Genomic DNA, 288,358 nt, shown 5'->3' on the forward strand with positions numbered 1-288,358 from the left:
CGTCATCATACTATCGCATTGTCGCCATCCGTATTATCGCCCTCTGGATTTTAATGTGTAACCACGATGGCACTAACGATGGCACTAACGGTAGTCCGTAATTTAGCCCTATCTTTTAAGAAACACTAAGCAGGCAATAAACAGATCTAGAAGACAACAATCGCGGCTAATCTTGGAATATGTTAACAACAGTATTCAACAGTATTTAGGTATATTACGGCACTTAGGTACCGGATTTGCTGGATTACCAGTACTACGTGTACATACGTGCCAGAAGCTGTCAACTGCCTGACTTGAATCAGAAGTATTTGGAGAATTGCCCTAGAAATAATTTCACGACCGATACCGACGCAACCTATTTTGCAGAGCCGGTAATCAATCCCGCGGTCCTCGTTGAGTTCAATTTGATAATCATTTTTATATGACATGGTTCACTGAAAATCAAACCTCAACAGATTTTTAGAGATATTTTATTCATTCGCCAACAACGTATTCACAGACAGGAGAGTCATCAATAAATTACAAAATAACAACATGCACATTTTCTTGGTTTCTTACCATAAAAGTGGAAATAAAACAAACTAGTGCACAGAAACCAAATTTTTACAAAATATGCCTCAAGAGATATGCAGTAATCTGCATCGAAAAACATAATGCATTAAATAATTAGCAAAGCAATACTTGTTATCACATGTTACAAAACATGCTAAAACACGCAAACTAATAACATATCTAGTTTATACAAATATACAAACCATTATCAGTATCATTTTCTCAAATGTCTGCAAATTAAATTTAATGAACAGAATTTCAATTTTGGGGAAAGACACGCATAACACTGAACAGGGAGAAATTCGGTGTTATTTTCATATAGCAAACAAGATATGTGTTTGTCAGAAACACAATGCCCCCTAATGCGCCACTATTATCTTTTTTGACCTTTGACCTTGAAGGATGACCTTGACCTTTCACCACTCAAAATGTGCAGCTCCATGAGATACACATGCATGCTAAATATCAAGTTGCTATGTTCAATATTTCAAAAGTTGTTGCAAAACTTTACTATATTAAAGTTTCACATTTTTGACCTTTGACCTTGAAGGATGACTTTGACCTTGACATTTCACCACTCAAAATGTGCAGCTCCATGAGATACACATGCATGCCAAATATCAAGTTGCTATGTTCAATATTTCATAAGTTATTGCAAAACTTTACTGTAAGGTTAAAGTTTTGGGACAGAATGACAGACAGAAAGACAGACAGACAGGCCAAAAACAATATACCTCCGAACATTCGATCCGGGGGCATAAAAATTGTAAAAAGAATCGATTGATTGTGCTTTTGTTACATTCAATAAACCATTAAAAATATGGTTGTGAATATTGTATAACCTTGCACTTTTACTTGAAGTCTATAGTAACAAAGAAAACAATCGGGTGCGTTATTTTTGGTTTGAAATGGCAATGCCCAGAGAACAGCACTTGTACTTGTAAATATTACGTATTTGGACATATATTGCAATCTACGGTTAATCTATAAAAAAAAATTAAGTTTCATTATTCAAAAGTCTATATTGTAACAGTTGATTAATGAAGTGTTTTATAACTTTGATTATAAAAAGCCCACATCGTTTGGGTTATATAATTCCATTAAAAAAACTGTAAATGATCAACAAACATCTCATTGATGCATAATAAGGAAATAAATAACGTGTAAGATAAAGATAAGTTTATTCGATATTGGGGGCTAGTATTCATAATTCAATATTAGAGACTGGTATTAATTATTCTATCTTTATGGCTGATATGCATAATTCAAAAACTAAATAAGATTCTACTTTATACTTGGTATCTTGCACTCAATTGATTACCAAAGTGAAAATGATTTATTAATACAAAAACTTTTTTTTAAACATGTTTGAAACATCTAGTCAATATTCTCCACTTAAAAATAAAATCCATAATGACCTGTACCTGATTCACTCAACAACTGTAAACTTTTGTTACCAAATTCAATGAAAACAAATCCCTAAGGGGCTCAAAATACAGGCCCAGCACTCGGTGAAAGACTCTGAGAAATATGTAAACAAAATTGTCAAAAAAGAAAAACTACACAGATCACAAAATGTCAGGAAATTAATCACAAAATCAGTTACATAGTAACACCACACTAGATCTCTCAGTGCTCTTCTTGTGCAGTTTGTGTGGCGGCCGAGCGCCGCACGCCTGACGTCTGCGTCCCCGACGTGGTGCGATCGCGGCCATCTGAGCGTCCAGACACACTTGATGTGTACTCTCTAACCAGACGTTGCAGGCGGCCCTCGGGACCCTCCTGGTCTTCTGAGTCTTCAGAGTTGGACTTTCCGACGACAGGTTTTGTGCTAGGAAATGAGTAAATATGAATACAGCAAACGTAAACTACAGATGCTTAAGCAGAAGAACTTTTATTAGCAGGTCAATTGTTATATTGACTTGTATCATCACCATCATCAGCAGCAGCAGTTACAGCATTAGAGAAAGAAAAAATCCTAGGCCACTTACTAAGTTTACCAAAACTTTTGAAACAAGAGCTGTGTTTGTAAAACACAATGCCCCCTACTGCGCTTTGAAGCCGCACGGCAGCTATTTTAGAAACAAAGTTATGTTTTGAATGTAAAGGTCACAGTGACATTGACCAAGTGACCTCAGACTATGTTTGATTGTAGATCTCAATGAGATGCATGCACATGTGAAGTTTTAAGAACATAGACCCAAGAGTTTTCATTTTATGAGTAAGGTTAAAGTTTTGGGACAAGACACACACACATACAATGATAGACAGACAGGCCAAAAACAATATACCCCTGTTCATTCGATCTGGGGGCATAAAAATATCACAGAAAGTTATGGACATTTTGTTTAAGCTCTTAAAGGGAGAAAATCAGGTAAAAGGAGGAAAATTCAGAACCATCAAATGAGCAGCTTTCTGGAAAAACTGGATGTATTGCATGTGTGCAAAGTGTTCCTCCCAGATTTATTGCATGTGTGCAAAGTGTCCTCCCAGATTTATTGCATGTGTGCAAAGTGTCCTCCCAGATTTATTGCATGTGTGCAAAGTGTCCTCCCTGATTTATTGCATGTGTGCAAAGTGTCCTCCTAGATTTATTGCATGTGTGCAAAGTGTCCTCCCAGATTTATTGCATGTGTGCAAAGTGTCCTCCTAGATTTATTGCATGTGTGCAAAGTGTCCTCCCAGATTTATTGCATGTGTGCAAAGTGTCCTCCCTGATTTATTGCATGTGTGCAAAGTGTCCTCCTAGATTTATTGCATGTGTGCAAAGTGTCCTCCTAGATTTATTGCATGTGTGCAAAGTGTCCTCCTAGATTTATTGCATGTGTGCAAAGTGTCCTCCCAGATTTATTGCATGTGTGCAAAGTGTCCTCCCAGATTTATTGCATGTGTGCAAAGTGTCCTCCCAGATTTATTGCATGTGTGCAAAGTGTCCTCTCAGATTTATTGCATGTGTGCAAAGTGTCCTCCCAGATTTATTGCATGTGTGCAAAGTGTCCTCCCTGATTTATTGCATGTGTGCAAAGTGTCCTCCTAGATTTATTGCATGTGTGCAAAGTGTCCTCCTAGATTTATTGCATGTGTGCAAAGTGTCCTCCTAGATTTATTGCATGTGTGCAAAGTGTCCTCCTAGATTTATTGCATGTGTGCAAAGTGTCCTCCCAGATTTATTGCATGTGTGCAAAGTGTCCTCCCAGATTTATTGCATGTGTGCAAAGTGTCCTCCCAGATTTATTGCATGTGTGCAAAGTGTCCTCCCAGATTTATTGCATGTGTGCAAAGTGTCCTCCCAGATTTATTGCATGTGTGCAAAGTGTCCTCCCAGACTATGCTGGCTAATCCTGAACAACACTTTCTGCTTTGAAGATATTTATCCTTTAAAAAAGATCAAAAACTTAGTCCAGGGTGAGAGTGTCGTCACTGATTAGTCTGTGAGGACTGAACAGGCTACATCGGGATGACACTTTAAGGCACATGCATTAAGCCACATTTTCCAAGAACAAGGCTGAAATAATGTTATTCCGCTTACCCTGGGACACAGATGTTGAGGTCGCCCTTGTTGGTGCCGTACACAAGGCCCTGTCCAGCGCTGGGCAGCCAACGGGCCGAGTTCCCACTAACATGGTTACGCACCTCAGAGCTGCATACGTGCATCACGTCTTTCACGTGCTGGGAAAAGAGAACATATGAAATTATTTTAGTGCAATCTTCGAAATGCAGGCAAATGAAAAATATCACACAAGAATCGAAAGTCTAACCAGCTACTTATATTTGTCCCAGGTCTGTGAAATCAAGACAATACTTTTTCATATAAATAAATATTTATTATGTTAATTTTTCAACATCACAAAGCGTTTATTAGCAACCATTCTTTTGACTTCAATACATAAGAAAATGTTATCAAGCACTGACGTTGAAGGTCTGGCTAATTTAAATTAATTTTCAGGCTTGCAAACTTTAGGATAACAAGCCAGACAGGCTAATAATTTTAAAATATTCAAGACTGTAGGTGCTGTTGATTCTTATTCAATGATGTTCCATTTTTGCTTCCTACGTCACTATGTGTTACAGAAAAGGGCCAATAGTTTTGTAATAGCGTCTTTACCTTCATAGATTTCTCCCCTGCTTTTTGTGTTTCCAGTTTGTAGATCTGAGCTACCATCTAAAAATCAATATTATATTAATTATGAACAAATATACTACATATAGTAGTTATTGGCATAAATATTTAGGTTGAATATACGATTTTATTGCTTAAAAAACTCCATCATGTTCACAATACATGTACACTATGGTAAAACCCTATCAGTCCATGCACAATTGTTTATACAAAATATAGACTTCATTTTTGTTATGCAACAAATACGAGCTAACGTATTGGCATCTGCATCAAGGTGGTTGTGATAATGTCCATTCAAGTAAACATCATTCAATTCATGGTTTCATACAAAGATTTTCCATAACCAGGTATTTTTATATAACATTTCTCCTTCATATTTATATATTGGTAAAGGATTGCAAAATAAATCGTTGAAAACACATATACATGTACTTGCTACAATCATGGATGACTTTAGACAACCTCACGAATACTACAGAACTTATTCTATATATACAGCACTTTAACTCCAGCCATATCCTTAAAAGTGTTACCAACTCTTGTCTGTAAATATTTTAAGTACCTTGAGTTTTTTCAATTTAATGTATTTTATGTATTTTATAGTTATTAAATTTATTATATTTATCATCAAATGTAAAAAATTCTTAGGTTGTATAAACAGAACATGGACAGATAATTCAATAACGAAAACCACAGGGTTACCTGCTTTGTTGTCATGAAATGTGGTACTTGTTTAATACATGTAGTGAATATGTTTATAACGTTTCAAACGGATAATTTGATTAGTTTTATAGAAATGTACTGACAAAAATATTTTTACCACAAATTTAAGCTAATGCAGATGCTCACGCAGAAAACTGTGTAACAATTGCTTGACAGTTGACTTGTAAGAGATGACTTACAAACATGACTTTCAAAGATTACAATTTAATATCAAGTAAGGATATCAAAACAACACTCTTTTTTCTGATAGTTTATTTTCATAAATGGATAACTTTTTTGTTTCAATATAATGTACATACCATATAAAAAAATATAGCCCCTTTGTATAATCAAACTTCTAAAAAGCCATTTTTTGAATAAAAATATATTAGCAAAATGGAATTTGTTTTTCCTGTCCCATATAGTTTACAGAAAACAAGAGCTGTCAGAGGACAGCATGACTATTCGAGTGCTTGACAGTATAACGTAAGCCATCATGGGGAAATTGTTCATATCCAATAATTTATTAGACGATCTTTCAAAAATAAAAAAAGGAAAAAAAACAACATTTTTTTTGGGGGGGTAGGGGGGAGGGGGGAGAGGGGGGTATAATGTGGGGTGTGGTCATTTATAAGATGATATTTCAAAAATAAAAAAAAGGAAAAAACAAATAATTTTTTGGGGGAGGGGAGGTGGGGGGGGGGGCAGGGATTCTGGGTTGGGGCGTGAAGTTTTGTTTGGGTGGAATCCATTGTGGTATTCATGTAAGTGTTGTTTTGTCAGAGTATTAATAAAATCTGATCATAAATAAAGAAGTTATGGCAATTTAAGCAAAATGTTCAATTATCTTAGTATAAAAGGGGGCCATAATTCTGTCAAAATGCTTGATACAGTTGTCTGCTCTTGTTTAAAGGTTGGGGTAATGTTGGTTAACAAGTATGCAAAATATGAAAGCAATATGTCAAGGGACACAGGAAATATTTGGGGTAGTAAGCAAACTTAAACATAGATTTATCAATATTATGCATATTCTAAGTATAAAAGGGGCAATAATTCTTTCAAAATGCTTGATACAGTTGTCTGCTCTTGTTTGTAGGTTGGGTCATGATGGTTAACAAGTATGCAAAATATGAAAGCAATATGTCAAGGGACACAGGAAATATTTTGGGGTAGTAAGCAAACTTAAACATAGATTTATCAATAATATGCATATTCTAAGTATAAAAGGGGCCATAATTCTGTCAAAATGCTTGATACAGTTGTCTGCTCTTGTTTATAGGTTGGGGTAATGATGGTAAACAAGTATGCAAAATATGAAAGCAATATGTCAAGGGACATTGAAAATATTTGGGGTAGTACGCAACATTTGCTGCATATTCTAAGTGGAAAAGGGGCCATACTTATCAAAAAATGCTTGATAGAGTTGTCTGCTCTTGTTTATAGGTTAGGGTCATGTTGGTGAACAAGTATGCAAAATATGAAAGCAATATGTCAAGGGACAATGAAAATAATTGAGGTAGTACGAAAACTTTAACATTTGCACGCTAACACTAACGGAAACGCCGAAGCCGGGGTGAGTAGGATAGCTCCACTATATATATTTCATATATAATAGTCAAGCTAAAAATGTTTCTAACGCCCAACAGATTAACATAGCCTACCTGGTGTGATGAGAAAACCCATGAAAGACGTTTGGCTGCCAGTCCTACCAGAACATAGTTCATACACGGTGATATGCTCACAGAGATTGCATTCGGACCTGTAAACATCAGTAACTCTCACTAGAACATAGTTCATACACAGCGATATGCTCACAGAGATTGCATTCGGACCTGTTAACATCAGTAACTCTCACTAAAACATAGTTCATACATGGTGATATGCTCACGGAGATTGCATTTGGACCAGTAAACATCAGTAACTCTCACTAGAACATAGTTCATAAACAGCGATATGCTCACAGTGATTGCATTCGGACCTGTAAACATCAGTAACGCTCACTAGAACATAGTTCATACACAGCGAAATGCTCACAGAGTTTGCATTTGGACCTGTAAACATCAGTAACTCTCACTAGAACATAGTTCATACATGGTGATATGCTAACAGACATTGCATTCAGACCTGTTAACATCAGTAACTCACACTAGAACATAGTTCATACACGGTGATATGCTCGCAAAGATTGCATTCTGACCTGTAAACATCAGTAACTCTCACTAGAACCTAGTTCATACACGTTGATATGCTCACAGACATTGCATTCAGACCTGTTAACATCAGTAACTCACACTAAAACATAGTTCATACAGGGTGATATGCTCACAGAGATTGCATTTGGACCAGTAAACATCAGTAACTCTCACTAGAACATAGTTCATACACTGTAGTATGCTCACAGAGATTGCATTTGGACCTGTAAACATCAGTAACTCTCACTAGAACATAGTTCATACATTGTGATATGCTCACAGAGATTGAATTAGGACCTGTAAATATCAGTGGCTTTCACTAGAACTTAGTTCATACATTGTGATATGCTCACAGAGATTGAATTGGGACCTGTAAATATCAGTGGCTTTCACTAGAACTTAGTTCAGACATGGTGACATGCTCATTGACAAGGACTTTGGCCATGTAAATATCAGTAAATCATGTGTTGCATGCTTATCAAATTTCTCAAATTTATTTACAGATCAATACTGAAGCCTAAACTAATAAAACTTACATGAACCAACTTATCATTCAAACATGTGCACATGGTTTATTATTTAAAATCCTCCACAAACTTTGGAACCTAGTCTTGGGTAAAAATTTAAGGAAAACCTACCAAATTTCTTGGTATACAAGCACTGGCCCCTGGTTCTAGGTTCCAGGGAGTACACGGCGAGGATGTTGTCGTCCGGGAAACCCTGGTGACTGGGCACAAAGGTGGCCAGGACGGTGTCTGACTGGGCGATATCTGCACTGGCATCGTTGTGCAGCTTGCAGTGGGTTACCACCACGTTGACTGAACCTGGAGAATTGCATGTCACAATAGCTGTATTTTAGATTGACGCTCCAAGAAATCTGGGCTTTATGCATGCACATAAAGTGTTGCTCCAGATTGGCCTGTGGCAGTGCAGACTGCACATGCTTTTCAGGCAGACTGCACATGCTTCTCAGGCAGACTGCACATGCTTCTCAGGGACAAAACTTTCTGCGATGATGGTATTTTTCATTTAAGGATGTCTTTCGTCAGAAAAAATCCAGTTTAGGCGGAAAGAGTTGTCCCTGATAAGCCTGCAGACAGCAAATGCATTAAGCCCAGTTTTCGCTGAATGAGGCTCATTTAACAAAACAATGTTTTAAAGCCATGCAATTTGTAGAAAAGGCTTGCTAGGTTTATTCTAAGGCTGTATTTAATAGATACTTTAAAACATTCTATTAGTTTTAAATTATTAACTTTGTTTTATGAATATTTTGGGGGGTATTATATCATCTGTAAATACTGTTCAACAGTGTTGTAAAAATCAACAACATGCCTTTAACAAGCATTTAAATATAAATCTATAAGGTTAAACATTAGGGTCACTAAGTCAATAAAAACGCAACTTAAACTAGAAATGGCGCGTCAGAGGCCCACGTGTATCCCCACGCCGCATGGCGCATGTTTGACCCAGGGGGCGCCCCAGGGTTGGTAATAGGGCCATGCATAGTTGAGATTGATCGTATTGTCATAAGAGATGTTCAGTATCAATTTGAAGTAAATCGGTGTAGAAATGAAGAAGTTATAGTAAAAGGCAATTTTGGGTGGGCGTGGTCTATGTGGGCGGGGGCGCCCCAGGGATGGTAATGGGGCCATGCACAAAGGCGGATCCAGGGGGGCGGACACGGCGTACGACCCCTTAAATCTCCAAAGTAAAGTAAATTCATTTGATGTTTTACACTTAACTAGATCTAAATCACCTATTTAAACTTGTTAAAGCCTTCAATATCACTAAAATCGTGGAGCACCCCTGGACCCCCAAAACTATAAACTATGCACTGTTTTGGCATTATAAGCAGGTACTTTGATGAGAGTATATAAGGCGTGACATGCTCAAGAAGTGGTTGTCAAAGCCTTCAAAATCACTAAAATCGTGAAGCTTCCGGGGGGCTTCGCCCCTCTAGACCCCTTAACGATAAACTATTCATTTTTTGGCATTATACGAAGGTACTTTGATGAAATTATATAAGGCGTGACATGCTCGAGAAGTGGTTGTCAAAGCCTTCAAAATCACTAAAATTGTGAAGCTTCCGGGGGCTTCGCCCCTCTAGACCCCCTAAAAGATAAACTATTCATTTTTTGGCATTATACAAAGGTAATTTGATGAAATTATATAAGACGTGACATGCTCGAGAAATGATTGTCAAAGCCTTCAAAATCAATAAAATCGTGGAGCTTCGGGGGGGCGAAGCAACCTGGACCCCCAAAACTATAAAACTATGCACTGTTTTGGCATTATAAGAAGGTACTTTGATGAAAGTATATAAGGCGTGACATGCTCGAGAAGTGGTTGTCAAAGCCTTCAAAATCACTAAAATCGTGAAGCTTCAGGGGGGGGTTTGCCCCTCTAGACCCCCTTAACGATAAACTATTCATTTTTTGGCATTATACGAAGGTACTTTGATGAAAGTATATAAGGCGTGACATGCTCGAGAAGTGGTTGTCAAAGCCTTCAAAATCACTAAAATCGTGAAGCTTCCGGGGGGCTTTGCCCCCCTTGACCCCCAAAACTATAAACTAAACCACTTTTTTGGCATTACAAGAAGGTACTTTGATGTAAGTATATAAGGGGTGACATGCTCGAGAAGTGGTTGTCAAAGCCTTCAAAATCACTAAAATCGTGAAGCTTCTGGGGGGGGGGGGGGGCTTTGCCCCCCCCTGGACCCCCAAAACTATAAACTATGCACTTTTTTGGCATTATAAGAAAGTACTTTGATGAAAGTATATAAGGCGTGACATGCTAAAGAAGTGGTTGTCAAAGCCTTCACAATCACTAAAATCGTGGAGCTTCCGGGGGGCTTTGCCCCCTGGACCCCCAAAACTATAAACTATGCACTTTTTTGGCATTATAAGAAAGTACTTTGATGAAAGTATACATGTATAAGGCGTGACATGCTCGAGAAGTGGTTGTCAAAGCCTTCAAAATAAATTAAATCGTGAAGCTTCCAGGGGCTTCGCTCCTCAAGACCCCCTAAAAGATAAACTATTCATTTTTTGGCATTATACGAAGGTAATTTGATGAAAGTATATAAGACGTGACATGCTCGAGAAATGATTGTCAAAGCCTTCAAAATCAATTAAATCGTGGAGCTTCCGGGGGGCAAAGCAACCTGGACCCCCAAAACTATAAAACTATGCACTGTTTTGGCATTATAAGAAGGTACTTTGATGAAAGTATATAAGGCGTGACATGCTCGAGAAGTGGTTGTCAAAGCCTTCAAAATCACTAAAATCGTGAAGATTCAGGGGGGGGGTTTGCCCCTCTAGACCCCCTAAACGATAAACTATTCATTTTTTGGCATTATACGAAGGTACTTTGATGAAAGTATATAAGGCGTGACATGCTCGAGAAGTGGTTGTCAAAGCCTTCAAAATCACTAAAATCGTGAAGCTTCCGGGGGGAAAGCCCCCCTTCACCCCCAAAACTATAAACTATGCACTTTTTTGGCATTATAAGAAGGTACTTTGATGTAAGTATATAAGGCGTGACATGCTCGAGAAGTGGTTGTCAAAGCCTTCAAAATCACTAAAATCGTGAAGCTTCTGGGGGGGGGGCTTCGCCTCCCCTGGACCCCCAAAACTATAAACTATGCACTTTTTTGGCATTATAAGAAAGTACTTTGATGAAAGTATATAAGGCGTGACATGCTTAAGAAGTGGTTGTCAAAGCCTTCACAATCACTAAAATCGTGGAGCTTCCGGGGGGCTTTGCCCCCTGGACCCCCAAAACTATAAACTATGCACTTTTTTGGCATTATAAGAAAGTACTTTGATGAAAGTATATAAGGCGTGACATGCTCGAGAAGTGGTTGTCAAAGCCTTCAAAATAAATTAAATCGTGAAGCTTCCGGGGGGGCTTCGCCTCCCTGGACCCCCTAAACGACAAACTATGCACTTTTTTGGCATTAAAAGAAGGTACTTTGATGAAAGTATATAAGGCGTGACATGCTCCAGAAGTGGTTGTCAAAGCCTTCAAAATCATACAAATCATGAAGCTTCCAGGGGAGAAGATACTTTGATGAAAGTATAAGGCGTGACATGCTTGAGAAGTGGTTGTCAAAGCCTTCAAAATCACTAAAATCGTGAAGCTTTTGGTGGGCATCGCCCCCTGGACCCCCTAGCAGAGCTTTGCCCTGCACCCGCCAGGGGCTCTAGCGGCCCCCTTGATACCCAGCAAATCTTTCAATATCCCGCCCCAACTAACCAAAAATCCTGGATCCGCCCCTGATGCATAGTTGAGATTGACCGTATTGTCATAAGAGATGTTCAGTATCAATTGAAAGTAAATTGGTGTAGACATGAAGAAGTTAATGTAAAAAAACACATTAAAAATGAGTGAAAATCTCTGACCTGGCCCCACCCCAACCCCAATGACTTTTGACCCAGGGGTCAGATCAAAATTCCAAATAGTGCAGTAGTAGAGTAGAATTAAATTGCTACGTCATGACCTTCAACATTGCAAATGGCACACGTATTGTAACATTCAACCTGCGTTCAATTCAAAGCTGGTTATTCAAATTACAAGTAATGGTGATTCAATAATGGAGAAAGCATTGACTGGATTTAACAAACATTTGATAAGGTTTGTTTAACCAGATAACAACAAGGAAAATTTGGATTATTAAAGTTAAACAGGTAAGGCATTCTTAAGTGAACTTTTATCAGACATGGATAGTATTCGGATAAACAGTAATAGATATAAAAATGTACTAGATGATCCATGCATTAAGATTGTGTTTTGTTAAAAAAGCAATCATAGGGATGATGATAATATAATGACGATAAATATGTGATGAAAAGGTGCTACCGGTACATATCTTAAATTACTTAAATGTGTTAAATAACTTAAGGGTGTTATGATGAAGTCGATTTACAAATAAATATAGTATAATGATAGAACTAATAAATGTTGTGAAATGAACAGGTTTTGTTTTTCAAATTGTTTGCACAAACTTCTCCCTGATTTTCCAAACTTCTCAGTTTCAGAAAAAAGGAGAAGTCACTTCTCCCTATTTTTAAGGCCTAGGGTAGTCCAATGTGTGTAATTTCAAGGTTCTAGTGCTTATAGTGTAGGAGGAGAAAGTGGCCAGGACAGACAGACAGACAGACGGACGGACAGACATACGGCGGAGATAACCACAATATCCTCACGCTTTTTAAAAAGCGTGGGGATAACCACTTTAAACACAAACCTCAAGTCATTCTATTATGTCAAACATTAAGGTAAATCTGTAAAAAATATATGAAACTTTAACCACAAAATTCAAGTTTTATTAGGTAAATCATTAAGGTCACTTGATAGTATAGTTTTGAAAGAACAAAGTAACTCACTCTGAGAGATATCAGGTATATCACATCTCAGGAAGTACCAGGCGGTCACTTGATAGTAATGTTTAGAAGGTAGGAACTAAGTAACTCACTCTGAGAGATATCAGGTATATCACATCTCCGGAAGTCCCAGGCCTGTATCCTGTGGGTGTGATTGATAATATTGTTGGCCACAGCAGACTCACCGGAACCCATAAATGCACCTGGACAATAAACAGAAATAATCCTTAACAATTCAGGTTTGTGAAATTCGAAAAACTACATGGTAACACTTTGTGAGTTGCAGTCGGTAAATATCAAGTTCCGTAAAGATTGAAGGAAGACTGTTTGGCAAAGCATCAGTAATGGCTAAAAGAACAATTAACTAGAAATGGCGTAGCAGAGGCCGACGCGTATTCCCATGCCGCATGTTTGACCCAGGGGCGCCCCAGGGTTGGTAATGGGGCCATGCATAATTGAGATTGACGGTATTGTCATATTGTCATTATAGAAGTTCAGTACCAATTAGAAGTGAATCGGTGTAGAAAGGAAGAAATTATAGTAAAAGTCAATTTTGGGTGGGTGTGGTCTATGTGGGCGGGGCGCCCCAGGGTTGGTAATGGGGCCATGCATAGTTGAGATTGACAGTATTGTCATAAGAGAGATTCAGTATCAATGTGAAGTAAATCAGTGTAGAAATGAAGAAGTTAATGTAAATTAACCTTAAACAAGAGGGCCAAGATGGCCCTAGTTCGCTCACCTGGGCGAGTCGGTTCATTCCATCTTTACCAAATGTCAAACTTGACCTTGATATTGTCCAGACAAACATCCTGGTCAAGTTTCATCATTATTTCATCTGCAAGTCATGATCAATGTACCTATGAAGTTTCATGATCCTAGGCGTAAGCATTCTTGAGTTATCATCCGGAAACCATTTTTCTAAGTTGAGTCACCGTGACCTTGACAGCCATTGTGTGAATACGTTTTTTGGCACTGTGACCTTGACCTTTGATCTAGTGACCTGATAATCAATAGGGGTCATCTGCGTGTCATGATTAATATACCTAGTATGAAGTTTCATGAACCTAGGCATAAGCGTTCTTGAGTTATCATCCAGAAACAATTTTACTATTTCAGGTCACCGTGACCTTGACCTTTGACCTAGTGACCTGAAAATCAAAAGGGGTCATCTGCGAGTCATGATCATTGTACCTATGACGTTTCATGACCCTAGGCATAAGCGTTCTTGAGTTATCATCCAGAAACCATTTTACTATTTCAGGTCACCGTGACCTTGACCTTTGACCTAGTGACCCGAAAATCAATAGGGGTCATCTTCGAGTCATGATCAATGTACCTATGAAGTTTCATGATCCTAGGCATAAGCGTTTTTGAGTTATCATCTGAAAACCATTTTACTATTTCAGGTCACCGTGACCTTGACCTTTGACCTAGTGACCCGAATTCAACAGGGGTCATCTACGAGTCATGATCAATGTACCTATGAAGTTTCATGATCCTAGGCCTAAGCGTTCTTGAGTTATCATCCGGAAACCATTTTATTATTTCGGGTCATCGTGACCTTGACCTTTGACCTAGTGACCTGAAAATCAAGAGGGGTCATCTGCGAGTTATGATCAATGTACCTATGAAATTTTATGATCCTAGGCCTAAGAGTTCTTGAGTAATCAACCGGAAACCATTTTACTATTTCGGGTCATTGTGACCTTGACCTTTGACCTAGTGACTTGAAAATCAATAGGGGTTATCTGCAAGTCATGATCAATGTATCTATGAAGTTTCATGATCCTAGGCATAAGCGTTCTTGAGTTATCATCCGGAAACCATTTTACTGATTTGGGTCAACGTGACCTTGACCTTTGACCTAGTGACATGAAAATCAATAGGGGTCATCTGCGAGTCATGATCAATGTATCTATGAAGTATCATGATCCTAGGCATAATTGTTCTTGAGTTATCATCCGGAAACCATTTTACTATTTCAGGTCATCGTGACCTTGACCTTTGACCTAGTGACCCGAAAATCAATAGGGGTCATCTGCGAGTCATGATCAACGTACCTATGAAGTTTCATGATCCTTGGCATTAGTGCTCTTGAGTTATCATCCGGAAACCATCTGGTGGACGGACGGACCGACATGAGCAAAACAATATACCCCCTCTTTTTGGAAAGGGGGGGGCATAATGAGAAAACTGTCCCCCTCCCAGCAGCCATGTTATTCAACTGACCAGAACCATTTTTTAACTTAACTCTCGTATCAAGGAAACAAATGTTCTGAGCAAATTTCATGAAAATTGGGCCAAAAAATGTGACTTCTACTGTGTTCACATGTTTTCACTATATACATATAGAGAAAAATGCCCCGCCCACTGGCGGCCATTTTTTTTCACTGATCCCGACCATTTTCAAACTCGTCCGAGATATTAATAAAACCAAAGTTTTGACCAACTTTCATGATGATTGGGCAAAAATTGTGACGTCTAGAGTGTTTACAAGGTTTCTCTAAAGCCAAATAGGGAAAACTGCCACTAAATACATATAGAGAAAAATGCCCCGCCCACTGGCGGCCATGTTTTTTCACCGATCTCGACCATTTTCGAACTCGTCCGAGTCATCAATTGAACCAATGTTTTGACCAACTTTCATGATGATTGGGCAAAAATTGTGACTTCTAGAGTGTTTACAAGATTTCTCTATATCCAAATAAGGAAAACTGCCCCGCCCACTGGCGGCCATGTTTTTCAACGGATCAGAACCACTTTTTAACTCAACCAAGATATCATTAAGACAAACATTTTGACAAAGTTACATGAAGCTTGGGCATGATATGTGACTTCTACAGTGTTTACAAGGTTTTTCTTTTTTTTGACCTAGTGACCTAGTTTTTTACCCGGCGCAACCCAGTTTCGAACTCGGCCGAGATTTCATTGGGACAAAGCTCCTGACCAAGTTTCATGAAGATGGGACAAGAAATGTGGCCTCTAGAGTGTTTACGAGCAAATGTTAACGGACGGACGGACATACGACGGACAAAGACGGGTCACAAAAGCTCACCTGAGCAATCAGGTGAGCTAAAAATGAGTAAAAATCTCTGACCCGGCCCCACCCCAACCCCCATAACTTTTGACCCAGGGGTAAGATCAAAATTCCAAATAGTGCAGGGTCGCACATATGCTCATAGCTACCATGTGTGTAAGTTTCAAGGTTCTAGTGCTAATAGTCTAGGAGGAGATAGTGGCCAGGACGGACAGACGGAAAACCGGACAGACGGCGGAGATAACCACAATATCCCCACGCTTTTCAAAAAGCGTGGGGATAAAAACATTCCAGCACCATAGCTTAGTTCCTCAAGTGATATTTTTTTCAAACATTTATTGTTTAGCTTATAAATGTTGAAAATGTATAATTTACATACATACTACAGAAAGAAATCAACAAACATAGAAAAATTACATTACAAAATAATTTCTATGTATATGGATAAACACCATACTAATACTCCAAATAACATCAATAATCAAGTAATTAATCAATAACATTAACATCTTAATTTTTTTCCTAAAATATTCAATAATAAAAAAATTCTTTAAACTAAAGTGTGAAATAAATTACTGTCACAGTGATGCTAAAGAAAAAGAAACTTAAAATTTAAATACTCCGATGTATTCTGCATTACAACAGCTTATATTTACCTGCTGTTTCGCTATTTATTGCAGACTGTATGACTTTTCCAATGTACTCTACATTACAATTTACAATAGCGTATATTCTCACCTGCTATAGCTCTATTGATGGCGGACTGAATGGCATTGTTGGGCCTATTGACAGTGTCGTCAAGGATGCTAGAGGAGTAGTGTGGGTGGATGTAGTGCCTCTGCATGGTTCTCCAGTGATAGCCCTCCTCATTTGCCTCTCCAGTATATGCCCTGGGTGTGTTCAGGTCAGAAATACATCTATTATATGATTTTAAGTAAAAATTTCAATTTCATTTTTGAAAATGTGATTTCAGTAAAAGATGATTTTTTAAAATTATTTTTCAAAAAGTGAAAATGTAAAAAAAAGTGCATTATTTGTCCATCAATAACATTTGTGTACCTATTTCAATTACTATTCGTGAAGAATGAAAATGCATGTAGAATATTCACTATACATACATCTAAAATTTCAAATATTTAACAAATAAAGCCATTTTTCTAACTTACTTTGATGTAACTATTTTTAAAAAGCAAATATTCTTGAGAAAAAAATGTTGGCTTCTAATGTAACATTCATTGCACTTAACCAGTATTAGATTTGCTATGTGATTATAATAAGGTGAGTTTATGTTAATTACAGATAAGCAGAGAACAGATCAATGAGCCTGCTGGAATAAATTCTTACTAATAAACCAGCAACTTTATGAAAAAGATACTAAAGACAGACAAAAACCACTATTTCATTCATGACCATATACATTTACATTACAAGGCAAACCAAGACAGGTGTTCATAAAAGGTAAGTATATTTGACAAAATGGGACCTTATGTTTACCTTGCATAATTGCCCAACCTGGCAGACGCCTGCATCTGTCGTTGGTGAGATCTCAATGAAGTCTCTAGAAGAGATGGGGGGCCATTGATTCCACTGGTAGCTCCCTGTCTCTCCAGAGAAGAGGGCGGGCCGGATATACCGCCTGTAGTTCCATGTCTATCATACAGAGATGGCGGTTGAGTGACGCCACTGAAGGCTGGATTTCTCACCCGAGCAGATGAAGGGCCAGTGAGAACAATTGTCGTTCCGTACCGCTCTGGCTGAGCAGAATTCTCAGGAACGCCAACAGTTTCTGGACCCGAAAAAAAAAATCAAATGCCAAAGTACTTAATTTCTGGAAATCACTAGCATATAGGCTCTGACTTTGGATCATTTATATGAAATCAAATTTTAATAAAGAGAAGCAAAATATCAATCGTCAAACACTAATTTTCTTACTTTTTCATTTTCATGGATCCTATAAACTACAAAATAATCAATTGTCCAAGGAGATTTAAAGTTCGACAGATATAATAAAAAAATCCCAAAATTCAAGAGATAAAACCAAAATGGAAGATTTTATGAATATAAGAAATTTCATTTTAATGAATCTACAGTATTTGGCAAGTGTTGAAAATGTTAATCATGTTAGACGTAGAAACAGAAACATTTTTCAATTATTTTGTTCAATAAAGACATTTTATAACCGAGGCTTGTGTTTTATAAATAAAATGTTCCGGATAAAGATTTAAAAATAAATAAATGTGTATTTGTCAAATACATTTGTCTGTTATAAAAGATACTAAGTTGTATGAATGACGTGAATTCCATGCGACCGCATATAAACAGCTAACCCTTTATTTTAATTGCAATATTTAAAGGTATAAAACAAAAGACAGACTCACCTTGTGTATGAATTGCTGCCACAGACTGAAGAGAAGGTACTTCCCCCCTATGTGGTACATTGGCAATAAGCGGCTGGTCTAGCATGGATGCCTCTGCTATGGCCAGGTTTGCCGATGAATCTAACGGCAACAGGTTATCCAACGTCTCATATCGCCGTCGATCGTGACGGAGACTTCGGATACTTTGATTAAACGTATCCCTCAGAGCGCTGATCCTTCGATTTAATTCGTTCATCTCCCTTTCGATCTGGTCTGTCATTGACACAAAGCTATTACGTAGACGGACATACTCCCTGTGATGTTCCTCTAGCGACGTAGCCACACTGGAGGGAGCTGTGACAGCGACAGCACTGGCATTGTTATCATGAGCCACAATATGAATAGAATTGTTATTATCATCATTACTTCGGACGCTTATATTCTGATTAGCCTGCGTTGAAGTGTTATTATTGTTATTATTATTATTATTTCTTGAAGATGCCTGACTAGTTGTGTAATTTTCATTCTGGTCCACTACAAGCTCGATTTCTTGAGCGCCCTGTGAACTCGTTCGCGAACTTTGATCCCCGCCGCTGTCAGACGATCCTGCAGAAGTGCTGAGGCCTCTGGGCATGACTGGATTGGTACTTCTGTTGACACTTGATGCCGATGACAGGTGACCATGATCCTCGGTAATTGGCAGAAAATATGCATCTGCAGTGCTCAGGTGTGAGCTTACTTCAGACTCAGATTCGCTAGAAGCTCGGTCCCTCGAGTTAAGAGTTGAGGGTAAAAATGCAAGGCTTCTTTCATGCACTGCTGGTATGTCGTGCGTACTTTCTTCCAAAACGGTCGATGATGGGTAAGTCGTCAAGGGGTTGTGGCCTCTGCTTTCCAAGTATGGTCCCATCAGAGGCATGTAGCGAGCCCTCTGTAGGTAATTGTAGGGAGGAGGCAGCCTTTGAACATGGTGGGGGTAAGCAGTAGCTGGAACAGATTCGCTCGAGGACGTTATTGAATATGTTGTTGTTGATGACTGGTGGCAAATGTTCTCAAACAGAGTTCGATGGCTACTAGTACTGGCCACTATAGGGGCAGAGTTTGAGTAGTTCTCCATCAAGTCTCCTAAGGCGTTGTTATGTGCCCTCGCATGCGGCTCGGTTTGTAGACCAACTCTTTGTGACTGCTCCGCAAACGTTGATTGCCCCAGTCCTGTGCTAGTGTTTGATGTGTTTGTTATAATTAAATTTGAAGAATTTGAATGTGTGTCAACATAGTGTGTATGTGAAGTGCGGTTTGAATTAAAAGCACTATTTATATTGATATCACTATTTTCAACTGAATGTCTATGAGCAGTTGAACAATTATCATCATTGACTATGCCCCCAATATTGTGGCGAATACCAACCCCTGTGGAAGGATTCACATAACTAGGATATGACCTCATTCCATCACTACGTGCTGCCGTTAACACAGTCACTCTTGGTATATCATTTTCTGCTGAAAAAGGCAAGGATAACCTTAATCTTTCCGAGTTAGAAGCACTTGAACTACATTGCTCTGAGTTCATAATTACGGTCACTTTAGGAATACCAGTGGGCTGAGATTTACTACCCACGTCTTGTTTTGTGCTCGAAATGGGTCCGAGAGGTACACTTGACTTCAGCCGATCACGAATACTGTGAAATGAACCGGTCTGCCTGGACATGGAAGGGGCTGATGCCGCAGAAGTGGTCGGAGGGACCATGTTTTGTAACTGCGACAGAAACAGCGTACCAGTCTGCTCAGACAAGGCTGGTGGGAGGTGTATCGCAGAACTACGTCCCGGGGTAACAAGTCTCGAGTTAAATCCTACACCTCTACTGTCACTTGCAGCAGCCTGTGAAGGCTCAATATTTATATCAGGAAATGAATTACTTGCATTATTTGCTCCCCCAGTGCTAGGCTGCGAATATTGAGAATATCTAGGAACAGCGGGTAATGTTGTTGAATACACAGAGCTCCCAAGTCCACGGTTGACGTCGACAGTGGACTGCTGAATAAAAGCCTCCAGATTCACCTCAATGTCCGTGGTAACAGGCACATTCACAAAAGGGGGAGGGCTGACAACCCCTCTAAGGGGAGGGGCAAGGTATGGTTGTGACGACGACATAAATGCGCCTGGAACAGAATGGTCTCTAATGCCTTGCAAATCTGCAGCAACATTAACACCTTCACCCTCAAGAGAGGGGATCGCACCAATGCTTTCACCTCCTGAGCCGTAATCGTGACTTTCAAATGCTGAAGCACTGAAAGGCCGTTGGCCAAATTCTGAGGTCAAACTATGACCTTGATCTTCATGTGCAGAACTCGTGGAAGCAAAAATCGGATCCGACAAGGGATTTAACAAACTCGCATTTGTGCTCACAGGGCTTCCAAAAACTGCCTGCATATTTGGCCGCTGGTAACGAAACGTGCTTGACCCTTGACCTTGCCCTCTTTGACCCCCATCCATAACTCTGTTGCCTAGGAAACGCTGCTCAGCACTAGCCCTCTCTGTCTGAGCAAGCCTAAGGGCATAGGTAGAGAATAGCATTGCATTGCTGCGTATATCTTGTTCCACTTGGCTGAACTGCTCGCTCAGTGGAACGGCGTCTGCTCCTGGGTTACCAGGTGACAAGGGAGGGAACCCATCATAAATACCGGAACCAACTGTCTCTGGTGGTCTTGAAGCTGAAACCACAAGCGATAATACTAAAACCCTTTGACTTGTATTCCAGCGCTACAACAACTCATCTAGATGGTCCAATTTGTTTCTCCAAGGAATTTTTAAAGTTGATTGACTGGATAATGCAAACATATGTTATTATGTAATTCCATTCACTAAGTATTCAACAATAAATCGTAAGCTCAATCTAACACTTGCCAATTATGAGTGATTTTTCTAAAAATATTTATTGACTTTGAACCAAATTAGTTACACTCTCATTTGACTTACCATTTATTCCACAAATCAAAATTAAAAATGTCTGAAGTAGATGGCCTTTTCAAAGGTAAAAAAGGTATGATCTCTTATCACATTATAAAAGTCAATGTACCTTCATTCCCAATAACAGTAAAAATTAAATCTACTTTACAGAGAAAAAAAATAAAACATTTATTTAGAGGCATTCCTTGCAAATAAAGCCAACTACTCAGCCATACCATGGCTGCCTCTTGCCATGCCAGGCCTGGTCTGGGACAGGAGCCTGTCTCTCTGGAACTCTTGGTAGTAGCTCACAATGTTGTTGTACATGGAACTCAGCCTTGATGAGGGGCCCACCGGTCTCTCCTCACTGAATTGCAGAAAGAATGCAATGTGTTAAAGTTTATATAAGTCACGTTCTGGGAAAACAGGTCTTAATGCATATGCCGTCCCAGATCAGCCTGTGCCGTCCCAGATTAGCCTGCCGTCCCAGATCAGCCTGTGCAGATTACAATTTTCACCTTAGCTGGAAATTTGGTAAGAGTTTCCTTTAAACTAAACATTCCATAAAAGCAAAATGTGTCCTCCAGGATTAACATGTGCAGACTGCGCAGGCTAATATGGGACAACACGTTACGCACATGCAATGAGCCCAGTTTTCCAAGAACGAGGCTCATATACACCAGCGATTTTTTTCCTTCTTTATAAAGTACCGGTAAACGGCACTTTCCCAATTACGAAAAAACTACAAATTTCCCAATTGCTGTCCAAAAAATTCCCAATTTAAGTAAAAAAAAAATATTTTTTTTTTTTTTTTTTTTTTTTAAATGCAACATTTTATTAGTTTCCCTATGCAGCTCTATGGTTTGAACCTAAGTAAATAAAATATTGACAGCTTGAAAACACTTAGTTATCAATTTTAAAGTATTTGGGAGCATAAAATCAAATACACCAATTTCCCAATTTGAGGGTTTCACGACTCGATTTTTCCCAATTTTCAGGATTTCACGACTCAATTTTTTCCAATTGGACCGGTACAGGTACTTTTCCCAATTGGACAAAAACAATAGCTGTACACTATTACAACCAAAGGAATAAATAAACAAAAAGGTACCAGGCACAGAAATGAACATTTGGCCATGAGTGCTCACTCTAATTCTTAAAATACTTCTCGTTCAGAGGATACATTATTTTTGTAAGGACATATAGGGGCCTATCACAATCTGTATGGGCTATTGGCTGGTAGACATATGCTTATTTCCAGCCTTGGTACTAACTCAGTGACATTTGGTTATGCTATCAATAAATACTGCTAGGGTCATCTTTAACAAAGACACAGAAAAAAATAAAAATAATTTGAATTAATACTGTTCACAGGAAATAGTTCATGTCAAATAAAAAATATGTTACATGTTACATACAACACTTAGTTCAGGTTACCCTTCATGAAAGTTTACGCTTTTTTCAAAAATTGCATCCTTTCAGCTGTTGTATGCATAGGTACCTTCTTATAAACACAGAGACTAAAATACATTCCCCAATAACATTTGAAAGAAGAATTTGCAAGAACTGTTTTTTAAACCACATATTGCCAGCCAAGATACATGATATATGACATTGAACTCTTTTAAATAATAATGATTTGTTCATTATAAATCAAGCAGTTTCCATACACCCTATAACTGGCGATGCCCCTGGAATATATCTAGGACGAATACCATGTTTGTACCATGCGCGTACATTAAACATTGCATTTCCACCATTCCAGTGTTTTTCCCAGGAGGGCAAAGGGGCATACCAGAGTTAGGGAGAAACATGTAATCGCATCAGAGGCAGTTGCAGAAAAATATAAACAAGCACATTTAATGGTAATTGATGTATTGAACTTACTTTGATTAATATTAATATATTTACCTTGCAGTGTACATTTAAGTTCAATGCTGTTTCAATACACTGTACAGCACGAAAAACATAATAAAGCAATATATGCATATGAATCTGATTATACACAGATGCACTAACATATAAATGAAACCATGTGTTGTCTTATCCCATTTCCTAACAATACTCTTGTCAGATGTTTAACAATGCGAGTAAATTGATCGCTAACAATATGCAAACACTTGTTTCCGTGACATACTTCCACTGAGTAGATTACAAATAATCAATTAATAATATGTTGTTGCTATCTAAAATATTTTTATGAATTGTTGATTATCACAGACATTTCATTAATTCCTTCTAAATGTTTGATCGCTATCGTTATTTCGATCGTTTACGACGTTATTTGCCATTTTTGCCGAGTCACAATTTAATTCTGTATGTCCGCCATATTGTTAAAATGATTTAGCGACAGGTACGCATAGCAACGTAAAATCGTTCAATACGTACAACTAAAACGCGATTCGCATTTTGTTTAAATAGTATATGTCTCTGTAATTATTTCAATAATTTAATTATCTTAAAGACGATAACGATAAAGAATTAATTTGTTTGTGTTTTTAAATGTAAATATGCGTAAAAATATATGTTTTGATATAACTGAATTATGCATGAAATGCACAATTTCCACGAGGATAACATCGAGTTTTTCATCAAAAGTCTCCGAAGTAACAGTCCACGATTTGATTGTGGAGGATTACACATCACCGACCGATTAGTGCGCTTGGTATAACATAGCCTCTGACATTGATTGATATTGACACGGGGTTATTCACGCATGACTAATTCACAACCGCGCGAATCTTCGCTGCCTTGGGGCTTTAATCAGATAGTAGACGGCATAAAAGTTTGGTCAAGGGGAAATTAAGAGGTTATCAATAAGGGTGGAAAACAGCGGATGCTCATGAAAAGGCAGGGCGGCGGCCTTTGGAAAGGGCAGCGTGGCACTATATGGCTTTCAAAGGGGGCAGCCTGGCGATACAAAAAAAGAGCATGGCGCCACGCCACGCTAAAACGGCGTGGGAAAAACACAACACCATTCTCTTTGAAACATTAACATAATTAAACACATTTCTTGTAAAAAAGTTTTCTGTGAAATACAACTTATTTCCATTAGAACTTTTGCACTTTTAAAATGCATTGAAATATATCAAGTCAACTGGGCCCCTAAATAAGTATAGCATTCTTCCAACAATACGCCTTACCTTCCCGAAGGAACCACATTTAAAGGCTCTCTATTGATGGACATGCTGTTGCATATGCCAGTGTACATGGTGTTCCCTTGACTGTCAAATTTCACCCATCTGTTAAACAAAGATAATATAGATTAAAATGAGCCTGACTCTGGTAAAAACAGAGCTCAATTCATGTGCCGTAAGTGTTGTCCCAGATTAACCCTTTGCATGCTGGGAAATTTGTCGTCTGCTAAAATGTCGTCTGCTGAATTTCTAAAATTAGCATTTTCTTCGATTTTTTTTATCAAAGAATTCTATCAGAATAGCAAACAGTTTGGATCCAGATGAGACGCCACGTTCTGTGGCGTCTCATCTGGATCCAAACTGTTTGCAAAGGCCTTCAAAATTCGGTTCCCGCACTGAAAGAGTTAACCTGTTCAGTCCACTCAGGATAGTCAGGGACGACACCTACTAGAGTATTAACAAGGTTTCACTATAGCCGTATAAGGTAAAATGTCCCAGCTCCTGGTGGCCATGTTTTTCAAAAAAACATAACCATTTTCAGACTCAGCTGAGCTATCATTAGAACAAATGTTCTGACCAAGTTTCATAAAGATTGGACCATAAATGTGACTTCTAGCGTATTAACAAGGTTTTACTATAGCCATATAAGGAAAAATGCAGCCATGTTTTTCAACGGACCTGACCCATTTTCCAACTCAGCCTAGATATCATTAGAACAAATGTTCTGACTAAGTTCCATAAAGATTGGACTTAAAATGTGACTTCTAGAGTGTTAACAAGGTTTTACTATATAGCCATATAAGGAAAAATGCCCCGCCCCATGGAAGCCATGTTTTTCAATACACCAGAACCATGTTGGAACTCATCCAAGATGAACAGATGTTTGGACTAAGTTTCATGAAATTGAAAAATAAATGTGACTTCTAGACTGCTAACAAGATTTTACTATAGCCGCAAAAGGAAAACTGCCACGCCCCCATGGCTGCCATTTTTGAACTTGTACAAGATAACATTGCGACGCATGTTCTGACCAAATTTCATGAAGATTGGAAATAAATGTGGCCTCTAGAGGGTTTACAAGGTAAATGTTGACGACCCACAATGCACAACAGACAAAAGGCGATCACAAAAACTAACCATGAGCAAGTTGTTCTCAGGTGAACTAAAAATGGGAGGGCATGTCTGAGAAAAGCAATGTCCAAGGTGGAAAATAAGCAGAAGCCGAGCGTATAGGTCCAGGTGGCTAATTTGATAAATGGCAGAGTTCCAGTAAGCCATTATGCAATGTGCCATTTAAAGAGGCAAAAAGAAGGGTTCAAATATGAAATTAAGTCATTTTCAATCAATAACGAGCAATGGATAATTTTTTTCCCATTCAATAATCCAATTACTATCAAAATTGTTTCTTGACAAAAGGCAGAGTGCAGTACTGTAAGTAATTTAACTATAAACAATGATCAAATTAGAATAAGAATGACTAATTGACAAATGGCTATTTCCAGAAAGTAATTAAACTTATTACAATAACCAAATAAGAATCACAATGGCTTATTGAAATATGGCCAATTTTAAGTAAGCAATAATTAGCTATTTATAACAACCCAATGAGGATCACAATTTATCAAATGGCAGACTTAAAGTAGGCTGTTACATTTGCATTACAATGAGAACAACAGATGTGTTTGTCAAAAACACAATGCCCCCTACTGCGCCACTTTGAATTTATTTTGTTTTTTATTATATCCCTTTAAATATTTCTTCCCTTGTGAAAATAATCTGAACCTGCCAAATGATATAAAATAGAAATCATCTCCATTTAAAACTTGTTACTTCCCTTGGATTTTGTTTCTTGACCTTTGACCTTGAAGGATGACCTTGACTTTGATCTTTCACCACTCAAAATGTGCAGCTCCATGAGATACACATGCATGCCAAATATCAAGTTGCTATCTTCAATATTGCAAAAGTTATCGCAGAAGTTTAACCAAGGTTAAGTTTGTGACAGACAGACAGACAGATAGACACATACAATCACAGACAGACGGGCCAAAAACAATATACCCCCGATCATTCAATCCGGGGGCATTAAAACAGATAAAATTATTATACCAATACAGTCACCTAATTCTCTCGTAGTCATACGTAGTTTTACAGACAGTGAAGGGTTCCGGCTTGCTCCAGTCCCAGAAGTAAAGCGTGTTACCCGCGGCGATCACCAGCACATTGTCTGTGGGGTGGAAAGTAAGGGAGGCAACCACTGTAGAGTTATCCGTGTCCCAGACTTCGCAGCCGTGGCCCTTGAACAACAGAGATAGCAGGTTTGTTTTGCGTGGATAATTATCTTTGTTATACAAACAATTTGAGTGCTTTATATTTAATATTTGCAATATGGACAAGAATGTCCCCTTTTAAAGTTAAAAATTACAATTTTTATGTTCTTAAAATAAACAGCCTGGATGAGTTTTTTCATGAATTGCTGAGCCTTCCAATTTGGGGTAAAAGGATTGACAAAACTAAAAAAAAAAAATAACATGTCCAAGGTAAACTTAAAATTTAAAGAAAACTGATTTATTTTTTACAAATTCACTTGGGAGAGAAGGCTTTTTTTAGGGAGAAGGGGCCTTTATAAGACAACTGTCTGTGCTGCCCAGAGAGTGGACTTTAGGATCTTACTATGTTTTTATGCTAAGGTCTTGCTAAATGTCAGGTAATACTTCTTACAGTTTAACGTAAACTTTAAATTGGCTCTCAATCAATGATCAAGAAATAATATGACTTGCTAAAAAATGTTTGTACAGATAAATTTTAATGTGCTTTGGCTGAATTGCAATGATTGAGACTAAGGTTGAGAATAAAAAAGGGGTCTAAAAATAATGTCAAATAGTATCAAATCCGTCCCACAGCTCTCTTACATATAGGTCCCATATTCGGACCTGCCCACTCAGACACCCACTGGCCAGGATATGACTGGAGGACGGGTGAAATGCCAGAGTCCAGGGGGTGCGGGGATGGCCGGTCAGCGTGCGAACAACTCGCCCCGTGGCAATGTCAGTCACTTGGATGGAGTGGTCGCCATGAGTGGAGGCCATCTTTGTCCTGAGCAAATATAGACAAACCATGAATGATAATTATCAATATATGCATATCATGTTACACAATTTGTTGGTCTTGGCTTTGTCTTGCACATACAGGTGGGTGTGGCAAGGGTGTACTGTGTGTATGACAAAATTTTACTTTCAACCTCTTAGAGTGACCTTAACCTTTGAGGTATGGAGACGGAGTTACATGCAACATATTGTTTACATGGTGGCTGAGTTATTTTGAAATCCATCAATATAGGACAAAGTTATGGGTGAAAATTAAATGTCCAGGCTGTTTTATGCATAAAGTTGATTTTTGACCTCTTACTGTCACCTTGATCTTTGATCTCTTGATGGTGGTTATTTTGGTAAGTTTTTTTTTAATGAATGATGCAGTTCTAACTGACAAAGTTACAGTACTAAAGAATATATTTCTATGGTTAAATGTGAACTTTGACCTTGTGTGAAGTTGACCTTCTAGAGTGTTCACAATTTTTTTTATTTGACCACCACATGCCCAAGCGTTGAATATATCGGATATACTGTAAAACCATTAATTTTCGTGTGGTACCAATGTTTGTGCATTTTGTTGGTCCCCTGAACTACGAATTCAAGTACCAACGATTATTTATACATTTTTTATCCAAAATCGTTAGCGGCCTGTGTCAATAATGCTTCAGTCGTAGTCTGAGCCTTTGCAGGGTCAGGCAATCCTTATAAAGTAGGAGAACGTGTCTGACCTGTTCCCGTTTTCAACCATTTTGAAAGAGACATTGTTTGATTGAGATATGCTAGTAAATACAATATGTTGTTTTCTTGATAAGTGTTTGGGAAATAATACTTTTTTAATCAAGCAAGGTATTTAAACTGTACATTAATGATTGTTCTCTTTTATGTGACGTCGTCAAATAAACAGTTTGCAGATTTATCAGATATGTAAATTAGCGCCAATTAAAGTTAAAAGAGACATAACGGTTTTCACATGTGTATTTTGGGGACCTTATTACTCAATTGTTACTACTAGGGGACCGATTGCGCTGAGAATTGCAAATATTGTCAAAACAACATTGATGGCAGTTAGCAAGCTAGAACCCACAAGTGCGCCGCTTTATCGCTCTTATCGACAATTTTCGGCAACTCTTTCATTCTTCATGTGCACATTAACCTCAAGTCTTGCTGTCAACAAAGATTAGCAGATCGTGCTTTGTTATTACTCTGTTTGTTTTAATAACAGGTTAATAATTATGACTGTCAGCATTCCCCGAAAATTTTAATTCCACAATAATAACGTTTCAACGAATTAGATGTTTTTTATTTGAAATCCACAAAATTTCGTGTCAACGAATTAGTTGTTTTTTATTAAACCACGAAACTTCATACCGACGAATTTCTATACGTTTATAGTATCACATTTTCTCACCAAGTTACATGAAGATTGAGAAATAAATGTTACATCTGGAATGTTTACAAGGGTTCTCTTTAAATTTTGAAATAGAGATGTAGTTTTTTAAACCCAGCTTAGAACTTACTGAGATATCGAGAAGGCTTATTGATACGCTCTCGAGTCCGTTTCTTGGGTAGAACCATAACCATAACTTGGTGTCTTTGCCGGTAACCTAAAGACGGCTTCCAGAGTTTGGATCAAACATTAGCTCCCAGTCGCTTGGCGGACATCATATCCACCTTTGCAAGCACAACAGAATTGAAAAAGCCTCGTTATGCCCAACAACTTACCCATCTGGACTGAACTGCATGACAAATGTAGATCTGCATCGTCCTGACACGGCACAGGGCTGAATATGTAGAAAACAGTAACATGTTAGCAAAATAAGAAACACAGGGCTGTCTTTAGTTTCGAAAAGTCAAGCATCCGAATTGAAACACATCTCTTCGAGAGTCGATCAGATTTTGTGTTTTTGTCTTTTTTGGATGCAAGTATTAAGATTCTAACATTGTAAATTTAAATTAAAAAAAACTTAAAAATATAAATCGTACCATCCAAGTGAGAAAAGCGGAAAGCCCTTATCTAATATTATTTTAAGAAGTGATACAGCAGATGTTTTCTTCTTATATCTTTTTCTCTATACCACACACTGTTTAATTCCAGATAATTAGGAGCTACATGTACATTCATGTTTTTTCAATAAAACTTGATTTTGTTTAAACAAATTAAGTGACATTTGGCTTTTTACAGCTTATAATTTTTATTTTTTGTGTAGCTATAAGTATGACTCATTTTGGTTTCATTTCTCATACACTGAGAGACTTTAAAAACGCTCCAGTTGTAAACGTAATAAAAAGGTAAAGTATACATTCTTCGATTGGTATGATATTTGGCAATAATGAGCAAAGGTATGTTATGAGAAACTTCCGAAATTTTTATTGAAACATTATAACAATTAAAGGAAATATTACAAATCTGGGTAACACCTGAACATTGAAATTCGTAATTTTACAAAAAATGAGGGACTTTAAAAATGCTCCACTTTATAAAAACATTTGTTCAAGATTAAGAAAATAAGTTAGATTTTTTATTAAAAATTATATGTTATTTACAAATAAAACAATTGATACCCGCTAAAATCCGCAAAGAAAATGAACGTCGCAAACAGCCGGCTACGCATACGCCATTTACACGTATTTTGCAGGTGCTTCAGGATTATATGCACGATTCTCCAGGGCAATATCAACGCTAGGCAATGCATAGACACCGTATTAACTCCTGTTGTTGCTACTTTATACTGCATATTCTCAGAGGAGGATTATTCCAACAAGACAATGCACCTGCACACTCAGCTCGACTTATAAGAGCTTTCCTTGCCACAAATAGAATTGCTATTTTAAACTTGCCATCGCTATCGCCTGACATGTGTCCCATTGAGCATGTCTCGGCCGAGTTAGGAAGACGCCTGGGAGCCCATCGTAAAGCCCCTATAAATGTCAACCAGTGACGTCGAGCCTTAATACGCGAGTGGAATAACATTCCCCAACAACAAATTACAAACATTTTGTTGTCGATGAGACGTAGATGAACTTCTTGCATTGCTTTTAATGGAATACAATGTTAAGGGTGTTACCCCTAGATTTGTGATATTTCCTTTAATTGTGATACTTTTTCAATAAAAATTTCGGAAGTTGCTTGTAACATACCTTTGCTTATTATTGCCAAATATCATACAAATTGAAGAATGTATACTTTACCATTTCATAACTTTTACAACTGGAGCGTTTTTCGGCGTGAGCTGTATACGCCAGCTTTTCACCTTAGCCTGACCTTTGTTAGCGTCCAATAGAATTCAAATAAAACTTCCCGCAGCCAAGTACAGATGAATACACTTCATTAACTGCATTGGCTGATTTGAGAATACGACCAGAACATTGGAAACATGTCCGCGTCTTTGTAACACTGTTTTACTGCGTGATCAGCATGAAACAATTTTATATCTAATGAAAAGGCTTAATAGATAGAACAGTTTTACACTCAATCTCGACATCAATACAGTTTGTGCGTCCACCTTTTATTTTCAGAAGATTTTCAGCGCGAGAACGTTTGCACTTAAAGGCTATGTTCTCATATTTAGTACTAACTTCCATATTCCTGTCAACATGTTAAAGTATAGAGAGCAGTGGAAGGGAAGACTCACTTTAATGCATTGCATTTCAACTCGCTAGGTATATCGGGTCAATTTGCGGCCACTGTGTGTGAATGTCAGAGATAACATACAGGTCATCGCTGAGTCTCTACCCTATGTGCTGATCGGAGTTCGCGGCCAGGAAAATAATCGTTACATAATAAAGACGCTATAGCGTGAACTAGGTGAACTGGAATTTTCATTAGACCAGACAGATGTTAAATGAAGATATCCAGCGATATCATATGGTATGTCAATAATAGATTCTTAATGTGTTTTACAACAATACCATGATAAATATTATTTTTAATTAATTAAACAAGAATTATGCTATCATATTGACTAATGAATTAAGCATGAGCGCAATGATTCTCGATACTTTTAATAATCGAATCAAATAGCAACGCCAGACAAACCACTAAAACAGAACGCGCATATAAATATTTAAAATATGTACGGATACTTTGCGTGTGGCCGGTTGACTCATATGTTTTAATTTCACTTCCATTCTTCTTTTGGTTTTCTGTTTTGTTTCTATACGTTTATGACCAGCAATATGTTATAATGTAAAATAAGCCGCGAAAACTCCGCGTATCATCCCGTACTGCGTTTGCTGCAGCTAAGAACTGCACAGAAAAAGACATTCGCTATCTTTGATCTCATTCATTGAAGTCTTTACCTTTCATTAACTGCAACCACAATCAACGCTGTATATCCTTTTTAAAGATATTTCTTGTTTAAAGTATCTCAGTGTACATGTTTATTGTTTTACTATTGTATCATGTATGTAGATATGTTTTATCATGTTGTATCATTATACTGACATAAATCTATCTATCTGTAAAACATGTTATATAACTTATTTAATTCAGTAAAAATGTATTTTTAAATTTACACATAGCCTATTACTAGTATGACACATTTACAGTTAAACATTTTCAAACGGCTGTATGATAAATACCGGTAGATAAAAGTTAAAACAGTACATTCTCCTATAAAAGGTTGATCAACCCTCGCCGGCAAATTTTAAGTAAGTCTGATTATTTACAAAGAATAGGTCTGGAAGTCTGATAGATTAAAAACTTTCAAGATTGTTAATCTTATGCAACTCTTTAAAACCCCTAATGCAGGTAGAACTGACTAAAGCTTAAACTACAAAAGACTACAAAAGACTGCAGCTCCTGTGGTCTTCTTAAAAAAACAAATCTTTTACTGACAAAAACAACCCCCACAATTTAAATAATGTGTGGAGTCATTGCTATAGTAATTGACAGTTACCATAACCTACCTTATTTACAAATGAATCGGTGAATTTCTTCTCCAATAGCTCTTCCACATATTTCTTGGCTCCAGGTTTTTGTCGGAGGCCATACTGGCGTTGCTGGAGATAGCATGCCACATTCATTCTGATGAGTTCTGGCACATCTAGCTGGAACATATAAAATATAAAAATGTTCAAGGCAATGTTAACTTCAGCAAATATGTCTGACAATAATTGAACAAAAAGGACATTCAATAACAAATATTGCAGAAACTATTGACCTATGGCATAAAGAAACGACTGAGATTTTTTGCTGAGACTGGTCTGGCAGTAGGGGGAATGTGTGACAAGGATACAGATATCCATATCCAGTCAGGTTTGTTGTGTGCTGCTAACAGCAATTCATCCATGGGAACTTGGGAAGGGATGTCCACTCCTTTAATTTGTCCACCAGCTTTTTCTTCGGACAGCCTCAACAATGACCTTATTCCTAGCATGCCCTGGAGAACAGTCTTGCACAGAGAAATGTGCCTGGTGACGGGTTCAAAACAAGCAAGCTTTCTTCATTCCATGGTAGCCAGTAGGGGCTTATGTGAGCCAAGTAGTGTAGCAGTCATGTTCTGGACATATTCAATGGTTTTGTAACATTTGTGTTCTGTGTCTGCAGGAAGCATCCAGGTCTTGCCGCCGTACAGTTGGATTGAGACTACATTGGTGAACGAAGGACGTGAAGAGTCTGTACTTGGTGGGGAAGCTGATGAAACTTCTTGTCCACGACCTGCTCAGTCTGGCCATCGCTGCGGTCAGCATGGCAATTGTTATTCAGACCTGAGGGGTACTGGAACCATCCTTGGACAGGCTTGTACCCAAGTACTTGAGGCTGGTCACTTCTTCTAGCTTCTCGCCATTCATGGTCATTTTTGCACTGGTGTTAGTCAGATGTTTGCCATGATCTTTGACTTCTCCGTGCTGACCTTCATCCCCTATGCTCCTGCTCTTTCATAGTCTGTTGGTGAGATCTTGAAGTTCACTTCTGGTGCCACACAAGTCACAACAGGTCAATGTCATCAGCGAATCTCACGTTATTGATGGGTCTTCTACCGATGGAGATAGAGGTGTGGTAGTCATGAGGTCTCCTGCATTATCTTCTCAAGGAAAAGGTTAAACTGGACAGGAGAGAGCAGACATCCTTGATAGGCGCCAACTGCTCTTCTGAAGAAGTCCCCAGCTAAACGCAGATGCGTAGAGCTTACGTTAGAGGATAAGATAAAGCTCATCACGGAATCAACTGCTCAACCATTGGATGGCGACTTCCTGGCAACGGCAGACACCCTCCTTAACATTGCAGAAAATAAGATCGTAAAGGAGAAATGTGCTTTCAAGCAGAGAATGATCTTGGACTTTTTCGTGAAATCGTAAACTTCAAGAATTAGTAGGTTTTGAGATTATGAATATCTTAAAAAATAATTATCACGCTGTTTTTTGCTTGTGTGTATGTTTTATGAAATGTGGTACATGTATGTATTGAATAATAAATCGTTTATCTACAACAATCTTATTTGTGTCGTCACACGCCTATATGACAAATGACACGAACGTACATGTATAAAGCACCACGCTCACTTTGGGATTAATCAAAACAAGTCGGTATGGAATTTTGTTTGCTTTTAATCGATTAAAAACACATTTTTTAAGAATGCAATTAACATCATCAGTACCTGCCTACAGTTATCACATGGTAAATGTAAATGTATATGGTTTGTTTTATATTTATGTGATTCTGTACACAATGCATACCATGTATATTGAAATATGCAATATGAAAACTCTTGGTAAACCGGAACTCTCTGAAAACCGGACGATCAGGCCGGTCCCAAAACGGTCAGGTTTACAGAGAGTCTACTGTATACCAGTAATTGACAATGGTTTCACCAAACAGCTTAAAGTGAAACATATGTAAAAGAAATTTATACTATATGGCGTGGTGCCTACAGGCACTTGCAATTATTCATAGAAAAATTTGACACTAAACACATTACATACCTGTATCCCAGCATCAATGTAATATTTTACGAGTGTCTATTGTCTACATTTTCAAACAACTGTATATTTTGTCTCTACGTTTTGGGAAAACTACATTTTTTACATATTTTTTGTGTAACTTGATAAAAAACACAATTAAAGTGTCAGAATACTTAAAAAGGCAATTATGAAGTTAAATAAGTCAATATGTTTGTCTTTTCAATCATCAATCTGATGTATGAATATGTTTTCTAGATGCAAATGAATTTTCTTTCAGTTCCGCGATAGCAGTATACCATCTTTACTGCATTCCACGATTATTTATGAATTGTTTAACTTTATCGGAGATGCGAGGCAGTAGGTAAGTAAGGTAAGTAAGTTCAAACTCAACTGCGATAAAAAGTAAATTATTTTAAAGAATTATCCGAAAAGACACATCCGAAAAAGTATACACTTAAAGTCTTGATGTTAGGATGTGTGTATTATATCGCATGCCGAGCAATAATACACAAATACTTCAATAAAAAGTTACCTTTCACCGATAATAAACAGATTTAAATCCCAACCTATCATAATTTAAAGCTACATTTTATGATAAAGGATTGCTATTTTTATGAACTTTTAACCCGACTCCGGGCTTTAGAAAATTCATGCGTTGCAAAAACTTAATTTGCACTGAAGGTTACATACCAATAAATTTAAAAACTGCTTACTCGACATTTGGTTTCATTCTCTTGCACGACGGTTTACTTACATTCAAATGTCACTGTGTGTGAGAGCATGGAACGACACCTCTGCACAGATATTGATCAGGTTTATAGTGTGAACCTCTTTAATGACATACGTTAAGTAAAGTATAATCTGGACACGTGAGGAAATTAATACAAACACCGCCCATATGTTTAATAGGACTTAGCAGTTGGTGCGAGGTAATTCAAACAGCCTAATATTCTATACAACGACTATAGGACCAAAATAAATATGGTTAAACGGCCCCATTATTAAAAAAAATAAATAAAACTATGTGGAAACTCAAAAACTAGTGGATTTTATTGACTTTTCTTCAGTTCATTCACAACAAATTACATCTCTGACTCGTAGACAATAAGGACAATACATGTATATACATCTACCGGTAAGTAGGTCGGTGGAGGACTGGACGTTTTCGTGAAATAACATCTACGGGGCGGTCATTCACTTGTTCTATCGTTCGTTATTTTGTTCGTTGATTCAATAATTCCTGACGTATACCCTCACGATAAGCGCATGAATGTTTGGCTGAAGTGTTGTGTAAATCCGTGATGCTCTCGGACTTGTGTATGGGCCTACATTTTAATAATTGTTTTATGCGACAAATGCAAACAATCACATGTTTTTAACATTAATGATTTAATATAAAATTTGTCATATTGTAAAAATATACGGGGGTATAACATGGTCTTATTTTAAAATTTTACTAATAACGTATATACTTGTAACAACGCCCAATTTAACATATATTCAAAACTCGAATATAATAGCCAAAAATTATTAACCGACACTTGTCAAAAAGCTTATTTCTTAGAAACCGGTATATAGAGGCGCAAATAAACTTGAAATAGCACATAAGGAACAAGTTAAACCATTTCTTGCTTCAATTGACTAAGCTTGTATCGCTTAATTTACTTTATTTATTGCATTTAAATAGATATGAAAACCCCAAGCTTGACCTGCACGATCACTAGCTGTTTATATCAACTAGCCGTACGTACACTAGCTACCTTCGTCAAAACTCAACTATTGAGCGGAACCGTTTTTTTCTAATTTTAGCAACATTGGCCTGACTAGCCCAAATGAGAATCCCATTCAGAGTATATATGTAAACACAAACTTAAAGTTTCAAATTCATGGACGATGTCCCAAGTTAAGCCATGTATGCCTAGTGGACTCTCCCATCTTGCTTAATTGGATCAACTTATTTCCAAAATGAGGGATGTCTATATAGTATATTTATTTCTATATTTAGAATATTTCTTGCAGAAATTCCTTTAAGCAAACAGCGCAGACCCAGATGAGTCAGGGTCTACGCTGTTTGCCAAGACCTTTATTATAGACGCTAGGCATAAATGGGTTAAAACCAAATAACGCATAATGTGGAAACCATTATAATTATATTGTTAGAAATAGTGAAATTTAACTCATTCAAACTTCATACAAATGATAAACAAAACCATCTCTTCTGATAAGCTGCAGACACGAAAATTCCACTACCTAGTACCTCCATCTAAACGCATTTAGCGGAAACCTTTTTTGTTTTTTAGTGACCCTGATAAAACTGTGAGCTAAGAACCAAATTTAATGCAATTATTTCTATTCTAAGTAATAGTGACCTTGACATATACCAAACTAACCTCAAATACAAATTCAAGCTAAGTCCCTATGCAAGTTTCATTGAGATTGCAAACTAACGTAATTGAGCGAAAACTACAAATTTGCCGGTTTTCTATTTAGTAAGTATGACCATGATCTCGACCCGACTGATCACAAATGCAATACCAATCCAGTCTATGTCTGCATTGATGCCACATACACGTGATTGCAGTGCTATACCTGAATCCAAGATAAAGACATTGAGCGGAAACTGTTTAATGTATCTATTTTAGCATCAAGCTAGTGACCGTGTACGGACTAACCATAGATACAATTCAAAGCTTGTTATATCGAACGCTTTCATAAGTATCATTGCAAAGTTATTAACTATTTATTGGTACTATTAATTCCCTATAAATTCGAGGCAAACGAGCGGGTCTCCGAAATATCGGTACATACGCCGCCATATTTACGCAAAATAACGGAGTTGCGCGAGTCTTTGAGCAAACGTAAATTTACGTGCAAACATACGTTAAACGTAACTTTACGAAGTTTATAGAAACGCTACTAACTTTACGTTTTGCACGTACGTATGATTTTTGACCGTACGTTGTTCAAGAAACGGCCCCAGGAAGCCGTTTGTTTGACGCCGCCTAATCGCCATGTTCAAATCTAATGACCAGGATTTTCTACTTCATAGCTAAAAGTTGTTGCAATAACTCAACCATTGCCTTGACGTTTGTGAAGCTTCAAAGTCAAATTGCTAGGACACATTCCGGACCCTCGCATGATGCAGCCTTAGGCAATGATGTACCTCAATAAACACCATAAAGCTAGCACAGAGGATTTGATATGTAGACTTCTTTTCCGATGCATGTTTTCACATCATACAATCTACATACAATGTGCCGATTTCCACCTAAGGCAAAGCGTGCTTTTGTCGCAAAAGCACGGACAAATATAGTCGTGAACGCATTGGATTTATCAATCGACATCTGATTTTGACATTGAATTGTGACCTTGGAATTGAAATATGTGACCAGTATCTTGCGCGCGACACTATACGTCTCAAGTACGCATACTTATGCAATTAATTCACTGACAACTGTCCTACTTGAATCATTCATAGATAAGGGGAGAATTTCCGCAGAAATGTTTTCCTACACAGTTAGTGTTGCATGTTTTCTTATAACATTATAGTTTATGAAAACGTCCTGTTCCAGCAATAGAGTAAACATTTTCTAGAACAGCATACGTGGTGGAATATTTCCTTTCACTGTACCGGTGCAATATGTTCCTATCACATTATACATAGAGCAATATTTCCAGTCCGAGCACGTGTTTCCAACCCGGCTGTATAGATTCAGGACACATTATGGTGAGGTCGAAAATTTATAATTAACTAACGCATATTATTATTTTTCATTCGTTATTATTTGTTTCTATATTGAAAATAATGGTATATCGCCGCGTTGAACATTGAACTGTTTTTGATTGTCGTTCTTTGGGATTACAAGGGCGAGAACATGCGAAAACACGACACAATAGAACGAAATCACAATGCGAATACAAAGGGTTTTCTAATAACCTATAATTATTGTGCGAGAACGCGAGATTACTATGCAATATAACCATAGAGAGATCGCGATCTCGAATCTTTATAATGTATTAGCATAGCAATCTTGCAAAGAAATCTCAAACCTTCGCATCGTATTGGCGCCGTAATGGCGCAGCCCCACATCCTGATTTAGAACTATCGACCTGCGAATACACGGGGAAGAACGCGAGAACACAAGAGTGACAATACTTTATATACGATATATTACGATGCTAATTTATGACAAGAGGACCATGGGCCCTATGGCGCACACGTGAGAAACAAAGGAACTAATTAAACTATTCGATCTTAATTGAAATGTGACTTCTAAATGATAACAAGCTTTTCTTTAATTTTACATTGTAAACTTGTTGTTGTTTTTTATCAATGACCCAGTCCCAAATTGGTCGAGATTTTATTGGGACAAATGTTCTGACCATTTTTTTCTGAAAATTTGACTCAATTGTTACTTAACAAATGTTTCATTTTAGCCATATAAGTAAAACTGCCCCACACTAAATTTGAACACTTTTTGAACTCGGTGCAGATATCATTTCAACACATGTTCTGACCAAGTTTCATGAAGATTGGACTTAAATGTTAATTAAAGAGTGTTAAAATGCTTTTATTAAAGCCATATAAGGAAAACAGCCTCGCCAAAATGTGACCATGTTTTTCACGAACCGATAACATTTTCGAACTCAGGATACAGTTAGCACAAATGTTCGGACCAAGTTTCATGAAGATTGCAGGACTATACATGAGCCCGGTTTTTCCGTCCAGCACTTTTTAGTTACATCCCAAAAAACATGTAAAATATAAATTTCACAAATGTATTTGAAAAATGTTGTGGCCATATTTGATAAGATTAAAATAAAACTTGTTGATAAATATCATAAAATTACCAAGTTCTACCCTGTAAGTACAAAAAATTGTAACAAATACATATGGATTCTGGACAGAAAAGGTACACCTTTTATAGTGCCCATGAGTTCCTGTTTCCATCACTCTACCAAAAAAAAAAAATGGGCTACTTACCTTTATTTCAATATTATCAAGAAAGGTTATTTCTTGGATATAAAACTTAAATCAAAGTACTGACAGTACTGGTGTGACGATGCTTTTGAGAGGATGGATATAAAAGCATCAAGTTAAGTTTATCTACATCACCACAATCACAACAATTGTGTATGTTGGTACGAAAAAAAAATGGGTACAAAAATTTTGCGAAAAAAATTTGGGTATAAAAACAAATTTGGGTACGAAAAATTATTTGGGAACCAAAAAATTGGGACCGAAAATTTTTTGGGTACGAACAAAAAATTGGGGATGAAAAAAAAAATGGGTACGAAAAAAAAATTGGGTACGAAAAAAAATTGGGTACGAAAAATTTTAGGTACGGAAAAAAAAATGGGGGAACGGGAAAGTAGTACCTGTGGGGAACTTGACCCACACTCGCACATTTTCGGCCCTTTCCGTCAAACATCAGATAAGTTCCTCGAAGGCAATAGTATAAATAGAAGAAAATCGTGTATTGATGTAAGTTTTTTGAAGAAATGTGCAGAAAATATATTAAACAAGAGCTGTGTTTGTGAAACACAATGCCCCCTGCTGCGCAGCTTTGAACCCATATATTTTACCTTAGACCTTGAAGGATGACCTTGACCTTTCACCACTCAAAATGTGCAGCTCCATGACATACACATGCATTCCGAATATGGAGTTGCTATCTTCAATATTGCAAAATTTGACCTTTGACCTTGAAGGATGACCTTGACCTTTCACCAATCAATATGTGCAGCTCTATGAGATACGCATGCACGCCAATGTTGAAAAAGTTATGGCCAATGTTAAAGTTTTCGGACAGACAGACGCTTTATATTTGACATTTGACCTTGAAGGATGACCTTCACCTTTCACAACTGAAAATGTGCAGCTCCATGAGATGCACATGTATGCCAAATATCAAGTTGCTATGTTCAATATTAAAAAAGTAATGGCCATTAAAGTTTTCGGACGGACGGACAGACTGACACACTGACTGACTGACTGACAGATCAACTGATATAGGCCACCCTACCGGGACCATAAAAAGCAATGGCGATATTTTTCTCAGCCACATAATTGTTTATAGTTTGACATCACAAAATGAAAGTGACAGTAAAACTGTCAAAAATGACAACCTGTCAACGTGTTGTTTTTGCTGGCACGAGAGGGCGATTACACTCAATGTGTTCACATTTTGACCATAGGCTTTGTCAATGACCTTTATAGTATGGGTAGCTTTGATATTATTTATTGCTATTATGTAACAGCATGATTGTGTATATGTTTACAATACACAAAGCATAAATAATTATATAAATATACTGATTGAGCTTATAATAATCTGAGAACTATAGCCAGGTCAATTAAGGACTTAAAATACAATTTTGTGTCCTGATTTCATGAAGAAATTACCATGATGCATGTCCTAAATTTCAAATTCAAGGCCCTGGTGTGACACATTGGTAGCATTACCGTTAAACTGTTACCAGGCTTATGAAATTAGTTTTTATTGAACTATCTAAGGAAATCTAAATCAGACACTGATTTTTCTTGTTTTAATACAGTCATAGAACAGTTGTGGCCTTTGGGTAATGACCAATTTTTGCTTACTTGTCACACCCTTAAAACTTTCCACACGTCTATAATAGCAAATCTGGATTTAGGCGATCTTCAATGGTACATTTAAACTTTAGCTCTGTTACAAGAGTGCTGGTAAAGTCCAGTCACATATTTATATCTAGGCCATGTCAAAATCAAAGTGTCAAAGACAAATGAAAGATGCGTTCATTAATTATTGTCCAGTTGTTTACTACTGCTGTAAGTTTTTATATAATATGACTGATGAACATCATGTGGGAGAAAATTCACATTATCATTGTATATCAGGTTTAGCAACCTTTTAGATAACAAAGTATGCTAGTTTTCAATGTCGCTTCTGGGGATCAAACCCGTAGGGCTTTTAGGAAGATTCTGAAATTATCGATCCCTCGAGAGCAACCAAACCAAAAATTAAGTCAAATATTGCCGACTCGGTTTTTTGAGTCGGTTCATGACGGATAATGGAGCTTGATTGGTCATTGTCGGCTCTGGTACTACTTACATGTACCCCGGGTACTCTTAAGTATATTTACATGTACCCTGGGTACTCTAAGTATACTTACATGTACCCCAGGTACGGTAAATAAACGTAATTGTACTCGGTCCATAATAGACTGTACCCGAGTTGTATTCGCGCCCCAAATCCGATGTCTTAAAACGCGCAACCGATTATCTTAAACACACTTCTCTTCAAAAAACACTGCATCAACATGCTTTTTGAGTATGTGTTCCGATAATATAGAGGCCATTCTTCAGAAAAATTGACATAAATGTGTATATATAATTATTACAAAAAAATAGTCGACAGCGACTGATTTAGGGTTAAATTTCCCGGGTACATTTTAGTATATTTAACGTACCCGGGATACATGTAAGTATACTAAAGAGTACCCGGGGTACATGTACGTAGTACCCGAGCCGACAATGAACAATCGAGCGATACTGGAAGGTGCAACATCTCTCACACCCCCTAGCATCGCCTTTAGCAGTATTCAATTCTCAACAGGAAAGTGCTGGAGTCATTGATCCAGAGGGACAAGAAAAACAATTGATTAATGTTTGAAATAAATAATTTGATTAATGACAATTCTGTTATTTGAGCCAGGTCACAGGAAAAGCGCAGTCAAAGCAGTATCCAATTAAATTATTTGTGATTGTCAGAAAAACGCTTTTAAGCAAACAGCTTTCAAGCTACTGCTGGCTGATCTAGATCCAAACTGGCCACAATCTCCTTAACCCTTTGCATGCTGGGAAATTTGTCGTCTGCTAAAATGTCGTCTGCTGAATTTGTAAAATAAGCATTTTCTTCATTTTTTTTCAAAGAATACTATCAGAATAGCAAACAGTTTGGATCCAGATGAGACGCCACAGAACGTGGCGTCTCATCTGGAACCAAACTGTTTGCAAAGGCCTTTAAAATTCGGTCACGCACTGAAAGCGTTAATGTCTCTTTTACTGTGACACAGTTCATTTAACTTTAAAATGATAAAAAAGTACTAACACTAAGAAAGAGTACTAACCAGTAAAAAGTTTGAAATCAATGTTGAATCTCAGGACAGCTTGGTGATCTGCAAATCCCTGATGAAATGTTGATATCGGGTATCATAGACATTCAATAAGTCGCAAAATGCTCGAATACAATTTATAAAGCACAATGTGACTTATATTGATAACTAAAAATACCAGTAATCAGTATGCCAGTTTTGCCGTGTCAAGCTGTTACGATCCAGAGACCAGAAAGTCCTTCATTCACATCGAGTATATATCCTTCGAATTCCAACTATTGTTGTCATAAGCGGAGATTTAGTGAATAAATAATTCATATATCCTAAATGACAGCTTCTAAATAGCGAAACAAGCCAATGTATGCAGTAAGAAAGTTTTTAATTGAAACTCTCATTAAGGCGGCCATTGTTGAATATTGAAACACGAACGACAACGCTGCTAGGAGAATGTTATCAATGCTAGGATCCTACGCAGTGGCGTATGCCCAAGGGAAGTAACTGAAAAATCGGGTTATCTCAATCGGACTGGCTCGGTCTTTTACATAGATGGCCATTGTGAAATTTTTTTAGGTGATTATCAAACCTTGGACGCTGCTGTTCCAGCATCGTCAAAAAGGCACAAACCTTTACAATTTTCAGTCAGACAATAATTATTTTTTTTATGAATGGTGATGTAACAATTCGTGTCCAATATGTTACATCTTGAAGTCAGATCTCAAACTGTTTTTACTTAACTTGTGTAGCGTCTACAATTTTTTTTTTGGATACGAACAACGATGAGGTCGGAACGCCGTGATGACGAATCAATGCCGTTATATTTATAGATTTCGTATACAAATCAGTTTGCTAAGTCAAAGACCTATAGATGTTATCTATAGGTCTTTGGTTTTAATAAATAATTCTGAAACATTTATGCAGCATACTATCTATAGGTCTTTGGCTAAGTGGTGTCCAATCTGTTACATCATTGAATTGTAACCAATATAAATTGTCTGTTTTTGAAAAATGCCTTAACATATTTTTGTTTTCAATTTATTAAATCGTAGGACTTTCCACAAACTCAGCACTGAACTAAAATGTTGTGATTAACAGTAACACACCAGCTTAAAATTCGCAAAATGTTGGACATCAAGCTATTTATGATGTAACCAAAAAGTGCTGGACGGAAAAACCGGGCTCACATGTGTTTTCTAGTTAACGCGGAACAATTTGCACGTGTCTATAAAGCATTCTTTATTTACATTATCGTCATATTTTTTATGCTTTCTTTGTTTTCATATATGAAATGGCGCATTTGTGGAAGTGTTGATAGAATCTGTATAGTTATTTATACGGGTTGTAAGTGTACATGTATGTACTGAATGGATTATTAAGTCGGATCTGACAAGGTCACGGCCCTATTTTGTCAAAATTTCACTAAAGTTGACTAGGTGGTATTGTTCGTGGCATATTTTTAATTTAACACGTGTTATACACTAAATACATGTATATTCAGTCCAACATTTTTTTCTGCAATTATATATACCAGTTTCACCATGTCATGTAATTTACCGTTAATACTTGACAGGAAATATCTTTAAAAGGACCGTCAACCACGAAATTCAATGACGAGAAGAGGAGTTCTAAATTACCGTATTTTTTTTACAGTTATTAGTTTATATTGATTAAACTATCACGACTGGTATATTACATCACTTGAAAACAGTTCATATTTTCAGTATATTCGGCAATAAAATTTCGCTATGTGAAATCGAAAGTACATCGCGAAAATAGGTGACATAGCGATATACACACTATAAATAACGCAAGTAGATTAATCATTATATATATATATACACTACACATGCAAAATTTGCATTCCTGGGTTTACCATGTGATGATGATCAATCTACTGGCGTTATTTATAGTTAACTGGTAGACATACCCAGTAAAATTTATTACCGAATATACTGAAAATATGAAAACTTAACAACTTTTTTCAATAAATGTTTTATACCAGTCGTGATATTTTAATCAATAAAAACTAATAATTGTAAAAAAATAAAAAATAAAAGTTGATGGGAGTATCATTCCTTGTAGCAAAAAATGATCCTTCAGTATTATGAAATAACTATTTGCTTATTTTGAGTGAATTCTCACAGACATATCTGACACATATCTCACAACTACTTCTGATATTATTTCTGTTGTGTCCAGTGAACAGAAAGCGTTTAAATCAGTATTACTGTACTCAAAATAACCAGTGATTTAGGTGATCATTTTATCATTAATTTCTTCAGAATTTAAGAAACAAAGCCAGTGTATCACAGTTGACTTTATTCTCATTACAAGCAAGTTCAGTCCAATGTGACAAGGATGAGCACCAAGAATCGGGGCCTAGTAGATTCTCTGAGCCTTGCCCATGGTGCTCTTGATGTAGAGAGCACGTACGTTCTGCCAGTTCTTCTTGAGCAGAGAGACCAGGAAGTTGATGGCAAGGGAGATGTTCTGGTACAGTTGGTCCTCTGTCATTGCAACGTGACCCACGCAGGTGGCCATACACAGTACCTGGGATACAGCAACATAGGCTATCTTAACTGATAAAACACATGATATACTATATAATAAATGTATTGCACTTTTTGTCATTTTTTTAAATGTCAGACTTGGGGAAAAAATCATGCAACCAAATGAGAGATTTCAGAACACCAAAGGGGACCCTCAACTTTGTTCCCAAAGATTTAAATTAATCATAAATTACTTTCCACGTAAAAGTGAGAATGTAGTCAAGATTCAAACTTTGTGCTTAATCAACTGTGCATCTGTTTTTTACTGCTTACAATAAATAAATATATGCATAGATCCTTACTTTCTTCAGCTGGAACTTGATGGTGGCTTTTGTTTCCTCCACCTTGCCAACCATGGAGTCAGCGTGGGACATGGGAGCCGGGAACTTGCCAGCTCTGTTGAGGCCGGGACCCAGGATCTTGGGGATCTGCTTGATCAGTGTTTCAGAAGCCAAGAATGCACTGTATTTCCTCGCTGCAAACAAGACATTCACAAGATGAGAGTTGAGTTAAATTATAACAAAGCTTTCTTTGAAGAATTGCATACTACAGTGTTAAAATAAACTTTTTATTCAAAATAGTTGTCATTTGGATCTCAAAATTCATTTAAGCATAAATATTTTCAAAAAACTGAACATTTATTAATTGGGCGTTTTTCTGTTTTCAACAGTATATCACATCTTACAATTAACCAACTCTGAATTACTGTTGGTAAGCCTGTTTACCAAATCCAAGAGCACTTACTAATGCCAGTGACAAGCAACTGGCTTACTTGATTCAGAAGTTGAGATAGGGGCAGACTGTCCGTAGAAACAATTACATGACCAAATATCTGACAATGAGATTTTCTTCTTAGGTTTTGATTTCCCTTGATAGAAATATTAAACTATTAACACATAGTTGCTTTGAATGGAACACAATTCAAAAACTTAAAAAAAAGTTTTGACAAAACCAAAATAACCGCACCTTCAGAAGTATTAAATTTAATCTATTTTTAGTCAATGCGGTACTAACCAAGTTTCTTCACCAGCTTTTTGTCCTTGTTGAGCTTCTTGAGGTCATCCGCATTCATGCATGGCAGGTCGTTAGCCTTGGCCTGGTCACAGTGTACCTGGTCTCCGAGGATGCAAATCTTCATCTTGGGCTTGGGAACGTGCATCAGTCTGTAAACACCAGGTCAGACATGGCAATAATATAAGGAACAAGAGGTGTCTTTGTGAAATACAATGTCCCCTACTGCGCCGCTTAGAAGCCATACATTTGCAATTTTGACCTTTGACTCTGAAGGATGACCTTGACCTTTTGCCACTCAAAATGTGCAGCTCGGAGCCTCCACAACATACACATGGATGCTTAATATTAAGTTGCTTTCATTAATATTGCAAACGTTATGACCGAGGTTAATTTTTTAGGACAGACTTGCCAAAAACAATATACCCCCGATCATTAAATCGGATCTTGATGCATATTGAAGGTAATCAGATCGATTCTTGGAAATGTTAAAAGTTGTTGTTTTTATGACCGGTTTACGGTACACTTATGAGAACATGCACCGATTTATTCAGCTAGTATGAAGTCTTCTGCTTTGTTTGATACCAGAATTGTGCAAATCGGCTGAAAATTGATGGAGTAGTGAGCATTGGAAATTGGCTGGTATGCCGAAATCAGCAATTCAAGTGTCTAAGTCACATACCTTGTTATATATATATATATATATATATATATAAGAAAAAAAATTCGAAGAACTTTTTTTGTCATGGGGGGGGGGGGGGGGTAGTAGCTTATGCCAAATGCCTGTGCGTAGAATGACACGCGCTTTCATTAATCCATACTAATTATATGACGTCCATTGTTAATTCGATTGTCATTTGTCCTTTGTTATTTCTTTTAATTGTCCGCCATCTTGGATCACGTTAACAACTTGTGTGCAACGAACGTAAACTTGTACATGTCCGACAACTTTCGCAGAACCAATAGTAAAGTATGTTGTTCTGCGAGAGGTTAACGTTTTGAATAACTTTCAAAATTTATCGATGCAGTTTGTTACGACATTCAACGAATTATGAGTAGAGCTAAAAATCACTGTTAAAAACAAAAAACAAAACCAGAAGCAATAAAAACTTACCTTTCCAGACATCGTACATATTTTTGCCAGGCATTGGCTGCAATGCAAGTGGTCGGTGCTGGATGTACATTATGTAACAACCACACACCTCCCCAATTATTTATAAGACCCTGGGTAGAGGTCCGCAAGACAGGCCTTGCTTCCATTCTCAAACACCCGTCTATTTAGCATTTTTTATTTTAAACACACCTCAATTAAAATTTTAAATAGAAACATCAACAGACGTGGCATTTGGAATGGCAGAAAAGTGGATATTGTTTGCAGCCAAACCTGACAGTGCCAGCAAAACGCTTGTCCTTCTGAGGATCGTAGTTCTTCAGGGAGATCTGTAGCTCCACAGACTCGGTGAACTTCCTGCGCGGCTCCCCTTTGTCATTTCGGGCACCAGCCATTACTAGGCCAATGGCCTCCACGAGGTTGTCTCTGGAAATCTTACTGTAAATAGTGAAAACGCAGTTATTAGACAGACGCTACATAACTAAAACAAAATAAACGTACATCCGTTTTCAAAAGTAATTAACTTAATTTTAACACAAGTCATCAGAAGTCAGTACCATAAGTAAGTTTAATCGGTTTTGCGTTTGAGACAAACAGCACCGCCATGTAAATGAATCCTAAATGGTCCTAGTCAATATTTATGGACGGTGTAAAACTGTTGATAGACATTTCAAGTTTAAAGATTTCACAGATTTCATTTGTTACAAATTCTCACCTCATCTTCTGCCAGTGGAGAAAACGGAAAAGGAAGTTTTTCGACTAAAAACCACCGAACTGTTTTACTGGGCTGTTGTCGACATACCGGTTTTCAGTAATTCGATGTACCAACCACAAAAATGTGAGAATGATAACCTATTTTAGACAATGATTGCCTAATATACAGATCCAGATACTAACAAGTTTTTAACGATCGTTTTAGTCCAGAACAAACACTATGCCTGCTAAGAACTTGGAAGATACCGCGTAATGCATACACTTCTTTAAGGGAAATGTTTTCATATTTGAGTATTTAAATGTAGCTCAATTTTGAAACAAAATTGGAACCAGTGATATTTTGGAGTAAATTCTAATAAGCTGGCCTTTAACATTCAGACAGTTAGACACCGAAAGCACTTGATATGTAGTAATAAACATATGCCGATGTAGTTTTTACACGTTGTTAGAATATGATTACGATTTCACATGGACTCTAGATGAGACGGATATGAAACGGGACCGTATCGGCAAATATCTTGTCGAAACTGAGTCACGTGACCGTAACTATCGACTCTCTTGATATTTTAAGGCCTAGATTTTCAAGTATCTTTAAATATTTTTAATTTATTGATAATTTAAGGTAAAGAACAAGAAACCGTCGGAGACGGGTGATGCTCCCCAAAGTTTTTTTGTCACAATATTGCACTATATATTCAGATAAAAGGAAACGTCTTGAGGGGATAACTTTGGATAACTTTGGACAAAATAATACGATGGATGGTTTAGCAACTTAAAAATTTGAAGGACCATAACTCTCTAAATAAATCATCTAACCAGAACCCACAAATAACATGCGCATCTCCTCAAGGTAGTTAAGCTTCCCATAAAGCTTCATTGAATTCCAGTCAGTAGTTGGGGGGACAAGAATTGCACTATATGTGCAGTTTATAGAAAATTTCAAAGGGCCATAACTCTGTGAAAAATCATCCGACCAGAACCGGCTGATAATATGCAAATCTCCTCTTGGTGAAGCTCCCCATACAGTTTCAGTGAATTCCGGTCATTAGTTGCTGATAAATAGCCCGGACAAAAAGTGTGCACGGACGGACACGCGGACACACGCACGGACAGACGAAGTGGCGACTATATGATCCCCCAAAAATTTTGGGGAGCATAAAAACATTTTTGAAAATAAACATCAAACGATTAAATGTTTTGACACCCATTTTATTTGAAGTATTCATAGCCGAAAAATATCAAGAGGGTCCGCTATATACGGTGTTTCATCGTAAAATTAACACCCTGTCTGTGTTATAAACAATAGCTGTAATCGTTAATTTATAAAGCTTCAATAATAATTAGCTTAATTGATATGTTTCTAGAACAAATTATTTCAATTTATTCCATAAAAATATAAAAATCATGTCAAAGAAAATAAAATGGCCGGTATCTAAACAAAAGCATAAGCACCAAGACAGTAGCATCAGTTCGGTGTGTTAAGACCGCGCACTACTTTCTTCCGTCTTCATTCCTTTATTACTTTCATTTTTAAACTATTTTTTCTATCGTGTACAGAATTCTATTCTCCTTAGCAAGATGTAATTTTTAAATCTGAACTCCAAATATAAACGCTACAAATCGGTATAAAGTACGAACATGTCAACCTAGATTATAAAACTCCAAACGTTCGGAGCGTTAGGATCGCGCGCTACTTTCGTACGCCTTCATTCCTTATTTACTTTCATTTGTAAACCCTTTTTTCTATCGTATACCGAATTCTATTCTCCTAAGCAAGATGTCGTTTTAAAAACTGAACTCCAAATATAAACGCTACAAATCGGTATAAAGTACGAACATGTTAACCGTAAATCTAGATTCTAAAACGGCATGATATTTGCGAAAGTTAAAATTATAACTCGCCGGGCTGCCCAAATCAGAAGAAAAACTTCAACGTAGGCTTTCTAGTGATATATAATTTGTCAAAATCGGTCGAGAAATGGAAGTATAATCAAAAAAAGACGTTAGTGGGTATATCAAAATGTATAACCTCGGCGCTTCGATGTACGCTGATCGATAGCTACCGGTCACGTGACTAATTAAGTTATGACACGGTTAAACGCGCGGGGGTAAAACATAAAATGTTTAGTTTTTGTGTTACACACGCTGAAAGAGGAATTTATAAGCAACAATATAACGTATATACAAATAAAATCAGATTATTAGTTTTTGCTTAAAATCGAATTTACTACAGTAAGGGTCAAATACTCGATTCAACTCCTGTCAATATACGCTTCGAGCGATTTCAGTAGGCGACGACTAAGGTATTCATAGTTTCATTTACCGTTTTTCATTTAAATTCTGAATATTCATATGAATAACACGAAACCAGTCAGTCTCGTCTGGGTATTGCCAACAGACTACGCCACACAATGGCCACGCCTTGTTTTCTTTTGGCCGGGGTTGCGAAAAACTTGGTCCTTAATTTATGCGAAAGAACACACTGGAAAACAGCGAGACGCACCAAAACATATGCTATAGACATGTATGTCGTACATAAAAACTCACAAAATGAATGACATGGGGGTATCCTATTGGAATGTTAATGTAATCAACGGGGGTTAAAGCCGGTTTTCATGAGCTCCAAACCTGGCCCCGAATTATACACTACGAATTTAAATTTAAATAAATTTAACATTATATCATCAGATGTAAAATTTAATAGTTATCAATACTTATATATTTAATTGAATATACAAACACATTTAATAATTAAATAAACAACCACGGTATAATTAAACTGACCGTCTGATATGTGTCTGACTTATTGCTGACACACTTGCTGAAATCCCATTCTGATCATGTGCGTTTAGTAGGTGGTCGACATATCTAGCAATGGTGTCTTTTATGTAAACTGTATATGGCCAGATTAAAAATATATATATTATATATATATAATATATACTATATATAATAGTATATAGTAAATGTTTGATTTTATACAAAGGAAATCATCTAGGATCAATTCTAGGTCCACTTTCAAATAAGATTGCTTTTGCTGTGCTGCTTTCTGTTGCTTTTTTATTATTTATTTATTTAATTTATTTATCGAAGATAAAACTCAATACGTATATTGCATAGTTATTTTCACCTATTATGCGTTTCTGTAAGTATATTTATCAATTTCGTCTCTTTTACTACTGTATATAGGGAGTTAAAACAGTTATAATCATTTTATTGCTAGCATTATGTCTTATATGTTGATATACGATGTTATTTATGGTTGTGTCGGCAAATAGCTATATTCATTTATATACATATCATTTGTTTGTTTTATATAGTACCGACTTGAAAAAATGTGTCGACAACAGCCCTATGATGTCTTGAAGTGTTTCACGAAAGAAGATTTTCACGTCGATCTAGATCTTTCACAAACATACAAAAATACACAAACATGAACGTATTAAGTAATAACTCATTGTTCAGTGATATGATGAACGTTTAAATATAATTGAAACCATGGTCGTCGGCGATTCAAATAAAATGGTCGCTGTAGAGGTTTGTAAATATTTTTTTCAGTGAAGTTTCACAATCGCATATTCAGAAAGTGGGTGGGGAGTGTTATAATTGGTCAAAATATTTCGTTATGCCATGATCTTCTGTAAACATCATATCAATCGATGCCGTTCAAACTACAAAACATTAAATTACCAATCGAAAACATACTTTAGTTATGTTTTCGTTATGTTTTACATAGCGATTTTTGTTAGGAATTCGTTTTTGTTAAAGATTTCTTATGAACAAAGGTGTTCTTAATCTTATGACAGTTAATGAGTTATGTTGGTTAAATTATAATGAAACCACGGAATCTAGGTGAAACGCTCTGTGATGAAACCTATGTACTTTTTTTACTGTTTAGATCAGACTATATGCTAGCTGAAGAAAAAACTTCAGCGTACAGTTTATATAGTATTGACAGACCTGTATATAAAGTCGCGCCAGTCAAAAATCATAAAAAGCGACATTTAAAGTTAAAAGCAGTCTTCCCTGTGTTAGATGACAACATAACCAGTGGTTGCTGATGCAGTACCAAAGTGTGCTACTGTCCCAAATCTGCCACCACTACTAAATAAGCATTTAAAACATAAATTATTATCAAATAAGTCTTCATTAATACAGAAGATTTAATTAACATGACACTTTGTTTGTATTGATCTGCATGGCGATATTTTTAATGGAACCACGGAGTGTATATTGACAGGAGATGAATCTAGTATTTGACCCTTACTGTAGTAAATTCAATCTTATGCAAAAACTATTCATCCGATTTTATTGGTTTATACGTTATCTTGTTGCTTATTAATTCCTCTTTCAAAAAAATATAACTTTTAGTATATTCCCGTTGTTATTAATGGATTTATAGCGAGTTAAACACAAGAAATACACATTTTATGTTTTACCACCGCGCGTTTTAACGTGTTGTGGCTATCGATCTTTTACGATTAGCGTACAGCGAAGTGCCGAGATTATACATTTTGATGTACCCACTCACGTCTTTTGTTAAATTATAGTTTCATTTCTCGGCCGATTTTGACAAATTATATATCATTAGAAAGCTTACGTTACGTAGTAAACAGATATATCAATATATATTAAGTTTTTCTTCTGATTTCGACAGCTCGGCGAGTTATAACTTAAACTTTTGCAAATATCATACCGTTTTGGAGTTTTAGAATCTAGATTTACGGTTGACATGTTCGTACTTAATACCAATTTGTAGCGTTTATATTTGGAGTTCAGTTTTAAAAATTACATCTTGCTTAGGAGTATAGAATTCTGTATACGATAGAAAAAAAAATTGTTTAAAAACGAAAGTAATTAAGGAATGAAGGCGGGAAAATGTAGCGCGCGTTCCTAACGCACTGAACTGATGCTACGGTCTTGGCGATAATGCTTTTGTTTAGAAACCGGCCATTTAATTTCTTTTGCAATCTTATTATATTTTTTAGGGAATATATTGTAGTATTTTGTTCACGAAACATATCAATAAAGCTTATTATAAATGAATCTTAATAAATTAACGATTTCAGCTCTTGTTTATAACACAGAAAGGGTGTAAAATTTATGATGAAACAGCGTATATAGCGGACCCTCTCGATATTATTCGGCTTTGCATGCATACTTGAAATAAAATGGGTGTCAAAAACATTCATCGTTTGCTGTTTATTATCAACAAGGTAATTATGTATAATTATTTGAAATGTTATTTACCTTAAATTATCAATTTATTAAAGATTCTTGAAAATCACGGTCCGTGTTACGCGGGTCATTTCGTATTTTGACATCAGGGCATCATGTCCCAGTCCGACTATTGAAAATCAGATTTTTTTCACCGGGACGATGACGGCTTGGATTTAGACAGGCAGACAGATAGTTTATTCAGACTTAAACAACAGTACATCGTCTTCAACTCAAATATATAAATTATTTTAAGACGAATTGTGAGGTGATTACACATATAGCAGTGATGATTCTGAGAATGTTGCCATGTTTTTTATCCGTGTAATCTAGAGTCCATGGTTTGAGCATTTTTATCGCGGTGTTCAATAAAAGATATCTCAATAATCTTGTTTATTGATAGATCTGTGGTTTTATTGCCCCTGTGTTCAGCACAAGCCAATTATCTCGTTATGATCAGATACTGTGCTGACCAATACTAAATAACACTATGGTGTCATACGCCACAGCAGGGACCTATACTTGTATATTGGTCCCTAACCACAGGTGGCAATGTCTGGTCAGTTTACACTTTTTATGATACCTCCATGTCTTCTCGTGGTATTAGTGGTCATTTCTTGGAGTAATGTAACGCCAAATACTCAAGTTTGCGTTTATAAGATATGTAGCGTATTGAAAACATTTATAGTCATCTGCCCATACAGATTGCCATAAACTAAATACTGTATAGATGTCAGCCAGCTAAATCACAATAATTATAAGTGCTTAATACCTATACATGTACATTTTAAACATTTAAAAAATCTAATACTTATCATTTAACGTATTTAGCGGGTACCGGTAAAAAAACTCCGTCATTTCGTAGTCCGTTAAAGAGTGTATGGTAGTGTACGGAACAACATAATTAAAAACAGCATTCTCATTTGACCACAACGGGGTTAAATAATCTTTCCGAAAAATACAAATAATACAGAGTTTTAATTTAGAATTCTATATATTTATAACTCTGTTACCTTATAAAGATATTTCAATATACATGCATAGACAGTTGACCGTGATTTTCAAGAATCTTTAAATAATTTTAATTAATTGATAATTTATGGTTAATAACCTTTCATATAATTTTACATAATTACCTTTTTGATAATAAACAACAAACGATGAATGATTTGACACCCATTATATTTGAAGTATGCAAAGCCGAAAAAATATCAAGAGGGTCCGCTATACATTTGTATACGCTGTTTCATCATAAAATTAACACCCTTTCTGTGTTATAATCAAGAGATGAAATCGTAAATTTATTAAGCTTCATTAATACTTAGCTTTATGGATATGTCTCTAGAACAAAATATTTCAATATATTTCATAAAAAATATAATAATCATGGCAAAGGAAATTCAATGGCCGGTATCTAAACAAAAGCATAATCGCCAAGACCGTAGCATCAGTTCAGTGCGTTAGGAACGCGCGCTACATTTTCCCGCCTTCATTCCTTAATTACTTTCGTTTTTAAACAATTTTTTTTTCTATCGTATACAGAATTCTATTCTCCTAAGCAAGATGTTATTTTTAAAACTGAACTCCAAATATAAACGCTACAATTATGTATAAAGTACGAACATGTCAACCGTAAATCTAGATTCTAAAACTCCAAAACGGTATGTTATTTGCAAAAGTTAAAGTTATAACTCGCCGGGCTGCCGAAATCAGAAGAAAAACTTAATATATATTTATATATCTGAAAACTACGTTACGTAAGCTTTGTAATGATATATAATTTGTCAAAATCGGCCTAGAAATGAAACTATAATTTAACAAAATACGTGAGTGGGTACATCAAATTTATAACCTCGGCGCTTCGATAGAAGATCGATAGTTACGACACGGTCACGTGACTTAGACACAACAAGATATTTGGCGTAACGGTCCCGTTTCATATCCGTGTAATCTAGAGTCCGTGATGGAACCTTTTCATGTTTTGATAAAATGACAAAATTGAAAAAAAAATGTTTCAGATTTGCATATTTTCATTGTTATTAATTTTTTTTGCATTGAAACAGTAAAACTGAATGTTAACCATTCTTTAAAATATTAAAGGCATGTTTTGACGATTAAAAAAATGGAAAATTATTAAATGTTACAAACACGAAACTATGGTATAATTTGGAAAGTCCTTTTCTATCATTATATTTTGTGACATTACAAGGATTGCTAATATAAGGTATGAAATATATTCACTATCGTGTCAGCACAATTGCCAAGTGGTATCAGAGCTAGACTTACTTTTTTCGTTCTTTAATGTTATTTTTCATTTTATACAGGAACTTTTTAGTTTCGATGTTTACATTTTAATGATTTATCAGTTTAAAGTATTTAATGACAAACTTCAAAACATGCCAACATTTGTTAAAAGTTCCATTTATAATGTTTGTTTGGATTTGTTTAGGTGACGCCCTAAACAGGGCTCAACATTAACGGTTGTCCTATTGCTCCTGGCAAGTAAACGTTGGGTCCGGGCAAGTAATTTTATAATCTAGTTGTCCGCCCGGGCAAGTGCAAAAAAGAACAAACAGCATTTAATTTAGACTTTAATTAGACTTTAATTGATGTAATCATTTTGTTCAATGTTGAAAAATAAAAAAGGTTTTGTGGTGTATCATTTTGATCTTTATTAAAAAATATGAGATGATATGTTAATGGGATATTTCATGTTTGGGCAAGTGGCTTTAGGGCAAGTAGATTTTCTAAGTACTTGCCTGGCAGGGGCAAGTGAGTTTTTAGATTAATGTTGAGCCCTGCTAAATGTTAATAAGTGACATGGGGAGAATCTATAATATATACTATTGTATCAGTCATCACTCAATTTGAGACCCTGCATACTTTATCATGCTTTTAATGTTGTTGAAATATATGACAGTAAAAAAAAAACACACTCAACTTGTATATACGGAATATTACGCTAGTCAATTGTTCCAAGAGTTTGTATCACTCGAGTGGCTTGTGTGATGACGTATCACACGAGAGGCGGAGCCTCGAGTGTGATGCGAAATAGCACAAGCCACTCGAGTGATACAAACTCTTGGAACAATTGACTAGCGTAATATTCCTTTTATTATATACAAGAACTAACGAAAACAGATAACAAATGTATTTTTTACTTTAACAAAACTGACAAAACAATGACTTAAACGGCACGCCATAGTTTATTTAAGACGCGTATGAATACAGTTTATGTAAATTAACGTGTAAACATTCGAACCAGGAAAACACAGGTTTCCGACACGCTAACAAAATGTACCTTAATGCCATCGTTAATCCAATTTTTATAACAATTAAGTTGACAACTTAAATCTGATGTTTATAACAAAAACGGTTAAACTATATGCATTTCCACTTCTATCTCCCATGTCTTTATCGAAACTTAGTTTAAAGGGATCTTTTCACGGTTTGGTAAATTGACAAAATTGAAAAAAGTTGTTTCAGATTCGCAAATTTTCGTTTTAGTTATGATATTTGTGAGGAAACCGTATTACTGAACATTTACCATAGTCCAATATAGCCATTATATGTATCTTTTGACGATTTGAAAACCTAAAAATTATAAAGCGTTGCAACGCGAAACCATTGAATAATTTGGAGAGTTCTGTTTTTGTCGTTTAAATTTACGAAACTACGAAGATTGCTTATATAAGGTATAAAATACCTACGCTGTGTATGTTTGGCGGAATAGCCGAGAGGGCTAATGCGTTTTTACTTCAGACTAACACCAGGACTCCGGGGGTCACTGGTTCGAGCCCTGATACCGGCTACGTTTTAATTTATTCTCGATTTTTTTCTGGAGCTTTTAAGATCCAATGTTTACATTTATCAATATAAAGCATTTAATGACAAACTTCAAAATATGCCAAAATCTGTGAAAAGGCCCCTTTAAACCTTACTATTTTATTGTAGGCTATTCCTATAGAAATATACATTTATGCATGATAAACACACACTCCAAAATACGTTTTTAACACATAGTTTACTGCTAAAAAACACCAAGTTCTACATGTCCTTACAGAGTTTAGATAAAACTATTGTATTTTGTCACAGAAATGATGTCACTCGATGTACTACGTAATATATTTCGTAATATAAAATATTTTTATTTTCGGTGCGTGTAATGTGACATCATTAAATGGGTCGAAGTAGTCCGGCTTGTATGGTAATACGGAATTGGAAACAGCGAGTAGCGTAATACAGGATTTTTTATTTCAACGATTGATACAACCTCTATTTTGTTAAAAGCATTAAACAGGTATATAATAAATTATATTATTTATAAATCCTCTTCCCAATTAAGGCTTAAATTTGTTGCTATAAAAACCATGTCTATTTATCATGTTAAAATTGATCATGCTTGTGGCAACTTTTTGCCAAAACCAATCATGTTATTTCTTTATCAAATTATCAGGTCACTCCTTTTAATATTTGTATAATATGTCCTAGCATTTTGGTGCTTTGTTCATTCTTACATATTAGTATAAATAAATATCTCCTGCCTAGAACTTACAGAGATGCCTTGAAGTGAAAGGTCCTCAACATTTTGTCCTGGTTTTTAGTCAAGTTGGTTTCACAGGGCTTTTTTTTTCTTCATTTGGAGGAAGGGCCTTCCATTTTGGGGAAAAGATTAGCAACAAAACTGGAACAGGGGAACAATTTTCCCAAAGTAAGCTTGAAATTTGGGTAATATTGCATCATTTTAAAGAAATTCTCTTAAGGGAACGACTTTTATCTTGTAGGAACGCACCTACAATGTATGTAAAGAAGGATAAAACCCCTGATTTGAGATGTATTTAAATGTATTAATAACTTGATTTATTACATCGAGCCTATTGGATCAAGGTGACCAGGAAGTCCCAAGCCGGGGATGCATGATCTCATGTTCTTTTAGTCCTTCCATTTTGTATTCAGATGTGTTTTCATTGACATTTATATTTATTATGTATAATCAACAGCCGAGCACCGAGGGAGATGACCGAAAGGTCCTGTGTATTGTGCGGGACCTTGTCGACCCGGATGCTAACGCCATCAAGCACACGCTCAACCTGCAGGCCTCCATGTCGGTGAGGCGCTTGATCAACGAGGTGTGCAAGCAGTTTGGATACATGCTCAACACCATCTCTGTGCACTATGAGAAACAAGAGGGTGGAATGGTGGAAGAGGTTGAGTGGCTTTTTACTTTTTATGCCCCCGGATCGAAAGATCGGGGGTATATTGTTTTTGGCCTGTCTGTCTGTCTGTCTGTCTGTCTGTCTGTCATTGTGTCATTGTATGTGTGTGTCACAAAACTTTAACCTTGTTTAAACTTTTATTACTTTTGCAATATTGAAGATAGCAACTTCATTTATGGCATGCATGTGTATCTCATGGAGCTGCACATTTTGAGTGGTGAAAAGTCGAGGTCAAGGTCAAAGGTCAAATATCATTGTTTTTTTCATTCCTAAAACTTTAACCTTCTTTACAGTTTGGTCATAACTTTTTGAATATTAAAGATAGCAACTTGATATTTGGCATGCATGTGTATCTCATGGAGCTGCACATTTTGAGTGGCTAAAGGTCAAGGTCATCGTTCAAGGTCAAAGGTCAAATTTATAGCTTCAAAGCGGCACAATAGGGGGCATTGTGTTTCTGACAAACACACCTTTTGTTGGATTTCGTGCGGTGTTGATAATATAGTAATAGAGAAACTCTAGAAACAATATCTGTAGAGTAATTCTTATTAACTTCAGCTAGTATAATGCAATGAAGCAAATAAATAACTTAAAGAAATTGATCGATTACTCTTCAAGGCATCCTACCTTTATGGGGTTACCAACTTGTGCGCTCAATTGAAAGTATTTTTTGCTCGACTATTATATATGAAATATATATATTGGGGATATACTACTCAACCCGGCGTCGGCGTTGCCGTTCCCGTGTCCGTTTGCGTGCAAATGTTAAAGTTTGCGTACTACCCCAAATATTTTCAATGTCCTTTGACATATTGCTTTCATATTTTGCATACTTGTTTACCATCATGACCCCAACCTATAAACAAGAGCAGACAACTGTATCAAGCATTTTGACATAATTATGGCCCCTTTTATACTTAGAATATGCATATTATTGATAAATCTATGTTAAAGTTTGCGTACTACCCCAAATATTTCCTGTCTCCCTTGACATATTGCTTTCATATTTTGTATACTTGTTTACCAACATGACCCCAACCTATAAACACAAGCAGACAACTGTATCAAGCATTTTGACAGAATTATGGCCCCTTTTATACTAAGAATATGCATATTATTGATAAATCTATGTTTAAGTTTGACAAAACAACACTTACCCTACATACCACAATGCACTACACCCAAACCATCCCCCCCCCCAGAACCCCCCCCCCCCCCCCCCCACCAAACCCGCTCCCCCCACCAACCCCCCCCAATGTTTTTTTTTCTTCTTATTTTTGAAAGATCATCCATTAAATGATCACACACCCACATTATACCCCCCTCACCCCCCCCCCCCCAAACACCCCCCCTCAATTTTTTTTTTTTTCTTATTTTTGAAAGATCATCTATTAAATGATCACACACCCACATTATACCCCCCTCTCCCCCCCCCCCCTGATTTTTTTTTTGTTTTTTTTGTTTTCTTATTTTTGAAAGATCATCTGTTAAATGATCACGCACCCACATTATACCCCCCTCCCTCTCCATGATGGCTTACGTTATACTGTCAAGCACTCGAATAGTCGAGCGCGCTGTCCTCTGACAGCTTTTGTTTTTACTGATTATGGTAGCCTAATAACCTCATTAGTCCTCTACCGGTTTTACCGGAGGGGACTTATGGTTTTTGGTCCGTCTGTCAGTCATTCAGTCAGTCTGTCACACTTTTCTGGATCCTGCGATAACTTTTAAAGTTCTTAATATTTTTTCATGAAACTTGAAACATGGATAGATGGCAATATGGACATTATGCACGTCATTTCATTTTGTTCCTACGTCAAAAATTCTGGTTGCTATGCAGGTTTTTTTTCCACTTTTTGGGACGATAGCCCATGGCTTTGAATTGGGAATTTTATCCGCATTTTCATGAAATTGGGAAAATAAATTCATTAGCCTTTTTTTTCCACTGATTACGCAAATACTTAATTTGACATAACTCTTTATAATCATTCAAATAAAAAGAACAAAATCATATAATACTTTGTTAGATGTAATTACATTAAAATTGAGATAAATTACGCATCAGACACTTATTTCTAAAAAAAAAAAAAAAATTTTTTTTTTTTTTTTGGAAATTGGGAATATTTTGCCACATTTTGGGAAAAAAGTATACTTTTTGGGATTGGGAACAAAGCCGAATTTCGGCTATAAAATCGGGCAAAAAAAAACCCTGCTATGGCAATAAATAGACAAGAAATACTGCTGAAAATGGTGGTTTTCTTGATCCTGCAATAACTTTTAAAGTTCTTATTATTTTGTCATGAAACTTGAGACATGGATAGATGGCAATATGGACATTATGCATGTCAATTCATTTTGTTCTTCCGTCAACAATTCTGGTTGCTATGGCAACAAATGTATTTAAAAAAATCTGAAAATGTTGGAATTTCTGACAATGGTGGAGCCGGTAGGGGACTAATATATTGCTTGGCAATAGTCTTGTTTTAGGGTTGACTATACTTTCCCTTATTATTTATGTCTGGATTCACTTAATTTTGAATAGAAGGAAGTTCATCATTACTTTTTGTTCCTCCACAAAGTGGGAGGCTTGAAGGATTGCTCTTGGCTGTCTGTCCGTCTGTACATAGGTCTGTTTGAATGTATGGCCTAAAGCTTGTGTTTTGAATTTCTCTTTAACTTCTGGGTAAATGGCTCCCAAACTTTCACAATAGAAATTTTTTGATGCGTTGATGATGGCAAAGAAAGGAAATTGGCTGCGACAAGTTTTGGCTGCATTAATGCCCATGGTGAGTTTCTCTTGTATAGAATAATTATATAGTCACCTGAAGCTTGCGTTTTCCTCTTTAAATACTGAAGGATAACTCAAAAACCAAACAAAAGAATTAACTTAGTGTTCAGATGATTGTAAAGAAAGGCAGTTTGGCTGAGACAAGTTTTGGCAGTATTATTGCCCTTTCGGTTTGTCTATTTTGTCCACCATAGAATACATGTTCCACTAATTTTGTGTTTTATTCTCCTCTTCAACTTCTAGTTTAGGCTAACTCAAACTTTTTCAATTGAATGACACTAATGTGTAGATGATCGTAAAGAAAGGACAAGTGCCTTTAACCCTTTCAGTGCTGAAACCGAAATTTGAAGCCCTTTGCAAACAGTTTGGATCCAGATGAGACGCCACAGAACGTGGCGTCTCATCAGGATCCAAACTGTTTGCTATTCTGATAGTATTCTTTGAAAAACATTGAAGAAAATGCTAATTTTAGAAATTCTGCAGACGACATTTTAGCAGACGTCAAATTTCCCAGCATTCAAAGGGTTAACCAGGTTTGGCTGAATTATGGCTCATTGCGTTTTTGTCTTCTGTTAAAAATCATAATGTTTGTAGATTTCTCTCTGCCTTAACATGTGTTCTGGAGGCATCAGTGTCAGTGACACATTTCAGCTTTATATACTTTCTAAATTTTTAAAATTAAATGCACACTTGACCACTCACATGACAGTCGCCAAGTTTAGTTGCAATTCTCAATCATGGTTTGAAACTGGAAAGCATGTCATTGGCTTCAAAATTGTCTCCATTATATTTAGAATGGCAAAATATGGTGGTGAAAGCCAAATGTCCTATGTCATTATTACCCCCACTTTTCTTGGTTAAATAAAATTTGGATTTATTCTGTTGGTACAACAGTTTTCCTTGTTGTCCTAAAAATCATTTTATTATGTTTAAAATTATGAGTGTAACTTTAATAACATTACAAAAAGTGTGTAAGTTTACTATGACATTACAGGTTTTTATTGTCAATGAACACTCCTATTTATTTTGCTTGTTCAAATTGCAGTTGAAATTGGAGCAATATAAGGATTGTTTTTTGGATGACATAATGCCCTCAACTGTCAAACGTCACAATCTGACAATATGTGAATTAGACGACATAAAGCCACAGAAAATGCCTCCACCACCTCCGCCGGTAGGGAAAAGTGAGGTAAGAGTGATCCATTTGTTCTTTTAGGTATGATAGTTTCAAAAGGTGGGAAAATTAATGGTAATTATTCCTAACTTGTCTTAAAGCATTTGAATAAGCCTTATGAGTCGCAGCTAGCGATCGGGAGGTCACGGGTTCGATCCTTATGGTAGGAGCGTTCTTAAGATTTCCCCCATATACACCAAGTACTTGTTCTAGTCCCAGAAAACGGACTCAAGAGCGTTTCAAATAAGCCTTAGGCTTTCTATGTAATCGAGCTAAAAAAAATAGGTTTAAACAGGGGTCAGTCTGATGAAGGTCAAGATCATCACTAATGCTAAAAAAACAGAACCAGTTTCTGCTCAATATGTTTAAATAAATCATCCATCACAGATCAATTTTACCCAGATTTTAAACAAGGGTATGTAGTGAGAAGTTTGCACATTCTTTTTTTTTTACAAACTTCAATGGGTAGGATAAGGGGAGGGACTAAAAAGGATCAGGGTGCAGCCTTTTGCTCTTTTGCTCTAGATCTTTCCCTACTTCATACATGAGAAGATTTTCCCATCACAATAGTTGTGATGAAACATTTGTACAATTGTGTGGAGGTATTAATTATATTACATTCTAGCTCCAATTTTTTTCTTGGAAAGGACAAACACATATTATTAAAAACACGTGTTTTCCAATACTGTAATATTCTTGCTCGAACAAACATACATGTACCGGTAAGTGGCACTAAAATGCACACAAACTGTTGCCAGGCCTCGGGATCAGAAGATGTCTGGGAGCACGGCTCATCATCGAGCCCCGACAAGTCCTCGTACTTCAGCAACAACACGGCTCTGGAGGCCCGTCCTGCTGCTAACAACGTCTCCTCCACCAGCTCTACCTACTCCTCGGAATTCACATACTCGTCTGTGATTACTAAGTCTGATACTGGTGAGACTACGGTTTATAATGATGCATATGATGATCATTGAAAATATTTATGCTTAAAATATATGTTTTGGTGTTCGCATACTATGTCCGAAGTTACAAATTCTATACTGATGTGACAAAAGTTTGTAAAAGTCAATGGGATAACTGTTATAAATGTTTATGGATTGCGAACTTTGGGATACAGTTTTAATATCATAAATACGTTACCAGTTATCTCTAGCTTACCCCTTTCCAAGGGAGTTTATTCATCCGGAAAATATTCAAGCGCTGGGAATCGTCCACCTCTATAAAGAATCCAAATCAGGTTAAACATAGTACAATACAACCTAACAGGAAATCAAGAACTATAACTCATCTTTCCTTTCCGGATAAAACCATGTGCACTATTTTAGGCTCAGGACTGATGTGTTCTTTTCACTGTGTTTTTGTCGGAGTTTAAAGGATAAAGTTTATTTATCTTTTATTTGTATCATTCGGTTTATATTTCTATACTTTTTGTTGCAGTTATTGTCATATTTCTGCTTTTGCTGGATTTCTTTGTTTGTAGCGTCGCTCATGTACATGACGTCATGAGCACGTGAACCACGAGGAATTCGTGCCTATTCCCCAATAAGTAATTGAGGGCAATTGGACAGTGTTCTTTGTGTTTACATTTTGTGGTTAAACTTTTTATTTGAATTTATAATCATTAATTTGTCTTTTGTAGTTTTTTTCTGTTTCTTTTATTTCAGAATGAACTTACAGGATAGAGGTTCTTGTGGTCATATCAAGGCAAGGTGGGATTCCCACGATACTTGCCTTGCATGTACCGGTTGCACATTTAATAACAAATGTGCGGTTTGCGATTTGTGGGCCTACGACATATGGACGAAAGCAGGTCGCCGGAGGACGTCGATCAGCCGCAAACGCAACGAATCTCCATCCGACGTTTATTACCCGGTGACTCCACTAGTCAAGGATGACCAGCGGTTTTGTCAGTCACTGGGTACCGGGCAAGATGGTGTTGTTGTCAGTCGATCGTCATCAGATCTTATGACTCACACCATGCATACCGGCGATATTGATCATGGAACGACTGGCTCAATGTCAGACCACATGGCAGCCGCCATGCTACGGTCTTTGTCCGGTGACATAAACGGTCATGATAAGACCGGCCGGTCACCGGTCCGGTCACCGGTCATGTCACCGGTCCGGTCATGTCACCGGTCCGGTCATTGATCACCGGTCCGGTCACCGGTCAAAAGTCATCAGTTAGGCCTGCCACCGATAACACCAATCGCCGGTCAAGAAGAACTCTTCGTCATCGGCTTAGTCTTCTACTTCCGATTCGTCGTCTTCATCAAGGAGTGGACATCGGACACGCTCTTCTTCGTTGAGCAGTTATCATCGTCGCGGCGCTCGTAAGCGATCACGTCGTCACTCACGGAGACGGTAATCCAAAAAATCTCGATCTCATCGAAGCCGATCGAGATCTCGACATCGCAGGAAACGAGGACGTCGGCAACGTTCACGTAGACAGTATCGGACCTACCATTCGTATAGTCGTTCACCATCGTATTCCGTTATGGAATCGCATGTTTCCATGCCAAATGTGTCGGTTCCAAAGTTGACTGCCACACATATTGCATCTTCAGGAGCTCATCTCACCACTACGGCGTCAGTGTCAACACCACGGGTATCATCTACCGTATCTAGTCGTGTACCCCCTACAGCTACCCTGTCGAATCCTGATACACTATGGATACAGAATTCGGCGGGACATTTTGTATTGGTCAATGCTGATAATTTACCATCTTCTGGTTTACATTATCAGTTTACTGACGTCGGGGATGATCATTCGCCGTTACCAGACAATTACAATCCGGTACAAGATATTCTCACTTCTGTTCCTGCTGATTCTATACACACCGCTGGTGTTGTAGAGAGTGAGGCTGATTCAGATGCAGAATCTAATGTTGAGACGGATCAATATTTAGCTCCGATTAGTCAGATCTATGAACTGATGTTTCGTACTCTTGGTGAAGATTACTGTCCAAGACCTGCTGAACTGTCTTCAAATGCGACGATTTCTGTGACAGAACAACTTTTTCGTACATTTGATCCCAACAGGGTTAGTAAGTCGACGGCTCGTCATGACCCGCGACTTCCCATTGGTTCTACTGTTCTATCTGTTCTTCAATCATTGGAATCAGCTAATAAGACTATTCCAAAACGAGGAGAAACATGGAAAATTCCTAAGGAACTAGCTGATCCAAAACACCAGGAAGGTAGTAAAAGTTACAAGCCTCCTGTACCACATGCAACATCTGGGTTGGATTTTTCAAAACTTCCGGTTCCAGATCCGGACATTAGCAAGCTATCTCTTGTAATGCCAAGTGGTTCCAATTCAGTTTCTGTTCCGTTTTCAATGTTGGAAACTTGGGAAATGAGGGAACGTAGATCATTAGGTTTGACTAACCAAATTGACTTTATGCTAGCGACAATTTTACAAATGGTGTGTGATTGGTCGGAATCTGTTCCGGAGGAACTCCGTGATTTGTTAATTCATCTCTCACGGACCACATTGGCCTTATCTCACACTTCTGCTTCTTCAATGTCCGAGATGCTAAGGATTCGTAGAGATCTTTTCCTTACTTCTTTACCTAAAGATTTTCTGTTGGAACCTGGTATGAACTCGCTCAGAACAGCTTCTCTCACATCAGGGTTCCTTTTTGGTGGAAGGATACAAGAAGCAATCACAGCTGACAAGGATGACCAACTTCATGCTTCTTTAGCTAGAAACAACTCTGGACAACGCCAAGGGGTCTTTAAGAATCCTGCTTCTAGGCCACCAGCAGTTCCAGCATTCAAGACGGCTAAGAGAAACAACCTTTTCTCTAAAAAGCCTTCTTTTAATCCACGGTCAGGTCCTAATAGGCAGTCTTCCTATAACAGACCTTCTTTGTCACACAAGTCTTCTAATAAAGATTCTGGGAAAAAGGGCAAACCCAAGCCGGGACAGAGGAATTTCAAACCTTCTACCGGCAGGGGCGCACCTCCTGCTTATTAGCCCTAGGGCCCTTCCCTTTCTACCGCCACAACCTCCGATGCCGGAAATACCAGTCGGGGCCAGACTTTTCCACTTCTCAAATCGATGGCTTCAAATTACTTCAGACGCATGGGTTCATTCTCTTGTGACAAAAGGCCTGACTTTTCAATTCGAAAAAAGGCCTCCACTTTCTCGCGTCCCTATAGAGCTGGTATCTCGGCATCCACATATTCCAGAGTCCATTCTCTGGCTCTTGGAAAAACAGGCGGTAGAAAGGGTTCAAGATCCTTATTCTCCAGGATTTTACAGTCGTCTTTTTCTTGTTAAAAAAAAAAATGGTTCCTGGAGACCAGTAATAGATTTAAAAGTGTTCAACATGTATCTCCTCAAACCAACTTTCAAAATGGAGACTCCTTCTTTCATACGGGAATCCATCAAACCCCTGCCCTAGGGTGTCTTTTGGATCTGGAAGATGCTTACTTCCATGTTCCTATACATCCTGACTACTGGAAGTACTTGCGATTCGCCTTTCAAGGCCAAGTCTACCAGTTCCGGTCTATGCCTTTCGGGTTGGCGACAGCCCCACGAGTTTCTACCAAACTAATGTCGGCAGTCGGATCACACCTCAGAGTTCACGGGATTCTTCTTCTTCAGTATTTCGACGACTGGCTCTTACACCAGGTCGATCGTCAATTGCTTCTGTACAACCTAGAATTCTCTTGGAAGGAACTCCTCTCGTTAGGGCTCCTTCTCAATGCAGACAAATCAGACCTCATTCCTTCACAGGACTTTACGTTTGTGGGAATGAATTTCTTGACCCACATCAATCGGGTCAGAGTGTCAATTCAACGTATATCAGACCTTCTGATGAAGGTCAACTGGGTTTTGTCCCAATCTCATATAACAGCTCAAGAATTCCTCTCTCTCAACGGTATCCTGAGCTCAGTAGCAGACTTTGTGCAGTTGGGACGTCTCTTCCTACGTCCTCTTCAGCACTATCTCTCAGCTTGTTGGAAATGGTCTCCAAGCAATCTATTAACACAGATTCCAATCCTTCCCTCCTTAGTGTCTCATCTTCAGTGGTGGCTAGACGAGGAGACTCTGTTGGCAGGAGTACCCCTTCTTCCTCCACAACCGTCATTATATCTAATAACGGATGCGAGCAAGGAAGGGTGGGGTGCTCACCTGGAACCTCTCAGTCTGATAATTTCAGGGTTGTGGTCTCATCAGGAATCTCACCTACATATCAACAATCTAGAAATGCGAGCAGTATTTCTAGCTGTATCTCATTTCCAATCACATCTTCGAGACTCTTGTGTGATGGTGTCAACAGACAACACATCTGTGGTGGCTTACATCCAGGCACAGGGGGGAACACATTCTCAATCCCTGTATCTGGAAACCAGAAAATTACTTGTTCTTTGCAAAACACTCAACATTCATCTTCTTGCAAAATATATACCAGGTTGCCTCAACGCCCTGGCGGATGGTTTGTCTCGCAAACACCAGTTACTTCTATCGGAGTGGACACTTCATCAAGAAGTGACCAACCAGATCTTTTTCAAGTTCGGTTATCCCCTGGTCGATCTATTTGCGACCAGACACAATCACAGACTTCCTCTGTATGTGAGTCCAGTTTACGATCCAGCAGCGTGGGCAACGACGCGCTTTCGTTCGCTTGGGACCAACTGGACGCTTACGCCTATCCCCCACCCATTCTAATTCCCCAAATATTGGGGAAAATCAGGGTGAGCTCTTGCAGGATACTCCTGATTGCCCCTTGGTGGCCTAGAAGATCTTGGTTCAACGATCTTCTCAGTCTCCTGTACGATTATCCCAGGAATCTTCCTCACAGGTCAGATCTTCTGTCTCAAAGAGGCAGACTACATGCGGACCCAAAAATGTTCCACTTACACGTCTGGCCGTTATCAGGCAATCTTTGCAGAAGAAATGTTTTTCTGTCAGGGCTTCAACCCTCGTTGCTTCGGCAAGGAGAAAATCCACCAGAGCAGTCTATGATGCTCGTTGGAAACTCTTCTCTAATTGGTGTTTTCGAGGGAAAATTAATCCCCTCAATCCCTCTGCTAGACAAATAGCGGATTTTCTCATTTATCTTTTTGATGATAAGAAACTTTCTCTTAGTTCCATCAAAGGATACAGATCTATGATTTCGCATACATTGGCTTTCACTAAGTCTTCACAAGTCTGTGCTGATCCAGCTATTTCAGAACTTGTTCGAGCTATGGAACTTAGTCGTCCTGTATCTCGTACACTTGCTCCTAAATGGGATTTAGCTTGTGTGCTAGGTTCGCTTATTAAGGCTCCCTATGAACCTCTTGATCAGGCTTCATTACAATTCCTAACATGGAAGACCGTTTTCCTTCTTACTATGGCTTCAGCCAAACGGAGAAGTGAAATTCATGCTCTTTCTATCGAGGATAGTCATCTTCGTTTTGACTCTTCTGATGGATCCGTTACATTGTTATGTCAGTCAGGATTCCTTGCTAAAAATCAACTCCCCTCTATGGCTTCCAAATCCTTCAAAGTTCCAAGTCTATCTAGAACTTGTGGACATGAAGATGATGATAGACTCCTTTGCCCGGTAAGGGCTTTGAAGTTCTACCTTAAAAAGGTAAAGTCTATTCGAGGTTCTCGCAAGAGACTTTTCATTCTATTAAAGGGGGGGGGGGCAATGTGTCTGCGGCTTCTATTTCTCATTGGATAGCCTCGACTATAAGGAAAGCTTATTCTTCTCTTTCATCGAGGGATTTATCCCTGTTTAAGATAAGACCGCATTAATTGAGAGCTCTTTCGGCTTCGTGGGCTTATATTAATCAGACCCCACTATCTGAAGTGCTTCAAGCTGCTTTCTGGAGGAATCCGACCACCTTCTCCTCTTTTTATCTTCGTTCTCTTGAGTGCCAACAAGACAATTTGTATAGGTTGGGTCCTCTTGTAGTGGCTCAAACTGTAGTTTCTTCTATGGCGTAAGTACACTGGTGCCATCCGAGAACTAAGTACTATACTGTACTAACAAAGATTATAAGAGGACGTGATTCTACTATCTCTGGCTGTAAACCCTGTATATGGGTTCTGCTGTGATGGGAAAAAATATTCGAACCTTCCCGCCGCAGCTGCAAAATCAGCTAGAGATAACAGGTAACGTATTTATGATATTAAAACAAATTTTCTTAAAATAAAATTCATTTTAATTATTAAATACTTACCTGTTATCGGTAAGTCCCACCTCCCACCCTGCTCATCGCCTTTTTATGTTTGTGTAAAGGAAAGATGAGTTATGGTTCTTGATTTTCTGTTAGGTTGCATTGTACTATGTTTAACCTGATTTAGATTTTTTATAGAGGTGGAAGATTTCCAGCGCTTGAATATTTTCCGGATGAATAAACTCCCTTGGAAAGGGGTAAGCTAGAGATAACAGGTAAGTATTTAATAATTAAAATGAATTTTATTTTAAGAAAATTTGTTTTTTCATTAAACTTCCTTTTCAACTCAATATTGCTTGCAATTGTTTGACTGATACTTTTGGATTAAGCAAAAATTACTTTCTCAAATTATATCCTGTATTAGTATTGTATTTTGTTCAGGCTCGCTTTGTACGAGATTATAACATACTGGTACATTACCATGTACATTTGTATCTGTCATTTTATCTGACCTTAACATTATTATGCCCCCCTTCGAAGAAGAGGGGGTATATTGCTTTGCTCATGTCGGTCTGTCGGTCTGTCCGTCCACCAGGTGGTTGTCATACGATAACTCAAGAACGCTTGGGCCTAGGATCATGAAACTTCATAGGTACATTGATCATGACTCGCAGATGACCCCTATTGATTTTGAGGTCACTAGGTCAAAGGTCAAGGTCACGGTGACTCGAAATAGTAAAGTGGTTTTTTGAATGATAATTCAAGAATGCATACGCGGCCAACAGGGCACACTCTGAACAATATTACTGAAGCAACTGGTCTGTAATCCTAAATCTATAATTATCAGTCCAATGAAACATCATCCTTTTAGTAAAATACAGTGGATCAGTAAAAAAATTATCAGAATATGAGATTTTTTGTATATTTTGTATATTAAATATTGTGTTAATGTTTAATTTTGTTGATTAATATAAATATAAGCAGGACAGGGGAGGTAATACACTACAGGGGAAACAAATGCAATAAGTTTAAATTTATTGTTACAGATTTGCCTCCCTTTTAATATATTTTAAATTTTACCAAATGTAAGGCTAACTGCATTTTTGTAATGCATACTACTACTACTACTACTTCTACTACTACTACTACTGCTACTACTGCTACTACTGCTGCTGCTGCTGCTATTACTACTACTACTACTTCTACTACTACTACTACTACTACTACTACTACTACTACTACTACTACTACTACTACTACTACTACTACTACTGCTACTACTTCTACTGCTACTACTACTACTACTACTACTACTACTACTACTACTACTACTACTACTACTACTACTACTACTCTACTACTACTACTACTACTATTACTACTACTACTACTACTACTACTACAACAACTACTACTTCTACTACTGCTCTACTACTACTACTACTACTACTACTACTACTACTACTACTACTACTACTACTTCTACTACTACTACTACTACTACTACTACTACTACTACTACTACTACTACTACTACTACTTCTACTACTACTACTACTACTACTACTACTTCTACTACTACCACCACCACCACCACCACCACCACCACCACCAAAAACGTATTCACACAATGGCTGCTACTACAACTTATAGCCCATATAGGGGGGCATGCATGTTTTACAAACAGCCCTTGTTTAAAACCTTACTGGTAGACCAGCAAGTCCAGGAAAAGTGTAAGTTGTTTAAAAGACTTCTGATATTTTACTGAAATACTGTTGGAAACGCCAAAAAAGACAACTAAAGTTAACTACCAAAATCATTGTAAATGCAAGCCTTATTATGCTCTCCCAAAATTTATTTTGAGGGGAGCATATAGTCGCCGCTTCGTCTGTCCGTGTGTGTGTCCGTCCGTCCGTGCACAATTTTTGTCCGGGCTATTTCTCAGCAACTAATGACCAGAATTCAATGAAACTTTATGGGAAGCTTCAGTACCAAGAGGAGATGTGCATATTATCAGCGGGTTGTGGTCGGATGATTTTTCACAGAGTTATGGCCCTTTGAAATTTTCTATAAAAATATTCTTGTCTCCCCAACTACTGTGCCCTCCAGACGTTTCCTTTTATCTGAATATATAGTGCAATATTGTGACAAAAATACCTTTGGGGAGCATCACCCGTCTCAGACGGTTTCTTGTTTATATAAGCCTTGCTTTGGGAAAACAAGGCTGAATACATATATGTAAAGTGTCATCCCAGATTAGCCTGTGTGGACTGGCCAATCAGGGACAATGCTTACACATGTGCATTAACCCTTTCAGTGCGGGATCATAAATTTAAAGGCCTTTGCAAACAGTTTGGATCCAGATGAGACGCCACAGAATGTGGCGTCTCATCTTGATCCAAACTGTTTGCTATTCTGATAGTATTCATTGAAAAAAAAGAAGAAAATGCTTATTTTACAAATTCAGCAGACGACATTTTAGCAGACAACAAATTTACCAGCATGCAAAGGGTTAAGACCTGTTTTCCTAGAACTAGACCCATACAATTTTGATCACTTCTCAGGTTATGTGGGACTCGTTAACCAGGCCATGACCTGCTACCTCAACAGCCTGCTTCAAACGCTGTTCATGACACCAGAGTTTCGTAATGCCATCTACAAGTTCCATTTCAAGAGTGACACAGGCGTGAAGAACATCCCGTATCAGCTGCAGAGATTGTTCCTACTGTTACAGGTAAGAGCTGAAATGCTGTCAGTTGCGTTCACATTTACTAAAGTGTTGTTTACAAGACAGCTTTCACGAGTGAGTCATTATGAGCGCAAAACATTGAAAGTATATAGGTCGCTTATGATTAGTGTGATGGTAATGGTAAAATGTGTTAGGGAATATTTCTTAGTAAAGACACTTTGATAATTAAAATAGTTAGTCATTCGGTAAGAATCTCGAGTTGAACTGTATTAATTTACTTATACAGACACCCACATTTTTGTAGAGCAAGAAAAAGCTAAGTCAATTTTTAGCTCGACTATTATATATGAAATATACATTTTGTATATAGTGGAGCTATCCTACTCGCCCCGGCGTCGGCGTTGCTGTTCCCGTGTCCGTTTGCGTGCAAATGTTAAAGTTTGCGTACTACCCCAAATATTTCCAATGTCCCTTGACATATTGCTTTCATATTTTGCATACTTGTTTACCATCATGACCCCAACCTATAAACAAGAGCAGACAACTGTATCAAGCATTTTGACAGAATTATGGCCTCTTTTATACTTAGAATATACATATTATTGATAAATCTATGTTAAGTTTGCGTACTACCCCAAATATTTCCTGTGTCCCTTGACATATTGCTTTCATATTTTGCATACTTGTTTACCAACATGACCCCAACCTATAAACAAGAGCAGACAACTGTTTCAAGCATTTTGACAGAATTATGGCCCCTTTTATACTTAGAATGTGCGTATTATTGATAAATCTATGTTAAAGTTTGACAAAACAACACTTACCTGACATACCACAATGCAATCCACCCAAACCATCCCCCCCCCCCCCCCCCCCCCCCCCCCCCCCCCCGAACTCCCAACACCCCCCCCCCCCCCCAAAATAAATGTTTTTTTCTTATTTTTGAAAGATCATGTATTAAATAATCACACACCCACATTATAGCCCCCCTCTCCCCCCACCCCCATTTTTTTTTAATTTTGTTTTGTTTTCTTATTTTTGAAACATCATCTATTAATTGATCACACACCCACATTATACCCCCCCCCATTCCAGGATGGCTTACGTTATACTGTCAAGCACTCGAATAGTCGAGCGCGCTGTCCTCTGACAGCTCTTGTTTATTGTACTACTTCTTCAGAAAATACAAGTAAAATTTATTTTAAATTGACCTTTAGATTTTGCCTAGTTTGCTACACTACAGGGTGTGAAGGAACATTAAATCATCATGTAGACCATCTCTTTCTCACGTTATAGACTGTATTTCTGTTGCAGACAAGCAAGAAACGTGCAGTCGAAACTATGGACCTCACAAAAAGCTTTGGGTGGGATAACTCAGAAGGTATGCTGAGATTTAAATGTGAACTCATTGAATGTAAGGAATAATGCCAAGCAGATTTAACCAGCTCTACAGTATCCAGAATGCAGCCCAAGACAGCCTCAGTAAGCTGAAGTTGATATGAGACTCACTGTGGGAAAACTCTGCTTAATTCATATAGTCGCCGCTACGTCTGTCCGTACGTGTGTCTGTGCATCCGTGTGTCCGTCCGTGCACAATTTTTGTCCTGGCTATTTCTCAGAAACTTATGACCGGAATTCAATGAAACTTTATGGGAAGCTTCACTACCAAGAGGAGATGTGCATATTATCAGCGGGTTCTGGTCGGATGATTTTTCACAGAGTCATAGCATTTTGAAATTTTCCATTAACTGTACATATAGTGCAATTCTTGTCCGGGCTATTTCTCAGCAACAAATGACTGGAATTCAATGAAACTTTATGGGAAACTTCACTACCAAGAGGAGATGTGCATATTATCAGCCGGTTCTCGTCGGATGATTTTTCACAGAGTTATGGCCCTTTGAAATTTTCCATTGTACATAAAGTGCAATTCTTGTCCGGGCTATTTCTCAGCAACAAAATACTGGAATTCAATGAAAATTTATGGGAAGCTTCACTACCAAGAGGAGATGTGCATTTAATCAGCCGGTTTTCGTTGGATGATTTTTCACAGAGTTATGGCCCTTTGAAATTTTCCATTTTACATATAGTGCAATTCTTGTCCGAGCTATTTCTCAGCAACTTATTACGGGAATTCAATGAAACTGTATGGGAAGCTTCATTACCAACAGGAGATGTGCATATTATCAGCCGGTTATGGTCGGATGATTTTTCACAGAGTTATGGCCTTTTGAAATTTTCTATAAACTGTACATATAGTTCATTCCTTGTCTGGGCTATTTCTCCCCAACTACTGACTGGAATGCAATGAAGCTTTATGGAAAGCTTAACTACCTTGAGGAGATGCCATGTTATTTGTGGGTTCTGGTTAGATGATTTATTTAGAGAGTTATGGCCCTTTGAAATTGTTAAGTTGCTATCCATCGTATTATTTTGTCCAAAGTTATGCCCCTCAAGACGTTTTCTTTTATCTGTATATATAGTGCGATATTGTGACAAAAAAAAACTTTGGGGAGCATCACCCGTCTCCCACGGTTTCTTGTTGTAAAAAGTGTTGTATGCAGTGCGCAGGCTAATATGGGACGACACTTTTTACCTTGACTGGATTTTTGTTTAGAAGAGACTTCCTTTTAACATAAATTACATTTAATCGGAAAGTGTCATCCCTGATAAGCCTGTGTGGACTGCACAGACCAATCTGGGATGACACTTTACACACATGCATTACCGGGTAATCTGTTTTTCCTTTGCATTAACCTTTGTTTGACTTCTCCTGAACTGCTTGGCGGACTTTAATGAAACTTAATAAAAGTGCAGGTTTCACGCTGGTTGCATATAGCCATTTTTACTTTGCTTCCGAGTGGGAAAGGGTTAACTGAACCTGTCTCTCTGCGTTTCAGTGTGGCAACAGCATGACGTTCAGGAGCTATGTCGGGTGATGTTTGAGGCGCTGGAGGTGTCGTGGAAGGGCACGGACCAGGAGCATCTCATCAACCAGCTCTACCAGGGCAGACTGAAGGACTATGTTAAGTGCTTGGAGGTAGGCGGCGACTGTTTTTGTAGGCATCATTTGGGATATTGCTATACATGCATATATATGAGACTTGCTCAGGGAAAACTGTAATAATTGTTTTATGCCCCCACAAGGTGGCATATAGTTTTTTAACTGTCCGTCATTCTATCCGTCCGAAAACTTTAACATTGGTCATAATTTTGCAATATTGAAGATAGCAGTATTTGGCATGCACGTGTATCTCATGGAGCTCCACATTTTGAGTGGTGAAATTCAAGGTCATCCTTCAAGGTCAAAGGTCAAATATATGGCTTCAAAGCGGTGCAGAAGGGGGCATTGTGTTTGTGACAAACACATCTCTTGTTTTATCTAAAAAAGGTGCTTAGTGTAAAAAAAATCCTTTTTTTGCCTCCAAAATTGGCTTATATGTTATATACAGAGAAAAACTTGTTTCTTAATTTGCACAACCTGCTCATGAAGCTGTTTTTTATTTTGGTTCATTGTTTAAGGATCAGATTGGCCATGGATTAATTTCCCTCTGTCCTATTATTTGATTCACAAGAGTAGACATATGCTGTGTTCTGATTTGTAATGAACCAATGTCATGCAAAAAAACCTGTTTGAAAATATTTTAGCGTACCTCTGACTGTCCTATGTAGAGACAGTGTTAATATCAGTGTTGATTTTTAATCAAATACCCATTTCCCAATCACAAAAAGTATATATATATTTTCCAAATGACTGCCTTAACTTCCCAATTAAAAATTTCGAAAAATGTTTTTTTTAGTGAAAGCAAATGTTCATTAAGATCATCTCCATAATGAAGCTCTTATGAGCTGAACCTTAATAAATATAATGTAAAAAAACTTCTTTTACTCAATTGAGTCGTGTTCTGATAAAACTGAGCATAATGCATGTGCGTAAAGTGTCGTCCCAGATTAGTCTGTGCAGTCCGCACAGGCTAATCAGGAATGACACTTTCAGCCTATACTTTATTTTTGGTAAGGAAAAACTTCCTTGAAACTAAAAATATCATAACAGCAGAAAGTGTCGTTCCTGATTAGCCTGTGCGGACTGCACAGGCTAATCTGGGATGACACTTTACGCACATGCATTATGCCCAGTTTTCTTAGAACACGACTCAATTGGTTAGTATTTGACATAAAAAAAAATGCAGCAAACTTCATTTCCCAATTGTAGTAAAAACAATGCTGTTTTGCCCTATCAAAAGGACCCTGGCTTCATTACCATCATGGTTGAAAAGAAACACTGCACCATGTGTAAATAAACATTTGCCGTTATATTAACAGTGTAGCAATGAGAAGGCGAGAGAGGACATGTACCTGGATATCCCTCTAGTCATACGACCGTTCGGGTCTACTGTAACATACAAAAGTATAGTAAGTGGTTCAATGATGGTTTATTCAAATCTTCTCTTTATGTTGTTTTTCATTAACATGTTTCTTTCTATTTTAAACAGCATTATACAGTGGTTTAAGTACAATTCTATTGGTGTTGTTTTTCTATGCTATGAAAATATTATTTTTGAGGATTTGTTCAGTAATAAATTCATTTATAGTATTTAGAAATGTTCATCACTAAAGTAAAACTAAAGGCTTAATTATCTATTTCCAATTGTAAAGTTGACTGTATATTACCTGCTCAAAAATGATTGTTATTTTCCATGTAAATCGACAAATCTCTTTTTTTGAATTAATGTTGCATTATATTAAAGTAATGTGGAATATTTCAATAAGCAATTTGTTTTTCCATTATACAGCAAGAGTCATTAAATGCATTTGTTCAACCTGAGACATTGGATGGACGGGATCAGTACTTCTGTGAGAAGTGCAACAAAAAGTGTGATGCTCATAAGGTAATAATGACTCAAGTTCAACAACAAGTATGATTATCTTCAGGTCATAAGGGATTAATGTAAGAAAAATGTGTGATGCTAATGAGGCGGTAATGACTTCAGTTTAAAAAAAAACGTGTGATGATTATAAGGTGATGAAGGCTTAAGTGTGATGCTTACATTGTGGTAATGAATGTAGTGTAAGCAAAAGTGAGATGCGCACAAGGTTATTATGGCTTAAGTTAAGGGTTATAAGGAGCCTGATGTTTAGGAGGTGGTAATAACTTCATTGTAACAAAAAGTGTGGTGCATGTAAGGTATGAACTTAGTGGAACAAGAAGTGCAATGCTCACTAGGTTATAATGACTTAAGTGTAACAAAAAGTGTTATGCTGATCAAGTATAAACGTAAGAGTAACAAAAGTGTGATGCTCATAGGGAAATAGTGACTTGTGTGTATTAAATATGTGGTGTTCAAAGGATAAAAGAACTGAACTCTTGTAACAATTATGATGTCCATAAGGTAAAATGATGCTTTTAAGGTACTGAATTTATTGTAACACAAAGAGTACTGGCATAAGTGTCACATCAAGTGTGTTGCTCATTAGTACATGGTGTTATAATAATAAAAAGTGTGATGCTGATAAAGTGCAGACTTGATTGTATAAGTGTTTGCTAATAATGTTATGGTTCTATTATACTGTTCTGCTTGTAGGGGTTGAAGTTCATTTCCTTCCCCTACCTGTTAACCCTTCAGATGAAGCGGTTTGACTTCGACTACTCAACCATGCACCGCATAAAACTTAATGACAAGTTAGTACTTTATTTTATTTTAATTTATTTTAGGACCATTTAGTGAAGCATGATTGTGTTGAAGGCTTGAGGCCGATGTACATGTACCACGTCTATTGCAAGCGTATGACCAAGTACCTGAAAGTCTTGTGAGAGATAATGTATGATGTTTTCTTTGAATGCTTGCTAATAAAGGATAAAATTCATTAACTCATAATTTCCAGACTTACTTACAGAATTTTCTTTTGTTTTGTGCTCTATTTAGTATTCCACATTTTCAGAATGTCTTTCCCTGAAATTCTCAACCTGAATTACCTGATTGAAGAGGTACACACCAACGCAGAATCAGCAATGTCTCCAGACCGAGAAAATACGGTGATCGAAAGTAACGCTGCGAAAAACTGTAATGATGATGGTTTGTTGCTTGCTGTTATTCTTTAGATCCCCTGAATAAGGAGTGCTAAATGAGGAGCTTTCATGGTCTGTGTTTTTTATGCCCCCGGTAGGGTGGCATATAGCATTCAGGGGTTTTTCAGCACTGTCTGCGCCTCCGGAAAACGGAGGCATCTCAAAGCAAACAGACCCGATCCCAAACCGAAATTAAAAAACCCCAACCCAATTACCAAAAAAAAAAAAAAAATTTTTTTTGTTTAGCTCTACTGGCCATAGGCCAGAAGAGCTTATGGGGTGGCATGGTGTGCGTCTGTCTGTCTGTCTGTCTGTCTGTCTGTGTGTGTGTGTGTGTATTAGACTTTCTCTTGTTTATCCGATAAAGTCCACTTTTTTCATCCGATTCTTTTCAAACTTGTTCAGTGTGTTGATTTTAATGAGGACTCGAACCCTATCGAAAATGGGTTACATCAGAGTAAAAAGTCCAGAATTATCTCCCCTTGAATTTGAGAAAATTGTGAAATAAGGCTTGTTTACGCAATAAAGTCCACAGTTTTCATCCGATCATTTCCCAACTCGCACAGTGTCTTTATCTGAATGATGAGTCAAACCTTATTGAAAATGAGCAATATCGGAGTTATAAGTCCAGAATTATCTCCCCTTGAACTTGAGAAAAAAATGAAAATCTTTTGCAATATTGAAGATAGCAACTTCATATTTGGCATGCATGTGTATCTCATGGAGCTGCACATTTTGAGTGGTGAAAGGTCAAGGTCATCCTTCAAGGTCAAAAGTCAAAAAAAAGAAAATCTTTAACATTTTGCCATAACTTTTGCAATATTGAAGATAGCAACTTCATATTTGGCATGCATGTGTATCTCATGGAGCTGCACATTTTGAGTGGTGAAAGGTCAAGGTCATCCTTCAAGGTCAAAGGTCAAAAAAAAGAAAATCTTTAACATTTTGCCATAACTTTTGCTATATTGAAGATAGCAACTTCATATTTGGCATGCATGTGTATCTCATGGAGCTGCACATTTTGAGTGGTGAAAGGTCAAGGTCATCCTTCAAGCTCAAAGGTCAAAAACAAAATCAAAGCAGCGCAGAAGGGGACATAGTGTTTCCGACAAACACATTTCTTGTTTGTTTACATATAAAGTTACATCCTTTTGAAACTAAAACGGATGTTTTATATCATCAAAGGCCAGAACCACAGAAGAAAATTTGTCCAACTTATTGTTGAAAAGGAGCCATTTGAAGTTAAATTTTACGTTTCTTCTTGTTTATGCGATGAATTTCCCATTTTGGGTCTGTTTGTTTAAAACTTACTCAGATTGTTCATACTATCAAGGGCTTGAGCCCTATTGATTCCAGCCAGTAGAGCGATTCAGGCCCTCATGGGCCTCTTGTTTTTTTTAAGAATAAAGTGTCTTATGACTTGTGTGACTAACCAGTGTTTGTTTTGGTCAAAAATATCTGCTATAAGGTTTTGACTGTTCAGTTCTTATCTCAGAGTGTAACTGTAACTGAAAAACAAAACTTCAGTACTTGAATAAACGTTGAACATGTCTGTTTATATAAAGAAGACAAAATAACAAATAAAAACAAATTTATTTGTTAAACCACTGAATTATTTAAGCATGATAAATTCACAATATTTTCCCAAATTAGCTGTTTCAATGAAGCAAAAATTTCCAAAAATGGCCAATTTTGTCGATAAAAAACTCCCAATTTGGTCAGACTCCTTTTCCCAAAATAGGCAGAAAAACCCCTGGCATTTGAACTGTCTGTCCATCCGTCCGAAAACTTTAACATTGGCCATAACTTTTGCAATATTGAAGATAGCAACTTGATATTTGGCATGCATGTGTATCTCAAAGAGCTGCACATTTTGAGTGGTGAAAGGTCAAGGTGAAGGTCATCCTTCAAAGTCAAAGGTCAAAAAAATAAATCCAAGGGAAGTAACAAGATTTAAAGGGAGATAATTTCTATTTATCATTTGACAGGTACAGATAATTTTTATGAGGAAAGTAATATTTTTTATTATATCACTTAAAAAAATATTACTTCACTTATCATAATTATCTGAACCTGCCAAATGATAAAAGAAATAAATCAATGCAGCGCACTAGGGAGCATTGTGTTTCTGACGAACACATCTCTTGTTTATCATATTTCTGTCTGGTCAACTGTATTAGTTATATCAAACGTCTTTGACCCTGAAATCATTTGTTGGATATTTTTCAAAAGTTTCTGTGGAATACTCCAGAGGTCCATTTTTAAATTCCTTCTATGTTAAATCAACAATATTCTGATATCCAGTGCAATGAAATAAGATTCTTATGGAATCATTTTCACAAATTTCTTTCTTTTTTGACCTGCTGCTGTTACAATGACTTTCATTAGTTCATGTATGGCGCAGTTCTGCTTTTATAGCTACACACTAAAAACTTTGAATCTGTTTCTTCCAAGATGCCAGGTATTTAAAAGTATATACTGTTGACCAAACTAAAAAAAAGAAGTTTTTTGTTAAGTTGAAAACTTGAAACAATTTTGATTTTGGAAACCAACTTATTGGATTTTGAAGAAATGTTTAGAACATATTCATTTGTTTACAACATGATTTCTTCATGGCCATTGGTACTTTGTCTTTGTTGTGTAATTAAATTTGCTTTTGAAGTTAAAATATAAGAAAATGGAAATACTTACCTTAAAATTCTTTACAAATAATAAAAAGAAATGTAATTTAACTTCAACTTGTCTTTTATTTGTATCTTTCATAGTCATTTTTAATGTGATAGCCTTAAAATGTTTCTTCCGAAAAAAAAATAAAGTGCAGGTATTTTCCATCGATTGATTTGCCTGTTTATGTTTGTTTGAAATATTAAATCTGTTATACCTATATTGTAGTGTCGTGTCTATATACCTGTTTGATATCTGTCACTTTTGAGTTTCATTATATAAAACACAGCTTTTTTGGCTCTTTTTCAAGTTATGTAGGTGTTTTCACTTTCTTTTATTATTTGTTCAACTTACTAAATACATTACAGGTATTGCTTTAATAGAGATTGGGAAAAATAAAAGAGAGCAAGCGTGACTCATTGTTATTGAGCCATCTGTATGAATTTTATGGTATTATAAGCTTTATTGTCTGCAACTGTTTCAGCTGTAGATGAAGGTATAGAGGTGGAGGCGGGATGTTCAGGGTCCAGTCTAGAGGAGGAGAATGAGAAAAACAAACAGGCCGAGGCACAGGTACTCTAGCAGACTTTAAAATCTGAACCTATTTATTGAAGATTGATTGAAGCGAAAGCCTTTGGCTTATAGAGGCACTTTTGAGTCTGTTTCCTTGGGAAAAACAGTACTTTCTGTCTTTGGTAGGATCTATTGAACTTTTTTGTTTCCCACTGAGGATGAAACCTATGACATTCAGGGTGTGAGTAGGACATGATGCCAATCGCTCAGTTGCGGCCTTATAGCTGACTTTTAGGTTGCTGATGATTGTGTGTGATCATGGTTCAGTTTAAGAAACATATTAAGTTTGCCTTAGAATAAATTAGCCTGTTAAATGGAATTTCTTAAATGTTGTGCATATAAAGCTTCCCAACAAGTTTTTGATTTGTGTATACTACTGCAAACACTTGGCCATCGATATTATTAAAAAGTAAAACAAAACTTTTTATTTTGTTTGTGTTCGAAGGTCATTCATAAGTTAGTCAATTTTATAGTTCAGGTATTAAATGCCTTCTTTAATGTTTTACTCCTTTACCTTATCCCTTTTCTTTCAGGGCCCCTACGTGTATGAACTGTTCTCAATCATGATACACTCTGGAAGCGCGGCTGGTGGACATTACTATGCCTATATAAAGTACAGTAGATCATTGTTAATTCAAGCACCATTAATGAAATTTGTCGCTGTTTCAATTTTTTTGTCTGAGTTTGCGCCATATATTAAATTAGACACTGTATGTTGGATTTATAAATCCCTATTTTGAATCCTGGCTAATTTGAACCCATCAATCTGGTCCAATGGGAGTTCATGTGCTTATTTATCTGTTGATAATTTGAAATTCTAATTTGCAAGTCGAAGTCTTTTTCCCACACAGTGGTTTTAACTATTGTTTGTTTGCTCCTCATGATTTCACAAGTTTTCTAATTCATAAAAAAAAGACAAAATAGTGTAAGATGTATGTGAACTGATGAACTTCATCACATTTAACTTAAAATAAATGAATAAAATTGTAATAATATAATATTAAATTAAGACTGATGTTTAAAACGTCCAATCACAGTCAGCAAACTATTAATTTCTGTATGTGACATTGGTATTTTAAAAACTGTATTAATAGAAATACCTAGAAATGTTAAATTCGAATAATTGTTAATTCAAAGTATCTTTTGGTTCTTGCAACTAAGCAACATTGAGGTTCGACTGTATGTGAAACTGTTGACCCATTTATGTGCTGCTCTGATCTTTTAAATGAATGATAACGCGTTATTTAATCTTAATGGTATATAATGTTTTTATTCCCCCGGAAGGGTGGCATATAGCAGTTGAACTGTCAGTCCGTCTGTCTGTCCGTCCGTCCGTCCGTCCGAAAACTTTAACATAGGCCATAACTTTTGCAATATTTAAGATAGCAACTTGATATTTGGCATGCATGTGTATCTCATGAAGCTGCACATTTTGAGTGGCAAAAGGTCAAGGTCATCCTTCAAGGTCAAAAGTCAAAAAATACAATCCAAGGGAAGTAATAAGCTTTAAAAGGGAGATAATATCTTAACCTGCCAAATAATGTATTGACATTTTATTTCAAAGCGGCGTATTAGGGGGCATGGTATTTCTGACAAACACATCTTGTTCATTCAAAGATTCATTGAAACCTGATTTTACCAACAAAACATTTTGAACATATGCTTATGTTGTTTTTTCTATGTTGGTGATTGTATTATTTTTTCCAGAAGTTAGAAAATACAAAAATATATTAAGGGTTAGGAATAAAAATGCTTTTAATAACTTTCTTATCATGTTATATACATGTTATCACATTAAACATAGACAATAATTCATTTTCAATTCCATAGAACATAGCCAAGTATTCATTTTAATATAAAGCCACATACAAAATAAAGAAAGCAGTTTGAATATTTAACTGTATTGATGACTTGCTAAAATGTTTTGCCATTTCAGATGCTTAACTGATGGGCAATGGTACAGCTTCAATGATCAACATGTATCTAAGGTCGGTTTTAATTATTTCAAGACACAAATTCCATGAAATCCTATTAAAATGATCCCATTCTTGTACAGTGTAAAAAAACTTTATTTCTCTTCTTTTATCAGATTTCCTCTTTTTAAAAACTAATAAAGATTCACAAATAGTTCTTAACTTGAATGGATCTGTTATATATAATCAGTTTTTATTTTCCTTCTTTAGTAGAGTCCTTATGTTGGCCTCTTCCAATGAGTGCTAGGCTCTTTCACAAAACACAATTTCTTTAAAAGGATGTACTTTTATCAGAATTGCATGTGTGCAGTGAAAATTTGTCCCATTTCTCAGCTATGTTGTTATGTTTTCCACCTAAAATGGAAGGCCAGGCCCTTCCCCAAATCAGGAAAAAAGGAATAGTTATTTTGAACAAGTAAGGGGTTTGGCTGGTTTCCTTTCAGGCTATATTTCTAGTCACACTACTGTTGGATTTGATGTGTGTTAATTTTTAAATAAAACCATTTTATAAAATTATAACACTAAAACATTGTGCTACTTTTGTAAGCTGATTTTATAATGATTTTATGGGTGGTTTGCACTGAGTCTAAATTGGAGTTGAACATTGATTTAGCCAGGCAATGTAAGAGCACTTTGTAAACAAGTTTTACAGTAAGATCCGGCCAGAACCTATGTTTACATATCTACTTAGGCAAAAATGAAGACATTCCTTCAATTCATTGAATTCCATTTATCTCTGTGTGAAGATATTTTACAGTAAAGTGTTTTGTTAAATGCTTCATATTTCAACCTGTTGTTATCACATAATTAGGTCTGAAATTTTCATTTTAATAAAAAAAGTTGTAACGGGGTTTGTGGATATCGGTCCTGAACTCAGGCGAATTTGACTTTTTGTAACAGATAACCTATGACGATATTCGTAAAACCTACGGTGGAAGTTCCAATAGTCGTGGATACTACTCATCATCATATGCCAGGTATGCACATGTGAACCATATGCTGTTATTTATTTGATCTTGTTCAGTCCTTACGTTTAAAGTTTGGGGAGAAAATATATAGAGGATATTTGTTGGATTTGGTGGAATATCAATTTTAATTCACTAGTGATCATAGAAAAGAAATCCAAACCAATATTATACTAAATCCAACAATTTTTTGTTTTTTTTATGCTTTCAAATGATTATTTGTGTATTTTTGCTGATATAATGTTGGCATAATGTGAAGAAAAAGGCTTCATTTCACAGTATAACGGTGAAAATTATGGATAATGTTCACTGTTTGAAACATTGAATTATCAGTTTTAATTCACTAATATTTCTCTCTAAACCACTGGAAAGCATACAATAAAATTTAGCAAGTATGTATACTAGATATGTTACATCAATGTACAACAAACATTATGTATCCCAATTTGTTAAACCTATATGCAAATTTAGCTAGTACTTCTTGAATACATTTTATGGACTTGTCCCAAAACATGATTCGTGGTATTTCTTCTTGAATCTATTCACTATTCATTTCCATTGAATAGTCTCCATTCTGGCAACACGTTTAATGTTTCAAATGAGTCAAATATTCAAACTTAAATGCTAAAAAATACAATACAAGGCAAAAAATACTTTCACATTCCCTCTTGGTGTCTGGCTGTTTGTGTAAACACAATATCATGTCCATGTTAATATTTGTATGCTCTTCAGGCCAAAGCGCAATTGTTTTTAGCTCACCTTTTTGCTCAGGTGAGCTTTTGTGACCGCTCTTTGTCCATCGTATGTCCGTCCGTCCGTCTGTCCGTTAACATTTGCTCGTAAACACTCTATAGGCCACAATTCTTGTCCCATCTTCATGAAACTTGGTCAGAAGCTTTGTCCCAATGAAATCTCGGCCGAGTTCGAAACTGGGTTTTGCGGGGTCAAAAACTAGGTCACTAGGTCAAAAAAAAGGAAAACCTTGTAAACACTGTAGAAGTCACATTTCATGCCCAATCTTCATGTAACTTTGTCAAAATGTTTGTCTTAATGATATCTTGGTTGAGTTCAAAAGTGGTTCCGATCCGTTGAAAAACATGGCCGCCAGTGGGCGGGGCAGTTTTCCTTATTTGGCTATAGAGAAACCTTGTAAACACTCTAGAAGTCACATTTTTTGCCCAATAATCATAAAAATTTGTCAAAAAATTGGTTCAATTGATGTCTCGGACGAGTTCGAAAATGGTCGAGATCGGTGAAAAAACATGGCCGCCAGTGGGCGGGGCATTTTTCTCTATATGTATATAGTGGCAGTTTTTCCTATTTGCCTATTGAGAAACCTTGCAAACACTCTAGAATACACAATTTTTGCCCAATCATCATGAAAGTTGGTCAAAACATTGGTTTTATTGATATCTCGGACGAGTTTGAAAATGGTCGGGATCGGTGAAAAAACATGGCCGCCAGTGGGCGGGGCATTTTTCTCTATATGTATATAGTGAAAACATGTGAACACAGTAGAAGTCACATTTTTGGTCCAATTTTCATGAAATTTGCTCAGAACATTTGTTTCCTTGATACGAGAGTTGAGTTCAAAAATGGTTCCGGTCAGTTGAATAACATGGCTGCTGGGAGGGGGGCAGTTTTCTCATTATGCCCCCCCCCCCCCTTTCGAAGAAGAGGGGGTATATTGTTTTGCTCTGTCGGTCCGTCAGTCCACCGGATGGTTTCCGGATGATAACTCAAGAGCGCTTATGCCAAGGATCATGAAACTTCATAGGTACATTGATCATGACTCGCAGATGACCTCTATTGATTTTCAGGTCATAGGTCAAAGGTCAAGGTCACGATGACCCGAAATAGTAAAATGGTTTCCGGATGATAACTCAAGAATGCTTATGCCTAGGATCATGAAACTTCATAGATACATTGATAATGACTCGCAGATGACCCCTATTGATTTTCAGGTCACTAGGTCAAAGGTCAAGGTCACGGTGACCCAAAGCAGTAAAATGGTTTCCGGATGATAACTCAAGGATACTTATGCCTAGGATCATGAAACTTCATAGATACATTGATCATGACTTGCAGATAACCCCTATTGATTTTCAGGTCACTAGGTCAAAGGTCAAGGTCACAATGAACCGAAATAGTAAAATGGTTTGCGGATGATAACTCAAGAACGCGCCTAGGATCATGAAACTTCATAGGTACATTGATCATGACTCGCAGATGACCCCTATTGATTTTTAGGTCACTAGGTCAAAGGTCAAGGTCATGGTGACCCGAAATAGTAAAATGGTTTCCTGATGATAACTCAAGAACGCTTATGCCTAGGATCATGAAACTTCATAGGTACATTGATCATGACTCGAAGATGACCCCTATTGATTTCAGGTCACTAGGTCATAGGTCAAGGTCACGGTGACCTGAAATAGTAAAATGGTTTCTGTATGATAACTCAAGAACGCTTATGCCTAGGATAATGAAACTTCATAGGTACAATGATCATGACTCGCAGATGACCCCTATTGATTTTCAGGTCAATAGGTCAAGGTCAAGGTCACGGTGACTTGAAATAGTAAAATGGTTTCTGGATGATAACTCAAGAACGCTTATGCCTAGGTTCATGAAACTTCATAGGTATATTGATCATGACTCGCAGATGACCCCAATTGATTATCAGGTCACTAGGTCAAAGGTCAAGGTCACAGTGGCAAAAAACGTATTCATGCAATGGCTGTCAAGGTCACAGTGACTCAACTTAGAAAACTGGTTTCCGGATGATAACTCAAGAATGCTTACGCCTAGGATCATGAAACTTCATAGGTACATTGATCATGACTCGCAGATAAAATAATGATGATTCTTGACCAGGATGTTTGTCTGGACAATATCTAGGTCAAGTTTGACATTTGGTAAAGATTGAATGAAACGACTCCTCTCAGGTGAGCGAACTAGGGCCATCTTGGCCCTCATGTTATTGGTAGTCAGGAAATACAAATAAAGTGCATTTTTTAATAAATAGCATTTTTAGCTCACCTGATTGCTCAGGTGAGCTTTTGTGATCGGTCTTTGTTCGTAGCCCATCCGTCCGTCTGTCCACATTTGTTCGTAAACACTCTAGAGGCCACATTTCATGTCCGATCTTCATGAAACTTGGTCAGAAGCTTTGTCCCAATGAAATATTGGTCGAGTTCGAAACTGGGTCGTGCGTGTCAAAAACTAGGTCACTAGGTCAAAAAAGAAGAAAAACCTTGTAAACACGGTAGAAGTTACATTTCATGCCCAATCTTCATGTAACTTTGTCAAAATGTGTGTCTAAATGATATCTTGGTTGAGTTCAAAAGTGGTTTCGGTCCATTGAAAAACATGGCCGCCAGTGTACGGGGCAGTTTTCCTTATTTGGCTATTGAGAAATCTTGTAAACACTCTAGAGGCCACATTTCTTGTCCGATCTTTATGAAACTTGGTCAGAAGCTTTGTCACAATGATACCTCGGTCGAGTTCGAAACTGGGTCAAGCAGGGTCAACTAGGTCACTAGGTCAAAAAAAAGAAAAATCTTGTTAACACTGTAGAAGTCACATTTCATGTCCAATCTTCATGTCACTTTGTCAAAATGTTTGTCTTAATGATATCTTGGTTGAGTTCAAAAGTGGTTCCGGTCCGTTGAAAAACATGGCCGCCAGTAGGCGGGGCAGTTTTCCTTATTTGGCTATAGAGAAACCTTGTAAACACTCTAGAGGCCACATTTCTTGTCCAATCTTCATGAAACTTGGTCAGAAGATTTGTCCCAATGATACCTTGTCAACACACTAGAGGCCATAGTTTTGGTCCAATAATGATGAAACTTGACCGGGATGTTTTTCTTGAGGATATCTATGCAAAGTTTGACATTGGGTCACGTGGGGTCAAAATCTTGGTCAGGAGGTCCAAATCTTACAAAAACCTTGTAAACACATGTAGAATTAGCATTACTTGCAAAGTTTTGCATGCAAAAAACCCATGCAAATAGACAGTACTCAATCAGAATTAATCATATGCTCACATTGCAAAAGTAAACAGAAGAGAACCAATCTAATATGCTCTAGAGTACTGAATTTTCAACTAAGCAATTAACAAGGCCTTGTAAAAAAAGGTGAACGAAGTACGGCCATCTTGACCCTCCTGTTTAGTTAAGCGATTGTTGACAATATTTAGGATTTTTATTCTTGTCACTTATTGTTGTGAGTTTATTGTTGTTTTATAGTGTTTGTCAATATGCAAACACAAATCAATATTAAAAGAAATAGACATAATGCTACTACCCTAATTTGCCTATATGCACACATCCTAATTTTGTTTGTTATTAATTGCAGCTCTGCCAATGCCTACATGCTGATGTACAGAAAGAAAGACACAGACCGCAACGTTGGTAAGTTGGGGTTTACTTTTAAAAATTTGTATCAGAAAAAAAGGAAGAAAGAAAGTAACCATATACAATTTTATATTAAACGATGTACAGAAAGCTTGAAAACGATTCTCAGACTGTAAAGATATGTATCTAGATTTTAATGGTAAGCAAATTCTGTGGAAGGTTTCTGATTTTTCTGTAAGCAATTCTCAGATTATGTGCATGATAATGGCCTATGTGATTTCTTTTTTATTTGTTTGCTAGGCTAATAAATCCTAATGCCACATTGAAGGAAAGATCTATAGCACAATAGCAGCGAGCTGTGCCCTATTCGTTTTTTGGATAACCTGGCTGGCCCTCAATATTTTGAAGCTAAAAATGTCAACTTTGTTTGACATTGAATATATTTATAATTGCAAATGAAAAGACTTTGCTTAATAACTGAAATGACAAGCGTAAACAAAAGAAATTCCATAGACATAGAAAATTATCAAATGATTTCACCAGTCTGGCCTTGCTTTGCACCTTGCCCCTTGTAAGTAGGACCCTTGGCTTTTGTTTACCTCATACATGTGATACTAAATTTCACCAGACTTCCTGAGTAGCGAAGACTTCCCGGATCATGTCAAGGAGGAGCTGCGACGTCTCAATGACAGGGAGGAGGCAGACAGGAAGCAGAAAGAGATAGACAGGTCAACATGCAAGGTGAAGTAGGCTGAAATGTGTGACTCCTATGTATGTGTGGATGTACTTTCATGGGTGAATGTTTTTTTAACCAGGTTTTCCGAAGGAAAAAACTGGTGATTAGATTGGCGAATGCGGGCGGGCTGGCTGGCTGGCTGGCGGGCTGGCTGGCTGGCTGGCGGGCTGGCGGAACAAGCTTGTCCGGGCCATAACTATGTCGTTCATTGTCAGATTTTAAAATCATTTGGCACATTTGTTCACCATCATTGGACGGTGTGTCGCGCGAAATAATTACGTCAATATCTCCAAGGTCAAGGTCACACTTTGAGTTCAAAGGTCAAAAATGGCCATAAATTAGCTTGTCCTGGCCATAACTATGTCATTCATTGTGAGATTTTAAAATCATTTGGCACATTTGTTCACCATCATGGGACGGTGTGTCGCACGAAAGAATCACGTCAATATCTCCAATGTCAAGGTCGCCACGACTAAAAATAGATTTAAAAAAAAAAAAATAACTTACAAAGGGGGTTAATTTTGTTTGTTCATTTCAAAAGTTCAGTTTGAGTTTTCTCCCTTTATCAGATTTTTTTTTCACAATGAAAACCTGGTTTTGTGACATTTTGTCCCTTGTTGTATAAAGAATGATTTCAATAAATAATTTGTGTTATAAAGTGTTTGTAATGTTTTTCATAAAAGATATTGCTTTAGTTCTACAAAGGAGCATTTGTGGCGTCTGAATTGATTAAGCTTATCTAAAATCTAAATATTGTCGTTTTAAGTGAAAGATTTGTTTTGCTGTACTTTTAATGTGTTTTCAGGCTTATTTCTTCTGTTGTCATAGGTCCCATTCCCGTTTATTTTCAGATCAAAATATTTTGTCTGCATCCAGAGTTCAAGCGAAAGATGGAGCAGAAGCTTGAAGTGCATAAAGACAAGACTCTCTTAGAGGCTACAGATCTTGCATATAAGGTACCAGCAAAACTAAGGGGCTTTGCATTGTTAAGCATTCGGAGTTATAAGTGTTTGATGAATTTATTCAGACTGTTTTTACTGGTTAAAACCGCCACAGTCAATACTCCCGAAGTGGTCATTACTGGTCAATAATGGTCGATTGAACTTTACCCCCAATTTGGATTAATATTCCATGATTAATTAAACAATATTGATAATATAAATCAAACAGACATGTTGCTTATAATGTCTTATGTTCTATTAATTGGTCTGAGAAAACAGGGCATAATGCATGTGCATAAAGGGTCATCCCAGATTGGCCAATCAGGGACGACATTTGACAGTTTATGATATTTTATGTTTTAAAGAAGTCTTTGACATACAAAAATACATAGTATGCAGATAGTGTTGCCATTGTTAGCCTGGGCGCACTGCGCAGGCTGATCAGGGATGACACTTGATGCACATGCATTAAGCCCAGTATTCCCAGAATAAGGCAATATTATTCTTGTCTCCCAGATGTTTGAGCTGGAGCAGTGTGTCACACGTGACTGCGTGCGTATTGTCAAGTATGACGAGTACCAGGATACGCTGGAGTGCTCCTTCGAGGGCGAGGAAGACACCAGCATGGAGACCCTGCTTGGGGGTGTCAAGCAGAACTACAGCTTCGACCTGCTGCTGGAGACGCGACGACCTGAGCAGAAGTTTCAGCAGTATAAACCTGGAGGTATGGTTGGATGGTTATGCCGTAAAGATGATTATAATAATGTGGCAAAATTATTCCTCAAAATAATTGTAATAACTTTGCAAAATTATACCTTAAATAGCATGAACCAATGATTTTTTCAAACATTAACAATTGATGTAAAATGCTTGCAGGAACATTATTTAAGGTTTAAGAAGGCATTTTCTTTTTGTTTTAATGGATTTCTTTGAAAATTATATTTTTTATGGATTTTTTGGCAACAAAGGGTTACGCATGTTAAAATAATGTTATTAATTTTCTGACAAAAAACTGGTACCATGAGTAGCATGAAAAAATAATGTTTATGTCCCCCACCGCTATAGTGGGGGACATATTGTTTTTGCCCTGTCTGTTGGTTGGTTTGTGTGTTTGTTTGTGCAAACTTTAACATTTGCAATAACTTTTGCAATATTGAAGATAGCAACTTCATATTTGACATGCATGTGTATCTCATAGAGCTGCACATTTTGAGTGGTGAAAGGTCAAGGTCATCCTTCAAGGTCAAAGGTCAAATATATGGGTCAAAATCGCTAATTTAATGTACACTTTTGCAATATTGAAGATAGCAACTTGATATTTGGTATGCATGTGTATCTCATGGAGCTGCAGATTGTGAGTGGTGAAAGGTTAAGGTCATCCTTCAAGGTCAAAGGTCAAATATATGGGGACATAGTGTTTCACAAACATATCGCTTGTTTAAAACATCAGTAATTGATGACTAATGAGTGCAGTGATAATATCTAGGTTCTAATAAAGCATTTTATGTTTGTTTTAATAGGTTACTCTGAAAATTCTCTTTTTCGTGATTTTTTTCGCAATAAGGGGTTATGAACTATAAAAAATGTTATTGTTTTTTTTTAGACCAAAACGGTTACTATGGTAATACTGGATGACATGCACTTAACCAAAACATTTATAATTATGTTGTTAATTCTTGAGAATGTATATCCCCTATTCACTAAACATACCACTTTTGATCAGATAATTCATATTGAATGATGTTTACATTTATTTTGAACAAGCATATAGCCTCTTTTTCTTTGTATTGCGCCACAAGTTCTTCTCAGCCACTTAAAGGTTATGTTGCCTTTCTTTTACTTAAAATGAAAAAAATATTATACACTTTGAGACATTTCATTAAATGTTTCATGTCTCTACAACACCCAAAGGCTAATTTGGATATCAAGTATTTACATACTAACATGACCATTCTAGCTGGGAATTCTAGCAATGTTTTATTTGTTCATATCTTCCTATCAATCTGTTATATGTGTCATGAATCATTTGATCAGAAAACATTTCATGTTTGTTTTAATTTTTAGCCGGATTTTTTTCGAAAAAATCTCGGCTTATAGATTGATGTTGTCGGGCGGGCGGGGGGGGCGGGCGGGCGGGCGGGGGTGGCGGCGTGCTCGAAAATGTTAAAGTTCTTATTTCATGGTATAACTTTGGTATGCTTGGACCTAGAGTCTTCAAACTTGACATGAAGGTTGGCCAGGATTAACAGATGACCACTGGTCATTTCAAGGTCATTCATTTGAAGGTCAAGGTCACTGTGACCTTCAATATAAAAAATGTTAAAGTTGTTATAACTTTGGTATGCTTGGACCTAGAGTCTTGAAACTTGACATGAAGGTTGGCCATAACTAGTTAGTAACCACTGGTCATTTCAAGGTCATTCATTTGAAGGTCAAGGTCACTGTGACCTTGAATGTAAAAATGTTAAAGTTCTTATTTCATGGTATAACTTTGGTATGCTTGGACCTAGAGTCTTCAAACTTGACATGAAGGTTGGCCAGGATTAACAGATGACCACTGGTCATTTCAAGGTCATTCATTTGAAGGTGAAGGTCACTGTGACCTTCAATATAAAAATGTTAAAGTTGTTATAACTTTGGTATGCTTGGACCTAGAGTCTTGAAACTTGACATGAAGGTTGGCCAGAACTAGTAAGTAACCACTGGACATTTCAAGGTCATTCATTTGAAGGTCAAGGTCACTGTGACCTTGAATGTAAAAATGTTAAAGTTGTTATAACTTTGGTATGCTTGGACCTAGAGTCTTGAAACTTGACATGAAGGTTGGCCAGAACTAGTAAGTAACCACTGGACATTTCAAGGTCATTCATTTGAAGGTCAAGGTCACTGTGACCTTGAATGTAAAAATGTTAAAGTTCTTATTTCATGTTATAACTTTGGTATGCTTGTACCTAGAGTCTTCAAACTTGAAATAAAGATTGGCCAGTACTAGAAGATGACCACTGGTCATTTCAATGTCATTCATTTGAAGGTCAAGGTCACTGTGACCTTAAATGTTAAAATGTTAAAATTGTTATAACTTTGGTATGCTTGGACATAGAGTCTTCAAACTTGACATGAAGGTTTGCAAGCACACTTAGATGACCACTGGTCATTTCAAGGTCATTCATTCTAAGGTCAAGGTCACTGTGACCTTGAATGTAAAAATGTTAAAGTTCTTATAACTTTGGTAGGTAAAAATGTTAAAGTTCTTATTCCATGTTATAACTTTGGTATGCTTGTACCTAGAGTCTTCAAACTTGACATAAAGGTTGGCCAGTACTAGAAGATCACCACTGCTCATTTCAATGTCATTCATTTGAAGGTCAAGGTCACTGTGACCTTCAATGTTAAAATGTTAAAATTGTTATATGCATTCAAAACATAACACAAGGTTTGCTCATGCCTTGAAAAGTACTTACATTTCATTTTGACCTTTGAACAATATTTCAGTAATTTAAGTATTGCATTGACAAAAACACGAAAGGTACTTTCCTGTCATTTAAATCAAAAATCCGGCTTCAATGCGGTCATCTCCGACCGCGGAACTCTTGTTTAATAATTCAATTAAGTGCTATTGTTATTGACCGATAAACCAACTTACTGATTCAAAGGGAATATTTTTTAAATTATTTGCATTTTATATAAAATGCTTAATTTTTGCCTAAATGATTTTCAAACTATAGAGGAATCTATATAAAATTTAAGGCTTTTATCCACAAAATACAAACATTTATGTAATAGAAGTTTCAAGATCAAAATAAGTAATTCAAGTTTTATCAGATATTGGTCATAATTTCCAATATAATTGAGTGAGTGAGCTTTGGGAATCAATGAAACTATCGGATGGAACGAAAAACTGAAATATGATTTATTTTTCAATATTTCAATATTTTATGCACTTAAGTTGAGCCTTAATGTGTATTTATAAGCATTCATAGGAAATGTTCCTCACCAAATCAAGGAAATATTACTTGTTATTCAATTTGTGTAAGTGTATACAATAATTTCATGGTAGAATATTTGAGAAAAAAACATTAGAAACAAAAACTTGTCAGCTGAAATTTTCCATATGGTTATGGAAGTTACTGATCGCCGGTAATATGTCAGGATTTCCGCAAAATACGATGGTTGCGCCCAAAGATGTTGGTGTTACTGACCATTACTAATTGATAAATTAATGATTTTGATTCTCATTTGATAAATTGGTGACTTCAAGGCTGATAAACTTGAAATATGCAAGCTATTCTGTCGTTTGACATATGTCTGTCATTACATCTGTACAATCGGTAATTTCCGTAACCACTTGTTAAATTGTAGCAGACACAAGTTAAAATCAAATTTCTTATGTTTTACACAAATATTATACCAATCTCTTGCTAAATATTAATACATGAATGATTTAAAAGTAATATTGGATTGTTTTCAGCCAGAAACACTGTCTATGACCACGAAAAAAAAAATAACTTTTTGGTTTATGATTTTTACTTTCTAAATAGCTTGCATGCCGCATGGCATTGAATGTTCAGCAAGATAACTATCTCGACTTTATTTATTGAATGAATTCGGCCTGTTTCATCCAATAAAAAAAGAGCATTTAAACGTAATTTAGACCCATGTCAAGCGAGATTAGAAAGTACCACTTTTTGTTCACTGCCAATTTGTTACATCACTAGTTCCCTTCCTTGTTGGTTCATGCTACCTTAAAGATTTGAAAAAGTATGCCTTGAAATAATTATAGTAACTTTGTAAAATTTTGTCTAAATGATAATTATATAATTTATATATGTAATAATTTGGCAAAATAAAGATGTAAATATAAATATAATAACTTAAAAAATGATAACTTTTAAGTAACTTCTGCTTTCATGATACGTAACATATTATAACTTATGCAAAATAATGATTTAAAGATGTGCTAAAGTATGTGTGCAAATAATTTTAATAACACGCCACAATTATGCCTCAAATTTAAATGTAATAACTTTGCAAAAATATGCTTTAAAGATATGCACAGTTATGCCTTAAAATAATTATAATAACTTGGCTAAACCTTTTCTTTAATATTATTATAATAACTTTGAGAATGTTCATGTATAAATTATTTTGAAGATTTGCATACTTTTTATGCCCCCCTTCGAAGAAGAGGGGGTATATTGCTTTGCTCATGTCGGTCTGTCGGTTGGTCTGTCGGTCTGTCGGTTGGTCTGTCGGTCGGTCTGTTGGTCCGTCGGTCCGTCCACCAGGTGGTTGTCAGACAATAACTCAAGAACGCTTGGGCCTAGGATCATGAAACTTCATAGGTACATTGATCATGACTCGCAGATGACCCCTATCGATTTTGAGGTCACTAGGTCAAAGGTCAAGGTCACGGTGACCAGAAATAGTAAAATGGTTTTTGAAAGATAACTCAAGAACGCGTACGCCTAGGATCATAAAACTTCATGGGTAGATTGATCATGACTCGCAGATGACCCCTATTGATTTTGAGGTCACTAGGTCAAAGGTCAAGGTCACTGTGACCCGAAATAGTAAAATGGTTTCCGGATGATAACTCAAGAACGCATACGCCTAGGATCATGAAACTTCATGGGTAGATTGATCATGACTCGCAGATGACCCCTATTGATTTTGAGGTCACATGGTCAAAGGTCACGGTGACCCAAAATAGTAAAATGGTTTTCGGATGATTACTCAAGAACGCATATGCCTAGGATCATGAAACTTCATGGGTACATTGATCATGACTCGCAGATGACCCCTATTGATTTTGAGGTCACAAGGTCAAAGGTCAAGGTCACAGTGACCCGAAATAGTAAAATGATTTTCGGATGATAACTCAAGAACGCTTTTGCCTAGGATCATGACACTTCATAGGTACATTGATCGTGACTCGCAGATGACCCCTATTGATTTTCAGGTCACTAGGTCAAAGGTCGTCACAGTGACAAAAAACGTATTCACACAATGGCTGCCACTACAATGGACAGCCCATATGGGGGGCATGCATGTTTTACAAACAGCCCTTGTTACAATTGGAGTATTATCCAAGGTTTCACATTGTTATTACAGTAGTTAAATGCACAAATACGTGGGCAAACAAAGAAGCATACATGCATTGCCAAGTGAATGACGTCATACCAACTTTTTGATAACTACCTTTTTTCTGGAAAATCATTTATTTTGAACATTAATCTATCCAATACATGTGTAAAAAAATCCATAATTTGAAAGCGCAATGTGTGTACTCAGATGCTTTTCATTTTCGTGTTTGATCACATAAAAATGACTAAACTTTGTATGTAATGTTTTTAAAGGTGTAACAGTGAGAGTGTTCATAGCGGATGTTGGTGGTGATACGATTGAAGAACCTCATATTAGCGTTCGAGCAAACCTTGTACAAACTGTTGAAGAGTTTAAGGATCTTCTTATAGAGGTAAATACATGTAACTAGTTTATCATAATGATGAGTAACTATGCATAAATTTACATATTTGCGTTATACACAGGAAAACAACCCTGAAATTGCAGAATCTCAATTATATTTTTTTTTCTTGTTGTACTGATATCAGGTACGATTGATATTATATTATTTTATATTAATACTTTTTTGTTAAATTTTCATGATTTCAGCATTTGATTGTAAAATGTCAGATGTTCTTTTCAACATTTATGTCAAAATAGTATTCTTATTGTATTTGTAGGTCCTAGGGTTTGAAGACACAGTCTTTCGAATCGTTCTGGAGAGATTTCATAACGATCTAAAATTATTGACAGTTCCAGAAAAAACATTGAAAGCTGAAGGTTTCTTCAAGACAAATAAGGTATCTGAAACATAAACTCTAGGGCTGATTCTAATAGACAGTGATTGTATTCTGAACCTGATATAAATGCAGTCTATGAAGATGTTTCATTTTGTAGTTTTTTTTTCAATCATTCACACATTCTCAGAATTATCAAATTATTAGATGCATTATATTGAAAAATTTGGGATGATTGATATCATAGTTAATATTTTACAAATTGTTGATACCAAGTTACATGTCAAATGTCATTTAAAAGGTCATTTAAAACATACCATTTTATTAGTGCTGCAAAAAGTAAAAGAAAAAAGAAAATTGATATTTAATTGTTTTTAATTTTTGACATTAATTATACACCCTAGACATCACATTGAACCTGTGATGTTTGATATCATGTCAGCAAAATACTGTTTCTTGAGTCCTTAATAGTCATATCCTGATTATATTTTTGCATTCTTTATATCTACATCTATTGACAACATGTAGAATGGTTATACTGAAGTCTTGATGGGCGTCTGTTAGTCCAATTGTATGTAGACGAAGTTCTCCATCACTTTGTGAGACACAACCCGAAAACTTGCAAGTTTCCTTATGATGTGAAGTTGTTCATGTGCAATTAATATTATCCTGCGTTAAAAAAAAAAATAATTACAAATCTTCAACATGATTTCTACATCTCATAACAAATGGCTTCAGTAGATGTACAGCTGTACACACTAGTTGTCACCCCCTACCATTTCAGGTGTACATAGACCCAGGGTGCCCCGCGCCAGACAGGGAGATGGTGTTTGACAAGAGCGGGTTCTACAGCCTGCTTGACAGATACCAGAACACCATCAACATTCTTGTTAACCTGCCTACTCCTGGTGAGTTCTGGATTATATTTGTGTACATTCTACAGCCTCCTTGACAGATACCAGAACACCATCAACATTCTTGTTAACCTGCCTACCCCTGGTGAGTTCTGTATCATATTTGTGTACATTCTACAGCCTCCTTGACAGATACCAGAACACCATCAACATTCTTGTTAACCTGCCTACCCCTGGTGAGTTCTATATCATATTTGTGTACATTCAAGAGAATACGATCCTCGCTCTGGGAAAACGGGGCTTAATGCATGTGCGGAATGTGTTGTCGGAGATAAGGCTGCACAGTCGGAACAGGCTAATCCATCCATCTTACCCTGCAGAGCAGAATGATTATCATAACCCCTTTATGGAATAAAAGAGGGTGTATTACATGGGCATCTGTCCATCCATCAGTCGGTCTATTATTCCATCTGTAGAGACATATTTTTCAGGAGGCTTTCTCCAATATTTTTCAACATACAACCTGCAAACTTGCAGGCATTGTTATCCTCGCCGAAATTTTTTGCGGAGGGGATATAGTAATTGGTCCTGTCCGTCCGGCTGAAACTTTGTCCGCAGCATTACTCCAAATCTATTCAATGGATTTACTTTAAACTTAGAATATAAACAGATGGCAACTAGGAGAAGTGCAGTGACCAAGAACCATAACTCTATCTACCTTAGTTTTTTAATTATCTCCCCTTTTATATAACTTTAAAGTGAATTTTTGTCCGGAGCATAACTCTAAATATACTAAAGGGATTTACTTGAAGCTTGAAATATAAACATATGGCAACTAGGAGAAGTGCAGTGACCAAGAACCATAACTCTATCTACCTGAGTTTTTGAATTATCTCCCCTTTTATATAATTTCAAAGTAAATTTTTGTCCGGAGCATAACTCTAAATCTACTGAAGGGATTTACTTGAAACTTAAAACTTAAACAGATGGCAAGTAGGAGAAGTACAGTGACTAAGAACCATAACTCTATCTATCTTAGTGTTTGAATTATATCCCTTTATTTAATTTCAAAGTAAATTTTTGTCCGGAGCATAATGAATGATCTCCCTTTATTTGTTTTTACAAATATTATTTTACTCTCTAAAACAAATGTTGTCATACAAGCAAACACATTTCGGCGGGGATTTGGCACTACTGTGACAAGCTCTTGTTTCTCATGTTATGAAGCTGTGCATTTGAAATTGTATTCTAGTAAGAAAAAGCAAGCATTATTCCTGCTTTTGAACTCAGACATCCTATTACCTTACGTTTAATGAAATAAACTATAAGCAAAACTGTTCAGAAAGCACAATGGTAACAAGATTTCTGCTTGGTTTGTGACGTCATATATAAAATTTATCAAATTATTCCCATCTATGGATTATAACTGGGCACATCTTTTAGGTCACACTGATAACATCTTTAGCTCATCTATTTTGTGGAAAAAAATTATGAGCTATTGTCATCACCTTTGTGTCGGCGTCCGGTTAAGCTTTGCGTTTAGGTCCACTTTTCTCATAAAGTATCAATGCTATTGCATTCAAACTTGGTACACTTACTAACTATCATGAGGGGACTGGGCAGGCAAAGTAAGATAACTCTGGCGTGCATTTTGACATAATTAAATGCCCTTTTTATACTTAGAAAATTGAAAATTTTGGTTAAGTTTTGTGTTTAGGTCCATTTTATTCCTTAAGTATCAAAGCTATTGCTTTTATACTTGCAACACTTACTAACTATCATATGGGGACTGTGCAGGCAAAGTTATGTAACTCTGACTAGCATTTTGACAGAATTATGTGCCCTTTTTAGCTTGACTATTATATATGAAATATATATAGTGGAGCTATCCTACTCACCCCGGCGTCAGCGTTAGCGTTAGCGTCTGCATAAGCGTGCAAATGTTAAAGTTTTCGTACAACCCCAAATATTTTCTTTGTCCCTTGACATATTGCTTTCATATTTTGCATACTTGTTAACCAACATGACCCCAACCTATGAACAAGAGCAGACAACTCTATCAAGCATTTTGTCATAATTATGGCCCCTTTTCCACTTAGAATATGCAGCAAATGTTAAAGTTTTCGTACTACCCCATTTATTTTCATTGTCCCTTGACATATTGCTTTCATATTTTGCATACTTGTTTACCAAAATCACCCCAACCTATAAACAAGAGCATACAACTCTATTATTTTGTCATAATTATTGCCCCTTTTATACTTAGATTATGCATATTATTGATAAATCTATGTTAAAGTTTGCGTACTACCCCAAATATTTCCTATATCCTTTGACATATTGCTTTTATATTTTGCATACTTGTTTACCAACATGACCCGAACCTATAAACAAGAGCAGACCACTGTATGAAGCATTTTTACATAATTATGGCCCCTTTTACACTTAGATAATTGAACATTTTGCTTAAATTGCCATAGCTTCTTTATTTATGATCACATTTTATTATTACTTTGACAAAACAACACTTACCTGAATACCAAAATGGATTCCACCCAAACAATACCCCACGCCCCTACCCAGAATCCCCCCAACCTCCCTTATAAATTACCCCACCCCACATTATAACTCCCTCTCACCCCCCCCCCCCCTACAACCCCCCCCTCCCCCCCCCCCCCCCCCCCCCCCCCCCCCCCCCCCCCCCCCCCCCCCCGGAAATATTTTTTTTTGTAAACATCATCTAATAAATTACCACACCCCACATTATACCCTACTCTCACCCCCCCCCCTTCTACCCCCCCCCATGATGGCTTACGTTATTATGTCAAGCACTCAAATAGTCGAGTGCGCTGTCCTCTGACATCTCTTGTTTATACTTAGAAAATTGAAAGTTTTGGTTAAGTTTTGTGTTTAGGTCCATTTTATTCCTTAAGTATCAAAGCTATTGCTTTCATACTTGCAACACTTACTAACTATCATATGGGGACTGTGCAGGTAAAGTTATGTAACTCTGACTGGCATTCTGACAGAATTATGTGCCCTTTTTATACTCAGAAAATTAAAAATTTGGTTAAGTTTTGTGTTTAGGTCCACTTTATTTCTAAAGTATCAAAGCTACTGCTTTCATACTTGCAACACTTACTTACTATCATAAGGGGACTATGCAGGCAAAGTAATGTAACTCTGACTGGCATTTTGACGGAATTATGGGCCCTTTATACTTAGAAAATTGAAAATTTGGTTAAGTTTTGTGTCCACTTTACCCCTAAAGCATCATAGATATTGCTTTCATACTTGGAACACTCGCAAACTAGCATAAGGGGACAGTAAAAGGACAAGTTGCATAACTCTGGTTGTCATTTTTACAGAATTATGGCCCTGTTTTGACTTAGTAACTTTGAATATATGGTTAAATTTTGTGTTTAGATCCACTTTACTTCTAAATTATCAAGGCTATTGCTTTCAAACTTCTAATTCTTTCATGCTATCATGAGGGTACTGTACCTGGCAAGTTGAATTTTACCTTGACCTTTGAATGACCTTGACTCTCAAGGTCAAATTATTAAATTTTGCTAAATTTGCCATAACTTCCTTATTTATGATTAGATTTGATTGATACTTTGACAAAACAACTCTTTCCTGACATACCACAATAGACTCCACCCAAACCATCCCCCAAGCCCCCCCCACCCCGACCCCCCCCCCAATTTTTTTTTCTTCTTAAAGATCATCTAATAAATGACTACCACACCCTAACACTATACCCCCCACACCCACTCCCCCCCCTAATTTTTTTTTTAAACATGGTTAAAAAACACAATTTTTTTTTTGTATTATTTTATTTTTGAAATACTGTCCAACCATCCCACCCAAGAATCCCCCAACCCCCCAAACAATTGCTTTTTTTTTCATTTTTGGAAGAAAATGTAATAAATGACCACACCCCCACACTTTACACCCCCTCCAGTCCACCCCTCCTTCCTTTGTGATTGAAATTGAGATAGGTCCCTTCACCTTTAAAAAGAAAAATAGATGAGAGGTAAGCACCCGCAAGGCGGTGCTCTTGTTTACTCTGCAATAACAGTATACTATTTGCTATATAACATTATATTGTGGTCTTCTTCTAAAAAACATTTGTTTCAACTTGCTGCATTGCGGGTTTTGGGGAGTGATATAACTTTTATTTGAAAGTTTTGTGGTGACAAGCTCTTGTAAATTGAGGGTTCATTTGATTATCAATATATTGTGTTCTATGATGTAATCACCACATATGTAAAATATTTATCAGGCATGAAATGTTGCATGTTAAATAAGTACAGCTTAAGTTGAGATACATTATGATTCAAAGCAGCAAAACGTCTTTATAACAACAAACTGCCATGGTTCTCCATTTTTCTTCAGGTGAAGTAGCCGACTACAAGGCAGGTCACTACGCGTCCAGCACTGGGCAAGACTCTGCCGTGGAGAGTGGAGTGAACAGTGCTGAGAACAGTGTAGATAATGGTTCAGAAATGTGCAATCTACCCCCCAGCTTTCACAGCTCGGCTGAGCGGCTGAATGCCAGGGGAAACTACCACGCCGGGGATCTGGAAATGGATATAAAGAACTTAGGGCTACACACCAGTCTTAGTCAGAGTGATCCAAATATTTATCAGAGTAGTTCTAGACAATTGGACGGTGTGTCTAAAGACGAAATCCTGCAAAGTTTACAGAATCGGGGATCGCGGTCGTCACTAGAGTGCGAGGGTTCGCGGTCGGCGGGAAGTCGGACCTCACGATCCACTAGCACCAGTGCTGAGTTCACTACAGAAAACATCAGCTCGTTTTGTGATCTTAATGGGGATTCCCTCGAGACAGGTCACGAGGTGTTAGACTCTGGCAAAGTTGCGGAAGCTTTAAATGTGCTTTCTACAAACCATGTTGATGACCTGAATAAGAAAATATCAGTGGAAATCGGCTGTGGAGAGCCTGCGAATTATACTGTGGTTGACTCGGATAGTTTACCTTCTGCAAGCCTGCCAGCGGCAGTTAACTCGTTGTCAGACGACGGTCGTGGTCATGTGTTAAAGACTGGGTCAGATTATATCGTTCCGAAGACTGAAAATTGGGACGAGCCGTGTTCTGGACCACCCGGGTGCTCGAGCCTCGGTTTGGATGCACTCAGTGATACTAGCACGCTGGTTGAGCCGGAGTCATCAAGGAAATTCTTTAAAGCTGTTTGGGTGTCTCCCGAAGACTCATTACATAGATGTTAGTGTTGTTTGAAAATTTGATGAAGAAATACTTTTAAAAATTAAAATTAGTAGTTGTGGCAATGATGATTATGTTAATTCCTAAGAAAATCATGTGCAGCATTGTTCTTTCAGCTCGTATAGGAGTCCAAAAACCATAACTTGCCACCAGGTTGTGCAATCTTGGAACAATTATTGACCCCAATTCCGATTCACAACTTTTTCTTGACCGAAAGTAAATATTTTTACTCTGGGACTTCACTGGCTTTGTTCTGGCCTTAAGGATTTTTGTGGAGACTTCTGTTTTGTTTGGCCTTGCAAGTTTGAACCTAAGCATTAATATTATATTGGCACCAACTGTCTTCAAATAAATTTTTAGATAAAAAGTCAAAATGACAAAAAAATATGTAGCCATTGTGCAATAGTTTAGACTAAATTGTTTTCTATCTACAGCTGTAGGATAGATAAGTGTAGTTAAGACAAATTCCAGAAATACAAAAAAAACACTGTATTGAAAGAAACACTATTTCTCTTTCGTATATTATTGTTCAGTAAGTGATTGTTGTAATAATGTAAAGTTTTGAACTGCTGTCTTTGTCTGCACGTCTGTAAGTCTGTTTTTATTGGGGATTTGTACATATTTGGGATATTTATTTGCAGCATTATCTGTGATGGTGGACAAACGTATAACACTTGGAGCTTTCAAAAAGGAGTTGGAAAAATATGTAGAAGTGCCAGCAAATAACTTCAAGGTTTGCTATGTATTTATGTGGTTATTGAGGTGAAAATAAGAGAGAAGATAATCATTAAACAAATAAATCAGCAATGTACTAGGTTATGTTTACTAAGACTTTGCAATCTTTTTGGGTTATGCAAGAATAAAGAATGACTCTTAAGGTAAAAAAATAATTTTCAAGGCTGAAGGTGCTTCATGATTGCACTAGGATTCTTGGAAAGTGTTTGTTTTAATATAAGATACACCACATTCAAATTTCAGCAACATTGCTCCATTTTTACACAAGTACTGAAAATCCGCATTAAAAAAGATTCGATTGCGGATTGTGACAACACTAACTTTAGAAGCTTTTATGCAATTAGTTTGCACATTTAAGGTAATGTCAGTAGGCATTAATAGAAGATAAAGTGGTTCAACTTAAGTAAAAGAAACACAAAATTTGGCCATGGTTGCCAAATCTTGTCCTTTAATACTTCTTGTAGATAGAATGGGTGAGTTTCCTCAGAAAATCTAATTGCTCACCTTAAATTGTAGTGGCTATTGGCTTGTGGGCTGCTGTTGAATTTCCATTGTGGTCATTTCTGTAATTATTTTAATTGATAATAAGCAGATATAATCTTTGCCTATTATGATTTTTTGTGTGCAGAAATACATATGTTGAGATTTTCACACAATACAATAAATGTATTTTCTCTTGCCAGGTTTATAGAGTGTATTCCAACAACCAAGAATTTGAGAGTATTCGGTTAGGGGAAACATTGTCCTTCCTAGAAGATGGGAAGGTTTGTTATGTATTACCATATAAATGTATTCACATTCATTGATACAAACACTGTCCATAGAAGACAGGAAGGTTTGTCTTGTATTCTTTTAATTTTCTATAAATTCACAGATAAACCTCTACAATTCTAGAAACTTAAGCAATATGAACGACATAATAATGAAAATGAAAAAATCATTAAAAACCTTGTAGCTTTCCTTTTAAATGTATTGTTAATAGAATGGATCTGTACATTGAGATTTCTTAACAGTTTGTTTAGCCAATCAGAGAGCTAGAAATTATATGAGCCCTGCTCTGGGAAAACGGGGCTTTATTTATTTGTGCAGTGTCTTCCAATATTAGCCCTTTGCATGCTGGGAAATTTGTAGTCTTCTAAAATGTCGTCTGCTGAATTTCTAAAATTAGCATTTTCTTCGATTTTTTTCAAAGAATACTATCAGAATAGCAAACAGTTTGGATCCAGATGAGACGCCAGGTTCTGTGGCGTCTCATCTGGATCCAAACTGTTTTCAAAATTCGGTTCCAGCACTGAAAGAGTTAGCCTGTGTACAGGCTAATAAGGGATGACAATTTTTTCTTATTTTTGATTTTTTTCATTTCACTAAAGTCAAGCCAAGAAAGTGTAGTGTTGGCGGAAAATGTTGTTCCAGATGAGCCTGTGCCAATTGCACAGGCTAATTTGGAACGACACTAATACGCACACGCATTAAGCCATATTTTCAACAGAGCATGGAACAAATTTCTTGTGTACTTTCAATTATGCTTGAGAGACTTTAATGTCAGGTGGTATGTTTGAACATTTTGAAGAATGTCATCGTTGTAAATGTAAATGATAATCGTTTTATTGACAGAAGTTGAATACGGAAATTTAGTTGCATATATACTTACTGTATTATTTACATAATAACACAATTAAACTGAATATCCACTGCTGATCATGGTTTTCATTTGATGGAATATTCAGTATGTATACAGACTCGTGCTTAAATAAATATATGAATATTAAAATATATGAGCTGCGCTTTAAGAAAACTATAATTAATGCATGTGCCAGTGTAGTCCGGGCAGGCTTATTGGAGACGACACTCCGCTTTTATGCAATGTCTTGTTTGAAGGAAGTGGCTTGTCTAAATGGTATGCAGTCTATGTGGAAAGTGTTCTCCCTGATAAGCCTGTGCATACAGCACTGCTTAAACCTTTCAGTCCGGGAACCGAATTTTGAAGGCCTTTGCAAACAGTTTGGATCCAGATGAGACGCCACAGAACGTGGCGTCTCATCAGGATCCAAACTGTTTGCTATTCTGATAGTATTCTTTGGAAAAAATCGAAGAATATGCTAATTTTAGAAGTTCAGCAGACGACATTTTAGCAGAAGACAAATTTCCCAGCATTCAAAGGGTTAATCTGGGACAAAGCTTTACGCACATGAATTAAGCCCCATTTTACCTGATCAAGCCTCATGTAAGCTATTTACTTTTCATGGCTTTTCCTAGCCCTAGCTTTCCCTTAACGTATTTATATCCATTACTGTACTAAATATATATGCTGCAGATAAACATCAAGCTTGGACGTGCCTTGAAGAATGGAGAGTACCGGGTTAAGGTGTTCCAACTGCTGGTCAACGAAACAGAGGTACATGTACATCATGGCTGATATAATGTTACAAAACTATCAGGCAATCAATGACTTTTAATGCATTTAGCAAAGCAAACTCAAAGCTATTTGTCTTTTTCGGTATAAATAGTGCCCAATTTCGAGGGATACAGTCCTGTTATATCGGCCCACTAAACATACATTTTGAAAAGAACTTGAATGAGGGAGTTTTGATTTTTGTATGTGCCAGCTAAAAGCATAATTGTATTTGTTGGCTTATAGCATTTGTGAATATTTAGTGTTGATTTATGATTTTTAGCTCACCTGAGCACAACGTGCTCATGTTGACCTTTTGTGGTCGCTTTTTGTCCGTTGTGCGCCGTAAACATTTGCCTTGTTAACTCTCTAGAGGCCACATTTATTGTCAAATCTTCATGAAATTTGGTCAGAAGATTGGTTTCAATGATATATTGGACGAGTTCGAAAATGGTTACGTTTGCTTGAAAAACATGGCTGCAAAGGGGCGGGGCATTTTTCCTTATACATGTATGGCTATATATAGCTATAGTAAAATCTTGTTAACACTCTAAAGGCCACATTTATTGTCTGATCTTCATGAAACTTGGTCAGAAGATTCATCCCAATAATATCTTAGACGAGTTTGAAAATGATGCCAGTTGGTTGAAAAACATGGCCGCCAGGGGGCGGGGCATTTTGCCTTATATGGCTATAGTAAAACCTTGTTAACACTCTAGAGGCCACATTTATTTTCCAATCTTCATGAAACTTGCTCAGATTATTTGTCCCAATGATATCTTGGATGAGTTCAGAAATGGTAACCTTTGCTTGAAAAACATGGCTTCCAAGAGGCAGGGCATTTTTTCTTATCTGGCTATATATGGCTATAGTAAAATCTTGTTAACACTCTAGAGGCCACATTTATTGTCCAATCTTAATAAAACTTGGTCAGAAGATTAATCCCAATAATATCTTGGACGAGTTTGAAAATAATGCTGGTTTGTTGAAAAACATGGCCGCCAGGGGGCGGGGCATTTTTCCTTATATGACTATAGTAAAACCTTGTTAACACTCTAGAGGCCACATTTATTGTCCAATCTTCATGAAATATGGTCAGAAGATTTGTCTAATTGATATCATGGATGAGTTAGAAAAATGGTTACATTTGCTTTAAAAACATGGCTGCCAAGGGGCGGGGCATTTTTCCTTGTATGGCTATATATGGCTATAGTAAAATCTCGTTAACACTCTAGAGGCCACATTTATAGTCCGATTTTCATGAAACTCGGTCAGAAGATTCATCCCAATAATATCTTGGACGAGTTCAAAAATGATGCAGGTTGGTTGAAAAACATGACCACCTTGGGGGCGGGGCATTTTTTCTTATATGGCTATAGTAAAACTTTGTTAACACTCTAGAGGTCACATTTATTTTCCGATCATCATGAAACTTGGTCAGAAGATTTGTCCCAATTATATCTTGGATGAGTTCGAAAATGGTTTTAATCGCCTTTAAAAATGTTTACCAGGGGCGGGGCATTTTTCCTTATATGGCTATATATGGCTTTAGTAAAACCTTGTTAACACTCTAGAGGCCACATTTATTGTCAAATCTTCATGAAATTTGGTCAGAAGATTGGTCTCAATGATATCTTGGATGTGTTTGAAAATAATTATGTTTGCTTAAAAAACATGGCTTCCAAGGGTCAGGGCATTTTTCCTTATATGGCTATAGTAAAATCTTGTTAACATTCTAGAGGCATTATTTACTGTCCGTTCTTCATGAAACTTGGTCAGAAGATTCATCCCGATAATATCTTGGAAGAGTTCAAAAATGATGCCGGTGGGTTAAAAAAAATATGGCTGTGAGGGGCGGGGCATTTTTCCTTTGATTTCAATAGTTAAACCTTGTTTACACTCTAGAGGCCACATTTATTTTCCGATTTTCATGAAACGTGGTCAGAAGATTTGTCGCAATAATATCTTGTTATCTCAGGTGAGCGACTTTGGGCCTTTCAGGCCCTCTTGTTAATGTATTTGTTCTTTTTTATGCTTAGTATGATGACATCAATTTGTTAAATTGTAATACAGGAATTAGGATATTTGTATGTGCTCATGTTGCATTATTCACCTGGTATTCCTTATTGTTGCCAGCCAGCCAAGTTTTTGATAGACACCATTTTTGCCCGCGGGATGACTGTCCTGGAATCCAAGAAGCTAATCATACCAGAGCTTAAGTCCCAACTGAACATGGATATTCCTTTGGAAAGGTGAGCTGATTTCTGTATTTTTGTATGCCCATGAAGGAGGGCATATAGTGATCAGACCGTCCGTGCGTCTGTCTGTCCGTCTGTCCTTCCGTCACACTTTGCGTTTAGGTTTTGCGTTTAGGTTTCAAAAAATGCTCATAACTTCTATGTCCCTTCACATAGCAACTTGATATTTGGCATGCATGTGTATCTCGTGCTGCTGCACATTTTGAGTGGTGAAAGGTCAAGATCATTCTTCAAGGTCAAAGGTAAAAAAACATGTATCAAAGCGGCGCAGTTGAAGGCATTGTGTTTCTGACAAACACATCTCTTGTTTACCACTGTTATGATGTTTATAGCTTTTATTGATTCACAATCGACATTGGTCTGTCTGTCTATCTGTCTGTAAATAATTGTTGATATAGAAACAGTTAATACTTGGCACTGATCAAGTTTAAACCTATTTCTTTTATGCTTTCTAGTGGTTTATAGAGAAATATCAATGAACTAAAAGTGATAATTCACTATTTTAAACAGTGAAACATAACAGTTAAATTTATCGATAATTTTCACTGTTTTACTGTAAAATGACATCATTTTTTTTTACAAAATGACGTCTTTATTTCAGCGAATTATCCAGTAATATGAATAATCGGTGGAAAAAGCATAAAATAAAAAGAAAATTGGTTGTATTCGGTGGAATATCGATTTTAATTCACTTGTCATCATAGAAAATATATATTTTCACTCGTGGCAGCGCACCGGTGAAAAGAGCAAATTTTCGGAACTCCTATTTCTATTTTTAGATTATCATAAATTAGTTTATATATATTTTCTATGATCATGAGTGAATTAAAATCGACATTCCACCAAATCCAACATATTTTCTTTTTATGCCCCCGAAGGAGGGCATATAGTGATCGGACCGTCCGTCTGTCCATCCATCCATCCGTCTGTCCTTCCGTCACTCTTTTCGTTTAGGTTTCTAAAAATTCTCATAACTTCCATGTCGCTTCAGATGTATCCTTCATATTTGGCATGCATGTGACAAGGCCTCTTCATACGCACACAAATTTGTACCTCTCTCGCGTTCACCTTGACTTAGGTTTCGAAAAATGCTCATAACTTCCATGTCCCTTGATATATAACCTTCATATTTGGTATGCATGTGTATATGGACAAGGCCTGACCCCTGTGATTTTGACTTTGAACTTAGGGTCCGCGTTTAGGTTTTGTAATCTGTGTTTAGGTTTCAAAAAATGCTCATAACATCTATGTCCCTTGAGATATAATCTTCATATTTGGTATGCATCTGTATATGGACAAGGCCTTTCCATACCCACAAAATTTTTGAAAAATGCTCATAACTTCCATGTCCCTTGAGATATAACCTTGATATTTGGTATGCATGTGTATATGGACAAGGCCTTTTCATGCGCACACAAATTTTGACCCCTGTGATTTTGACCTTGAACTTAGGGTCCGCGTTTAGGTTTTGAAAACTGCGTTTAGGTTTCGAAAAATGCTCATAACTTCTATGTCCCTTGTGATATAACCTTCATATTTGGTATGAATGTGTATATGAACAAGGCCTTTCCATACGCCACTTGTGAAAATATATTTTCTATGATCACTCGTGAAATAACAAACGATCTTACACTGACATGAACAAATATCCTCTATTTATTATACCCCCACAAATGAAGTTAAGGGGGGTATATAGGAGTGAACTTGTCGGTCGGTCTGTCGGTCCGTATTAAGTGTCCGCTCTCTAATTCAAGTAGTTTTCATCCGATCTTCATCAAACTTGGTCAAAATTTGTATCTACATGATGTCTAGGCCAAGTTCGAACATGGGCCTTGCTGTGTAAAAAACTAGGTCATAGGGTCACTTAGTGCGTTTTAAACATTCAGCATGTTGTCCGCTCTCTAATTCAAGTAGTTTGCATCCGATCTTCACCAAACTTGGTCAGAAGTTGTATCTAGATGATCTTAAGGCCAAATTCGAACATGGACCTTGCCAAGTCACAAACTAGGTCACAGGGTCACTTAGTGCGTTTTTTAACATTCAGCATGGTGTCCTCTCTCTTATTCAAGTAGTTTTCATCCAATCTTCACCAAACTTGGTCGGAAGTTTTATCTAGATGATCTGAAGGCCAAGTTCGAACATGGGGCATGCCAGATCAAAAACTAGGTCACAGGGTCAATTAGTAAGTTTTGCACATTGAGCATAGTGTCAGCTCTCTATTTCAAGTAGTTTAAATCCGATTTTCACCACACTTGGTCAGAAGTTGTTACGAAATGATGTGTAGGTCAAGTTCGAACATGGGCTATGCTGGGTCAAAAACTAGGTAACGGGGTCACTTAGTGTGTTTTAAACCTCACCATGTTGTCCGCTCTCTAATTCAAGTAGTTTTAATCCAATCATTACCAAAATTGGTCAGAAGTTGTATCTTGATAATGTCTACGGCAAGTTTGAATATGGGTCATGCCGGGTCAAAAACAAGGTCATGCGGTCACTTAGTGCGTTTTTTAACATTCAGCATTGTGTCCTCTTTCTAATTCAAGTAGTTTACATCCGATCTTCACCAAACTTGGTCAGAAGTTTTATGGAGATGATCTTAAGGCCAAGTTAGAACATGGGCCTTTCTGGGTCAAAAACTAGGTCAAGGGGTCACTTAGTGCGTTTTAAAAATTGAGCATGGTGTCCGCTGTTTTTTGTGAAGACAACATGCAAAATATTATGTGTCAATGCGGCATTTGGGGGTATTCGTCACGTCTGTGTCAAAGCTCTTGTTTTAGCTTGATTGCACTGACGGCGTAAGGCTTATTTAGACACACAAGTCTGGTTTCTGGTTAGAACTAGTACTTGAGTGTGTTTTAATGTCATAAATACTGACCTGTTATCTCATGCTTCTCCCTTCCAAGGGGAATTAACTCATACGGAATTTTAACCCGGAATCCGCCACCTCAATACCGTAATACAGGCCAGGTTAAACATAGTGCAATGCAACCTAGCCAAAAATCGGTAACCAACCTTCAATATTCTTTCCGGATCGACCAGGTGTATACGTGTCTTTTACGGCTCTGAATTGAAAATTGTTTTTCGATTTATTTCACTTGGTTGATTGGGGTTTTGAATAGATAAATTGTGTTATCTTTTTTTTCTCATTCGGATTGATTTGTGTGGATTTAATGGATTTTGTTTCATTTTCGAAGGGTGGGCCATGCTTGTTTTTATCGAACAATGGTTTATTTCTACCATGCTGCGTGTTTTCAGGCGCGAACGACCACGTGCAAAACTTGCTCTTCTAATACATTGCTAGAACGTGCAAAGCATGTTCTTCTAATGTGTTACGAGATCGTGCAAAGCGTGTTCTTCTATTGACAGATTGTTTATCATTTGCCATTGTGTGCGATAATTATTTTAACGTTCCGTATGACAATCTAATTGATCGTCATTTTATTTTTCATCTGTTTTGAATTAAACTTTTGTTTAATTTATGATCTATGGCAGTATTATAATAATTTTCATTATGGTCAAATAATGATTTTATGTGCCGTATGATAATCTGGTCTGTGACCAGTTTATGGTTGAATATGTTTTGCCCTTGTTTTTCATATATTCTACTACATGATGGGCGCAGAAACAAGAGTGGATAAATACCCGGTGACTTCGCAGACCATGGATGATAGTTGCAGCATCAGTCACCGAGTATCGGGCACGATGGCGACTGTACTATGCTAAGTCTCTTTGACAGTCGGTCAACATCAGACCATATGGCGACACCCGTCAGCCGGTCTTTGCCCGATGGCATTGGTCAAGGACATCGACCTATGCCGGACCATTTGGCATCCACCATACGGTCATTATCCGGTGACAACACTGGTCATGATATGACCGGTATGTCACCGGGGACGTTGATCACGGATCTTTGATCGACGTCTGACCGGCCAGTCCGGTCACCGGTCCGGTCATGATATGACTGGCCGGTCCGGTCATGATATGACCGTCCGGTCCGGTCACGGGTCCAGTCCGGTCACTGGTCTGGTCCGGTCATTGATCACCAGTCCGGTTACGTCAAAGGTCCGGTCATGTCACCGGTCCGGTCCGGTCACCGGTCAACAGTCATCAGTTAGGCCTGCAACCGATAACCAGTCACCGGTCAAGAAGAAGAACTCAGTCTTCATCATTGGATTATTCTCCTATTCGTCGTCGAATACATTGTCTTCATCAAGGAGTAGACATCGGACATGCTCTTCTTCATCGAGCAGTTCTCATCGTCGCGGCTCTCGTAAGCGATCACGTCGTCACTCACGAAGAAGGTATTCTAGAAGATCTTGGTCTCATCGCAGCCGATCCACATCTCAACAGCGCAGGCGATCCAGATCTCGACATCGCAGGAAACGAGGACGTCGTCAACCTTCACGTAGACATGATCGGACTTCATTGAGCACAACAGGATAGTTATCGAACATACCTCTCCTTCATTGAGCAGTTCTCGGCGTTGATACGCTCGTAAGCGATCACGTCAACGCTCACGGAGACAATATTGTAGGAGACAATATTTCCAGCGTAGCCGAACAATATTTCGGCATCGCAGTTATATGGATGTCGCCACTTCTCACGTAGGCGTTAATGAACCTACTGGTCATATTGACGTTCTCCATTTTATTCCTTTAGGAAAATCATGTCTCCATTCCACGTGTGATGGTTTTTCTTATGGCATCCACACATGTTGCAGTCACCGAGCCGTATTTGTAAACGAACACTAGTTCGTTTAACTTTCAGGCTTCGGGATACCTTCGGGATGCTTCGCAAATCGATGACTTCACGACCTGTATTATCCAGGATTTTAAAGGCGCCTGTTATTGGTTCAAGAAGAGGCTATATACTGTAGATAGGTCATAAACTTATAAGTGTTAAACACTGTCCTATTCTACCAATTTTCAAGTGTATTTGGAGTGGGAAAGTTTGGCTTGCCGTGATTTCCTTGCCCACCCATCCTTGACAAATGGTTCCGGTCACCAGTCGGTATTTACCGTCCGGTCACCGGTCTTTCTGCTGAGACGTCTTTTCTTACGTCCGTTTCAGCTTTATTTTTAAGTTAATTGTATTAATCTCGGGATTATTCAATGACACAGATTTCCATCTTTTTGTCATTATTTACTACTATTCAGTGGTGTCTAGACTAGAAGATTATTTTGGCAAGAATTTAGTTTATTCTACCGCAATCTTCCTTACATCTTATACAGATGTGAGCAGAGAAGGTTAGGGACGATCACATATAACAACGTATCTTGATTTTCTCAATTATGTGGTATCCTAATGAATATCACCTGCACATCTACATCTTGAAAAGCGAAAATTCTTTTTAGCTGTTTTTCATTTACAACACATTTTCACGATTTCTTTGTGATGGTTTCAACTATCACACATCGGTCGTGGTTTACTTACAGACATGGAGGTGATCATATTATCACTCCTTGTATCTGGAAATCAACTTATTCGTTTTTTGCAAGAACAACAAATTTTCTCTATCGTCTTACTCATACCAGGTCGTCTCAACGCCCTGTTGGACGTTTTGTCACGCAGTTCTTTTTGTCGCATTATTTTTCTGTAGGGTTCAAATAATGTAATTGCGCATGGGCGGCAGTGATTTTGCAATGGCGTACAAAAATTGATGCATAGTATATCGAAGAATGTTGTTTATCATCAAACGCTAGTAATGAGCGTTATGCGATCGTAGATCGCAGTATATACCGGTATGCTGAACAACGTCAATAATGCAGTTCACAGAAATCGATCCAGCAGGGTGTGCGATTGTTATACATTCGTCCACTTGACATAAACTGGAATATCTTGCCTTCTTGGTGAGTTTTTGGAATAACTGAGATTTCGCCATAATTTCATGCAATATACTTAATGAACTATGGGATTATATTATGGTTCCACGACCTTTTAAGTCTCCTGTACAATTATTTTCAGGAAACTTCTTCACAGGTCAAATATCATATCTCAGAGAGACATATTTTTACTGATCCAAACATGTGCCACTACATGTCTGGCCATTATTTAGTTATCTCTACAGAAGAACATTTTTATGTCCCCCACTATAGTAGTGGGGGACATATTGTTTTTGCCCTGTCTGTTTGTTGGTCTGTTGGTCTGTCTGTCTGTTTGCGCCAACTTTAACATTTTGCAATAACTTTTGCTATATTGAAGATAGCAACTTCATATTTGGCATGCATGTGTATCTCATGAAGCTGCACATTTTGAGTGGTGAAAGGTCAAGGTCAAGGTCATCCTTCAAGGTCAGAGGTCAAATATATGTGGCCAAAATCGCTCATTTTATGAATACTTTTGCAATATTGAAGATAGCAACTTGATATTTGGCATGCATGTGTATCTCATGGAGCTGCACATTTTGAGTGGTGAAAGGTCAAGGTCAAGGTCATCCTTCAAGGTCAGAGGTCAATTATATGTGACCAAAATCGCTCATTTTATGAATACTTTTGCAATATTGAAGATAGCAACTTGATATTTGGCATGCATGTGCATCTCATGGAGCTGCTCATTTTGAGTGGTGAAAGGTCAAGGTCAAGGTCATTCTTCAAGGTCAGAGGTCAAATATATGTGGCCCAAATCGCTTATTTTATGAATACTTTTGCAATATTGAAGATAGCAACTTGATATTTGGCATGCATGTGTATCTCATGGAGCTGCACATTTTGAGTGGTGAAAGGTCAAGGTCAAGGTCATCCTTCACAAGGTCAAGGTCATCCTACAATGTCGAACATCATATAGGGGGACATTGTGTTTCACAAACACATCTTGTTCTGTTAGAGTTTCAATCCTTGTTACTTGTGCAAGGATAATTCCATCAGAACTGTATAAAGGTTCTATGGAAATTCTTTTTTGACTGGGTATTCGAGAGCATAGTTATTACCTTAATCACTCTTCTAGATACATAGAGGTTTTTCTCATCTTTTTCTTGATGATAAGAAATTTGTTCTTTTCTTCATCAAAGGATAGAGATTATGCTTTCGTATACCTTGTTTTGTGTAAGTCATCGCAACTCTGTGCTGTCTTACCTATTTTGGAACTGATCCAAACTATGGAATGTCAACACTATGTTTTTCGTTCCTTTACCTTCTTAAGCGGTTTTGGCTTGTGTTACATGTTGGGATGCTTAATGAGCTTCCTATGAACCTTTTTCATCAGGCTTATTAACAGTTCCAAAATAATTTTAAGACGATTTTCCTTTTTATTATGGCTTTTACCATACGGAGAAGTGAAATTCATGCTTTTTCTGTTGAATACGACCAATTCCAGTTGGATCTAATGTCGTCTTCACTTTGTTGTGTCAGCCAGGATTCCTTGCTTAATATCAAGTCCTCTTTATGGCTTCTACCTTCAAGTTTCCAAGTTTTTCTTAAACTGGTAGTCATGAAGATGAGGATAAACTTCTATGGGCAATCGGGGCTTTGAAGTTCTATCTCAGCAGTGTTAGTCGGAAGTACATTTGAGGTTCTCAAAAGACACTCTTCATTTCCCTAAAAGGGGGGAAGATGTGTCTGCGGCTTCTATTTCTCGGGGTTAGACCTCGACTAAGGAAAGTTACTCTTATCTCTATCTAAGGATTCATTCCTTTTTAGGATCTGACCCCATGAATTAGGAGCTCTGTCTGTTTTGTAGGCATATATTAATCACCCCCCACTTTTTGGCGTGCTCTAAGCTGTTTTCTGGAGGAATCCGACCACCTTTGTCATCTTTTTATCTTCGTTTTCTGAAGTGCCAACAATACAATTTGTATATGTTTGGGCTTGTTGTGGTTTCACTAACGGTAGTGTCTTCTTTACGACATAGACATATTACTTTGTCCGAGAAGTCATAATTAATACCGTTTTAACAGAGATTACTTGATAACCCTTGTTTAGGGTTTTGCTATCATTAGCTGATAACCCTGTTTATGGGTTCTACTGTGTTAAGAAAATATATACGAACCTTCCCACCGCAGCTGCAAAATCAGCATGAGATAAAGGTCAGTATTTATGACATTAAAACAATTTTTTTTAAATAAAATTCATTTTAATTATTAAATACTTACCTGTTATCGGTAAGTCCCACCTCCCACCCCGCTATTCGATTAATATTTTTGTATATATATTGAAAGAATATTGAGGGTTGGTTACCGATTTTTGGCTAGGTTGCATTGCACTATGTTTAACCTGGCCTGTATTACGGTATTGAGGTGGCGGATTCCCGGTTAAAATTCCGGATGAGTTAATTCCCCTTGGAAGGGAGAAGCATGAGATAACAGGTAAGTATTTAATAATTAAAATGAATTTTATTTAAAAAAAATTGTTTTAAAGAATTTCTCAGATGCACCCAGAGTATGGATTTAACCTTAGACCTCTGATGGTTTGACAGATACCATAGTCACTACACCTACATTACCTCTGATATGATGTTCATCAATAATATACTGATAATATTAATCACAATTATTTGATTTGAAACTGGCTCTGGGAAAACAAGGCTTATTGCACATGCGTAAAGTGTCATCCCAGATTATTAGCTAGTGCTTTCCGCACAGGCTTATCAGGGACAACACTTTCTGCTTTAATGCTATTTTTTTTGTTTTAAGAAGTCTCTTCTTAGCAATTATCCAGTTCAGTCTGTAAGTGTTGTCCCTGATTAGCCTGTGCAGATTGCACAGGCAAATCTTGGACAACTCTTTATGCAAAGCATTAAACTCCATTTCCCTTTAGCCAGGCTGTTTTATATTTTGCAATCTGTCTTGTCTTTCCGCTTTCATCTTCAGTGATCTCTGTGTCAAATTTTCCTATTTCTGACTTTCCAGACTGCGACTACGTAAGAAGACTTGGAAGAATCCTGGCAGCATCTACACGGACACACAGGCCTATGAGGAGGAGATACCCATCTACCCGAACTGGGAAGTCTTCATGGAGGTCCTAGATTGTGAGTACACCCAATGGCTTCATTGAGACCATCTCCCACTCAGAGGCATGGTAAAAATGGCTTTGTGCAACCAGCTTAAAACCAGAACAGCCTGTGTCTGTGAGTAACCTGCAGTCTGTTTAGGTTTTATTCTGCTTGCTTCTCATCAGTGTATAAGGGTTGGAACTTAAGCCTTTAACACTTGTATCTTGTAAGAAAGCTCTTATATCTAATTTGATTTTCTTAGGGGCTACAAACCTGTCAAAGTGGGTATATGTGTGATGAAGAGTTGAGACCCTTGAATTGTGGAAATTACCAAAGGTATACTGTTAAACATCCGGCTTCTTTTGTTGAAAAGTGTGAAGAAAAAGTGAATGTAGATTAATATTTTCCATCAACTTTTTGTAGGGTTGAGTTTTAAGAACAAGCTTGTCTTGTTTAAGTTCAATTACTCGGGAGAAGAACATATATTGCTCTGACATTGTCTCGGTCCAAGGTTGCTAGCTTTGGGACTTGAGAAATCTACTGAATTATACTATTTTCTATTTGATTTTGAAAGCATGATTGCGTTTTTGAGCTGGTTTAGTGGAAGTGCAAAATACCCCACCAGCCCCAACTGCTGGCTAGTTATATGCAATAGACTTTAAACGGAGGTACAGTCTACTAGGTTCTTCAATATGGCCTTTAAAACAAGAGATGTCTCTGTGGTTTTACCTCCTGTATCTCACACTATCCCACATAGCCCAACTTACATGTCTAGTTGGGCTATGGCTGTATGGTAGAGACTAACCATCCACTAGATAAAATGTAACAAATGTACACATTCATAAGTTTTCCTGAATACTTGTTTGACACATCTCAAAGTAGAACATGAATAGTCATGCCTGTTTTGGTATTTTAAATAATGCAAGTATGAATTTCTTTGCTGGGATTGAGCTGTCAGGTAAAGTAAATAACCTAATTTTGTTTATTGTTCATGACATCATTTGATGTTTATCAAGTTTTCTGTCATTGTCTAAAAGGAAGGGATGAATAATATGCAGTATTTGGGTAAATTTTGATAAGGATACTGGTATGTTTGTTTGTTTGGCAAGAAAACATTTACCAAGGCTTTTTAAGCGTTGCTAAATAAACATTGGTATTCAACAAGTATTCTCTATCCCTTTATATTATGTGAAATAATTAATGTTTTCTAAGCGTTGCTTAATAAACATATTGGTAATCAACAAGTATTCTCTATCTCTTTATATTATGTGAAATAATTTTTAAGCTCGGCTGTTTTTGGAAAAAACACGAGGTATTGTCATAGCCAGCGGCGTCCGCTGTGTGCCGTCCGCGTCGTGCTAAAACCTTGCCATTTGTCTCTAAAATCAAATTGCTTCCACCTACAACTTTTGAAACTTCATATGTAGGTGCAACTTGATGAGTTCTACACGCCACACCCATTGTTGGGGTCACTAGGTCAAAGGTCAAGGTCACTGTGACCTCTAAAAAAAAAGAATATTTATGACAATCTTTCTTTTATTCAAAACTGCACCGCAGCCAAGCGTTGGCACCCATTATGCGGTGCTCTTGTTTAAATATTCCATCTGTGTGAAACTATTCATGTTTAATAAATTCACATGATGCAGGTGACGAAACATTGAAGTCCACTTCCCAGCTGGCCCTGTTTGTGCGACGCTGGTTCCCGTCCAAATACGAGCTGGGCCCGATAGAGGAAGTGGTCCTTAGTGAGCAGTCTGTGGATGGCTTGAAGTCTAAAGTGAGTATCCTTTATGAAAAACAGACTTATATGCTGCTGTATGTTGCAAGTGTTAACAATGTTATGTTTGAAACATATGAGATTTTAAGTAGTTTTCATGTTTATATAGTTGAAATACCTGTATAGGTAAATTTAATTTCTTTTTATCCTTGTATCTTATTCTAGGTTGGTGCTAAGGAAAAAAACCTTAGTCGCAAAATCTAGGGGATCCGGGGCATGCCTCCCCCCCACCCCCTGAAAATTTTCGTCTGTGGTGCGTTTTGGGACTATTTCCTTAAGACTATTTTTGTCTGAAATTAGCCCTTTTTTGCTTGAAAATGTTTCTTTGCTAGTGAGCCACTTGCTGACATTTTGAAGCCGATTTTTAGCTCACCTGATTGCTCATGTGAGCTTTTGTGACCGGTCTTTGTCCGTCGTATGTCACCTGATTGCTCAGGTGAGCTTTTGTGACCGGTCTTTGTCCGTCGTATGTCCGTTCGTCGGTTAACATTTGCTCGTAAACACTCTAGAGGCCACATTTCTTGTCCCATCTTCATGAAACTTGGTCAGAAGCTTTGTCCCAATGAAATCTTGGCCGAGTTCGAAACTGGGTTATGCCGGGTCAAAAACTACGTCACTATGTCAAAAAAAGAAAAACCTTGTTAACACTGTAGAAGTCACATTTCATGCCCAATCTTCAAGTAACTTTGTCAAAATGTTTTGTCTTAATGATATCTTGGTTGAGTTTAGAAGTGGTTCCGATCCTTTGAAAAACATGGCTGCCAGTGGGTGGGGCAGTTTTCCTTATTTGGCTATAGAGAAACCTTGTTAACACTCTAGAAGTCACAATTTTTGCCCTATCATCATGAAAGTTGGTTAAAACATTGTTTCAATTGATGTCTCGGACGAGTTCGAAAATGGTCGAGATCGGTGAAAAAAATGGCCGCCATGGCATTTTTCTCTATATGTATATAGTGGCAGTTTTCCCTATTTGGCTATAGAGAAACCTTGTAAACACTCTAGAAGTCACAATTTTTGCCCAATCATCATGAAAGTTGGTCAAAACATTGGTTTTTAGCATAGGTGCTTGCACCTATGCTTAAGGTATATACCACATTTTGAAAATCCACATCGGTCGGTTAACCTTTCTGAAGCCTTACCTGATCAAAAATCAGACGAAATATCTATTTAATTTAGCATATGGTAATTCTTACAATTTTTTGGGGGGAAACGTTTTTCTAACGTTTTCTTCCAAGAATATTACTGACACCGTTTTTAGTGAATTTTTCTAAGACCGTTTTATGTCAAAAAATCTTCTTATAACCTAGAACAAATTTCGTTCGTAAAACAATTCTGTTCTTGTTGATAGTGACCTCACACCTAATTTAGATCTATATGGGATCCCAATTTCTATTTCCTTCGTTTACTGTTCTGTGAGAGGTCAAATGTTTACATAACTGAATTAATAAGGCCCTGGTTAAAGTATATGGAACATTTCATCGGTTAATTATAAATAGAAATTAAAACATATTCTCAGCAGGAAGTGGGGCATAAAGCACTTTTATTCTTTGAAAATGTGTAAAAAATGGCGGAGTACGATGAATGTTTTCTGATTTATGACATGGATTCTGACGTGCCTTTCTATGGATTTGATGAAGTAGAGTTTAAAAGTAAGAGATGTGTTAATTGAAGTTAAAATGTTTTACTTTGAGCCAGAAATTTACGTTACGAGTAGAGTTAACGGTTTAAATGTGGCATCGGATTTAATGGATTCGCGTGAATTCTGGACGAGTGCTGTGTCTGTAAAATATTAAATGGAAAGCTGTAAATGTATCAAGTCGGAAAAGAAAACGGATGGTTGCATAATGGTATGCGTGAAATAATGTAATTCTACGTATTTATTTTCATAGTTATGTCATTTTGTAACCATTCACATTCGTCACTATTTGGAATTCCCGTTTCTAAAAATAGAGCATTTTGTTAACAAGGGGGGCGACTCGTGATGTCAGCAATCGTTAAGGCTACAATATACTAAATAATCGAGTCATGAAGGGCTGTACTTTCTAAACAAATCATCATATTTTCCTCGAAGGCATGTTGTACACTTTGTTCTGGTTTTATCGTTTGGAGATATTGATAGGGGAAGCATAGGTGTTCACTACTTAATCCCTGAAATAGGATAAAGTTGGAGATTAAAGTAAAAAATGGCACTGCAAAAGGTTACAATCCACTAGAAAACGGCCGAAAAAGGCGCAAAAACAGTCGATTTTGATTTGAGTCGAATTTGTTTTTGGTTTGAACATGACAAATCTTTTTTATTGCTTAAATCGATTCAGCTAAGAATGCCCGTCAAGAAAAGGTATGGTTATGGGGGTCTCTTTGTGCAAAATGTTGTATTTATTTTCGCTCAAAGTTGTCGCTTTTACATCGAAACATATAAGGAAACTATTTAGTATATTTTGACCTAAACATTTACTTCAGCAGCATCTTCCCTGTATCTTGCAACTATGCTTTCAGCGCCATCGGCGCTCTCGTTATTGATATCTCAGAGTTTGAAAATGGTCGGGATTGATGAAAAAACATGGCCGCCAGTGGGCGGGGCATTTTTCTCTATATGTATATAGTGAAAACATGTGAACACAGTAGAAGTCACATTTTTGGCCCAGTTTTCATGAAATTTGCTCAGAACATTTGTTTCCTTGATACGAGAGTTGAGTTAAAAAATGGTACCGGTCAGTTGAATAACATGGCTGCTGGGAGGGGGGAAGTTTTCTCATTATGCCCCCCCCCCTTTCAAAGAATGTATATTGTTTTGCTCATGTCGGTCTGTCCGTCCACCAGATGGTTTCCGGATGATAACTCAAGAGCGCTTATGCCAAGGATCATGAAACTTCATAGGTACATTAATCATGACTCGCAGATGACCCCTATTGATTTTCAGGTCACTAGGTCAAAGGTCACGATGACCCGAAATAGTAAAATGGTTTCTGGATGATAACTCAAGAACACTTATGCCTAGGATCATGAAACTTCATAGATACATTGATCATTACTCGCAGATGACCCCTATTGATTTTCAGGTCACTAGGTCAAAGGTCAAGGTGACCCAAAGCAGTAAAATGGTTTCCAGATGATAACTCAAGAACACTTATGCCTAGGATGATGAAACTTCATAGATACATTGATCATGATTCGCAGATAACCCCAATTGAATTTCAGGTCACTAGGTCAAAGGTCAAGGTCACGATGACCCGAAATAGTAAAATGGTTTCTGGATGATAACTCAAGAACGCTTAGGCCTAGGATTATGAAACTTCATAGGTACATTGATCATAACTCGTAGATGACCCCTATTGATTTTCAGGTCACTAGGTCAAAGGTCAAGGTCATGATGACCCGAAATAGTAAAATGGTTTCCAGATGATAACTCAAGAACACTTATGCCTAGGATCATGAAACTTATAGGTACATTGATCATGACTCGAAGATGACCCCTGCTGATTTTCAGGTCACTAGGTCAAAGGTCAAGGTGACCTGAAATAGTAAAATGGTTTCTGGATGATAACTCAAGAACGCTTATGCCTAGGTTCATGAAACTTCATATATGATACATGTATATAGATATATGGATCATGACTCGCAAATGGCCCCTATTGATTATCAGGTCACTAGGTCAAAGTCACAGTGCCAAAAAACGTATTAACACAATGGCTGTCAAGGTCACGGTGACTCAACTTAGAAAAATGGTTTCGGGATGATGACTCAAGAATGCTTACGCCTAGGATCATGAAACTTCATAGGTGCATTGATCATGACTCGCAGATGAAATAATGATGAAACTTGACCATATCCTGTTTGTCTGGACAATATCTAGGTCAAGTTTGAATTAAGTAAAGATTGAATGAACCGACCCCTCTCAGGTGAGCGAACTAGGGCCATCTTGGCCCTCTTTTTTTGTTTACATAGACACCAGTGGCGTAGTGATAATGATACATTAACACCGTTAAACATTTTTCGGTACATGTGGTATTTAGGTTTGAAACCACTAAGACCGTCTCGGTAGTAATTATACGACATTTTATAAAATCCAAACATTACATTTTTTCATTTTTAGCTCATCTATTTTTTGAAAAAAAATTATGAGCTATTGTCATCACCTTGGCGTCGGCGTTGGCGTTGGCGTTGGCGTTGGCGTCGGCGTCCGGTTAAGTTTTGCGTTTAGGTCCACTTTTCTCAGAAAGTATCAATGGTATTGCATTCAAACTTGGTACACTTACTTACTATCATGAGGGGACTGGGCAGGCAAAGTTAGATAACTCTGGCGTGCATTTTGACAGAATTATGTGCCCTTTTTATACCTAAAAAATTGAAAATTTTGGTTAAGTTTTGCGTTTAGTTCCACTTTTCTCAGTAAGTATCAATGCTATTGCATTCAAACTTGGTACACTTACTTACTATCATGAGGGGACTGGGCAGGCAAAGTTAGATAACTCTGGCATGCATTTTTACAGAATTATGTGCCCTTTTTATACTTAGAAAATTGACAATTTTGGTTAAGTTTTGTGTTTAGGTCCATTTTATTCCTTAAGCATCAAAGCTATTGCTTTCATACTTGCAACACTTACTAACTATCATAAGGGGACTGTGCAGGCAAAGTAATGTAACTCTGACTGGCATTTTGACAGAATTATGTGCCCTTTTTATACTTAGAAAATTGAAAATTTGATTAAGTTTTGTGTTTAGGTCCACTTTATTCCTACAGTATCAAAGCTATTGCTTTCATACTTGCAAGATTTATGAACTATCATAAGGGGACCGTGCAGGCAAAGTTATGTAACTCTGACTGGCATTTGGACGGAATTATGGGCCCTTTATACTTAGAAAATTGAAAATTTGGTTAAGATTTATGTTTTGGTCCACTTTACCCCTAAAGTATCATAGATATTGCTTTCATACTTGGAACACTCACAAACTATCATAAGGGTACAGTAAAAGGACAAGTTTTATAACTCTGGTTGTCATTGTTACGGAATTATGGCCCTTTTTTGACTTAGTAACTTTGAATATATGGTTAAATTTTGTGTTTCGATCCACTTTACTTCTTAAGTATCAAGGCTATTGCTTTCAAACTTCAAATACTTACATGCTATCATGAGGTTACTGTACCTGGCAACTTGAATTTTACTTTGACCTTTGAATGACCTTGACTCTCAAGGTCAAATTATTAAATTTTGCTAAAATTGCCATAACTTCTTTATTTATGATTAGATTTGATTGATACTTTGATGAAACTACTCTTACCTGACATACCACAATAGACTCCACCCAAACCATCCCCCGTGCCCTCCTCCCCTCCCCCCTCCCCCCCCCTCCCCCCTCCCCCCCCCCCTATTTTTTTTTTTTTTTTTTTTTTTTTTTTAAGATCATCTCACAAATGACCACCACACCCTCACACTATACCCCCCCACCCCCCCCCCCCCACCCCACCCCCCCCCACCCCCCCCCATTTTTTTTTTTTTTTTTTTTTTTTTTTTTTAAGATCATCTCACAAATTACCACCACACCCTCACACTATACCCCCCCCCCCCCCTCCCATTTTTTTTTTAAAACTGTTATGTTTGAAATACCGTCCAACCATCGCACCCAAACCCCCCCCCCCTCCCATCGCCCCCCCAACCCCCCCCCCCCAACCCCCCCCCCCCAACCCCCCCCCCCCATTTTTTTTTTTTTTTTTTTTTTCGCTTTTTTGGAAGATAATGTAATAAATGTCCACAACCCCACACTATACACCCCTCTTCACTCCACTCCTCCCTCCTTTGTGATTGAAAATGAGAGTCCCTTCACCTTTAAAAAGAAAATAGATGAGCGGTCTGCACCCGCAAGGCGGTGCTCTTGTTTGTTTTTGTTTTTGAAGAAATGCGTGAGAAATTACTTAGTGACTAAGTAATTTCTCACGCATTTTATCCGTGAGCGAACTCAATGTTGATTGGCCAGCTACCACGTGCGCTTCAATAACAATAAGGTCCATCGATGTCTCATGTTCTGGTGCAGACCGGTTTTCGTTTATTGTTCAAATTGCGAACACTTTCATTGAAACAAAGAGAAAAATATAGAAAACCAGTCTGGATTAAATGGCGGATGTATTCAATGAAATTTAACGAGATTTTAGCATTTTCGCAAATCAGAATTTTCTTGAGCCAAATTCTCAATATTTTCGCAAATGGCTCAAATGGCGAACGACAGCGCGAGCCCAGTAGTCAGCATGAGACCGTTATTGCATGTCTAAAACCGTGAGACTCACGACGAAACCGTGAGACTTGACAGGTAGACGTTTCCGATTCTGCATTCACGTCTGCACTATTTTAGACGTCCTCCGATCGCGAACCTAACATTCGGTCATCTCCTGGGTTTACATTATTCTGTCCGCTTTCTTTTCTAAAGAATTGTTTTAATTTCTGTTGCTTCGACTTTCCATTTTTGCTTGCAGCATACATTTTTCCCGGAATCTGCAACTCACTTTCTAAATCGGTCTTTCAAGTCGCATAGCGACCGTAAAGGGAAGTTACTCTTATCTACTTTTTTTAGCCAATCAAAATCGTTGTTTCTTGGGAAATTAGTTTATAGTGGCTATGTCAATGCCATAACTCCGCCCATCTGATTAAATGACAATTCCGTACTGGTCGATTCGATAACGTTGAATCGTAACATCTATACCATATGTCATTACACGGCACGCTTCAGTGATTCAGTGAAAGTAACCCAAATGTTCGAAAAGTCTGGTCGCACTGTAAAGCGTGACCAATAAAGACATTAGCCATCTGGATTATCGACCTACGCGGTCGTCATTATCCTCAGGGGCCTTTCCAGTAAGGGTGTTATCTGTGTAATCTTAGCAATGTTTCTGGCGATTTCTACGGCCTGAAAACAGGCATTTATAGTGTGCATTTGTAAAGCATAGGGTCTTTTTTTTCAATCGCCAATTTCATGGAAATCTTATTTTTAATCGCCAGCTAGGAATTGTTAATCGCCAATGGCGATTTCGGCGATCGGTAACGCTAGCATAGTCTTATAGTTACCACTGCTGAAATCCTGATTTATTACACCATATAATTAAATATTGACAGAAAGTTATAGCAGTATGCAGTTTTTTCATGATACTTTACAAACTTGTATAACTTTTTTTTCAAATAGTTGTATCATATTGTTATGTTGTTGATTTAAAATTTAAAAGTTCACTTTTACTTTTTTTCTTATTCTTTGTCGCAAGAAAAGGGAAATGAAATGACATGTAAAACCATGTGTTAGCGTTGCATGTTTAATGGTATGTTTGTGGTAATTTCAGATATCTGAACTAAGTGGCTTAAACATTGAAGATATAGACATAGCAAAGGTAAAGTGCCAAAACATTGGAAATATATCTTGATATACAGATTAATGTGTTGAAAATTGCAAACATAAACTGGAGCTTCTTTAAAGATGAAAGTCGTTGAAGTTACTATTAATTCGGACACATTTGATGATGAACCAAATTGACGTTGTAAGTTGCAAAAGTATGGCACTTGTTTTATGGAAATTGTCTAAAAGATAAGATTTTAGCATGCCATGTCAAACAATTTTCAACAAATCTTCACCAGTATTAATTATGTCCCCCACTACTATAGTGGGGGACATATTGTTTTTGCCCTGTCTGTTGGTTGGTTGGTTGGTTTGTGTGTTTGTTTGTGCAAACTTTAACATTTGCAATAACTTTTGCAATATTGAAGATAGCAACTTCATATTTGACATGCATGTGTATCTCATAGAGCTGCACATTTTGAGTGGTGAAAGGTCAAGGTCATCCTTTAAGGTCAAAGGTCAAATACATGGGTTAAAATCGCTAATTTAATGTACACTGATGAAATATTGAAGATAGCAACTTGATATTTGGTATGCATGTGTATCTCATGGAGCTGCACATTGTGAGTGGTGAAAGGTCAAGGTCATCCTTCAAGGTCAAAGGTCAAATTTTAGGGGACATAGTGTTTCACAAACACATCGCTTGTTTACTAATAATTTAAATACTATATATCAAGAGAGAGGGGCAAACAACTGGTGATAACGTTTTGTGTCATTTTATGTGATTTTGCTAATTGAATTATACATTCCTAAATATTTAGGAACTGTAAAATTTAATCAGTAAAAAATAATGCTTCTCCTCCACAATCTTTTTTCCAGGGAAAGGGCACATTTCCGTACGACATTTCCCTGCTGGAGATCCACAATGACCTTGACTGGAATGTTTCTGTGACGACCCTGTCCATGTATCCGCTGTACATATGTGATGACGGCTGTCTGGTCTACTACCGAGACAGCGAGGAAAAGCTAGCTGACCTCTCGGAGACTCAACGCAAAGAGATTGAAGTTAAAGAGAATGCCAGGTGTGTAGTTGTTTCATATATCGCCCCATTAGAGCAGAAAGGTACCATGAACCATTTGATTTTACTTACACATGGTACCTATTTGCACCAATGGGGCTATATAAGCCTTGCTCTGGGATAACGGGACTTAATGCATGTGCGTTAAGAGTCATCCCTGATATGCCTTTGAAGATAAAGCCCAGTTTTCAGACAGCTCATCTCATATGTTTTTACGAATGGCCCTTTTATTGGAATCCCTTAGCATTGACAAGTGTGCAAATAGTGAAGTAGACATTATCTGGAACATAATCTTTTCCACCTTGGATGGATTTTCAAAAAACTAATGGCCACATAAAGGTGATATGTAGGAAATTCACATAAGCAACAAAGCATTACATGTTTGGCAAAGATGGATACCCACAATGCGATTTAGTGTTGCATGCAAAACTTAGCGCCGTATGTTGTGGGACAAGGACTTTTTCAAGGTCCAAGATTAGATTTAGGAAACAAACTGAGAACACTATGTAAAGAGCATATCTTTGGGAATCAAGAATGGACTTTCAAATAACTTTTAGAGCCCTGTCCCTTATTTGAAGGTCAGGGTCATATTACGAAATATAAGCCATATCACAATGGCCCTGGGAGGTATTATCCAGCATTGTTGGATTTTTATCTTTATTTTATCTTTGTGTATCCTGTGTTTCACAGATCCAGAACAACACAAAAGGTCACATACTCCCCAAGGAAAGAACGGGCTTTAAAGATCTACACTGAAGAGAATCCATCTGTTTCCATGACTGCAGAATCAAAAACAACTACTGTCGACACGGCAACTCCAGATCTTGATTAACAAATGAAAAGTGCAACTCAAATCAATTCTGGTCAAATATTTGTGTATTCTGAAGGATAAAGAAGCTCATATATATATGTATATATATATGTTAACAAAGCAATCGTACAATATAATAATATATTATAGAGTTCTGTTGATTATACCCCCATAACTTTGTGATGCCATTTTGCAAAATGTATAATCTGTATTTATTATTTAATATTAATGTATAGTTATTGAAAGAGATACATTTACAATGTTAGTTTTATTTTGTTTGCGTATGTTTCAGAAATGCAATTTTCCGTCGTCCTACCGTTAGAACAATGTCAGAATATCATTTGTTTTATTTGCATATTGCTAATTTTTTAATGTATTGAATGTAAATAAAATGAGTTCATTATTGTAATTTACTGAATGTAAATTTTGGATCCAGAGAATGAAGTTATTTTGCTTGACATGTTTACTGTAAAATCCTTTTGTTTGAAAGTGGTTTACCAGGTAGGTCCTGAATTCACCAACAAAAACTTGGATTGAGAAAAAAGAAAATATTTTGACTCACTAAAATTATGTTGCATTTCCATATTAGAACACTGGCTACACATTTCTCGCATTTTGAATGTCATTTGGTTAAACGTTTTTAAGTTAATTTAGACTAGTGAAATTTTGATCCTAATTCAAAGTCTGACTCATCATTCAAGAGATCTGAGAATCTTACATTTACGAAAATGCTTGATCTGGGAACAAGGCTTTATACATGTGTGTAGTGTCGTCCCAGATTAGCTCATACAGTATGCATTGTCAATTCAGGGACAACACTTTCCGCTTTTATGGTATTTTTGGTTGGAATAATGAAGTCTCTTTTTAGTATAAAAGCAGTTGAGTCGGAAATTGTTGTTCATGATAAGCATGTGCGGAATGCACAGGCTAATCTAGGACGACCCTTAATACACATGTGTTGAACCCTGATTTCCTAGAGTGAGGCTAAAATATGTTGTTTCTTTATTTAACATACATAACAAGTGTAGTTTCTAATAACGCGTTACACAACGTACATATGTCTTAATATAAATTTCGAGTACACCATCGCATTTTTTTACGGAATAGAAAAATGAGCAGGTACTGGTTGGTTTATGCCTGTAAAAAGCGTGAAAGTTACGACGTGACGTGTATGTTCATGACACAGCTCAGAGAAATCATTCATGCGTGACACATTATCTTTCATGATGCATTTCAAATTGTGTAATGCTAGTCTATTTGATTGGATAGCTACTATTCTAATAAAAATTGTATTATTTAATTTGCATTCTGTATCCTTAAAATTAACATCAAACTACTTTATATTAATTCTTTCATCATTGCTTACTGGTGTTCATTTGCTACAAAGGTTGTTCAATACCTATCCCACGGCATGCTGTTGTTAACGGAGATTCTTTTACAGAATAAGTTTGCATCACAATAAGAAATTATCATTAAATTGTTCAATATAAATATATACAATCGTTTTATAGTCAGTTTTTTGTAGCTCAACTGTCATGTAATTGTTAATTGATTTTAATTTGTATAGATGAACTACGTTTGCTAAAGTGTAGAGACGTGAATAGTGGCTGTATGCATATTGCTAGTTTGTATGGGAGAGGAAATGTAAAAATATTATTATGTATGTTTATGAACATAAACCTGCTGTAGATTGAAAATAAACATGCGTCATATTTACATGTGTGTTTTCACATGTACAAACAATTACGCCATATACGTTATCTGTTATAATCAGCGCTACAACAAAACTGTGTATTATTTAAACACTTCTTTGTATTCTTGAGCTTTCGTGTCTTTGTTTTAAAGGGACCTTTTCACAGATTTTGGCATGTAGTTAAGTTTGTCATTAAATGCTTTATATTAATAAATAAAAACATCTTAAAAGCTCCAATAAAAAACATGTTTTTTAAACTAGAAATGGTGCGGCAAAGGCTGACTCGTATCCCCACGTCGCATAGAATTATATTAAAAGTCAATTTTGGGTGTGCAAGGTGGGGCTCTGGGGTGGGTTATGTAGAAATGGATGGTCGAGATAGACCATGTTGTCAAAAGAGATGTTAAGTATTAATTTGAATTTGAATCGGTTATGTTATGCATAGTTGAGATTGACCATATTGTCCTAAGAGAAGTTCATTATCAATTAGAAGTGAATCGGTGTAGAAATGAAGAAGTTAATGTAAAATAACCTAAAAAAAGAGTGGTAATCTCTGACCTGGCTCCATCTCAACCCCCATAACTTTTGACCCAGAGGTCAGATCAAAATGCCAAATAGTGCACTTTGGCAAATATGCTCATTGCTACCATGTGTTTAAGTTTCAAGGTTCCTTTGCTAATAGTGTAAGAGGAGATAGTATCCAGGACGGACGGACAGACAGCTGAGATAACCACATAATCCTCCCCGCTCCAATTTGGAGCATGGGAATAATCAATGACAAATAAGAATCAAAGTACTGACATTACTGGTGTGACAATGCTTTTGAAGAGGATGGATATAAAATGATCCATTTATCTACATCTCCACCATTGTGAATGATGGTACGAAAATTTTGGGTACAAAAAAATTATGCCCAAACAAAATTTGGGTACGAAAAAAAATGTGGGTACAACAAATTATTGGGTACGAAAAAAATTGGGTATGAACAAAAATAGGGTAGAAAATAAAAATACGAACACAAAATTGGGTATGAAAAATTATAGATACGAAATTTTTTTTTGGGGTGCGGGGAAATTGGGGTTTGAAAACAAATTTGGGTACGAACACAATTTGAGAACGAAAAACAATGGGTACGAAACAAAAATGGGTACGAAAAATTTTGGGTACGAAAAAATGGGGGTACTGGGAAGTAGTTCCGGTGGACCTATCGATAAATTTGAAAGAGGCTAGGAACCAAGCTGCCTTTACCTTTATCAATGGCCCTTGGGTGGGTAATGTGGACATGGTTGGTCGAGATAGACCGTGTTGTCATAAGAGATGTTCAGTATTAATTTGAAGTCAATTGGTGAATAAATGAAGAAGTTATGTTATAACAAAATTTTGGGCCCCACCCCGACCCCCATCGACCACTATCTCCTACACTATTAGCACTAGAACCTTGACGCTTACATACATGGTAGCTATGAGCATATGTGCGACGGTGCACTATTTGGAATTTTGATCTGACTCCTGGGTCAGAAGTTATTATCATGTGCGTCGCATGTTATTAGTGAAATTATTTTTTTACCCATTTTACACATTTATTTGCCCATTACTTTATGCAATCCGTGCACATAGAGAAAATGATATATTTTTTTCTTTATACGAGCAATCCTCGTAGTGTCACAAAATATAAGTGATGCTAAGGACAAAGCAGAAATACTAGTTGATCAATTTAGTTCTGTGTTCATGAAACATTCTAAGCGCAATTACCATCGCTAGAAAAGAATTATAAACATTCTTTACCGAATCTAGATATCACGGTGCCCGGCGTTACAAAACTTTTATCGAACATAAACACTTCAAAAGCCGTTGGACCAGATTAGATTGTAATAATAATGTTATTCTCGAAAACTTTAAAAGCAACTTGCGCCCGCCTTTACATCGATATTTCAAAAATCTGTTCCAATTGGAGAGTTTCCTAGTGACTGGATAAATGCTAATATATCGCCCATTTTTAAGAAAGGAGTACATGCGGCAAAGAACTACCTGTCATTAACCACAGTAACCTGTTAAATTTAAGAACACATTATTTGCAAACACTTATTGAATCATTTGGATAAAAAAAACTTTAACCATTTTAAACCATGGCTTTAGATCAGGATATTTGTGTGAGACCCAGCTTGTTGTGACACTTGAAGATTAGCTAAAAAAATGATGAAGGATACCAAACAGATGTTATGATCTTAGACTTCTCGAAAGCGTTCGACACCGTTTCTCATGAAGAACTCCGTACAAAACTAAATAGCTTTGGTATCAAAGGACCCATTCACATCTGGATCAGAAACTTTTTAACAACCAGATATATGCCGGTAGTTGTCGATGGGGAATGTTCAAAGAAAGTGACAGTAGACTCTGGGGTACCTCAAGGTACTGTTAGTGGGCCATTATTATTCCTCTGCGATATCAATGACATATCAGGAACAGCACACTCACAGATCAGATTATTTGCAGACGATTGCTTACTTTATCGCAAAATTAGAAACCAAAATGATCACCAAATTACTTTTGTAAGAAGAAACCTGAGAAATTGTTCTAAAGATTGTAGAAGACTTGGGCTATCATCTAGGACCCCTACCTTAAAAATGACATAGAAAAGATCGAACGCTTGCAAAAACAAGCAGCACGCTTCATAACAAACAATTATCAAGATAGAAGTGAAGGCTGTGTAACAAGGGTGCTAAAGGACCTTTAACTTCCACCACTCCATGATCGCAGAAGATCCAGCCGGCTTATCTTCCTATACAAGGTAATCGAAAGGATTGTGCCAGTTATACCACCGGGCGAATACAAAACAACAACAACAACAACAACAACAACATTTATTTCGGCAATTAAGCTACAAATAAGCTTCTAGCCTACAATTAGATAAAGCAAATGGTAATTCTTCAGGTAAAGATTGCTGTGATTGTTAGTTGAATACAGAGGAAGAAAGATATTAGTATTACAGGTCAAAGAATACATGCAACCAGCAAAAAACAAGAGCCAATTAAAAGTTTAAACCGACAAAGACTTCAAAACAACAATCACGGAACGCTACAGCATAAAAAAGCAACAGAGGCTTGAAGGTGAAATCGGTCAATAGTGAGCAGTACAAAAACTCGTCTTTAAGTAAGACTGCGGTGGATTGGAACCACCTTGATAATAACATCGCATGTGCACATACAATTGAGGTTTTCAAGACGGCCCTCCCGCAGTGCTACTTACACTCCACACACGGTGCCTACGCCATAACAGGCACTGCATTGTACAGAAGCAGAAGCCTAACGACAACAACAAAACTCTCCAAATTATTCAATCGTTACGGGTTGCAACGCCCTATAATTTTCAGGGTTTTAAATCTTCAAAAGATGCATATAATGGATATTTAAGAACATAGTAAATATTCAGTTTTAAAATTTCCTCACAAATATCATAACAACAACGAAAATGTGCGAATCTGAAACATTTTTTTTCAATTTTGTCAATTACCAAAACGTGAAAAGGTCCGTTTAAAATTGTCATGATACAGGTAAACAAGATGAAGTTTTCGTAAAAACATGCGTTTCTCCGGAACTTAGGCCGAATGCAAATCGTTTTGACCGGAATGATAAAGTTTCCACAGTGACGATCTCTGTCAAAAGTGTTGCGATTGTTATGCTGGGTAATTAATTCATCCTTCAAATATTCTATCAAGGCGTCACGGCGAAAAACAATCCAAAGGTCCGGCATGTAGTTTTGTGGATCATCTGATTCAAGAAAGTTGTCATCATAAGACAGTCACCAAAAGGACGGCGTGCCCAAACGAAGAGTAACTAAGCGACGTGAAAATGCGAAAATTAGACCTGGCAAATCAAGCTCAATATTATATAAATGGGAAACAGTGTCTGCAAAGCAGAAATATGAATATTCTGAGGAAATTATCATAGAACCGAATTGGGAGAAGGCAGTAGATTCGTTGGAACCTTTTTCCTAAGTCGAAAAATCGGAAAAAAATCTAGTGTTTTTTATGCAATGAATTTTATAAGCGCGCTTCGTTTCTATACATTAAAACAAGTGTTTTGTGTGTATATAATTTTTAGTTTAATTAAGTCTAAAGCAATTGGATTAAATAAACTTATTGTATGTAACCATTTTACTTAATTAAGCCGTATTAAAGCCACTATAGATATTGACAAAGCTAATGTTTAGGCATTCACTAATTTCAAATCGCCCATATATTTAGATTTTAATTCTCGAGGCAAGGAAACTGCACTTCATAAGCAATTATTTTGACATCTATTACATATTCTATCTGTCGTGGCATCCGTTATGTTTACAGTCTTAAGCGGAATGTTGACAAACGCATAAACAATGTTTTCTATGTTTTACGAAATATCTTAATCAAACTTCTTTATTTTATTTATACTATTAGATATAATTATAGTTTCTAAATGAAAATTATTTTTATACATAATTATGTCCAATGAATATCTTAATAATTTTCATAATTTAATTATTATTTAAACATAATAATGTCAAATAGATTTATACATCATTTTTAAAATGCAATTATTATTTTTACATAATAATAATTAACATATTTTTTTATTATTTGCAAAATTCAAGTATTATATTTATAGATAATATCCGATAGTATTCATTATAATAATATCCGATAGTATTCATTACCTTAAACCCGTATGTCACAAGTTTATACACATTTATATCGCAAAAAAAGCTTAAAATATTTTTTTCTGCAACCAGAGATTTAGTACTTTGTATGAAACATCATATTTTTCCCAGGAAACAAACTGTACCATTTGATTTATGACTTTGTATAGTAGTCCTTTGCAACGTTTTCTTTAAACCATGTTCCTGACGTCGAAACTAGCCGCGCCCTACGGGTATTATTTTTTAAAACGATTACATGCGGCGTCATGGGGTATTCTCCTTCCCCAATGTGAAGAACTCTTGATGCTGGTTGTAGTAAATCAGTTTGAAAGATTATGATGTAAATAATTTCCCCTCAATACTTTTTCTCAAGTCAAGAGACATCATCAAAATGTAATTTGGGTAAAAAAACACAGGCATATACCAATTACAAATGTTATTTGTGCAGTGATAGTAAATCGCAAAGCGAAAGGTGCGTTCACGATAGATTATCTGCTGTCTGTTAAAGGTAGCCTGACTGTGACTTAGAAGTGCATAGGTTGTGTCCATAATTCGTTTACATGCAAATGTCTGTGTGTCTAATACGCACATTTAAAAGGACTCGTTCACAGTTTGGTAAAATTACGATATTTTAATAATTTTCATATATTCAAAAAAAGTATTCATAATTTTAAACAAGCAAAATAAGCTCTTGACTATTAAAACTATTGGTTCAAGAATCATCATTCGCAGTCGGTAAAAAAGGCGTTTTTAATAGAGATGCAAGAGGTTAACCGGTAAACCTACCGAAACGACCAGTTAACCGGTTACATTTTCCGGAAAAGGTAAACCTGGAAAAAATATTTGATTATGTTTTTTTTTTCATGGAATAATTCGTATTTTCGCGTGACATACTGCCAATTTGCGCTGGCGACTAGTAAGAACAACATGCCGCACCATCGCCGGTAATAAATAATGTGTCAACAATCAAAGTAATAAAGCAATTAATCAATACCTATGTGATAACAAACAGGGGGGGGGGGGTACATTTTGATGAATGACACTATTGTCTTTTGACTCGCTAAAATTTAACTAGCGAACTGCGGTGAGTGGGAGCTATTAGCGAAGACGTAATTGACGCGTATATTGAACTCGCGATAAAAAACAGTTGAGACATTGGACGGCTTATTTTGATGTTTTGTTAACCAATAACCAACACTGATTGCACGCGAAAATACCGTTGTTTATAAGTAATAATTTTATGAAGAATTGCATTCGTAGTTACAATCTTTACGAGTGAACGTCGTTTTTGTTTATCAAACATTAATATCATTATGGTAATGTACGTCCAACGATTCGACCATTACCGTCCGATGCAAGTTTTATTTAAGAAAGCAAATTATTAACTTATTAAATAATTAAACATCAATTAAAAATATTTAAAAAAATAAACCCGTTAAATTTTGTATTTGTGTAATTGCGTAAAAAATTGCGCGTTATGGTACGTTAACAACATACGTAACTATCAGTATTTGAGATCATAATACTTAGTTACTTCGCTATTAAATAAATGCACTCATCATATTAAATATTCAACTTACATTTCGTTCAAAATTAATTTAATTTGCATTTGTGTCCTTTATTTTACGCTCATTTTTTTATTATTTTATAATGAAAATCAAACGATACAACTTTGGCTACAAACGCTTAAATGCAAACAACAAAATATGCAATTATCGAATAAAAAGAGATGCGGATTCGTTGAACACACATAACGCACTTTACGTCGCATTGAAAGGGAAAGCATTTCTATAGTAAGCCAATTTGAGTTTCAAAAATTATAACAGAATGAACAAAGGAACACGCCATATTTGTGAGCGATACGATGCGAACTTAATATAAGCGGCCCAACCAAAAATAAGTTAATAACACGTAAAAATGAACATTGTGTAGTTATTTTTTTAATCCTATGCATTTACGCAGGAAAAATAAATAAAATATATTGCATACATTTACTTTTTTAACGCTTTTCCTCGATAATTTGGAAAATAAAACGTCGAGTAATTGAGCTTTTGTTTCGCTACGCAACATGAAATGTTACGTGGCGCAGTGGCAGCGCGTTGGCTGTTGCTTCAAGAGAATCCTTGTTCGATTTTCGGGGACGACATTTTTTCACATTTTTTTCTAATTCAATTACTTATAAACATTATGTTTTTGTTAGTAAACAAATTTAATTAAATCTTTCAAAAGAACGAAAATCTGTGAACAAGTCAAGTCAATTTAAGCATTGGTTACACTGCTCAACAATCTTTAGTTCTATTTTAATACAACCGTAAACACAGTTTAACAGGCGGCATAATTTAATTTTGTCATTATATCGATGGGTCGATCAGTCTGTTGGGTGGTTTGTCATTTGGTTCTTTGGTTTATCGGCTTGTCGACAACTAATGATATAATTGTTTGGAGCCAGCTTCTTTTACATTTCGCAAGCGATTGAATTGACCTTTGAAATATATCATTACCACGCAATGCATGTTGCAGTACATTGTTTTAATACCCAATGATCCACGTATTGGTGTTTTTTCCCTTAAAACGTAGCCCTTTCGTGGCAGAAGCACAACATGTTCTAAGTTAATGGAATTTGCATATAGAAAGTGTCATCATCATAAAAAGTAGATGTGCATGCTATATTTTATGCGCAGTGACCCGATATTTAAATGTAATGAACCCTTGAAATTAGCCATGGGCGTATTTCTATGACAAAGCGGTGCGGGGTATTTTAAAACAAGTTTGAGACAAAAGTCTAGTTGATACTGAAACAGATGTGGTTGTCTTAAACTTTATTCATTTATTCAAAGAATATATTTGGTAACACGGTAACACACTTGTAAGTACATGCATACATTAATTATTAATCTTAATTAAGGACAAAAAATGGTTTCGTCAACATTTCTGCTTTTTGTAGAATATACGAACAAGTAAAGATGTACTGCCAGGATAACGCATTGAAATGGGAAAAACGTAATGCCATAAACTTGTACACAACTTTGTGAAGTCTATACCTTTAAAAAAAACGCCAATCCGTCATTTTTTTTTAAATATTTGTTCCTGCCTGAAATTTGAAAAAAATAGAACATGATTCTGAGTAAACTAGGGATGACCCAGACTTTAAGATGACTCCGTTTCGAATCTCGGAGCGGCTATTTATTTATTCTCTTAAAATTTGTTTATACGATCTTATTTAGTTTCAAATTATTTTAAACGTTAAAAAAAAAACAACAACAAAGCTCAATTAAAGTTTAGAGGATATAGCACAAGAAAATCAGCGGCGATTTTATGCATATTATTTTTGTTTGTACAATCGAAAACTCACTCATAAGACATTTACAACATTTGAGATCCCTACTAAATTGTACTTAGTGCAGATATTTTGTCCAAACGACACTTAGGCACAATGTAAGGTAGTCGGTAAAGCTTAATGTTTAGAATAACTCGTTATGTAATTAACTGAATTACAAATGATGAAATCTGACACTGGCTTGATGGCACCATTAGTAGCTGATTATTCGTGTATATGGTTTAACAAATAACAGACAATGTCTAAACTTGTAATCACTTATACAGTACTGCCATAAATCAATATTTTACAATCGATGAAATTCTATCGTGCACATACACATGTAGTCGCTTGAATAAACACGTAACATCATTGTAAAAATCATATGTGGAAATATATATATACTCCCGTTATATCCCGAATGCATCCCATTAACTCAAACATAGTGATGCGAATTTTATATCAACAGTTAAATAATTTGTTTCCAATGTGGCTTTTAACAGTTTATATTATTCAACAACTTGAAAAAGTACATATTTAATTCAATTTTTATACAATAACAAAAACTATTTGTTTAAAGCAATAAATAGTTAGATTTGATGCCGTTTAAACTAGACAATAACGTCCCACGTATTATACTATTCATTTCAGTATATACTAAGTTCGCCTTGATGTAAGAATATCCGACTGAATTGAACGACAAGGGCAAGAAATAGATTATCCGATAGAAGACAAAAAAAATCTTACGTTAGATTGCAATACTACATAGAATTGGAAAACTAACATTTACTATATATAAATACAAAGAAGAAGTCATTATAAGATATCGTGACAAACAAATCATTCACAATCGCTTCTATCTGTTACGTAAACTTACAGTCATAAAGACGTGATAACTAGTATATAGAAGCAATAGGAAGCATGTTAAAATGTATATCCATTACTTGGCTATTAAACGCTAGAAGATGTTCGAGCGTGGTGAATGGAGCTACAATACGAACTAAGACGAAAACTTGGTATTGAGCCGTGCAAAAACATTCCAATAAAATGTCGATTAAAAAAAATCTAATTCAAAACTGCAAATGCAACTACGTATTTGAACATCACTGTTAATATAAAGTCATGTGTTACTGAATAACCTTTCTAACAAGAAAAAATTAATTATATAGACACGATCTGTGCCTGTGGACTTGCTGTGAAAAAATCACTAACGAACAGTCAAAATATTTTAAAATCAATTTAATACATTTAAGTAATCAGAATCATTTAATAAATTTCTTGCATGAGAATTAATTAGTTTGTGTTAAGATACAACGGTTGCAATTATTATATTTAAGTTAAGGTCGTGTTATTATAGCTCAATGGGTCATTGTCGACCTGAAATGGCCCACTAGTCATGCGGAGGTGACTAGAAGCCGATTCATGTCACCCTGGGATGACTTCAAGCCGATTCTAGTCACCCGGGGTGACTAGAAGCCGATTCATGTCACCCGGGGGTGACCTCAAGCCGATTCTAGTCACCCGGGGTGACTAGAAGCCGATTCATGTCACCCTGGGTGACATGAAGCCGATTCTAGTCAACCGGGGGTGACTAGCGTCGGATTGAAGTTACCCCAGGGTGACATGAATCGGATTCTAGTCACCCCCGGGTGACTTGTGGGCCATTTCAGGTCGACAATTACCCAATGAGCGTTATTATAATAACACAAAATTTATTTAAGTAAAACTGTTACTTATGATATTTGATCATATATTGCATGCCTTGTATTTGAAGAAAATTCAAACATAACGAATATGTTTATGAGTAAAATACTATTTAGACGTTTTTTTGTATGGCTAATCACACAAAGTTGTTGTGAAAAATGATTTTATTAACATGAAATTAGGTAAATCTAGTAGGATGCATCAACATGTGTTGCACGAATCACAATTTAATTTCGTTATAATAGAATTGTTTTGATTGTGTCAGCTCACCAAACGTTCGGCCCGGTACACAATTAATGAACTTGAGGATTAATATAATTCTGGTTTGAAATAAAAACATATGTTTTATTCCATGAAAAAAGTAGATACGAATAACCAGCAACAAAGTTTGCTTGCAACGTAAAAATAAAAGTGTATTGCCATTTCCATAACATATTTGTAACACGTTAACATTTCTATGAATTTTGTAACAACAATAAATGAAAGAAAATATTCTGAACTGTCATTTAATATCAGGAGACGGAAGATTATTTAAATTAGTATTGCATGGATATACAGAAGCACTATAGTTCTAAAAAATTCTATTGGTTTCTCTTTAAAATCATTTTGGCATAACCATCAGAAACATGCGATTTCTATTTGAAATGGCACAATAGGACACATTCAGAGCTTTAAAAAACACACGAAAGTATTAATTTACAAAAATTGAAAAATTGACACTTAAAAGTTTATGCAATATAATTTCGCTGTCCACGCTTTATCCAGTACTTGTCACTGAAAAAAGAAAACATAAACATTCTACTATGCGTATTTATGGAAAAAATAAATAATTATCTAGCACACAACTTCGCTTACATACACATAATTTCATGATTTGATTCAAAAACACCAAAATGACTGGTTGGTGCTTCCAGTGGCCCAATGCCAACAGTTGACATCCAGTTAAGCTAACATTCATATAATGATAAAGTATTAATATTGATGATACTACATGTATTAGCATTGTTGAAAACATCATAGGTAGGGATTCATACTCTTTTTGTTTGCACTTTAACATACCATATACAATATGCTAATACATTGTTTACGGTAGATAACATGATAACAGATAACGCTTCACGCCATTAATTGCTTATTGAGACAAAATAACGTAGATATAAAGCAAAAAAGTGACTGACCATTTTGATGTTAGTTGGCATATAACAGCAACAACCACCGCCAATATCACCAACAAACATACGCATACAATGACGGCAACTGCAAAGGTAAAAAATTCTTAAACTATTCCTGCAAGAAACAATCTTATTTAATGTTCAATTTGTTGACAAATAAGTTCAAAGCCTTAAAAGCGATAACGGACGTACAGAAAAATGCAGAGAAATTATGCGGATCGTTGTTGAAATGCATTATATTAATCCAAAAGCTGTATTATATTCTTTCATATGCAACATATATATCTGCATAATATTGCGTATGTACATATGGTACTGCTTGTCTTTACAATCCTAAGTAATCGTTATAATTATGGTCTTCTAAATGTGGCCTCACTTGTTAATAATTTGTACTTACTAAGCCATGGCGGCATTGGGTCTGGAGCAGGTTTTGAGTAATCCGTTCGTTCGGTACTGGTTGAGATATCCATGGCTGTAGACGATCTTGCTGATGTAGTCGGCGGTGATTCAGATGAAACTGAATTAGCTGTTGATTGTATTGGTGTTGTTGTTTGTATAATTGTTGTTGAAACGGGGATGGTTTGTTGAGTCTCTGAAAATGTTGTTGGAGAGAAGGTTGTTGAAGGAGATGCTGTTGTTATTTTATATGTTGTTGTTTCAGGGGATGTTGTTTTATATAATGGTGTTGTTGTTGGAGAGTTTGTTGTTGTATGAGCGACTGTTGTTGTTGTAGAAGTGGTTGTTACCGTAGGAGCTGTTGTTGTTTGAGGAATGGTTGTTGTAGTTGTTTGTGGCATATATTCGCTTTCAGTGCACGTGACCGTAATCAAAGGAGTCGTTGTGTTACCTGAAGGCAAGAAGGAATACACAGTGGCTTTCAACATACCAACAACTAACAGATACCGGTATAATGGATATTTCAATACTGGAACAGATTATCGTAACTGAGCAGTAACTTGTGTTAAATGTTTATCTTAAATTAACATTCTTATGTATATCTTCTCTATTGACGATTGATTCGCTATGAGTAAGATTTATATAAAAAAGTAGAACAATTTGTAAAAATAATGAAAAAACACTGACTTGGATTAGGCGGCGTTTCTGTCGTGCTGTTGCCGGCTTAAATAATGAATGAAATGATAAGTACATAACTTTGAAGACTAAATCACAAGAACAAATACTGACAACGTCGAAACCAACGGTATATATTCCATTATCTGTATACACAATATAGGCGAAAAAAAAAATTGAATGAGCGCGTGTTGCGATATGGAAACATGTAAACATTTATACGTGATCAGTGTATACTGCTACACATGTTACGATGTTCTTTGGGTTCATTTTGTAGGATTATTATATCATATTGTACCAAAGAAATACTTCATTACATATATAGCTTGATCATGTATTAAAGACATAGTCGATGACACTTTTCTCACTTAAATAAAACTTACAAAGAGTATCGCAGCCTATTTCATCAGATCCATCCTTACATTCTGTGATGTTATTGCATCGCCCACCTTGAGGCCTACACCCTTTACCACTCTCGCAAAGCGCCAGTCCCTCAATACAGATGCCTAACATGGAACAATCATGAGAGTTTTGCTTTAAACAACATCAAACTGCACCCAATAGTTTTGTTCTGCTGTTAGTGTTATGCATTTATAGTAAGGTATTAAGGGTTGGTATCCTTGAGGTGTTAATGTATTCAGATATTTATGTTTGATATCATTGCTTAAGTCGAAGTCCTGCGATCATAACGAAATCGATTTCAAAAGTCCATTGATAATTTATTTTTCTAATTGTTTTCTTTTTGCGTTTAATTATTGGTAGCAATTTATTTATAGTAAGTCCAACTATATAGTTAAATCTACATATAACCCTTATGAACTTAAGTTAAAGTTTCTTTCCAGGAAAGATATTGTATTTGTTACAGGTGCTTTCTTTTACTTGGTAGTTTATGTTAGTTGATAGAAAAGTAACAGCCGCCAGTACAATACAATCTCATATAACATCACTATTTCGTACAACTCAACGTCAAAATGTTGATATATTTTAAAACCGTGTTGTGAATGAATACTTATTGTAAAATAGAATCCACAAACTTTGTTGGGCAAGAAATTCTCCCTTACATTCGATTGTATTTATTTAAGACACATAGCAATGTGTCTTTCAAATACGAACACAATAGCTGTGTCACAAAAATGCACGCCTTCACGATACAGTTTCTGTATAGACAAAGCCACTAGAAAGAAAAAAGACACTGTCATGCACCCAAACATAATTTATTCTCAACAGTGAAAAAGTGACTCATTATTAAAATAAACACAATAACAATAGGCCAACAAATCAGCCAATTTTGAAAATTTAATTCAGCAAAATTCCTTCCTCTATTTGCATCCATATATATGTGCAATTCTGATTAACGAATAATTTGTTTAGGTCAACTTGATTCTGCATATATACTTAGTATGTTTAATTCAACTGAATTGTTCAAAAGCATGAAAGATGTTTAATTAAACTTTACTGTGCAAGATCATATACAAATGTAAATGTCAAAATAATTGCTTATTGAAGTGCAGTTTCATTGACTCGAGAATTATAATCTAAATCTATGGTTTGGGGAATTATGCTTCCGCCAAAGTAGTTCTGCGTAGGAATGAAAATGTTAATAATGAAAGAAAATCGTTTTTTATTGTGTGCTTTAAACGGAATGTTGTTTAAAGTTATGTTATTTTATAATGTTTAAATGTGATTTTGAATCTCTATTAAGACTGACAGCGATTATCAGAAGCACGATTACCTGTTCTACTTTCGCTTTCACTTTTCACTCGTAAAAGAAGTGCTACCCATAATTCCTTTCGCGTTAGTACACAGGTCAGTTAGACCACTGTGTACACAATGCTTTAAAAGTGTCTTTGAGTGTATAGGTTACTACTCAATAAAATATTTGCCCGGACTTTACTTGGATGGAGCGTGAACTCAATCGATTCAAACTCATAAAAGAACACTGTTCTAAGAAACATTAGCATACCGTCTAGAACGAGAACTCATTATATATACAGCATATCTTTCTGCTCTAAACAATGGTTTTTGAAAGTAGGATTAAGTGATAATTCACAAGGTGTTTATCTAAATATGCATGCAACTTCTTAGTGTATCTACATGCAAATGCGGAGAAGAGCTAAATTATCACAACAATCTTATTACCTCCCACACCACAGCTGCCATTGTCCTCATCCGATTCGTCCTTGCAATCCGGATCACTGTTGCATATGGACGCATAAGGAATACAACCACCATCGTTACATTGGAACATACCTGCGCCACAGGATTCTACAATGAAGTACAACTGGAGTTAAAACAATATATGTACATGAAAAGAGTATGTCCCAATCAAATTAATGTGTAAATTATTGTACTGTGCTGCAATGTAAATCGCTCACTTGCCATAAATAAAAGACTTGCATCCTTATTTGAAAATGAGCATGTCATTGTATCAACATGTTATCAGAAGCTTGAAAAGAATAAGCGGGTCATAAAATAATTTATTCATCAATGCTTTGTATCCCGAAACGCTTGAATGACAAATGACCTTTGACCTAGTAAACCCAATTTCCAATAGGGGCCATCTACTGGTTAATGCCAATTCACATGGGAAGTATCAAGCCGATTGGTCAATCAGTTCACACGCTATTTATCGGAATTAATTTTTACCCTTACTGTGTGTGACCTTGAACCTTGAGCCAGTGACCACACTTTCAATAGGGGTCATCTTCTGGCAAAGGTCAATGCACATGGGAAGTATCAAGCTAATTGGTCAAGCCGTTCACAAGTTATTGATCGGAAACGAACTGGTCTACCGACAGACACACAAACCGAAAGACCGACCGACAGCCAGCAAAACAATATACCCCCTCTTCTTCGAAGGGGGGGGGGCATGATAATTTATAAAGTGCCATTTTTGCGTTAATCTGACAGAAGTCATATAATTAAAGATAAAGTCATTGATACTACATGTAGTTATATTTTGGAAAACAACTTACAAAACATAGTATCAGGGTATATCACTAGATTTATGAATTATACCATGAATACTTGCATTGGATGTGGATATGATCACTTTAATGTTTTTCTGGTTTGGAACACGCCCCTAAGGAAAATGGCGGTGGTATTTGCAGTCCATGCATATAAAGGGTCCATCAGTCTGACATTTCGAGAGTATATAAAGTACATTACACAAGTAGTTGGAACTATTTCAGAAAGGGTTGTTCTTATAGATTCGTTGTGTCTGATACATTTCCATCTGAATAACTGTGTATTTCACATAATAAAAATGAAAGTGTGCCTAGAGACAAAGCGTTTTTTTCAGAATTTATATTTGTCGTTTATTTTTTATTCAGTAATGATCTATGAACCTTATTTTATTTTGGAAAAAAATAATTGAACACACATGTTTAATTCTAATCATAGTCTTCGTTTACAACCAAGGACAGTGTGAACCAACGTTTGAACCATAAACGTTTATTGTTAGATCCTTGTTTTAACCTTTACATAAAACCATGAAGTCTTGTGTTTCCTTATTGGATAAGATGTTAGTAGATTAGGGAAAATGTCCGCCATCGGTTTTATCATAATTAAGCTTCACTTAATTGAAATAATTTTAGTGTATGTTTAAAAGCAAGAAAACACTGTTTTCAGACCCGAGTTAAATTCAATAAAGTTTTAATAACAAATAAACGGGCGCAATGTAGATAAGTAGTCAGATTTTTGGCGATATGACTGTATATAGCATTTATACAATATGAAAGTGTAACAGATATTATTCTTAAAAGGAAATATTACATTAAATATTCTTGTAAACATCGCAAATGTGCAGTTTGGAAAGCATCCAGTGCATAGTATAACATATTTCTATGAAAAAACAATTTCAAATGAACGAATATTGATAAAAAAAATAATGAATAGACAAGTAAATGTTTAATGTGATAGAACATACATGGTGACTTTTAACAGACGGTTTGTAGATAAATTCTTGACCTTCAAATGTAGGCAAGCCATTCATTAGGATCAAGTTTCACTCAATTTTATAATGCAACGAGGAACTTTTATTCCGTTTGTTCTTCTTCTGAAAATTCTGAAAGCGCCTATTGGTTAAGGGCTGAAAACTGTACACATGTGCTCAGTTGGGTATTAGTTTAAAATTATTTACATTGTAAGTGACTACAAGTTGATAAAGGGGCACTGACAGCCAACGTAGTAAGGGTATTATGTAATTGGCTGAAAACATAACTGTGTTTTATTTGATATATTTTGCTTTATTTACTCTTTTCTGTTAACTTAAATATAGTTTCAAATGTTAATAATAGGTTAAAGTTTCGGATATAATAAAGCAAGCTTTTAAAGATACAATATAGATATCATGCAATCACGTGGCGCTTGCGACTACCTTATTTGCGCATTACACTGCAACCACACATTGTAATTTCAATTTATAAGAAAGTTTATTTAACTTAAGAGACAGCTGGTTAAGCTATGGTGTTATAAACCAATGCATCAGACATTAACACATATGCCAGCAGTATAACTGTGTGACATGGATGAGCCAAACTTGATTAACCTTATAGGAATTGACTTTTTAAACTTTTGTATATTTTTGCTACTTGTCTTGTTGTGTTGTTTTTGCCACGGAACACATCTCATGTTCATTATATATTTTCAGTACTTACGCCACTCCAATGATACACAGTACTGAGTCAAGTAAGGTGGCTGGTCCTTTCTTACTCCCACGGTAATGTTCATGTTCGTTTGCGTGGTTACGTTAAACGTCGCGTCGTTACATGAGTGTGACAGATTCCCGCCAGGTATCCCCTGACCGGTGTATTCCATGGTGGTACCGCATCTATATAAATCACTTCAGAATGCAAAAGACGAATTGATGGTGTTGATACGTGGTTGGTGAAAACAGATTACATGCATGATAAACTAGTCTTGGTGATCTAAAGATTGTCTGTTCATCAAACGTTTTACCAGAAATTGATTGAAACCAAAACGAGAATGCATTCGCACATATGTTGTAAAAAGAACCTGATCAATAGCCTAATAAAAACACAAGATTTTCGAATCGGGTAATACTTAATTATCGCTAATTATACTGGCTAGATTTTTTAAAATGAAAAATATTCATAATTACTGTGAATTCGTTCCGATAAAATTGGACTTGACCTCCATCTGTTTGACGCCTTGCGCGGTCACAATGCACGTGCACGCAACCAATGACGACAGAGTGGTGCTGCTGGAGGCGTCGACATCAATAAAAACATGTGTGCCGACCACTGTGCTGTTGTGACACATCCGGGCAACTGGTTGATAGAAAAAGCATTGAAATGGCGGCACTGAAATAGCTTATCCATTAAAATTATCCCAGTGCCATCCACTGACACTGCGTCTCGATCCACTTAACAGTTTAAGAATAATTTAAACACGTTACATACATCTGCATTGCGCTGTTGAGATAATAAAGGATTGTCAGTAGGTTAACATTTTATCAGTCATGTATTATTTCGTAAACGCATATTTGATAGTTTACCTGAGGTGTCGTCCATGCAGCTTGACATAACACCTGCGAAAAGAAACATAGTCAATTGATCAAAATTAATCAAAATCAACAGACAGAATAATAATATTATACTCACATGTTTAATAATCCCATCCTTAATGGAAAAGGAACAAATGGTTTGTATGAAAATCAGATATACCCTGTTGATGTTTTTTTAATTAAATGGGAATAAATAATGTGAGCCATTTCGAACGTTGGCGTAGACAAATACCAAATACTACAACTTACAGTGTGGTATATCAAGTTAAAATAAAAAATAACTTTTGTCTTTTGTCCTTGCTGTATTCCCTTATCATACCTCAGTCACAAATAGACACCGATCACCGTCCGATCAGCGGCCAACGTATTTTTCCGCTCATCGGGCTGGCGACCGGCCGATGATCGCACGGAAACCGGGCCAATTCGTAGCATTGGGCGGCGTCCGGATTAATTTGAAGTCTCACTTAAAATTTTACCCGACGTCGGGCCCGGGAAGGAATCGAGTTGAGAACGAAACAAGATCGGACGATCAACGCACGGGTATCGCCCCGCGATCGCCCGACATCGGATTCATTGAACGTGTATCGGCAAAAGTAAAGGTATTTCCCAGAGGCATATACATCGGCCAGCGACCGTCTGATTGCCGGAGGGCCTCCGCACGATGCCCGGCGAACGCCGGACGATGCTTGTTATGATACACGTACAATCAATCCGATGTCGGGCGCACGCCGGGCGATAACCGTTCGTTGATCGTCCGATCCTTTTTCGATCTCAACTCGATTCCTTCCCGGGCCCGACGTCGGGTAAAACAAACTGTGAAATAAAAAATTAATCGGGACGACGCCCGATGTTACAAAATAACCCGGTGTGCGTGCGATCATCGGCCGGCGCCAGCCCGATGAGCGGAAAAAACGGACGGTGATCGGTGTCTATTTGTGACTGAGGTTTTAAACTTTGTCACTCATCGGACGGCGGACGGCTCCGACGTGTCCAGTCTTCCCGATGCCTGGAGATCGGACACATCGGCCGGCGACCGGATTATTTGTGACTGAGGCATCAGCAACGCACGAGTAAATAATCCAGATGATAATGTTTATGTTCTGAAATGCACTAAAGTTAAAACTATAACTATATCTTTGGATATATCTTTCCCGAATTCAAAAAGTAATTGATAGTTTACTGGAAGGGGGTATATCGACAACATTACCGTTACATGCATTAATTGATGCTGCTGTAATATTTCCAGCGCCCTTATAAAGTGTTACTCGAGGCAACGATATTGTTTATATATTAAAAGGTTATATTCCAAACAGCATTTAAGACAACGTTATCGGTAAAATGTGTGTGTTGTTTTAATTTGTAAACGTTATTTTACAACAATTAATTGTAAAATGTCACTTTTATGTGCAAGTTCGTGATGAAAATATTTGAATATGGAAATTTTGTGATGAAATATGAACAATAAAGATGGACGTATGTTTCAATGCACGCAGGTTTAAGGTTTCACTTGTGAGATTGTTAACTGAATTGGATTCGAAAAATAAACCAATAATTCAATGCTATCTTAAACTCGCATTGTGTTTTTACAAACGACGCATAATCAATGATTATAATGGAGTCTCGTCATTCATAAGTACATTTAAGATGATAATGTAATCAAACCAACTCGACGATTTTACATACAGTGTTTAGCATAAGATCCTTAAACTTTACAAAAGATCGTATATGTCAAACCGATTGCAATTGCCTAATCATGGTATGCTATAATACACAATTACTTCAGTTTGTAAATCTTTTTTTGGGATAATGTTTATGAAATTATTTCAAATTTTCAAAATACCGTTTATTGACAGAAATATGCGGCATGATTATATTTTGTTTTCAAAAGTAGTGCATTAACAAAACGTGAAGTGTAAAGGTCTGTTAGTTATATTTTTAAATAGACTCAGGCGGCATGTACAGACAGACAGACAGACAGACAGAATAGTTTCTCACTTTTGTACATAAAACACAATAAAACAGTACAAAATCATTATATATATATATATATATATATATATATATATATATATATATATATATATATATATATATATATATATATATATATATATATATATATATATATATATATATATATATATATGTACAAAACCACTCTAAAAGAGTAACGAGAGACGATAGTTCTAAAAATTCTAAAAGTGTTCAACGAATACATCATAGAATCTTTCATATCTGTTAGAAATATAAAAAAGATTCTTAAGGAAATTCGATTTAAAATGATTAGTGTTTTTAAAATAAATAAAAATTACAACTGTTAGAAATATAAAAAAAGATCCTGATGAAATTCGGTTTAAAGTTATTAGTTTTTATGTGTGCATTTGTAAAGTATATTATTTCAGTTTGGCTTTTAAATTTAAATGTAAACGTTTGTGGCCAAAATATGTTAACATCGCAAATGCGATTAGCTTTTGTAAATATTTTCCTTCAAATAAATAAGCACATGCTCAATGCAAGACTTTTTAAAAGAGGTAACTGCAAAGTTGATAAGCAATTGTCTATGAATTTTCAAATCCAACTCAAGTAAAGAGGATTACTACGTATCTCGTTTTATTCAAATGGTCTGGTATTTGACGCATTTCAATTAAGTGAAATAAAGTCATACATTAATAAAGGCGACATGATAATATGTGATTAAAGTAAACAGAGTTGGTTTTTGTTATCTTTCATTGAAGACAGTTCTTATCAAATAAACCGCATTCCATATAAGATGTGGTGGAAAACATCTAATCGCATTTCAACAAAAGGAGGTGGAATACATCGTATAACAGTGACAATCAAATTCGGATGTTCATTGCACATTTTGTAACTGTAAGCTTCAGTATGATAAAGTAACACATTTTCGTACATTTACGTACGAACACAACAGTCGATATTGACCTAAGATTATTTATCAGTAGATTGCACATTGTAGGTTTCCTAATCAAATAACAGTTATCTTCTTGGATTTTCTACAACCCGGAAGTAAACGTTTGGCGAAAAATAATATATTACGTCAATTATAACGGACATGCATATGTTTCTACCCGCGCCTGACGGAAGTTCCCAGTGATTATTAAGTTATTATTGCATTTGCAGACATCATTATATGTTAAATAATGACCCTGTTACCCGTCATAATAATCGACACGTATTAACTTGACTCTAAAGTAAGTAATTGATGATACCAAATAAGTATAATCTGTTAAATACTGAAATGTGAACGTCACTCTTCAGAGCATTTAAGTGTCACCTACAATTCATCTGTAGGAATTAATTGGGTTTGATAACTACAGAAGCTTACGATTTGTAAAGCTATATGTTATATGTATACGCCGCAGATACTTTTCACGTTCACGATTTAATAGGTTGCTTTCGGCGACCGGTCAAATTGTGTAGCCGGTTGTGCACATAAATGTCGATTTGAGAGAATAAAACACCACCGGCCTTTTTACTTTCGTGGTGGTCGAGCAGAGACAAGCATTTGGTCAAGTACTTTATCTACCTCTTATTACGGGCGGGGAAATGTGTTATTTCCTTGCTCAAGTTTGTGTTTTAGTACTGGCAAACCACTAAGTGCAGCTAAGCTAACACAAGAAAAGTTTTAGTGTCCGTCGTTATATTACTTAAACACTGTTAAAATGGCAAGAAACAAAGAAACATAGGCATGTTTGTATTAACATTTAACTCGTTAAAGCATTACAATAATGAATATAAAGCTGAAAGTGATAATATCACAGAATACATAAAACATCGCGAAGTCAGTTAGCAAATAATTGTATGGTATTTTCTATTTACTAATTGAGATTCTTGAATGGCAATTTAATGTTTATCCATAGAAATAAATGACACCCTCGATTCGTGTAAAGTAAATAGTGCATTAGTAAATGGTATTTACCTACCAATACCATGCATCAATCATTATGTATATCGATTAACGACCTTATTATATAATTAATTGAACGTTTGTACACAGCTTAAAGCGAGACACTTACCTTGAATAACACATATTCCAAGAATTGCAACGTAAATCGATTCTCGTTTATTTGACATGGCTACTGATAAGACTATTACCAGGACTTAATCAAACACAAATATACCGATTCAATTCGAAAGTGGGAGTCAGAGTTTCTGTTATCGATAAATAAAATGTCTGAGTTAGGTCGAGGTTATATAAAATTTGACTATCTTTCAAATCTTTTAAATCTTTGCAAACGATTTATGGCCATTGAACATATCGATTTTTCCATTTTATTATTTGGTTATTCTATTAATATCCTTTTGCATTCATTTTGTATCTTGTAACTTAATCTTTCATCGTCAAGAATTGTGAAACTGCTAATCCTACTTGGAAGCAAATAAAGGAATCCAACGCTTCTATTTTTATTTTAAGGTCACACAATCAAACGAGCAACGAGCCTCATCTCTGGCATACCATAGGCGTGTTATAGAAAGCCATTTGCTATAAATAAACTTTTTTTATTCTACTTAACCTTTTTCAACAGAAATGAAATGAGGTTATCTTTTCTTAAAAGACTCATGTAACTAACCTTCCTTATACAAATTGTCAACATAGCATATACCATTTCTGATAATACATATCTTTTTAGTATGTGTTTATAATATAAACAAAAGCAAATGTATGCTTTAAATACAACCATATACACATAAAATGGATAAAACCAGACATAGCAAAAAGAATACAAAGTCAGACGCAGAGGATCCGATGTTTGAGATTTTTAAATAGATGATCTGCCCTGACCCTTTAGGTACTTCATCCTGCACACGAGTTATACGAGTGTTGAACTGGGAAGTCTGGTGTATGTTTCAATTTGAGTGAAACAGTAAACAATCAAATGTGATAACTCGGTCTATGTCGGGCTGATATAATGTCTCGCTACTAGACATCGAGCCGATGTCGGTTCAATGTCGAATTCATTGTGAAAATATGGATCTTTTAAATGACTTCTTAGCTATGAAACTTAATGGCAGTTTCGTATTGTGTATCTTGGTACCGTTTTGGCAATTGGTCACTTGCCTTAAATAAAGGACCAACATATTGTATATAATAAGAATGCAATACTTCTCCTGCAGCTGGAGTTTCACTTATTTATATTGAAGTCGGGACAATATCGGACCTTTTTAAGCAAACACTTAATGCTAATCAAACCGAATTCAGAAGACAGACGAACGGACAAGAGCAAATCCATCTCTGATTGAGGAGGCATAAGACACACGTTTTGTGGCACTATTTTCTCTTCTCTACTTCAAATAAAATATCTCAAACTTTATACTGATTTCGTAAGCTATACCTCTATGACACACTTCAGAAAAAGCTATTTTGAATATCAAAAGCTGAGTCATGGTTCGGCTTGATGGGAGTTTTAAAAAGAGGAGGGATATCATAATTCTTGTAATTCGTATGTGATTTATCTAATTTTCAATGAAGTTAGTATTGTGTCAACAAATGCCCTTGTGCGAATACGTGAAGGACCAACCCGGCGACAGAAAATGCTAATGTCGATTCATTACAGATCTTATATCCAATACAATATTTTAGAATAATCATGCTATTCACTGTATATAACATAGCTGTACTTTCATTTTGTGAGTCACAAGAAACCTATGCTATTTGACTGTCTTTCTCAGAGGAAAGTTATTTTCGCTTTGGTACTGTACAAACGGCATTTTTCAGTCGTTTCGTTATTGTGTATTCAACTATTGAAAGGGCATCTACTTTTGCAAAGAAGTGCCATGTTCTGAGATTTATGTCTTGTATTATCTTTATTTACACTTATATGAAATTTAGATTATATTTAATAATAATAAGATTAATTAAACCTAAACGACAACACAACAGCAACAAGAAAATGAACCGGGGTTAACAGATTTAGAGCGTCTATTGAAAAAGACGCGTTAGTAATAGAAGTATTGTTCATGTGAACCCTAGGGCAGGGCCAATTTTAATGACAGGGTAATGATTTGAACTAACATGTTAGAGGATCATTATAGCATTACATGCCCAGTACCCAAACCAAATACAATAATAAACAGTTTAAAAATAAGTAAGTAAGTTGGCATTGACAGCAAAAGTGTCCGATTTTACATTGGTCGGGTTTGAAAGCTCACTGTAAGCACTATGAATCACTTAAGAAACAACCTGTTAGTTAATTCAAAGCTTCTGTATATTGCATAATGCACAACCATTAATTGAAATCGATGAATGTACTAGCTGCCGGTTTCGTCCAACTAATAAACGTTATTTAGTTGCACCAGTTTACACATAGTTAAAGCGACGAAGGAAGCGTATCTATTCAAAAATATAAATATGAACAGTTCCGTATTAATAAAAAATAAATGTTTAACAATGTTCGGCTTAAACATATCTAAATTTGTGTCGTAATCGTCTTCCCAGTCAAAAAGTTCATATTCTGTGACTTCTTCCAGCTCGTTAAAATCATCCAGTTCCGCATTTTCTTTTTCTGTTACTTGTGTTCTTTTTTATCTTCACTCTAAAATGGTCTTAACCTGTCAATGCCTCCCTCTTTTAAACTGTTTCATTCTGCCATTTCTTTCTTCTCGTCCATATGTTTAATCTTCGCGTGCTTTATTATCTTCCTCATATCATTGACAGAACAATTTGGAGGTGCATAACGATTGCACATTTGTTATTTTAAACATCTGTAAGTTCATATACATGTCGTACATGTTTATTTTCAGTTTATAATCAAATGCTAGTTATCTACTTGGATTGTTTACAACGCGGAAGTAAACATTCGGTAAAAATAATGTCAATAAGCACAACGTACATTTGTCTCTACCCACGCCCAAAGGAAGTTCCCAGTGATAATTAAGTTACTATTGCATTTGCAGGAAGTATTCGATTCTTCAATACATTATTTGTAGTGAAGACCCCAAGTTCTTTCACAACACACCTGCCTGAATACGGTATTTGGCTCACGAAAGACGCATTTAGAAGTATGCTGTAATTTCTAGCTATTTGTTTTTTACTTTAATATATATTATTTATTATGGTTGGTTTTGACTTGTGTTGTGGGGGGAAACCAGAGTACCCGGAGGAAACCACACCTGTCCGCAAAGGTGACGGCTAACCAAACTCACATGCTTTCTGGAACGGGGATCGAACCCGGGTCGCATAGGTGAGAAACCCATGTACTAACAACTGCGCTAACCGGACAACCTTTCGAGGCAGTCAAATCACTAAAGGCAATATAATCTTTGTGGTCGCGGTGGGCGGAGGGAGAAGGAACTGGTAAGGACCTTTTTTCTAGCTCTGTCTCAAATGGAGATAGTTGTTATTTCCTCGCTCAAGTATGTGTTATTTGCATTGGTTCACCACTATAGAATGGCCAAAATCAAACCGAGAAACAAACGCATCTGGCATAATATAACCTCAGTATAATGTGGACAGAAAGCTGAAAGTGATAATGTAATAGATCTAATAAAACATTGCGAAGTCAATTTGCAACAATATATGTTTATATTTGTGCCAATAATTTTTATGTTTTATATGTGGACAAAATGAGATTCGTTTAAACATCAACATTTATGTCATTTGAATGTTTAGCAATATCTATAGATAAGACAGATACATTACCCTCGATTGGAGAGCAATTAAATTTTGAATTAACAGGCAAATTGGTTGAATGTATATGCCCCGCCGAATAAATGTATTTCATTGATGTGTGCAAAGCTTAAAGATATCACATATAAACAGATTGAGGTTCATGTTTAAATCTTGTATAGTATCTGAGAAGCATCACATCAGACCAAAACGGAGCATGTATGAAACAAAAACAAACAAACCAACCGCAGTGTAAGTCTGATTTCGTTTTGACAGACCGACATGCGGATCGATTAACATGGCAATCATTGTCAAATAACTGATAAGTGTAGGGTTATTGTTTAAATTAATTGTTATTCTTATTATTCATATGTATACAGTATTTGAAGTAATGTGTTCTTGTATAGTATTTGATAAATAGCCCTTAAAAGTTACATCATACAAAAACAACAAAGGCTAGGTCCACAAAATCATATTTACGAAAGAGTAGGTTTATGGTTTCTTATCAATGGAACTTACCCTATTGTCACCTATATACAAATGAAGTTTCATGTTGAAATTCTATATAGCATCTGAGATATAGCCTTCAAAAGTAACATCCCACAAATAACAAAGGGCAATAACACTTATTGAAGACAGTTTAGGTTTATGGTTCCTGCGCATGGCACTTTTTACATCGATATCTATACACCCATGAATGTTCATGTTGAAATCTGATTTGGTTTCTGAGCTACAGCCCTGAAACATTTGCGACAGACGGACGAACGCGCAACGCCAAAATGTTATATATATATATATATATATATATATATATATATATATATATATATATATATATATATATATATATATATATATATATATATATATATATATTTTTTTTTTTGTATATTTATATATATTTTACAAATTAAACAGCTATACAAGAAAAATTTACCATGAATTTGAAAAAATCCAATCAGTGCTACGTAAATCAATCCGCGTTCACTTGACATTCCCACTGAGTGTGATATTTAGAGTTAATATGACACAAATCTATTCGTCTTTGCGTCTGTATTTTAAATTTCGAAAGTGTGAGACCTGAGTTTCGGTTATTGATTATTTAGATACCTGAGCTATGCCAAGGTTATATATAATTTGTATAGGATCACATTCATTTGTTTTTTGACTATCTTAACAATCTTTTGAAATTATTTATATCCATTTATCATATCGATTTGTATTCCTTTTTATTACTTGGTTCAACGATAAATAACTATTTTCATTCATTTTGTATCGTGCAACTTAATCTTTATTCGTTAAGCATTGTGAAACAGCTCATGTTTACTGGTAGCGCGTTATGGAATTCCAAACTTCTATTTTTATGTCAATGGCTTACTAAACAAACACACACACACACACGCATCGGCCTCATATCGGGCATAACAAAGGCTCGAGATTGCATTTTCATCAGTCCACCTTCATTCGCCGTGTATTAAAAATAAGCTTCTTCTGGTCCGCAACAACTATACCATACCATAATAAATGACTGCAAAATAAGTACACGTGTGTACTAGTCTGTTCAACATATCATTCACTCAAGATTTTGTTTCTAATGTGCTATGAAGTGAAGTTATGGTTTATTCTACAGTACTTCATGTATTTATCCTTAATTTTTAAGGACATTAAGTGCATTGATCTTTAAGATCAAATGCAATAATAAACAGTATAAGAATATCAAAGTAATAGAAGGCACTGACAGCAATAAAGTGTCAAAGTATATATTTGTCGGATTTGAAAGCAAATGGTTCGCCCTATGAATCACTTCAGAAACTACCTGTCATTATAATAAACATATTCACAGTTCATTCTTTAAGAAAGTACTTACGCTTTAATTTGAAATATTCGGCTTAAACTCATTTACAAATGTGTTTCCATTCCAAAAAATATATTGTGTCACTTCTTGCTGCTCTTTCAAATGTACCAATTTCGGCTTTTTCTTCTTCTATTCTGTCATATTATCTTTCTCAAATGACCCTAATTAGTCAATGCTTCCGTTTTTCTTTTTCAACTGTTTTATTCTGTCATTTGTGCTTAATTCTTGTCAAAATATGTATTTTTTCACTGCTTTCTTCTTTTTAAAATGTGTCTTCAATGTTCGGTGTCTTCCATGAATCATTATATGAATTTTAATAGTGTTGCTGGTGTGTTAACTATATCAACATCTTTAAAAATAAATAGTTTGCTTCGTGTTTAGTAATAGTTTAAAAGTACGACTAGAACAAGACTTTACTATACAAAGTAACTATCCCATTAACAATAAAGGTAAATAATTTCTCCAGTTCTTTTTATAGTCTTCAAAAATAAACTGATAATGTTTAAGGCAGCCATGTACCACTGCAAACATATGCATATAAATATCGCTGTGTTAATCAATATCATCATTACAAACTTTAAAAGAATTGCATCAGTGACAGGAGACACATTATATATGTATGCGCGCTTGCACGAACTTATAAAAAAAGAAAATGAAAATATCAAAATGGTCCCCTTGTACCTCGTTGATTCGTTAATGTATTGATGTTGCATATTCGTTACGTTGAAGTTATTTTGACATAATTGCTACCCGATCCCGTAAAAAGTTATGCACCAGAGCCGAATTTTGAATACATGAACCCAGTCAACCAACTGAGACAGCATGTTCCTGTTCAAAATACAGATATTGTCTGGTCGTTTCGAAGGCTATCTTGAAAACAAATTGATTTCGTGGCATGTTTCCCTTTTCCTGCCATCGGAACATATACGCCAGATTTTGCGTATTAGTGTCGTGTACACACGCAGAAATGCAGATTTCGTTTAACTTGTAGTCGAGCCTAACGTACTCTCTTATCGTGATTTGATACATATTTGAGATGTTAACTTTATTTTCGCTAGTTGAATGTTATATTCGCTGATCAGTGTTAACCAATAGGTTGTAGACTTAACGATACATTGTTTTTACTTATTTACCTAAAAACTTTACGTGACTTTATACGTTTTAATAATATATTGTCAGAAACTTAAATATCTCGTAGACGGATTTATTTAAGTTTATTTCTTTAAACTCTTACTTAACCAATACCGATATATATCTGTGTTTGAAAAACAGTCATTAATTGATTGTTGGTTTTTATATCTTTTCTATTCATTTATGCAATAAACATCCTTGTTATTCTAATTAGAATTCCGTGTTGTGTTGATTTTAAGAAAGATCCCGATTTAAACGAACCACTTTACCTATATTAGATTATCAATGGAAGGAATTTGTAGTCAATACAGAGGTTATTATTGATACCTATCACATTTGTAAGGTGAAGGTATTCTTATATTGGATTACGCGGTAAGAATGATAACGCTTGTGATATAATCAGACTGGACTTTCCATCTGTTTCGATATAAATATAGACAAAACAACGCAAGAAATATATGATATATTTTTTGTTTTAGATATGCAACGCATACTTTGTAAAAATAATAATTTCGCCCATTTTGTGTCTTCCTGAATAGTATGCCTGGTTTATTACTGATTTAAACCAGTATAGGCACTTCCCATCGAGGTGAGATCTTGTGAACATGTCGCGTCTTACCCGTACGAAAAAGTACGCCAATACTTTTGGTGAAAACTACCCAGAACAATAAGGCGGTTTCCGTCTTTACTACTATAAAGCGTTATATGTGCTTTAGGTGGACCTTAAAGAGAATAGTGCTCGAAATATGCTTTTTCTTTCGCTTAGGCAGATGGAAACCGCCTAAATAGGCGTAAAACAGTTTTAGCAGGAAAATTTTCCGTCTAAGATCATTCTGTGCTTAGGCGGAAAAATTACACGGAAAACCTTAACCAGAAAAAAAGTCCGCCTAGGGTAAAGCATAATTAATATGGTCAGTAAGGTCACCTTTAATCCTTTAGTCTGAATAGGAAGCCCACGTTCTGCACACACTGGAAAAATTGAAATTAAAAACACATCCAAGATTCAGGTAGAACTACATTTTTTTAATTGTACAAAGTAAAGTGAAATATACAGACTGTAAATATTAAATTGTTCTATTTTATGATATTATATATATATATAAACAAAGTTACGTTTACTGACAGTCAATAAAATATTGTAATTTATATTGTTAAGAAATAAATCCCTACATTTGTATATAAAAACACATTAATTTATCAATCACTGTTATATGACATAACAAGCACAGAAAATAAAGTAAGTTTATGTTTCAAGAAATTACAGTTATTATACTGAGATTAAAATCCCTTTTAGAGCTCTTCTTTTGCCTAAACTGGTGTCAGGAACCATCACTCTGTGACTGCACTAACTGAGATCGTTGTCAGGGGAAAGTTGCTACACAATCTTTTTTGACAATCGCTGAAAGCAAAACAATACAATTTACTATTTTAAAATCATTTTGTTTAGTCAATCTGAATGAAATTATCATAAAGGATCAACTAAAATTACAACTTAAATTATATTTATGCAGCGTGGTTCACCAACTTGCTTCTCTTTATATTTTGCTTTTCACAGTATAAAATAAATGTGACATCTTTCATATGAAGGTCAGTTCATTGGGTGTGAGATAAAAAGAGAATCAGCTGTAGTGTTGATTTAGTTACTACTTAAAAACTAAGTTATATTAAGTTTTGCTAATCACACCTTTAAGTGATAACAATAGCTTTTTTAGTGAGTTATGATGGAACTTTTTTAAATGCTCTGAACTACTTAACAGGTTTGTTTCTATATTTACTCTGTATTGTTTTTTATAATGCTATGTTTATTATAGTTATATTGTTTAACAGGAATATCTGTTTTGGCGAATGGTTTACCTATAACATTTCAAATGCATGCTCAAGCCAGTTATCTTTGCAGTTAATTTCACATTATATAAAATACATAAAGCAGTCAAAGGTGTCTACATGTATATCTTATTGAATGTTTTTTTGCCATATCGAGATTTTAGTCATTTGTGAAATAGAAACCTAGTGTCTTAGCTTCATCAGAGGTCCAGATAAAGATTTTGTATTCCTTAAATCTAATTAGTGAATGTTTTAGTGAACAAACGCGCATTACTGTTGATTTTGGGGTATTTAGTTTTAAGCCAGATATTTCACTATTAAGTCGTGTATTGCGTTTATTAAAACAGTGAATGGGTTAATTGTTCCATGAATTAAGTATGTTGTGTCATCTGCAAAAAGGTTTGTTTCAAAACTGACTTTATCTGGATAAAGATTGAAAAGTGCATGTTGTTTTTGTGATTTTTAAGTTTAGCTTTAGCTTTTGTTACCACTTAATGTCCGTCAATCCATCAGCAGCTTAAAGAGCTATGTATATACCAGAGTAGTTCATAATACCCCCCCCCCTCCGAATCATTCACATATTCTCCTGTCATTTCCGCCCGGAAATAAATTCCGCCCGGAAATTTCCATTCCATTCTAATTTTCGCCCGGAAATCTTTTCCGTCCGGAAATCTTTTCCGCCTCATTAGCATATTTCGACCCAAGTTCCGCCCCATTATCGCCCCGTTTCCGCCTTGTTTCCACCCCGTTTCCGCCTGGAAAACATTCTTTCTTGTAATCACTATATTCCGGGCGGAATCAACAATTTTCCTGGCGGAGCTGTCTTAAATTCCGTCTTAATTCCAGGCGGAACATTTCGTACAGGTTTAAATTTCGTGGTAGAGTACAAATGTAGTCATAAACAAATCTTAGTATTGGTAACATAGCCATTTCATTTGATCACTGATTAAGCAATTGATATTTTACAACTATATTGGTTTTGTAAGATAGAGATACCATTGACTGACTTAGGTCTTTTATGTGAACTTACTACAAAGATAATTGGTTTCATCATTTATTTTAAATGTTAATAATCACCTACCAAAACAGATATTTTTTAAGAACTGTTAAACATTATAACATTACATTAAACATAGCATTATAGGAAAACAATTCAAATAAAACCAATACAAACCTGTTTAATAGTTCAAAGCATTTCCAAAAGGCCGCCAGTTCATAACTCACTGAATTCCTCTGTTAAACTTGTGGAAACACAAAATGTTCATTTCCACATTCTACTTTAATGTTTAAAAATGTTCATCAAAGTCAGTATTTCGTGATTTTGGTAAAACTTAACTTTAAAAAGTCCAAACTTTGCTTTGAAACTACAGTTCAAGCCTGTAACAGGTCCTGCATGGATCTGTGTTTACACATTCAAATTAAATGGCTCACAATCTGAAATCAAACAATCAGAAGAGATTATACACATTTCAGCAAGCAGTGAAAAATGTAGTTTCAAATTACATGTACCAAGAGGGCAAGATTTGTTTGTAATGGGTTAATGATTACGTTCAAGTGAACTGTAGAGGTTGTATTTTTTTGCTGTATACAAGAACTGACATTACAATGGTTATTTTCATTAATAGAGTCAGAGGCTGTCAGACAGGAAAACTTAACAATTAACCCCAGTGGAAATACAATGCACATATATACGGCCAATTTAAAGCAAGGCAGTAAGTAGCAAAAGTCAGGAGAGGGGCTGTTAAATTGAAAAAAACATTTTCATATTGCATGCAACCCTAAATCAAGTTTACTCTAAGACCCCTAATTCAATGATACTTAATGACCATAGTAGATCTACATATACTTTAAGTGTTTAATCAAGGTAAATTATCATACTCACATATTTTAATATTATGACATGTAATATATACATGTTTGGAAATTATTGTATGAATGAACTGAACATAGATGTTGTTTTTCTTGTATATGGCAAATGTTTCCCATAAAAAACATGTAGAAACTGGAATTAGAATAGTCTCTTTTTAAATTATCTAAGTCCCATTTTGAAATTATGTGTCCATAGTTTTCTAAGTCCAATACTCGGCCTCATTCTTAGACCAAGTACAAACATTCGGTCTTGCTAAAATACAGTATGCTAAAAATCTGTCTTTTAAATATGAAAAGTATAAACATTCTGTTTGATTTTATAATATGTACAGATAAAATTCTGCTTTATTGTAAATCTGCTTTTAGAAATCTGTACGGATTTCGAGGCACCGATTCTGGGACTTCGTCCTCTCTGTACAGAATAAATGAATTCTGTCCTGAATCTGGGCATAGTTTGTACAGACTCTGTACAGAATTTACATAGAATATTCGTACAAGTTGCCACTGTTGCTTTTTTCTTCTGCTGCTAATGAGCAGACTCAGTAAAACTGAGTCTGCAATTTTTGCTGTTAATGCTTATTGCCCGTGCTCCCTCGGTTGATTCCTTCCTTTCAGCATTTTTGTTAATGTCTTTCAAATAACCTAGTTTTTGTTAAGCATTATCATTAGCCTATTAATATTTTTAGTCAGGTAGAAATATCTAGCTTTTTAGTCAGATAGAAATATCTAGAATAATTTCTAAGAATAAAATTCCACCTTGTCCAAAGTCTAAGTTAAAAATCCGCCTAACACTTCAAAAACAAAGTCAAAATTTCCGCCTACAAAATATATCTAAGTGAAAATTCTCCCTAAGTGAAAGGGAAAACAAAAATAATCCGCTAATTTAACACGTAAAAAATACGCCATTTCTTTTTCCGCCTTAGAGGGACCAAATTCCTGTTAAGATTAAGGCGGAATCCTGAATTGTTTAGATGGATTTATTTCATAATTCAGTGTCCGCCTCTTGCTAGCAGGAAAAACATATATTTTTGCATTTTCAGGGTTGTTTCCGTCTTATTTTCTGGCGGAATTTGTCTTACATTTTCGTACGGGTAGTATAACTGTACACGCTCACAGAGGCCGTGGGTGACCAAACTTTACACTCTGTCCAAAAAAAATAATTTTAAATGACAATTATTCTCATAGCATTACAATTTTAATTTAAAAGCAATATAGGATCGAACATTTTAATTTTACTACCATTTAACTACTCAATGCAGATCTAAAGACCAGATCATAAGAACCGTTATTTTCTGTGACATTAATAAATGAATCAACTACATCATATAGTTTAACATTAAGATACTCGTTGCGCAAATAAGGAAAAAGAAGCAGTCAGGTTGTAAAGGGACAATTACAAAGCTCGGTTGTGTATGTCTATCTGTAGCATACAATACAAATCAAATTGTTTCAAATAGATGGAATTCAAATAGTCAGCTTCAATTAAAATAGTATGATTTAGCAAAAATTGCGATACATAATCTGAAAACACGTGGGCGTCATTAACTATAAGTTAATTACCATTTTAAGGACACATTGTGTTTTGAAGATAAATTGCCGTTTTAAGTATAGAATTGTGAAAAATTATTACGAAGATCATCATCTGATATAAGAAGTCTTGTTTTTACAATTTCGTTGACGGTGCAAGATTGCGGTCATTGAAATCCTTAACTAAGGAATACACCCTAGTGTATCGAATTGTGAAATCATACGAAGAACCTTTTGGAACATTACCACTCAGTAAATGGCCATTAATAATATCCAAATTAAATTCATCTCGTATGTCTTTTCTGAAGGGTGTTACTGCAGGGGCTTTTTCATTGACATAAAGTTTCATGGATTCTTAAAATCGGATATTTGTTTGATATTTTCTCTTGCATGTTTTATACTGTCTGATATTAGACTTCGGTTTGTTGAACTATTTAATTAACGGTGATTGACGTTAGAACTGTAGCAACTTTTATTCAAGAGTTGCGTTGATATAGTTAAGTTTAATGGCCACACACAATGTGCCACACTGAACGAAAAGCAATATTTGTACCACGATTAAAACAAAATAATTAATTATAGCATAATTAACATCTCGCCTTGAAGACGATCGTACCGCCTACTTATTCACGTGACCTAGCTAAAAGACAAACTTCGACAAACTAACACCAACGTCTATGCTTATAGAGTAAAAGATATCCCGGATGATTTTGATGATTTTTTAAATCTATTATACTAATAACACTGGTAAAATGTTTTGTATGATTTATTTATTATGCATATGCAAACCCCATAAAAATAATTTTAGCTTTTTATAACGTGCATTTTGGTATGTTAAACAAGCTCTGAGACGCTTGCGCGGGTTCCAAAATTACTACGTTTAATTGTGGTATAAGTTATAAATAACCATGCTACAATTTTATTTCTGAAAATATTAACCAACATTGTTTTCTGACACGAAAAAGCCTTTTATAACTGTGATTTCAGTAAGTTAAACACGCTTTCCGAGTATCTTCCGAGTATTGACATAAAAGGTGATATTACTGAAATGAAACATTGCTATTACGGCATTATCAATAATTATAATGGAAATTGCAAAACAACAAATCCATTTTGTCATTTTCTTCGGTAAATAAATGGTCTATGCCGAGGATTTAGTATTGAAGCTGTCCTCAGCAGACGTGTAATGGTGGTAAAAGACTTCTAAAATTTGTCTATGCTATTTATGATCAAAGCGCTGAAGGCACTTGAGTTTCTCGCTGTTGTATAATCTTAGACGTAACTCAGTTTTCAAAATTAGGTTATAGCTTTTTATATCGCAAATTTGAAATAAACACAACCCATTCACATTTGTAAATAATGTGTCTTAAAGCACTGGTCGAGATGGGTTTTTTTAGCTTTTTATAACGTGCATTTATTTATGCCACATTAATAAAAAAGATAATTTAAGCTTCATTTTGGGAAAACAGGGCTTAATTCATTTGCATTAATTATTATCCCAGTACGAGAGACTCTCTTTAAACGAAAAACACCATAAAATCAGAAAGTGTCGTTCTTGATTAGCTTGTGCGCATTGCACATGCTAATTAGTGTGCACAGGCTAATCTTACTTGACATGCATTAAGCCCCGTTTTTCCTGAAAGCAGCCAATATGTACAGATTTCAATGTGAAACACTAGACTGGCCAATGTAGACATACAAGCTGTTAAACAATATTGATCATATACACACACTGCAGTGTACCAGTGGCGAACTATAAACAGGCAGATGCGGTGGTTATCGTTCCTAGCGTAGTACAGCAAACGCTCCTAGCATTCGTCGTCTGCATAATTGTACTGCAAGTAGTGCATCAGGCAGTGGTTATCGTTCCTAGCGTTGCTAAACGCATACAGACTTGCAAAATTTGCTATCAGAGCTCCAGATAAGGTTTTGTGAAATTCTCAACGTTACTACCAGATTTTCAAAAAGATTTCTTAACTCTGAAATTTTATTCTTAACGTTACTACTTTGTTTTGGAAAATAATTCTTAACTTTTCTAAATGACCTAAAAATAAATAATAATGGTTATTTTCATGCAAAAAATCAAAATAAACATACTAGCAACTTTATTTATACGAGTTTAACAGTGTCTATTCAGTATTATACAATTTTATTTTTCAAATACCTTCATATGCCCAAACTGTGCTTAGATTGCATGCTTTCGATGAATTTTTACATATTTCACAATTAAAACGGGTCTCCCCTTCAATCTTTTCAACGATTTGCCAGGGGCATTGTCCCTTCCACTCCTTCAATGTTTTTTTGTTTAAGTTTGGGCCCGTCGTGTCGCGTTTTTTAAAGCTTTTCCGACTGTTTCGGCAACTGAACATACAGCATCGTATAAGATCTTTTCTATAATGTCTTTCTTAACATTCAACTTCGGCTCACTTTGCGTACAATATGTTAAAAACGTGTTTTTGCACGCGTTGCAGTTTTTTAGGAAGCTCTCTGATCGCCGCCATTGTATATGACAGATAGACTGTTAACGCCGCTTTTATTGGAAAAAATGCGCTATGTTAAACAAACCCGATAACCATTTTATATAAGCACCGAAAAGATCTTAAATACGCGAAAAGAACTCAATAAAAATCGATACGAACCGATGTAAAAATAATATTCGTAACTTGATTTTGTAATTCTTAATGGTACGACAAGATTTTTTAAATAAAAACGTAACTGACTTGAAAATAATTCGTAATTACGAAAATACGACCCTTATCTGGAGCGCTGCCTATGTAAAATTAGTTGTGAGTTTGCACTCACAACTAAAAATACTAACACAACATTGTTTCGACTTGTTTTTGTTACAAAATATCGTTTTATGAAAGAGATATCAGTATGTTACGCGGAGCGGGTATCAAAATCCCCCATTTATATAGAGAATACTAGGTTAGCGTTGAATACAGAGAAGTTTATGTTGCGAGGCTTAGAACGCCGGGAGCGCGAGCCTTGGCGAGCGCTTTCGGTGTTCGAGCCAAGCAACATAAACTTCTCTGTATTCATCGCTAATCTAGTATTCTATTTATCCCATTTGATTTTTTTCAACGTGACATTTTACATAGATATATCTAACAACCTTAACAATAATTTTAATTCAGTCTTAAAAGCGCTTAAAATCTAACGAATGTAGCCATACGTATAGTGATATAAATGTATTTGTTCTGGTACGCAAAATAGTCTTTAAATTCACACACAAACTGTAAAACAAGTTAAAATATCACCATATGCCTCGATTCAATTCTACGCAGTATCCGAATTGTAACACATTACGACCGCAAAAAGAAGATTTTATTTTACTATAATTCATTTTAGTTTCGAAAGAAAATTATCAAAATCCAATATGGCGGCGATTGCTTCCTGACAAAATGATGTCGATGTCAACATACATGTACACCGTCGACGACCTTGACAATTTCGACGAGTAAACAGACAATTGCAGCGACTGACACTTTATTTGACCTAATATACAGGGCAATACGTTTTCCGACTTCGGACGACGAATTTAAGTACGAGCAGAACGTGTTTTTTATATGTTATGGGTATGCCGTGTGTGATCAGAAGCATCAATGGCGTCCATGTTTAAATCATTTTCCCGAGAACAGGGAACGACAAAAGTACAAAAAAAGCAAAACACGTTCGAACTAGTATCTTACCTTTAATTATCCTTTAAAATCCATCTAATTATCAATTTAACTCAATAATTGACGATTTTGCATCTAGGGTCTTTAATAATTATTTTAGCATAGTTAAATAAAGACCCTTATGCCATCCTATCACTATATGCAAATGAGTTTACGAACTCAATAAACTTTCTTCTTCGTTACACGCTACGTCATGTACTCTACATTACTGCTGTTAAAATGAACCGGAGAAGTTTATCAAATAATAGCCGTTGGTAAACTCGGTTGCATTTGCAGATTTCTGCATACAAACATAATTATGTTTAAACTTGCACACTTTTTTATTTGTCTATGGTAAATGCGCTTATTGTACAAGAAAATAATTTAATTTATAAATACACAAAGAATGAAAACATTCCATTACACAACACATAAATGAGTGGACAATATCCGTGTACAAAATGGGACGTTCCGAATTCCAGTGTGGTGCTATTTTTACCATCTTATACTTTACACAGGTCTATGCCTAACGTGAATTAATTCGGAAAGCAATTATTGCAGATTATTTAAGAATTTTGCGATATTTGTATGGCTTGTTGTACATTCTTAAATCTCAAAAGTATATGCATGGGTTATAAACAATGCACATTACACTAAAAAAGGGAAATGTGATAAATTGACAATTCAAATATGTCGATATACAGTACATGTACATGTGAAATAAGTGGCGTTTATAATAAATCGTCATTTTTTTTTTTTGGGGGGGGGGGGGGGAAATGATGCAATAAGTGTCATTTTCAGCTGATTCATCATTATACGGATGGCGAAAAATTATGTCATATGACTAGATTTAAAGGTTGAAGGTCGTATAATTTTTTGAAGGTTAAGTTTTCTCGACTTTATTTCTTATGAAAAATCATTCAGTGGTAAAGTAAAAAATAGTCCGTGCATGCGACAGGTATATCCCACAGTGTTGAACACAGGCTAGTATATTTATAAGGTGTTATACCGTCAATGTCGCGTTGAAAATGGGATAAATATATAAACATGATATCATTTAACACCATTAATATGATATTCGTGGATCTTTATAATGGAAAGTGTTACACAACAACTGAGTTTGTATTTTCTGAAATGAATTCACGTTCTATCACATGATGTCAATAATTGTACAAATTTAATTTGTCACTAGCACTTGTCGATATCACGTTCCACATTGGTATAAATTCAACGACTCGAACTCATCCTTCTCGCTGTTAAATGCCAGAATTACATAAACCCTATGTACAACCTTAATGACACCGTTAAAACATTTTTAATTTCCTTTTTGTTGCAACCAAAATTGACAGAACTTGTGACAAATAATGTGGATTTCTACATTCAGCTTTAACTGGAAAATAACGGACAAACCGATAGCATTCGGCTTCAAGATTTATCAATTGCTGGTCGAATTTATATTCAGAGTTTGATTGACAGGTGGCTTGTTGATAATTAATGATTGCATTGAAGGAATGGATCTTGTGAAAATAGCCACGACTGTAAATATACACAGCAATTATAAAAATAAATTAAAAATAAATTACAACAATATATTAATTTCTCCTCGAAAGGGTAAATGTATTCTCGGTATCCCAGTGTTGATTCACTACGTAAAATACATTTGTCAAGATTTATAAGTTTAACGGCGTAGCACACGTACCCATTTGACGACATTGTTAATAAAGCTTTATTTCAGGTTGCGTTTAATTCAGACAGCTCGTACAAGGAAGTTGGGCCGATGGAACCTGAGTGAAACGGCTATCGATTAAATAAGTAAACATTACTAAATAGATTTGTTTAATATCGGAAGAGTTGCAGCTGTAATGTAGACTTGTGTCTTGTTTATTCATTATTAAACAGAGCTGTTAAAACAAAAAGGTTTAAGAATAATCATTGGTGAAAATCTGTATCGATTAAAAAACCACTAGGAAGTTAACATAATGCATAATAGAATCCCAATAAGGTTTTCACATCAGACAAACGGCATTGTTGATTCATTCAGTAGAATACAATAAAACCACTGAAGATCAACTGCTATAACTATTTTGATATCGTCAAATAAAATAAACGTGTTAAGTTGGCAAAACATTTGTGAGTGTAAGGAGTATTTGCCATACAAATTCTTTTAACCACTGGAAAATCACACTGGCATGGACAGAGATAATATAAATCAAACATGTTCTTTTATGTCATGTGAAAATTTTCAGCTTAAACCGTGCACGATTCAAATCATTAATGCTTGAACGATTAGAAAATAAGATTAAATGGTGGGTGTTCCAATCGAACATGCTTTATTATGTATTGTGATTATTGATAAATACAAGAATATAAAATAGAAATAAAAATCCACGCTTTGACAATTACAGCAAATATATTTAATTGGATAGTATTAATATTAATCGAACGATTTATATTATGTATTGTCATAATTGAAAAATAAAACTACGTCGACTCATAGATATCATAAGAAATCAACTCACTCTGGGGACAAGAACAGTGAAAGTAACGGAATTTTTGGACATAACTTGTTATTCAATATTTGAATGAAATTAAAAAGAACAATTAAAACAAGTCATTCGATTCAGATGATAACATACATAAAAGGCAGTGTTTGCATCGCACTTATATGAACACCTGGATGACAGGTTATCAACATGACGTACACTTGGAATATATTCGTTAACGCTCCGATGGATGCTATACCATTAATCTTTATAATTACCGGTATGTTTGTTCACTATAAATATTTCAACATTTTTTTATTTAAATATACATATAAAACCAAAAGAGAAACACATGCATAGTTATGCAATACAATTCATTCAAGTTGAAGTGATATTTTAAGGCTGGTATACTCCTGTATTCTCATCTCATTTGCAGTACTGAATGAATTGAAAGTTTTGATTAATTCAATTTATATTGAACCATCTTTTAATTTTTAAAGTTGATGATTAACCTTGTTGTTATCCCAACGTCGACAAAGTAAACAACTGAGAAAACAAAATTAATTTCACATAACATAATAAAGTGACACCGATGCAGTATAAAAAACAACTACTTTTTCATCAAAACATCCAACGAGCGACACATGCTAAATTTGTAATCATGTTAAGTAAAATATATATGACACGAAGTAAACAATTTATTACCACACAAGCGAATCTAGCGACCTTTTGTAATGTATTGCCAATAACATGAAATAAAATGAAAACATTTTATTCTAAGGCTATATCGTATCATGTCTTTCGTTTGTCCAGCGTGCATTGGTCTACCTGAGTCAGAACATAAAAGTAGCTCGGCGTGCTACGGTGATCAGCCGTTAATGAATGCGACCTGTCCAAGAGGCGATGTAATTGCAATCAAGTCTCTGAAAGTTGCTGCCATGCCTAAAGAATTCAATTGTGACACGAATTTTACCAATAACTGTTGTGATGTTTATGACCCTCTGAAAGACTGTGTGTTTGATCACTCATACATAGGGGTAAACGCGTATACAACAGCCTGCAACGGTAACGGTGACTGTCAAAGGCGAGCAGAAAGGATAGACGCCAGACTTAAATGCAACTCCTCTCAGTATCTATCATATACTAACTACATGCATATTGATTATTTTTGTATAAATGGTAAGTGTCTATTAAAACTATTTTGTAGGAAAATGACCATTTCTTGAATATGAAGTTGAAATTCTTTTATCCATTTTAGTAAAGATTTTATAAATAAAAATAATAACTATATGAATGTATACAAAAACTGATAAAGGATGAAAAATTCATGTCAAATTAAACCAAACAGTCAAGTATAAAGAAACTCATGAAAGAATGAAACTTCAAGAGTGTCAGGATTATCGTCAATATAATATACATAGTCCGAATCATGTAGTAAAATAATCATATCTTGTGTAATAAACAAATTAGTTAACGAATTTGCACAATGATTAAATCTATTGTTATGAAGGACGCATGCTCCAAAATAACATCACAGTGTTTGTGTTTATGGGATGATATGATGTAATGATATACTCTTATTAGCCCATGATGTCACATTTTGGTCGGTTAAGATTAAAAGGTAAATATAATATAAAATATTTGATACAGATAACCGAATCGTGACCATGTCGGATACGTGTAGCACTTTTACGTCAAGAACAACCGGGAAAGCCTCGTATATTCAGAGTCCAGGATTTCCAGACATTAAAAGTACTACTGTGTCTTGCAGCTGCTCCATTGAAACGGACTACTGCACATCGTCTTTGGAAGTGTTCGCCCTACAAATGCTTCTACAGCCATCTACTACTAGGTGGGAAACACTTTTTATTTTATGAAAAAAATATTGCTACATTTTTGTTAGGTTATTGGCAAAAAGTTATTTCTCTATACACTTTAATTAAAGCTCGACGAAATTAAATCATATAAGCGTTGCTCTGTCTTACCGTTTCAATTCCTATGGTATTGAGTTTGTATTTGTGTTAAACGAATTTGTATACCTTTTACTCGATGTCCGTCCTTATGATCCACCGTCCGACCGTTCGGTATTGTTTTCCGTCTTCACGCGTTCTCAGAAAAAAGCTTTTTATTATATCATTATGATAACTGTCAACCCATACATGGCATTATAAAAAGCGTAGTCTCTGTGACCATCCATCTGTTACAGTGATGCCCTTGTTGACATTATGCCGTTATCATATAAGGGAATTCAATAATTGGTCTGATGAAATATTAACATGGGAACAAAACAAGCAATAAACTAAATGCATTAAAAATATATGTAGACACATGTTTTATTATCTATCAATACAATTTCTATTTTAACCTCTATGTATGGTGATACACGTAATGCCGATTTGCAAACTATTTCATCCTTAAAACAAATATTAAGCAGCATTATAAAACATGAATAAAATAACTAACAACTACACTTTTGCTAAGTATTATCATTATAAAGACATGTACTATAGCATGTAAACGATATATTTTAGCGGAAATTGTTCCAATGCAACCCAGTATCTCAACCTTACACTCAGTGATGGCAGAACGTTAATACAATGGGGTTGTGCGAATCAAAGCGTTAGAATAACCGAGCACACGGTGTCAGACACGTACGTGGTCCTCAACTTCAGAAACAGTTACACGGCAGATGGCGGGTCATTCTGGCTGGGGTTCAAATGTATGTAGACTATTGCAAAACGAAAGCTTTTACAGTTCATTTACTATTCAAACTTGAGGAGCGTTAACTAACAACATATTTCCGACTGTAGATCAGGTTTATTTGCAGCTTCTGAGAGCACGGCGAACATATCTATAAACTGTCCACCGGTGGAACAGCAGCACTGTCGGCCTTCAACAACAACTTCCGTTTCCACCACTACAACCACTATCAGCACCACCACCACAACCAGTCCCTCAACAACTACTACAGCAATGACATCAACTACCACCAAACAACCAATAACAATATCTACTGAAGGCAACACGACGCAAGGAAGTAGTGGTATGTCTCTGGCAATTTTGTATTTAATGTAATACATATAAAGTAACATTTAAAAAATCGACTTCCTATTGTTCCCTCTCTCTTCGGTAATTGGATCAATTAGTTATGAAAATTAATCGTCTTTAGTACAGTATTTATATTTTGCTTTGAGCTTTTAGTCCACGAGAATGTATAGACCTACTGCTGTACATTATTAACATAAATGAATTATTAAAGAAAACCAACAATGTGATTTATAATGAAATGTGTGTAAATAAAAACTTTATATTGTTCTGCCGTGAAAGGATGGGGGGGGGGGGGGGGGGTAGAGGACACTCGCATAATTGCACAAAGATTTGTGTAATCCGTTTGCCATCAGCTCGACATGTCCAATAGTCCGAGTTTTTTTCTGATTGTAAAGTCATCGTTTCTAAGAAATAAATATTCCCCATTTGTTAACAATGAATTATATTTCATCTGTCTCAAGCTACCTTAATAATTATTTTATTTAAAAAGCTATGCGCAAAACATGCGAATAAACAACGAATGACATAATTGGAACCGGTCTCGACATGTTAACGAGAAACGTGTAGTTAAAGTTCTTGCTTTTTCTTTTCAGGGAATAAAGTTCGGTACCTTTAAGATAAATGTTAATATTGACAGCCATTAGCATGCATTTTATATGAAACTCGTTCAATAGTCAAAAGATCATAAGAATGTTTTGTAAAACAGATTTTATTTTCTTAAATAAAATATTGATTTAGTTGAGTGCCCAATGAAGATAATCCAATAAATGATATTCTACATGACACCGTTCATTACGCTGAGCATTGTTTGAGCTGTATACAATTTTAAAATGTTAATAATAGTCAACGTTTGTTTGAAACCGTAAATTCAAATGGGTAATCGATCAATGCTATTGAGCGCTGAGTATCCTATAACAGCTCAGTGATATCAATGACAGCTTCCTTATTAGTTTAGCGGGTGTTTAATGCGTCTACATTATAACCCATATAACATGTATTTATTGCTTGTGAATTTGCAATCATTGCTCGGTCCTAAATGTATTTTATTGAATATTGATTGAGTTTTTTGCCAGATCGTATCATTATTTAAATCAGGTAAAACACCTAAACATAGAGATTAAACGTGGGCTTTTGTTTGCGCTTCACACTCAGCTGAATGGATTTGAAGCCATTGCAAACTATTAATTGCAATACCAAATACAGTCCAAATATGTAAATAAGTTTGAAGGACATTTTTTTAGAATACTCGTGGTTAAAGTTTCATAAATTGGCTCAAACAAAAAATATATATATTTGCGTATAGTTATACATCTTACATACATGTATTATTAACCCGGTTTTCCGAAGGAAAAAACAGGTTATTAGATTGGCGAATGTCGGCGGACGGGCTGGCGGGCGGGCGGGCGGGCTGTCGGGCGGAACAAGCTTGTCCGAGCCATAACTTTGTCTTGCATTGTGAGATTTTATAATCATTTGGCACATTTGTTCACCAGCATTAGACGATGTGTCGCGCGAAAGAATTACGTCGATATCTGTAAGGTCAAGGTCACACTTTGAGTTCAAAGGTCGAACATGGCCATAAATGAGCTTGTCCGGGCCATAACTATGTCATTCATTGTGGGATTTCAAAATCATTTGGCACATTTGTTCACCGTCATTGGACGGTGTGTCGCACAAAAGAATTACGCCAATATCTCCAAGGTCAAGGTCGCCACGACTGAAAATAGATTTATTTTAAAACAAGGGGGGTGACTTTGAACAATTATTTCAGTTTGAGTTGTCTCCCTTTATCAGACTTTTTTAAATTGAAAAACTGGTTTTGTGACAATTTTGTCCATTGTTGTTAAAAAGCAAGATACATATAATAAATGAAAGTAGCCCATGATAGCTTGGCGAACGGTAATACATGAAAAATTTACCAAGCGTCCACAATGAAGACGTGATAGCTATGTTCGTTTTATGGATGAAAACGATGTAAATTTGAATATGACTCACATTTGCTGATGCGCGTATATTGCTGTAACTTGTAAGATATTTTGTTTTCATACTTTTAATTTCTTTAAAGTAATTATTTGTCCAGAATTCGGAATATTTCATCAGTGAGCTGCAAATGATGCCCGTTTACATTAACAAATGTACCTGTTCATAATTTAGCAATCACTCAAAACGTTCCGTCGCATAAATTTATTCTTAGCCACATGCATATGAGACATTGAAACCGACAATTATCTTCTTAAGGCAAGAAAGATGACAAAGCCACAAAACGGTTATTCGTTTTATTAATTCATATCATTTAGGTAATTGTGTAATCCCAAGCAGGGTCTTCACACACAATTTCAGAAATTCAAAATACCTCCATCAAAACTCAGGTTTGAAATTTCAGCGTTTTTATTTTAAGTTCCATTGAAATTGAATTTAATTCAAAAGTGACCTTGACCTCATAATCCCTGGCTTCACACGAAATACCATGTTTCGTCTGCATGCTATCTACACAAAAAAAGTTTAGAAACTGCGACATTGACCTTGAACCGACTGGTAAAAATTTCAATCCAAAGTAAGGTATGTGTGTGAGCTGCTTACACACGTGATTTCAGTACATGCATCAAAACACATGTTATTAAGCGAACACTTATTTCTTTCTTGACCTGATCAGCCCCATGTACAATCACAAGTTTTGCCTCTGTGACAGCTTGCTTGATCAAAATTTTGATTGATAAATTCAACCCTAATTTGTTTGATCGGTTGGACGCCGAACGCCTACCCGTCCACATATCCCAATCTTATAACCAGGATTTTCAAAGTTAAACGAAACAATTCTTTACAAAATCATCGTAAGCAATCATAAGCAATGCAATTTCTAATATGTATATGTGCACAGGTGCATATATTAGTATCATAATCATTATTCCTTTCGTACAACTAATTACTTTAGTAATTCCATTTCAAAATTGCAAAGAATGAACATCCAAATACATCATATACTCGGACAAAATACCTATACAGATTGTGGTCCTCTTCCAAACATTGCAAACGGTAAGGTACATTCGAATGATAATATTTCCGCCGGGGCTTGAGCTACGTTCTTGTGTAACTACCTGCTTGCGACATTATCTTTTTGTTTCAGGAGAGAAAGAAAATATGGATTAACAAGATATAGCAAATGACAAACTAATTTTAAGTCGCTATAAACTATTTATACATGTATGTTACAATTCTTTTAGATACTAAGGGATTGCTAATCGGAATTATTGTGTTGGGGACGATATTGCTACTGGGCCTTCTAATACTGGGAATCCTAATTTGCATGGGCAGGTTACAGTGCAAGAAAGCATCCACTTCCCCGGAGAATGCGGTAATTGAATAATGCCTCACTGAATCATTAGCAAGTATTGTTAAAAAAAAATAAATATATAAAACATATTTACTAAGTGCTGTAACCATAGAAGATATATATAGCAAAACTATTTTAAGTTCTTAAGAATACGTCTCCGAGTTGTGTACAATATAATTTTCTAATTAGTAGGCATATGCATGAACGAGCGCCTTGTAATTTTGTAAATTAAATTAATTCGAGTTGGGTCAAAATAATTGATCGTTATTAGAAGTGTCGCAGAAGTCAATCATAGCACATTCATTTACAGAATGGGAGCGTTTGCAAATCTAAAGACAGCCCATTTCCACCCAACGACCACTTTGATGTTAAAACAGAGACCAGTCCTGCTCCATCTACCTCATTCTACGTCCCAAAGCCACCTATTCAAGCATCCATTCGACATCTTCCTACGACTATAGCTATAACCAACACTGTTGCTTTCGAAACAAGAACAATTAGTACTAATACAATACGTGTCGATTTGAGAACTACTGAAATGAACACGATGTATATGGAAACCATTTCGGTTGGAATAAACACTGAACAAGAAGTTAAGGAAGAACCTAAGCCTAATGTGATATTGGAAAATAAATCGACTAAAGCCTTGATTCGAGGATCAAAGATCGACAAATTTATGTTGAACTCTAAAACGCCCAAGAGGGAGGTTGAGTCCCAAACAGATGCAAGAGCCGAAGTTGAACCTACACGCAAGCATAAATCAAGGGGAACTTCAACAGACTATATACCAACCATAGACCATCAAACTCGTGGCACCTCCATGACCGATATAACGATTAAAGTTATAGAAGACGAGCAAGCGTTCGTAAAATCCGTTTTTGTCCAGCCATCTTCAACGGCACATGACGTCACCACCAGCGAATCAATGACGTCATATGAAGATGAAATCACTTCTGATCACGAAAACGCAGACACGGCATTACACATCGCTTCTAGATACTACTTACCGCCTTCAAAAACAAGTTTTAGAGGTACTCGAGGTAAATCAGCTGAACGAAAGAAAGGAAAGCGTCGCTCATCATACAGACATTAAACTGCGATATTACGACTGATCACTGTAGTGTAAAGATCATTAGATCGATCGCTTATTCAAGTTCGACGTTGAAAATGTTTAAATTAAGCAATGCAAACATCATGTTTGTATTATTGAGTATTGATTACAACAAACCTTAAATTAAACGCACTTAAATTAAAACATTTAAAAACAAGAGCACCGCCTTGCGGGTGCAGACCGCTCATCTATTTTCTTTTTAAAGGTGAAGGGACTCTCATTTTCAATCACAAAGGAGGGAGGGATGGAGTGAAGAGGGGTGTATAGTGTGGGGGTGTGGACATTTATTACATTATCTTCCAAAAATGCGAAAAAAATGCAAAAAAAAAAATCGCGGGGGGAGGGTGGGGGTGATTCTTTGGTGCGATGGTTGGATGGTATTTCAAACATAAAATAATAAAAATAAATATTTGTGTTTTTTAACCGTTTCAAAAAAAAGATTGGGGGGGGGGGGGGGGGGGGGGGGGTGAGGTGGGGGGGTATAGTGTGAGGGTGTGGTGGTAATTTGTGAGATGATCTTTAAAAAAAAAAATTGGACGGCGGGTGAGGTGGGGGGGGGGGTATAGTGTGAGGGTGTGGTGGTAATTTGTGAGATGATCTTAAAAAAAAAAATTAGGGGGTGGATTCGGGTGGGGGGAGGGGGGACGGGGGGGGATTCTTGGGTGCGATGGTTGAAGGGTATTTCAAACATAAAATAATAAAAATAAATAGTTGTGTTTTTAACCGTTTAAAAAAAAATTTGGGGGTGGAGGGGGGGGGGGGTATAGTGTGAGGGTGTGGTGGTCATTTGTGAGATGATCTTAAAAAATAAAAAAAAAATAAAAAAATAGAGGGGGATTCGGGGGGGGGGGGCACGGGGGATGGTTTGGGTGGAGTCTATTGTGGTATGTCAGGTAAGAGTAGTTTTGTCAAAGTATCAATCAAATCTAATCATAAATAAAGAAGTTATGGCAATTTTAGCAAAATTTAATAATTTGACCTTGAAAGTCAAGGTCATTCAAAGTTCAAGGTAAAATTCAACTTGCCAGGTACAGTAACCTCATGATAGCATGAAAGTATTTGAAGTTTGAAAGCAATAGCCTTGATACTTAAGAAGTAAAGTGGATCAAAACACAAAATTTAACCATATATTCAAAGTTACTAAGTCAAAAAAGGGCCATAATTCCATAAAAATTACATCCAGAGTTATGCAACTTGTCCTTTTACTGTAACCTTATGATAGTTTGCGAGTGTTCCAAGTATGAAAGCAATATCTATGATAATTTAGGGGTAAAGTGGACCAAAACACAAAACTTGACCAAATTTTCAATTTTCTAAGTAAAAAGGGCCCATAATTCCGTCCAAATGCCAGTCAGAGTTACATAACTTTGCCTGCACAGTCCCCTTATGATAGTTAATAAGTGTTGCAAGTATGAAAGCAATAGCTTTGATACTGTAGGAATAAAGTGGACCTAAACACAAAACTTAACCAAATTTTCAATTTTCTAAGTATAAAAAGGGCACATAATTCTGTCAAAATGCCAGTCAGAGATACATTACTTTGCCTGCACAGTCCCCTTATGATAGTTAGTAAGTGTTTCAAGTATGAAATCAATAGCTTTGATACTTAAGGAATAAAATGGACCTAAACACAAAACTTAACCAAAATTTTCTAAGTATAAAAAGGGCACATAATTCTGTCAAAATGCACGCCAGAGTTATCTTACTTTGCCTGCCCAGTCCCCTCATGATAGTAAGTAAGTGTTACTAGTTTGAATGCAATAGCATTGATACTTTCTGAAATAGTGGACCTAAACGCAAAACTTTACCAAAATTTTCAATATTTTAAGTTAAAAGGGCACATAATTCAGTCAAAATGCACGCCAGAGTTATCTAACTTTGCCTGCCCAGTCCCCTCATGATAGTAAGTAAGTGTACCAAGTTTGAATGCAATAGCATTGATACTTTCTGAGAAAAGTGGACCTAAACGCAAAACTTAACCGGACGCCGACGCCGACGCAGACGCCAAGGTGATGACAATAGCTCATAATTTTTTTCCAAAAAAAGATGAGCTAAAAACGGATACACCTTTGGCAGGTTTCGAAATGTTTAAGTTTCTACCAACGCGTTTGAGGCAAACTAAATAATAGTATAGCTGTCGATGGGAAAAGGGAGGTTAGTCAAATTAAAAGTGTGTCGTGCTTATGTAACCTGTTTTATTGTCCTTTTTGATTGTATCGATTGTAATTTGAAAAGGATAGCATTATTCAGCAAACTAATTATTTTGCAAGTACTGTTTAGTTTGTTGATTGTGGAGATTTGTGGTAGTTCCGATTTAATTTTTAATCCTATACCCTTTCATTAAATTAACGCATGTGTTTCACTTTGAGAAAGTCTTAAAATAAATATGTATTGTATAGTATATTTCACATAAGAATTTGACTTTGCGTGTAATAATGTATTTGCGGTTTAATAAAATTTCCAGAAAATTTGGTTGTTTAATTGCGTATTCATATATTCATGAATCGTTTCAAAAAATATTTAATTCTTTACCCGTTTACCAGAGAGCATTACACTTTGTACAGTTTTGTGTTGACATTATGATGCTTGTATAGAAAAATATTCCAATTAACCCATTTATGTCTAGCGTCTAGAAAAAAAAATGCCTTGGCAAATAGCGTATATCAAGCTGAGACGCCGCATCTGGGTCTTCGCTGTTTGCTTATAGGAATTTCTGTAAGAAATATTCAAATATAGAAATAAATATACTAGACATCCCTATTTCACCAACTTTGCTTGAATGAGAAAACGAAGAAAACAAGCTGCAAATTATCGGTTTTACATTTTGTAAATCAAATGTTGTTAACTATGGTGTATGGATTGAATTTCTTATTTGTGTTGTTGTCAGATAATTTCGTCGAAAGCATATACGCATAACCTATATTTTCTGACGCTTCAACTAAAGAGCCTTATTTCGGTACCATGATCATACTGACTCAAAGCACATCCAAGTACAAGCCTTATTCATGTCCAGTTTACGGTTGATTGCTATGAATAAGAGCGGGAAATTTAGTGAGTCGCATTGTAATTGTCCCAGCCATACCTTTATCGTTTAATGCGTTCAACTGAATACGACTGCAGGATAAAGAATTTGTTGTCATTTTAATTCAACTAAGTATATCATATAAACTTTAAACCAAGGAAAAGACGGTGGTTGTTTATCAATATAATGTATCGGCTCCATGATAAGTACATTGAAGAAAACATTAAAGAACGTTCAAGTTTTATTCAGTGTTAGTCACATTATGTTGTAAATAAAGCTTAAAGAATAACGAGCGAAGTACTAGCTTCGTTTAAATCAAATCCCATTCAGCCTTATTACAGGTTGGCTGAACAAATCACCGACCGAAAAAATAACAATAGACCGAAAAAATAACAATAAACGCCTTACTCGATCTGATAATATTACACTCGTATATATCGCCTTTCGACAATAGTAATTGTTTAAATCGCACCGGTTTCATAAAAGTAATTGTTTAAATTACTCTGCGGAGTCAATTGAGAATACAACGAAACGCTGCGCGAAATACATACCAAAGATTTCTTGGATTAACACACGCAATGAGGTATAAATGAAAAAATATATACATATATATATATAAATATAATTTGACGCATGACTTTGCGAAGAGGAAGGAATAAAATAAATCGAATCAATATTTATTTCCAGATTCATTTAATAAAGCAAAACGTTAGATGAACATAAGATGGTTTTCTTTTTGTAAATCATGTTAAAGCTTAAAACTTATCACTTGATGTAGCGACATAAAAACACCGATATAAATCAACAATCGACCAACAAAATAAAGCTAAGCTTCTTTTCAATAGATAGTTTAAGTGTGTTTGTATTGCGGTTTAACAAACATGTTCAGTCGGTCTTATCTTCGATTTCAGTTTTGTTGAAATGTGATAAAAGAACGCTAACTGCAAGGAACACAAAATATATGTTGACAAGAAGAATGTTAACTTGACGCAGCTTTTGATTTAATTTGGGAATAATATCGTGTGAATTTCGTGTTTTACTTACTCAGCAATGGAGGAACGGTCATTCTTACAACAAGTGGTTGATCAAACAAGAAGCGAACCCAACGCGAGTGAAAGTGAAACTGATACAAGATCAGCCATATCCAAACATAGCTCAGACACGCTGCCCACACTTTCTGATGACACTAAGGACCGTTCCGAACACACAGAGATGAACGATGACAAACGAACACACGTCAAACAAAAAACTACAGTCAGAGGAAGAAGCCGGGAGACTAAAAACAATAGCAATGTGTTAAAGGATAAATCCAAACATGGTCAGAGAAAGTACACAATAAAACATAGACAGTCCAATGCAAAACAATCACCTGATATTAGGAAAACAAAAGGAACGGATTCCAAGGCAAAATGTTTCATACGAAACGGATCATGTCCAAAGCGGATTGAACATACCAATATTTCGGAGTTAAATTTTAGTGCAGGAAAAGCCGAGATGGTTTCACGAACATATTCAAATTCGGCTAGTGGCGCCGCACAACGGAAGTCAAGATCTTCAAGTCCTCTGCAGTCGGGGATGAACAGTGCGAGCAGACAAAGTAAAAATAAATCGACCAACAGAATTACCTATAGGGCTAAAATGGTTTCAAATAATATGCCAAAAATAAATTCAAACATTAACATGGGCTCAAAGATTACGAAAACGGATCCAAGCAAGACGACAATTGATTCAAATAAGACGATGGATCCCAACATGAAAACAATGGATGTACAAACCGGTCTATCACCAGACGCTGTATCCGCAGCAAATCGGATGTTACAGAGCGTAGCATCAAAGTTGTCAGCTGATAAAAGTTTTGCATCAACAACGACTTCAAAACAAACAGCCAGATCTGCATACAGCGCAAAGAAAGCGCCCATAAAAACTGAAGTGGAAATTGCCCTCGAGAGGGAACGATTTCATGGAAGATATAAAACGGCATTGCGAATTCTAACAAAATCATTTTATTCACTGGAAAGGTGTGAACAAAAATTATATTGTTACATTGGTGGCGTCAATAAAGATAAAAATAAAAGGTCACGAACCCGACAACCTCGTCAATCAAGGGTAGGAATCCAAAAGGGTCGTCCAAAACAAAATGGTAAAATACCGAAAGGTTTCGAAATGTATTTTGAAAGGCCGAAGGCGAGATCAGCATCACCACTGCCAAAACTGCTAAAATCTGGAAAGCGGTCTAAAATACCTAAGTATCAGACAAAAGCAAAATAACAAAGATAATTTATTACGAGTTTGTGATACGAACTGGCATTAGTTGGGAAATTACAGAATTGTGAAGCCGATTAAAACATTCCACATTTCCCCATTTTGGTTACCGGTACTATTAATTCGTGTTGAATCAAAGTACAATAAATTCGTATTGAATCAAAGTTTATAATAGAAAACCATGCTGCATGTGTAGATACCCATTGTTTATTTATACGATATTAGACTTAAAGACAGAGTAATAAGATTTATGGTCTATGCTATTCATGCACAATATATGCGTTATTTATAGCATATCCGATTTTATGTTATGAGCAAGTGTTATATGATGCTCAAGTATCTTAAAAAATAACAAAGTGTCAAACATATACTCAAGACGAGATGTATTTACTTTGTCATTTCTCTTTTCAAATATTGAAAACAGCAACAACTTAGAAGACAACGTATTTTCCAAACATGTATTTAACGTAATATAATAATAACATATTGTTGTATTAAAATAATTGTAAAATTATCTGTTGAAACTTTTCTGGCTTCACATGATCACAAAATGTAGGCATTGTTATTTCTTCCAAAGGGACATTTCAATACTATACAGATAACATGTATTGAAACCATTTAACAACTGCGTATATTTTACATATTATACTACTCAATGAATTGATGCTCTTAAAAAACCCCCATATTAGAAAATGTCACTAATTTTCACATTTTAGAATCAGCATCAAACTGCTGTTTCAAAGCATAATTAGATTAAGCTTCTAAACACTATTCACTGAAATACAACCGACAGTTTCCCTATTAAACTGACCCTTACACAGTTTTCACTATCTTCTAAACCAAGCAGGAACTGACAGTGCCTCATTGAGTTCTTTATAATGGCCTTCACGGATTTTCATGTATTTTTTATACCGCTCACTGTCACTTGATTTTTCTGTTTTCTTTGGAGTTGGGTACACAAATTCATCTTTAGCCTGAAGGGACAAGAAACATACCAAATAACAATAATAAATCATCAACAAAATTTTGAAAACTATATGAACTGGTTGTATATGCAAGTTTGATGATAATTAGATTTTTTAATGGTTTTATGACTATGAAAAAACCCTCAGGAATATACAATCGAGATTCCCGTGTATATGCATTCAAATGGCCCTTTATTCCAATGGATATTGTGATTTTTGCTGAGTTTGGAAAAAACTAATATCATCAACATTATGCACTGATGTTTTATAATCAGAATGCAAAACATCATGGCTATGATGACCCTAAATTCTTCACTAGAGTCATACATGTTATTACATATATATATGAGTAATTTATTGAGGCTATTATTTAAAGAATATTATATATTTTTCTAAGGAATCATCATTGAGGCCTATTTTTAAAGCCCGAACATTTGTTTTTTGACAAGAAGAATTCTTACCAAAGTGACATAGGCATATTTTTCTGGTATTCTCGTGACAACCTTTCTACCAACCCACTGTTTCTCTACAATTAAAAAATCACACAAACTCATTTCTTTTAAAACTAGAAATGGCGCGGCAGAGGCCGACACGTATCCCCACGCCGAATGTTTGACCTAGGTGTGCCCCAGGGTTGGTAATGGGGCCATGCATAGCTGAGATTGACCGTATTGTCATAAGAGAAGTTCATCATCAATTAGAAGTGAATTGGTGTAGAAATGAAGAAGTTATAGTAAAAGGCAATTTTGGGTGGGTGTGACATATGTGGGCAGGGCGCCCCAGGGTTGGTAATTGTGCCATGCATAGTTGAGATTGACCGTATTGTCATAAGAGAGGTTCAGTATCAATTTGAAGTGAATCGGTGTAGAAATGAAGAAATTATAGTAAAAGGCAATTTTGGGTGGGTGTGGTCTATGTGGGCGGGGCGCCCCAGGGTTGGTAATGGGGCCATGCATAGTTGAGATTGACTGTATTGTCATAAGAGAAGTTCAATATCAATTTGAAGTGAATCGGTGTAGAAATGAAGAAATTATAGTAAAGGCAATTTTGGGTGGGTGTGGTCTATGTGGGCGGGGCCCCAGGGTTGGTTATGGGGCCATGCATAGTTGAGATTGACCCTAATGTCATAAGAGAATTTCAGTATCAATTTGAAGTGAATCCGTGTAGAAATGAAAAAATTATAGTAAATGGAATTTTTTGGTGGGTGTGGCCTATGTGGGCGGGCGCCCCAGGGTTGGGATTGGGGCCATGCATAGTTGAGATTGACCCTAATGTCATAACAAAAGTTCAGTATCAATTTGAAGTGAATCCGTGTAGAAATGAAAAAATTATAGTAAATGGAAATTTTTGGTGGGTGTGGCCTATGTGGGCGGGGCGCCCCAGGGTTGGGAATGGGGCCATGCATGGTTGAGATTGACCGTATTGTCATAGGTGAGGTCCAGTATCAATTTGAAGTGAATCGGTGTAGAAATAAAGAAGTAAATGTAAAATAACCTAAAAAAATGAGTGATAATTTCTGACGCGGCCCCACCCCAACCCCTATAACATTTGACCCAGGGGTCAGATCAAAATTCCAAATAGTGCAGGGTCGCACATATGCTCATAGCTACCATGTGTGTAAATTTCAAGGTTCTAGTGCTTTTAGTGTAGGAGGAGATAGTGGCCAGGACGGACGGACAGACGGACGGACGGACGGCGGAGATCACCACAATATCCCCACCTTTTTTTCAAAAAGCGTGGGGATAACAATAAGCTTTTATAAAGGTTTGTAAGCTATTTTCTAATAATAATATACCCAGTTAATTTTACAAACCCTGGGCATTAACTAGCTAAATTTAAATTACCTCCTTTAAAAACACACTTTTAGTAGTTATTTAATACATTTTGTTTTATATTTACATACACATGTATTTAAACTGCCATTATGTTCCTATTTCATCATACAAGTTAGTCTGCAAAAATACATTGATAAAAAAATATCCCTTACATATATTATTTAAAACCCCAAAGAGCAATAACTCACTTTGAAGTACAACATCACTATGTCTATAAGAATTTTTATTTAAGAAACCTTAAAATGTAACTCCTACTTACTTGACCGATTCCACCATGGCGCCATGATTTGTTGCTCCCTGATTTCTGTGCGAACGTTGGCAACTGGTGTTTCATAGATCTTCTCAAGATACTGGGCGATATCCAACTTGCTCATCCTGAAGAAAGAAATAGTCAAGATACTCGGTGATATCCCACTTACACATATTTGAAAGAGAAATAGAATCATCCAAACAAGATAAATACATGTACACTCATCATGACAGGGTATAGACTAAAATCAATATTTCACCACTTGCACCTTTTGCTAATTTATATCAATGTGTGCTGAAATGGCATGTATGATTCTGTGAACTAAAACAAGAGCTGTCACCATAGGATGACTTATGCCCCCTATAAATGCTTGATAGAAGTTATGAGCTTTTTTCGAAACCTAAACACAGATTTCGTAACCTAAGCGCTGACCCTAAGTTCAAGGTCAAGGTCACAGGGGTAAAATTTTTTGTGCGTATGGAAAGGCCTTGTCCATATACACATGCATACCAAATATGAAGGTATATCTCAAGGGACATAGAAGTTATGAGCATTTTTCAACCTAAACGCAGATTTCGAAACCTAAACGCGGACCATAAGTTCAAGGTCAAGGTCACAGGGGTAAAAATTTATGTGCGTATGGAGAGGCCTTGTCCATATACACATGCATACCAAATATGAAGGTTACATCTCAAGGGACATAGAAGTCATGAGCATTTTTCGAAACCTAAACACAAATTTCGAAACCTCAAGGCGGACCCTAAGTTCAAGGTTACAGGGGTCACTTTTTGTGTGTGTATGGAAAGGCCTTGTCCATATCTACATGCTTACCAAATATGAAGGTTATAGCTCAAGGGACATAGAAGTTATAAGCTTTTTTTGAAACCTAAACGCAGATTTCGAAACCTAAACGCGGAGCCTAAGTTCAAGATCAAGGTCATAGGGGTCAAATTTTGGGGCATATGGAAAGGCCTTGTCCATTTACACATGCATACCAAATATGAAGGTTATATCTCAAGGGACATTATTAAAGTTTGCTCAAAGTTATGAGCATTTCGAAACCTAAACACAGATTTTGAAACCTAAACACGGACCCTAAGTTCAAGGTCAAGGTCACAGGGGTCAAAATTTGTGTGCCTATGGAAAGGCCTTGTCCATATACACATGCATGCCAAATATGAAATTGCTATCTGAAGCGACATAGAAGTTATGAGCATTTTTCGAAACCTAAACGCAAAGTGTGACGGACAGACAAGACTGACAGTCCAATCACTATATGCCCTTCTTCGGGGGCATAAAAAACCACAAGACATGCAAATTTTGGAATATAGCTCATAATACACTTTTTTTTAATCATTTGCACTTTAATTTGAAACAAGAAATAACCTAACACCTAATAACACCTAATGACACAGCAATATTATCCTGTTGTTCATATGGTTATAGAATTTCATTTGAACAAGAGGGCCATGGGCCGTAAGGCGCTCTAAAAAAAAGTGTGAGCTGATTCATCAAATTGTACCAAGAAAGTGACTTCTAGAGTATTAACATGTTTTTTTTTTTTTAATTTGACCAAGTTTTTGAGCTCACATTGCAAAGTTTCAATTTCAGCCGAGATTTTATTGGGACAAACATTCTGGCTAAAGTTTCATGAAGATTGGCACCTTAATGTGGCTAAAAAAGCTTCAACAAGTTTTCACTTTAGCAATGTAGGGAAAACTGTCGTGGTGGCCATAGTATTTTACTATCCATATCCATTTTAGACCAAGTTTCCTAAAGATTGGACTAAAAATGTGACTTCCAGAATTTTCATAAGGTTTCACTGTAGCCATATAAGAAAAATTGTCCCGCCCCTTGCGACCATGTTTGTGGACGAACCATAATCATTTTCAGACTCAGCCAATTAGAACCATAATCATTTTCAGACTCAGCCAATTATAATTTAAACATTTGTTCTTACCCAGTTTTCAAAAGATTAGACTGTAAATGAAAATTCAAGAGTGTTAACAAGGTTTAACTATAGCCATATAAGGAAAAATGCCCAGCAGCCAGGCAGTCATGTATTTCAACTAACCATAGCCATTTTCTATGTCAGCCCAGATATCATTTAACAAATGTTCTGACCAAGTTTTATGAAGATTGGACTAAAATGTGACTTGTAGAGTGTAAACAAGGTTTAACTATATCCATATATGTAAAGGAAAAATACCGGTATCCCATCTCCTGGTGGCCATGTTTTTCAACAGAAAGTGGGAGGAGCCTATTTAACATTGGAGTATGTTTTTTGGAACATTTTGTTTTGGGAAACCTTTATTAGAATAATTTTACAAATCATGACAACATTTAAAATTGCCACATTACATTGCCTTTGAAAACATTATAAAATTGTGAATTATTTTTTTCATTTTCAACGCAGAATTAAATCACTTCATTTTTGAAAAGTATAAAATATTAAACTTATGAAGCTAATATTTGAAAGTGTTGACCCTTGTTGTGTGATGTAAACAAAGCTACTGCTAAGGAACTAGTGTTCATATCTCGCAGACAGCATAAAGATTCCTTATATATTGTTTTTCTAATCAACTTTTTTTGTATAATTTGTAATTTTCATATTAGCAAGTATTAAACTTTTAAGGGACTTGTTAACAGTTCAGCAAAATGACAGTTTATAGCAAACAATCAGAACATTATATATGCATAATGTTCAGTCAAACAAAATGACACCCATGTCTTAAAAACTTACTAAATATATCAATTCTGAATAATGAAACTTTTTTGACACTTGTATTTGGTTATTACTACCATATATTTCTAAAATACCGTAAACCAAAATAAATCAATATTTATAATGTTTTTTTCTGGAAACCTCAATAAGAGAACATGCTTGCTTGATAATGAGGAATCTATACCAGAAATAATTCTCATAATTGAATAAATATTATGTTAATCACAGCAATTAATTAACAAAGACTTTGATTAAATCTTTAATATAATGTTCAAATTTAATGTATTTGCAGGCATGTATATTAATGTGTGAATTAAACAAGAGTGTCAAGAGGGCATCTAGTGATCTCTTTGAGAGTCACAGTGTGGCTTTTGATGTGTTTTTTTCATGTGTATGACAGTGCTTTCAAGATATCTAATATTTCTATAGGTATTTATTGAACAATGAACATGTATAATTGTATTACCATTTTTAAAAGGGATGCAAGAGGTTACAAAAAACATTAACTAGTAAACCTTTTAAAGCTTATTACTTCCTTGGATTGTATTTTGTGCCTTTTGACCTTGATGGATGACCTTAACCTTGACCTTTCACCACTCAAAATGTGCAGCTCCATGAGATACACATGCATGCCAAATATCAAGTTGCTATCATCAATATTGCAAAAGTTATGGCCAATGTTAAAGGTTTCGGACCATAAAATTGACGGACCGATGGACAGACAGTTCAAATGCTATATGCCACCCTACTGGGGCATAAAAATGTACAAAACAACAGTGTTCATTTGGTCAAGAAAATGTCCACTAGCTTGTGGTTTTAGTGGTTGCAAGCCTTGGTAACAAGACAACCTGTTTGTGAGAGCACTCACTCTGATGGCATGCATGTGAATCTCACAACCATGTCATAGGGTCGGGTTTATAATTCACGCGCATGTTTGTTAAGGTACCGTACCACGCAACTTTGAAGCAATGGAATGATTTTATGTTTTTAAATTAATTTTTATTGATGTTTATGAATTCAGCGAGTTTAATAAATTACTTTCTTAAATAAAAATTGCCCCAGGCGGTAGTTTTGGCATCGTTGGTGACTTAAATTACTTATAATAACAATAATTTCTGATAAAACAAACACGAAGCTAACTCGTCAAGTTTTTAACGAATGCAATTCTTGATAATGGTGTATGTTATAAACACTTAATTTTTGCCAGCAATCAGTGTTGAATATTGATTAACAAAACATCAAAATAAGCTGTCCAATGTCTCAACTGATTTTAATCGCCAGTTATTTAAAGTTGTCAATTACGTCTCCTCTAATAGCCCCTACTCCCTGCAGTGCGCTAGTTAAATGTTCGCGAGAAACAAAACAATAGTGTCAGTTATGAAAACATACCCCCTATTTGTAACCACAAAGGTACAGATTCATTACTTTGTTTGTTGTCACGTTATTTATTACCATCAATGCTGCAGCATGTTGTTCTAACTATAGTCCCCAAAACAAGTTGAAAGTATGTCGCATGCAAAACGTAAAATCCTAGGAATTATTCCATGAAAAAATCATATGAACCTTGTCATGAAAATGTAACTGGTTACCTGGTTGTTTTGGTAGATTTACCAGTTAACTGTGTAACCTCTTGCATCCCTTTTTTTACTAATATTATTGTATATTCAAGCTTGATTAGGATTTCTTGGGGCTAAGGATTTTTAATCAACTAGGCATAATTCAATAAAACATATCATAGGTAGGCATGCATTTCTAATACTGACTCGACTATATTTTTGGGGGGCTGATATTTGCTAACAACTCACTGCGGATGAACTTTGAAGAGGACTATATTTTTGGGAAATTTGTTAGCTGGTTGCACCATTTTCATCCAGAACAGTGGAAGATAAACTCGAAGCTGAGGATCGCCCTTGAAGTGCAGCGGATACTTTGGGATTGTTCTCTGCCATAGCGGTCTGAAAAAAATGAATGTCAAGAAATAGCTAGAGGAACATCTGGGGTGGTATTCCAGAAACATCTTAAGTCATTTCTTAAATAATTTCAATTAAGTTCAAAATTACAATGTTTTGTATTTCTTTACTAAATAAGGAAACACATGTTTTTTTTTGGTTATTTCAATGTATATCTTGATGCCAATCTATTGCAATATGAAATGAAACACTTAAGAAAATTTCCCAATTTAAGGATAAGAATAAAATTTAACTTAAGATGCTTCTGGAATACGACCCTTTGGCTGGTATTCATAAAGCTCCTAAGGCAAATCTTTACATGAGCTGGATTTAAAGCCACACACCTTGAAATGAAATACATGGCATAGTAAATTTAAGTATAAATAAAAAACATATTTTATCTATGCCAATTAGAATATATCTGGTGGTTACAAGGTAGAAATCTGTATCTTTTGCGCTTTAAAACTTAACAAGGGACAAAATTGTCACAAAACCAGATTTTCATTGTGAAAAAAAATCTGATAAAGGGAGACAACTCAAACTGAACTTTTGAAATGAACAAACAAAATTAACCCCCTATGTAAGTTTGTTTTAAAATAAATCTATTTTTAGTCGTGGCGACCTTGACATTGGAGATTTTGACGTGATTCTTTCGTGCGACACACCGTCCCATGATGGTGAACAAATGTGCCAAATGATTTTAAAATCTCATAATGAATGACATAGTTATAGCCCAGACAAGCTCATTTATGGCTATTTTTTACCTTTGAACTCAAAGTGTGACCTTGACCTGGGAGATATTGACGTAATTTTTTCGCGCGACACACCGTCTAATGATGGTTAACAAATGTGCCAAATGATTTTAAAATCTCACAATGAACGACAAAAATATGGCCCGGACAAGCTTGTTCCGCCCGCCAGCCAGCCAGCCCGCCCGCATTCACCAATCTAATAACCAGTTTTTTCCTTCGGAAAACCTGGTTAAAAACCTGGTTAAAAATAATCGTGTTTGTCCAAATGGGCGTATAAGTATAGAAATCCTACTTTCGGTATTAACATTTAAAATAATAATAAATTACTTGCTAACTAAGCTATAGATTTAATGACACATTTACACATCTATTTGTATTGATTAACATCTACTTCATTTCAAGGTGTGTGGCTTTAAGCAAAAAATTTAAAATGCAATTTTCAATTGAAGTTCTAATGATTTCAGTTTTGTTATGCCAAAATACTGTTCTTCTATGCAAAATTTACTTAAATAAACCAATTAAATGAAAAAAGACACCAAAATGAAAGAGCAAACTCTTAAGGAATTTTTAATAATTTAAGGAATTTTCTTAAGTTTACCCTTAGGAGCTTTATGAATACCAGCCCAGAAACCAGGGTTTATAGTATGCTATATGCTTGTTGAGTCATGGGTAATTTCCAAAAAGTAGATACATCACAAATATTTTGTAAAAATAACACTTTGAATCATGATACATAATTATTAACCTTTGGTCTTTATATTTCTTGCTTTTTTTTCAAGTAATAATAATAAACAAGAGCACTGCATAGCGGGTGCCAATGCTCGGCTGTGTGGGTGCAGTTTTGAATAAATGAAAGCTTGTCAGAAGAATTTTATTTTATATATATATTAGAGGTCACAGTGACCTTGACCTTTGACCTGGTGACCCAAAAATGGGTGTGGCGTGTAGAACTCATCAAGGTGCAGCGACATATGAAGTTTCAAAGTTGTACATGGAAGCACTTTGATTTGGCTATGACAATACCTTGGGTTTTCTCAGAAAACAGCCGAGTTAAATATCAATTGCTTTGATGGTGTCAAACCCCCATTTTGAAAGTAGGTTCTTGTTGAGTCGTGCATTCTGATTGGCTTTTTCAATTTCAAGATCCTCATACTTAAAATACATGTAGCATTAAAATGACTTTTAAGGGGAGGTTGATTTATTGTGAAACAATGTCAACAGACGATGTACTATGAAAAATACTTATTTAGTGCAATTTATGAACACTATATGAACAAAACATTAAAGATGAAATATTTGATAAATTAGAATATATTAATCTGTTTTTTTTTACATTTTTGATCAGCAAAAGGATGGTGACTGTGTAAAATCATTTTCCGTAACAAACTGTATCATATGCTCACATTCTATCAAGGGATTTTACACGCTCTTCATACCCAAGACTAAAAAAGAACCCAGGACTCTACAAAAACCTACCAGAAATATTTATGCCACTTTAAAAACCAATAATTTTGAATTTTTTTAATGAAATCAATTAATTTACATTATTGCTTCGTTATAAATTCATAAATTGATATACAGCATGTACAGCAAATAGTAAAATGCATCAAACCTCCACCACATGGATGATGCATAAGATGTTGCATGTGTATCTGTAGTATCAGCCCTCTTATTGAAAACATCTATATATTTTAAGTGATAAGATTGAAAAACATACATGTTCAAAACGTCAATCTATAGCAGTTTTTTTTTCCTTCATTGTGATCCGCCAAAAAAAGGCCCTTTCCCCTCTGATTTTTTTCCCCTCAGCAGGTTAATTTTCCTCTTGATTTCATCCCCCCCCCAATTTTTTTTTTAACCTTAAAATATGTAAGTTAACCTTATCCAGTGATGAAAATAGAAAAATATTGCATAATTTAATTACCTGTTGCCTTGAATTTGTTAAAAAAACAAGAGATGTGTTTGTCAGAAACACAATGTCCCCTATTGCGCCGCTTTGAAATAAAATTTCAATATATCATTTGGCAGGTTTAGAAATTATCTTCCTTTTAAAGCTTATTACTTCCCTTGGATTGTATTTTTTGACTTTTGACCTTGAAAGATGACCTTGATCTTTCACCACTCAAAATGTGCAGCTCCTCGAGATACACATGCATGCCAAATATCAAGTTGCTATCTTCAAAATTGCAAAAGTTACAGCCAATGTTAAAATTTTCAGACGGACAGACAGTTCAAATGCGTAATGCCACCCTACCTGGGGCATAAAAAGTAAATATGTTTAATTGATTATTTAAGACTTTCCTTATTTTCCCAAATATCCGGCATCTTGCTCAATTTTTTCCCCCTAAAAAAGGCCAGGCCCTTTCCCCAAAATCAGATAAGAAACCCTGTTTAGTCAAATGTGCATTCTTGGACGTAACAACAAAAACTGCATTAAACCGGTAATGTTTTGCCAAAATACTAACGAAATAAAGATACATACACATGAAGTAATCAGTATCATGTTCACTGTTTCTCATAATATCAGCCCTTTTGATTGGTTGCTAAGGTTTGTAACTATGCGCATGTTCTTTTTCTTATCTATATATAGTTTCTTAATGAAAAAACAAACCTCTTGTTCATGATTCTCTTAAATTATTTTAATTTAAATTTTTCACAAATAAGCAGCTTATACAACATTTGATAAACATATTAAACCAAAAACAAACTTACACAACTATGTGTAATCATAATATCAGGCTTTCTACTGCCTCTCCACAAAAAACTAGGGCAAAAGTAGGGGAAGATTTCAGCAAAAAGTAGGGCAAAGTAGGGATTTTTACTGTTAAAAAGTAGGGCTAAAAAAAAAAATAATTACCATTTTTCAGCTGGAATTACCGTTAAATTGATACATATCCTAGTCCATCTGATGCTGTGAGAATGCCTTGTTCTGCCCATCCTTGAAATACAGGCACCTGAAATGTTAATGCTCATTTAGCATCAATTTACACAATGGAATAGAATAATGAACATAATATTCAAAACATACACTTTTAGTCTTATAAAGCAAAGTACAAAAGCCCTTAGTATTAACCCTTTCCTCCATGAATATGCACCAAACTTCACCCACTATGAATATATAAGTATTCTTGCACTAGTACTAAAACAAAGAGTTTTCTAACCACAGGCAATATTGAAGAATTATATTTTTATTATAATTGTATAAGCAACATATACTGTACTGCTTAAGTGCAACATAATTATAAGAAGGTATGATTGTAAAAATTTAAAATCGCAAAAAAATTGCAGCAAGTCTATAAGTACATGGGTGAAAGTTGAAAATTCCCAAAATACTGAAAATAAAATATGGTGGCCTGGGGCCGATAGGGCCCCCGGTGGGTCCAGGGCAAGTGCCCTGGCCAGGGGTCCAGAGGCCCCCGGAAGCTCCTGCATTTTAGCTTATTTGAAACAAACTACAAATGCCATGGTGTTAATCAAATTCTAATCAATTTATTAATTTTAAAGTAGATGTGTGTCCATAGGACACAGATGCCTCCACAATTTGGCTCTGTCACAAAGATTTCTATCGTTTGCTAAATTAGGGGCCATAACTCCGTATTTAGATATCTAATACACTTGCATCAAAATACTCAGGTATACAAGATCTCAATACATGCTGACAACTATTCACAGAAAGATGGCTCTTGCAGTTATGCTTTTGAGTTATGTGCGACACAAACTTTGGGCTATGGACAGCCTTTTTGTGGGGTCATACAAAATTATTTACGATTAATATGATAGTTAGGAAAAGCAAGCGTTACATATAAACTTAAATGTATTGTGTAAGAAAGGAAAGCAGAATCTGCAATTACGAATTTAACCCATAAGGTTTAAAACACAGCATGGCATTTGTGGGTTCCCTCAGCTAGTAGCATCATTGGGAAAAAAAGAAACTTGACAGAGTAAAGTCTAGATGAAGCGTGCATATCTGTCACCTCTATTTCAAGAAGCACATATGTCATGATCAAATATAACATACGTTTATTTTCACAGTGTAATAAGATATTATCTTACCTAAAGACCAGTATGTCTGTACTGACTAGCCAAGGAACCATGGTGCTTTCAAGGATGGACATCACAAGGTGATCCCCCAAACACATCTGATCTGTACTCATTACAAAGATTCATAATGAATGGAAATCCTGCAAAATATCTAAAAAAGAATCATGTAAGCCTTCATTTTACATTTTATTTATTATACTTGCAAAATGAAAAAGTAGGGATAATAGGGCTATTTTTGAAAAAAGTAGTAAAAAAATTGGGGTTAAGAAAAAAAAGTAGGGAAAAGTAGGGGCCAGTAGAAAGTCTGTAATATCGGCCTGGAATAAACATGACTTACTGTCGCATGAAACCAGAAATCGTGAGAAATAGTTATTAATGAACAGCAAATAAATTAAAACTTCTAAAAATGGAAAAACATTTACTGCACAGCACTTCTTGAAGGATTTATGTCCAAAGGCACAATACAAAGAGGAGGGCCGATACTATGATAATAAGGGATACACGTTAGTAGCCAACAAGTTGCAATAATCCTATTCATTCATAGGTATTGACCCTCTGGGTCGCTGGAAGTTGCAACTGGTTACGGCATATTTAATGTCAAGTCAACCGCCAGAAATCTACACGGTACTTTAACCGGCAATATTAGCAACATAAACTATTTTCTGGCATAAATAAACACAAACAGATCATATATATCATTAATACGCAAATTAAAACAACTTATGTGATGTGGTGTGCTACATGTTGCACGATATTAATCCAAAGTTTCAAACATGAAAATTTGTAAGTTTTTGCAATGGAAAAAGCCAAGTATTGCGTATTGGAAAATACGCTATCGATTATCTCCGGAATCACCCGCGAGAAAGATCTCGTGTCTTATCATCAAATCGTAATACAACGACTTTTTACGGAACCTCCGTAACATACCGGAATGGGGGGGGGGGGGGGTTTATTGAATAGTAAATTCAAAACTTCATCTTTCAGAGTTTGATAACGTTTTTTATCAACTTTTTGTTTTCGGGCATTGAACCACAAACACACGCACATTGATATCGATAGTAAGAGGTATTGTGTTTGTTACGCTGTTTTAGGTTGATTGAAATAGATTTTATAGAAAAACTTTTTTGCATTGAATTTGGTTTAATCAGGAAGACTGAGCTGTACGTATGTACCCATAAAAGCTTGGAGCATTCAAGAAGAACTATTAGGCCACCATTTTTGTTTGAACATGTGACAAGTTAGTTGCAATTATTCAACTCTCAGCTTTATAACCCAAAGGGTTACTGAGAGTTGCTATACGCAGTGTTTTGTCCAAAGGTGCAAAATTTTATCCCTACTGAAAAGGCTATACGGAACACTGATACTGCAAAAACTTATCAACGTTTATCTGTCTAAAGCACAAGCTCATGCAAATGGTACCATTAAAGCAAGAAATGCTTTTTAATTACTTTGTTAATCTTTTGCATGCTCTATCCACCACTGACCACCATATTGGGAACTCGTGTATTGTTGCCCACAAAAAGTGTCGCTATCGGTTCGGATGCAGTACACCAATATTTTGCACAGCATGATATTTTTGTAACCAAGTCGATAACCCTGTCGAACAGTTGTTGAATATTTACAGAGTTGGAAATTTCAAATTGACAATGTCAGCAAGAATAGTGTGTTGAAATATCACAATGTTTTATAGGTTCCATGCAAAGGAAAACGTCCATAGGTTAATTGCCATTCAGGTAAATTTAATGTGTTTTTGAAGCTAATTCATTGCTGTCCTTAATAATAATTGGTTACCAACGACATCTGTTAAATGACGTGCATGAAATGTGTGAGCAAAACTGTGATTGTTTTCAAGAAGGGGCGCATATGTACTCCCAGAGTCACCATAGCAAAAATTATCAAAGGCTCTGGGAGTCCGTTTATATGGACTAGTGGCAAGTTTCATGAGAATATATTCTAATCAAACCTGACCTTTTAATCAGAATTGTGTACACATCTTTTTATTTTTTTGTTTTGGGGTTATTTTCATATTTTTATGTCGGCAATATCAGAATACATAAAAAGCAATATTTTACGTCAAAAAAGCCAGAACTAGTTGACATTGTTTATTCATCATTCGGTGTACATTATAATATAATGCATCTTTTTATATTTTTATATTGCAGGTTTTTTTCTGCCTATTTTGGGAAAAGGAGTCTGGCCAAATTGGGAATTTTTTATCGACAAAATTTTCCATTTTGGGAATTTTTGCTTCTATGAAACGGCTCATTTTGGGAAAACATTGTGAATTTATCATGCTTAAATAAGTCAGTGGTTTAACAAATAAATTTGTTTTAATTTGTTATTTTGTCTTCTTTATATAAACACATGCAATATTGGGCATGATCAACGTTTATTCAAGTACTGCAATTTTGTTTTTCAGTTACAGTTACACTCTGACATAAGAACTGTACAGTCAAAAATGTATAGCAGATATTTTTTACCAAAACAAACACTGGTTAGTCACGCTCGATTGGTCATTGTCGGCTCGGTTTCTACTTACATGTACCCCGGGTACTCTTAAGTATACTTACATGTACCCCGGGTAAGGTAAATATACTAAAACGTACCCGGGAAATGTAACGCTAAATCGGTCGTTGTCGGCTATTTTTTTTAAATCAATTATATTCACATTTATGTCAATTTTCTGTAATATGGCCTCTATATTATCGAAACTCATACTAAAAGAGCGTGTTGATGCAGTTTTTTTAAAGAGAAATTCGTTTAAGATAATAGGTAGCGCGTTTTACGACATCGGATTTTGGGCTGGAATATAACTCGGGTACAGTCAAATATCGACCAGGTACAATTACGTATATTTACTGTACCCAGGGTACATGTAAGTATACTTATTACCCGGGTACATGTAAGTAGTACCCGAGCCGACAGTGACCAATCGAGCGTTAGTCACACAAGTTACAGCATAATTTTTCTCTGCTTTCTGTTTTTGAAAGCATCATACAGCTCCGCCAATGTTTTGTCATTCAGATCTAGACCTTCAATGCAGGTAAGCATCAGATAAGTAAGTTTGGTTTGTGTGAATGTGCTGCGTAATTGGGAGCATAGCGGGTTCATGGCGCTGAATCCTCGCTCAACCACAGCAGTGCTTGTTGGTATGATACACATCAGCTGGACATTAATAATCTAATAATCCTAAGTGATAAGACACTTTTTTCAAAAAAAAAAAAATTTTTTTTTTTTTTTTGGAAATTTGGATTTTTTTTATAATTTCGGTTTGGTATCGGGTCCGTTTGGTTTGAGAACGCCTCCGTTTTCCGGAGGCGCAGAGAGTGCTGAAAAACCCCTGTATTGGATGTGCTGGGTTTTTCGCACTTAATAAAATTGATTAAAAAATTAAACAAGAATATGTGAACAAATTTAATGTTTAACAAACCAACGTTAATGCCCGAAAATTAGTATCCGAACAATACAGCAACCAATTTATTTCACTCAAGGTCACAATTATATTTAATTGTTTTTTTTTAAATTATTTTTATCTTTTTTTAATTGTTCGCGCATGTATAATTTAATTCTTCTTACATTCGTTCAAGAAAGCCCAGTCTTGTCATACTGACATCTGTATAAATGTGCTATGAAAAGTGTTTTTATTGCTGAAGGAATTGTCTCCCTTTATACAAACGGCTACACACCACTAAAATTGTAATCAATTTCACCACTCTGGATCAGCAGACGATTTATTTCATAAAATTTGCTTAAAAAAGGCCTATTTTGTGAAAACTTTCAAAATCTCCCGTCCATAACCATTGGGCCTAGGGCTATCAAATTTGGTATGTAGAGACATCTAATAGTCCTCTACCTAATTTGTTCAAATTATACCCCTGGGGTCAAATTTGACCCTGCCCCGGGGGTCACAAAATTGAACATATGCTTATATAGGGTATATTTTGTGAAAACTTTACAAATCTTCTCGTCCATAACCATTGGGCCTAGGGCTACCAAATTTGGTATGTAGTGGCATCTTATAGTCCTCTACCAAGTTTGTTCAAATTATGCCCCTGGGGTCAAGTTTGACCCTGCCCCAAGGGTCACAAAATTGAACATATGTTTATATAAGGCCTATTTTGTGAAAACTTCAAAAAAAATTCTTGTCAATAACAATCCGGCCTAGGGCTATCAAATTTGGTATATAGTGACATCTAATAGTCCTCTACCAAATTTGTTCAAATTTAATCCCTAGGGTCAAATTTGACCCTGACCCGAGGGTCACAAAATTGAACATATGCTTATATAATGCCTATTTTGTGATAACTTAAAAAAAATCTTGTCCATAACCATTAGGCCTAGGGCTACACAATTTGGTATGTAGTGACATTGTATAGTCCTCTACTTAGTTTGTTCAAATTATGCCCCAGGGGTCAAATTTGACCCTGCCCCGGGGGCCACAAAATCAATTACTGTGAAACCATTATTAATCGTCAGGCATTAATTTTCATAAATTTCGTCAGTCGACCGATCGGCGAATTTAAGATCCTAACGAACAATTATGTTCTATGTTTGAACAAAAACAAACACTAAGTTGAACAATATTTTAAAACTTTACCGTAGACATGAGGCATTAAATTTCAACATAATCCATGCACACATTCACTGCTGTTTCGTAATCAAGATTAATCCGGTTTTGACACAAAGGGATGTTGATTACACAAGGTACTTAACTGACACGTTTCACTTCTTTAAAACGCGTGTGCAGAACAGCTGTATCGAATGCGTTGACTTCGTTTATGTAGAATGGTAATGAATTAGCGCATTGTTTATAACTTTATTACCCATTAGGTGCATTGTGTTTTTCAGGGGTGTTGCATATTAGCCATCACGCAGCGATTGCCGATGAAAGACAATAAACCAAATAAAAAGATGACGATGTATGATCAACATGCGTATTTATCACAAATTAATAAAGAATATTTTAATTGCTGTTTGTTGTTTGATTGTTTGCGTTTAACCACACTTATTACTATTTTATATGTATCAATTTATTTATTTTTAAATTATTGATTTATATAACGGTAGTTTACTTTTTAAGAACAAACACACACATAGAGTTTATAATTTTAATGTTGATATCAGAATAAATAAGCATTTTATTTGAAAAAAAACAACACTTAACAATCTGGAACCTCTTTCGTATAACACAAACAGTTTTTAAACGGTATTGACAGCATTTTAATAAAAATCATACCAACTAGAACACATACCCAAGAAAATAAACAAAAGTGACTAGTTTGATTTGCTATTTGATAGAATAAGACTAATTGGCAATTGGCTTCGTTGTTACAAACACTCGTTAACGGTTATTCGATCCCACTTGCCCGCTAATCATAACAATGAACGTGTGAATGGCATACATTAAGAGGGTCCATTACTGTCCCTTGATAACAAAAGACTAGTTAATTGGCATGTGACAAACAAGCCCCACCTCCTGCAGTGATTCTCAAGTGTGTTCCCGCATTCGTACCACGATTTTTCGCAACTGCGATTGATCGCGAATATGTATTACACACAAATCGGATATTGAATGACGCATTTTTATTAAATTCAAAATAAAAAATCGGCGAATTTAAGTGCTGACGAAATCGTCATTTTTATAAAAATGACGAAATTTTGTGCTGTCGAAAATAAATGGTTTCACAGTATATGCTTATATAGTGCCTATTTTGTGAAAATTTTAAAACTCTTCTTGTCCTTAACCATAAGGCATAGGGCTACCAAATTTGGTATGTAGTGACATGTTATAGTTCTCTACCAAGTTTGTTCAAATTATGCCCCTTGGGTCAAATTTGACCCTGCCCGGGGTCACAAAACTGAACATACGCTTATATGGGGCCTATTTTGTGAAAACTTTAAAAATCTTGTTGTCCATAACCATTGGGCCTAGGGCTACCAAATTTGGTATGTAGTGACATCTAATAAACCTCTACCAAATTTGTTCAAATAATGCCTCTGGGGTCAACTTTGACCCTGCCCCGGGGGGTCACAAAATTGAATAAAAGCTTTTAAAGCGCCTATTTTGTGAAATCTTTAAAAATCTTCTTGTCGAAAACCATTTGGACTATGGCTACCAAATTTGGTATGCAGTACATGTTTGTAACATTTTATAGTCTTCTACCAAGTTTGTTCAAATTATGCCCTTTGGGTCAAATTTGATCCTGACCCGCATGTCACAAAATTGAACATTATATACGCTTATATCTTGCTTATTTTGTGAAAACTTTAAAAATATTCTTGTCCTTAACTCTAGGACCTAGGGCTACCACATTTTGTATGTAGTGAGATATAGTAGTCCTCTACAAAGTTTTCCCAAATTATGCCTCTGGGGTTAAATTTGACCCAGCCCAGAAGGTCACAAAAGTGTACATGTGCTTAAATAGGGCCTATATTTAAGTATTTGCACATGCAGAGAAATTTGTTTCAGCCTTTTTTTCAGCAGTGGAGGGATACAGGGCCATCATGGCCTTCTTGTTTAAATACTCAAAAAATGAAACCGTGTTCATGCTTGCATGAACACAGTTTATAAATGCTGTCAGAATTATAAAATATGCAATTACTATAAATACAAATGCCAGGGAAAAGTGCTTTTTGTACTTAAAAATTCGAATGAATATTACAATAATACATTCTGAATACTTTAGTATGTAATTAACAGTTTTGTCTGAGAAAATCACTAAATTTTATATATTTATTCAAATTCACATAAATCATATTTCAAAAACACATCATGACTTCAAATCCTTTCACACAATACTGAAAAAAAAATGACAGTTCTGATTGTTATTGATTCTTTATTAATTTATACATGTACCATTTTTTAATCTTGATGCATCCTCAATTGTATAATGCACATCTTAATCTGTTTTAACAATTATAATATAAAGATTAAGGCTGACTCAGTAAAATAATAATCCATGATTTCTGCAGTACTTGCAGACAAAATAGGAATACTGCTGTGATATTATCTATCTATCTAATGGGATATTAATTTGGCTTCAATAGAAAAAATCAAAGCATACACATGTATAAAATGTGTATGTATATATTAGTTAAAATTAAATTGATTGACCATCGATACAAAGATACTATAATATATGTAAGTATATATATATCCTTGTAAAACTAAAAATTAAATATGTATGTTTCTATAACATCATTTAGGACTTTTATTTTCAGACAAAGTAGAGTGAAGCTTAAAACAGTATCCAAATGTAACAGTCAATTTTAGGAAAATCAACCTTATAATTATTTTCTGTGTTGGCCAATGTCATAATTGGTATAAAATGTATATTGAACTGGAAGTTTTCTTTATTTTAAATGATAACATTTGCTTTGTCAGCCATAATTGTCACAATCAAGTGGTCTTTTTACACTGTAGTTTTCTCACTGACTATGGGTTTGTTCTGAGAATGAGCCACACAAAGTATCGTTGGGGAGATGAGTTGTCAATTTTATGTTTATCAGTCTTTCATAATCCAGTATACCTGTAAAAAGGGAATTTGTAACTAATAATCACACAATATACACAATTAAAATTGTCTGCATTTAGATTTATTTAGTACTGCACATTAATCATTTTCCAAAAATATGTAGCAACATAACATTATATAATGCTGCAATACTAAAGTAATTTACTAATTAAAGGTTGCTGATGTGTAATGGATGTGGTGTCCACCTAATGATCTGGAGGTCACTGGTTTGATCCCCAGTGTGGGAGCATTCTTAAGAAACATCCAAGAGACACCCAAGTACTGGTTCTAGGCCCAGGAAACGAACTCAAGAGCATTTCACATACGTGTACGTAGTTAGTACTTTAAATTTAATCGAACTAAAAATGGGTTAAAACATAATAACAACTGAAACCCTTATTAATACATTTTATTTTGAATCAAGCAAATGTGCAAATTCATTAAAAATAATGAGTAAAATTTAATAATTCTACTTTAAAGTAATCATGATAATTTAGATCATTTTCAGAATATTTAATGATGATAATGATACAATTATATATTCCCTAAATGATAAAAATAAAACATGTAATGTTAATTTATGAAAAAAAAACGTTTTAATTTTATCAATATCATGGTAATTACAACTAGATACAGGCAATTAGATCAGAAACGTGCATTTATTATATTAAACCATTCATGCCTAGTGTCCTGAAAAAAAGGACATTGCAAACAGCGTAGACCCAGATGAGACGCCGCATAATGCGGCGTCTCATCTGGGTCTGCGCTGTTTGCTTAAAGAAATTTCTGTAATAAATATTCTTAATATAGAAATAAATATACCAGACAGCTCTACTTTTGGAAATAAATTGATCCAATTTAGAAGGATGGGAGAGTCCACTGGGCATAAATGGGTTAATGAACAACCCAGACATTTGTAGTGATTTATGGTCACTATTTGATTAACGTTCTATACATGACCTGTCATAAAAGGTATTTTTTAGCCAGTACTACAATCGGCAATGATAGTCTGTATTGCATACATATTCCAACGTCTATTATCGATTCGCTTCCTCAAACTGAACAAATATTTAATGTTTACATCGCGAAACGTAATGCATCCAGTTTCACTTTCGATTTGGTTGGTTTTGTAAACACCGTACTTTCATCTTAAAAATTGGATGATAGGGTGATTAAATAATAATGGAAAAGTAAATCACTTGGATAATATGTCAAAATGCAACACAAATGAACGTTAAGAGTAGTGCTATTAATATCAAAGTTTCGGTAAAAAGTTTGGCGCTGGTTCAACGCGCATGTATACAGCCTCATACAATAGACTGACAACCTTTTGGGTAGTAAAGTAGTAATACAAGGCAATATGGCGACCGTTAGCCACGAGGCCTATCTTACGGAGGAATCCGAGATAGCCGATGTATCACGATTGCAATTTCACGAACAATCGCGGTTATGGTTTTACGGTCCACATGCACTGAATTCACAGGTAAAGTTTTCCTAGATTTGGAAGAATTTCGAGATTTGAAAGATATAAACTCGATATTGCAAACATTTAATTTTCATATGAATAGAGAACATCGTATCATTAAGTGGTCTAAGCGTTAGACTTTTATTCCAGGGGTGAGTGGTTCAAGCCCAGTTGATAGTTATTTTTCTTTCTTTAATGTTATTATGATTTTCACTGGAGCTTTAAGATCCAATTTTTACATTTATAAATATAAAGCATTTAATGACAAACGTTAATACATGCTAAAATCTGTGAAAAGTCCCTTAAAAGTTTAATACTCCTTAACACGTATAGGTGCAGCTTTGCCCGTCCGTGAGAATTATAAGTAAGATGTAATCGAATTTGCGTTTATCTGAAACGATTTGTTTGCGATAATCAATATTCGTCCGTCCTTTCCTCATCCTGCCCGTTAAACTTTTTGACGATGCTGCGAAGCAGCTCGTCTAAGTTATCATACCATGAAAAAATTCTTCACAATGGCGACCTATGTAAAAGACCGAGCCAGTCCGATTGCGATAGCTCGATTTTTCTAATCGGCATACCTCGCTGATTATCATTGATAAAGGTATAGGAAGCTCAGTTATAAATAGGAAAGTTTATTCTGGGGAAAATATTTAATAATAGGTTGAGAACGTTAATTTTAAATCAGTTATATTCAATTCATTATATGTTTATAGATCAATGAAATAACTATGCATTATCTGTATTGTATTTGACATTTGTCGTGATTCAATAAATAAATTGCGAATTAAAACGTGTATATTTAACTTTCAACGCGATCATGAGTGTAAAGAAAACGAATTATTTCGAACCTGCCATTTGTAAACGTTGTAGCGACTGTGGTATATAAACAGCATAATAGCCGATAGATATTCGTGAAACTCGCTCTTCTGAGTGCGTTCTCATTTTGCATATTTAAAAAACTTTTCAAACAGAAATTACAGAGCCACATCAGTGCACAAACTATGTTTGATAATTCATTCGTTTGTTGGATATTGTTTGCTGTTTTAAACACATATTAGGTCAAATCGCGGAGATTAATTAAACTTACCATGTGTTCATGGGCGAACTCACGTATTCAAGTGCTCTTACGACTATGTGTTCATACCTACTTTCGGGAATCATCATGAAATTATTGCCGTACTTAACAAACACGCCTAAGCTTATTGAATTAGAGAAAAAACAATAATCAAAAGAGAAAAATTATATGTTCATGCACATGGGCATGTGAAATCATGTCCGTACACATAGCATAATTAACTTAGGAAAGGAAACAACAAAATATTCAGTTTGCTATGATAGACATGTGGAATTAAAGAGCATGGTGTAATTAAAGAGCATGTCAAGTTTTGAATTTATATGCTGAAACGTAATGTTATAACCCATAAACGTTTTACTGTAACATAACGTTTTTTTAAGATAAGTGGTACAGAAAATACACGTCGAATATCTGTTTTAAGATATTTCTTGTTTTATTTGACCGAGAATGTAACCTGCCTCCCAGTTTCGCTGAATGGATCTAGTTCCCCACGGGTACTACTTCCCCGTACCCCCATTTTTTTTTCGTACCCTACATTTTTCGTACCCAATTTTTTTCGTACCCAAATTTTTGCTTGTACCCAAATTTTTTTCCTACCCAATTTTTTTCCTACCAATTTTTTTCCCCTAACCAAATCTTTTTTCGTACCCAATTTTTTTTGGCATAATTTGTGTACCCACAATTTTCGTAACCATTTTTTCACTGCCCAAAATGTTCGTACCCACATACACAATTGTGGTGATGAAGATACACTTAAATAGATGCTTTTATATCAATCCTCTTCAAAAGCATCGTCTCACTAGTACTGTCAGTACTTTGATTATTTATGCGCTAGTTAAAAAAAATTAATCATCTGTATTTGACGAAACGTGAAATGCATCATCCCTATAGAGTCGACATGCGCACAGTTGTAAAGTCGTTCCGGTCCGATGCTTTTTCAGGAGTTATTGATATTCGATACTCTCTCAAAACTTTTTTTTGTTTCCGCGTGAGATGTTAGACACTTATGAAGTTTATTAAAATTTATATAGAGCATACAAGGAGGTACATGTACACGTAAGCATATGTGACAGGTCGTTTCGGTCCAATGCGCGTTAAAGGAGTTTTTCCCTTTTATTACATTTTATCAAAATGTTTAAATAATCTCCCGCTTGAGATATCAGAAAAAACTTGTTACAATTTTGATGAATTATGATATGCAACATCCTTATTAGATGGACATGCGTCATCAGGCCGTTCCGGTCCAATAATTAAAAATGCGTAATTGCCCTTTGATATTTATTTTATCGTAAATATATTTGTCCTTTATTTCTATGCGAGATCTCAGGATTCGATGATCCGAATTGAGAATGTATATGCATTTCCCCTTTCATTGTAGTAAATGCTAATTTTGCCATGTCGTTCCACTCCGTTTATTAGTCAGCTAGATTTTGCAAATTGAACAATACATGCTCTTCGGCTTTGATCTCCGCATATTAATCTATTAAGATGATTCTACTAAAAAAAAACGATTTATTGCCGTTTAACTAACATTATCATATTGTCTTATGAATATTTGTCTGTGTAAGATTACTTGAAGCGATGATAAATTTGATGAAACTTGAAATGCAGCGTGCTAACAAGATGGGCATCCGTAAATTGTCATGTCGTTCCGTCCAATTATTAAGCACTTTTGTATTGATTGTTCGCTTTTTGAGAAATATATCAATAATTAATTATAAGAATCTTATGAAACTGTATGTGCATTTGTATTTTAGGAATGACATTTGCATAAATTCAGATCGTTCCGCTCAGTTTATTTTTCAGGGAATTACGGCCCTTTGGATACTCATTTTTAACGGGTTTGATCTAGGACTCGTATGATCCGAATTTATGAAACTTCATTCGCAGCATCCCTTTTGGGTTGACATGCATATATTTTCAGATTGTTGAGCTTCCATTATTTTCACATGGAGTTATAACCATTTGATTAATAATATAAGACTATCTAGTAACTTTTAAAGTTTCTGTTTAATATCACAGCAAAAATAATGAAACTGACACAATTGTATACATGTAAACAGATTTCATACAGGGTCGACCTGCGCATATTATCATTTCGTTTCTCTCGAGTGAGTTTTAAGCGAGCTTTTTTCTCTTGAATGAGTATTTGTTTTTAACACAAGATCTACAACACTAATGTTCCGAATGTAACAAAACTTCATTCTTAAGCATTTCTTTTGGTTGGACATGCGCACATGGTCAATTCGTTCTGCGCCACTAATTTTTTCATGGAGTTGTAAATAAATATTACTAACATATTACATGGCTAATATATAACGAATCAGCATAATTCACTGCATCAGTGATTGCATTTGCATGTACTATATATACTATTGGTTTGGCATGGGTATATGATCAGGTTCTTCTTCTAAAATATTTTTAAGCGCGTTATTGCCTTTTGATTAACGTCGTTTTGTAATGAAATGTGCATTGCTTTGTGAGATGAATGGAACTATTAATCCAAATTTAATAAACATAATTGGTATCTTTAGGTCTTCTAAACACCTGATTTTGGAGATCATCAAGGTCCGCCGACCAGACAAGATCTCCAACGATGAATTGTGGAGAAGAACAAAGCAGCATCCGTTTGAAGAAGATCATGTGCAAGCTTGCATCAAATACGACAAGACAATCATTCACCTGGAACCCCCAAAGGAACATGAAGTGACGGCGGCCTAGAAACACCTGGCGCCGCGACCTGTATGCAGATGCTTGGCAGATGGGTGAAACGTGGTGCAGCTGGAGAGACTCACCCAGTACCGAGACGCCTGGATGAAGCTGAGTGGCGGCCTTTGTTTGACGGACATAGGGATGAACTTTGAATAAAGTCTGGTCGTTCCGCTTCATTGATTTTTCAGCAAGGAAATTACAGCTTTTTAAATAATAATTCTGTTGTGTTTGGGTAAACAAACGAAGTGAAACGCATATAATTTCAGTGGCTACTTTATTATCATTCAACGATAAAAGCGATCAATGCCTTACAACTAACTAACACAGATCAGAGGTCAACATGCAGTTATGAAGAACATGGGGCGGAGCGTTGCTACGCTTCATTTACAAGAAGGCGTGGCGTAGCGGCATTATCTAAATAACAAATTCAGTATTGGGTTGATCTCGGACCCTTATGATTCGAATGTTAAGATACTACATTTGCAGCATCCCTATTGGAAGGACATTAGCTTAAACCTATCTATTTTAGTTTGATTGCATAGTAGAAAGCCTAAGGCTTATTTGAAACGCTCTCGAGTCCGTTTCCTGGTACTAAAACCAGTAATTGGTGTATATGGGGGAAATCTAAAGAACGCTCCCACATTGGGGATCGAACCCGTGACCTCCCGATCGCTAGGCGGACACCATATCCACTACACAACTGCGACTATTTTTAGGACATGAGCATATTTTTCAGGTTTTTTAGCTTAAGTTATTTTCACGAAGTTATGTCTATTTATTAATAATGTAAAACCGCCCAGTGAATGTATCGTGTCTTTTTCATATAACATCAACTTGTGCTTCAAATTTGATACAACTGTATATAAAGTATTCCTACATAGCCGACAAGCGCATATTGCCATTTTGTTCCCTCAAGTTAGTTTTCATTTTCTATTTTCGCTTGTATGAGTGTTTATTTCAACACAAAATCTTGAACAAAACGATCCGACGATTATTCATTTAGTTGTAAATAAATGTTCATTAACTATTAAATTACCAAACAAACTACGAGGCCACATAGTTCGCTGCAACAGGATTGCATTTGAATGTCATATATATAGATATAGATATATAGATATTCAACATGAAATAACTCAGTATGGGTTTATCCGAAAATTTGCAATTTAAATTAAGGAATGTCATCCTAAGCAACGAAGTCCAATGCTCATCTCAATATGCAATTATTACCGGTTATAAATATTGCATATATCACGAATTTTTTCTTTTCATCTCTAAGTCTGGTTTTAATGTATTTTATGTTAAGGTAGCGCACCCCTAATGATTTCCCGCGATTTATTTTACGATCATTGCCGATCTTCAATGATCGGTTATTTACGAGAGATGCATTTTTTTTCAAACTTCGAATTTTGATATGTTTACGTAATTCGTGTAGAATACATTATTCTCACAATAAATATTGACTTTGATCCAAATATCATCTGAAAAATACGATTTCGCGATTTCTTCAAAGATCGAAGAGCCTTTTTACCTGTTTATTTATGGACATGTAATGCGAAGTTGTCGTGGCCGATTGGTTAAGGCGGTGGACTAGAAATCTTTTGGGATCTTCCCGCGTAGGTTCGAATCCTGCCGACGTCATATACTTTTTGCGACGCGTTTTATTTCTTTTCTAACGTAATATGATTTAATATAGCATATAAGCTATGTTTTATTCTTAAATATGTTGAAATTTGTATGCACATCCTTCATTTTTTAAAATTAAAACAACGTTATGGCTTAATTGTGTGATTTACTGCTGCTGATTAGTATTTACTGCTGATTTCTATTAGTATCTTTGTTTTTTCTAGCAGAATTAATGCATACGTTTTTTTTTAACTACCTAGCAACTGAAATGTATTATCGAGTTCATACATACAATCAGTTACCACGTAGTTTGTTAAAATAGACAAAATAGGCTTTGTGCATTATGTTTAATATTAATCGCTTGGCAAAAACTAATACAGCCTCTCCACATAACATACAACACGAAATTGAACAAGGAGTCTCAATACAGTTTTTGATTGTCATTTTTGTGAAGCATTATATATTTTATTACTTTAAATGAATATTGGATACATATACATGGAAAATCAAAAACCTGATGAAACCAAATCACCCATGCAAATTGGTCGACGACCATTTTAGTTTGTTAAACATATAAATATATCTTTATATAGACGGCTTTTATGTTCGATTCGATAGGTAGACATTAAGTAGTATTAAAACGTTTGAAAGCCTAAACACCATAAGCATACGTAATGGTTTATTTTTAATCTCCGTCTCAATCAATTGCATCGTAATTCCCTTGCAAAAGCTATTGTATAAGACGATACTTTAATCAACTAAAATGGTGGCATTATTGGTGAAATTCTGTATTCGATTACCTGTCTGCGTGAACAAAGTAAATATCGGACCATGTAATTTTACTTAACGTTATCCACATTTCAGTGTTGTGTACGTGGTTTTGCCTTCCATGTTTCCTGTGTAACATAAGCATGCGTATGGGAGAATGTATGTGCATGCCGTTCTGCGTTCCGGATGGTCTGCTTGCACTTCGTGCACCCATGCGGCAGTCAGGTCTGTTGCATGTTTAGATTCTTTAAGGAAGAATTTCCGCTTTGTTTCTTTTCGCAACATGAACTGCTGTTCTTGTTTTTGTTTATTTAATTATGTTATTCTCAACTAAGAGTGAATATTTCTGTTAACGGTTGTTTCTACAAAATCATCGTTAAGATCCAAGTAATTATGCAAATAATATACTCACTGCGATGGGTATTATTTCAGCTTGATGTTCAATCAATGTTGCAACTCATTATGTTTTATTTATATGTTAAGTTATTTTTTCTTGTTGATTAATCACAAAAAATAAAATTATGCATGTAAATATAGATCACGTCGTGTGTTTTGTCACCTTAACCTGTAAATCTCTGTTTTGTCACCTTAACCTGTAAATCTCTGTTTTGTCATCTTTACCTGTAAATCTCTGAGACGATCAATCACCAACAATTACCTATGAGTTAGAATACTAGTAATTCATTTTTATGAATTCTGTAATTTCTCCACTTTTAAAGATGATCCAGCTGATGTTTTTTTCATATTTAACATTCCTGGATGATGTCAGCTGTGACCTGAAGGTTGCTATATGTAAATAACTGATTATATTTCAGGGCTCTATTTGCAATGACTGTCTGGTCCTGAACTGTTGTGGCCCGTGTGTAGTGTGCCAGATGAGAAGAGAATTAGACGCTATGGGCCTATGAACATATTTCCAATCACTTCCGTTTTCTGTGTGAATCGAACATATACACGAATGTGGCAAACTAATTAATATTTCGTGCGAGGTGGTGGTGGGAAAAGTTCATGTTTCATATATAACCTCATAGAACCTAATGCAATAAAATCACACCTTAGATTATTTAATTGCTTATTACAAAATGCAAACATTTGTCGAAAAAAAACGTTTACGTAAAAGTGAAGGTATTTACGCATTTAGTAATATAATTAGAACAAAACAAATGAAACTCATGACGCAAATGAAGATATTTGAATTCTCGTCAGCAATAGGAATTGGTTTGTAATTATATACATGTATCTTTTCAAATAATCTAATAATTATAGTGATAAACGTAAATAAAAACCGTAAAATATAAAAAAAACTGTGAAATTATCTATCGTCTTAGGTCAAGGTACATGAATGTGCGTCTGCATAACATTTCATATTATTTGCATCTGCATCCATATCATGAAAGAAGTTAATTAAATGTTTAACATTTAACACGCGTTCCGTTGCACATTTCGATAATAATCTTTAAACACAGATCTATCGTTATTATGTTATGCTAAAGGATGAATTTCGTTATCGCATCATATTGTATGAAAAATTGCTGCATTCATTCAACCCCAGATTATGAAGATATATTTAAACATGCGTTCAAGTTTGTTTACATACTTTTCAACAAAATATGTTGTCCTTAACTCAACTTTGTTTAACAGAATTCTATATTGTGTTTCGGGGTGAAAACTTTCTTCAGCTTGACGGTTAAGCTGTTGATATTGGACTCGTATTTCCTATGCATCAATGCACAAGAATGCGATCATATTAGCTAAAACTACTTACCTGTGAAACAGGTTTACATATTTCATGTACAAGACGAAACTTAAGTTTTATTTGGCAATTTTTGCGTACACCTTGACCTTGACCTGTGTTAAGCGAAACGTATACAACTTTATTGACACCGGGACTTAGGGCATTGTTATCTTACTAGATACCCAAGGTTTTAAGTTTCAAGGATGGTTACACTAATTTTAAAAGGTTTACTCCAAATAGTTATCACTGTTGTTTTTCTTAGTTATGACTCTAATCAGATCCCTTTAATAAAGCTTTAAGAAAACACTGGCTTGTTGTGCTTTAAAATGTTTTCAAAAGAAGTTGTTTCTACTGTGTATTGCTTATACTATAATTTTGTTAGTTTTATAATTGATCACCTATGAATATATACTGTACAGCATGTATTCTTGTTGGCGTAAAGCTTAATGTATTTCAAAATAAACGCTAACAAGTACTATGACGTTAGATACATGTATACAACAAAATGCATCCTGCAACGCTTCGGTTAGCTCCAAAGAGCACAGTTTATATAATATTGTTTCAGTTTTGCCAACTCGTCATTGAGGGTCTGTTAAAGGAAATTGAGTATTTGTAAAAAAAAGTTTCTAAAATCATTAATGGAGACCATTTAATATTTAAATGTAAATTGCAGAACAATATAAGATTGATTTGGCATCATATTAAATGAGGTTGCATAAAATTAAGATACTTCACACGGTTCTTTAAAAAAAAGACATGGTCTCTTTAACAGCAAATGCATGGTACGTGTTAAACGCTGAATTGAATTTATAATGTTTTATAATTTAGTCGTTATGATAACGAGTTATTTAGTAAAAGACGTTATTTCAAGAAGGCCGTTATGTCGTTGAAAAACGATAAGAAGTGTTACTATAAATCAATACTATACTTAATAATAATATTTATTTGGAAAAAAATGTCCATGGGGCTGATATCTGCTAACAACTCACTGTGATGAACTTTGAAGAGGACTATATTTTTGGGAAATTTGTCTGCTGATTGCACCATTTTCATCCAGAACAGTGGAAGATAAACTCGAAGCTGAGGATACTTAGGGATTGTTCTCCGCCAAAGCGGTCTGAAAAAATGAATGCCATAAAAAGCTAGAGAAACATCAGCAAACAGGGTTTATAGTATGCACTTTCCTTGTTGAGTCGTGGGTAATTTCCGAAAAGTTGATACATCACAAATATTTTCTAAAAATATGACTATGAATCATTATAAACATAATCACTAACCTTTGGTCTTTATATTCATTGCTTTTTTTTCAAGTGTTTATTATCTGTAATTATAACAAATAATGGATTGAGGTGATGGTGTCAACCGCCAACTTGAAAGTAGGTTCTTGTTTAGCCGTGCATTCTGATTGAATTTCAAGATTGCATACTTTAAATAGCCTAAAAACTGATTTTGCAGGGGATGCTAATTTATTGTGCAACAATGTAAACAGAAGATGTATTATGAAAAATACTGATTAATATAATATGGACACAATATGGACAAAACATAAAAGAATATAAAGAAGTGAAACTCCAGCTATCTTATAAATAACAATATATTGACCTGTTTTTGTCACATTTTGATCAGCAAAACAATGGTTACTTTGTCAAAACATTTTCCATAACAAACTGCATTATATGCTAACTTTCTATCAAGGGATTTTTCGCGCTCTCCATACCCACGACTCAACAAGAACCTACCAGAAATATTTATGCTACTTTATAAATAAATAATTTTGAAGTTTGTGAAGGAAATCAAATTATATATGATTGCTGTGTTATAAATCGACAAACAACAAGTAAAGCAAATAGAAATAGTAAAATGCAACAAACCCTAACTCATGCATAAGATGTACAAGTAAGCCGTCATTTTTGTTTGAACATCTTACAAGTTGTATGATATTATATTTTAAGCTAACCTTGTAATCAAAATTATGTATATATAATTGTTTTATATTACTTTTGGGTAATTCTCATATTTTTATGTCGGCCATGTCAGAATACATACAAAGCAACATTTAAGGTCATAGTAGACAGAACAAGTTGACATTGTTTATTCATGAGTTTGGTGTTCATTATAAAGTAATGCATCTATTTGTAGTTGTATGTTGAATGCGCTGAGTTTCTAGCACTCAATAAATGGTATGAAGATTTTACACATCAATATGTTTACAGTTGTAATGTTTAACAAACCAACGTATCCGAAAAATATAGTCCTCAACTCATTAGACTCAAGGTAACAATTATATTGAATTGGTTTCAAATATTATTTAGGTCTTTCTTTAATTGTTCGCATTTCCAATTTAATGCTTCTCACATTTGTTCAAGAAAGCCCAGTCTTGTCATACTGACATCTGTATAAATGTGCTTGGTTGTAACGGCTTCAGTGTTTTTACTATCGTTGACAGAGTTCTCTCCACTTATAAGTCATAATATACTTAATAGTTTCCCTATATAATTCAATGTAAAAGTGACATCTTTAAGTGAAAATAAATGCAACTTTTTGCACATAGAGACCCCCATAACCATACATTTTCTTAAAGACCATTCTAAGAGGAATTGATCTGTGCAATAAAAAGATATGTCGTGTACGAACCAAGAAAGAACTAGACACAAGTTAAAATTGACCGTTTATGCAACTTTTTCCGGCCGTTTTCTAGTGGAATGTAACCTTTTTCAAGGCAATGTTTTACTAATGTGTCTAAGTTTATCATATTTCAGGGATTCAGTAGTGAACACCTATTCATGCCCTACCACTTTTTCCAAAAGATAAATCTTGAACAAACATGCCTTCGAGTCAACTATGATTTTTTTTAAAAGAGAACATCCTACATGAAGCGATTATTTGGTATACTGTAACCCAATATAATTTCACGACCCACCGCGGTTACCTATACATATGGTTTAACGGTCCACATGCACTGCACTTACATGTCAAGTCTTTCCACATTTGGAAGATTGAGATATGAAAGATATAAACTCACACTTGTAAACATTTTAATTTAATGGGAATAGAGAATATTGTATCATTAATAACCGCACACCATAACTAAAGGGCAACCTATATTTGATGATCGATTCCTATATTCCTTTTTCTATTAAGGATTTAAAATTGTATACTCCTTTAAAGAGGGCACTTATGCTCGAATGGTCATTGTCAGCGTGGGTTCTACTTAAATGTACCAAGGGTACTCTTAAGTATACTTTAATGTATCCCAGGTACGGAAAAAATACTAAACCGTACCCGGAAATTCTAACGATAAATCGGTCGTTGTCGGCTATTTTTTTTAAATTAAGTATGTTGATATTTATGTCAATATATTGGTAAATAGCTTTTAAATTATCGAAACTCATACTCAAAAAAGCATGTTGAGGCAGGTTTTATTAAAAAAAGCATTGTGTTTCGTATTCCGTAACGCGCTTAACGACATCGGATTTTGGGCGGGAAAAAAACTCGGGCTTAGTCTAAATCTTAATCGTACCCGGGGTACATTTAAGTAAACTTAAGAGTACCCGGTGTACATTTTAGTAGTACCCGAGCCGACAATGACCAATAGACCGGCATGTAAGATGTAATTGAGTTTGCCGTTTTTCTGAAACGACTTGTTTGCGATAATCGATATTCGTCGGTCCTTTCGTCCTCCTGTCCGTTAATCTTTTTATTTCTGCGCTATATCTCAAACTTTAATGCTGTGAACCTGACTAAGCTTGAATGCATCATCCCTATAGAGTCGACATGCGTAAAGTTGTCAAGTCGTTCCGGTCCGAAGATTTTTCAGGGTGTTATTGATATTCGATAAATTCTCAAAACTGATTTTTTTCGTTCTCGCGAGAGATATTAGACACGTATGAAGCTAATTAATCTTGATATACAGCATACAAGGATGTACATGTACACGTACGCATATGTAACAGGTCGTTTCGGTCCAATGCGCGTTAAGGGAGTATATTCCCTTTATTACATTTTATCAAATTGTTATAATAATTTTCAGCTTGAAATCTCATAAACAAGTGTTCCAATTTTGATGAATTATGACGACATGCAGCACCCATATTAGATGGACATGCGTATCGTCATCAGGCCGTTCCGGTCCAATAATAAAAAGGCGTTATTTCCCTGTGATAAATATTTGATCATTAACATATATTTGCCCTTTCTATTCTAGATATCAGGATTTGATGATCCGAATTGTAAGATCACCGGAACTAATGATCCGAATTTGATACAAATTATTAGCATCTTTTGGTCTTCTAAACACCTGATTTTGGAGATCATCTAGGTCCGCCGACAAGACAAAATATCAAACGATGAATTGTGGAGAACAAAGCAGCACCCGGCTGAAGAAGACATTCTACAGAGGCCCTTTGCAAGCCTGCATCAAATACGACAAGACAATTATTCACCCTAAAAGGAACACGAGGAGAGGGCGACCGTGATGCAGATGCTTGGCAGATGAGGGCTGCTGGAGAGACTCACCCAGAACCGAGACGTCTGGAGAAAGCTGATTGGCGGCCTATGACCTAGACGGTTCCACAGGAGAAGATGAGATCGGGCTGACCTTTGCATATAGTCTGGTCGTTCCGCTTCATTGATTTTCAGGAAAGAAATTACAGCCCTTTAAATAATAATTCATTACGGGGTTGATCTCGGACCCTTATGATCCGATTGTTAAGATACTTCATTTCCAGCATCCCTATTCGAAGGACATTTCATATTTTTTAGGTTGTTTAGCTTAAATTATTTTCATGGAGGTATGTCTATTTATTAATAATGAAACCGTCTTGTCAATGTATCGTTTCTTTGTTATATCACATAAACTAATGCCTTATATTTGATACAACTTTATATAAAGTATCCAGAGTCGACAAGCGCATATTGCAATTTTGTTCCCTCCAGTAAGTTTTTGCTTGAATGAGTCTTTATTTAAATACAAAATCTTGAACAAAAAGATCCAAATTTGACGACACTTTATATTGAGCGTTCACATAGGGTTGACATGCACATTTTTTTGGCCTGGAGCGTAGCCCCAAGGCCATAGTAATGATACAAATTTCTGAGCCTATCCGAATTGGCTGGTTGCCAAAATCAAAATTCCCAAAAGTCCGATTTACCACTTAATTCATGCGCAATAAAATAAGTTCTCCGCAGATCTCAATAACCCGCCATGTAAATACAGAACATCACTTTATAACATAACAATGTTATAAAAAGTGTAAAAAAATATTATTGAAGCAAAATTGGCAAGCATTGGCTACGACATAGTTTTTATTGTATGCATATTCATGCGAGAATAAGCTCCTCACTTGACGGTCTAGGCCGACAAGAAACGAGTGTTTACGGAGACAGAAAGAAGAATTTCTTTCTGCGACATTTTTTGAAGACATTATATTTATAAACATATTTTAAAATATTGTTATTTTATTTTGCGTTAAAAAGACATTCCAGAAAAAAGAAAAATGAAAAAAATTACCCACAAATATTCACGATAATTCTCGAAAATAGACGCAGTAACCGGATATGGTATTTCACTTCGCAGATCGAGCGCGCAAATCGAGCGCGAAAAGTTCTACGTGAGACAAATTACACAATCTGTACAGCGTTCTTTATCAGAGTAAGTGGATTTTGTTTTGTATACACATTACAAAGGAAGTATTAGTGTTTTCCTGATCTGTTCATTATGTAATAAAACGCTATTTTAGGCTATTGAAAGTGATTTATTTGACGCCTAACAATAACAGTTTTTTTGCGGCCATGTTGTTGTTGCTGTTGTTGTATATCTTCACCGCCTATGTAGACGAAGTTCTACCAGATCGGTAGAGTTGAACAAAAGGTTATCGTTCCCACCACCAGTATCGTGTAGTCCTCCACCGTCTTTGTACACTGTAGTATATTCACAAATATTGTCTTTTCTTACAGTCTCTGAGCTTCTGCACTCAACCGCTAGGGTCAATCCGTATAAATTCGGACCAAGAGAGAAATTCGGAAAATACTTCTTCCCTAGCACACTAAATCTAGCCCCAGGCCTTCAGCGTCTACAGCGCTTTGATTTCATTTCGTTCTGCGTCGACGATTATTCATTGAGTTGTATATAAATGTTAATAAACGATTATATTACCAAAAAAACTACGAAGCCACATAGTTCGCTGCTACAGGATTGCATTAGCATGTCATATATATGCAACATGAAAGAACTCATTTATAGGTTCATCCGAAATTTGGCAAATGATTCAGCAATAATATCCATTCATTCGAATTTAAATTAAGGAATCCCATCCGAAGCAACGAAATTCAAGAACGAAGTCCAATTTTCATCTTAATATGCAATTATTATCGGTTATTCATATTGCACATCCCAAAATACATATATTGATGAAAACTGAGAAATACACGTTCAATTCGACAATATTTTTTAATTTTAATCTCTAAGAATGGTTTTAAATTATTGTTTATGTAAATGCGTTTCATAATTTAAAAGCGTCTATTTCGTTCATTCGACTAGTCTTGCTCTTGTATAGATTTAAACCAGCTAAAACCTGCTCAAACCTGTTCGAAATAATACAAATGACAGGTCAGCACATAAGGTAGTCGTGAAGACGCAGCGATGACGTGGTAAATAAACTCTGCCATTCACACACTCGAAATAATAAAGCTGTCGATGGGCGTTATTGGCCAAAAGGCTATACAGTTTGAGTTCGACTTGACTCTCAGGGGTGAAAGTTTTAAGTTAGTTATCATTTCAAGGTTCAAACTATTGAGTCTGATAAAAAAATTATATGTTAGGGATTTGTTTGATTCGCTTCGGACTATCGGATTCCGCAATTAATTTGTAATGGAGATGAAAGGTGTGAGTGTACATCAGGTTGTTTTTGAACAGCCAATGCAGCGAGTGATGATGGTGGGGACATTGCAAGGCCACAGAGACTGGGATACGGGACTTTTCGCATGCTGTTCGGACTGCAAAACACGTATGATATACAATATATGTGTATTCAGATGCCTTATTCCATAGCGTTAGAAGACGTAATTTATACACTGTTTTTTTTTTAGAAAACGTAGTGTTTTAGGAGCAGCAATTACATTAGCACTGCAGTCTAGCATTACGAACCTATTTGCATGTAAAGTTACCCCATTGCAGACATATTTGCATGCAAAGAAGACTAATTGCGGACATATTTGCATGTAAAGAAGACCCTATTGCGAACATTATTGCATGTAAACAAGACCCATTGCAGACATATTTGCATTTAGAAAATACACATTCTGCCAATTATGTAAAGAAGCACAGCTATTTAGATTTGATTTTAAAACAAAAACAAGATATTAACTTGTATTTGAATGTCATGATATTATTTTTTAAATGAATGTTACGTGAAACAGATTTATACCATGCAATAAATTACGTTAATAATATACTATTACTTACATGAAATTTTATACTAAATGATATTAAACAATTTATTGTTTGAGAATATACAAATGTTAGAAATACCTTCACTTGCGATCAGTTAAAGAAATGTTATATTTTAACACTGCACACTTTCTATAAGCAATGTAAAATTAAATATACTATTAGCTATGTGTTTCTAGCAGAATTAATGCATACGTAAAGTTTTTGACTACCTCGCAACTGAAATTTATTGAACAATAAATAATATTATCGAGTTACCACGTAGTTTGTCAAAAAAGACAAAATAGGCGTTGTGAATTATGTTATAATAATAGCTTGGCAAAAACTTATTCAGTCTCTCCACATAACATACAACAGGAAATTGAACAAGGAGTCTCAAATCAGTTTTAGATTGTACATTTGTGTAGCATTAGCTATTTTATGACTTCAAATAAATATTGGATAAACATACTTGGAAAATCGATAACCTATTGAAACCAAATCACCCATGCAAATAGGTCGACGACCACTTTAGTTTGTTAAATATATCTTGAGATATACGGCTGATGCGTTCGATTCGATAGATACACATTGAGAAGTATTAAACCGTTTGAAAGCCTGAATATCATAAGCATACGTAATGGTTTATCTTTAATCTCCGTCTCAATAGATTGCATCGTAATTCTCTTAAGAAAACTGTTGTATAAGCCAATACTTTATTCGCCTTAAATGGTGGTATTATTGGTGAAATTCTGTATTCGATGACCTGTCTGAGCGCAAATGTATGGATCGACCCATGCTTTTGCGTTAACAAAGTAAATATCGCACCATGTTATTTAACTTAACGTCATCCACATTTCAGTGTTGTGTACGTGGTTTTGTCTTCCATGTGTCCTGTGTGACATTAGCAAGCGTATGGGAGAATGTATGTGCATGCCTTTCTGCGTTCCGGATGGTCTGCTTGCACTTCGTGCACGCATGCGCACACTTGGCGGCATTCAGGTCTGTTGCATGCTCAGACTCTTTAAGGAAGAGTTTCTGCATTAATCATTGTGTAGCGTTATTCCCGACGGCGACACAATGGATACAATTCACAATAAAGTCTTTTGTAACGTTGTTTTAAATTCTTTTTATTCTAAATGGTTGCCCTTTAATCGGGTATCTACGACAAACATGTTGATCATTGAAATTACTTATAATATCGTAACATTTTGTTATGAAATGGTTCGACTTTTGTTTGGTTGTTCGCTTTATTTTCTTTTTTTTATTACACCTAGTTCTTTGACCGCTGTAATGTATGATCCTTGCGATACGTGAGGTTTAAAAGTTCAATTTCGTTATGCAAAACTGTCTTTACATTTTTAAGTCTGTTATACAACAATGGTTTATTCTCGAACTATTCGTCGCAGATGTCGACCCATTTTTATGTTACGTTACAATTGTATTATTGTTTTCTCAACTAAGAGTGAATATTTCTGCTAACGTTTGTTTCTACAAAATTTTGTTAAAATCCATGTTATAATGCAAATATTATACACACTTAGATCGGTATTTAGATCACGTCGTGTGTCTCTTTTTGTCACATTTTTAACCTTTTACTCAATGAGACGATCAATCACCAACAATAACCTATGCCTTAGGACATTTCATTGTCATGAATACTGTAATTTATCCGCTTTTCATGGTGATCTAGCTTATGCTTGTTTGTCATACTTAACATAGCTGGATAATTTCAGCTGTGACCCGCAGCTTGCTATATGTAAGTTAGTAATTATATTTCAGGGCTCTATTTGCAATGACTGTCTGGTCCTGAACTGTTGTGGCGCTTGTGCAGTGTGCCAGATGAAAAGAGAATTGGACGCTATGGGCTTATGAACATATTTCCAATCACATCCGTTGTCTGGATGACTCGAACATATACACGAGTGTGGTATCATCATTAATATTTCGTGCGAGGTGGTGGCGGGAAATGTTCATGTTTCATATGTAACCTCATAGAACATTATGCAGTAAGATCACATCTTACATCATTTAATTTCTAATTACAAAATGCAAACAATCGTCGAAAAAACAAACAAAACGTTTACATAACAGTGAAGGTATTTACACATTTAGTTAAGACAAAACAAAACTGAAACACAGGACACACATGAAGACTTTTGAATTTTTATGAGTAATAGAAATTGGTTCATTAATTATATACACTGCACATGTATTATTTTGAAAACTGTAAAATGTATAGTGATGTATGTATATATATTCTGTATAATATAAAAAACTGTGTAACTATCGTCACAGGTCTATGTACACGAATGTGCGTCTGCAAAACAAATCATATTCATTTGCATTTGCATCCATTTTATGGAGGAAGTTAATTACATGTTAAACATTAAACATGCTTTCCGTTTAACATTTCGATAACCATCTCTGGACACATATTTATCGTTATAATGTTATGCTTAAGGATGAACTTCGTTATCGCGTCATATTGTATCAAGAATTGTTATATACATCGCAAGTTAATAAGGATAGACTTAACTATACGTTCAAATTTGTTTACATACTTTTCAACAAAATATGTTTTATATATCTTTTAACTCAAACTTGCTAAACAGAATTCTTTATTGTGTTTTGGATTGAACTCTTACTTCAGCAGGAACACCAAATTTGTGATATTGTATTCATATTTGACATGCCCCAATGCACAAAAATGTGATCAAATGAGCAACAACAACTTACTTTTGTAAAAGGTCTACAGAATTCATGAAGGATTTCAATCTCTTATACGACGGTTACATTACATTCACCTCTGTGTTGGGCTCAGAACGGACTATTGTTATGAAAGCGTCTCATTCATGTCATGATGATTCCAAGCGTTCATCATTGAGGTTACAGTATACAAAAAAATCTCTTGCACCACGGTTACATTTCATTCAATGCATTAAAGAAAACCATATCATACCATGATATCTTATATCAGTCTAAATTCATTATTATAAAATTGATATGGTTTTTTGATGTTAAGAAACCAACATACATACACACGTCAAAGCAATTCCTAACGTCACTCAATAAAAATTATGTTCAATTGTTTACATTTGTGAAGTGCGTGGAATGATTCCATCTGCGTAAATGGGCAATAAAATAGTTCCAAAGAGTTGCATTAAAACTCGCAAGTTTTTGCACGATTTATCGTACATTTAAAAGTCATATTTCTTAATTTAATGCATGCGATCTTAAATATCCAATCAAATATACATTGAATGCGTTTGTTCGGTTTTACCTATTTTATAGGCAAAATGGCAAGCTGAGCATTTCGCAGAGTTGTATGTGAGAGCAAGGAACGACAACTCTGCGTGGAGATTGGTAGGATTTTAAACCGAAGTTTTATTTTGCATTTTTTTGCTTAAACCTTGACCTATTTTGGGCGAAACGTATACAACTAAATTTACACCGAGACTTATGACCGTGTTATGTAATTGTCATAGGTAGAGAAAATTGTGTGGCCACAACCTAACCGATTTTATCAACTTAACCTTTCTCATGCATGACTGGTTCGCGGCGTTGGTCAAGTGACAAGCTTTAGATGGTTAGGTGGTTAGCTGAAGTGTAGCAACTGTTTGGAAAGAATTAAGGTTAGTAGTAAAAAAGATAGATATTGATTTCGTATGATGAGAAATAAGGATTTGTTAATTTACTCTATGCCATTAAGAGATACCCGACAAGGTTTTAAGTTTCAAGTGTGGTCACATTTTATTTAAAAGGTTTGCGACCGAAATAAATTATTTAAAGGTTCTCTCCAAATAGTTATCATTATTGTTTTTTTAGTGAAGACTCTGGTCAGATCCTTTTAAAAACGATATAAGAAAACACTGGCTTGTGGTGCTTTTAATGGACCTTTTCACGTTTTGGTAAATTGACAAAAGTAAAAAATGTTTCAGAATCGCAAATTTTCATCGTATTTATGCTATTTGTGAGGAAACAGTAATACTGAACATTTACCATGCTCTAAAATATCCATAATATGCATCTTTTGACGACTTAAAAATCTGAACATTATAATACGTTGCAACGCGAACCAAGTGAATAATCTGGAGAGTTCTGTTTGTGTCGTTGTATTTTGTGACACTACGAGGATTGCATATATAAATGAGCACGGACGGCCGAGTGGTGTAAGCGTTAGACTTTAACTCCAGACCTCAGTGGTTCGAGCCCAGATGAGGGTTCCTTGTTTTTCTTTCTTTAATTTTATTCATGTTTTTTTAACTGGAGTTTTTTTTAATCCAGTAAACATTGATCAATATAAAGCATTTAATGACAAACTTCAATTCATGCCAACATCTGTGAAACGGTCCCTTTAAAATGTTTTCAAAAGAAGTTGTTTAACTGTGTATTGATTATATTATTATCTTGTAAGATTTATCATTGATCACTTATGAATATATTGTGCTGTACAGTATGTATACTAATTGGCGTTAAGCTTAATGTATCTTTAAAATAAACGCTTACGTCTATGACGTTTCCAATATAAAAAAAATGCATCCTTCAACGCTTCGGTTTGCTCAAAAGAGTACAGTACATATACATGTGTGTGTACTAGTATTAAAGTTTTGCCAACTCGTCTTTGAGAGTCTGTTGACGGCGATTGAGTGTATGGTGAAGAGTTTCTATAATCGTTCATGGAGACCATTTCAGATGTTAACGTAAATTGGAGAACAATACGGACTTTTTGTCATTAACTGAGATTGCATAAGCTACTTCACACGGTTCTTTTTTACAGAAGACATGGTCTTTTTGACAATTCGATCTGATCCCGAACCCGTGTGGAAGACAATTTCATGTTCAGCAAATATATGGGATCATCATTCTTGAGTAATGGCTTTAAAACATGATTAATTCAATTTCACACATATTATCATGGAGTCGTAATTTATTTTAAGGTATCGCACCCGTAATGATTTCCCGCGATTTATTTTACGATCATTGCCGATCTTCAATGATCGGTTATTTCCGAGAGATGAATTTTATTTTTTCCAAACTTCGAAATTTGATGTATGTTTATAATACAGTATTTTCACAATAAACATTGACTTTGATCAAAATATAATCTGAAAAATACGAATTCGCGATTTCTTCCAAGATTGCAGAGCCTTTTTAACTGTTTACTTATTTATATATAATTCAAGCTGTCACGAATGTGAAATTGTCGAGGCCGAGAGGTAAAGGCGATAGACTAGAAGTATTTTGGGATCTTCGCGCACAGGTTCGAATCCTGCCGACGTCGCATACTTTTTGCGGCGCGTTTTATTTCTTTTCTAACGTAATTTGATTTAATATAGTATATAAGCTATGTTTATTGTTAAATATGTTGCAATTTTAATGCATTTCTTCCATTTTTAAAATGAAAACAACGTTATGGCTAAATTTGGTGATTAACTGCTGAACATACGAATCATGCATGTTGCATTTTTATTTTTATTTAAAACAGTAACCGGTAAATCTCTCTATTTCTTGGTATTTTTGCTGTATTTAGTGTGTCTATAAAAACTAAGTTCAAAATATTACTTAAATGATACTATTTTGAATTTTATGACACTTTGTTTATAACCAATTCTAATTTCTACTTGGCTGAAACCACTTACATTTCATGGCGCTCTTCCATAGATAACACTTTATAAAAAATAAATGTCTGTAAAATAACACTTATTTCATCTTGTTTAAACTTAAAACACCTTTACTGCATCTGTACACACCAACTGCATGCCCATATTTGGAAATCTGGATGAATTATGGAACTTTCATATACCCCAGGGGTGCAAATTAACTGGACAAAAGCCGAGCGTGGGGGTGGTTTTGAAAAAATCAGTATTTTGTTTTTTAAGCATGGAAAGCCTACATAAAAATGTGCATGTAGTTCAGTGAAACGATGCTGATTAAGAAAATAATACATTAGATTATACTTGGATAGGTTCCCATTACGGGTGCGCTACCTTAAGAAGGCCGTTAGGTCGCTGAAAGATGATTAGAAGTTTTACAATTAGTCAACACTATACTTTATAATAGTAATGACATAAAAACAGATTGTTTCCTTTCCTCAATCGTCAGCCATAATGACTAAATTTACCGATCACGTCCTATTGTTCAATAAACAAACAGTAAAATAAATCGAATCAAAACCTTTATGTTGAAAAATTGGTAACGCTTGGGCTAAATTTTTAAGTTTGAAATATGCTCGTTATATAAACAATTAATGTCTTTTTTTTATATGTTAACACTTCTCTGAGAACATCCTAGCTACACACAATTCTTGTTTATGCATTCTCATCACCCGTGATAGATGGCATGATGATTATCTCTAATTCTCATGAAGTATTGCATTATTGACATGATAATGGGCAAGTACTATAAGTTACACCGTTAGTAACTGACGGTGTATGGGATATACACCCTGTTACTAACGGTGTAACTAATAGTACTTGCCCGTGATCATGTAAATAGTAATTTGATACCATACTCGAGTTTTGCTCTCGTATGGTATCAAATTACTGAGGGTCAGTAATGTCATACCATTCGAGAGCAAAACTCGAGTATGGTATCGAATTACTGAGAGTGTATATCCTATACACCGTCAGTTACTATCGATGTAACGATTTTATCTCAAATCGACTACTCGATTACTTGGGTAGTATGGAAATTACTCAGGGTGTAAGGACAATACTCAATGGGCACGTTATCGCTCTAATCCAACCGGAATAAGTCATTCTTGTAGGAGGTGAGATATATGGAAATCTTCCTAAGAGGCTCAGTGATTATCCGAACTAAATGTAACATGTTGCTGGTTATGAACATATTTAAAGTTTCGTTGAGGTACAATGCTCAATCATTAAAATAACGTATGCGATACATTGTGGACTTAGTTTACATTATATATGTGATAAAATGTCTATTTTGGTCATAATATATTAAATAAAGAGACGTTTCGAAAGGCTTCAATAGGTGTCAATGTCAATATAAGAATCAATTTCACAAAGGTTATTTTAGCCCCTTGATTTACTCCACTTGCTGTGACTGTAAAAAGCAGGTAAACACTTTTCAGAATTAACATTAAGTATTTTGGAGGAGATTTTATACAACGGTTTTCAAAATATAAATTTAATCAGAGTTAAAAATGGTCCTTGTATATTCTAGTATATCCAAATTAATAATAGATAGTAAAGAAAAAGAAGCGAAATACAATCGATAATAAAGACAAAATGCATGAAAAACGCTTACTTTTTTAATATAAATCCACGATATTATTTATTACGCGCCTTGTGTTATTGAATTACCACGTGGAATTTTCTGTCAGCAGGAGTGTGTACATATTGTAAAGTTACTACGTTTTCGTCATCTGAATACGGATTCGTGTTCTTACTTCCCCTTTGCAAAAAATAAAATATAGTCCTCGGCTGGATGCAATTATTTCGAAGGACACATTTGTTTCACTATTTTATGTGATGTTTAAATATAATTTAACGTTAACCTCGTTTTACTTCAAGCACAGGAACAGTGTTAAATATATGTATGTGCAACATAATGCGTGTGCTTAAGTTGTCATGTAGTTTGTTACTTTCCCCTCTGAAAAAATAAGCATATACATTTGGAATAAAACGTTTTTTTAAAACAGTGGGTAAACAAGTTAAAATTGATTTAAAGAATTATAGAGTAAGTGAAGCGTGTAAAATATCCAAGTAGTTAGTGTAATACGTGCAATGATATTTGTATACATAAAGCGAGAACTCATTCGTTGACTACCTATGGCTGCAACAACATACCCTACGGTTATGAACTTTAATCGTTACAGTGTATACATGCGTTATGTGGCCTTGTGTGAGGATTTTATGAACATACATATTTTTGTAGAATCAAAAACGAATGACAAAATTAAATAAATATAATGTAAAGTTTGTTTTAAAATAAGCACAATTTAGACGAACATACTTTAGGAAAAGTGTTAGTTATATGTTCACCGTATGCAGTTTAATAAATTGATATAAATAATTTACATCTCCAAAGTGGTCCACTGATGAATCATTCGAGCAAGTTAATTCTATATTTTACATTTAAAAGCAACTTATACGTGTGACCTTATAGCGAGTATCTCACATTTAATGTCAACAAAATAAACTATATTTCAATGGTTCCACAAAATAAATAGTTACTTTCATCAAATTCATAACGATCAAGTTATACCGAGACAAACAACGTTTACTTTCCTTAATAACATTTGTAAACAAAAGGAACTTATTGTTTGGTTAATGCTTCATATGTTATTTCACATACAACGCAAAACGCCTCTTTGTATTTGAATTTCGCCTTATAATAGATTAAAAGTATTTACTATCGACCGAGTTAGAGCAAGTGATATTTAAAAGTCCAGATTAACACACAACTTAGATAACAGTGAGGTTCGTGTGAATGATTCCACAAAAATGGAATAACACAAATGCACTTCCAATGCCGATGACAGATGTAAAATAAAACCAGATTGTCTTCCAGCAGCCGATGGGTCGGCATATGATGATAGGATCGTTGAAGGGACACAGGGACTGGGACACGAGACTCTTTGCATGCTTTTAGGACTGCAAGTCACGTATGTCGATTTTTAAACAAGAACTGTTTGTCACTTGTACTATACACATATAAGGCACACGTGTGTAACAGAGGTTGAAGAGAGTTTATTTTATTTTGCGATATTCAAAACAGTTGAGCGAGCTTAACCATGCAATAACTAGCGAGTGTATGAAAAGCGCCTTTGTTCCCATATACATTAATAAAAATATGAAATAAAACTTGTTTCAAACTTTTACCACGCTATTTTATTTTGTGCTTTGTTTCATAGGTTACACATTTTGTTTAAATGGTGTGTATTATATGAATCTGGATTATTATTTTTTTAATGTATTATTCACATTTTGGCCAGTGATTTAACAAGACTAGCATTATTATTATTAATCGTTTCTATATTATTCACTTTCTTTTTTATGTATCTTTTCTGCATATTTATACAATATAACGAAATTTGAATTGCTTCCAGTATTTCATTTCTTGTAAGAGCAGACGAAGTAACTGGTTTTTGTTTCTCTAATTAATATTTAATAATTGAGATAAATTGTATATTGTAAGACACAGTACTTTTAAGCGGATAAGTAATGTTTGGTCATTTTGTTTGGTTGAAGTGTATGTTAATTTTAATTCAATTTTAAAATTAAACACTCTAGTGATAAACCTATGTAAATAGACTTTCCAAATATATGTTCAGTCGGAACATATATGTACACTATTTCAAAATGATCGAGATTAGGCAATGCGTAGATTAACAGGTAATTACTTGTCGTTGTAAAGCTACGAATAGCACAAACATGTAAATGCAAATAACTGATCTTAGAAAACACGTTTAAAAATTGAAATGTGGACGCACTACACATGTATAAATAGATTGAACAATACATTTCTAGTCTGTACTGAAATATTACACAAGCAGTTGACAAAGGTTCATGTTAAGATTTTAAACAAAATCAATGTCTTCTTCGCTTTAGTTCATCATTTATGTGTATGAATAATACGTTAATAATAAAATAAAAAAATAAATAAATAAAAAAATTAAAAAATAAATAAATAAATATATATATATATATATATATATATATATATATATATATATATATATATATATATATATATATATATATATATATTACATTACATTTTTTGAAAATCCCATGGGATTTTTCTCCCATAAAAAAGCTGGAGAAAAATCCCATGGGAGAAACCAAAATTCTCATGGGAGAAAGAAAAATCCCATGGAAGAAAGAAAAATCCCATGGAAAAATACAAAAATCCCATGGGAACCCAACTTTGCAAATCAAGTTCATTTTGAAGAAAACGCATTTATTAAGCAAAAATAACAAATTATTAATCAAAAATTAGAATTTTATCTTATACTTTATCACAAATAAGCAAATCTTCAAGAAAAAGAGTACTTAAGTTTGCGAAATTTCGGTTTCGCCAAGTTTTTCCGGTGGCCGTTGTTTCTTTATTGTACTCACAATGATAAATGATGTACAAGTTGTAAGCAGCTTCTCTGTATTTAGTAATGTGCAAACGGGTTACTAAAAATGGTTGATGAAGGTCCCTGTAGTCGCTAGAAGCTATACATTATCACGCCTTAGTCATCTAACTGCTTTCTTTTCCGTAATATGCTTACGTTTCTAATAACTTCCATTTACTCTTTACACTACAACATTGGGAGATACATGGCCACGCATTATCAACATGAGCGTTTTTCTTTTCGTGATATGTTCACTGTTCATTCTTTGCACCATTTCCAACATCAGCACTTGCTTGTGGCAATTAACGATACAGTCTCATTAATCTGTGTGATTTCCTTTCGATGATGTGTTCACTGTTTCAACGTCAAATACCCTATACACTATTAACATTTGCTTGGACCAATACACGATCATGTCCTACTCATCATTGTGTTTTCCTTTGGTTGATATGTCCACTGTCTTGCCTTCCATGTACCCTTTGCTATAAGCAGTCGGCATGAAGCATGTTTACTTACGTCTAACTTTAAATATGTTGGTTTCAGTAATATGCTCATTGTTCAGCCTTCCCTGTACACTGTGAACAATCATTAACCGCTTAGGCGAATGCATGTGTATGCCTTTCTGTGTGCCAGACGGTTTGATTGCACTTCAAACTCGGATGCGGACACTTGGTGGAATACAGGTTTGTCGCATATTTATATTGCATTTCGGAACAGATTTGTTCATATTTGATATGAACAAGTTTGTTGACTGATGGTTGTATGTATTTGGATACTACTATTGTTGATATATTGATAAATGTTTTCGTTTTATTCACAGAATACTTATTTGAAATGTGTCCCATGGATTGTTATATATCCATAAAGGTCTAATAAGTATACACTTTCTCAATTGTGCTTCTATTATCATTATGATTGGGTACGTGACGTCAGACAGAATACTTGAAATAACATGAACTTGGTATCATTGCTATAGGCCGGTCTTTTTCAGGGCTCCATTTGCAAAGACTGCCTTGTTCTCTACGCATGTGGCGCATGCGCCGTGTGTCAGAAGGCCAGGGAATTGGATTCCATGGGTTTGTAGACAGCTTTTCAATCACAGCATTGAGTGAATCATTACACTGCAAATATGTGTTAAAATGCCATATAGCCATAGCCACAATAAAATGTATCACAACCGGTAATTGATGCTCTTGACTTTTAGATATGTTTGTCACAATGCCTTTCATCTAAAATAAAAACCGAACTCTGTACGGAATGCAAATGCATGAGATTATTGCCACTTCATGTGAGAATGTTAAATGTATGTGATCTACATTTAAGTGCAATAAAACCGATAATCGATGATCTGAACATTTGTATATGTTGGTCAAATAACGTCTTTCTACGATGGAAGGATACTTTTGTTGAAATCGTTTCCGATCAATAACTCGCCAACGAATTTACCGATTGGCTTGATACTTCCCATGTGGTTTGGCCTTAGATAGTAGATGATCCCTATTGAAATTCGAGTCACTGGGGCAAAGGTCAATTTCACTCTGACAATAAGTGTTAACATCGTTTCCGATCAATAACTCGTCAACGAATTTACCGATTGGCTTGATACTTCACATGTGAATTGGCCATGGACAGTAGATGACCCCTAGTTAAAATATTATAATATTTTCAACCCATTCACTATAACGATAATTTAACAGAGGTGCATAATTATGTGTCATCTAAAAACTTATTTATATGGCTTAGTCACACTTATTTGATAAGATTGACTCTTATGGTCACTTTTGATGCAAACAATCCTGTGTCAAAGTCCTGTTAAGGGGGGGGGTCATTTGTCTCCGACCGCGGAGCTCTTGTTATATTAATGTTGAAAAAAAAAGTAAATAGAAAAACTTGTTTGTTTTATTGTTCTGCTATATAAACTAATAACATGTATTTTACGTATAAAAAGCCACATTATACACGTGCGATATATTTTTAGTTATACGCGTTAGCTCACAACTAATTTAGAGAGGCAGTTTTGCAAGTCAGTCTGCTTTAGCTACGGTAGGAACGATAACCACTGCCTGTTTACTACGCTAGGAACGATAACCACTGCCTGTTGATACTTCACTGGTACACTCCAGCAAACAGCCTGTATGTAAACAATATGTTTAAGAGCTTGTGCGATGATATTGGCCAGTCTAGTGTTTACAACAGCTTGTGCGTCGACATTGGCAAGTTTATCATTGAAATCTGTGCATATTGGCTGCTTTCTGGGAAAACGGGGCTTAATGCTGCATTAAAAGTCTGTTTTGTGGACAAAAGTGTTGCTCAATAATTTAAAGAAAATAGATAAAGTATTATATGCATATAACACAACATGTACATGATTATAGGCTTGTTATTCTTTTGCAAGGCAACCAAAATTCTAAAACAACTTCAGTGCCTTCAGCGCTTTGATACTCTAATGCTTTGACACACTTTGGTACTTTCCATGGGTCTAAGCACATAGGCTTTTGAAAACATGTCGTTTTGATATCATTTTTCACTGAGAGGAATATACTTAAGATTTAACATTAAAAAAGAAGATTGTCACAATGTATTCTGTATACCCTAGTTTTTCGCCATTTTAGTATTGTGTTTGTATCCCAGTTGAATGTGTAGGAAAACATTAATACTTTCTTATTGTTATTATAACTATTTTATGTTATATGCTTACATCTCTGTCAGACGTTCTAGATTACACTTACGTATGTGTCTGTTATCGGTATTCAAGATTTTTTACACAATCTTACATGTATATTCTTAATATAAAAAATGTTATTATCGCTCTTTTATTAACTTAGACAAGTTTTAAAATTACAAGATGTGAACTTAGTTTTTAAACACATGGTTTGTATAAAAGGCTAGGTTGATATGTGAACCTTGGTGTATGTTTATGCTGTTTCATGATCGTAAAAGGTGGATATATGATTATTTTTATTAAAATACAATTTCGGAATGCAAATGGCAAGGAAATGGTTCGTCTTCGGGTAGAGCAGTATTTTACAAGTATATTGAGTTGAGATAATTGACCAGAGCATAATCTTTTATAATGAATGATATTTTTATGCCAACATTTGCCTTTCCAAAATCATTATACATTCACATATATATGTTGAGCATATGCAGTTACTTATCTATAAATCAAGAAACACAGTAACTGTAACGCACATTGTTGAATACATTGCAACAAAATAGTGAACTAATTATGAAAAACAGCAGTTTGTTGTCTGAAATGTGCAGTAATATGTGCAAGCGCATGAGATCAATTGCTGGTTACTTTTGTTTCTTAAATTGCTTGGACAACACTGCACAACTCGACCGATGGCACATAAAGTGTCAAATACAACACACGGAAATCATGATTCATTTTTTTTTACATAGAACCAGAATCACAAAGTATATACCAATTCATTTGCTTTGATTTTTTTTACATAATGTTATTCTATCTACTGTATTACCAATAAATACATAAAAAACAGTTTGACTGCATATTAAAAGTCTAATGTTTCCAGTCAGCGTTAATTAATTTTCGGATAATGTAGGTTATATTAAAATGAATAGAATGTGTAAATGTTATGAACGAGCTCTTTAAAGAAGACTCTTATAATTTTCTCTGGTGTATTTGTTTATAATGAGAAACGTATATTATCCCATATTTGCTTCACAATCAATGTTACAGTGCGATCAATGGTCTCCTCAAAATGTGTTCTTCTTTTCCACAAGCATGTTTATTTGATGCCCGTAAGCATAAGGATTCCACTGCGACCATTACAATTTCGCGTCGTTATCCATGGACATGGCAGTATTTCTGACATGTTGCATGCCACTAGGAATATATATTATTTGGAGGTTACACAAGCATTAGAGGTGGTTTATAGAAGAAGGTAACACATACGCATATTTCTCTAAAATGGAGCTTTAAAAGTTGGTAAAACTAATTCAATACACGGTTAAGATATAGACACAGACTTCGGAACAATAAAGAAAACCATAAACGAACTTAACAATTCGATTTTATTTTAAAGCCATTTTCCAGGTTTTGCAAGAATGAGTTATGTATAGGGATCATTCTCTCCACTTCTAGTAGGTAGAAATCCTGTAATAAAAATGGAGAAAATGTTAAAAGCTCTAAAGTCATTAAATAAACTTGTAAAATCTTAATTTTAGGTGATAAAACAACATTATTGACCTGCTTTAGGCCACGACTTTTATATTTCTTGGTTTACAAAACCGCCGACCCTAATTTTTGGAAAATGGGAAAAAAAATAAAATCGGAAAATCGTCTTTTTTTTTAAATATTTTATTCCCGACCGCACTGCAAAACGAGCGAAACGAGAAAAAAAAACGATCCGGTTTGAGTACGGTTGCGAATAAAATCAAGTAAGTACAATCAACCATTGGTTCACATATATTGCAGAGATCGGGATATTTTTCAATGTGACACATTATGTACCAGTCCTTTTATGGGCACTTCTCAAAATTTATTTCGGGTAAAAATTACAGACAATAAGAAAATCAGCGTCAGTCAAATGTCGACCCCATCAACATTTATTTCCGTGTCTGTGACGCAACTATATTGTTTAACATGTTAATTATATTAAACAAACCCGATAGTATTTGATAATTAGTATAAATAATCCAATAAAACACTGCCATTATTTACGATATATGTGTTTATGAATTTTGTAAACACGTCCGCCATAGTTTATAGGAACTGTACAGAAAGTTTGGAAATCGGAACAAATCGGTATATCTCGGAAAATCATTGATAAATGTATTTGTCGTTTCAATGCTTAGGGCCGAGTAATTTCGGCAAATCGGAACTCAACTTGTGTAAAACACTAGCTCAATTAACCGTTAAACTCCGCCTCCGTTCTCTGCAAAAGATTCGAAGGCGGAGCTATGCACGTGCTTTTATTAAATTGGAGGATTGCAATTGAGAAACAAACACACGATTGGTTCGGCATGTTGATTGCTAGACAAAGGAAGCCAATTTTTTCGGCGCGAAATTTGTCGCTTAATTGCTTCCGACAGAAAGCGGCTTTCCTTTGATGACGTCAAACTGTCAATTCACACAGACTGCACATTTTCGGAAGACTTTAACTGACTCCTTGCTTACAATTCCAGTAAAAAAAAAACACTTGCTAACATTAAACTTTGGATTAAATTATCAAAATAAAGCAAAAGCGAAGTTGACAAATATGATTGAATTAATTCGCGTCAGTTCAAATAAGACGTTTTGCGTTGTAAATCAACGAGTTTTCATGACAACAACAACTTTGACAAACATTACCGCGACGACGCATGGATCGATCTACCTCGATTTTTTTTCATGTACGATCTCATAAGTCGAGTAAGAGCAAACACATACCGGGTAATTTGTGTATGAGTAGTTTATCTTATATAAGATTTATGCAACGGGCATCGCATTGCGTAATGGTGCGCATCCAATTTTGGAAATGAAGCGCAGTTTTTCGTTTTAATGGGAGAAGAACGCATGTCATGTAATGGAGTGTTTAAAATTGCCTGATGTTACATAAGGTGCTGTTAGGACTCATTTCATTTGAAGATATAGATGTGTTTCATTGCATAATTTGATTTTTTGTCTCTGTGTTAAGGTTATAAAAGATATGTTGTCTTTGTTCTGATGTTATTAGTATTAACTTTTTTTTCCAATGATGTTTTTTTTTTTTTTTTTTCGACCGCCCGATGGACCATTTTCAAAATAATTTTTGTAAACCAATAAAAAAAAAGTCGTGGCCTTAAGGTAAAAGAACACATTTCAATAGCATACAAACTTATGTAAAAATCTTTCTTTATATGTGCAACTTGTACCTTACCTTAAACCCCAGGATTTTGTATTAAATGAAGTGGGAGGATCTTTTTTAACAACCAATGCGGTTTTGTTCAACATCTTTTAATCAAAAACGTTTCATTTAAATAATTTTAGAAATCATATCAACATTTAGAATTGCCAGATGAAATGGCATTTAAATACACTATAAAATTATGATTTTATGTTCATTTTTACCTTGTTAAACACTGGATTCATTAAAAGTAATACATATAAAAGTTATATGGCTAAATGTGAACGTGAAGAAACTTTCGATCTTGTTATGTTATGTGAACAAACCTGCTGCTAAGGGAGTATTTAAATAATCCAGACAGAATATAAACTGAGTCTCCATTCACCGGTCAAATGATCTATAAGGGTAATATAATTTGCATATTAGCAAGTATCAAACTTGTTCACTGCTTTCGCAAAATGGCATCTTAAAAAATGTCAAAACATCATGTATGCATTAAATCCATACACAAAAACAAAACACTCTTTCTAAGAAAATTGTACAAGAAAAAATAGAGCCATCTGTTAACAATCATCAAACAAAATCAGCAAACGATAAAGAGTTAGAAACACTTGTCATCAATAAATGGGTATTTGGGTATTACTAACATATATCTTCAAAGTACCATAAACAATCATTAATCAATATTGATATTTTTTTTTCTTGAAACTGCAATAAAAAGAATTATTTTTGTTTGTATGATAATGAAGAAAATATCCAAGCATTAATTCTGAATAAATAATATCTACATTTTAACAATTTATCTTATTTTTACAATTGTATGTATTTGTATTTATGTATGTTCATGTATTTGGCTAATGGAATCAATCACGAGAAAGTCGATAGGGCATCGTGTGAAGTCTTTGAGTCATGGTGTGGTTTTTGGTATTGGGATGTATACCACTATGCCTTAAAAATATCTAATATGTGTCTTTCATTCCAAATGTACCATTTAATATGACGTTCTAATACTATTGTATATTCAAACTTAATAATTTTTTCTTGTTTTTATTTTTATGGGACTGGGCATTATCTAGTAATACGAACCTCAAGTATGCGAGTACTGCTGATACTGGATAGGGACATTTTTTTTGGAAAAAATCTTAATTAGGTTTGTGCCGGTATTCACTAACCACTCACTGTGGCTGAACAATATTTTTTTGAATGGTTCAGCTGCTTCCACCATTTGCATCCAGAACAGAGGAAGAGAAACTCGAAGCTTAGGGTCGCCCTTAAATTGCAGTGTATACTTAGGGATTGTACTCCGCAAAGGCGATTTGAAATAAATTCATGTCAAGAAACAGCTAGAGGAACTTCAGCAAACAGGTTTAATAGTACTTACTAGTCCTATTCGCTGTAGCTAACCCCTTTTCAAATATCTACCATGGTCGTGAAATATGTATAGCGGGTTATACATTATTTCGAACTCTGTTTAGGATATTAATTTATATACAAGATCGTCGTTATAAATTCATATGTTTGCATGCAGCATGTCAAGCGAATGGAAATAGTCAAAAGTATCAACCAATACCACAAACTGTCTCACAAATACATAGGATGTACACTAAAGCACCAATTGTTGTTTGAATTTGTGACAAGAGTTAAATTCAAATATTTTCGAAGCAACATTGACCGCGTTATCAGAATTGTAAACACAAATTTCCATTTCCGTTTTTGAATTATTGTTCAATAAGTCTTACTAGCGTAAATATTGTTTCAATGTTGACGTTTATTGTAGTAGTCCTTGTTTATGCATACAAAGTATAGTTTGTTCCTTAAACAAGCACTAGGCAGGTTAAACTCCATAGAATTCTGTTTTCTTTCAAAGCAGAGAGAGCAAGCTGTGTTACTAAAAATATGTTAAAAGTAACATGACTGTAAAATACCACGTGATTATCAATCCGTAAATGATTTTTATGATTTTTTTGAATACTCGCCACATTGTGTAATGAAAAAGTTATTTTAAGTTGTATTTAGACAGAATTTTGTCTCAAGTAAGCCTTATAGGTGTAAACGTTATTTATCTTTCAAAATATGCTGCCTATATTAGTTACTTCCGCACCGAAAATGTCACTTGGGAAGTTTTGTAGTGCCTGTTCATCAACTGTTAAGTTCTGGGAGACTTTGACTTAGATGTTTTTCAATAACACAATGTCGGGAAATGTCAGATAATATAAAAACGACATTTTAACTTAAGTCAACGTATCCAGAACTAGTTAAGACATTGTTTATAAATCATCTGGTGTATTTTCATTATCGGAGTTTCATGTTGATTACGCTGAATGTTGAGCTTTAAATAACATTTTTAAACAATATGTGTTAAGAACCAACGTCGATGCTCGAAAATGTGTCTCCGAAAAATATACTACTATACTGATTACACTAATGGCACACTTAATTTGCCAACTGGTAAGCGAGAATTTCTCAGACAGCAGTATTTACCGGACGTTCTATTTATTTCGTGTATTGTAACCTTAAACAAAATTTGTATCGTCACCTAGGCCTACTTACAGACGCTTGTTTTCTTCAAGTTAACAGTATCAATTCGTTAAAGGGCAAGTGGCAATGTTTACAAATTTCGTCTTATTGAAATGGGACCCCTCGCTGGGCATATGAATAGCACGCGCATGCGCAAACGAATTCAATAACTGAGGTTCGAACTGTTTTCTTGAGATTTTGTTCGTCTGCTACAATACACAAGATCTCAATTGTTTTATTGCAACTTCTTATTTGAACAAAAAACTGATGTGGTCATCACGCATCAATATTTTTATATTGATTTATTACATTGAATACTCGACCCACTTTGTCGTATATGAATTGCTGGATAACAAGTTACTAAAAGGGAAACAAATCAAATTTACCATTATACATGCACTATTTGGATTTTTTCCCTTGAATAGTTATTAATGCCCGTGTTTTCACTACCGAATAAAAAAATATTCCGCGTTTATTAATGCGATGAGCGTCATCAATTGTCAAGAAGACATCGAGCATGATATTCTGGTATACCTTACTATTCGTAACAAATTGTAACTCTATTAAACAGGCAGAAGAAGACGTGTTTCACCGTAAAGAAAATATATTCTCGTCATTTTAACGTTTGATATAAGAAAAGTATCATTTTAACTAATTTGTTGCGATTTGCTCAAATTATATAAATGTCTGGAAAATACTCCTGTAAAATAACCTTCCTTCACTGACCCCATATTCGGGCCTCCTGCGCACATCAAACAACGGCTTTGTTAACATTCACTTGTAGATGATGAACCAATGATATATCAGTACATTTTTCATGCCGTATTTCAATTATTAAAAAAATAGTCAATGAACAACTCTATATTTTGTCCGAGAAATATATATTTCCCACATGTGTAACAGGTTAAAGACTTCGTTGCAATGCTCCTTATGGTTTTACTTTACATAAATGGCTCTTCTTTTGCTGTGGACTAATCACTAGGAAGACATATACAATGCAACAAAAGACATTACGTTATTTCATGTTCAAGGATAAACTGTAGAATGCTGAAGAGTTTTAAGCGTAAAAACTTATATGTTTATGTCGAAACGTAAACAATTCTATAGACACATAGACTTATTGCCCACAGGCGCTCGATGGCAATGTTTTTTTATTTTTATTTTTTATTTTTATTTGTTAGTTACCCGTTGTTTATTATAATGCAAACACATCCTAAATAAAAAAAAAATCATCAGACAAAACGTCTTCTTTAAAAAAGATAGTTCGACTATTATATAGATATTGACAAGGTAGGGCACTCGCCATTTTCTCAAGCAACGGAAGTGCGGCTTTACCCATAATTAAATCGCTTACATCCTGCTCGCTTATTGAAATGGGCGTGCTGGCCGGGAACCTCGCTCTTTCTCTTAGTCCTTGTTTACAATTTGATAATGTTAATAAAAAGTATTCTGCTGTCGTTTGAAAGGAAAATCTAAATGCATGATTGTTAAGATACATAATATTGTACTTGGAATTAGTTTTTTTAAGTGAGTGAAACAATATTTACAGGGATTTATCACATTGTCTGTGAATTGTTACTTTCTTATTTTAAATCATTGTGACAATTGTGATAAAATATCATCCTGTACCATCTTATTAAATATGATCATTAAATTCTTTAAAAAAGAAACAAATGCGCCCTGCAACGCTTTGGTCAGCTCCAAAGAGTGCTGTTAGGATAATAATGTTTAAGTTTCGCAAACTCGTCTTCGCAGGCTTACTGAAGGCAATTGAGCGTATGGAAATGGGCATTGGAGACCATTCGAGACTTGAAAATACAGTGGAGCACAATAAAGGCTTCTTGGCATTAACTGAGAAGGTGTAACATACTTCACACCATTATGTGTGTTATGCGAGACATGGTATTTGATAGTTTGATTTGACGCCGTACCCTGACGGAAGTGCATCTCACGTTCAGCAAACGTCATTGGAACGTCATTTTTGTGACATTGTTTTAAAACATTGTTCATGTAATAAGCTGAATAGACGTTCACACATATTATAATTGAGTCGACATTATAATAAGATATTGCGGGACAGTTATAGTTTAAGAAGGCTTATATGTCGTTACAATAACCAGTATCAGTTCTTGAAAAGTCCCAATCGGTTCCGCACACCCAACCATAAATGTATAATAACGTATACATCTAACAAGAAAGTTCTCCTTTTTCAGTCGTCTGTCATAATGACTGAATTTACCAATCTTGTCCTATTATACAACAAACGTAAGTAAAACACAATTGATTCAATTCGTTTATGTAAAACTAGTTCTTACTATAAAGTTAAAGTTTAAATTAAAAAAAAATCACCACCACTTAAAAATAATTAAATTGTTATTTAAATGTCTCCCCTGTTCTGACAAAAACCAAGCTACATACAATTGTTGTTAATGTATTCTCAAATCACTCATAGAGCATTGCTTCTTGACATGGCCACTTACAAATTAAAATAAATTTTCGTCTTTACAATATTGACATTGACAATAAGATGAATTCCCATAGTATAAGGATCATGTTGCTTGTTATAAACATATTTCAAATAAGTTGAGGAACAATGCACATTCATAATAAGAATACATAGTAGACATTGTTCACTTTAATTACATACAATATAGAAAACCAAATGTACACAATTGACCATCAGATATTGAATTAAGAGATACCTGCTGGCTTCACAACCTTATATCTTGCAGTTTTATTTTTATTTTGGTTAACGTGTTTAAATAATAAGTATGAGAACCAATTGCACAGAGATGACTGCCTCCTTGATTATCTTCAGCTGTCAAAAGGAGGTAAAAGCTTTTCAGATTTGGACGTTATAAGATTAGATATTCTTGAGGAGATTTGAAATAAATGTTTTCAAATTCAAAATTTCATCAGTATCAATATTGTCCATTTTTCTAGTATATTTAATATTACAATTTGAAAATGCGTACCAAACATGCGTATCAAAATGTAAAACAAGTTAAAACTTTACGCTTGAATGTAATGTTTCTTTTTTTTCTAAATTCCTGTATGCACCATATTATCGATTACGAACCAGGTTTTTGAAATGACCACGTGAACTTTCCTGCTAGAGGAGAAGAAGTTGTCCAAAATGTGGACCCAGTCTTTGGTCATCCACCTACAGAAAGGACAACCTGAAGTTGTGCGAGACTTACCGCACCATACGCCACTACTACTACTACTAGTCAAGCTTATCGACCAACCTGAGCGATCTGTACAGCCTAATAGTGAGGCCGTCTTACCGTCAACCAGCAAACTGCATTTTTCGACAGGAAATAAAAATGTGCAAACAATCCCGTCCATCACAATTGGACAAACAGATAAAAACAGTCAAGTTTCTGCATCTTCCTCGCAACTGAAATTTACTTTTTGATACCCATTAATATACAAGAATGAAATTTATCATACCCATTTTGATAATGACACTTTCAAATCTATATGCATTCATATACAAGCAAATTTCTGATTAAAATACCCATATATATACAAAGATGCTCAAAACCATACCCATATCTATAATTTAAGACGAACAACACATCCCATATTTTTGGCACATCCCTTTATACCCGTATATAGGAGGTTACTACCCCCCCCGCAAAAAATAATAAATAGTAAAATAAACCTTTCTGACCGGTCAATGGCCGACATTCGGTTTCGTTAATCGTGTTTTTTGGTCAGAATGATTAGCATTCTATATAAATTTGCAAAACAATATAGTGGTTCAAATTAAATAAAGATTAATGGATGGAAAACAATAATTGTGTATATCGTTGTATCTAAAAAAATAAAAATTTGATTAAAGTGTTCATTTAGGTAAGCGATAATTTTTTCGGAATATTAGATGACACCTTAAAATGTCTAATAGTGTCATCGATCTAATATGCAGTTTCAGTGGTTATCGATATTTTCATGATGGTAATTGTGTTCTTAATCGTTAGTGTTTTCATTGATTTATGGCTTAATGTTATTTATCACCGTTGGCTCAATCTGACTTTTGAGGCAATTTTGTTCAGTTGACTTTGCTCGGATTCTTTTCAGACATGGACAATCGGCCCGGGTCAATATGATAATATTTGGCCGGCGTATACGAATAACGACTCGCTCGTGGAATCAATGTTTTATTATTTGTGGGAACGAAATATGTAATAGTATACATGTATTTAAAAAAATAATATGTTTAACAATATTTTGGCCTACTCTGAGTTTGTATACATTCCAACCAAGTTTTACGGTCAACATCGCGGACTCTCTGTTTTAACATATATATTATATCGATTTCGTGACACTGGTACAACCAACAATTACTTAAAGCAAGTGAATCAAGTGTTGTTTTAACAGCATTTGGAAAGCACAAGTTGCCATCACTATTTACACAAGCATCACGCGTTGTTAAGGTATAAATTGCTGTTTCTAAAAGTATTATGTGTTCATATAATTCCTACACCAATAGCTCAGGACTCGTCTGTTACACAAGAGGAAAGCGGCCATATTCACCTAGTTCAGCATCATTGATGTTTGTTGACAAACCCCACGTTTTTGTTTGCATAACGAATAGTGAAATGTATCCACCTCAAGCATATCGTTTATTCCCCAGACGTTACAGCCACTCAGAATTATTAGTGTTACCATTTAATCGTAAAGTTACAATTCATTTTTAATATCTTATTGGATTCTGCGAAAATGAAAAAGGTGATAATATGCTTCGAGTGAACCACAATATAAAATTTTAACATGCAAGTACGTGAAAAGAATCTTGAATCTCCATATTTTCACCATTGAGTTCCCATTTATAAATATACTTTTGCGACATTTATATTAAGACACCATGTTTTAGAATATTCATAATACAATAAATTGGGGTTGTGGACTTTGGGGATCAGTAGAAGGCATTAACAAAAATTAACATAAACCAGATAACAAATAAATATTATTAGTACATAGGTTTATAGAACGCAAATGTTCGCTCATAGCATATAATCAAAGTACTGACAGTACCAGTGTGACGATGATTTTGAAGAGGATAGACATAAAAGCATCAATTTAAGCTTATCTACATCATCACAATTGTGTATGTGGGTACGAAAATCTTAGTACGAAACAAAATTTGGGTACACAAATTTTGGGTCCAAAAACAAATAAGCCAAAAAAAAATTTGGGTACGAAAAACTTTTGGGTACGAAAACAAATTGGGGTACGAAAAAAAATTGGGTACGAACAAAAATTGGGGTACGAAAAAAAATGGGGTACGAAAAAAAATTGGTGTACGAAAAAAAAATTGGTGCGAAAACAAATTGGGTACGAAAAATTGTGGGTACGAAAAAATGGCGGGTACGGGGAAAGAGTACCCATTCAGCGAAACTGCGAGGCGGATTACATGTTCGATCAAATCTAAAAAAAACTACATTTGGGGTTTTACCAGCGTCACAGCGTCTGAAGTGCCACCTGGCAGTTTTGTGTCCGGTTCCTGTCCCGAACCTCTCGATAAATTTTAAAAAGGACGTAAACCAAGCTGCCTTTACCTTTTTCAATGATAATCAGCGAGGTATGCCGATTGAGAAAATTTTGCTAACTCAATCGGACTGGCTTGGTCTTTTACATAGGTCGCCATTGTGAAGAATTGTTTCATGGTATGATAACTTAGACGAGCTGCTTCGCTGAATATATATATAGTATCAAATGCTTTTTCAAAGTCTTCAAAGGCACAATATAGATTTAAATTATTATCTTAGATCTTCTTAATGATACTTTAAAGAATAAATAAACAATCAGAAGTACAATGATTATTTTTTAAACCTTATTGAAATATCTTAAAAATGACTTTATTTGTGCTCCAATTATTACGACCGCTGCGCAAGGTTTAAGAAAATGATTAAGCACTTATATTATCACGGATAACATTTATCACCTTTTTTTGAACAATCGAACACTTGAGCCTTTAGTCAAAGACTCTTTAGTTAGCTCTTCTACTTCGGGACAGTGAAGATATCGTTTCTAAAATCTAATCAGTTGTAAATCGACCGACGAGAGAGAAAAAGTGAACGCATAAGCCTGGTTATACATCAATTGTTTCGCCTTATAAGAAAGTGCTTCGTTGTTTTAACATATATGGTAAAACGAATGTGATCTCTCCGATTGTTTTGCATTATTATCGTTACTTATACTACAGCATCGTTTGATGGGGACACAAAATGATATCCGATAAATAAGTTAGGACAGATCAAAGCAACCTTTAACATACATGTGGGGAAGTAGATCAAAATTGTGAGATTCGTTTTGTAATATGTAAAACAAGGTATCTTCACTACTCCTCGTTGTATTTCAATGGCTACGGCCATATGTATTGTTTACAGTTTCATCGTTTAAAATTGCACAGTGATCCGAAAATTTGCTCATTTCATGCCCCTATATTGTGCAAAATTAATCATTGTATTCATAATAAGAAACGACAGAGTCAACGGCATGCGCTCCTACATTAATTTTTCTAAATTTTAACAATGAAAAAACCCTGGCTCTAGGCAGCCATTAAGAAAACATATACTATATTCCTATATTCGCGAGAAGAATACCTTGTTTCACAGAGAAAAAGGAATTGAAATGCATTTATGTAGTATCAGTTGTAAGTTTCATATAGTTTAGAGTTTAAACCTTGAACACATGAAATGTATGCGGCTTCCAATGCTGATCCTAGCTTTTTACTTGCGGCGCTCTAAATTACTTGTTTTCCCACTTGTATTTCAATGCACGATCTCATAGCGCTGGTGGCGGTTGTTCAGGTGTTTGGCCTGGTGGAGTTTATCCATGTCAATGCAGTATCACCAATGTGGAGTTTATCGTACACCAATTATTCACGATTTCGTTTTTTTCGGGCCAGGTATGGTAGTTTTAAGTCGTCCCGGAATTGTTTGTGGAAAATTGATTACTGATGCATTTGTTAAAGGCACGAGAATATTTCAATTCTAAAATAAATCCCATTTTGAGCGTTGCGTCTTGATTGTACGGATTGTACTCATATTACGTTGCAGTGAAGTCAACTTATCGTTAAAATAAAACAATATGATGCTTGATTCATTTTCACGTCATATAAGCGATGCCTCAGTTAAAGTACACACACAATAAAAGTGATACAGCGTTTAGTTTTTTTTATGTTACTTTAAAATGTATAGTTAAATATAGGTTTTTATTGTGTGTTTTTTCAATATCATTAAAAAGGCTTAAGCTGCAGTATACTGGTAGAAAGATTTACTTAAATGTGCAATTTCCACGTACCCCGAATAAATACATAAAACTTGTATTGCAGAATAACCCACACTTGAATTCCTTCTCTCTATCTTAAACATGTTGCGCTTGTCCTGAAATAATGATTTATAGGCCTGCACGATATTCAAATAACAAACAATATTAATAAATCAGCTTGTCTACTTAACGCGACAATGAATCATGCCAGAATGTTAAAGTCCTTAAACGACTATTTTTGTATTTGCGTCATTGTTTAAATAGCGTAGTTCATAGTTTTATTTTAAAGGAACCTTTTTTCACATTTTGTAGAACGCAATCTGAGGTCTTAACTTGGTCAATATGAGAATACAAATTAAAGAGCGGAAGCATTGATGCATGAACATGATTTTGAATAACACAATAAAAAAGACAATGCTATCGGATTTCGAACAGACGACCTCCGAATAACGTAAGTTGTCCATATGTATCAATCAACAACTGCAACGAAACCATAAGCTTTAACGCCTTATATTTTGTTTAGTTCATATGACAGTAACGCATAAAAGAATTAAAATTATTTGCTTGATTATAATCCTTTGTATCATTTATTATAGAAATATGACAAAATGAAAAAAATCAATGTGTCAATCAGTCCCTTTAAAAGTTACGTTCGTGCCAATTTGTATGATCTCATTCTGATCTCAAATCTATTTTTATAAGGTTCGTGGAAATCTGATCTGTTAATTCTGTATACAAAATCAACTGGTTTGTTTGTGTTGTGACAGAGGAATAAGTGTCATTGGAGACGTTCGCATGCATGCACCATATTTGTGAATATTTACAATACTGTTTTCTTCCGCTGTAACCTATGTAGAAAAGGCAAGTAAATGTATTTCTTAATACTAAAATGAAGTTATTATTAATATATAGTATTATAATGTTAATAATAAAAATAATAATAATGCTTAATCAATTACTAGATAAAAAATGTATTTGCTATTCTAGTTATCATCAGGTATGATTTATGTATGTACTGTATACACGTTTTCAAAGTACATCTTGCTATCATTAAATTGACAAAGACCGCTATGTAAAAATTACTATCAGGTTCAATATATTACTTTCCGTATTGGAATCTAGTAAAATAAAACTTAACGGAGTAAAATTACAGGAGACAATTGAATTTTGTAATTTATGATCATACTGTTTACGCATATCATGCTAATGTTGGCGAGCTATACTGGCAGTTTAAATTAAAACTTTCAATGCAGGCGATAGCATAAAACTTCAATCGATACTACAGATCAAAGATTTGCTTCCTTCCATAAATGATGAGATTCCGATTTTTTTCCGAGTATGTGCATACACATTCAAATTGGAAAAAATCAAAATAAGGAAGACAACTTATACGCGCTAAAACTTGTATAAAAAGCCTTCACGACGTCGAGGTGGAGCGTTGGCTTTGACGACAAGAGGTCTGGGTGCGGTGGCCGAAAATGTCAAGTTGTTTTTTCTCTCGCTATTATAATTATTATATTGTTTAAATAAATTTATAAATTGACATTTTCAAAAAATACGAAAATAATGAAAAAGTCCCGATATTCATAAAGTAAACAATTCCCTTTTTTAACATTATGGAAACTATATGTTAAATTGAAAGGTTAAAACGAGAAGTGCCTTCATGATCTGTGTATGTACCATTTTAATACATTTCTTGTTACAAAATGAGTTGATTATTAAATCACCACCATTTTCACTTATTTAAACGTACGTTTGCATAATTGAAGTATTGAAGTATTTGTTGAAATTATGGAAACAAGGTTCAACTAGGAAACTATATGGAAATTAGGAAATTCTGAATATCATCGCTTTGGCGAGCAATATAAACTATGAACTATATAAACTACTACATTTTATTTATACTTGTAAGAAGTTAATGATAGATATATATGAAATCATGTATGTTGGATAAGTGAATGAAACATCTAAAATACTCAACTAAAGCGTTCCTAGGGCCTATTCATTTTTGGAAAACGTGAGTGCCCTTGCAAGCGAAGCTTGAACTAAATATATGTATGTTGAAACAAAAAAAATCTATTTTCAATCAAGGATGCACGATATAACGTTTTTATGTGAACACATTTTATGTTTCTTCTGCCTTTTATAATTATTCAAACACGTTATGACTAGATATTTGTTCAGGTTTCTGTCAGAGCGGAAATAAAAACATTTATTTGCTTTTAGTTTCTTTGTTCGGCTCGATAAACCTTACCTACTATCATAAATACATAAACGATGCATTCATATATACATATATACAAAACATGTCTTACTGCATAAATATTTATTGTCATATAATTGAACTTGTTAAATAAATGGTTAAACAAATAGGGAAACACGATTTTTGGTTGAAAACTGAAACATTTCTGCGAATCGTTAATTGTTGAGACATTTTTTCAATCTTCGGATTTGGATGCAGAATAACATGACACTAGGACATCTTCGAAGAAAGAACAGAAAATCAAAAGGTCGTGAAACGAATTTTAAACTTATCAGTTTCAACCTTATGGCAATGCAGGAAGTCTTCCGGTCAAATACAACACGTGTTTTGGAGTTGCAAGTGATTGTTCAATTTGTAATTGTATTACATATATGGTTGAAGGTATAACAGACATCGGACCTCACCGTATACATCAGTTTTCTGCTTATTTTGTAATATGTGCATAATTCATTGAAGAGCAATGTGTGTCACCCGTATAACGAATACTGCTCACATTTTAGTGTGCTGTGAATAAGTCATCCAGTGATTGAAGAATCGACGGCAGGATATCAAAGGATTCGTACACCAAGGTATGTAGCAAAATTGCAGTATAACACGAAAATCAGAAACTGTTGTACTGTCTGTTTGGTCTTTGGTACACAAAGAATCATATGCAGAACTTTCTTTCGTTTCTTTCGTTTCTTGCGCACACAAACAACAAAGATACCGTGCATGTATGAACTTTCGTGTAAAAGAATGTGGTACACAGTGCACGCTACGGTCAGATCTGTCATTTATCAAGTCACGGTCAATTCGGTAAAAATGGTTATTAATGTCAAAACTTACATTTCGTTTGTTTTCAGCAGATTTATGTGTCAAGAAGAGAATTCAATATAATAAGCCTCAATCCTGACACCATAACAAAAGTCAGTATCTTTCTGATTAGCTTCCTAACGTTACGTTATTTCTATTACGACATCGAATGTACATACATGTGTACATTTAAAGAGGGCTTAAATACATTTTTGCTATTCTTCTAACGCATCTTAGAGGAATCTGAATGTAATCTATAACAAGTAAATATTCAAAATATTGGTTGTTATTTAGAACATTGTGGAGATGTTTACTCTATGACATTTGTCTTGTTGAGGTGTCGCGGGTGTTTTTATTGAACAGTAAGCTGGTTGCAAAGTTTATGCCCTGGCTGTGCATTCATATATTTTTCGCAACCTCTACACACTAAACACAGTTAAAGTCATTTTGCCCGTGAACATTAACCACACAAACAACATCTATCATCATTTCACTTTGTTACCGTTGTCACTTTAAATTAAAATTAGATCTGGTTGGAAATTGGGTTTAGATACAGAAGTTGGCGTTTTTTTCTGAATATGTTTCGCGAAAGAAAGATGTTCATGGATTATAACATTGGATCGAAAACAAGAAACGTTCAAGTTACAACGAAGTGAATGGCATAGGTATATCATTATTCGAACTTTATTTGGCAGTTGCATAAGTACAATAATATGCTCATTACCAATTAAAGTAATTAGTGTTACTCATTCAAAAACTAACTTTTATATATCTAACATTGTAATAGCTTCCCCGTTTTAATGTACATTCATACACTCCTTTGATCCAATGAATTGTTTAAAACATGCACTGACCATAACAACGACATCACGAGTGCCTTGTGTTGTTAGCTAAAGTAATCAAAGGTCTTCGACCATACATCATGCGTATGCCCATTCGTCCGGACATGGGTGCGCAGAAAAGTTACCCTTTCTCCCGTGGCGTGCCTCAATACATTTCAATACACAAAATAACGTCATTATACCAGCGAAATTCTCCGGTTAAACTCTTTTACGATGTAAATAAACGGTGAAAAAAGCATAAAATAAAGAGAAAATTTGTTGGATTCGATGCAATATCGTTTTTAATTCACTGGTGATCATAAAAAATATTTATAAATCTTGAAGTAAATCTTGATATGATAATCTAAAAATAGAAAAAGTAGTTCCGTAAATTTTTATTTTCAATTTGTTTATTTTCACTGCTGTTATTTCACTGCAGAAATGCAATATTGTATCATTAGGTATAAAAGAAATGAAATCCTTAATATATTTTATTCGATAATTATGGTGAAGTGATGTGTAATGGCGGACCTGATTTATAATCGGAACTAGTCCTTACATATATGGACACAAGAGATGAACGTATAAATTATACAAGCCGAATGAATCCATGAATTATGAATGAATTATTATGCAAATAAGTTGCCTTTGGAAATAAGCAAAACCCGAATTAAATATTTAAACAAATGGCTTGATATACAAGTACATTACCGAAGGTTAAGCCTTTACGATACTTTTTCAATGTCTCAACATGTAAACGTGTTTATTATATGTATTAAGATGGTCGAGATCGAACTGGATTTGCAACAACCCCATTTCAAAGAACAATCTGTCGGTTGGTTGATGAAGGCTGGTGCTGCGCTGGACAGCTACATAGAAAGTGTCAGCGGAAAGAAGAAGACTATCATCGATGCGATATTCCATATGCCTTTGATTGGCCTAATGATTGTATGGGCGACACTTTTACCGTACTCAGAGAGTCGTCTGTTAGATATGCCGCTTAGTCTTATTCGATTTTTTGGTAAGCCATATGATGTTATTTATTTTTTAATTCGAAACATAAGATTTAAATCTACAAAATATGCAATCGGAGCAATATTATGAATTATCAAAAAGTCACTTTAATTCGAATATAGTACATTGAATTGACGTTATAAATGTTTTCAGCCTGTGTACCTTGGATCTTAAAAACGCATTCAGGACTTCAAACATTGTTTCCGGCGTACCGGGATATGCTAGTGTGCATTTTAGCATCTTGGCTATCGCAAGCTGTGTATTGGATCCTCAGAAGCCATATTGAACGACAATGTTTTCAAGACGAATTTGACATAAAACTTTTTAAAGAATCTGATGATAGTAATTTACCTTTTCTAACAGCTGTGGTCTTAATTTCATTTCACTTAAAATCTTGCTCAAAATGGGCTGTGTTGTTAAATTTCTTTCCGATTGCTGTCATGTATGTACCCTTTTTTACCGAATCACGTCTTCTTACTGAAATGTATTACTGGAGTGTCCAAAGTTTAAACTTAAATTGTGTGGACAATCTTTATTCGTATTATAATGAGGTAGAACTTGTAAGATTACAAAAGATTATTTCAAAAATAACACATCAGATGCAAAATGAGACGAATGAGGAGTCAGTAAGAATCGCTTCTGAAAGGCTTCATCATTATATCAATTTATATAACCAACATCAATCTGACATTTATTCACTAATGGAGCAGAGTTTCAAGCATTGTATAAATCTTTCCATCGTCCCTTTTATTATTCAGTTACTTATAGTTGTGCTTGCATCTGACCTTGAAATTTCTGGCTTCATACTGTTTTACAGTTGCGTCATTAAAAGTCCTTTGAACATTTTTTCCGCTTTTGGGTTAGCGTCTTTAATTTCAACAATATTTCGCTACATCATGCATTTAGTTTTTCGTCTCGTAGACATCGAGTCCAACCAGTTAACTTTTGGGTTGTTGCATCTTCAAATCGCTTACGGAACATTAGCGCTTTTTCACGACACAGACTTCGTATTTATCGATACTAATTCGAGACAAAGCATTTTCCCAATAATTATTGTTTGGTCTCTATCTCATTGCATTTGTGTTTTCCTAGATACAGTTGAAAACGAGATCTTAGGAATTGTGAATGAAGGTGCAAATGGGCAAATGTTTAAGTTATTCCGAATTTTGACAACTGCGGTTATAATTGCTGTTGGATACATACACATCTCAACAGCTGTAGCTAACTATTCAATTCTAAGTGTAGGGACTTACATGTTCTTTACCAAAAGCAGCTGTGTTGTAGTGAAAAGTGTATGCCTTTTTCTGAGCAGCATTTTACTTTTCATATCGCATCTTCCGTCTCGTGTCCAAGATCATGCGATAAACATGTCTGAACATATGAGTTTTATCCAAAAGTGTGCACTTTTTGTGGATACCGCTATTCACTTGTACACTCGCATGTTTTGTCCGATTATGACTTCGTGGTTCCTGCTCAGACTTCCTATTAATCTCTTCGGCTTTGTGGTCAACTTAGTATTAGCGCACAAAGACTGGAAAAACTATTCATTTCACAATAATGTCCGTGCTTTCATAGATGGACTACCAGATGTGTTACAAAATAATGATTGTTCAATATGTAGGACTCCTCTGGAAGTGTGCAAACAACTACCTTGTCAACACATGTATCACGGCGACTGTTTAAAGAGATGGTTTCGTACACGAATTGCGTGTCCATTATGTAATGCACAGTTTGAAATACCACAAGTTCAATCATTTATTACTAATGTGATTTCAAACATAACACATCGCATATTCAGAAGGTAAACAGGCTATTATAAACAATGTGCACGTCGATACCCTTCATAGGTAATGACGTGGAAAAAATATCTGAATCAAAATCGTTAAAAAGGATGAATAATTGGAAACTATATTGTAGCTAAATTGATTAAATTATGTTTGTCTTGGCTATGTGTTGCATGTTTGCAGGTCTTGCTAATGCAAATGAAAAACAAGATGAAAAAATGAAGATTTTAAAAAGGTAAATCATGCTATTAATGAACTACCTGGGTTTTTTTAAACCAAATTTCCGTATTTCAAAAAAGGTTGTCCGAATAATATCAACCTACATGATTTACGCATGTGATACATTGCTGTTTGAAACAAGTAACTGAAAATGCAGCGTAGCGACGAAAAAGCTTTTTAAAAAACATATTTAATTTGGACTGATTATGAAGTGATAGTATAATATTGCGAGATGCCAGATACTGAAAAATAAGATATACAAAGATAAAAACTGGTACATCATACCTTAATCATTAGATGCATACTTGTCATGTGTTGGATTTAATGTGTATATTAGAATTAATATCGTGTATACAATATAGAGACATATTTGAATATAGTTTAATATTCTAAGAAATGCGACTACAGCATATAATAACTTAAATTAATAGTTTTCTTTGGCTGTATTGCTGTGCTGTGATCTGCATTTTTTGCTACAATATTTCATGTATCGTTTGTTTATATGCATCGTATGCATTTTATTTTTGTTTCATTTAATGTTGTTAAAGTAAAGCATTTTTGCGTGTATCCTTTCAAATAATTTGTCGTTGCTTTTATGTGTATAACTTGAGTATTTTAATTAGTAAAACTTGTGTTGTACGTCATATCGTGTGTACGCGTGTTAGTAATAGTGCGTCCTGACTCTCACTTGCGTCATATCATACGTGTTTACTATTCGTTTTCATCTTTAGATTTCGTTGATTTTTAATATACGAATACAATGATCATTTACGTAGTTTAATTTAATTTTACATTTTGACCACATTGCTGCTTGTGTACTTGTAAACTTGACCTTTCTTTACAAAACAAAATACAAATAGTTTCACGAATAAATCATGCATACAGTTACACTTTATTACTAAGGTTTAATACAAATAATTGCTGAATATTATTCTGAAAGTTTATCATGACGATTTTCTTCTTACATTTTATACTTTTAATATTTAAATTTCATTTCCAAGCGTAGATTTAACACCAAACATTTCAAATAAAAGTTTAAAAAAAGTATTTTTCTCGTACTTATTACTCGTGCTTATCTTGGATATCTTCGTCTTTGTCAAAATCTTAAAGATTTGGCAAAAATAAATCATTAAAATTATGTAACTAGATCGGAATGGAAGATGACAAGTGAGTTTAAATTTAAATGCAGAAAAAGGGGCTGTATTAGCCAATCGAGTCAAGAACACGCCACGATATATTTGGGTGCATTTATTGGCATTCGATTTTTAAGGTAATAGGCCCGCGGCTGTCATTACATTTTGGCCGCTTCTACAGTAGGCATGGGGTTGATATCCTACACCACTACACGACGTGTCGAGGAGCTTTGGCGAAACTACTGAACGCTACTTTTACCCTGAGGGAAACACCATTTTACAACCACAGTTATGATTTGAACTTGCAATTTTATTTTTTATTTTATGTAAAAATTCAATAAATTTTAGTAAAAAAAAATCATTTTGAAAAGAAAAGGCGTGAATTAATTGTTTTTGCAAACAGTCTTGCTAAATTACTTAGTCTGTCCGTCAGTCCGAAAACTTTAATGGTCATAGCTTTTTCAATATTAAAGATAGCAACTTGATATTTGGAATGTATGTGCATCTCATAGAGCTGCACATTTTGAGTGGTGGAAGGTGAAGGTCAAGGTCATCCTTCAAGGTCAAATTTATAATATATGGCGTCTGTCCGTCCGTCCGAAAACTTCAACATTGGCCATAACTTTTTCAATATTGAAGATAGTAACTTGATATTTGGCACGCATGTGTATCTCATGGAGCCACACATTTTACGTGGTTAAAGGTGAAGGTGAAGGTCATCCTTCAAAGTCATATGTCAAATATATGACGTCTGTCCGTCCGTCCAAAAACTTTAACATTGGCCATAACTTTTTCAATTTTGAAGATAGCAACTTGATATTTGACATGCATGTGTATCTCATAGAGTTGCACATTTTAAAAGTGAAAAGGTCAAGGTCAAGGTCATTCTTCAAGGTCAAAGGTCAAATATATGGCATTCGTCCTTCCGTCCGTAAACTAACATTCGCCATAACTTGTTTATGCCCCTGAAGGGTGGCATATAGTTTTTGAATTGTCCGTCAGTCCGTCCGTCTGTCTGTTCGTCAGTCAGTCTGTCCGTCCGTCAGTCCGAACGTCCGTCCGATAAATGTTTCATTGCCCATAACTTTTGCATTATTGAAGATAGCAATTTGATATTTGGCATGCATGTGTATCTCATAGAGCTGCACATTTTGAGTGGTGAAAGGTCAAGGTCATCCTTCAATGTCAATGTCAAAGGTCAAATTTTGAAATCTTGAAAATAGCAACACATTTTGAGTGGTGAAGGGTCAAGGTCATCCTTCAAGGTCAAGGTCAAAGGTCAAATTTTGCAATATAGAAGATAGCAACTCGATATTTGGCATGCATGCGTATCTCATGGAGCTGCACATTTTGAGTGGTGAAATGTCAAAGTCAAGGTCATCCTTCAAGGTCAAGGTCAAAGGTCAAAATTTTTCAATATTGAAGATAGCAACATGATATTTGGCATGCATGTGTATCTCTTGGACCTGCACATTTTGAGTGGTGAAAGGTCAAGGTCATCCTTCAAGTTCAAGGTCAAAGGTCAAATATTGCAATATTGAAGATATTTGGCGTGCATGCATATCTCATGGAGCTGCACATTTTGAGTGGTTAAAGGTAAATATCATCCTTCAGGGTCAAAGGTCAAATGTATGGCTTCAAAGCGGCGCAGCAGGGGGAATTGTGTTTCACGAACACAGCTCTTGTTATAAACTAATTCCATGTTATAGATTTTATTTGTTTCATTTCAATTGACAAGTTGATATTGAATAAAACAAGGAATAACAGCAATGTTCGATTATATCATTTACATTTATTATCGTTTCTGATTGTCATATTTATTTTTTACACCATACTGATTTGACTTTGAAAAATGCAACAGTAATTGTGAAGTACCGTCGTCAATTAGCATGTTGCATTACGAAGTTTAATGTCGGGAACCGGTCTAGCACAAATTCTAGAGATCTATAGCTTTTTTATTACAACAACAAACTTGTTATCCGTAATCCCGCCGTTAGCATTATGTACAGACGGTATCTCGGATATGTCCTTACGGATTGATAGGATTCAGGTTTACACATGTTTTGCAGCTCGATTTATTGGGTTATGGAAGTTGTGAGCCTCTATAACTGGGCCAAGAATTTTTAAAGGGTTATTTCATGTCACATTGTAATAAATGAACCCCTACTTATCTGCGGTTATAAGTAATTTACCTCCACTCATCTGCGCCACCGTGTCGTTTAAGGTATTGATTGTATATAAGAAGTATCAACCCCAATTAATTCGCGGCAAATTACACATGGATACATGTTCTTATTTCAAAGTTAAAATATAACCTTATCAATATATATCAGTATTTAGAAAGTGTTTATATGTGCTTATTGACTGCTTGTTCCGCTCAAATGATTATTCAGGAAATCGTTGACCTTTGAAAACGAATTGATATAAGTCATATGGTATATTTTGTTCCTGCTTTAACTCTCAACAGTTCATTATCTCAATTGAATAATACGTTCTATACGTACGGGTAAAGTGGACCTACGCATAGTGTCGTCATTTTCCTCTTCAATGACTAATTGGTAATAAAATTTGGACAATGTAATTATATTCCAAATCCCTGTCTTAAACAGTAAGTTTAGTAGGTGGCTCCCAATATTACGTGTATTTGCTCACGTGTACTGTTAAAGTGAGTATACCTAAAAATAATTATATACTAGATTAACAGAAAGGCCAACAGCTTTAGGAAGTCAAATAATTTTAGCTGATCTGAGCACAATTATCCCATGGTGAGCTTGTTTGATCACCTTTTGTTCGTTTGTTGCGCGTCGTCCGTTGTGCGTCGTCAACATTTACCGTGAGAACACTCTAGAGACACCATTTATTACAAATTTTTGAATAAACTTGGTCAGAATATTTTTCTTGGCCGAGTTCAAAACTGGGTCACGGGTCATAAACTAGGGCACTTTGTAAAATTAAAGGAAAAAAATGGAAAACTCCGGATGTCATATATTTTGTCCAACGTTAATGAAACTTGCTCACAACATAAGTTTAAATGACAGCTCGGCTGAGTTTGAAAATTGTTTCGGTCTAATTGCCAGGGCACGGGACAGATTTCTGATGAGACTTGAGCGAAAACTTGTGAAAAATTCAGACTTACACTATTTGTCAAATCTTCATGAATTTTGCTCAGAGTTTTTGTTTTTGATTTATTGGTATCTTAACAGAGATCGAAAATGTTCCGGTCCGTTGTACTAATGGCCCCTAGGGAGACGGACGTTTTCCTTATATGGTTATAGTAAAACTTTGAGCAACCAGAATCTTCATTTAGCTTGCTCAGAGCATTGATTGCAATAATATTAGCATGAACCAACAAGGGAGGCAACTCGTGAAGTAACAAATTGGCAGTGTACAGAAAGTGGTACTTTATTATCTCGCTTAACATGGGTCTAAATTACGTTTAAAAGAGAGCTCTTTTCTGATTGGATGAAACAGTCCAAAATCATCCAATACATAAAATCGAGATATTTATCTTGCGAAACATTTAATGTTATACAGTATGCAAGCTATTTAGAAAGTAAAAATCGTAAACCAAACAGTTTGTTTTGGGTTTTTTCGCGGTCATAGACAGTGTTCCTGGCTGAAAACAATGCAATATTACTATTAAATCATTCATGTATTAGTTTTTAGCAAGTGGTAGAATATTTGTGTAAAACTTTTGAATTTTAATTTAAACTTGTTTCTGCGACAATTTCACGAGTTTTTACGGAAATTACCGATTATACAGATGTATCGACAGACATGTGACACGCGACAGAATAGCTTGCATATTTCAAGTTTATAAGCCTTAAAATTACCAATAAATTAAATGAGAATAAAAAAAAATAATTTATCAACCAGTAATGGTCAGAATCACCAATATCTTTTGGTGCAACCATCGTATTTTGCGGAAACCGCGACACATTGTTTTCGGAAACCGACGATCGGTAATGTCCGTAACCATGATGAAAATTTCAGCTGACAAGTTTTTTTATCTAATGTCTTTCTCAAATATTCTACCACGAAATTATTGTATACAATTACACAAATGAATAACAAGTAATATTTTCTTGATTTTGGTGAGGAACCCTGTCTATAAATGCTTATAAATACCCATTAAAGCTCAACTGAAGTGCATAAAATATTAAAAAATAAATTATTAATTTCCGTTTTTTTTGTTCCATCTGATAGTTTCATCAATTGCCATAGCTCAGTCACTCAATTATATTGGAAATTATTACCAATATCTGATAAAAACTTGTATTATTTGTTTTTATCTTGAAACTTCTATAAGATAAATGTTTTTGTCTTTTTATAAAAGTCGTCAATTGTATATATACATATATATATTCTCTATAGTTTGAAATACATTTAGGCAAAGATTACGCATTAAAATGCAAATAATTTATGAAATATTCACTTTTAATCAGTATGTTGGTTTATCAAAAAAATAACAATATCACTTCATTTAATTATTTAAAAGTTATAACAAACATTAAATGTTTTCCGATCAAATGATTCTCGACACATAGACCAGATTGATAGGAAGATATGAACAAAAAGGTTGCCCGCCTAGAATGGTCATGTTAGTTTGGAAGTACTTGATTATAAATCTAAATTTATTAGACTTTGGGTGTTGTAAAGACATGAAATATAAAATGAGATGCCTCAAAGTGTAGATTTTTTTTTCATTTAGTAAAAGAAAGGCAACATAACCCTTAAGTGGTTGAGAAGAACTTGTGGTTGTATAAAAAGAAAAAAGGCTACAATGTATGTGCTTGTTGAAAAAAATATAAACATCATTATATATGAATTTTCTGATCATAAGTGGTATTTTGAGTGAAAAGGGGAGATACATTTTCAAGAATAAACAATACAATTATACAAGTTTTGGTGAAGTGCATGTCATCCAGTATTATCATAGTACTGGTTTTGGTCTTAAAAACCAACAACATTTTTTAAAATTCATAACCCTTTGTTGCTAAAAAAATCATGAAAGATAGCATTTTCAGAGTACCTATTTAAACAAACATAAAATGCTTTAATACACCCTCTAGATAGTATCTATGCACTCACTTGTAATCAATTAGTAATTTACTTATGCTTTAAAAGTTATACTTTCATGCAACTCATGGTACCAGTTTTTTTGTAAGAAAATTAATTACATTATTTTAAAATGCGTAACCCCTTGTTGCCAAAAAAAATCATAAAAAATATAAGTGTTAAAGAAATCCATTAAAACAAAAAGAAAATGTCTTATTGAACCTTAAATATTATTCCTGCAAGCATTTTACATCAATTATTTATGTTTGAAAAAACATAGTTAGTTTGCGTTATGTTTTTATACTGAATCATCATAAGCACCCTTAAAATCACGTTTGTGTTCAATGTGCATTGATCTTTCTCTTAATATTTGTTCTAATGATTTCTCGGCAGATTTGAAAAATGTGTCGGGCAATTTGAAAAAACATGACCGTCATGGGACAATGCAATTGTTCGTATATTACGTCCAATATTTATGAAACTTGCTCAAAACATTTGTTTTAATGACATTTTGGTCATTTTGGCTATGGCTACAAGGAAAGGGCAGTTTTCTTGTTATTTCTATACAAAAACCTTGTGAACTTTAATTCACATGGTTTATCTCAATGTGCATAAAACTTAATCAAATTATTTGTTGTGATGCTATCTCCGCCGAAGTTTTAAAAAGTTTCGATCCTTAGATAAACATGTTCGTAATGGGGCTGAGAACTAATCCTTATGAGGATATAGTAAAGTTCGCTGAAAACACTAGAAATCATATGCTTTGGCCATGGTAATGAAATGTTCCCAGTACTTGGTTTAACTGATATCTCGGTAAGTATGTATATGGTTCAAGACCCCATGAAAACCTGACATCAAGGGGGCGGTGCAGTTTTTTTATATTATATGGCTATAGTGAAACCGTGTGAACACTCTAGAAGTAACTTTTGTTTTGTCTACCTCGAGAAACTTTCTAAGAACAATTGTTCTTATACGGATATCTTTCCAAAATGGTTTCGGTCATTTGAAAAGCATAGTCACAAGGGGACGTGGCCGTTTTCCTTATATGGCTATAGTGAAATACGTGAACACTCTAGAAGTCAAATTTGGGAGTTCAAGTTGCTGAAAACTTGCAAAAACATTTTAACTCATAATATCTCAGTCAAGGTGTAGACCTCGTTGCCATATAATTGCTATATTAAAGTCAGGTACAAAATAACAGATTTAAGGACAACTTTTTAAAGTCTTTCGAACGTGTGCATACAGTTATCATTATGACTTTGCTAAGAAAACGCTATACTTAATTGATTAAAAGAGTGTTTAGTGCTTTTGAACTTGTTAAGCTATTTAAGGTGTGTGAAATATTAATTAAACTGTATTAAACTTCAGTAAATCATCTTTGTCAACATTATAGTTGAATGCAGATTTGAACATACTAAATAGCAACTTCGGGTTTACGTTGTGTAGTTTGTGTACAGCTATATTTAAGGGGCCTTTTCACATATTCTGGCATGCATTGAAGTTTGTCATTAACTGCTTTATATTGATAAATGTAAATATTGGATTTATAAAGCTCCATTAAAAAAACAAGAATAAAATTAAAGAAAGAAAAAAAGTAATCCGCAACGGTACTCGAACCACTGACTACTAGAGTAAAAGTCTATCGCTTGGACCATTCGACCATCCGTGCCCATAAAATGAGTAACGTATTTTACACTTTATATAAGCAATCCTCGTATCACAAAATTTAACGACAGCAACAGAACTCTCCAAAGTATTCAATCGTCTCGAGTTGCAACGCTTTAACATTTTCAGGTTTTTAAAACGCCAAAAGATCCATATTATGGATATTTTAGGGCTTGGTTAATGTTCAGTATTACTGTTTCCTCACAAATATCATTACTACAACGAAAATTTGCGAATCTGAAACATTTTTCTTAAATTGTTTCAATTTACCAAAATGTGAAAAGGCCCCTTTAAAACGATTCATCGATTTCCTGCTTAAGCCCTATTTGTAAAGAATCGCCTACGCATACTTATTTGCATTCTTATACGAGTTCTGCGCAAGTGTTCTTTATGTAGAATTCGATGAAAGATTAAAATTCCAACGTGCGCACGTAATTTAAGCATAGTAAACTATTTTTTATTTTTATTGTCTTCCAAAATTGTTAATAAATATAGGCTTAAGATTTTGATTAAGACCCGTTTCACTAAAACTATTAAAAACAGCATTAGTTGCCACTGAACATGTTAAATTAATTTTATTGTTTGTTATGTCAATACAACGACATTACACGTTTATAAAGTAAGAATGGATTATTGTTTTAGAATACAAAGTTACGAATCAAACAAAAAACTTATTCTAGTCATCTACAAAATAAAAACAGTAATGTAATAACTTAACAACTTTGACCATATACTGCATGTACTAGCAGAGAGCGACTATATCATTCCATACTGCGCTATACAACTCGCCAAAATATTGATTGCTGAAAGAAGATTTTATTAATAATGTGCACACGATATATTTGAAATCATTGAATCGTAAATAATACACATGACATGGTGATGAAAGTATTAACAATGCCAGTAACAAGTCATCACCACAAAATAACGAACGGATGGCTCTTGCTGATTGACTGTCTTTCAGTTAAAAATGGGAACGTCGACGTACTTTGCTGAAGATGAAGAAAACTTTGTCTGTAATTATATCGATCAAATGACGATGCGCGGTTTTCCTTTGCTAGTCACGAATATCAAGTGCTTTGTATTCTCAATAACAGAAGAAAGTGTTGATTCTAATACATTTGAAATGGATGGGTTATCAAGGAAGAGCTAATGTGAGAAGCGGTTTACCGAAATCGGTCAAAGACGCACGGACGCGTTAGGAAAATGACGGGCAATAATGGGTAGTGCTTACGTAGACAAGGAGTACTTTGCACTTCTCAAACACACGTTAGATGCAAACAATCTTGGTGAGAAAGTCAAGCTGAGAAATAACATTCATTTGATGAAGCTGCTTTATATCATAATAAATCCACCCAGAAGGGTGTAGTTAATGTTCGTCAAAATCATACACAAACACGTTCTCTTTCTCTGTTGCAACAGGTTAATACATTTATGTTGACTGTTATGCGTATGCATCTGGCAGTTCAATACCGCATTTTATTTTATCAGAGAGTTAAGCGGGCGGCCAATTACACACGATCAGTCCTGAAAATGCATTATATCCGTCATATGAGTAACAATTCACGAATCAACAAAAGTATTTTGGCCTAAAACGTTTTGCACCTGCAATCCTGCAATACCCATTGTACATCCTTGTATAACATCAAAAACATATTGGATGTAAATGTCTATCACTACAATAATTATTGATTCACCAATAAGAAGACAATATGTCTAGTCTTACAATCTGACTCATTCGACTAATGCACGAGAAAAATGAAGTTACTGCTATGAAGTTGTTTTGATGTCAGCTGATTAGTATGTACACTTAACAAATTTAACACCGTAGTTAAAAATCAAATACCAACAAAAATGTTCTGAAATATTTAACACTCACATAATTTCGTTGGAACACTTAACTAGATTTAGTGTGCTTGGGAAGAAGTTTAAACCTTTGTTATCGCTAATTATGACATTATACAACCAAACCACATGTCTTCATCTATACTGATAAGGAAGCTAAACAAAGAATATTTTGTGAACAGGACAAAAAAAACTCTAATGAAAAACCAATGAATGTGCCGATTTTTATCCAGGACTTCCGTGAAAAGATGTAATGACGTCATATTTCACGTTGATAATGACATCACCAAGCTGAAAGTGACTGAACGTCAGATTTATGTGAAAAATTGTTTTTATTCAGAATAAAAGATTATCCCTAAAATGACAATAAAACGACAAAACACATGTATCCACTTTGGCCAAAAAAGAAAAACATTATTTTTTTTAAATAAATTCAAAAAAAAACCTTCTATTTTGCAGTTACATTAAGTCTTCCTGTTAACAAAACAAAAAATATGCACTGTTCTGTCAACCAAAATTTGGCTTGAACACCTTTGTTATGTTTACAAAGTGTGTTAGTGATCCAAATAGAAGTGGATCTCAGTGGAAGATAATCCTTGCTTTCAACATATTCCGTTTTAATCCTCTTCCAAATCATCAATATAAGCCGCATAAAATTACCATCAGCAACAGCAAAAACAACAAAAGCACTACTGACATATATATAATAATCGTTATCAACTAAACCATACGATGATACAGCTCTTATCTCTTGCGTCTTTGTCGACAAGATTTTAGTATCCTTATCGTGTAAACCGTTGACATATTATTATCGGCATATTATTATCAAATTATCACCATAATTAATTTGATAATACACGGTATATACACCATCAATATGAGAGTATGTATACCATGTTTCAAAGCAATAATTCAATAACTAGACACAAAAATAAAATTAAATAAATCGTACAAACACGTCACTGTTTATTAAAATGTCTTAGGTACTAAACATGTTTCGGCCATAGCCTTCATCAGTAGTACATTTATATAAACAAATACAAAGAAAGCGACATCAACGTCATACAATATGGTAAAGTCGTTTGGCGGAAAAATATATATAGTACATAATAATACATACTATATAATACAAAGATGATACAACAGTCTATTAGTAATAACTTATAAAAAAAAAATAGTAAAAGACAAACATCAAATCTATGGCTATTCATTCTGCGGGAAACATTCTGATTAGTATGTCCGACGTATTGTATATTACATTTTTTACATGTAATAAGATATATAACACTGCGCGAAGTACAATCAACATCATAGCGTAAATCATACGATAAACCAGTAACACTACTATTGAAACTTGAGAATATGTTTATATTTTTGCAATGTGTACATCTTGGTCGGCTAAATTGAACCGATAAATGAATATCAGTACTGTTATAAGACACTGAACATCTTACAAGGCTGTTACGTATATTCTTAGGTCTTTTATAGGTTTAAATAGGTTTAAATGAATGTAAAGACTTAACACTTTCCTTGTTTGATTATCTGAACAAATTCCTTTATTTGTGTAATATTTTAGCAATATTAGGAAGTGATGTGTTAAAACCTACAGTAAATGGTATAACTGAATCAGTATTTCTCTGAGTAACACATAATGCACTTTCCTGTGTCATATTTTTCACTTGAGAAAATCCATTTTCAAAAACATTTGTTGGATAATTTCTACTTTTACAATACTTAAATAAACTAGATAAGGATTGATTGAATACATTATCATCAGAAATAATACGTCTGTAGCAATTTGCCTGACTGTATGGAATACTCCGCTTACAGGACATTGGGTGAGATGACGTAAAATCTAAGTATAAATGCATATTAGTTGGTTTACAAAAAATATTTGTAACCACAGTGTCAAGTTCACTTTTTGATATAGATACATCAAGGAAAGATACACATTGTTGAGATATATGAGAGGTAAATTTTATGGTGGAATGGAAGTTATGTAAAGTATTAACAAAAGTGTTTACATCTTCTAAAGAGCCATTCCATATCATAAAAATGTCATCCAAAAATCTAAGACAAATATATGGTTTAATAGAGGTATTGCTAAGAAAATCTTCCTCAAATTTACCCATAAAAGGGAAGCATAAGACGGTGCCAAAGGTATTTCCATAGCAGTACCCATAGTTTGTAAATAAGTATCATGATTAAAATCAAAACAGTTATTTTCAAGAACAACTTGCAAAAGTTTTCTAATATCATCAACATTTACATGGTTATTATTAGTTTCTTTTCTTAAAAAATATGAACAGGCATCTATTCCCTCACTATGGGGAATGTTAGTGTATAAAGAAGATACATCTTAGGTTACAAAGTAGCAATCTTTTTTCAATTTAATGTCTTATCTTGTTAATTAAGTCTGTTGTATCTTTAACATACGATGGTAAATGCTGCATAGCTGGATTTAAGACATAGTCCAAATATTTAGAAATAGTTTCCGTGTTGGAACTGCATGCAGACACGATGGGCCGACCAGGATATCCAAGTGTAAGACTGGCATCAAATGGCTTGTGTGTCTTTGGTAGAATGTAGAATTGGGGTTTACGAATATTAGTTGGAAATAAGTCAAATTGTTTACTTATACCAGGGTTGTTTTTATTTATTTCTTCAAAACATTTTTGGATATTTTCGTTTGCTGAATGGTGTTGGTTGTTGTTCACTTTTTTTGTAGAAATGTTCATCGTTTAATTGACGAGTAACTTCTTCAATATATTTATTTTTATTCATTACTACACTAGTATTTGACTTGTCGGCTTTTTAAATAACATCATTAGGATCATGTGCTAAATTTTTCACGGCTTGTAGTTAGTCTTTGGAGATATTTGGTCGGAATCGTTTTTTCCTATCATTATGTAGAATTTCATTTGTAATGGCTTCTATGTAAAAATCAAGATATATATCTCTTTCACTAGGAGGTGTAAATGTAGATGGTATCTTGTTAAAAACGGCAGGTGTATATATTCATCATTTTCAGTCGTATTGTGTATATCTGTTTTATTAAGTTCTGTAAAATATTCTTTCAAACGTAATCTTTTTTTTATAAATAACTAGACACAAAGTATTTCTGATATTTTAAAGCGATGGTTAATATCAGATGTATATAGTTAAAGGCAATATATATTCATATTTATTATATTGTTTTCTCCACAAAAAATAGCACATTGCGTTTGATTATTTTTCAACGCCTTGTGTACATTTTACTTAAAAAAATCACTACTCATTAATTAAGCATTATGAGTTCCTGCTTGACGAAAGTGAGTCCATAAGCTTAAAGATCAACATTCCACGTTCAATTTTAATGTGATAGCGTTGTTACGGTACACGTACTTTAACTGATTTCTAAATACCCATAAGACAAGGTCTAGGCGTATACCGACATCGATTTGGTCTTATAACTTGTATGTGTTGTACGTTTGGCAAAGTGAGATAGAGTTAAGGGAACGGAGAAGGCTAACAGAAGAAGGTAGGATGATCAGATTATTTTTTTCTTGTTTTTCCTATGTTTAGATTTTTGTTTTGAAAGTGTAATATTAAATGTGCTTTTTAAATTCACAATGCAAACATGATAACATACCGATATTATAAAAGAATAACGTTTGAAACTGAGCATGCGTCACTTGAAACGTATTCTTTTGGTATTTACTTACTGGTTTCGTTGATTAAATGATTTATGGAAAAAAATATGTAAATATTCGTTTAATAAATTTTGACGATGTCGACGTTAATTACAATGCGTGTGTTTTTATTAGAATTTTATTTGTGCAAATTGAATTAAAAAAGTATTATATATAATTTATCTATGTAAACTTTACACATTTTATGAACTTCTAATTAAAAAAGTACTTATAATGAACTGTGAATAATACGATATATTTGTGTAAAACAAGTGAACGGAAAAGGAAACAATTTTGATGTCTTACTAAAAGAGATTCGTAAAATGTTTTAAATAACTATGTTGTATGTTTGTTGTATTGTTATGTTTTTGCTGCTATATTTGCTTGGTGTTCCCAGCCGTGTTTATGCACAAACAACTTTTTAATTTGACGGAGCGTATTATGCTTTAGAACATACGTGCGTTATGTTGTAGCAACTAAGTACATGAATGCATAACTATAATAGGGCGGGGCGAATGTATACATTCAGCTTAATGCAGATTGATGTTTAATCACTGAGTAGTCACAAAATGATGGTTATAACTTAAAGTCTTGTTTTCGTTGACATGCACATTTACATTTTCGCCGTTTTTAACATATAGGCAGTGGTGATTAAAACTTCCTGTATTAACCATATTAAAAGTGCAATTGTAACCAAACACCTAGCACATTTGAGTTGGATACGTTTAAACGCTCTTTACACTTAAGAATTTTCAAAATAGCACTGAAAGTGTTTACTGCTTGTGATACATCATTTATAACCGGATGCGTGTTCATTCACTTTTTTGTAACATGATACAAAGCAATACAAGTTTATTTCTTCACTAAAGAAAAAGCGAGTATTCCATTATAAATCATTTATAACTATTATAAATAATTGTAAATTTAAAACCACAGTTTTGATCAGATAGGCTAGTGTATACAAATCGTAAAACCAAATTTTGAAATAACAAAATATTTTTTATTAATTAATATATTAATAGAAAATCATTTAAAAGCGCCAAATTCTAAATAGGTTTATTAAATAACTGATCAATGAGTCCTTTAATAAACTGTCATTAATGATAAAGTTTATCATTCGTAGCTTTGAAATTTCTGAATAAGGCATGGATAATCGCAAAGTGGGCGATATTTGTGACAATTATCTACTTGCAAGGATCTTTATATTGATAACCTGGTGGCTAAATCCTCGATCAGGTCATAAGATGTTAGTGTAGATGAATAAGGGGACGATAAAAAACTTGACATTTGATAAAGTATATCGTATGAAAGTAATATTCAAGTACATGCTATGTGCGTTGATATGTTATAAAATGTATTACAGTTGAGCAAATATCATGGCAATTAAGTTTTGTTTTCAGTTCTTTTGTATATCGAGATACGTTATGCATTACTTAGCAATTATGCAACAGGAGGTGCACGAAATTAGCTTTCTATTCATATAAAACAATATACAATAACAACGCATTTATCACATGCACCAAATTTATTATATAAAAAATAATAAATATCTTTCAATATGTCTAATCAAGCCCAGAGCTGTTCAAATTGGATGGCTAAACACATTTTGTCGCACAAAAATACCTTTGTTGAAATTACTAAGAATCTTCAAGGTCAGCCTCGACGTTCTTTCATTATAAGTCTCCTGAAATTATACACAACGATAGGGCAGTGGTCTGATATTCTCTTTCGGTTTAAAAGTAGTGAACTCTTGTTACCAACATTTATGTATAGCTAAATGGATAAATGACAGTTTAAGCTTTATATTACTTAAGTGTGGTAAATACAATTCCAAATTGCTTCATGAATATGAGGGCCGAACAGATCATATAGTAATTATTATAGTTTGTTTACTAGATTAAAATACCCTTTGAGCAGATTTCTTGTTGGAATACTTAAAAACACAATCAGTTATATAATACAGTTGTGCATCCGTATATAGCTCTTTATGCAGTTAAAAGCAGAGAGCACATTATTCGAGACCGAATAATAATAAAAAATATAATTAATAAATAATAATAATAATAATAATAATAATAATAATAATAATAATAATAATAATAATAATAGTAATAATAATGATAATAATAATAAAAATAATAATAATAATAATAATAATTATAATAATAATAATAATAATAATAATAATAATAAAAATAATAATAATGATAATAATAATAAGTCGATCTTTCATGTGTAATGTGTGTTCACGTTTACTTTGGAAAATATAAAATGAAGCAAATCAACTTATTTGGTAATGTCAATGACAACGAAGTATCGTACTCTCTATTACAACATTATAATGTTAAACATATATCATTGTCTGATTGAGCATTTATAAAGCTTTTGCCCAACACTTTACTCTTAAAAACCATGCTTATACACTTCTGCAAATTAAAACACTTTATTTTCATGAATGAAATACACTGCATACTTTAATGTCTTAATTGACTGTTTTATTTTTAAAAACATAATTTAAAGGCGAAACAAAACTGACACATTAAATAACCACTCGCTAAATTGTTGGAATTTATATAGAAAATATATTCACTTTTTTAATCCTGTGTTAATAAGTGTATTGAACAAGGAATGTGTCGATTCGCACGTTATTATTGACGATGAACTACATTTTCTTATCTATTTATTGCGTTATCGAAAGTGTCATCGAACCTCGACCGAGTTCTTCGGATAAAACGAAGTGGGTACCTTCAAACAAAACTACAAGAGTGATAAATTGTATCTTAAGCTTGAATATGGATCATCTACTGGGTACGTTGTATTTCATACGCGAAAAAAGAAGAAATGGTGAACTTATGAATTACAACCGATGCATACATTAACACTCAGGGCCAGATTAAGCTGTTTTGAGCCCCTTCCCTCTGGTCCCCTTCTGTATATTGAAAATCATAATTTTTTCTTCAACCACTACAACTAAATATTAGAAAACTTGCATTTGTACACCGTTGACGGTTACATTATATATATAGCAAAACAAGTTAAACAATGTATAACTATTTTATTATCTGAACTTACACACATGTTACATGTAACAGATTCCAGCCTATAAGTATCTTCTACGGCACTTCAGGTGGCCAAAGTCATCGATCAGCTGTGTGATGCCTAGTTCTCGGAGGAATTGACATTCCATAGACAGTAGCCCCAACGTTGTCAAACCTTCCTGACTCATGTTGTCCCTCAGATAGTTTATTATGCGTGATAATGTTGAAAACGACCTCTCACATTGACAGTTATTAATTGGAATTATGAGATATCCTTGTGGCTCGTGTCAGTAAGTCACTGAAATATCCTATAGGTTAGTCTGGTAACCTGTCAGTAGGCTTATTGAGGAATGATGCGTGAACAAATTTGTGCAATTTATAAACATAGGTTAAATTGAGCTTCAAAACCGTAACACGGTGTTAACAACATAGGGATTGGATGGATGCTACATATCTTTAGAGACACCCCTCCCCCCCCCACACACACATAGTGGTGTATCCAGATAGCATAGTAAATCAAAGCGAACTAAAGGTCCAGATGTTGTCATGACCATACGGGCAAGTCGTATAATAAACAGAGAAACTAATGTTTTTGAATAGATATAACACAGAAAGAAAATTGTGGGCATAGTAAATCACGGAGACGATTTCTACTGAACTCCCGACAGACTCGTTAAATGGCGTAATAAAGAAAGATCATACATCGGGAAACTGGCCTGCGGACCCCTTTAATCGGGGTCCCAAGGCTGCAGCCTTGTTAGCCTAGTGCTTAATCCGGACTGTTAAAACTACATATAAAGTGACATGTTACATGACATGTAATTGTGGAGACCAATGAAGGCCTCTTTGCATTTTATTGACCGAACCGTCATACAGGAGACCTGTTGATTTCCCGGGTCGCCATAATACGAGATCCGCAATCGTTTCTTATTTGTTATATTGGATCGCACAATTAAGCACGTGCATTTTATAATAAACAGATGACATGTCATAGACTTATATTTAGCTTTTTTGCAAAAGAAACATAATACATCTGATATAATAGCCAATCGACCAAACGCCATAATGGCACCACGCAGGAGACATTTTCGTTGTGATATTTTAAGAAGGTTACAAATGACAAGAGTTGAGCGGGTACTTTCATTTTTTTCGGCCCGTAAATTTGTTTACCTTAATAATGGACTTCGAACATTAATATACGCAAAAAACAGAAGAATAAGGGTGTAAGATGTAATATTATTTACTACGTATAGTACATGCAACTTCAGTGCTATAAATTTACTTTTTATATAATTCAAGCTGATGTAACCTGTCTTATTATTTTAAAAGCCTTAATGATTTGTGCTTTACTTTGCGATAGTTATATTAATAAATATGTCCGATATTGGACGCGCGCTCGTCCCCTTTTTCTGTATTGGACAGTCCGAATCAACGCGATCATTCCGATCAAGCCCAAGTCCATTCCAACGCATCCTTCAGAATGTATATGAAGTTGAAAGTATATATTTTACAGATCTGCAAATATTTGATAAATTAATACATTTCGCATTTTTTAAAAATAATTTTCTATGTATTCTCTGAGGCCTTTGTTCTCGAGAAACACGATGTGTAAATCATACGTAACTCAGCGTCATTTGATTTCGCGGACTTGACGGTGTAATGCATATTGAAGGCGCATTATGCAAATGATTAAACAGGTATATAATAAAAATTTAACAGGATTGTTGAGTGTTATAAATGCAGTGGTGACAATCCAAACGTCGACTCGTCTAGTGCTTGTTCAATGTGCAATGTAAACTGTGTACTAGTCCAAATATATCGCCGGTTGTAAATCATGCTGTTGAATAACATTCATCTTTACAACTGATTCTTGTACACGCAACAGTTATATTTAAAACACGGTGAGCTTATCAGTATTGATATACATTTCAAGCGTAACTGTGTGTTTGTATGACAGTTTTGTTAAGAAATAGTTTCAATTTTTGTCATCTCGAACCATTAGTTTTTCTTTAGATGATTTGTGGCCCATAAATGAAATATATCAGATAAAACAGCTGAAGAAAAATGTACGTGTGAATATATATTACGGGCTATATTTACTCCAACAAAAAGATGTATGTAATGTGATATAGTTTCAAAATAAAGGTGTAAAAGAACGAACAATACGAAATATAATTGTTTATCAGAAAAACCCGTTATCAACGCATGCTTTTTATTTGTAATTTGGTAAATATGCGCAGAATATGGTTCATTTTGAAACATAATAGAAGCATTTTGGTAATACTTGATTAGCTCAAAGCCGCTTGGTATTGCGTGTTCACGTCAATGTACAATTAGTCATCAAGCATAAATTCCATTGAAGTGTACTGTTTTGTCGAACGAGAAAAAGCTCTCAAACTGACAGTCGTTTTGTACTTTGTTTTAAATGGCAATAGTAATCACCCACACGAAACGCCAAGACAGAATGAAGTGGTTTTAAGGCGACATATATTCAAATAGCAGCACGCCCCGACCTACAATTTTGAAAAATTATGTGACTGTTGTGCTTTTTGAATACAATTACATATTTCAAGTACGGTTCCTGAATGGTAATCAAAACAGAGCATTTATCTCATTTGTGCACACCAAAATGTATTTATAGTTATATAACAAGGTAATTAACATCATATGCCCGGTTATGCAATTTGAACATTTTTATGAAAAGTTTAACCGATTAGTTCTTTTCAGGATTAACATTTTACATCTGGAACATTTTCGCAACAATCAAACATGCAGGCTACACACCAAACGGTCGTTGTTACCCAGCAACCTATGATGAGCGGAAAAAGCAACATGATGGTTTGTAGCCTTAATGGCCACCGGGACTGGGACAGTGGCCTCATGGCGTGTTGCACTGACTGCAGGTCATGTAAGTATTTTGTCCATGAGTTTTGCTTAGATATTTGCAAGAAAACTCTTTTACAGATATTGTACCTTCAAGGAATTACAAGAAGTTTGAAGAAGGAAGCGGACAACGACAACGAGCGAGGCATGGTATTGTAATGCGCATGAGGGGGGGGGGTAGAGGGTTATGGTAAGGGTTAGGGTAAGGGTTAGGGATCGGGTTTGGGTTAGGGTTATCCTTAACCCATACCTTAACCCTAACCCGACCCCTAACCCTAACCCTCACCTAACCATAACCCGGGTTATCTCCCCTATATCATGCCTCACTTATTGTAATTGTCCTCTTCCCTATGAAGATTGTTATTTAAAGATTAATCACGACCTTGTTTTGAAGATTTTTTTCTATTTTAAAGAACTTGCGTTTTTCTGAATGCAGTGTGTTTCAAGTACGTTACCAATAAAGTATGTGGCGTCTTCTTTATTTTGAACAAACGGACGTAAAGTGGTTAAAGGCCGCCGGTATTTGCCCTGGTGAACTTTGGATGGTTGGCAAATATATGAACATTTTGCACAAACTCTACATGGAGTGATAATCTATTGACATTGTAGGTCGGCTCAAGTCATGATTAGAGTTAAGATAACTGAGTACATCTCTGTACGTATTTGCGTAGGAGAAAAGGGTTGGTGGCCAGATAAATTAATAGTGAGTGAATTTTTCGATTTGATCACTGATAACAAGTCATGCTATTAATGTTTAAAGTGGTTGTCCTGCAAATACTGGCTTAAGAATTGCACAGCTATATTTCCATGTGTATCAGGAATCAGCGGCCAATATATAAATTCAAGTGAAAGGGTGTACTTCACTAGACTGACAACCTTGCATGCATCGAGGCAGATATAAACAATTGCGCTTCAGAAGATTTGTTCACATCATTTGACTTTGACCGAAGATGAGTTCACGTTCAAATGTGATCTTCATATTTCATACTTTATTTGAATCTAGTCATTTAATTCTGGTTTAAATATGCCAATTTAAATCGCCATTTCATTGTGCATGCAAATGTCATATAGAGAGGCAATTTTTAAATGTTGGCATTACTTTACACAGTTAAGAATAGTTATTTTATCTTGCATAATGCAACACGTTACGTTTATAAACTTCAACAATGCAGTTTCTTGTTTCCACGTGCAAGCGGAATTATTGCTGCATTCAATTGCTATATTAATTATGGAGTTTTGTCCGTAAACTTCTTTTCAATTTAAAAGCCTACTTGCGAATCATATTTCACAAATTTTTAAAATTTGTGTATTTTGAAGTTTAGTGAGGCCGCATTATTTGAAGACCCGGATTGTGTCCCAGCAAACCTACCTAATTTGGTTATTATACTCACGAAAGTTGGGACGAATTTCGAATGATAAATTTTGAATTATATCTGCGATTTCCACCAATTTAGTTTTTACCGAAATTTATTTTAAAAAAATATGGTATTATGATGTCTTGGGAAACCGGATTTCCCAAAGGAAACCCACCTTTCCGGTTTGGTGACCACCTGCCAAACTCACATGCGCCGGGAACGGGGATTGAACCCGGGTCGCAGAAGTGAGAAGCGCATTTACCAACAACTGCGCTCAACAACCGTTTTAATACGATCGACCCATAAGTATAACGCAGACGCTATAGGTGTTTTTCACAAATGGAAATACAATCCGAGACCGTTTGATAATGAAAATAGATTTTATTACACCCCTTTTGGTGTCACTGGAATATACGCTTTTCACAAAACTAGCCACCTCCGCACAGAGATTTGACTGGAACCAGCATAGCTGGATAAAATCCCTGCCTTCATTACCAACCACGTGATGATAGCCTTGCCACGTGGTACAATAATTTACCGTTGTGATTATTTTTTTTATCATAAACCTTATTTTATACACTATTTTCAAAATACAAAAGAAAATGATACTATTTTTCATAATACAATACTTGAACAAAAAATTTAATCCTACCAAATATGGTACAATTTTCTTGTGGTGGCAGATTGTTTGTGAGAACAAGGAACGACAACTCTGCGTGGAGATTGCAAAACTAGCTGACTTTATTGAAAATTACATCCCTTTAGTGCAAATACTTGAAATACAATTTTCACACTCATATTATAGCGATTATCACGCCGCATTAATTTTTCGATTAATCTAAATCGACGCTCGCGAAGTGCAGTTCTTTATTACTCACTTCTGCCTGCATATATAAATCGGCTATTGATCGTTTATCATCTCATAATGATCAGTAAATATCTTCCTTGATATCCAAATAAACTTTTAAAATTAACTTAGAAGCATGATAATGACCATATTTATATAAGTTACGTGTTTCTGAAAGGATGTAACCATTTGTTACTTGGATTTCGGTAAGTTATGCAGGGCGGGTCCCAGATCCCCCATGTCTTAACATATACACGTAATACTATTACTTTTTAATATAACTTATATAACAGTTTTCAATCTTAATCATGGAAAGTGGTACATAATAAATTGCGTCATTTTCTGAAAACAGAACGTTCAGGGCTTTCGGTAATTCTACACAATGAAGCTGCCACTCGCACTTTTGAAGGTCACGTGACGGCTTTGAAAATGCTATAAATTAAAATCCTCCATATAATCTTTCTTGATACCGACTGTCTGAGTTACATAAACCCTATTCACGCCGTAAGACTTTGTTTTATTAACGTTATTGTTTGAAGGAAATAAACGAAACTCATTGAACACTAATGTGAACCTTGCAACATCAGCTTGTCGCAGAAAATGGCCGAAAAATCGATAGGAACGGCTCCCAGATGTATTGGTCGCTTATTGTTCGATCTGTATTTAAGAATAGATTGATTGACAAAGATATTCTCATAGATAGTTATCTGTATATATACATTTGCAGTTTGATTAATACTAAAGCAGTATTGAAAGTATAATTGAAAGGAAATGCACCTTTATTTAAAGGAACCTTTCCACAGATTTTGGCATGTATTGAAGTTTGTCATTAAATGCTTTATATTGATAAAAGTAAACATTGGATCTAAAAAGCTCCAGTAAAAAAACAAGGATAAAATGAAAGACAGAAAAAAGAAACCCTCAACTGGGCTCGAACAACTGACTCCTGGAGTAAAGGTCTGTCGCTTAGACCTCTCGGCCATCCATACTCATACAATGAGTGATGTGTTTTATACTTTATATAAGCAATTCTCGGACTATCACAACATATAATGACAACAACAGAACTCTCCAACTTATTCAATCGTCTCGCGTTGCAACGCTTTATAATTTTTAGGTTTTTAAATGGTCATTAGATGCGTATAATGGATATTTTAGAGCAATTTAAATGTTCAGTATTATTGTTTCCTCACAAATATCATAACTACAACGAAGATTTGCGGATCTGAAACAGTTTTTTTTCTTTTGTCAATTTACCAAAACGTGAAAAGATCCCTTTAAGATAAAACATATAGACACTGCTCTCGAGAAACTTAGGCTTATAATGATATGTGCATTTGAACCAAAGTCTACAACTTATTTATAAAACGATTTCTGGTGTGCACATAACGACGTTAGACTACACAGAATAACAATTAACACATCTTAAATTTAGAGGTGGGGAGTATGAAAAAGACGACAAATATTTTTAATTTGTTGGATTTTTTTTTCATTTTTTAATGCTAGTAATCCTTTTTTATTTTGGTAAATAAGTTAGTTTCGCGCCTTTAAATATGTCATGGTAACAAAGATACATGCTAGTTAATTACATATTGATATGTGTGACGAATTGTGTATGATATTGCGGTTTGTTATCTGTACGGTTTATCGAGTGCTTCCTCGTGTGAGCAAGAGCTAAAAGGTCAAGGCAAAATGTCTCTAATCAGTATCCTTAGGTTATTATGCCCCCCTTCGAAGAAGAGGGGGTATATTGCTTTGCTCATGTCGGTCTGTCGGTCGGTCGGTCTGTCGGTCTGTCGGTCCGTCCACCAGGTGGTTGTCAGACGATAACTCAAGAACGCTTGGGCCTAGGATCATGAAACTTCATAGGTACATTGATCATGACTCGCAGATGACCCCTATTGATTTTGAGGTCACTAGGTCAAAGGTCAAGGTCACCGTGACCAGAAATAGTAAAATGGTTTTTGAATGATAACTCAAGAACGCATACGCCTAGGATCATGAAACTTCATGGGTAGATTGATCATGACTTGCAGATGACCCCTATTGATTTTGAGGTCACTAGGTCAAAGGTCAAGGTCACGGTGACCCGAAATAGTAAAATGGTTTCCGGATGATGACTCAATACCGCATACGCCTAGGATCATGAAACTTCATGAGTAGATTGATCATGACTCGCAGATGACCCCTATTGATTTTGAGGTCACTAGGTCAAATGTCAAGGCCATGGTGACCCGAAATAGTAAAATGGTTTTCGGATGATAACTCAAGAACGCATACGCCTAGGATCATGAAACTTCATAGGTAGATTGATCATGACTTGCAGATGATCCCTATTGATTTTGAGGTCACAAGGTCAAAGGTCAAGGTCACGGTGAACCGAAATAGTAAAATAATTTTCGGATGATTACTCAAGAACGCTTTTGCCTAGGAACATGAAACTTCATAGGTACATTGATCGTGACCCGCAGATGACCACTATTGATTTTCAGGTCACTAGGTCAAAGGTCAAGGTCACAGTGACAAAAATCGTATTTACACAATGGCTGCCACTACAATGGACAGCCCATATGGGGGGCATGCATGTTTTACAAACAGCCCTTGTTTATATTGGAACGCAATATTACGTTATGTACCATAAGTAATAATCGCGTTTTGTTTCATATTCCACAATAAAATAACAGCTAGGGACATTTCATGTTACGATCTATTAAAAAAAAATGCAAAAATGAATTATAAAAATTGTCGTCGAAGATGGTAGTTCATTTTTTTTCAGGCACTCAAGAACACATTTCTCTTGCACATCACTAATAAAAAAAACGGATACCCTATGTTTCAAACAAACTACGTGTAACAGGTAACTTACGCACGAGATTCGAGTATGTATAACCAATAAATTAAAACAATTGCACATCTTAACAATATGGTACATGTGCAGTTCGAAAATAAAAAAAATATTGTTTGCATCATGATTGTGTCCAAAACTTACCATAACCATTGATACCCAAGGTTAATTATAATTGATATTGTTAATTAATACAATTAAATAATCACATTCAATTTTTTTTGACAATTATTCGATTATGTTCTTAAATGATTTTTCACAATTAACCAAATCATCACAGTAACGTTATCAACATTGGCTATGTTGTGGTCGAACATTATGTATTGTATTATAAGTTAAGAATAATTAAAAGAAATCAAATATACTAAATTCACGTACTTTGACTGTAAAACGTCTTAAGGAAATTGAAAATATTGTGTTGTATATATTTGTTATACATTCCGAGACATTTCGTCTTTTAATCAATGATTGCCCAACACATTCCTCTGTACCTCAAAATTCACTCAGTCTCCCATGCTATGCCGGTGTTATGCAAGAATATAAGTAGACCAGCATAATCCGATTGTTTACATTAAATTGATTATAAAGATTACATAGAGAGTTCCAATTCCCAGTAGGGTCACCTTCACATTGCCAATTTAGTTCAGCAACCTGTTCCCGATTCGTTACTTGGCTTCATGCGGTACATGGACTTTCTATTGTGAATTGACACAGTGTCGATTAAAGCGAGATTATACGAGTTTTATATGTGCTGAATTGTAATATATTGATACAAATATGTTATAATAACACACAATATGCAAGAAAAATGATACATTTAAGACGAATTTCATAAAATGCAGCAAATACAAATTAATTCGTACATACTTTCCTACAATAACCGATGCATGCGTCTTTTTAGTAAGTGTTCATGTGTCGTATGAATCGATATCGCTGCAGGAATTTCAAATGAATTGTTAAACTAAATTTAGATTCACATCGTATATTCATGATATACATGCTGGCGAATTCGGCTGTACAGCCTTTTTCGATCTCATAATTAAATATCTGGCTTATTTAGCATTTTTCGACACATGTTCTTCTTAACTTTTATTTGAGTTTATATTGAAATATATGTATAATAAGTTGTTTACACATTTTATATTAATTAATAAATATTTGACAAGATCGTATATACCCGCTTTAAATAAAAAAATGCACTTGTTTTTTTAAAGCTATACATTTATTTTTATTTTCCAATAATACTTTCATTTGTTGAATAAGATACTAATATATCATTAATGTATCCAACCACTGTTTGTTTTAAGTTTTTTGTTTTACTTGAAGGATGTGTTTCAATATTTTCAAGAATACAATGTATCAACGTTTTCAATAAAATTATTTTCAAGTCATAATAAAAATCTTCACTGATACTTTATATGTTTTACTTATTTTAATATAATTGATCAGGTGTCTTTAATCTTTAAAACTTTTAATACAATGCTAAATCTCACATTTCTCGCCTAAGAAGTTTAGGCTTATATTTGATTTCTAGGTTTTGACAAACACCTGACCTCTTTGTAGAGGTCACTGCAAGCTATGCTGTTGGTGGTAAAGATATATGTTTTTCGTCAAACAATAATCTGAATGGTGGTCAAATAATTTACCGGATTACCAATTACGCAATGTTTCAATATAGCCGAATTGTTCGTTAAAACATACATACCACATATTAACTATAAAACATTTTTCAGTTGTTTAAAGAAAGTTGTTTTTGTTAGTTGTTGTCCTTAAAGGTTTGTTTAAGGGTTGTCTACCGCGAAAGAACAGATGAACAGTATAAAATAATATCTCTTGGACACATATTTTATTATATGCTACACATTGGCGTTTATAAAATGATGCCAAATAACATCGACGTGAATCACTGTGTTTGTTTTGAAGTAAGTCAATTCTTCGGTCAGCTGTTTGATATCATGCAGTTATCGTCAATTACCTAGAGTTTGCCATGAAAACCAATGTCGGTATTGTAAATTAGCAACAATCTTCCACCATTACCATATAGCAGATCGATCAAATCGGTGTTCAATTAGTTCAAATAAAGTGCTTAGCATGCATATATATTTGTTTGCAGTGTTGATGACCTACTTTTGCCTACCATGTTCTCTCTGCGACATATCCAGCCGCACCGGCGAATGCATGTGCATGCCCTTCTGTGTTGCCGGAGGACTCCTCGCCCTCCGCGCGAGGATCAGGACGTTGGGTGGCATACAGGTTTGTTAAACGTGCGGTAAAACGTGTACAACCCGCCCACCTTATAAGTGTGCTGTATGTTATGTAGGAGTATATAATAAGACGTTTGTCGAATAATACTCGAAATCTGGACGATGATGGTCGTTGGACGGAAACGGTTAGCTTAACACGGACTAATGAAAATAAGCCGAATGTTGTTTGCTTGTAATTTGTTCAGGTTATTGACCGTAAAGCACCCGGATTTTTATCCGAATCAATATTTCTACATGCAATCCATTTTACTTAATCAAATGCATTTGTTGAAAGCAAATATTTGAAGGATCGCAAATCAATATCTATGTCAATAAAGAAAAGAGCGATGTGTGCTTTCAGAGCTGTATCTTCAATTATGTTTTGCTAGTTATGAGTTTCTGCTTTAAAGAGCTATATCAAAACAATCTTTAGTTGAAAGCAATAAAACATTTCGTGCAACATTTGACAATTTAACAAAAACGTGTGCAGGAAGTTCTCTACTTCAGGAGGACAAACATATTTCTATGACACAGCAAACGATTTTAAGACTGCCAATGTATAGATACAATTGTAAATGCCCTTTCTTCATATTTAAGCTACATAGAAGTGTTTGCAAATCCTGAGTAAGCGCTTTTAAAATGTATATGTTTCTGAAACTTTCTTTAAGTTTGCTACATGTTCGAGTTTGTTGGTTGTGTACTTGTTATAACATTTTCGTTGCACGTTTCAAGCGATACAACTAATAACATAAACATTTTATGCCGGATTTTTTTCCAGGGCTCTATTTGCGGCGACTGCATTGCCATCAGCTGTTGTGGCCTGTGCGCGATTTGCCAGATGCAACGCGAATTGGACGCTATGGGTCTATAAGCTGCGAGTGCGAGTGATCAATCCTAATTCGTCATCTATGCATTTGGAAAAAAATACATTTATTTTTGTAATGCCGGAAACACTTAAATGTGTTTGGTTCAGTTTATATTTTTATTGAGTCTTTGGATATTTACCGTTGATTACTAATGTTTTATTTGGAATATATGGTAATATGTGTGTCCAATATTCTTAACGTCACGTATTCTGTCTAATTTGCCCCGGGACTATTTATACCAGTTTTGTTCTCATGAAGATACGCACAATTACAGGACGTCATCGTTATTTAACATAAACGTGTGTTCAAATTATCCATTTAACTAATTTGCGTTATTGATCATTCAAGTTTTTTAATCTAAGGCATTTAATATAGCATGGGTACTTAGAAAGCAGGGAATGCATATTAATCCTACATGACCACTCTTATACATTGGTTGAAGCTTCAACAAGTAACCACTTACATTATCAATATCGTGGTTTACATTTTTTTAATGTTTAAGCAAGTAGTGTCAATTTTTCGTGCGTTTCTTTTTTTCCTTTGTTATTGTACTTATCTGAAACACAAATGATTTTAGAAGGGCATTTTGTTAGGACAGCGCGGCAGTGATCTGTTTATTTTGTATACTGTATTTAGAATATGTGAGTACTAAATACATATCATATCTATCAATAATGTATTGGTTAATTTGTCATGCAATGAGAAGTACTCTTCAAATATTTTTCATTTAACTAGATTAAACACAGTTGGATCCACTACACTTAAATTTCATTACAACGCGCAATACTATGGATTTTACAAAAGGTTTCATTAAACATCGTTTATATTGAAATATGTATGTTTGTACACAACGGCATAACCTGTTACACACATTTCATGTTATGTGTGTTAATCGTAAGCACGATACATTTTTACCTGCTTAAATCGCGTGACCACAACAATATATATAATTCTTACAAAGTTCATCAAAGTACGATTTCGCAATCTGATTACAGCCCTTTTAATATTTAGACGGTTTTAAATACACACATCTAGATTAACATCGTGTGTGGGTGTTTGCGGTTTTAGCAATATAATCGGTCAATGTGCTGTGACGTTATCGCGTAGAAACAGTTATCAAGACGCACCCGGTGGGTTTATCGACATATATCTGAAGAGTAAGCTCTTCACCGAAAGAATGTTTGCAACGCGTTTTGTTTGACGAATTAGAAATTAAGTGACGTGGACTTTGCTTCGATGCAAAGATAAGTCACCAATTGATAACTATGTGTGCAATGATGTATGGTTATCGCAGTGGTTGGTTCATGCGGTTCTCATCTCGACAACCCGATTTTAAACCGCGGTCAACATACCGGTAGATTTTACTTCGGGTCTCTCCGGTTCCCTTCTCCTACTCCAATTAAACAAGACAACCTTAAAATTGAAGATCTTTGATGAAACAATACATAGCCCGAAATCGCTATTATATATTTCTTTTAATTGTCTCGGCTTTCGTTAGTCTAGTAAATTACTTTGGTCCTTACATGCAACTGTATGGCCTCCTAAATATAAAACTCGTCGTGCACAAACACACACACTTTCTTTGATCTAAATCGATTGATTATTTTAGATATCTCGATTGAAATCGATAACATTCACTCTTGTTTAAATTACAAAGATTAGACGTCAATGAACGTTTTGTGACTTTCTTGTATTTTATTTTTGTACGATCATAAATCTTTGAAAGTTCTTACCTGTAAGAAATGCTTAGATTTGGATGAATATCTTTTTGTAAAAAAAAACAACACAAAATCACATACTCCTTTAAAGTCACCGTCAAAGCGAAACACGTTCATGTTAAAAAAATTAGTAGCAAGCTGGATCCATAAACACGTTATTTTGCTACAAGACTGCTTTGAATGTTGTTTCGATACATTTTTGTTATGTGGAAAACAATACCGATTGAGGAAAGTGCAGAATAAAAAATAAAAAAAAGAAGAAATTAAAACACGATTTACACGAAAATTTGTTATAAATCAGCAATGCACCCACCCTCTAATTAGTCAATCTGCGCAACTGTATATCATGATTATTATTTTGAATATAATACCAAATGCCGTGTGCTTATAAAGATAGTAACACTTTCACTGTATTGTTTTGTATATAGTGTGCCCTCACATACTCTTCATTTTTGAGACCAACTGTGCAATAAGTTATACATGCCTTAAAAACAAATAAACCTTTTAACAGAGCAAACTGGGAATGTTGTTAAGTAAAATTGCAAATTTATAAATACACAATTCTTCGGTTTTTAATACACTTTTGATAAGCATCCGATAGCGGAATGGAAAATGTTTGACGTCATCGTGTTACGTACCATATATCAAACAATCCATCGATAACCTTAGCTGATATCACGATTTCAAAAGAGTAAACTCTATACTGGTGTGTCATTTAGGAAAGAATGCTTTTGATGCGTGATGTTTGTGAAGTTGCAAGCAGACTTAATTCATCGAATGGAGTATCATATTAAAAACCGAAATGTCTGATATGTGTTTGTAGCTTTACCTATATGACATCTTACGTATGTTGTGACTAACATTATTGAGTTATAACCGACTTTTCATTTGTCGTCAATCTCACACTTTGCCGATGTTATGTGCGCTAACCACAACCGACTTTATTTCTTTTAAAAGTTGCAAACAATTACTTCTGACTATATGTGTATACCTTTACCAACAACCATAACTCAGAGTATTTCTTTTCAACAAACGTCAAATTTACAAGTTATATATCATCTCGCTGGGTCGATATGTTAGTAGTGTGATGATGCTGTAATTATTTTGGCATTCGCATAAGTGCTTCCACAGTGTGCACCGCTACAATTTACCATTCCAAACTAGCTGGCTTCTTGGTGAGTTTGTGAATTAGGGATTTGCGATATTACTAGTTTATAATCATAGGTTATTAAGTAAATAATAAACGGTTGTAGGATTAGTTGCAATCAAGCGTTCTGGTGTAATGGCCCTATTCCACTACGAAAACAAGACCACGATTCGCTTCCGTTTATCACATTTATTTAATCGAGAAGATTTGTGAAGTCTACGATTCAGTTACGACACTGGTACGATTGAGTTACAACGAATCGTGGGGTTCGGTTAAAGTCTTGCGAATAGGGTCGCGACTTCACTACGATGTGTAAGAATCTACTGAGACTGTACTACGAACGATGCAGATCGTACACGACTAAGCTAGGACCTCACCGAACGCACCCATGAATTAGACGCCAATATATATTGATATTGATCTAAATCGCGAGAATCTTAGCCAGCTCACAACTCACTCGGGGCGAACTCGTGAGAATCTTGATCTCAATCGCGAGAATCTTAGCGGGCTCGCAACTCACTCGGGGTGAACACGTGAGAGTCTTGACAAAATCGTAGCTGATTCGAAGACATATCGCGTGATCACCGATTTCCCGTTTGAGTCACGAATTACCTACGATTCTATTACGACGCCCAAGAACGCACTACGACGCTGTTACGAGTCAACTGAGATTAAATTCAGTCTTGGAGGTCTTCGCCAAATTTTAAACACGTTTAAAATCTGGCCACGATTTTTCGGGAGCTCACGAGTTGCAGGAATCACTAACGACCGGCCCACGACTAGCTACGAATGAGTTAGAACCTTCGCCGATTGAGCTACGAATGTCCCCGACCTCAAAATATTGGAAATCGGGACAAATTGTGGGTAATAGGGTCGTAGTGGAATGCCCCTATAAAACGATGCCATTTGAGTCAGATGATTCCGATTTCTTTTTCAATTCGTTTACTTAATTTTGTTCGAGTTTAAGGGACCTTATCACGTTTAGATAAATTTAAAATAAACTAGTTACACATATGCACGTTTTCGTTGTAGTTATGTGCTTTGCAAGGAAACAGTAATACTAAACATTTAATATGATCTAAAATATCTATCATATACATCTTTTGACGATTCATAAAGCATTACTAACACGAAAGGATTGCATGATTTGGAAAGTTGTATTGTTATCGTTAAATTTGGTGACATTACAAGGCTCGCTTTTATAATGAATAAAATACATAACTAACTGATAAGAACGGATGGCAGAGTGGTTTAGGTGCTAGACTTTTACTCCGAGTGTCAGTGGTTCGAGCCCAGTCCGAGTGTCAGTGGTTCGAGCCCAGTCCGAGTGTCAGTGGTTCGAGCCCAGTCCGAGGGTCAGTGGTTCGAGCCCAGTATTTTTCCTTTTTTTCAAGTTTATTATTGCTTTTAATTGAGGTATTTAGTTCCAATAATTACATTTATCCAATTTAAAGAATTGAACTACAAACATCAATACATGCCGAAATCTGTGAAAAGGTCCCTCTAAATTTTAATGTATTTAAATACTTATATATATTGATATGATATTGTTCTATATCGCATTTTGTACAATAAATTTATAAGTATTATTTTGCATTTTACAAGCAAGAGAAGGAGGATGCTAACGTGTAACTTAAACGCAACATATCGCCGCCAATACGTAAAAAAGAAATACATTCCTAGTTATTGTCTCACTTGACATGCATGTAAATGCTCAAACGATTACGTATACAGTCGACCTTCCAATAAAAACCACTGAAGGGATTTGGTCGTTGTGGTCTTTGTTCACAGCTGGTCTTTATTCGCAGGGTCGATTGAAACTTTGCAAAATATGACAGTAGGCTTGTAACAGGTACTTTATCTATGTATGTGCTCTACTGGTTAAATGTTTGATTACTAATGAATGCACAATGTAACAAAAAATGGAAAACACAGTTTTATTTTTATATTAACATGTATTAGTTCAATATCCTAACATAAACGAATAAGGTACCATACATATAATCAACATACCAGTAGTCACAACAACGCAATAACTCATTAACTGACGAGTAATCCGACTTTCAGAGTTAACGTTCCCCTCAAACTCGTCCATTATCTCGCGTTTACGCTTCAGTATGTTCTGGAGTTGAGTTTTGCCTACACCAAGATCACTAGCCACTCTTCTACAACTGTGCCATTTGCCTAACATACTAATCGCATTAACGCGTTCATCTACGTCAAGAACTTACGCTTTGATGCCAAAATAACTATAACAAAATAACTGACAATTTACGTACCTATAGTCTATGCACGTTCTATCACAGAGAAATTAAAGAAAGGAATAAATATCAAAAGGTATTATGTAATTGGCATCGTGCTTGTAACGAAACCGTAAATTACCTTAATGAGTTAATGTGAGCCACAAATTTGTCTTTGATATTTTCAGCAATAAGAACATTAATCGCGAGCCACTAAAATAAAAAAGGCAACTTCTTACACTTTCGACAAACTGTCAGATGCATACAACTTTATGATTGAAGTGGTCGTTGTTAGCTATCAAAATCGACTTTTGGGAATGTGAAATGGTGGTCACTGGTCGTTGAAGTGGTCGTTGTTAGCTATCAAAATCGACTTTTGGGAATGCAAAATGGCGGTCGCTGGTCGTTGTTTGCAGGTGGGTGTTATTCACAGGTAAACTATATATAGTGAAATCGTTCGGGGTAAAATCGATGTGATCGTTATGGACAGTGGTCGCTATTCAAAGAAGGTCGCTCGGGCAGGTTGGACTGTATTTAAAACTTCTAATAGTTTCGTCTCCTTAGGAAAAAACAGTATTAAGTTGATGCACTATAATTCTTACCAAAATACAAATTGAACGTAACTTATAATAACTGTCATGGGGTGCATATTTTAAACCATTGCTATAAACGCAACGCAAACATACATGTATCACATTTTTCAATGTGTATGACTTATGTTGTCGTAATTATGAAATATTTCGAAATAAGCCGACGTTAAGGAAAATGTAGCCGTATGCCGTTTTATGTACAGGAGAGCCTTCTTGTTCAAAGTTGATCAATAAATTCAGTTGAAGTAATCAAGGAAGAACCATCGATTTTATTTTTCAATATTACTGATTTTAGTTCACTGTCATTATAGCGATTCAATGCAACAAACCATGCAGCTAAACAAGCATTATTGTTTTTCGTTGTACTTAAAACTTAATTATAATAATTTAAAGAAAATGATTATGTTCTTTTATTCCTGGGACGCGGAATGTAAATACTTATCCAAGGCCGACCCATTTGTCGGTACTTAGTGGTTAATTTAATTCGAGAATGATATATTGAATGTTTTATGTTATGAGAAAACCGTCTTGCTAAGGTTTAACTATCATAAGACAATCGTCAAGGAGGCGTTCAATGGCTGTGGTGCATGATTTGTTTGCCAACAACGAATGCAGCATGTCGTTATTTTCTCAAATATAACCATGCCGACGAATTATCTACGAAATGAGATTTCTGTATACAATAACCCATATCCGTTTTAATAATTTAAAGGAAAACATCCGATTTCTGCACAGGACACAAATTGAAAGGCCGAAGCAGCGTTCGCCGAAGCAAACAAGGCACCGTTACCAATAGTTTGCTCTTTATTTATGGCACTGTTAAATTATATGTACTGTACACTGCTGTTTTTCGGCTCAATTAAGTCATTCACGTATGGAAATAATGGAAATGGTACATTTGTCACAAGTCTCAAGCCGCAAGATGACTTAGGAACACGACGAACAGTATTTATACTCTCATTTATAAAAAGCGTTGATTTAAACCGCCAAATTATCAAACCCCGATTTTGTATACATGTTAATTGATCATTTAAAACGTCATTGAACGCTCAAGCTGATGAAAGTTTGTAGAATTTATTGGCAATCTAGGTCTTTTATAATGAAGCGTAAACCAATTATTGAATACGTTTATAATATACACTGCAACATATTTGCTTGAATAATCCGCCAAGTGTAAGGCCAACATTTGAATATTTTAAGTGGTTTCGCAGAGCTCCCATAGGCATTCAAGTTTCCACGGATTGCCGAGCTAGACAAATTGATATACAATTGTGTTGAATATAGGGACAATGAAGTTGTTGAACTTTGTAATTATTGCATTGACCTGTGGCGAAACGTCATATAAGCTTATGAAGTCTCGTAATCGGTTGTCACAAAAGTGATACATGTAATTTAAGTTGTGAAAAGTGTTAATGTGTGTGTATTTTTGGCACTGAAATGTAATAAAATCAAAATATTTACGTTATTTATCACATGCCATACCCTGTTTCTCATGTAATATAACCATTACATTTTGTTATATTACACATGTGTAATACAACATTTTAAAGCGCTTTCATTGGCTTAGTTTTCGTTTAGTGACCAATCGTATTTAGTTATTTTGCTGAAATGACGTTGCAACGTCAAATGACGTCACGTAATGTAAACAACATTCGAGATTTATCATTATGTTTGCATACATATTTATTTAATTTGCTCATTTAAAAGCATGTGATAACAAAGATCTGACACTCTTTGTTATATCATATCATATTTTATTAAACTCATCAAGGAAATTCGTTGGTAAGCTCGCCAAGGCTTACTAACAAAATTCCTGAAATCGTTCAATAAAATGTGGTTTGACATGACAACTCGTGCCAGATCCTATATTTATATGTATAAACTCAAACATAATATATAATCAGTACCTTTAGTGTGTATGCCAAGTGTAATTGTCTTCGTTTCTCTAAGTAGATCATCATAAAGTGCAATTTTTTAGAAAGGATGAATATATATTCTTTGTACTGATTGGTATGCCTTTTTTAAACCATATATTTACATGAACATTACACATATTTAACGAAAAGGAAACTGCATATAGGGGTTGTATTGTAAACATAATACTTATCATAGAGTTTAAAGTATGTTCATGGCATCATGAAACATTATTTGATCTAAGGAAGAGCTAATCTGAAAACAAATTTTGTGAATTGATGATGCTGTAAATGTATCCATCATGTATAAAATTCACAAAGTATTCCGCACTTAATATTATCATATTCAAATGATACTACGGTTTCTTCTACGATATCTTTTCCATGGGCCACACTCGCTCCCGCAGGTGGCCAAAGGCGACACTCGTCAAGACAGGTATAGATTATTAAACCGATATATAACTTACAAATGATACATAATGTAACGATTATAGATAACAATTCACTGATATTTCGTTGATAAACTCAATTGATAGAGGCCATATAATGAAACACTTGATATAATGCTGTGTACATGTATTTTGCTTAAAGTAATATAAGGACCATATCACAGTTTCTTTAACAATCTTAATATATTTACCAAAAGTTTTATGATAACCGTCGGAATGCTTAAAATGAGTTCATGCAATTAATCTTAAAAATTAAAAAAAAAGTTGTTAAAACGAGATATCTTTGCATATATATAAAATGTCGCTGAAAAAAAACCACACAATTATTTAAGTTCGAAAGAAATGGAACCTAAAAGTCAATAAATAGTGATTTGTACTCGATTTTAAGTAATGCGAAATTAATTATTCTAAATAAGACGGTTCAACTTATGGAAGTCCACAAATTGTGCAGTAGGTCCATACGAGACATACACACTATAATTGGTATCGGCGTGAACTATGTTGTTCTGAATTTCATTTCAGTAAAACTCTTGCATGTTTTATGTAAGTGTGTAGGTTTTCGACACGAAGTAATGTCGCCTTTTTCGTTTATTTTCGTTACCTCAAACAGTCTCCGAGTTTGTGCATAAAATAACGATAATTTGGTCAAATAATAAATAAAAATCAATATTAAAGGTGACGTGAGGATTATGCAAGACTTTTTCCCACAGGAAATCAAAGTTCAGGTCTCTGTTACAAGTACAAAAATGCAAAACATACAAGTGTTATTCCAAAAGTATGTATGATACCATCATAAAACTTGGTCTTCATCTATGCCGGACGTGTATTTAATCATTGTTTAATTATGTTCAAGAAACAAGATTATGTTTTTACATAATTGAAACTCATTTCAATGTTTAGTGCATGATTAGGAACCACTCATTTG

At 35.2% G+C, this 288,358-nt stretch overlaps 8 protein-coding genes and 1 long non-coding RNA gene across 15 annotated transcripts; 4 read left to right on the forward strand and 5 right to left on the reverse strand.

The window, feature by feature from the left end:
- Window positions 1–454: 454 nt before the first annotated feature.
- LOC127854307 (uncharacterized) lies at window positions 455–35,093 on the reverse strand. The gene is made up of 16 exons (XM_052389402.1): window positions 34,956–35,093; window positions 32,429–32,569; window positions 29,243–29,301; window positions 27,341–27,524; window positions 26,550–26,725; window positions 24,435–24,533; window positions 21,528–21,658; window positions 18,366–21,056; window positions 17,482–17,773; window positions 16,726–16,877; window positions 13,043–13,153; window positions 8,205–8,390; window positions 7,036–7,133; window positions 4,658–4,714; window positions 4,082–4,221; window positions 455–2,383 (listed from the first exon to the last, which is right to left on the reverse strand). Exons 2-16 carry the CDS (start codon window positions 32,543–32,545, stop codon window positions 2,182–2,184), a joined length of 4,695 nt encoding a protein of 1,564 aa, XP_052245362.1. The 5' UTR covers window positions 32,546–32,569; window positions 34,956–35,093; the 3' UTR covers window positions 455–2,181.
- Window positions 35,094–44,821: 9,728 nt separating this feature from the next.
- Window positions 44,822–48,061, reverse strand: LOC127853156 (60S ribosomal protein L10a-like). 2 transcript variants are annotated; one of them, XM_052387406.1, is made up of 5 exons: window positions 47,904–48,061; window positions 47,462–47,626; window positions 46,081–46,229; window positions 45,369–45,541; window positions 44,822–45,067 (listed from the first exon to the last, which is right to left on the reverse strand). In XM_052387406.1, exons 1-5 carry the CDS (start codon window positions 47,906–47,908, stop codon window positions 44,897–44,899), a joined length of 663 nt encoding a protein of 220 aa, XP_052243366.1. In that variant the 5' UTR covers window positions 47,909–48,061; the 3' UTR covers window positions 44,822–44,896. The 2 variants fall into 2 exon arrangements, with proteins under 2 accessions (XP_052243366.1, XP_052243367.1); XM_052387407.1 differs by lacking the exons at window positions 47,462–47,626; window positions 47,904–48,061 and adding an exon at window positions 47,192–47,401.
- A 3,188-nt stretch (window positions 48,062–51,249) lies between these two features.
- LOC127853148 (ubiquitin carboxyl-terminal hydrolase 47-like) lies at window positions 51,250–130,296 on the forward strand. 5 transcript variants are annotated; one of them, XM_052387388.1, is made up of 33 exons: window positions 51,250–51,439; window positions 58,120–58,326; window positions 62,169–62,312; window positions 63,056–63,233; window positions 71,990–72,159; window positions 73,429–73,495; window positions 75,015–75,154; window positions 76,438–76,527; window positions 76,908–77,003; window positions 77,697–77,794; window positions 78,055–78,188; window positions 81,330–81,418; window positions 81,952–82,031; window positions 83,355–83,406; window positions 84,292–84,368; window positions 88,713–88,768; window positions 89,340–89,452; window positions 90,299–90,403; window positions 90,905–91,112; window positions 96,745–96,863; window positions 97,132–97,251; window positions 97,973–98,083; window positions 98,175–98,187; window positions 102,444–103,292; window positions 103,934–104,025; window positions 104,711–104,791; window positions 106,342–106,422; window positions 108,556–108,671; window positions 117,517–117,635; window positions 119,243–119,376; window positions 126,698–126,745; window positions 127,570–127,772; window positions 128,460–130,296. In XM_052387388.1, exons 1-33 carry the CDS (start codon window positions 51,401–51,403, stop codon window positions 128,599–128,601), a joined length of 4,371 nt encoding a protein of 1,456 aa, XP_052243348.1. In that variant the 5' UTR covers window positions 51,250–51,400; the 3' UTR covers window positions 128,602–130,296. The 5 variants fall into 5 exon arrangements, with proteins under 5 accessions (XP_052243348.1, XP_052243349.1, XP_052243347.1 ...); XM_052387389.1 differs by lacking the exon at window positions 98,175–98,187 and adding an exon at window positions 98,266–98,278; XM_052387387.1 differs by lacking the exon at window positions 98,175–98,187 and having other exon boundaries at window positions 97,973–98,096.
- LOC127853172 (uncharacterized) lies at window positions 97,967–98,272 on the reverse strand. The gene is made up of 2 exons (XR_008036511.1): window positions 98,175–98,272; window positions 97,967–98,083 (listed from the first exon to the last, which is right to left on the reverse strand). It is a non-coding gene; the product is annotated as an uncharacterized LOC127853172 (long non-coding RNA).
- A 7,452-nt stretch (window positions 130,297–137,748) lies between the features above and the next one.
- LOC127853151 (mucin-2-like) lies at window positions 137,749–156,607 on the reverse strand. 2 transcript variants are annotated; one of them, XM_052387395.1, is made up of 10 exons: window positions 156,296–156,607; window positions 147,726–147,758; window positions 147,330–147,498; window positions 146,866–147,038; window positions 144,347–144,472; window positions 142,591–142,713; window positions 142,220–142,255; window positions 141,534–141,983; window positions 141,143–141,221; window positions 137,749–140,738 (listed from the first exon to the last, which is right to left on the reverse strand). In XM_052387395.1, the coding sequence occupies exons 1-10, from the start codon at window positions 156,351–156,353 to the stop codon at window positions 140,693–140,695; spliced, it is 1,293 nt and encodes a 430-aa protein (XP_052243355.1). In that variant the 5' UTR covers window positions 156,354–156,607; the 3' UTR covers window positions 137,749–140,692. The 2 variants fall into 2 exon arrangements, with proteins under 2 accessions (XP_052243355.1, XP_052243354.1); XM_052387394.1 differs by lacking the exon at window positions 156,296–156,607 and adding an exon at window positions 151,769–152,105.
- A 13,893-nt stretch (window positions 156,608–170,500) lies between these two features.
- LOC127852611 (mucin-3A-like) lies at window positions 170,501–177,406 on the forward strand. Its single transcript, XM_052386563.1, has 6 exons — window positions 170,501–170,885; window positions 171,357–171,558; window positions 172,238–172,425; window positions 172,534–172,749; window positions 175,976–176,106; window positions 176,396–177,406. Exons 1-6 carry the CDS (start codon window positions 170,501–170,503, stop codon window positions 177,176–177,178), a joined length of 1,905 nt encoding a protein of 634 aa, XP_052242523.1. The 3' UTR covers window positions 177,179–177,406.
- A 5,518-nt stretch (window positions 177,407–182,924) lies between these two features.
- On the reverse strand, window positions 182,925–198,707 carry LOC127853161 (39S ribosomal protein L23, mitochondrial-like). Its single transcript, XM_052387417.1, has 5 exons — window positions 198,574–198,707; window positions 190,061–190,210; window positions 185,540–185,655; window positions 183,907–183,971; window positions 182,925–183,454 (listed from the first exon to the last, which is right to left on the reverse strand). Exons 1-5 carry the CDS (start codon window positions 198,600–198,602, stop codon window positions 183,308–183,310), a joined length of 507 nt encoding a protein of 168 aa, XP_052243377.1. The 5' UTR covers window positions 198,603–198,707; the 3' UTR covers window positions 182,925–183,307.
- Window positions 198,708–245,746: 47,039 nt separating this feature from the next.
- Window positions 245,747–252,934, forward strand: LOC127853149 (uncharacterized). Its single transcript, XM_052387392.1, has 4 exons — window positions 245,747–245,895; window positions 247,798–247,866; window positions 249,691–249,931; window positions 250,078–252,934. The coding sequence occupies exons 3-4, from the start codon at window positions 249,691–249,693 to the stop codon at window positions 251,727–251,729; spliced, it is 1,893 nt and encodes a 630-aa protein (XP_052243352.1). The 5' UTR covers window positions 245,747–245,895; window positions 247,798–247,866; the 3' UTR covers window positions 251,730–252,934.
- A 12,053-nt stretch (window positions 252,935–264,987) lies between these two features.
- On the forward strand, window positions 264,988–281,500 carry LOC127853166 (cornifelin homolog). Its single transcript, XM_052387423.1, has 4 exons — window positions 264,988–265,148; window positions 271,065–271,245; window positions 278,381–278,520; window positions 279,289–281,500. Exons 2-4 carry the CDS (start codon window positions 271,107–271,109, stop codon window positions 279,379–279,381), a joined length of 372 nt encoding a protein of 123 aa, XP_052243383.1. The 5' UTR covers window positions 264,988–265,148; window positions 271,065–271,106; the 3' UTR covers window positions 279,382–281,500.
- The last annotated feature ends 6,858 nt before the right edge of the window (window positions 281,501–288,358 follow it).

This window comes from Dreissena polymorpha, chromosome 12 (assembly GCF_020536995.1).
Source record: "Dreissena polymorpha isolate Duluth1 chromosome 12, UMN_Dpol_1.0, whole genome shotgun sequence".
In the NCBI taxonomy this organism is placed as follows: Eukaryota; Metazoa; Mollusca; class Bivalvia; order Myida; family Dreissenidae; genus Dreissena; species Dreissena polymorpha.

Excerpts from the sequence above, each read along its gene's own strand:
- LOC127854307 (XM_052389402.1), bottom strand. The coding sequence starts at position 32,545 with ATGAATGTGGCATGCTATCTCCAGCAACGCCAGTATGGCCTCCGACAA. Across the intron at positions 24,534-26,549 it reads TATGACTACGAGAGAATTAG|ATGGGTGAAATTTGACAGTC; the intron begins GTGACTGTATTG and ends TTTGTTTAACAG. Across the intron at positions 21,057-21,527 it reads CATGGCAAGAGGCAGCCATG|CTTCAAGACCACCAGAGACA; the intron begins GTATGGCTGAGT and ends TTGTGGTTTCAG.
- LOC127853156 (XM_052387406.1), bottom strand. Across the intron at positions 46,230-47,461 it reads CGTTTTGCTGGCACTGTCAG|ACTGATGCACGTTCCCAAGC; the intron begins GTTTGGCTGCAA and ends TGGTGTTTACAG. Across the intron at positions 45,542-46,080 it reads AAAGCTGGTGAAGAAACTTG|CGAGGAAATACAGTGCATTC; the intron begins GTTAGTACCGCA and ends TCTTGTTTGCAG.
- LOC127853148 (XM_052387387.1), top strand. The coding sequence starts at position 51,401 with ATGGTCGTCGGCGATTCAAATAAAATGGTCGCTGTAGAG. Across the intron at positions 77,795-78,054 it reads CGCATAAAACTTAATGACAA|AATGTCTTTCCCTGAAATTC; the intron begins GTTAGTACTTTA and ends CCACATTTTCAG. Across the intron at positions 104,792-106,341 it reads CCTTCCTAGAAGATGGGAAG|ATAAACATCAAGCTTGGACG; the intron begins GTTTGTTATGTA and ends TATATGCTGCAG.
- LOC127853151 (XM_052387395.1), bottom strand. The coding sequence starts at position 156,353 with ATGTCAAGTGAACGCGGATTGATTTACGTAGCACTGATTGGATTTTTT. Across the intron at positions 141,984-142,219 it reads AGAAACGCCGCCTAATCCAA|GTAACACAACGACTCCTTTG; the intron begins GTCAGTGTTTTT and ends TCTTGCCTTCAG. Across the intron at positions 140,739-141,142 it reads TGCCAACTAACATCAAAATG|TGACAAGTACTGGATAAAGC; the intron begins GTCAGTCACTTT and ends TTCTTTTTTCAG.
- LOC127852611 (XM_052386563.1), top strand. The coding sequence starts at position 170,501 with ATGTCTTTCGTTTGTCCAGCGTGCATTGGTCTACCTGAGTCAGAACAT. Across the intron at positions 170,886-171,356 it reads TGATTATTTTTGTATAAATG|ATAACCGAATCGTGACCATG; the intron begins GTAAGTGTCTAT and ends TATTTGATACAG. Across the intron at positions 172,750-175,975 it reads CACGACGCAAGGAAGTAGTG|ATACTAAGGGATTGCTAATC; the intron begins GTATGTCTCTGG and ends CAATTCTTTTAG.
- LOC127853161 (XM_052387417.1), bottom strand. The coding sequence starts at position 198,602 with ATGACAAGACTGGGCTTTCTTGAACGAAT. Across the intron at positions 190,211-198,573 it reads CTGGGCTTTCTTGAACGAAT|ACCGCTATGGCAGAGAACAA; the intron begins GTAAGAAGAATT and ends CATTTTTTTCAG. Across the intron at positions 183,455-183,906 it reads AATATGCCTATGTCACTTTG|GCTAAAGATGAATTTGTGTA; the intron begins GTAAGAATTCTT and ends TTGTCCCTTCAG.
- LOC127853149 (XM_052387392.1), top strand. The coding sequence starts at position 249,691 with ATGGTCGAGATCGAACTGGATTTGCAACAACCCCATTTCAAAGAACAA. Across the intron at positions 249,932-250,077 it reads TAGTCTTATTCGATTTTTTG|CCTGTGTACCTTGGATCTTA; the intron begins GTAAGCCATATG and ends AAATGTTTTCAG.
- LOC127853166 (XM_052387423.1), top strand. The coding sequence starts at position 271,107 with ATGCAGGCTACACACCAAACGGTCGTTGTTACCCAGCAACCTATGATG. Across the intron at positions 271,246-278,380 it reads TTGCACTGACTGCAGGTCAT|TGTTGATGACCTACTTTTGC; the intron begins GTAAGTATTTTG and ends ATTTGTTTGCAG. Across the intron at positions 278,521-279,288 it reads GGACGTTGGGTGGCATACAG|GGCTCTATTTGCGGCGACTG; the intron begins GTTTGTTAAACG and ends ATTTTTTTCCAG.